The 288,358-nt window shown below is 39.1% G+C and overlaps 2 protein-coding genes across 5 annotated transcripts in view; one reads left to right on the top strand and one right to left on the bottom strand.

The window, feature by feature from the left end:
• Window positions 1-23,773: 23,773 nt before the first annotated feature.
• Window positions 23,774-187,912, bottom strand: cntln (centlein, centrosomal protein). 2 transcript variants are annotated; one of them, XM_065254833.2, is made up of 27 exons: window positions 187,714-187,912; window positions 187,300-187,387; window positions 180,622-180,710; window positions 179,039-179,123; window positions 145,384-145,518; window positions 144,606-144,755; window positions 143,691-143,824; window positions 143,447-143,609; window positions 143,140-143,304; window positions 99,810-99,914; window positions 95,069-95,158; window positions 84,812-84,933; window positions 79,463-79,558; window positions 69,977-70,065; window positions 64,572-64,669; window positions 60,117-60,607; window positions 58,998-59,073; window positions 57,864-57,954; window positions 57,169-57,377; window positions 48,035-48,196; window positions 44,610-44,707; window positions 42,754-42,880; window positions 42,365-42,523; window positions 41,629-41,814; window positions 38,809-38,979; window positions 38,367-38,441; window positions 23,774-24,252 (listed from the first exon to the last, which is right to left on the bottom strand). In XM_065254833.2, exons 1-27 carry the CDS (start codon window positions 187,740-187,742, stop codon window positions 24,142-24,144), a joined length of 3,594 nt encoding a protein of 1,197 aa, XP_065110905.2. In that variant the 5' UTR covers window positions 187,743-187,912; the 3' UTR covers window positions 23,774-24,141. The 2 variants fall into 2 exon arrangements, with proteins under 2 accessions (XP_065110905.2, XP_065110906.2); XM_065254834.2 differs by lacking the exon at window positions 79,463-79,558.
• A 23,022-nt stretch (window positions 187,913-210,934) lies between these two features.
• Window positions 210,935-288,358, top strand: part of bnc2 (basonuclin zinc finger protein 2) — a 437,581-nt gene continuing 360,157 nt past the window's right edge. For all 3 annotated transcript variants that reach the window (XM_065254835.2, XM_065254838.2, XM_065254836.2), the window contains exon 1: window positions 210,935-211,380. The gene's annotated coding sequence lies outside the window, so the exon portion shown is untranslated. The remainder of the gene's footprint in view (window positions 211,381-288,358) is intronic.

A 288,358-nucleotide genomic window follows, 5' to 3' on the forward strand; every position in this document is an offset into this window, starting at 1 on the left:
TAGGCTGCCATCACTCACAATATTATCCAGCCTCACTTTTATTTGCAGGTGGGAGATGTCGGCACCGCTTTAGGTCCAAACTGATTGTTTCCACTTTTCCAAAGAATTCTTGCATTAGGTTCCTTTAACATCTAAAACGTATGGATACGCAGGATGCGAAGCTTTCTTCTGCTTTTCAAAATGCTCGCCTGTGAACACGAGTTTTGTTTCAGACGCGTCTATATTTGAGTGTGCTTCTAAAAGGAAAAGGATCTAGAAATCATATTTTTTTTAAAATCTAAGTCATAGATGTAACAATGAATCGTCTATAAATATTCATTATTCATTATCAATTTCAAGAGTAACAAAAATCTTTTAACCCTCTGGGGTCCAACCATTTTGGGACACTGTCAGAGGTGTTGACATGCTCTTACATTTTGTCTTTTATCAATTGCTTTAAAACATAATAAAGGCAAGTTTCTCATAACATTGCGTTTAGCACAAACTGGGCTACAATATTATATGAGCTACATGTATGTACATGTTTGTATTTTTGAGAGAAAAATGTTTATGCGTGGTTTTTAAAAAAGCAACATTTTTAAGTCACTGATATAAGTTCACAAAACCCATACTAAACATGTTTTAACAAGACTTTTCTAAACAGAATCTAGTAGTCTAGAGATTTTTCTTTAAAATGATGTGAAAATAATTCTGCCTACTCATTTACATAAAACAATATATTGATTTAGAAATTGTAAGACACCTTTTGTTTAGAGGGTCCGTATGTGAGAAGGATTGATTGACAGTTAGCAAACAAAAGACTCGCATAATGAGCTGCATATTGAGGCAGGAATGTGAAAGGGAACTACAGTAAAGAATGTGAGGACAAATAAATGTATACATGTTTGTTTGAGGTTTATTAAGAAGTTAACAATATAATCAAAATAGAAATGAAGGTCAGTGGGACATTTTCAGTTTATTTGGAAACAAACCCTATTCAAAAACTTAACTTGTATAAACTAAGAAACTGATACACAACAGAGCTGTAAACGTGTGGCTCATGTTACCATTTAACTTTATGTCCAAAAAGTGTGAATACGTTTTTCCACTTCATAGTTTTGTTCTGATGAGAGAGATGCAGACCTGTAAGAGAGTTATAAACAGCTGTTAGCATAAATTGTCCACAGAAATACCACATAAGCTATGTTACATACATAAGTGATGGGTAAATATCACTGATGGCACTACATTCAGATAAACTATCATGTACATAAACTGCATTCAGAACATCTCAGATAAACATCTGCAGTGATTAGTTTTATAAAAAGCTGTTGCAGATGACTGTTTTCAGATGCCCATCGACTGATCCTCTAGTTTCTGTTTTTAGCGCTTTTCTGTAAGCGCGTATGAACTTTAAAAACACATCGCATATGGCGTCCATGTGCGCGAGCTCGCGTCTCCGCGTAAACAACGCGGCGCTCATAAAAAACGGTGTCGCGTGTAAAGCGCATTGTGCGCGATGCATGTAAACAATATATGGAATCATATTACACCACACATTTAAAAGATCTTAAAAGACACACACTTAAAAGAAGTGCAGCCTTACTGAAAGTTGCCATGAAGGATACGAAAGTGAATTACTGTGTTTAACACTGTACGGCTTGTTATAGTTATCCCCCATTACGTGAGATCACGCGTCCTCGTTTGTAAACAAGCATGTAAACAATATGTGGATCATATTACAGCACACACTTAAAAGATCCGGCAGTGCAGCCTTACTGAAAGTTGCCATGAAGGATACGACAGTGAATTACTGTGTTTATCACTGTACGGCATGTAATAGTTAACCGCCATTACATGACTTCACGCATCCTTGTTTGTAAACAAGCATGTTAACAATATATGGATCATATTACAGCACACACTTAAAAGATCTGGCAGTGCAGCCTTACTGAAAGTTGCCACGAAGGATACGAAAGTGAATTACTGTGTTTAACACTGTACGGCATGTTATAGTTATCCGCAATTACGTGAGATCACACGTCCTCGTTTGTAAACAAGCATGTAAACAATATATGGATCATTTTACAGCACACACTTAAAGATCCGACAGTGCAGCCTTACTGAAAGTTGCCATGAAGGATACAACAGTGAATTACTGTGTTTATCACTGTACGGCATGTAATAGTTATCCGCCATTACATGACTTCACGCATCCTCGTTTGTAAACAAGCATGTTAACAATATATGGATCATATTACAGCACACACTTTGGCAGTGCAGCCTTACTGAAAGTTGCCATGAAGGATACGAAAATGAATAACTGTGTCTAACACTGTACGGCATGATATAGTTATCCGCCATTACGTGAGATCACGCGTCCTCGTTTGTAAACAATGCGCAAGTTTTTCAATCCGAAGCACGCAGTCTGCTGAGGTCGCTTATGTAGGCTGAACTGCACAAGCCATAAGCATATTAGATGATAGCAAATATAAATGAGGATAAATTACTTTCTGGAATATATCCTCCTCCAGTGTGTCTTCCATTGTCCTTCTTCTTAGGTAACGTTAAAGATAAACGCTTCTCTTCCTCAATGTCCAGACATAAATGAAGATATTCCTCACATGTTTGTATAAAGTTTATCATCCAAAAATGCGGTAAAGTCTTTAAATCTGATAAAACTTTACGTTTTGTTTGTTAAGGTTTGAACTGCTCGTCCTCTCATTACCATGTCAACAGCGGGTACCACCTCTGGGCGTGATCGCATTAGAGATAATGAGCTCAGCCAGGAAAAACTGTACTCTCTTTACTTTAATGCAGATTATATAAACAGGCAGTATTTTGTTATTTCGATTATAATTAGCTTGTTTAAAAGTAGTCATTTCAGGCTTTCTTTGGATATGTGTATCATGTTTGTGTGACGAGTATTTGCTGAGTTTCAATTGATTTTTGTAAGTGTTTTGAGAGACAGCTGACGGAGACAGAAATGTCTGAATTGCGCACCCTGTTTATTTTCTATATTTGACAAAAACACAACAAAAGATCTGTTGTAATTGTGAATGTTAACAAATTAAAGAAGACCCTTCACAGTTTTAAATGATTTCAAACACGTAAGCGTATGATTATTAATGATGTAGTATTTTAAGTTGATTCTGCTATAAGGAGAAAACACGTCAAACGTGGCGCCGCGTTTTTGGACCCCAGGGGATTAAACATTATCTAACAATTTTAAAGTCTATATCTTACGTTATTTGGCAATATACATGATCTAAGTACTAAAAAGATTTTTATTTTTGCATCTGTTTCCCCTGTATACTTGATAAATCTTGCTTGTGTATTGTATATCAGGGGTTTCCAAACTGTATCAATATTGTAGGTAATCAACAGGTAATCTCAAAACCCACAATTAAAAAAAAGCAATATAGGGGGAAACACAAACACATTTGTTTCCTTTCTGTAGTTTTTGAATAAGTTAAATTGAATAATATTAAAATACATTATGGTAGGGCTGCACGATTATGGCAAAAATCATAATTGTTTAGGCTGCTCTGCCCTACAAAGCCAAAGTGCAGTAACTACACATTTGTTCAAAATTGAGTTACGTGTTGAAATGGGCTTTGTGAGATCTGTTGTGTCTTGTGACAAAGTCTCCTGGTTCAATTTTGTCCCATTTCAGAGAAACGTGTTTGCAAAAATTCCAGTAACATGTTTGACTGGCTGGTGTAAAAAACCTGCTATAGCTATAACTGTATTTCTGTATTTAATTTGGATTGGAAATTATGTATTTGAAAAACACAATGAATTACAAGGCTGCAGAGAACAGTGCACTTGTAACACAGACTCAGGGCTATTGAGATGACTGAACACCGTGGGCGTTAGCCCTGACATACATAACAGAGGCCCCCCCCCCGCGAGCGGCTCCAGACGCGGGCAGGGTTCTTCCTCGGCCGGCCTCGGGCACGAGAGGTTGACCTTTCCGGATGAGGCCTGTGGAAGTCAGATATCATGAAGGTATTAAAGTGCCCGTATTATGAAAAACTAACTTTTTCTGGGTTTTGGGCTGTTCATTTGTGTCTCTGATGCTCCCACACGCATACAAACTTGGAAAAAAATCCATCCATGCTGTTTTGAGTGAGATACAGGTTTCTGAATGTCCTCTGCCTTGAGTCTCAGATTGCGCTAGTTAAAACTCAGCTCCGTTGTGACGTAACAAACCGTTTCGTCACATTCAGTTTGAATTTTCCCGCCCACCACCCCACTCGCAGGCAGGGCCGCATTAATGCATGGGCTTACCTGGGCTTAAGCCCAGGGCCTCGGGCTGGAAAGGGCCCCGAGATGCCGGAAAAAAATAAAGACCGCATTTTATAAAAAGTTGATACTCCCTTTAAAATTATGCTTAATCGCTTTGCTTTGAATGTCCGTGCGTGAATGCAGTTCCTGCGCAAGAAAATCTCTCACTTACTGTAGGCTACCCTGCAATCATTAGTGAGCTTTTTAAAATTTCTGTCTGAAATATCCATTATTGCATTTCTGATGAACAAAGACGAAACTGAGGACGCGTTTTTATCTTAATATGAAAGACAACGTGTTCATTAGATGATTCCTCGTAACATTTTAAAGCCAAGATGTACAGAACAGCACACAAAGATATTACACAAAACATTTTTGATAACTAAATCTAATAAATAACAAATTAGATTCTGCCTCGGAAGCCACGGCTAAGTTCAACGATCTTATTTCATTTTGAGATTTAGCGTGGCAAGGAAATAAAAGACGAGAAATTACATATAATTTGTTACTGTAAATTAAGCTTTATATACAATTCCTTAAACGGTTCATTTATAACAAGAAAACACTGAAATTAATCATTTCATAGACACTATGCTTTATTATTTTGCACAGAAATATCTGATTGCTTACTTTCACTTTGATCATCTCTGTATTCACTTGAAACATCTGATGTTTGTTATAACATTTGTTTCAGGAATCTCTCTTCTATCATTTGAAAGTTAACACCGACCATATTATTAAATCACAAGAGAGACAATTGTGTCAGATTCGGTAGAGATATTTATATTCGGTGTCATCACCGAAAAAAAAAAAACGGCTTACCTGTTTTGTAGCTCAACTTTTGACAAGTTAAGCAACCTTTTTAAATACATTTGAAAACTTATACTTGTCGAAAAAATCTGTTTTTTGATGTTTAGTTTGATGAACGCCTAAATATGATCACGCAGAACACCTAGCGCGTTCGGCTAAATTGAATGTGACAGCATGCAACAGCGTAACATCGACACAACGGAAAGCAATCCAAAACTTACAGAACTTAAATTAGATCAGAATTTACCTTTATAATTAATAAAAAATAAAAACAATATGAAGTCAGAATCAATAAGGTGCAGAACATGGGTGCAAAATGCCTAATGCGCAGGGGAATAAAACACAAGCCACAAATAGTTTAATCAGATAACACTAAATAATCTATAAATTAAATAAAAACAAAGAAATATTAAAATAAATTTTAAAATAACGAAAGTATAGAATTGCCTGTTTTGTCTTTTAAATTGCAGAAACAAAGAGACTTGAATTTCTGAATATAGACGTGTAGCCCTGTCACGGGATTTAGGCTATTAACAGACTTTAAAAATATTTATTGAAAGCTACTTTTTCACATATTATTTACTTAGAATTATCATAATAGGCTGTATATTTTTTATATTGGGAGAAAGCTGTTATATGTGAAATCAGATAATGTGCACTCTTATACAGCCAAAATTAAATGATCCTCATTTTATAACACATTTGCGACGATTCGACTGTGCAGTAGTCGAATCAGGCTTCTCCTGTCAAAGCATCAAATCTTAGACTATTCGGGTCACCCTATAGGACTATGTGCATATGTTATGCAGTGATATTTGTGTATATTGTGGGCATTCTGATATGGTTTTAATATTTTGTTATTGCATTTATTCCAGCAAAATAAAAGCCTGACAACTTGCACTTAGTGCCCTGCTAAAAAACAGCATACCAGCAAGACCAGCATATGTTGTGTTTTGGTGCTGGTTTGCTAGTGAACACCAGCTAAACCAGCATCAGCACCAGCATTAGCACCAGCTAAACCAGCATCAGCACCAGCATTAGCACCAGCTAAACAAGGACCAAACCAGCATTAGCACCAGGTCTCTGTGGTATCTCGAGAGGTTGGAGGGGGCTTGACGGGGAGATTTATTGGTTGCACAGGTGGTGCAAGCATCAATGAATGTGGATATGTCAGTATACATGGCCTGTCACCAAAACTTGTTTCTAAGTATTTGGAGTGTGATATTAACACCTGGGTGGCCGAAGGTATTAGAATTGTGTACACTACCCACTGAATGATTCGATGTCTGTAGTTAGGTGAAACAAATGTGTGACCAGTAGGGCAGTCTGTAGGTGGTGGGTTGAGGATGTTTGCCTAATTTATTTCATGAAAAATTTTCCATTGTACCGGAGCTAAAATGAGGGAGTGATGATGGGTTCAGTACTGTAGGTCTGAGGCACCGAATCAAACTGTCGAGAGAGAGCGTCTGCGATATGTAATGGTGAACTGGAAACGAGGAATAATAGAGACCACCTTGCTTGCCTGGGGTTAAGACGTTTGGCTGATTTTAGGTACTCGAGGTTAAGATGGTCGGTCAGAATGGTAAATGGGTGCCTGGCGCCCTCTTGACAGTGCCGCCAATCCTCTAATGCTGCCTTCACTGCCAGTAATTATCGGTTTCCCACATCTAAATTACGCTCTGCTGAATTTAGTTTTCTAGAAAAGAAGGCACAAGGGTATATTTTCAGGTGATCACCTTCTTTCTGAGACAGTATGGCCCCAATCCCTTAACTGGATGCATCCACTTCAACTACGAAAGATCGTTCTGGATCGGCGTGATGAAGAATAGGGGCAGAGGTAAATAATGCTTTCAAATCTTCAAATGCTTGGTCAATGTCAGGACACCAGGTTAACTTGTGACAAGCCTTCCGTACTAGGGACGATAGTGGTGCAGCGATGATGCTGAAATTTCTGATGATTCGTTGATAGAAAGCCGAGCAAGCTTTGTAGTTCTTTCACTGACTGAGGTTTGGGCCAATTTGACACAGCTTGTACCTTTTTGTCGTCCATGGCCACACCTTCAGGACTGATGACGTACCCCAGGAACAAAGTGGATGTCTGGTGAAATTCACATTTTTCAGCTTTGGCGTAAAGTTGATGTTGGATGAGTCTCTGTAACACTGCCCGGACTTGTTGGGTATGCTGCTCGAGATAATCCGAATAAATCAAGATTTCGTCAATATACACAATGACGAACTGATTCAGCATGTCCCTAAAGACATCATTGATAAACGTTTTGAAATTTACAGACAGTTTGATAATCCGAAGGGCATCACCAAATATTCATAGTGACCGTCGGCAGTGGAGAACGCTGTTTTCCATGCATCACCCTCGCGAATGTGGATTAAGTTGTAAGTGTTGCATTGGTCTAGTTTACTGAATATTCTGGCATTGCGAAGTTGTTCCAAGGCAGCTAGGACTAGAGGTAGTGAATATCGAAACTTCACAGTGATCTTGTGGAGCCCTTGATAATCAAAATATTGACGTAGCCCACCATCTTTCTTCTCGACAAAGAAAAACCCAGCTGTTGCCGGTGAGGTTGAGGAACAAATAAAACCTTTTGCAAGCTATTTGTCAATATACTTCTTCATAGCCTGTTTCTGTTTCAGAGAGTGGAAAGATCTGTCCTTTGGGTGGTGTAGTGCCAGGTAACAAATTGGTTGGTGTGGTGGAAGTTGAGTGACCTGAATCTTACTGAAGGCAACAGCCAAATTGTGGTACTCACTGGGTACATTTTCTGTATGGGAATCACAGGGGTCACTTGAGTCGTACAAAGAGATAATTCTGCAGACACAGTTACACATTTGGTTTGTCATGTAGCACTCCAGCAAACTATTTGTTTGTACTTTGTCCGTCTAGAGCTGCAACAGTCAGAGGAGATGAGCAGGGGATTAATAATATAGCATTGGACTTCACAATTTCAATATCAATGAAATTCCCAGCCACCCCAGAATCCAGCAAGGCTTTAGTGGTTAACAGTTGGTTGTGAACTTTCATGGTCACAGGAACCTCGAGACAGTAAAAAGCGTTAGAAGGGAAAGAGGCACTCAGCCTGCCTATGCGAGTTTGGGTTGGTCGCACCGGACAGGTTGCTAGTATATGGCCAGGTTTACAGCAGTAAAGGCAGAGTCGTTCTCTGATCTGACGTTCTTGTTCTTCTGCGGTTAGACAAATAGTAAAGGCGGAGTCATTCTCTCATCCGATGTTCTCGTTGTTCTATGGTTAGAGGAGCTCAGCCAATCTGTATTGCCTAATGTTCCTCCGCTGTGTTGGGTAAGGGAGAGCCCAGGGCTCGGAGAGGCCTTCGCACAAGGACCAATGAGGGCAATGAGTTGATCTCCTGGATCTCGGCCTCCAGCAGGTGTTCAAACACGGCCCTCATGGTGCACAGGAAATTTTCAAAGGTACATTGGTCAAAGCCTCCTGTTGTTCATAAGGCCGTGGCCCACTCCAAGCTAGAAACAGTGAGCATTGCATAAGAAATCCCTTACATTTGTCAGGGGATCCGTCAAACTTCTCAAGGAACGCCAAGTGAGAAGTTAAGGGAACTGGTACCGGTGGTGGTTGCGGAGCGGTGGTGGGGAGTGGGTCGTGGAGGCCTTGCACTGAGTGGACCAGCTCCTCTGTTATCATGGTGAGCCGGGCTAGCTGTTGCTGGTGAGCTGTTAACATGTTAGCCTAAACCAAAAGCTCCTTGGTGAGTTGTGCAAGCAACGCTGGATGCGATGGTGGTCTTCTGTAACACAGACTCATCGAAATTGGATCCATTTGCAAAACTTTATTAGTGGGCAGATCTGTTGTATAAGACTTGATGTTGATATCCCTTAATGTATACTTGAAGCACCAATGAGACTCTGTGGGATGGTTAGTTGAGTGACCCTCTCCCACACTACTCCTCAGCCCTTCCATCTCCTGAGGTTGCTCCTTTCTCGTAACTCAGTGCATAAACCTATGACATGACCTAACCTCAATCTCTAACGCCACAATCTCACCACAACCCGACCATACATGCCAACCCATTTGACTAAGCCAGAAGCCCCACAGTCATCATTAATGCAGGTTCAGTGCCAAACAGGGTGGCAAACTATCTATCGCAATTATCCAACAACACCGATCTATTTATCCCTTAATACTTACCTGAGGCATCGTTGAGACTCTGTGGGATGGTCAATTGAGTGATGGCACCCTTTGGATTGTCTAGTGGGCGCCCTTCTTCCTGGGTTTTTCGCTGATAGGCTCACGACACCTCCTGAGGGTTCAGCAGTGAATCCCAGCGTTCCAGGTTCATTCCCTAGGTGCCATCAACTCACTTGAAGACCCAGGCGGAGTCTTTTCTTTTCACCCACAGCCATTGGCTTCCCTTTTCCGCAGCTGCGGAAAGGTCTTTGATTGCCTGCCGATGGGCCTTTCCTCTGTAGCTGCAAATTCAGCTGGGAAGCAGAGTTTCTTGTTCAAGTCTGCCAACAGCTTCCAGTCCTGTGCTCTGCCTAGCTGACCAGAGTCTAATCTAATGGTGGTGAGGGTGGCTTGACCCTCACCCCCCCCAGACAAATGGTGTTGGCTGCCACTGGGATGATGGGGGAGGAAGGGCATTCATACTTGTCTGTCGACTTTTCAACACTGCAGGAAGAAACTTCAGCACCTGGTTGTGCCGGCAGGTGTAACAGCCTTGGGTGAGGCTGATCTTGAATCCCACTAAGATGTGCTTCAGTGTTGCTAGACTTTGGCATGGAGGGCACGCTGGGTCCTCTGTATATCATTGGCTTAGGTTTGCGGGAGAAGGCAGGACATCGTAGGCAATCATGACAGTGAAGCTTGCCCTGAATCTCCCATAGCTCTTTCCAGGAGATCTTCCTCTTCTCCACTCATTCCCATGCCATCCACTGCCCTTGCTTTGCCTGTGCCACAACTTGGGCGCACCTTCCTGCTTCTTCCTCTCAACGTACTTCCTGGACCACCATCTTGTGTCTCTGAGATGGAGAGGCCTTGCTCCGTACTGGTGTACTAGCCCCAAGTCCAAGACCACTCCTCCTATTCTGCACTCAGCCCACAATATCCTTGTGTCTGAGTGCTGCCTTGACCTGCTCAGTTGCAGCCAACGGGGTCCACTTCCTCCCAGTGGCCAAGAAGGGGGCATCTTGGGCTACAAATGGATCGCTTGAATCCAGTAGCATCATCTCCAGTCTGACTTTGGCACACCTGTACTCCTTTACCAGACTGGTAATGGGCAAGTGTAGCATCCCTTTGCCATAAAGTCTAATACTGCTGAGGCACCTGGGAAGGCCAAGCCACTTCCTTACATATGAGCTGACCAATCTCTCCAGCTTTTCAACCTTTAAAAGTGGGACTTCATAGAGGGTTAGTGACCACATGAGACATGGAAGTATTCCATACTGCATGCACCAGAGCTTCAGCTTGCCTGGAAGCAAGGTTCTGTCAATCTTCTCCAGGTAGCCACTGGCTACCTTCTTCCAAAGCTGCTCTACCTGCTCTTTGTCTTTAAGGGAGGCATCATACCAACGACCTAGGCTCTTCCCTGGTTTCTCGGAGACAGTTGGTATGGGTTCCTTGCCAATGTGGAAGCGGTGGTCTGAAAGCTTCCTCTTGATGATGGAAATACTTCTGGACTTGCTTGGCTTGATCTTCATGCAAGCTTGCTCAATGTTTTCCTGGAGCTTACTTAATAGCCGTACAGTGCAAACCTTGGTCGTGGTGAGAGTTGTGAGGTTATCCATGTAGGCTTTGACTGGCGGCAGCCTCAGCCTGCGGCTTATTCGCTGTCCGCCAACTGTCCATATAGAGGCCCGAATGATGACCTCCATTGCCAGGGTGAAGGCCAGTGGGGAGATGGTGCAGCTGGCCATGATTCCCATTTCCAGGTGTTGCCAAGCTGTTGTATACTCTGCTGTTGTCACACAGAGTTTATTTCGTTGAAATAGGACTTGACAAGGGTTGTGAGAGCTGCTGTTAGGGCTGCACGATAAATCGCATGTGATTGTCACGCACATCTCGTCAGTAATGCCGGTACCTTGATTAGTATTAAATCACCATCAGCTGCTTTCAGATGGCGCAGCATTAACTGCACAGAGCCGTAGTTCACTAACAATCTGGGCCATTTCGCATTAATTATCGCGGATGTTTGCCTGCGATATGTATGCGATATGGCCCAGCTTGTAAGGGAACTACGGCTCTGTGCAGTTAATGCTGCGCCATCTGAAAGCAGCTGATGGCGATTTAATACTAATCAAGGAGCCGGCATTACTGAAGAGATGCGCGTGATATCGCATGCGATTTATCGTGCAGCCCTAGCTGCTGGGACTCTAAAGTAGTCAGAGGCTGTCCACAGGAGGTTGTGAGGGACTGAGCCAAAGGCATTTGCGAGATCCAGGAACACCTGATCATCTGATGCCAGATGACACTGGCGTGTTTTACACAACCGGAGAAGCAGAGATGCCTGCTTTCTGGATTGAAGTGTCAATCAAGTTGTTTCTTTGCAGGTATCCTGTCAGCCTGTGAGCAACCACGCTGAAGAAGATTTTTCCCTCCACATTTAAAAGGCTGATTTGTTGGAACTGCCCGATCTCTGCCGAGTCCTTTTCCTTGGGAATAAGGATGCCTCTAGCTCTCCACTAGGATGTTGGTATCTCTTTCTTTTGCCACACAACTCTCATCAGTTTCCAGAGGAATCGCAGGACAGCTGGAGCGTTTTTGTAGAGCCTGTATGGAACTCCATTGGGGCCTGAAGCCGATGCAGTCCTTGCTCTACACACGGTTTGTTCTACCTTACTCCACCTGGGTGGACTGATATCCAGCTCGTGCTCTGGTGGGTTGACTGGTGGCATGTCATGTGGGAGTGTAACTTTTTCCTGGTGTTTTCTCATCTGTGCAGGAGTTTTTCAGATGTTCTTCCAGTTCGGCCTTTGACACTGGGAGACTTCCGCTCTTTTCCTTTGTGAAGAGACTCTTCACAAATTTGAAGGGATCTTTGTAGAAGCTGTGATCTTGTTTGCACCTTCCTTTTGTGCTTCCTCAGGAGGTTTTCAGCTCTCCTCAGTGTTGCAAGGCTGCCCTGCATCTCTTTCTGCAACAGGTTTATCCCCTCTTTCTCCTCCTCTATTACCTTCCTCCATAGCTTCTTCAACTACCTCCACTCCTTGACTAGGCGATATATCTCTGTCTGCCTTCTGGACTTGGTGGGGATTGAACGAGTAGCTTGTTTGTCTAAGACTACTCCAAATCGTTCCACCCCGTAGGCATAGATAAGATTGCTCATCCTTTCCAACTCGTTCATGGCTGTGACTCTGATCCCTTCCAGTATGTTGCAGAGATCGGCGTTGGCCTCCTTCCACATCGTCTTGTTGTAGGCTTTTGGCCACTTGATGTTGATATCCCTTAATGTATACTTGAGGCACCGTGGGATGGTCAATTGAGTGATGGCACCCTTTGGGTTGTCACAGTGTAACAAAGTAAACAGGCAACAATCAGGGTGAAATAACAGAGATTCACAAACCATAGGCAGGCTGTAGGTCGGGGCAGGCGGGTAGCATTCACAAGCGGTAAACAAGCCTGGGTCTTGGCAGGAAGCATATAATCACAGTCGTTAAACAGGCAAGGGTCAATAAGGCAGGCAGCAAGCAATCACAGCAATATAGTAAACAGGCAAGGTAATAACAAGGACACAAAACATGGGTACACAAGGAAAACGCTCAGTATTGCAGCACGGGCCTGCTCTTATGTAAACCTTATGCATACAAAAAAACAGCTGGAAAATGTCTCGGTTACTATTTTAACCTTGGTTCCTTGAGAAACGTGATCTAGACATTGCATCAGAAACTGACGCTATGAGAGGTCCTCACCTCTTCCGTTTTTCTAAAGCTTTTTTATAGAAAACGCCAGTGTACTGGCCAATGCCTGCCATGACAACTTATAGAGGCATGCCTTCTGCTGCTGTATAACGTCCATCTGACAGGATATCCTCAGATTCTTTCGAATGAACAACAGTAGAACTGTCTGAGCAGTGACATGGCAGCCTACCCTATGTCTTGTTTCTCAGGGAACCGAGGTTACGATAGTAACAGAGATGTTCCCTTTGAGAACGGTCTCTCATCATTGCGTGTTAATAGTAAAAGTGTAAAAGATTAACACTCTTAAACATATTTTGTTTATAACTGTTTAACTTTCATTAATTGTTACATGTCAAGTATTCACAACATATAGCTACTCCTAATGACTACAATTGCACTACATGTTTTCATTTTATATATATATATATAGATATAGATATATATAGATATAGATATATATAGATATAGATATATATAGATATAGATATATATATATATATATATAGATATATAGGCTAAACAGCCTTTCCGTTGTACATTACAGATATAACTGTCGGGAGTTCGCCCCCTAGTGGCAGTCGTAATGAAATTGTAGTTTAATCGTACATCTGTCATGGGAGAGAACCTTTAATCTACGAATATATTTATAGTTAATAATTTACTTACCAGTAATCAATCGTTTTTAAAGTATTCAAGTGTTACTGATAAAGTGAAACAAAAAAAGTAATAATTTTTACTTTGCACACAGTTTTGATTGGAACATACTGAAATACATCACCTCCGGTCGCCGCTTCACATGCGGTGAAGCCGCATACGTTTATTTTCTTTAACGCATCCAAAGCTCGAATTGGATCAGATAATAAAGCACCCACAGATGGTTGGCAGCCCCTTTCTGACTCACTTTCTGTGTTTTCGGCTGTCATTTGTCATGTACAGTGGAAAGGTAAAAGTAACCACGCTGAATTTAAATCAGACTATAGTCGTTTCTCAATCCGAAGGCTGCAGCCTCCGGAGGTCGCATTTCCAGGCTGCATACGTCATAAAGTCTTATTTCAGAATTTTAACAATTATAAAGTTGACTGTTATTCTTAGTTATCGTAAATTGTTGTAATATGCTTATGATTTGTGAATGTAATGCTCAGTTAACTTAAACTTGATGACATATGCAGTTTGCATATGCGACCTCCGGAGGCTGCAGCTTTCCGATTGAGAAACGGCCAAAGGTGACCGGCGAGCCGGATAAAGATGATTGGCGGGCTGCACTTGGCCCGCGGGCCACCAGTTTGACTAGCCCTGGCATAAGCCATCATAAAAAGATTGGATGCCTGAGTCTCTAGGGACCCAATCAGAAACTTATCACGACCCAGGACAGAGTACATACAGACACAGCCAGCATATAAGCCTTATCGCCGCACTACACAGGGCAGCAAATAAGCACAATGCAACAAATGATCAAACAGTCATTAGCTAGTGTGAAAGAAACAACGATGAAGCAAATACAGCTCCATACCTTGACAATAGCAGTAAAACAGTAGTAACTGACAACATGCGGTACACACTGTAAATACACATTAATTACGTGACTGCCAAATTATACACACAGTACAACCTGAGAGCGGAGTAAATCACTGGGCAATCACGTCTGCATTCAACCAATATCCTCTGCTTACAAAGAGGCTACCCTCAGCACTGTTGCTGTGGCACAAAGAGCTGCTCAGACTGCCGTGTCGGGGGTCGAGCACTCAGATAAAACATATAAAGCCCAACGGCGCTGAGGGTTAGGGCAATCGTAGGCACGTAATCCCTATCAGAACATTATAAGAGAGCAAGGTTATCAAATTCTGTTAACCAGATGGTGTCCAGCAACTGCGCACCTAGAGGCATCGTACAAAATGCCACAGGAGCTACATCAAAACCCTCGAGGTAGACAGCCTGTATCATGGCCAACTACCCGCTACTGTGAAGGTAGAACACTCAACAAGGGACAGTGCATCGGTTCGTAGGTATTCATTTGAGACCGTTATGTGCACACCATAAGAGGGCCGCTGAGTAGAAAGGGCTCATGACTCCTTACGCATCTCAAATCGCAAAGAGTGTAAGTCAAAGCATAACACTCCCACCCCCTCTCCTCGTTGTGCACAGATCCAATAAGCCAATACCAAACTCAAAATGGCTAACGCCCTCATCTGCACGTCTGTAACGCATCTGGGGAGCAGATTTGCGAGCAGCTGCCCACACCTGAGCACTTAACAGTGCCGATGGGGGTCAGGGCAGTGTGTGGCATACTAGGGGTGTCCGTTGCCAGCACAACTGTGCCTCGGGTGGAAGAGCTCAGAGCAGACACACAACTAGTGAGTGTTCCTGAGAGAATCGGGATCGCATCGAGCCAGGGTCTGAACCACAACCAAGCACATGTTGTATAGTTGGCATGCAGACCGTCCTCCTATGGCCACACAAACAGGTAAAAATCACTCTAAAGAAAAAGAGCGTGCTTGCGGCTGGTCAGCACTCTCCAAACAGGCACCAATCAGGAGTAGGATGTGCAACTGCCCACTCTTGGATGGGATAGCGCTGCAGCCTGTGATCATGTGCAGGGCCAAACAAACCCCGTCATAAAGCACCACCATAAGTGCGCTAAACACGTAGGACTCCGATCTCAATAGGAACCGTTGGAGCGATCTGCTGTTGGGCACAGGATATGTGCCATAGATACACACAGCCATAAAAGACGCTGCCGGCTGTGTTTTGCTGCCGAGAACACATTCACTGAAGTATATTGTATAGCGCATATATACTACTAATGTTAAATAGTACCCGCTTGTAAGCGGAGGAATTTCCGGGAGTGGTGTGTTCTGTGTTTGACTGATGCACGTTGTAGCCGGCACGGCATATAATAAAAGAACAACCAGTCTACTAAGTGGTTTCCTCCCTTTCATCTCTGATGCACGGTATAAACGATTACAAACATAAATACTACATGGTGTCAGAAGTGGTCCAGTGCGTCGATTTTGCTTTGTTTTGTATTGCCGAAGTTAGACACGGACTTTTGCTAGCGCCTAAGCTAGCGTGAGTGAGCAGGCAATTCGCTCGGAAGCGGTGAAGAGATGGAACAGTTTAAACTACCTTCCCCGCTCGTGTTAACAGGCAATATAAGCGAAAACTGGAGAAGATGGGAACAACGCTTTCAAATTCACGTGCGAAGACCTTACACAGTTCTCTTCGCTTACCTTTTTCCTCGAGGAGTGAAGCTGTATATCCACGTAAATGTCAGCCAGAAATGTGTGTACAATCTCAATTGATTATTCCCAAAATTCCATATCTTCGTCTGATACAGGCTTCAAGCATTTTTTGCACTTAATAAAGCCACAAACAGTCCATGTAGATCAATTTAACATATTATTTCATTGCATTCTTTGGCACCTTTAAAAGTCTCATGTTGCTTATAACAAACTGGCATGATGATAACACATAAGCAGTCATTCAGACTTAATGACATGTACAGTAGATGCATACTGTATGCATTAGTGAGTGTGCAGATGTTTATGGGGTGTCACTCTGGGACAGGTGAGAGGGAAAAATCACAGTATACTTGCTACAAAATCTACCCAGTGTTATCAGCTTGCATACATTTACTGCATATCAACATTTAATAGAAGGAGACAGGCAGACATTTTTATGGTAACGTTATTTTGTCATTCAACTCGCATTTTCGCTAAACGTGAAATATAATATAAACCTAAGGAAACCACCTCTGTCCTATATTAGATTAGTGAAGTGACTCACTGTGTTTCACTCTCCTCAAATTGAATCAAGTGTGTAACAGAAGAATGCACGTTTGAAGAAATGCAGTACACTTAATGTGAGATAGTGATGTTACATTCAGTATATCAGTCTTTTTGAACAAATCTTTTAAGTCAACGACTCGTTCTCATTCACTTAATGCACTGACTCATATTTCATGTTCACTAAAACCTTTCCCTCACTGGGGATGCACAGCGCAGTGCTTCTTCTAACTACCTTTAAAGAAGGAATACTGCATGAAATGTACTTATTGAAACTTAGATTTACTTTGGTTTAATTTCATGCTAAATTTAAAAAAATAACAATTTGTGTATTGCATGTTCAGTTACAGTTCAGATGGCTAAATTATGACTAAAACAATCCAAATTTGCATTCAAAATAACAAACTGTTAAAAACCTGAGTAATAATGTTAGAACATTTATAATAGCTTACTAAACTGTACAAAGGGTTTTATAAATCTTTAAATTCTTATGAATGAATAGGAAAAAAACCTACACATCTCCCTACTGAAAATAATTATATTGGATAGCTTTTATCTGTTGTTTACATAAAATGTTCATAAAATTGTATGAAAATAATGAAGTGTGTCTTGCAAGAATGCATTGGAAACTTGAAATAATATGATACAAATTTGAATCAACATAGTTTGCAAAAAACAAGAGATTTAATTGATGTACATATATGTAACTCCTATCAAACAAAATTTATTTTCTTTTATTGACCTCTGGTGTACATGATCAGACTCCCTTGATAATGTAAATAGATTTTCAAATTAATAATCATTTCTATATTTTTTAAGTCCATGCAGAGCATTGTGCCATTTAGTGCTAAAACTTTGGAAAATGACATGATTTGATTAAAATTACATATACAATGGCTACACTTACACACAGTTCGATATTTGCTTCTTGCAATCTCGAGTTTAGAGACTGCACCCACTCCATCTTTTGGTCCTGCGTTATACTTAATGACTGCTAGTTGCAACCGACTGTTACATGATGGTGCTTTTTGACAGTAGGCTATCGTGTCCCCCAAAACCCTACTCTATAATCTAACCTGGTTTCAATATCATATTATCCTTCAAATGTAAGGTGGCAGATCTGCGTTATGTAAAAATACAAGGTTTAGATATATGCAGTTATTAATTAAAATACCCTATCTCACAGCAAGTCGTGTTATAGTCACAAAATATTTGATTAATTTTTTTGTGTTATTGACACGATTTTCCACTGTTTTTGTGCCACTAGAGCACGAATGTCTTTTTCTGTAGCTACTTTTCAGTGATAAACTGTTCAGTGGACGTGTCTTCATTGGGCAAATGAAACAGATTTAATTATTTTTGTTGGGCTTTGTGTTATGTAGACATATTTTTATGTTTTTAATCATCAAAAGTCAGTGTTAATAAAACATATTCAGTCTGGCCATTTCAAACAGGGTTCATCCAAAGTGTCATGCTTTTTATTATACACTTCATCTTAGGTTCTTTAGCCATTCCAGGAAAAGAACATTCAAAGAATATTTTGTCAGGAGTGTTTGCTATTACTGCAATAGCATTACAGCAAATTCATGGTCATTCACGGAACTGACGGTATACTTTGCTACTCTCAGGAATAACCACATGGTGGCATCATATCCCTTTTATCAAACCTTCTTAAACACACTGAATGGTTGTTACAGTCAAAATGGATTTCATCTTGATTTGGATCAGTAATGTAATGTTTGTTCTAATCATTGTGCTTTACTAATTGCTTGTAATAGCAAGGCATTAAAAACAGGTATATTTAAAAATATACATATATGAAATAATGTATGTTTTTATATAAAAACATAAAAAAAACAATAATCATGTTACACTCAGCTACACTCTTAAAATGGTTGTGTTAAAACACATTTTGTTTGTGTCTAGTAAGAACAGCACATTTAATGACACATTTCTGTGTTATTATTGGAATAACACATTTTGTGTTATTTTAACAAATCTTGTTTGGTCCTTTTTATTTATTTTATCTCAAAATCAACAAAAAAGTATGCATACTGTGTTGAAATAACACATAATGTGATAAATAGAATAACACAAAACAATGTGTAAAAATTAACACATCTTTTCTTAGAGTCTAGAGAATATTTCTTATGTATCACAGAGCATCAAGCCAGAACCAACATTAGAATAAGCCATAACTGCCGGTTATAAAATAGACATACTATATTTTCAAAATACTATGAAACACCCATAAAGACTTTTAGCTTCAGGAATTAATAAAGTAATGGATTTATTTGCGATTTTCATTGTACGTTGCTGTCTCAGAATAATAACTTTATTTAACCTTTAAAATGTAAAGTCAAATATTAGGTAACAATCAAACATGTGGAGCTGTTAAAATTGTTAAAGTATTAAATGGGATGTTACTAAACAGAGATAACACTGCAAAATTAAATCAAAGGTGGAGCTGTTAATATTGTTAAAGTATTAAAATGGAGTTACTAAACTTAGATAAAATGGCACGATTAAGTCATTTTTATTTAAAGAGAGCAGTTTTTTTTGTCAATATTTAGGAGCAGGGAAATTTTAAATCTGATCTAATGTATTACTAAACTGCAGAAATGAGAATATGCTCAATTGGCCATATCCAAGATATATCTTCTTGTGGCCAGAGATGCTGGGACAGATTCCAGCCCTCCCACAACCCTGCAGAGGACATGCAGGTATGGAAAATGGATGAATAAAGAAGATGCTCATAATTAATGAATGTGCTCATCAGGCCAGTGTAGTCTTTTACAATAGAGTCCTCCGGTGTAAAAATAAAAGCAGTGCACTTCCATGCAACATTTTCTCTTTAAGATGGTTGCCACTTAAAAATGAGATCGATAGCATTCTTTAAACTCCACAAGTAATTAAACATCAGCAGGCAGTTCAAACCATTAGTTCATTAAATTTAGAAAAGAAACCAACTGCCTATAGACAGAAAATATACAAAACCATGCAGATAATATTTTCCTACCTCATGCCCAAAGAACCAACCACCATATACTTTTGGCGAAGACTTTTTACCCAATATTTAGCTTAGTGGTCTAAAAATATGAGGTTTTCAATGTTTGTATTCACAAATTAAAGAGGTATCAATTTGTGGACATTATTTTTTTATATAATTTACACAGCTTAAACTATAATGTGCTTCATCGCTTATATTGCAAAGCTTACAAAAGACTGAAAGAAAACAATTTTCTAAAATAAATAAATTAATAAAATCCCAGAGGAAATCTGGAAGACACTGAGAAAATTAGACCTATTGATCAGCCCACACTTGTATCCTCTACAGCTTCATTTTCATTTGTGTCAATTACTTAGTCAATTAATTGGGTAATTGACTAAAGCCCATTAGTCCCAGTCGAAAAATTGTTATAGCCATGTAAATTATCAATAGTTGTTAATAGAATTTCAACACTGTCACCCAAAACGTTTCATTCATACAGGGTGAGTTGTGACACTGTCAGTATTATCAATTAAAATAGCACTAACATACATGACCACCAATCTATTTAAATAGGACTTACGAAATAGAAACTACAAAATGCTTGGTTAAAAATGAACAAAACCCAGTTGTTGGGCTAAATTGAAATAGATGTTTGTATCTGGCCAAATTTGTCACACACCAAAGTGTGAGAAAAGTATCATTTCACACCTGGAATATAATCCAATTTGTAAATTTACATTAAACAACCTACAGTAAATAAAAATCTTTGTTGTTGTTTAATAAACATTAAAAATTATAAAAACGTAATTATTATTCATGTTAAATACATCAGTGAATAAACATACATTAAAAAATGAATAAATGAAATTTTAATTTGATGGCCGAGGCCCCTTTAGCGAGGCAAACCGCCGTAGAGCTCCAGTACATCTGTCTGCTCTCCATGGCCATTGACTCGCCTGACCGCAAACTCATGCTGGGAGGGAGAGTTCATCATCACTGAGAGCTTTCCTGTCTATCGAGACACTAAATGACTAAAGCCAGAGATTGCACAAAATGGGAAAACGTCTTACATCTGCCACTATTGTGACAAATTTGCACACATACTGCCTATTATCATTGTCAGCCTGCGTTTCAATACATTACATTTATTTGCTTCTAAGAATTACACTGGATTCTTTGTTTTCCAGTTCATTAAAAAAATGTAAGATGTATTTAGACATAAGGGAGTGCATGGCAATGGTATAACAATTACTGGCATGAATGCAAAAATAAATAAACAAAATAGCAATTAATGTCCATGTTTGCGTTACTAATACTAAATACTATTTGTATTTGACCTTAATATTTAGAGTGAGAAAAATAATTACATTTGAAATTAAAACAAAATGTTAACCCCAGCCTACCAATAGAAAGCATTTACTGTTGTTTTTAAGTTCACATTTATTTTACATTTTGATTCAGTTCTAAAATTTCTGTTGGTTGTATTTGGTTCTAATATTAATTAATATTTTGTTTAAAAAATATTGTGTTAAAAACTAAAACAGGAAGTGCTTCTGGACCAGTGTTGTTTACATCTTGCAAAATGGTCTATAATATGAACAAATAACTAAGCAGATTAAATTGTGGTAGTTACACTCAGTTTTGGTGTGTTTGATTTAATTTTATTGTGTGATTTATTACAGATATCCTTTTTGCATTCAGGGTATATGTGGTATAATTGTTCCATGCTAAACTAACAGCAATAAATGGCATATTTCTTACCTTTTATTTTGTATGATTTAGCATTAATTCCATGCACATCATTTAATTTAAAATATGATTTAAAACAGATGCAATGCCATTTTAACATAATTCACTCAACACAAGCGGCACATCTTTTGCGTTGTTTACCAAGATGTATTGTCTTCTATAGCAGTTAATGAAATAAATGTAGTCCTGTTAAACATTTCCACTTCAAACAGATTAACGTGAACATGTCAAAAAAATCGGCCCCTTCATTCAAGCACAAATTCTGGTTTGACCTGTGATGGACCCGTTCCAGTAATGCTGCAGGAGACCTCTGTGCTCTCTGTTATTGATTTTGGAAATGAGGAGGGGAGGTTCATGGGTTGAGGCTCGAGCAGCCCCTCATCATCACTCCCAACAGCCCCTGTGGCACCCAGCTACCCACAGTGGGAGGTGAACCCCCTGCTCTAAGATGAACCTGCCAAGACTATCAAAAAGAAGAGATTAAGGGTAAAAAACATGAGTGAATGAATGTGTAAGAGAAAGATAAAATGATGAGAGGAACAAAGGGATGCAGAAAAAGGTAAAATCCTAGCATTTAGATGTCCTGATCAGTAAGTCCTCTAAGGGGCATTTCTTAATGAGACTCGCAAAAAGGCAGCAGTGAGACAACGAGTTTGAGAGGGATAGGTTTCATTTTCCTTTCCTTTAAAACATAAGATATTACATGACACACGAGGTTGGAATTTAAACGTGGGATTGAACGTTAGCATCTTCAGTGGGTGGCTGAGGAAGGCCATAATAATTAAACCTCAGAGACCTCCGTGCATATGAATGTCACAGAAAAATCGGCCACAGCAGGCACACAGAGTGGGTACAGAAACATGTCGACTATGCAATACGCAGATGAAGTTAAAGAAATTGAGCCTCTGCATGCTAATTTAAGTGCAGCTGCACACACCAGGTTTCCTCAGAATTATTAATATTTGTCCATAGCTTCATTATTCTTGAGGACAGTGACAAGAAACTAGTACATTTACATGGGACAAATATTTACAATAGCATGCTCTCGAGTATTCAAAGAAGAAATGATCCAAACTACATTAACGCACTGTAATTAACCACAAGGGCCCTTAGATCCGGGGTGGCAGATAAATTAGTCCCCGAGTTGCTTAGGACAGAGGCTTGAGCTAATCCTTCATTACAAAAAGATAAATGCAAACGACATCATTAGCATAAAACCGATAAGAAGTTGAATTCTTCTAGTTAATTTTTTAACAGATTGCATGGTTTACAAGATTTCTGATAGCAAGCAAACGGAAAATGAGTAAAGTAAAAAAAAAAAACAATGGCTAAAGTAAATTTCTATTAAAGATATACATAGAAATGAAAATGTAAGGTTTGGTTTCTTACATATTTTCTTACAAGGCTAGATCCATGGCAGATTAGAATTTATATAACCATATATTTTTTAAATACTATATTTTAACCTAAAAAAGCTAAAATTACGTCCTACTTTACTCCAACGATTATAAAAAATATAGATATAATAATGATTACATAGTCATTTATAAAAGTAGCTCTTTCAAAGATTCCAGCATTTAGATTTTTATTGTGAAATCCTTTAATAGATTATTTGCAGTTTTTAAGCAGTATGCCACTGACAGTTTTTAGTAATTGATGCTCACTAAAATTTCTAATTATTAATATTTGAACATCGGGGATAGCATGGAATTGCTTGTACTCCTACACCGTGCCACAGGAATGCAAAAAGCATACGCACCAATTTGTGTCCATCATAATGTTCTACATGAAGTGGATTTTCCTTACAATTATGAAATGAAAGTTAACTGCGAACATGGTTGACCAATTACTAGATTTTGCTGTATAAAAATCTATAAATTAAATATAATAAGTGTACGGTCTACCTTTAGTTAAAAAAATCTAAATGTAATTATAATAAAATTATTCATAAATATACTGCATGAATGGTAGACTTTAAAAGTAAGCTCTTCCTTTATGCTGCTTATAACATAAATTGTTAAAAAGAAAACAATCCTACTATAAAGATCCATTCTGAATACCCACAAAACGAGATAATCGCTAGAATAAATACATTTTTTTTGGTATTTGTTCGTATGATAATTTTACGATCATTATGCAATTTAAGCTCATTGATGTTGTAAACTGATAATGTAAAACTGCAGTTTTTTTCTTGCTGGGGTCAAATGTACATAGCGGTGTGTGATTATGTGGATGTATGCAAACATGCCTATAACACTCTACATGCAAAAATCAAAACAATCAAGTAAACAATAACAAATGCAAAAATTTATTAAATAAAGGATCAATAAAATAAAAAAAATCTCTTTTGCTTCTCATTAAAAGTAATTTGTGATATCTGCAAATGTGTCCATGTCAAATAACAAAACCAAAACAATGCAAGTCTTGCATCATTTTATCGGTGTGCAAAACAAATGTTTTTTTTTCTGCAACGAATCAATGCATTGAATTATTTAGACTAAGAATAAATCTGTTTGTTCTCCGAGGCACAGGTCTACAAGGATGTAGGAGCAGAGAAACGGGTGGAGTGCTGCATAGACAAGGGCCATCTACTGCCAAGCAGGGCACACACTCCATCTTACAGACTCCTGCTCCCCCCTGTCTTTTTTCCTCTGGTCAGGCGTTTTTGCTGACTGCAGCTTGTAGTGCAGCCAGTTCCTCTGTCAGCACTTTGCCTTCCTTCATCTTCACCAGCATGGCGTCCATCAGCAGGCCTGCAGAAGGGATCTGGGGAGAGAGAGGAGAAAGAAAAGAAAACCTGTCAAAAAGTACAGTGGGGCTTTTTTTGCTTTGCGTTTTTTGACACCAGTTTCTCCAGGGTGTCTTTGGCTTTGATGACGATTCTCGACTCTAGACTTCACGCTGATCAATTATGACATTATGACAAGTAACAAATTCATGGAACAGGTTACTGAAGCTTTTCCCTCTATCTTTAGAAGAGGATTTAAAAAAAAAGGCAAATATTCAATCACATTTCCTCAGATAGAAAACAGGATTGTTTTGAGGTTTACCAGTGAGCCACTCACAGCCTGACACCGTTCTTAGTGATGCGGGGAATAAGGAGAGGGATGTTCACCTCGAAGGGTGTGGGTGCCTGTGTACTCGGTTTAAAATAAAGCCCACTAACCTACACTATGACTTGACTTTCTTTTTCTCCCCAAAAAAAAAAAAACGTCTCAAGAACATTGCGGTAATTAACATGGGGAGATCAAAAGGTTGATTTAACCATAAATATTGAAATGAACTTTTAAACTAAGAGGCAATACACTTTTTTTAATTCTTCCTTGAGTTATTTTTCACACAAAGATTTTTTCCAACTCTGGGATCCAGCGTATCTCCAGACAGAAGAAACTGTGTGTGTGTGTGTCTGACTGGAAAAGAAATACAGCGTCTAAGCTCAAGTGCAAGTGTATTTAGGTAGCCAACCTAAAATAGACGTAGATATGCATCACAAATGAAGAGGGGAAAAAGTCAAAAGGGGGAAAAGTACTCGTCTCATTAGGGACAGGGAGCAGTGTTTTCCCCCCGAGGCAGGTAGACTGGAGTGTAAACCAGTCTCTGTGCTGACTTCATCAAAAGCTTGCTTGAGCTGTACTAAACTTCAACTACATGGCTTCAAGGGCTACAGCACAAGAATGTAATATTTAATTACTCTTAGAAATGTACAATTTTCTTGGATAAGGTAGAAAAGCTGATGCACATGCTAGCCTGGGAGGCCAGAGTCACATCTTGGCTGTGCTTCTCAAACAGGCCCACTGGGATGGCAGACTCAGTCATTATCATGTAACAGCTGCTTTAGCAGGTAATCTTCTCCCTTTGGACAGGCCTAGTGAGCTGTTCACTATTCAACAAAGCTCTCTTTTGGGTTGTGTTTTCATTAGCACGCCCAGGAGTTGATTCAGAATCGACTGGCCTGGCCTGAGGAGAAGTGGGAAAAAACCCTGCAACAATATGAAGGTGTTTTATAGTCCAATTAAGTGACGCTAGTTTCATAGAGTGTGAAGACGCCTGGGGCAAAGCTACAGGCCCAGTCACAATACACTCTGAGCTTCATCTCGCTAAGACACATACTGACACCATCAGATACTCTCTCTAAATGGATTGATCAGGCTCCTTTTGTTATCAGCATTAAGAGTAGCTTTTGCAAGGCCAATCTGAGTGCAAATCTGGAGTGGATGCACGTGTACTGATGCGTCTTGGAAAATTTTCACTGAATTATTAAAATAAACGTGGGGAAAGTTTGATGTGGGGAAAGGGGCAACACAAAATTTCTTCAATCACGAACAAGCAAGAGGGACAACATTTTATTAGCACGCTGTCAATACTGGATCTCAGACTGAGAAAAAGAAATGTGAATGTTTCATTTTGTGAGAAATATAAAAAAATCTGATAATCTAAATCTGATTAATCTAATACGAGATGCTTTTTTTAGGAAAAGAATGTGCAATATTAACTGCTGTTATAACTAGGCATGGGCCGGTATAAGATTCTGGCGGTATGATAACCTTTAGCAAAAATACCACGGTTTCACGGTGTTGCGGTATTGCCATTGCAACACTAAAATGTGTTATTTTTCAAATGCCAGGTACAATAAAGCCTTTAAATTATAATATGCTTTCAAAACATATATAATTTCGTAATATATATTAAATGTAAACATCAACTCAATCACATGACTTCATTATTTAATGAATTTTGTATAAGCACAGCTCATACCTTGGAGACGGTATCACAGAACATTTTAGTGGTTTTGAAACCTTGACTGTTTTAAACCTCGGTATACCTTGAAACCGGTAACCGGCCCATGCCTAGTTATAACAGTAGCCACAAATAAAATATATAATACACCTATAGTTACTGTCTATAAATAGTAAAGTTAACACTGCAAACTACTTTTAATGCCATTACAACATGCCTTGACAAAATCTCCTCCATCTAGGGCACTATGAAGTGTGGATAAAAAAGGTGTTCTAGGAGCACAGAAGAATAGAAAGCTCTCTGATCTTTGATCTTCACACATTTAATTTGAAATCAAAATTATTGAACGTGGGAATAACAAAAACAGCCAAAACACCCAAGACCTACTAAAGTCTGCATTTGATTAGAAGATAATGAATGTGTCACATGTGGGAAAACAAGAGATCAGGTAAGAAAATCAAGCATAGCACCAATCTATTCTTCTGTGCCAGTAATTACCCACCCTTCTCCATTCTCCCTTTCAGGCCACTGGAGACCAATATGAAAGGGAATTGGACACTTGGGGCTACAGATACTTGTAATTAAAACTTCTTTTTTAAATGTTGTTTCTTACATCGGCAGGTCTATACAACCTGAGTTGGTAGATCTGACCTAAATACACGTGGAATAAATACAGACTCCCACTCGCAAGTCTTTGTTCCATCTCTCTCATTAAGAACTGATGGAGGGGAGGGAACTGAATGAGGATCAAACAATAGCATCACGCTCAGAGAAGACTGGTCGGCTGATGGTGCTGTCATGTCATGTCATGTCATGTCATGTTCACTGAAGCTTGACATCACAAGCGCTGATAAATCTGACTGGAGTGACAGTCATTATATAGAAAGATGGTGAACGCTGGTGTTTAAGCGATGGTGGCTAGACAATCTGCAGAAGGGGAATGTAAATAGGTAAAGCAATGAATCCAATGTTAAAATTGTAGGAAGCTGATTCCTACCGAAACAAATTTAGATGTGTCTCGTAGGTAGATGTCAAGCTAATGAACAAATATAATTACGTCACTATGCCACTACTTCTTGTATGCTACGTCCTATGTCATGGACTCTCTCGTGAAAGTGCGTCGGTCTTTACCGGAAGCTAGTTATTTTAGTTTGTCAAGTTTTAAATATTGTTTTCTTTTTTACAAATCTAATCAATTGCCCCTCAGAAGGCCTTTAGCAATCCCCTGAAGCCGTGTGGATTACTTCTGTGAAGGACGGATGGACTTTTTTGGGCTTCAAATCAAAAGCACTATTTACTACAATTATAAAGCTTGCAACAGCCAGAACAGAACTCTGATTGTGTTTGTCTGAAAAAAAATCATACACACCGAGGATGGCTTGAGGGTGAGGCAATTTTCATTTTTGGGTGAACTATCCCTTAAAGGGCAGTCTACATAAAATGGAAAAAATATTACAGCTGGATTCTTCAACCTTTAAAATGTATCTGTAGGTTCTGCTGGTCATGAAATAATACAAGGATGGAAGGGGCCTATGACTTCTGAAATGATTATGTGCTGTCAGGCTGAAATGAATATGGTTGATAAATGACTGGAGGCAGAGTGGCTTAGTTCATTAGCTCTAACAGTCATTTCCGTCTCTTCATAAAGGCTGTGGTGTTATAATTTACCTCTAGTCAATAATTAGGAATCCACAAATAAACGCAAGCAATTAAATGTCTACTGCTACTGGGCAAAGGGGGTCCCTGGGCTGAACGAGGGTTTGCGGGTGGACACTCGAAGCTCAGAATGGGTTATTCATGGCCTGACACGTTAAGCCGTTGGGAGCACTGCGGTCTAAATGCTTATAGGTTGGCGATGTTATTCCCAGGTTGTGACCCTCAAGTGAGAAAATGTTGTTGTTTCATTAAGAGAGATGGGAATGAGTTTAGAGGTGCTTTGTGCATGTTGTGGCAAGAAAAGTGGAAATAAAAGAGAGATGCACTATCCGAAGAGAGATAAATGTTCATTAATGGCATCCGAAGCAAGCAAAGCAAAAACGCACTGTGGCAAAGACAACGGATCATAAGCAACAGCGTGTAAGCTTTCCTTTGCGTTTTAGACAGGCAGATAAATGACAAAAGGGTGAACGACACCTCTTGCATGCATGACATGCATAAGCTTGTTACGTTGACATGTGGCACTGGAGTGACGGCTGTGCTTTTGACAGCGGTAATAAGACGTCGTCACAGTGGTACCTCCATTAGCTGCTTACAGTGACAGCTTGCGCTATATACTGAGCCTGAAAGATAGCACATGCACGCTTCGCCGTGCTTGACTGTTCCTAAAAAGGCCACAATCCCGACATGCAATGCCCACTGAACTTCTACAAGGTGTTTATTGTAAATGAAGAAAGAGATGGTTCTGTAACCTCATCTAGCTAAAGGGAGCTTTGGTGCATCGTATGAAGATCAAAGCTTTAAGTATTCCATATAAAACTGACACTATTGACTGAGCAGTCTCTCTTCCTACTCATCCCCCAAAAAATGAAAACATTAAAAAAGCTCACCTGCCAATAAACTCGCCTTGATCACTAGTCAGGGCAAGAGTCACTCTCCCCGTGGAGTGCGTTAAGAAAAAAAACAGAGGATGAGCAAGCTGAAAGAAAAGAAAAACTAATGCACGGGTCACTGTGTTGGTGTCAGCATTCCTCTCATGGGACAAGAGCCAGTCTCAGCCTTGTCATACAGCAAGCAGTTGTGTCGGTCTAGCAGAGAACACGTCGATAGCAACTTGCCTGTGAAGAGTCTCCAGTGGGCCGCTGCTCTGTTTGTGTGTATGTGTGTGTATGTGTCAATAGTAGCCTGCTGGTGAAAAGTCTCTAGTGGAGCTTGGCTCAATCTCCCAGCATCGACAGACCTGCCAGATCAATACTTGGCCCACCACTAACAAGCTGCCTCGGGGTCACACAGCCCAGCAGAGAGAGAAGGAGATGGAGAGGGAGAGAGAGAGGGAGAGACAGACTAAGCCTGATGGCAGTCGCCCGAGTCCAGCGGTGAAAGGTAAAGATGTGCAGATCGGGTAGAATGGTCACTGAGGTCAAAGCCACTAGCACTGGAGTGACACGTCAGGGGCAGGAATTATACTGGATATTATTATTTTGTTTACTGATAAATACAGTTTTTCCTACAGATTCTTACAACTTCAATTACTAGACATAATGTCAGGTAAAATTATGAACACTAAACAGACAGGACAAATTTTTGTTTAAAACTTAATTTCCAGGATATCAGAGATCTTCATGTGATAAAACTGAAGTCTACACTATATGTTCAAGGTGTTGCTCTAACTGGATATATTATTTACATCACGAATAGCCTAAAATTACAGAATACAAATTTTTTTTTCAATTTCTATACTATTTGTCAGAAATATTAGTATGTTTGAAACTATTATCTAACATAAAATATACCTAGTATGTAAAGAACCTTGTTATTTGTACGTCTCTAAAATATTGATAAACTAACTTAATATTAGCTACCGGTATATACAATAGCTATGTATAAAAAATTCACATGCAACAGTTTTAGCATGACAACTTCCTCATTACAAAAACATAACACAGCACAATTCTTATTACAAAAATAACTGCACCTTTTCTACAGCATGGTGGAAAAAACAAGCAGATCTTTTACTCTTATTCCATTATCTAAATTGTTTAATATTGCAATGTTGAGCTCATTACTGCATCCCTGCTGCTTAAGGTATTGTAAGAAAAAGAATCAAATACATATTTAATTTGAGTGGAATATAAATTTATTTATGACTACAAACCAATATTTGCATGTGTGTGTGTAAGTCAGGAAACTGTGCACTTTTTTTTTTTACAAGCATTATCACTGTAAAATGAACAAATCCTTACTGTAGAATATTTATAAAGCAGGTTGCTGTAGATCTGCAAAGCATCATGGGCAAATATTTGGTGGCGGATAAATTCTACAGTAAATATATTTATTCTGTAATCATAATAGAGTAATTAAAAACAATTCTACAGTAAATATATTTATTCTGTGAATCATAATTCAGTTTTTTTTGCGGTAGTTTTTCTCAGTTGGATTAACCGACGTGACAGATATTGACATGCACATAATTTGTCCAGTTTTACCCCAGAAAGGCATAGTTGCTAAATATTTTTCATTATTTTTGTCATGTTGCTATATTAGCATTTTTCATTCGTGAAGTTAGGCCTCAGTCTTTAACTTAGAGTCGACCGCTAGAGCGAGAGGGACATCCACATTAACCACAAGTGTTTGGCATATTATTACAAAAACCTGAATGAAATGTTGATAAATTTTCTTATCTGGCAACATTTTATTGACAATGTCATTAGTTCGGTAAAGGACTAACACTGTTGAGCTCAGCTCAATCATACATTAGCCAACCGAGCTGTGTACTTAATTTACCAAAAAATTTTCATTTTACTTTACAACTTAAAATAGTCTTGAAGCTCAGAAAATATCTGTTGATAAGTATTAGACACATTTATGAGTTAAGATTAGGGCTGGGATAAACGATTATTTTTTAAACAATTAATCTAGCGATTCTTTTTTCGATGCATCGATTAATCTAACGATTCATTGTATCAGTCCGATTCGACTTCGATTCGATTCGATTCTCGATTATCTCCCCATTAATTAACTAATAGCAATTTATACATGTTGATTTACATATCTGAATGTAAACATTTCAATATATGTTGATTGCTCTTGAAATTTCAAAATAAAAAAGACTATACAAGTGCAAAATAATGCATTCTTAGTCAGAGGTAGCATTCAATAAAGCGTTTGCAGCGCATACTGTGCAGTTTAGTAACAGTATAAAAATCTCAAGTTCAAATTACTTTATTTTGCATGCAATTATGAGCAAAACCTCTTAAATGTGCCTTTTCATGGTAACACAGTGTAATTTTTATAACTTGATTTGTTTAATCCACATTATTTCCGTGCTGTTCTAATCCATGTTATGACAGATATAAACACAATTAGACTTAAAAAGCACATACATTATTAAATCTCTTTCTCTTAAGTTTATTAAGATAGATGAGGACTCATTTACTGCTGTACAGAGAGTGAATGAAAGCGCAGTCTTCTGGCAACAGTGTGTTTTTGCATATTTCATTGCTTTTTGTTAAATTGCTCAAAGTCATGACTGTTTAAAACACACTTGGCATCACATTCATGATTTTATGGTAAAATGACACTCTTTCGCGTCAATCCATGAGCATTTAAACCATAAACAAAGCACTTTCACTTTAATTGAGCTTGAGCAGCGCAGCAGAACCGACGCAGAAATGATTGCACACTGTTGCTACAGAGCCGCGAGCTCACGCTGCTCATGCGGCAGGGTGCATGCTTGTTAACAGGGCGCTGAAAAAACATGGGCCGCTTACGCACTGCTCACACTTGCTGTGAAGCCGGCGTGGACTGGAGCCACTCGCGTTGCTACTACTCTACGGCCCCGCCTTTTCGGGTCTGACGAATCGACGCATATTTTGCGTCGACTTATTTTTTGCGTCAACGTCGTCGATTATGTCGACGCGTTGTCCCAGCCCTACTGATTATATTTCATTTGTGTGTTTATTGGATATTTGTTACTTTTTACTAATTATTGTAACTAATTATTTGAGTTGATTTTATGCAAAACTGCTATTTATGTAAAAAGGCAAGTTTTATGGGTAGTTGAGGTATGTGAGTGAATAGTTTTTCACAAAAGATTTATTTATATAGTTAAAACTAGGTAAAGACCCATAGATCGGTCGATGATGCTTGCTACGCTTCTCAATGAATTACAGGGAGATGCCGCTACATCTGAAAGCCAGAGGGCGCTCTTGTGCAGAAACTCAATATGGGCCGCAGAAGAAGTACCATTTACACACACATCTCCAGGAAAAGATTTAAAGGTTTAAACATATATTTATATTTCTGTTCTTCAAAGGTAGTTTCAGGTATTTTCATGATAATAAAGAATATGTGACCCGTCACGGAAACCAGGGACACAAGTCGGCAGCACAAGTTTCGAGAAAATGAGAAACAAAGTTTTTTTTTCAAAATTTGTGATTTTCGTTTTATTGCAGAATCTGTTAGTTGAGATCACGAAGAAGCCTCTCCATGTTTGAGATAGCAGTTTTTGTATATTTAAAAGCGTACATTTTGCGTTTGAAATTGGCTTGTTTTTCCGGAGATTCTAGCGTGCAGCGGGGGGCGTCATTGTCTGTGTGTATATTTACATACTGTATAAGCTTTTGTTTTCGCCTCCGCCCCCAAAGGGAACAGCGTGACTACTAAATAAGGATAGTTCGCCCAAAAATGAAAATTATGTAATTAATGCCGACTCACCCTTATGTCGTTCTAAACTCGGAAGACCTCCGTTCATCTTTGGAACACAGTTTAAGATGTTTTATCGTTAGATTTAGTCCGAGAGCTTTCCCCTTCATTGAAAATCTATGTATGGTTTCCATGTCCAGAAAGGTAATAAAACATCATCAAAGTAGTCCATGTGACATCAGTGGGTCAGTAAGATTGCGTTGATGCATCGAAAATACAGTTTGGTCCAAAAATAGCAGAATTACGACTTTATTCAGCATTGTCTTCTCTTCCGGCTCGAGCGTGAAGTCACGTGACTGTAGTGACGCGGCTGCCCTGTTCCTCAGACATGTTTGCTAAGTTTTTTTTTCAAACTTATAGCCTGCGTCTCCCCAGACTGTAAAGCTCGGGCGCACAAAACAATAGAAAAATAAAAGAACCTGGGACGGAACAAATAACAGTCAGCCGCATCGTACGTCAGCCGCGTCACTGACTTTATGTGGCGCCGCGTCACTGACTTTATGCGGCGCCGCAGTCGGATGACGTCAAAGTACCGCGAGAGCTCTTCAAGAAATCTTACGGAGTAGTTTAATTTCGACTCGTTCTCGCGGTACTTTGACGTCATCTCTATGTCAGTTCTTGCAGCGCAGCATGAGTCCAAACACACAGAAGTTACACAGATATCGTTGTATTCTTCATATAATTGGCTACATGTTTTGTCTATCAATATTTTCCATGAAGTCATTGGCTGATGGAGGAACGAGCGAGCCATTGGTAACATCTCTAAAGGATGTCACGTTTTTGACGGCGCTGTTTGGATGATCTATTATACTACTTCCCTATTTTAAATACAAACTTTGAAGGCGGGTTCATGTGTTTAACGGAGTGTAAGCTCATATACCCTTACATGTTACGATTTAAATAGTCTTCAGATTGTATATTATATTGTATTACCAGACATTCATGCGAAATCTGAAGTAAACAATCTATATTTCACGGATTATACGCATTTGTGGACAAAAATGGTCATTGGATAATCTGAAACAGACTGGATTCGACTTGTGATCCCCACAAAGGTAAAAAGAGTCATGTTTATTTTTGCATGTTGTCATTTGGTCATAAAATACTACATATGATGCTAGAGCATATCAAAACGGCTTTACAGGGGGTATGGCTTAGCTAAATGAGATGTAAATGAGCCCTATTGTCTCCCCCAGCTGGAAAGAAGAGTCCCTTTCGTCTCGATTTTCTCGGTTTGAGTATTTCTGAGTTCCTATATTCAAATGGCCACAACTTCTCCAAATCTTATCAGATTTCCATGTGTTACACTTTCAGAATCTGTGAATAACTCAAAATGCCCAGATCCGACTTGTGTCCCTACTTTCCGTGACTTGTCACATATTTATAATAATTATGTTTGAAGAGAATTGCTTTTTCAAATGCATGTTATAAATGACTCAACCTAACAGTGATTTGATAAGGACTTACTGACCAAAAGTACATGAAATATCTTTGCATAATATCGGCTGTGCGATTCAGAATCGTTACCGTCCAGCTATTATTAGTGTATATTGCAATTATCGTCCCATCCCTTGTTAAAACGATACATTTGTTAGATTAATGCAAAATAAAAATATTATACAGACTGAAAAACACAACTTAAATGTGTAATAACTTCATCTCGGACAAGGAAATATTTAGCATAGTTGCCATAGATACCTTGCGCAGTGACTCCAAGATGGCGTCGTTACCGGAAGCTAGTTTTTAAAGTTTAAAATATGGATATTTATAGTGCAAAATTGCATCGATTACCTGTAAAAGACCTTTATTAACCCCTTGGAGCCATGTGGATTACCTCTGTGAAGGACGAATGCACTTTCTGGGGGTTTAAATCAGATCCCTGTTTTCTACCATTATAAAGCTGGAAGGGCAAAGACATTTACTAAAATAACTCGAAATGTGCTCATCTGAAGGATGATGGATGTGTCTCGGATTGATTGAGGGCGAGTAAATCATGGGGTAATTTTGATATTTGGCTGGAGTATCGCTTTTACTTAGCTGATGTTGCCATTAACACAATATTAATAATGAACAAATAATATAAATAATATCCAAAAATCCAACTTAAAGCTTTGTTTTATGTTATAACATTTATTTTCATTACCTTTAATAAATTAAATGCATCTCTGTTTACTATATGCTATTCTCTGGTATGTTAAAACTGAAATGTTAATAATTCAACATCAGAGAGTAATTTTTTCTGATTAGAAATTAAATGATCAAAACAAATAATAATGTCAACTGTGCATTTGTCTACATAAATGTAAGTTTGCCCTCTTGAAATTTTATATTGTTTACTCAATCTGCTCACTAAACGAGATGTATGATTCCCAAAATATGCTAAATTCAAATGTAAAGTGAACTCTTTACGATAGGCTAATGAAGAGAAGTATTCAGGCATCTGCCTTTTGTGTTGAGGCAGAGACGAAAGGCTGCTTTACTAGTTTAAAATAACATCAGCAGCTTAAACTGAAGTGAATTTCAGTCTGTATCAGAAATGTGCTTTTAATGAGAGCCAGCAGAGGCACATAGTTTAATATCAGCCCATTATATTCGGTTGAGTGGGCTAAGCGTTGGGATGGGGGGTTCTGGCACCCCTGCGGTGAATTAATAAATAGAACTTAACTGTTACACCAGACTTTAAAGGTATCCCGACTACTGTATGAAGACTTGTATGCTTTAATACTTTATATATTTGCCTTTAACTACTAAAATTAATTGACAGAAACACATTAAATATTTTCATTACTTCAAAAAACCCCAACATGTAATACTCATTCTAACCTATGGAGGCAGCCATTATGTTTCGTGTTCTGAAATTTATGACGTGTAATGGTTGTTGTGAAATATTACAATAGTTTACTATAGTAAATAGTATGGTTACTTACATTTACATTTAGCAGACGCTTTTGTCCAAAGCAACTTACAAATGAGGTAAACAATAGAAGCAATACAAGAATAGCAATACATAAGTGCACTGGAAATAGTCTCATCAAGTCCAACACAGTATACATAGACGAGGATTGGTTAGTATTTTTTTTTTTACTTGGTTAGTTAAATATTTCTATAGTTTCTCATGTGAAATTTTTTATTTCCCACTCACACATTCTTACCTTCCAGGGCTTAGTTCTCCAAAACTACCTGAAAGCTACGTCGTTCTTAAGTTGTACCTTAAGCTGTAGCTTATCGCTAATACGCGTTTCCCGAAAAGTTCTTAGTTACGTATACCTTCTGTAAGTCATATGTTCGGAAGGTTGGTCTGGGGCACTCTTAGCTATACCTTATCCCACTTAACTCCGCTATAGGGGCCATCACTGTGATAAAAGCTTACATTGCAGTCTATATAACTAAATATAAAAAAAAGTTGCAATACACTCCGTGTTTAATTAGGCAAATATTTTTATAATTAAAGAATAAAACATTCACATAATTAGACATCATTACATTGATGGTTGATAGATTTTTAATTATGTTTTTCAAAGGACATCAGCTGCGAACTTATAAATGTACAGGCTTAAGAAACTATTTAAAAAATATATTTTGGGTGGAGGAGTTGGTGAAACTATGGCAGCTATACAGCGAATCCTACTATTTCATTTGTGCATTTCATATCCGTTAAATCTTAGTCTACCGGCTAGTATTTTAGCTGCATAAATAAATCGGGTAAAAAACAAATTATGATTATTAAATGTTAATTCGACTTTGCATCAACGTTTTTTAATGTTTTCTAACTTTGAGGCAACTGCATGCCATATTGTTTATAAATATTCAAAATAAACTGCGCACTTAATTACTGCTTGTCTCCTAAGGTCAACAAAATTTCCACATTAAAACTAATCAAAGCTAAAATCAAAAGCAATCATACTATATATTTATATAGGCTATATTTTATGTGTTATATTTGAAGAAGACAGACAGGCTCCAGAAATGCGTCCATTAAACTTTATCTGCTTTGTAACCACACTGCTTGCGCATCCAGTGTCCAAGCACAATAAATGCGTGAACTAATGAACAACAACAGTTTGTTTTTATATATTTTAAGTGTAATGCACAGCCAAGTACGACCCACTTTATTCCCTTGTGCAACGCACTTATTGGGAACCCCTAATATAAATTATCCTTTCAAGTGAAGGCATAGCGGCTGCATTGGATCAGTTTATACATGATACGTTGGGAAATAAAGTTACGGGATTGCACGGGTTTGATATAAAATATAGAAGGTTGAATTTATTTGTTTGCAATTTGAAATATTTTTACCAGATATTCCTAATAAATTCAACTTTAACTATTTCTAAAATGTTTCTTTAATAAAGAACACTGCTATCTCATAACGCAGCGAAACCTATTACATGAAGTGAATAATAGGCTTTATGCCCAGCTGCACTACTTCCTGAACTTCAGCCAGCTCCTTGTTTCCTGTCTGCCATTTTTGGACAAACTGATTAATCTAGGTGTGCCTGACCTCAGTAGTCACAAACAAATTGATTAATCCAGGTGTGCCTGTCCTCAGAAGTCACAACAACAATAATCAGACACACCTGGATTAATCAGTTTGTCCAATAATGGCAGACAGGAAACAAGGAGCTGGCTGACGTTCAGGAAGTAGTGCAGCTGGGCATCAAGCCTACTGATTGTGGAGCAATCGATTTCAACCTATTCAGCACCTCCACCATGGACAGCACCCCCTAAGGTCGAACTTCAGAAGGTTTTCCTTAAGCAACATCCTAAGGTATAGTTCGGAGAACACACGTAGGAAATGTATACATGTAGTTAAGGTGTACCTTTTGAGTTTTCGTAGCACGCTAAGAGACAACGTTATCAGAGAACGCAGCCCAGATCACCTTTATTTAGATTTTTTTCATTTGCATATTTTCTGTATTATTCTTCATTTATATTACTCTCTGTGAATACCGCCACCTGTTGTCTGTGTGCATTTATAACTCTCATCTTCTGTTTCACATTATTTAATATTGAGGACATTACCGCGCTGCAACGTTAATAGTACAGTTTTTATTGCAACCATGTTATTATAAAACCAAGCAACCAAGTTTATTAAAACTTCGACATTTGTACTGTTTCTAATTTCATATTCATATTGCCAATCACAGTTTTAATCTATTACACCATGTGTGTTTATAACCGGGGTATCTTTTAAGCTTCGAGTCTTCCATAACTTAAATCTTTGTTAACTATATTTTAACAAGTCATTTGCAGGTTATCGTAGTCCTAAAACGTATATGCTTAAATTATCAACAATGAAGCATGAATAAACAGTTTCAATCATTTAAAATTCATACAAAAAAACTGATTAACTTAAAAATACCGTACTTCCCAGTTAAATTGGTATGTTAACATTGGCTACAAATTAAAATATATGTAGATATTTTACAACTCAGTCCTTCAAAGTCCAAATTAACAATTAGCTGCAATCCCTGAATAGCCCTTCATTTTTTGTCATAAAAACAGTGCCAAATTTTCTTTTCAGAAACATAGAGATAAGCAAATTCTTAATGATTGATATGATATCTCCTGGAAAGATATCATATCTAGGAGGTATGTTTTATATCTAGCATCAGATACAGTATGTTTTATATATCCTAGATACAAACAATGGAATTATAAGAAACTCATGAGCTCAGTTAAATAATATTATTTAAATTACTAATTAAACTAACAACATTACTTTAAACAGAAAGTTAAATGCATATATTCAGACAAAATGTGTTAATAAACTAAAGTCAAACCTGCTGCTGTAGGATTTGTTGAAAACGCTCAGTCCAATTTGTGTCTGCTCCATGACCTGCGCACGCCTCCTCACACTGCAAATCACAAACATTTAACACAGCACAGTCAAAAATGCCATTAAAAGCCATGAATAATCCAAACTTCTTTTGTGTGGGGGTGTGTGAGAGCCATGGTGTCATTACATCACCCCAAAGGCTGTGCATCTTAAAATCAGTCTTATTTTTAAACATTTTCCAATGTTTAAACACCCCTACAGTACACACAATTTTGTCAGGTCCTATTAAAAATCGCATGTACAAATGAAGCCAAAACTATTTCTTTTTTAATAAATTTAATTCTGGAGTGCAATTTAGCTGTCTTTATTATGAATTCTTGTTATTTTTCTGTAACTTTTGGTGTTTTGTTACATAAATGTTTAGTCACATAGTAGCTTATACGGACCTCCTCCGTTTCCAGTATGTCCACCAGGTCAGTCTCTGTCATGTTGAGTATAGATGCTGCTTTTACCAGTGAGCATTTAGACACTCTGTTTACTTCATTTAAACTCTTTTGCTTCCGCCTCAAGTGGGATTTAGTGTCCTGCACATCCCGTGCCACTTCATTAGCCAGTGCCTTCAAAAAAAAAACCAAAGAATTAAACACAGAAAACAAATGAATATTCTCCGTTACCATCAAAAACATCTAATGGTGTAATGAGCTCTATGTTTGGGGTGATTTGGTCGAATAGGGAATGACCTGAACGAGTAGCCTGATGCGCTTGACTTTTGATTTAAGACGCACTAAATTATGACGGCTCTCGTGTTCATTTGAAGAGGTATTAAACAAGATACTCCGAGCAGTTTAAGAACACATATTTTAATTTATTTATTTTTTCCGTGCCGCATATTATAAAATATGCTCTCTGAAGACTGTAAATAATGGGAGAGACGAGAGGCTCTTAAAGCGACGGTGGGGAAAGCTGGGTCTAATTCTTTGTTTAGGCCGTCAAGAGCTGAGCTAAATGGGAGTTGTTGCTAAATACTAAGAGACAATTAAATGTTAAAGCTGCCACTGTACATGAGAAAGTCAATAAAGTAAACTCCCCTTTGTTTCATTTTCAGCTTATTGATCGTTGCAATAATCTCCTGTATCATTCCCCATAAGCCTTGTGAAAACCTGACCTTGGAATGGACAGTCTGTGTGTGTGTGATTCCACTCACTCATGGTCCCAGTTAACCCACAGAAGTATAAGTGAGAGCAATCACATGCGGTTGATCAGAGCACAGTTCTTTGGGGCATGCTCCATTTCCCACATTCCCCCATCACAGTTATTTGTTTCATAAAGCCTTCATCATAAATACTTCAAATGGATCTTCATTACATTTCAGGGGATGCTGTTGGTTCGCATAAAGGCCAGTCTTGCGTCCTCGCATTCACGAACGGTAAACAATGCTGCGCATGCATGCTGTTCTTAATGCCGCAATATCAATACAAACTTAAGTAATTTGACAAGTAAATATTTCTCGGGTGTGAACAATATTTTATGTACATTAGTGAAAACAATGTGGTATTAATACACCTGTTTAGGCAGAGGTGTCTAAACAGATCGCAATGGAGAGTACATGTGAAGTTTCTGTCAAATAATGTGCAGAATGTAATATTGTCAAAGAAAACCTGAGTGCCACCTATGTACGTTTGGGTAGGTAGTGTAGGTTAGTTAAGACATCTCTGGATAACGAAGACTTATCTCTATTTTGGGTTCTAGTTGCAGAAATTAAACCATTAATACATTCTATTAAAGCTACCAACGTCGTTGGTCTGGACTCATACACAAACGTCTAGAAATGAGAGGAGCAACTGATCCAAAACTGGTGATGTTGATCCAGTGGTCGAAGAAATGTAAGGAAGCGAAATTTAAAAGCATTAAATGCAGGGTATCTGATTTTGAAAAAAAAAAATTGTATAATCTTTTTCTTAATTGTTATACATCTCCACACCGCTTAATAATAACTGGCTTGTACCAGATAACAGTAGAGCTAAACATAAAATTTGTATTGTTCCCATCACAAAAGCAATGTCAGTGCTCAGATTGTACATGCTGTATATAAAAATAGGCTAGTAAAAACAAAATAAACCTATGTAAATAATTTTTGTTATAAGACCGCTGTGTGAGAAAATTTCAGCACAATAAAGATAAATTGGTGGAAAGTGAACTTTAACTTCTCCTTTGCATTTGCATACACTACATAAAAATTATTTAACCTGCAACATTCTGAGTTCTCCAGAGGGACGCTCAGCTCATCAGCAAACTGTCAAAAAGCGTATGACTTTATTTAAAGCTTAATAGATATTCACTGTCACTAGTCAAAGGGTAGATTCAATTGACCTAAGCCCAGCACATGGAAAAATCCAGGAAGAGATTAAGTGAATTTATCACATACTCTGCACAGCTCCCCTGACCGCTTGTTGAGAGCCAGTCGAGCTGTAGAATAGCGTGATGGGGGCCAAGAGGAGAAGGGCTCTTACCCACAATCGCTCGAGCCACAGGGCCAATTTACCAGTACTCTTGCAGAGGAGGAGGATTAGACAAGTGAAGGGGAAAGATTCCTCTTTAAATGACTTACCTGCATCAAACCACACTGGATTATATTAGAAGATAAACTACTGAGGAAATTACTGAACATTTTTTTTTTCTTTATCTTAAATCTTTTGTGACATCCGTGGCATTTGGAATTTTTTACTCTGAACATTGAGGTAAGTGTTTAAGAAACAATCTTCTATAAAAAAAGTCTTAAAAATAAATGTATATATTAATTTAAAACATTGTCTTATTTATGAGATAAGCATTTAATGCCAGAACCACATATAACATTTAATGCAAGAACCACATATAACATTTAATGAATCTACGAAATACTTTATGTAATTACACATGGGTCCATATTTTTGCAGATTTCAAACAAAGCACCTCAGTGCATCCTTCCTGGCATTTTAATCATCAGAAAGATCCCTCTTGAATCTTTCTGACAGGATGGCATGTTCAAAGCTCATCAATCCATGACAAGGGAAATGTAGGCCAGAGAGCTGGGCTGTCTACAGGGACCATCATTAACAGGCTAGCCGGAATCAGCTACAGGTTAAATATGTGGACTATACAAAACCACGGGTAGCAATACATGGGTTCTGACAACAATGTGTGCTAAATATTACTTTATATACCTCTGCAGAATTCATCCTAAATATGTGAGACTAAAACTAAGACATAATGGACAGCCAAGATACCTCAGTGAATGTGCGGAGTTGGTGCAGCTGAGACTCGGTAAGTGTGAGTTTACTCTGCATTATTTCCAGTGTTTGAGTGCTCTGCTGGACCAAACCATGCATCTGATTAGAAGCGGCCTGCTCCAACTCAGCCATGGCCTGATCACACTCTGCTAACCGCGCTTGCAGGAAAGTCAGTTTCTGCTCCTGGGGATAAACAAAAAAACAAAAAATGACACAAGAATGGTAGATTAAACTGGCCCAAAACCACCCACTTATGCAGTAAGTCACAGTTCATTTCTGTTTTCACTGTATATGTATAATTGTATGCAAAAAAGCACAAGGGTGCACTGAAAACATATAGTGTATCAAAATACATTAGTTATGTACATTAGACCTGTGTGTCTTTCTTCACACAAATTCAGCGTTTGATAGACTGAAAAAATAAAATAAAAAGTTTTGTTTATGCATCTGAAAATTAGCACCTTGTAGTGTGGTCAATGGGTATATCATCTGAAGGTAGATAACATTGTAAAAAATATTTTATAAAATATAATAGTATACTGGGCATAAATTAGTACAATATTAAAATAAAACCAAATATCAATAGCAGAAAAAGGTTTAGGCAAGTTTAACAAAAATAAGTGAAAAAAAACTTAAGCACCCAACACTGACTTATAAACACTGAGTTACTAAAATACAGAGATGTACAAATATGAATGGTAATAAAATATGGGATGAGCTAAAGTTTTGGAACCTTTTTCTGTAGCTCCTCTTTGAGTTTCTGTAGCTCCTCTTTCAGTTTTTGGCTGGTGGTCATATGCTGTTTTCTTTCTTCCTTGGCAACTGTCAGTCGACTTTTCAGAGAATCAACCTGGGCTTTCCGGATAGTTGACTCTTCAGAAAGAGATTTTATCTAGCAGATAAAAAAATTATTAACTAGGGCTGGGGTCCCTGCATCGCAACTTCTAAAATACTAAAATACTTCAATATGTTTTATATATAGTACAATAAAAGACTAGTAGGAAGTTTTAATAGTTTTAATAAAAAGTTGCGAACATTGAGAATAATTAAATCAAGGTTAATCCAAGGCTGTCCCTGTTCCTTAGTATTCGTGAAAAGGTTTAATGTTTGAGCAGGACCTACTTTCTTCTCCAGGTCTTCGTTCACTGCTCTGTGATTCCTCACAGAGTCCTGGCAGATCTTTAGTCTGCTCCTGACATCTTCCAAAAGCTGCCTTTTCATTGTTACATCTCTCTCTAAAACACTGACCCTGTGCACATACACAAATGTACATAAAATATTAAATTATCACAGTGTTTTAAATTCCAAAATGGTCCACCAATTTCACATTGTATTTTGCACTGTATTTTGCAAACCTACAAATCTATACTGTAATAAATAAGAAAAAAATATTTTATGAAATGGGCACAATAAATTAAATAATAACAAAAAACCTATGTTTTTTAATCTAGATTAAAACAAACATCTCTTGAATAAAAAAATGACATAAAAGTGCCAGTGTTAACATTTGAGGCCTGTTTTACTGACCACCACTTTGACCAGAGCTGCTGCAATAATGAGTAAAGGTCCTTTTTAAATAAATATCCACAGATTCCGGCGAGAGAGAGAGAGAGAGAAAGAGCCTGGATCTAATGCACTGAATAAATGTGAGAGCTTCTTATTGGAGTGACATTAAATTTAACAAGACCGGGTGGCCTGGGGACATGGAGTCAGGTTACCGAACAGAGCCATTAATGAGAAAACCCATATTGACCCTGTTGCAGTGTGGACGGAGCCGTTTCTCCTGTTGACTTACAGTGATGCTTTACCCGCCCTCCCCCACTCCACTCCATCTTTTTCAAAGCTCAAGAGAGCAAATGGCAATTAGATCTATAGCATTTATTTTAGGAGCTCTCATGCCATGAAAAGAATAGCCAGATGACACTGATGATCAGCGCTAGCACCTTGTCTACGGGCGCCTGCTCGCTAAATTGTTTGAATGCTTTTTTCCATTGCACTCCTTGCTTTGTCGTTTTGCCGTCGAGGTGTTAGATTGCTAATTCAGAATGCATTATGGGTGCTAATACATTTGTAAGTGCTTTCACAGATCATGGATGTGCAGTTTGCAGTAGAAAACAAAGGAGATGAATACATGTACGATGTAGAAAGACAACAGGCGGCACATGAAAGGCAGGCCTTTATGAATAAGGCAGAGACCTCTGAGCCGGATATTGACTCAGGACATGGCAGCATGCTTTGAAATTCCCTTTTTTTGAAGGCAGTGCAGCAGCCCCTCAGTGTTGGAGATGTATTTTTTACAGCGTCTAGACATGTATTTCATTTAAACGAGCTGCGTGGCGTAAGGCGGCTGCTGTTCACAGGGACTTCTCATCAGTGATTTCACATGCTGTCACAGACCAGCGTAAGTTTTCACCCGCCTGTGGACATACCCTGACATTAACGCACTGAAGAGTGCGCAATCTGCAAAAATCCTACGTCGATCATTACAGCAAAGAAAAAAAAAACGTGAAAAATATCATACCGTGAGAAGACTAGGATGGAAGCTAGATAGAAACAATAGACCATAAGACTCAAAAAACAGACATCTTATGCCAACAGTGCATAACTACATTGAAAGGAAATACCAGCTCTTCTGACTGTCACTGACTCTAGCTCTACCTCTGTCTCTAGGCTGGTATCCATTTTAATAGGTAGCCTCATGTTTAACAAAATCCAACATTTAAAAATTGTGAACAGTGTAGAAGTTAAAGCAAACACAGAGCTGCCACATGGTGGAATCATACACTACAAATGTGACCCACTACGAATGGAGAGGGAGAGGGAGAGAGGGAGGAGGAGAGGGAGGGAGAGAGAGAGAGAGAGAGAGAGAGAGAGAGAGAGAGAGAGAGAGAGAGAGAGAATTAACGTTGTAAAGAAGCGGGAATAGCTAAGACTAAGAAGGAAAGAGAGGCAGAAAGAAAGGGATAGAGAGCATTTACCTCTCATGCAGTTCCTTCACTGTCTGATCTCTTTCATCTAACTGTGCCCTCAGGCTCTTGTTAGCAGCACTGTGTTTGCTCATCTCGCTGCTGGTGCTCTGTGGAGACAAAGAGTCACACATTTATCCTATCATCTGATATTCCCATCATGCACAACTCCTTTTTGCATACAGAGCCATCAGGACTCTTAATGTGGATGCTACAATATGCGGATGCAATCTGTATATCTTTTTTAGATACATACAATACTGTGCATTATGATTTATATCGTAATTCTTAAAATTCTAATTTTATTGTCACACTGTATATTTAACATTTGTATATGTATTATTTACTACACTGTGTAGTGTATAAGCTTGGCAAGATGTAAAATGTAAAGACATTTTACTCTAATTTTAGCATGCAAGTAGCAAAAAAAAAGATTACAGTATTTAGTGCTGCATTTGTTCTACCTCTGTGAATGTGTGTCAAGGTAAAGAGGTTCACACAGTAAAAAAAGTCGTAATGACAGGTCAAGGTGGGAAGTGTGGTTTTTATGTGAATGATGGATATTTTTAAATGAATAAATATATTTAGATAACACACATTTCAAGCAAAACATTAGCCAAAAAGGGTTTGTTAGATTCTAAATTATGAATCTAAAAATATATATTTTTTTAATTAATATAAAATATTTCTAGATATTTTCTGGCTACATATCAGAGGAAAATACCCATAGTTAATGTAATGAACGACTGGTTTGATATTATGGTTTCTATTAAATACATAGACATAGTTTATAATAGTAAAATTATTTAAAGTCAGCATTAACCTGACTTTTTTATAATTACAAATATAACAAATCAGTATTTTGGAATTACACTCCTGATTGACAACTAGGAGGACCAATAGTCTTGATGATCCACCCGGAAAAAGAAAATCCTCCACAATACCTTAAATGATGTTGCTACAATTTCTCTATGCTTGTTACACTACTGTTCATTGTACTATTGCAAATTCCTTATGTAATATCCTGCTCTTATACAATTGTTTTCTTCTTTTTAAAGAATGAAAAGGCGTGTCTAGTTAAATATGACACTTGTTATTTATTACATATTTCGACTATTTTTGACAATTGACTATCTTTGTTTATTTGTCTTTTTTGTAAAGCTGCTTTGAACCACTAAAACACTGTAAAACATTTACAAATACATATTACCTGACTATTCATTTCACATAACTGAATCCAGACAATTTAAATTTGGTAAAGTTTGTAAATTGAATTTTACACTTGATAATAATTTGTTTAACATTATTTTTGTATCTAACTGTTTACCTGCATTATGCAATGGGTAAGGAAACCCATTTTGTGAGAAAATGAAAAAGCAAAAGACTTTACTCAAACACATATGAACATGTTAAACAGATGCAAAATAATTCATTGATACTGCACATAAACAAATGTTTTTAGTGTTGGATTTCTTTTTACCCTAGTATTAAAGAATCAGTGACAATGGTATGAAAATGGTATGGTATGTTTTTACATTGAAATAGGCTTTCTAAAGTTACTTTAGACCAGGGGTGCCCAAACTTTTTCGTACCAATAGTTCAAAAATAAAACCTGACTGAGGGCCGTGCGCCGAAAGTAAATGTTGCTGTTATATATATAAAGTTGCCCTGATTCTCCTAATTTATAATTTTCTAATATTTAAAAAATTAAATAAGCAAACATTACTCTGTTTTAGTGTTGTCACGATACCAAAATTATTGGTTCGATACCGATACTATGTCAATGGTTTCGATTCCGATACTTTTTCGATACTTTTTCTGAAAAGGGAGAAACACTCTCAAATCTCATTGCTGTGCTTTATATTAAAAACGGGACAACATTCTAATCATATAACACACTAATAAATGAACATATGAACAGCAGATATATTAAACATTTAAGCAAAATATTAAATATATCAAAATTTTAACAAATAAATTAGAGCAATGGCATTCAAGGTAAAAAAAAGAATAATTTTAGCAGCATTATCTTAGTTTTTCTCTAGTGAGCATTAGCATAGTAAAAAAAGATAAACAAGTACTTAAACAAATGCATTGCTTTTTGTTTGTTAATGTTAATACATTAACATTTATATGATAAACAGATTATAGTGTAAATGTGAAAATATACCTCACTGAACGACATGAGGGTTAATAAATGACGTGTTTTTGTGAACTTAAAGCACAACAGTATCTGGGTTCATTTACTTTTTACCACAGTAAAAGTATTTTCTTGTCAGCTAAAATGCTGTCTAATTTCCTAAGTCTGATAACTGTGAGGCGATTGTATTAACTTGGATCATTACAGGCAAAACGTGACAACACGCATATCAACAACAATTTGAGAAGTCTAGAATTAATACTTTGGGATCATTATCAATCTCTCGTCGGCGTGTCGGTCCTTCAGTGCTCTGCTAGCGCCGTTAGCACGCGGCTCTGTAGCAACGCATATTTGGCTTACTTCACTAGTGTCCTTCGGGTTCGCATGTTTATTTGACTCGCATCCGAAAAAACCTCCACACAGCAAAACTGCTTGGCTTTCTAGTACTGTTAAACCAGAGCGAACGAGATGAGGAGAGGAGGCGGAGCACTGTATTCACGTGCACTGTGTGTGCGGCGCCGTTTAAAAGAAAAAGAGAGAGCGAGAATGCGCAGCTGGTGTTTGCAGAGTTACATAAAAAAACAACTCGCAGCTCGTCTCGGAGTATCGATTCCGCGGGACACGAGTATTGGAATCGTTTTAAAATTTCAGTATCGATATGTATCGAAATATCGATAATTTTGACAACACTACTCTGTTTATGCATAACTAATGCAATTTTATTTTCAAAGGTAAGTGTTGTAAAAAAAGAAATAATTTTGACAATCATTTTTAAATTTCCATTTGTCTGTGTGCCACCTCTCCATTTTTAGCCTATAGTTCCCAAGTTTGTTGAGTTTCATGATGCATGCTATACACCTTTAAGTATCAATGTACATTAAAAAATTTATGCACTTTAATTCCTTGCATTTAATTTCTATTTATATTTTTGTAATGTACAAATAAAACAAAAAATTTAGCTTTTTAGAAAATGTTGATTTAGAAATATGAACATCTGCATCAGTGGCGTTTATCCTTTTTCCTTATCTCAAGTGGCATGATGGGCCAAATTAAAGGTAATTGCGGGCCAACTTTGGCCCATGGGCCCTAGTTTGGGCACCTCTGCTTTAGACCATATTAATTAAAAGAGAGCAAATTATGAATCCCATCTTAAAAAAAATGTTAAATAGGAAACTAGTAAAGAAAACACTTCCAAAACAATGCATTTCATACATCACCATCATAAGCTATGTCTATTCATAATCTTTTTGACTGATGCTAATTATCCCTAATGTAAATGTATTAAAATGTTGCAAACCTTCAGCCGGTGTGTAAGCTGTTTGACTTGAGCCTGCAGGTGCTCTGCGTCTACAGCTGTGGGGTTAACTGTCGTTTGCTGCCGTATTTGTCTCCACTGCTCCAGCTCCATCTGCAGAGATGCCTTCTGCTGCTCCAGACCAGCCAGCTCACATGCCTGCTTCTGCTCACCAACACCCAAACATTAATAAGCACATTTACAAGTCATTTACAACAGCTGTTTAATGAAGAGGCAGACGAAAATCAATTAAGTGTGCAAAATGACAAGGAAGCAAAAAGTTTGATTAAACAGTTTCCGGTGTTTTTTTGATTAATGAGCATTTTTCAGTCTCAGGACTGCATAACGGTGTGTGATTAAGGCTTTAAATCCGATTAAAGCCGTATGATAATAAGGAGGCAGATCATTCCTCAGTGTCTATGTTTGATTGTCAGTCTTAATAGAGCCATTGTCAGCTTTCCCCAATGCACTCTGGGAGTTTATCAGCACTGCTTCCAGCCGAAAGCTGAGCACCAGGGCTAATTGTGCTCTCACTCACTAACACGCACTGTTACTGCATAGAACTAAGTGAATAACACAAAGCTCTGTTTGGGGAATACAACCACACACAGAGTTTATAATAACACTCAGTGGCAATACTTTACCGTCTGCCAAAACATAATGATTTCTTCTACTACTAACTACTAAGCGCCCCTCTTACAATATGGCAAATCAGGGGAAATGACCACAAACATGCGGCCAAATGCATGTGCACACAGGCACGCAAATGCACGCACACAAACAGAATTTCTTGTGAAACACACCAATCATGTGGTGGGTGATATCTTGTTTGTGACCTTTTAACAGAGCATTTTTTATTGTAAGGTTCACACTCGTGAAAGACAGCCCGGCAGTACAGAACGAGACATTGATGGTTTTTCTGAATAACCCTGCTGCACTGTCATTAGGGTCATGTGGTTTTCCGTTTACATTCAGACACTTTCACTGGTCCTTTACTATAAACCAGATATTTAGATTTTGGGGACCCACAGCATTGCATTCTGGATGTCTTCATAACACCTCAAGACAGTAATAGAGAAATACTGCTACAGTTTAAACCACTGGATGTTTATTTTGATTTACACAAACAACGGCGTTTTTGCTGCCTTAATGGTCACATAACACACACTGTTTCTGTAAATCTCCAAAAAGTCTTTAGTCTTCAGCTGAGCCATTGGAAGCTCTCGATAACGTATAATTCACTACATGTTCGTGTTCTTTACATCATATGCACTTACGTGCAGACTGCAAACAAAACATCGACATTTGATGCAGTTTTACTTACCGCCTCCGACTCATGACTGGTTGTTTAATCACTGGGACTGCCCCATTTCAATAAAATCCACTGTTAAACAAACACACTTCCACAATTCCCCTGTTACCCTGGAAAAAACAAACTGGATCCACAGTTCCCATAATGCTGGGTTCTTTGGGAAGCAGAACAAGCTAAATTTCCCTTACAAACAATAACACACTTCTTTGGTGTTGATTTTGTGTCAGCTCTTGGTTGGTGTGTGCATGCACTATTCTGGGGGAAGTGTCCATATAAGGACTTCCACTGTACTTCCAGCACTTGCTATGTAACAGAATCAGTAGTTCCGAAACTTATTTGAACCCCAACGAAGTTCATTCGGCACATAACTACTCTGTTATACGTTCAAATGGTCTTTTAAAACTTTGCCTATATTTAGCCTGATAATCCAACTCTTTAACTCGTTATTAAGTCAGAATGCATGATATCAGTAGACCACCCTTTAAATTGACAATGCCTCTAATAAAATCTAAACATTATTCAAATTAAGTTGTAATTTTTTTGATTTATCTTATAATAGCACTTAAGAAGTAATAGCATAACTGCTGCGGTGCCTAGATACAAATTATAATTTTGTTGATAATTCAATATTTTTGTATTTATCATAATTTAACTAAATCCTCTTCATCCGTTACCATAACACTCTAAAAACAAATGGTGCTAAATAGCACTAAAAGTGGTTCACTAATCATAGGGGAACCATTTTAAGTGCTATATAGCATCTATGTAGCACCTGTGTAGAACCATATTGTGCTATAGTGGTGCTATATCACCCCCCCAGATGGTTCTTCATAGGTGCTTTACAGGTGCTATATAGCGCTAAAAATGGTTTCCCTATGATTATGAGCTTTTAGTGCTATTTAGCATTAATTTTTTAGGAGCGTTAATTCAACTATACCACAATCACCTTAGCACTTATTATTCTGCAAATCTTGTGATTATCTTGAATCTTGTAATACTTTTCATATAATATTATGCATTTAATAACCTTAATTGTTTTTGTTTTAATGTGTTACTAAAACACTGCAGTTAAAGACCATTTACTTTTGCTATTAAAAAGTTTTAAGGCAGCAGAAAAAGAATAAAGAGTTAAAGGGGTACATTTGGTTGAGCAGATTTGTAACGTCTATAGATCACTGATTTACGAATTGCTGTGGCCAGTCAGTCACTTTGGAGTTGTAAATTAAACTGTCAAGCTTGTTAGAATCAAGTCACACTTGTCTATCTCACTGAACTCGGAGGAGATGTGGGGAGGTTAGTTTGGCTTAGTGCTAACAGTCCCTGAAAGCCTCCCTGTCAGACAAGACTGCTGCAGGAGTCTAATCCTGAAGTAATCCAACTCTTCATAAATGAAGAACACGGAGAACACCTGCAAATTACGCAGATTACAGGCCCAGCCTGTGAAAAAGGCTGTCAAGCCCCTCCGCTGTGGTGACGGGAGAGGTTCTGCCACTCTTTTCTAATAATCCCACTGCAGTGTTTAATCTGAACACCTCAAAGGTGTGACAGCTATCTTCACAGGGAGGGCTGAGCCGAGAAGGTAAGTATCTTACCTGTCAAAGTACATCAAGCACAGTTACTCTTTCATCTTTAACGACAAGAGATCATCCTGGGGACAAATAGAGTATGTATGTCACCTACAATCATTTTACATCATAACACTAGCTTTCAGCAGGAGCACTTGTTGAACTGACAGAAAAAAAACATGGAGATCATTTCTTTAAGAAAGAAGGAAGTGAGAGAGAGAGCAGCTGGGTGCTCCACAGGGATGTGTACTCTGATTGACTGATGAAAGTGCCACTTTGCTGCAGAGCATGTGTTCCACTTAGAGAGAACAAGGAACACACACACATACCGACTCCAGCAGATGCATTATATCATGTGCTGCTAAAACACCCATCAATCGCAGTTCTAATACATGCAAGAAGAGAGAAAGGCATCCAACTCATCTAATATACATCAGAGGGTCTGAACAAAGATCCATTCTCTACCAATACTGCGTATGACATCTGTGTAATTGCTACAGAAGCTCTGCGACACTTCTGCTGTGGTACAGTATAACTACACTGCTGCTTTGTTTAATTGAACTTGGCCGTTTATCACAGGAGTCTTGTTTTTCCTGCCGAGTGAGAGAGAGAAAGAGAGAGAGAGCGAGAGAGAGAGAGAGAGAGAGAGAGAGAGAAGGAGAGAGACTTATTAAGATGAGCAAGACAAAGGATCAATACTGGACCACAAAGGGCACGGGGATCAATGTGAGCTGAGTATAGTGTGACACCTGACACGAAGACTAATATAGAAGAAACAGAGACTAACAAACTCTCATTCACTTTCATTCACACAGAAAAACGCACCAGATCTTGTAAATGAATAAAAGCAATGCACTTATTCTTTGAGTGGAACTTGGCCTTTAATTCAATTATTAGAATTAAAGAGCTTCATTCAATGCAAACATAAAGACACTCTTTCAATTTCCTGATCTTTAAAAAAAGAAGAAAAGTTTCATAAGCTACTGTAGTGTCTGATAACAGGGTGGGGTGAGTAGTATTTTAAATGGGCCACCCTTACTGTTTGTACAGGAAAATACAAAGAACAGCTTCTTGTAGCCCAGAGTCTCTCATATATTGCTTTAAACATTTGTTATTTATTTAGGTGAAAAAATTATTTTAAATCTATTCATTTATTCTACCGTCACCTCTATCTTCTTCCATCATACGATTTTTTAGAACATCTGCTGGTAGAGAAGCTTTTCACACAGAACCCCCATGCTGTGGAATAACACACTACAACAGTTCAACCTCAAATCAAAGATCAGAATACAGCTAGGTGAACTCATGCATATACACGAGCAAATTTACAATTTAAAGGTGCACAGCTGGATTGGATACGGGTGACAAAATGTGCTAAACCCCCACTAGCCTCTAGTTATTTGATGTTACAATTTGATGTTTTTTTTTACTCTGGTTGCCATAGTTGGCACTGCCTTATATACAGTAAGTAACTGGCTTTATTGCTAAGTACCTACAAACCTGTCTCTTAATTTATTTACTCTGCCTTTTGTAGTATACAGTATGTAAGCAATATCATATGAGAAGCTGTGCTGTATCGTGAAATAAGTCACGGCTGAAGCATTTATATAGTATTACAAATATTATACATTACAAATATTATTCAAAATATTATTAAAAATATATAACACATATATTTTATATCATAAATATAAAAACATATGGACAGATATTAAAGCAATTAATATGTATCAATGCCATTTTCATTAATTAAAATAACTGAAAACCTTCCTTTTTCCTGGAAAAAAATGGTCCCTGTCCAAATGTGAACAGAAACAGAATACTTCACATGTGTTAATGTTCCTAAGGGTGCTGTGCAGTGACACACAGAATCATTTACCACGAAGAATTGTAAATAAAACACAACTATTGACAGATCAAAATCAAGAACAGTTTTATAATAGACACTAGAGCCCATAAGCAGTGGAGCACAACCCACTAGAAACGATAACTACCTTAGAAATTCTCACAGATATTTTTTTTTCTTTATCCTTTACGCCATTCCAGGATCTATGGCTATATTTATGGCGTGAACCTGTTAATCCATACACAAATTAATCCACACAAGTTAATCCATAGACAGGTTAGGGGAGGGGCAATTTAGTATCTCCAATTCACCTAACTAGCATGTTTTTGGCCTGTGTGAGGAAATCGGAGTACCTGGAATAAACCCATGCTAACAAAGGGAAACAGCTAATTTTAGATGAACTACTATTATATGAAATGTTAAACAACTATATTCCTATTTATAAACATAAGATTGTAGACTATGCTTTTTAATGGCTCTATAGACCAGGGGTTCTCAAACTTTTTGGTGCCAGGGGCCTGACAGAGGAGGAACATTTCCAAGGACCCCTTTGTAATATAACAGTTATTAAGCATAAGCTTTTCATAATTTATTGAACTATTTTTACACTCTTAAAAATTAAAGGTGCTTCACAATGTCATTAAACTTTTTTGGCTGTATAGTTCCATAAAGAACCTTTAACATCCGAATAATGTTAGTTTAACAAAAAGGTAGAGCTGATTAATTTGTTAGAAGTTATATTGTATTACATAACCTGTCACAAACCTGATTTATTTGAACGTTCAGAGTCACAGGGTCCAATAACGTAAGGATAATAATTTTACTCTGCGGCCTTTAACTCTTTCCCTGACAGCATTAAAAATATATATTTTTTATTAATTTTACAAATTGTAATGCCTTCATTAATTTTTTCTTCTTTAAACATACAATATATTAAATGAAAAACAAAACAAAACAACATTTTATACTTCATTTGTTCTTTTTCTATCACCTCTCAAATATGGGTAGGTTTCTTCAAAAATACCACACTGAACAAAAAGCTAAAATAATTCCATTTTGGAAAAGCCTTTTGTTAAAGACCAGATGCAGAACAATAATCCAAACATACACAGAGTATTTACTGCTTTTGTATTCGTTGATGCTGCATTGTTTATAAGCTGGGTAACAGTGCCACCTACTGCAGAATAGCAGAAATATGGATTGCCGTAAATTTGTGTCTTTGGTGGGGAAGTGTTGTCTCTTAATTGAAGAGATAAATTTGTCAGTGGGAAAGGAAAGAGTTAATTTTCTGCAGTGTTAATAATCAACTTACTTTGATGCTCATTGTTTCTCCCCTACTGTTTTTAAAATAAGCGTTAAAATTATCTGCAATTTTATGTGCACACAATCTTAAGATTCTAACATGAAACACATTTGGTGCTTTATACAAATATAAGAGGATATTAAAACAAAAGATCATCACCCTAAATGCCTAAGCGTATGGGTGTCTATTGTGTTGGCTCGCTGCTCATTTCAAAATAATTTTTTTATGATTAATTGTGTCTTGCAGTCCCAATCCAGACCACGGACATGTTCATGAGGAATTGTCTGTTTCTTCATCATTCTAGAAAACTTTAGCAAGACTGTTTTGTCCTAACATAAAGGAAAACCATGATAAATTCTTTTTACTGTGCACATACAGTCTGCATTGTTTTGGTTGGAGTGGTCTTATGGTCAGGGATAAAGTCAAGAGTGTAATTACACACAGATACAAAAAAGTAAGTACAACTTCACAACACATACAAAATAGGTGCTTTGCATACATTACATTTTTAGTTAAAGACGCTTAAAGCTCCCATAACAAACACGGTTTCTGTTTGTCTCATGTCAATCTTGAGTACCTATAGAGTAGTACTGCATCCTTTATATCTGAGTAGAGTCTTTAGTTTTATCAGATTTATAAAAGACAGATCAGCTCTACCGATTGTTTCCAAAAAAAAAACAGACCCCCTCGATGCGTAATGCGGGAGAAGTCAGTCACGAGCAAGCGACACACACAAAACTAGGGCTGTGACGTTGCATCACGTTCCTCATTAAAAATACCTGTCCAAAATTGATTCTGAATAGGCTTTATGCCCAGCTGCACTACTTCCTGAACTTCAGCCAGCTCCTTGTTTCCTGTCTGCCATTTTTAAAATATGCATCTGCGCACGCACACACACGTGCACGCACATACAAAACAATTCAATGCATTTGTTTAGTGCTGCTGCAGAAGGCTACACGTGTCAAGCAGTGGTGCTCTCAGAGGTGCCTTTTTAAACGCATCGGTCCAGTGGAACGCGATCATATTTTAAACACAATCATATATTAAACACGTGGGACGTGTTGCTACAACTCATTGAAATGCATATCATAAACAGGATTAATACCTAGTGATCTGACTTCGGACAGAGCGCAGCTTTCTGCACGTCCTAGAGAGTGAAAGAGGCGCCAATATGCAGCAGGTCATATTTTAAACAAAAAGTTATGTTTGCCTCAGCTCGCATGAAACGCATTAAACTGAACAAATACATAAGGATTACTACTTTAGTTTATGTTTAGACTTCGGACAGACGCGAGAGCGCGTGCACGTGAGACAGAGAGAAGCGCAGCTGCTCATGATGCGGCGCGCTGGATTTAGTGCTAGGAGTCCAAGACGCGCACATTAAGTGCAGGTACGTGCAAGAAGGAATTCTCTTTTTACAAGCTCTCCGCGTAAAGTGAAGCCCACAAACCCTCATGCGAGGAAAAGCTTGCAATGTGAATGTTAATGTAAAACTATGATGATAATATTAATAACCATTCCAACTATCGTCATGACTATCGCCATGAAAGCCTGCCATTGGCGATGTGTCTGAAGATCGTCGATACACGATACTATCGTCTATCGGCACAACCCTAGTAGGAAGTCCTTATCAATCTAAAATCACTATGAGTTTGAGTTGTTTATAACGTGCATTTAAAAAAGCAACACTCGTCAAACACAATCATTCAAAAAAAATTTGTTATCATGAAAATATCTAAACAAACTGAAGAACAGTGGTATTAATATGCCTCTGGACATTTCCTGGAATAGCGTTTGTAATGGTTCTTCTTCTGTGGCACAAATGGCATTTCTGCATGAAAGCGCCCTCTGGCTTTTGGATGTGGTGGCATTTCACAGTAATTCATTAAAATTCATTCATTGAGAAAACGCACTTATGCGCCTATATACAAAAATACACTGACATTTGATGCAGTTTTACTTACTGCATGCGAGTCATGACCCGATTGGGACTGCCCAATTTCAACGAAATCAAGCATTAAACAAACACACACACATAACTCTGCTGCTACCCTGAATAAACAAACCATATCAATTGTTTCTAAAATGCCGTGTTCATTGGGAAGCTGAACAAGCATATATTTCCCTCACAAACAACAACAACACTACTTCAGTGACGCTGATAACGTTTCAGCTCTTAGTTGGTCTGTGTGCGCTATTCCGGGTAAAGTCCCCATATAAGGACTTCCACTGTATTGGGGAGCTCCATTAGGGAGGAGTGTGTTTGGCTTAGAAATACTCTGTCACACTTCCAACTGCTTTTTTGAACCTTTGTCAATGTTTAGCATAAAGAATCCAACTCCTTAACTCTGTTAATAAGTCAGAATTCATGAAATGCCGTTAGACTCTCACTTTAATATATAAAGTCTGTCTGGCGATTTTACCTGAGTTAATGTAAAGATATCATAGAAGCAATACGTTCACAGAAGCAATATACGTTCATAGATGCAATCTTTTCTATATTAGCGTCAAGGGGAGAAAAGGCACTGAACTCCCAAATTAACATGCAGTGTGTACACACATGCCCGCGCATGCACGCACGCACGCACGCACACACACACACACACACACTGGTCTGACTGTCATCACCTAATCAGTTGAGAGGATCAAATTTAGACACACCAGCACTAGCCAATTAAAGAGAGTGATCACACCACAGGGCAGTAGGGGGCAGTGTGCAGGGCACTAGACATGCTGCCCTTTCACCACTCTATCAATACTGCAAGATCCTGAGTCAAACAAACATGTATGCGAATGTGCAAACACCCCCCCACACACAGCAGCAGCATTTTGGAGATGGACAGAAAGAGAGAGAGAGATAGGGTGATCTGGTCACTAGGGCGTTCATTTTGACTCTTAATCAAGTCTCAGACGGGCTTGGTATTTCCAACCATGCAACAGCACAGTCTGCAGGGGCTAATATATAGCACGGTGTGTGTGCATGTGGAAATAAAATGACATGTATTGGTCTCATGAGTCTACACATGTATGACAAGTGGTGACAGGTTATTTATCGAATTTCAGAGCTGAATAAGGTGTAAGCAAAGTTGTGCGCTGGTTTGTGTGCAGTACCTTTGAAAGCTGCTTGCTTGCGTTGAGTTGCTGGAGAAGTGAGTCTAGTTGCATTTGTGCTTGTCTGCGGTTCTGCTCTGTTGTGAGCTGCTGCGCTGCTCTTTTATCGGCCTGTAGCGCTACAACTTGCTGCTGGAGAGACAGAAGTCGTTGTCGCCAAACAGCAGAGGGCTGTTTTCTACTATTCCTCGCAATTTGCCGGGAGACACCTGAATGTGAAGGAGAGTACATGCTTAATACTACAGTCAGTCTTTTCTAGATGTTGGTGGAAACATTGAAAAGCTATTACTTTATTTTACTGAGTTTTTTGGACTGCAAGTTTTAAACTAATTTACAAAAAATAAATACAACCAAAAATCCATGCACCAAATGCCTGAGTGCAGGCTTCAAGTTGTTTTGATTTTAAAGCATTTTCCCTATACAGGTTTGGTGAATTCAAGGTCATTCTTAACATGACCTCTGAGCAAGAGCAAACAATCACTCAAAGTCAAAGGTGAACAGATTTTTAATTCAAGTATGATCTGCACCGTTGTGTTTTTCTTTGGCAAACTTTCCAAAGCATATCGTACTTTTATTGTAATTGAGTTTTAAATGAACAAATATTGTTTTATGTATTTATGAAAATGTAGTCATGTAGACTAAAAAGACAACTGTCCACCTCTGCTTAAAGAACTAACTGGTCAGTGGTAGGTTACCTTGGAATTTAAATTTTCTGGTTTGAGACTGGGCCGAACTTAAATCCTTTACAGGCCTGTCTGTGGGGTGCATCAATACGTACCTACTGACCTGGGGAGAGATGTGGAAACACAACACATGACACAATAAGTTGAGGTAATAGTTTAACATAACATAACGTGGCGGCTGGCGGTAAAGTGACAGAGGAAGCGTTTGTAGTCACATCAAAGAGGCTTCGGCTTTTCCCCTGGTTTGTATCGAACGCTATTTAAAAAGGTTTTGATCAGTCTCTCTCGTCATGGGTTTGATCATGGATTTATCTAGAAGCTCTTTAGTGTGACACGGGCGGCGCAGCACTCTGCTCCACTGTCATGCCGATGTGAACCGGCATAGATGACGAGTACACAGAGGCATTCAGGCAGGATCTGAGAGAGGGCTGACAGCTGTGGAGCTGAGAGGAAGAGAAAAGAGGAGAACATATAAAGCTTCCCTCTTCTCTGAGGGAATGTGGAAAGCCAACAGATCCCTGAGAGACTGTCGAGAAGAGATCACACTTCATGGGAACAGACACCAGTGATACACATCTCGTAATCATCGCAACTGTTTACAGTCAGGAGAAAAATATTTTTTCTTTGCAAATGGAAAGAGGCAATTTCAAGGTAAAATGTTTATTTTTTTCAACATTCAAAAGCTCTTCTATTTCAGCTTGCTGTAATTGCAGAGACAAATATAAGTAATTAATGCATAGGTTCATTCCCTGGAAACGTGTAAACACTGAGGCTTTATCAAAACATTGCTTTGTTTGTTTCAGGGTCCTGGCCAGCCTGAGATAGCAACAATGGCTTAACCAATAGCATACATTTGGAGGCGGGATGATCTGTTCATTCGATTAATAGAAGATGGGTGGGGAGTTTGGGAAAGTTTTCGCAATTCTGTTTGATGGAGCCAATGGTGCAGAAATTAAACTTTTAAAATGTGTTCAGACAAAATATAAAAACTTATTCACTGTCTGCTCTCAGAAATTACCATTGTAAAAGAGTGTGAATAACTGCAGATTTTTTTCTGTTCTGCAAAAATCGAACTGCACTTGAATTATATGTACAGGAAACAAATAAATGTTAGGACTTCCATAATAAAATTTTTGTGGAACAAACCTTAGTTTTCCGGGGTACCTGACTGGTCCGTGCAGTGTATCGACTCTCCAAGCTGTCAGAGAACTCTTCATATTCACTGTGGACATAAAAAAGCACCTACTGTGTGACATGCCATAGCTTCAATATGAAAAACAGGTGATTAGCAGAAAACAAAACAACCTGGAAAAAGTGTACAACATCATGCAAACCTTTATATTACATTATCAGTTGCAATCAGAATGCCCCACATTTGTGGTATGTTTCTCAGACTGCGAACTGCCAAACTGCCAAGACATACAGTATTCCTGCAATTCTAAACGCCGCACCGTGTCACTGAATAGCCTCTAAGAGACAGATTTGGAAATGTTCCATCATGCTGTTCTGTTGAAGCAGTGGTGCATCTGGGTGAAATAAATCTGTGAACGGTATCATTGAAAATCATCAAACCATCCATCATGCCACTAACCCTGATGCAGAAGCCAGCATAAAACTTTCATGAAATAATTACTAAAGATGTTGCTTGATTTGGGGGATGTTTAACAGCTTGTAGACATCTGGTAGTGAGCAGGACAGAGTCATTCAAAATTTATCCTGTTAAATTACAGCGAGTACAGGAAGAGGGGTAGAGAAAAGAGACGATGGGATCGTAGTGAAATAGGAGTGTCACAGGAAAACTGAATTGATTGGCCAAGGTTTGCCTGGGACGACTTCTCTGCCAGGGATGAATATGCAGAGAAAGCACAAATTAAATTAACCTGCCAAACTGTCAATTTCAGGGCTCATGACAGTGGGAAAATGGCACTGGGCAGAAAGTGAGGGGCTGTGGGTGGGTTCAGGTGCATCCTGGCGTTGGTCCAACTCTGCTGCTCAAAGGGAGCTAATTCTACATGCAAATTTCAGTCAATAAGCTCCTAGCAAGACATCCCAGGGTAATTCAAAGATCTGACATTTTTTTTCTCTTTTCTGCCCCCCTTCCGCCTTTTTCTCTTCTGAATACCAACTAGACAGGAGCTGAAATTCAATCACCCGATTGCTTGTGTTTTTGCATATGCGTGCTGTCCCTACCGTCAGAAAGATAATGAGCGTGTGAGAGATGGAGAGCAAAAAAGAGACAAGGATGGTGAAAGGTGGGGGAAGTACCTGTCTGCACTCATGTCCTCCCAATCGTCCTTGGCGGGACTGTCCATCCTGTTATGTTTGAATTGTGTGTGTGTTCTGCTGGAGGCATTAAGCCAGGCTGTTCTAGATCGGAACCTGTTGTTAGTGAGAGTGAAGGCCTTAGCCTTTTGTAGAGCTGACGACCGATGGAAATCTCTCTCTGCTCGAAGGACTCCCAGTTCCTGTCGAAGTTTCAGGAGCCTGCTTTTGGCCTGGTTTGCAGCTTTGACAGCATTTTCTGCCTCTCTCTTGAAGCTCTGAAGCTGCACGAGCCTGTCCCGCTCAGCTCTAGCTTGTAAGTCGCCTGCCTCCTTTTGGGCAACCACATGTTGTTGGAGAAGCTGAACTTTGGCGTGCAGATCATCCCTCTCTCCAGCCAGGCCTCTGTTCATTTCCTGTAGCGCTTTGTTGTCTTCTCGCAACTGCACGATCTCACTCTCCAAAGAAACCATCTGACTCTGTAACCGCTTTATCTGTTGAAGTAAGCGGACACACTTATGCATCAAACGATCACATTATCTTTTATTTTTAGGCTTAAACCCTCTTTAGCCTCTATGGAGAGGGTTTGTGTTAAGGCAGGCAAGCAAGCAGTCTATGATTCCCCCCAAATTTGTTACTCATGGCTAAACATAAAAGAGGGCCATTTAGGCAGCTTGTCAAATCCTGGTGGAGGGTGTGAAACAGAGGAGGGGATGCCCCCATATACCCCCAGGCAAATCACTGCCTTTTATTTAGCACTCTTTCAGCCTTACTGCCATGGCACACCACCTTTCAAACAACATTAGGCCCCTTTATGGGTGGCTGACAACGACTCAACCCCCCCTCCGGCCACTCCATCAAAAATAATTTCATTTATAATGCATTTGCAAGAGCACATAAACAGCGGTCTGCCCCTGTGGGTTATTAAGTTTAACATGGTGCTTGTCATTCAGTAATAAAGGCGATGACAGCCCCCATTACATGACCATATGGCAGCTGCTGGCAGAGCTTACAATGCCATCATCTGCTCCGAATTATTCTACAAACCATTTCATTCCTCTGCTCAGAATGTTCCCTCAGTTCTCGCTAGCAAACAGCAACATAAATGTTGCTTCAGGGAAAGTGAAATGCTTCTGAAGAGATGGTAGGCCTGATCTGCTCAGGCTAAATACTAATGACAAATGATTTACTGGTGTTAAATGAGTGAAGGGTTGAGCTATTTAGTATGTGTCAAATACTGCCAGTGTCAGCAAAGGCAAACAGAGCAATTTAGTTGTTTTCAATGCCTTGTTTCCACCAACGGGACAGTATAGTACAGTACAGTTCGGGACGGTTAACCCTTACTTGACAGGTGTGGTGTATGCCAGCCGGAAAGTAGCAATCAACGTCATTCTCTCATGAAGGAAATAGCAACACATTAAACAATGACATATTGCAGATCTCGTTCCTGCTGCATGTGATAAAAAGCTACAGATTCGTTTTTGGATAAGCATTGTACAACCAAGATAAACTTGTGATTATATTTTAATTCTAAAGAAATAGTAATAATGCAATACGACAAAGAGATAAGGTCCTTACCTTTTATTTGTGTTGTGGAAACATGATGGTAAATAAAAGTATTAATGCACTTTATATTAGTAGTTCATAATGCATTTATTTATTTGAACTCAAAATCAACACAAAATAACACATAATGTGTTAAAATAACACATATAATGTGTTCAATAGGATAACACAAAACAATGTGTTAAAATTAACAAATCCTTTCTTAGGGTGTAAGCAGATCGACTGGAAGAAATCCGACAAGATATTGTACACAGATGAACACAACTTTTATGAATTTTGAAGTCTAAATCTTTTTCTAGTAAACGCATCCCTGCGGCACTCTATTGTGCTTATACACTTACAAAAGGATCCTGAAAAAGTGTTTTGGAATGATTTGCTATTTTGGTACCATAAACAATGGAGACAAACAAAATTGCGTACTGTACTGTAACATACCAGCTAAGTGTAAACGAGGCATACAGTGTCGTAAAGGGTCATAAAGCACCACAACACATTTTTGGAGATGGGAAATATGTGTTGTAGTGTTGTAGTCAAGACCCCCTAAACCGAGACCAAGTCATGACCAAGACCAAGACAGGCCGAGACCGAGACAAGACCAAGACTTTAAAGGGTCGAGACCGAGTCAAGAACAAGACCAAGAAAGCCAGAGACCAAGTCAAGACCAAGACCATTGCAAATCACTGCATTAAAACACTTACGATAAAATGTGGAATATGCATATGATTAGGCACTTCTTGTCTGTGTGTGTGCGTGCGTGTGTGTATGTGTGTGTGTGTGTGTGCCATCAGAGAAGTTAATAAAATAAACAAAGACATGGCAGATATGTGGGAATTTATCTTTGTCTATAAGCAAATAAATGTGAACAAACACTAAAGAGCTTGAATCAACTTAACCATTTAATCTGAACTGTCTTGCCATGGCTTGCCATCCACTTAACACAATGCAGGTGTTTTTAGTAATAAATAAGTCATTGGGAGAAACTTAAACAATGCTTAAACAATGCCAACATCATATGCCAAACCTGAATAACCCGCATAAAATTAATAAAAAAATAAATTTGTGCAAAAAATGATTTTCAAGACAAAATTTTAAAATATCTAAAAATTCTTAAATTAAGATGCTTTCTCTTGATGAGCAAAACTACCCAAGAAGATAAGTCTAGTTTTTAGACCAAAAATATCAAGTGATTTTGTGAATAAAACAAGCAAAAAAAATCTGCCAATGGGGTAAGAAAAAAAATGTTGAACCTATTTCTTAAACACTAAATTCAAGAAAAATTAAATTTGCTTACCCCATTGGCAGATTTTTTTGCTTGTTTTATGCACAATTTGATATTTTTGCTCTAAAAACTAGACTTATTTTCTTTGGGTCGTTTTGTTCATCAAGAAAAAGCATCTTAATTTAAGAATTTTTAGATATTTTTACTGAAAACAAGTCAAAAATACTAAGATTTTTTTTCTTGAAAATCATTTTTTTGCAGTGTGCCATCAGTTGTTGTCTTGACCTGTCTTGAAATAAAATTCCGAGTCCTCTTTGTCTGAGACAATTCCAAGACGAGACCAAGACCTTTAAAAAGTGGTCTTGAGACCGGTCTCGAAAACTACAACACTAATGTGTTGCACATCACAAAACAGGAATAGCTGTCACAAATTATATTACAAAGTTGAAAGTTATTTTTGCTCATTTTTTTCAATGGCTGCTGAAAGCTTTTTAAGTTATTGTATATCGAGGAGTATTTGTGAGCATTGTAAGATTATTCATAAGAAAAGACTTGTCTAATCCAATCATTGCGCTGTGATTTGCACAAGAAATTACAGCATTTACTGTATGCATGCAAAGTATCATTTGCGTCATTACTCGTTGTTAAGTCATGACTTGTGCATTTGTTTGGGGCAACAACTTTTTTTTATTTTCCCAACAACGCGACCAGAGCTGAAGTTTGGGTCTGGTCAAGCACACGCGGAAAATATGCGTGTAAGGAGCATTTTTAACAGGGCAATTTTGTGAAATAGCGACGAGTACAATCAGTTCCGTCACGATTACTTTGAGGGGATGGTCTATGAAGGAGTCCCTCTGCTTTCATTTAAACATGAGCCGGAGAAATTACCAATTTAAATGACGCGCACTAATATTAGGTCTTAGTCCACTGCTTGTGTTGTAAGTAAACATGCTTTACAATGTTATGTACATGTATATGTCTGGGCTTTCTCTGATATTTCAGCAAATAAAGATTGAACACTCTGGGTTTGATTTTAGGTCCGAGGTAAATCATTGTGCCTGGTACATCATATTAGATCAATAGGCAGAGAGTAGGCGTTCTTTTGTGGGTGTTGAAACACATTCGACCACTCTTGGATTCGCTGTCCTTCTCACCTATGTGTGTGTGTGTGTGTGTGTGTGTGTGTGTGTGTGTGTGTTTTCACTGTCAATGTGCAAATTAGCAGTATTTATTCACTTAATGGAACTCCCCTGCAATCTCTATCTTTTCTCCACAAGTTACCCCAGTTAATAACCCCCCTTTAAGAAAAGTTTTTCAAATCGGAGATGTGAAAAGACACTGCTGAAACAGGGGTTTCATGACACTTTAAGAGTCCTAAGCTGTTTATAGTCCTGGTGGTAAAAGGTTTAAACTAGCAGCTCACACTAAAGCAGAACCAGTGATTCTTGCCCTATAAAATATGTTATTGAAGGTTATATACAAGGTTTGGAAAAATCAAATAGCCATAATTTTAATTTCCATTAGAATATTTTGTAAATGAGGTAGTTTTAGTGATAATAATAAAAAATATGGCTCTACATATGGTATTAGCTTTTTATAAGGTTTATAAAAGGATTAACATTTCCTAAACATGTAGGCTACACAGTACATAACGTGTAGTCAATAGTTGCTACCTTTTTAAAAGTCTGTTCCACTCTTTGGGCAGCCTTAATGGGGGTGCTGCTTCTTCTGACCTCCTCCTCCTCCTCCTGCACATCCTCAAACAGGAGATCTGAAAAAGAAACAAAAGCTAATACGGTCACCTGACAGCTTTCCCTACTCAAATCAATTACCATTAATGAAACATAATTTCTTTCCAGAGAACAATTCATCTGCTTGAGCTCCTCAAAGTGGCCTGTAATGGATAGAATTAAAAAAGGGACTTACAAAGCCCTTTGCTCTAAAGCAGTCTTTCAGGTTTTCAAGAGTAATAGAAATTAATTTGAGGTACATTTTTGAAGTATGATGGTTTGTGTTTTAATTTCATGACAGGAACTTTGTTGCTTTGCTTGTTTAAAGAAGGGAAAATAAACACATTTGGAGGTCAGAACTTCCTGTAGCCACAGGTTGATAAAAGTTTTATGGTGAATGCGGATGCTCATTTGTCGAATGAAAATGTTGTGAAATATTTAGAATCTGTATTTTTTTCTGCGATGACCTTTGGACAGACAAGCAGTGCCGAAATTCTAACTGAACTGTCTTTCTAGGCAGTCTCATGCACACACAAATAAAAACAACATATGTGTGCTCACCTACTTTATCTGCCAGACCACACACCTGTCTCACTCAAACCCTTAACAATCTACCCTCAGTCCCAAATCTTATAGGTGAATGCACATATACACAAATAAAACATGCTTTCTCCATCACAGCTGAGAATTTTTTTTCTTAAACATTTCTTTTGTCAGCTTAAAATCTGATACTTTCTGGCCTTCTCTCACTGGGTCACTTGACTTACTAAGGTGGTGTTTACATTAGAGCATTTGCGTTTTAAAATGTTTTTAAAATTTAAAATGGCATTTTAATATGAGAACGATCCTCGTCTATGGGATTTCAGAAACGATCTTTGTCCACACTATTACATGAGCATAAGCATATGAAACATGACCATTCATGCACACTGGGCATACGCATAAAGTGAAAAAGAACGTATAACTCTAATAATAGCTCAACTTTTGTGCATGTATGCACCTAGGGGTGTGCTATATTAGCAAAAATTCTAATATGGATCATACCTTTTGCAGATAACAATAACAGATAATATTTTGGATCCTTCAAAAATGTGTTTGTGAAAGTCTTATTTTGTTCTAGATCTCTCCTACAACATATTAAGGGAAAGGCAAAATTCCATCAAACATACAAAATGGCTTATTGCTTTAATGTAAAAAGTTCCTCTTTAGTCATTTCACGCTGTTATGTTTATAATAGTTCATTGTTCATACTTGTGATCTTATAGTTCATTTGAAAATATTCTTACAAACTGACTGTATTCATTCAAAAAACATCAAGTAACTTCCCTTTACATATCTCTGTTTTATGTGCGTGTGTTCCCTCACATGCGTTCTCCGCTGGTGAAACAGACATGACAAAAAGTGTGGCCAGCTATAATAAAAGTGTGTAGGCAGGGCCGTTAAAACGACAACAACGATTTTATCGTAAACGATAATACTGCATGTTTTGGCATTTCTCAAGGCTGCGAAAGAGATGCACAATGTTTGCACGGTGTCCTTTCAATGTTCTTATTTATTTATATTTACAAAACTTAACAACAAAACATCGATTAAGAAACAAATTAACAAAACATCATTTTAAAGCAGCGAACAAAACTTAATAAATGGTCAAAAACTATGTCTCACCCACTCCATTTCTACGTGAATAAAAACTGATATAGCGTTTATAGTGATTGTTCTATGTTTACTATTTTGGGCAAAACATCAGTTGCAAACCTCCATTTAACTGAATAACTTAAATTTAACTTGAAAATGATGCGTGTTAAAGCCAGCTGTTTCTTTACATAAGATTCGTTTGTCTACACTGCAGCGCCATCCCGGAGTTCTCAAACTAAAACATGGTCTGCAGCGTTTATGAACGACTCCATTTATGAGGGTTGAAAACGTCTGGATGGAAGGCGTAAACGTAGCAAAAGTAATGCGTTTTAAAACGTACATGTAAATGTGGCCTATACGTGAAAGTCAGAGCATTCTGCATTACTGTAGCTTTACTGCCAGTCAAGAAGCACTTAAGTTATGATTTTATATGTGTATATAAAAGAAAAACGCTTCAAAAATGGCCCAATGTTCCAGATCTGTATGTCTCGACATTTTATCAATGGTGTTCTGTCTTGATTAGGTCACATGGTTGATATTCATCTCCTGTATCAGAAGGTCTGAAGTTCACATACTTCTTAATTAATCTCATCTCATTTATAAAACCCATTCATAACATTACTAACAAACTAAAACACAATACTTGTCCTTAACCTTACAGATTGCTCAATCACAATTAATTGTGTTTAAAATACCATGTATTCTATAAATCTCAAATTGTTTCTGTTTTATAAACTATTTCGTGTTTCCTTATTTTTCCGGTTTCTTTTTCGTTTGGCTCTCTTGTTTGTTCTAAAGTTTGTTATATTTTGTAAAGCTGCTTTGTACCAAAACAACAGCACGACGGGACATTAAATTAAAGGAGGATACTTTTTTGAAAAATGTTTGAGGAAATATACTATGTTCTATGACGTTCAGCTAATCGGACACTATGCTAAAAGTTGAGTAGACTTGGCTGAGTTTAACACAATTGACCATATACAGTATAAGAGATTTTGAAGCTGACGTCATGCACTTTGCATGCTGGGACGAAGTGGCCATGTTTAAATGCCTGCACTAGCCGCTAGATTTTGTAGATGCCTGTCCTATGTTTTTATTTGGGTAAAGTGTTCATTTTTTGATAATTAATTAATTATATGCCTAAGGTAAAGAAAATAAAGTTCGCTGCTGGGACAAACCGAATGCTAGTGCCAAACAACAGTACAGTCGTATGCAAAAGTTTGGGAACCCCCTTAAAATTTCATGATTTTCATTTATAAATATTTGGGTGTTTGGATCAGCAGTTTCATTTTGATCTAGCAAATAACTGAAGGACACAGCAATATTTCAGTAGTGAAATGACATTTACTGGATTAACAGAAAATGTGCAATATGCATCAAAACGAAATTAGACAGGTGCATACATTTGGCCACCCTTGTCATATTGTTGATTTGAATAACTGTAACTATAGCACTGATTAATTGGAACACACAATTGGTTTGGTGAGCTTACTAAGCCTTGAACTTTATATACATGGTGCATCCAATCATGAGAAAAGGTAGTTAAGGTGGCCAATTGCAAGTTGTTGTTCTCTGTGACTCTCCTCTGAAGTTTGGCAACATGGAGGCCTCACAACAACTCTAAAATAACCTGAAAACAAAGATTGTTCAACATTATGGTTTAGGGGAAGGCTACAAAAAGTTATCGCAGACATATAAGCTGTCAGTGTTCACTGTGAGGAACATAGTGAGGAAATGGAAGACCACAGGCACAGTTCTTGTTAAGGCCAGAAGTGACAGGCCACATAAAATATTGGAGAAGCAAAGCTGAAGGATGGTAAGAACGGTCAAAAACAGCCCAGAGACCACAAAATGGTGTCACTGTGCATCGTTCAACAATTCAGCACACTTTGATGCAAAAGAAGCCTTTTCTGCACAAACACCACAAACGAAGTCGCTTGAGGTATGCAAACGCACATTTGGACAAGCTATAAGGTGCTGTGGACTGATGAAACAAAGATTAAGTTATTTGGTCATAAAAAGGGCGTTATGCATGTTGGCAAAAGAACACAGCTTCAAGGAAAACACTTGCTACCCACACGCCGGGGCTGGATATTTCAACAAGACAACGACCCAAAAACACTGCTTAAAATCTACTCTGGCATTTATGCAGAGGAACAATTACATTGTAATATTTCCAGGAATGGCCATCCCAGTCCCCAGACCTAAATATATTTGTATTATACCTAAACATTATACCTAAACATCTCTGGGGTGATTTGAAGCAGGCTGTCCATGCTCGACAACCATCAAATCTAACTAAACTGGAGATGTTTTGTAAGGAGCAATGGTCCAAAATACATTCATCCAGAATCCAGACACTCATTACAGGTTATACGAAGTGTCTAGAGGCAATTATATCATTTTGATGCATATTGCACATTTTCTGTTAATCCAATAAACCTCATTTCACTACTGAAATATTACTGTGTCCTTCAGTTATTTGATAGATCAAAATGGAATTGCTGATCCAAACACCCAAATATTTAAAAATGACGAAACATGGAAATTGTCAGAGGTGCCCAAACTTTTGCAAACCACTGTATATTGTTGAATCAAAGAATATTAGCAACATATCCACAAGTTGCTTCTGTGTCACCTGACAGTTGCATCTCTGTCATCTAACAGCTGCTTCGGTGCATCTGACAAGAATGAATGACAGACTCCGAAACACGACTTAAAAAGGCGGCATAAAGTTGCTTTACACAAAATTGATATTAAATTTAGAGCATAAAGTTACCTTTGTAAGCACAACTTTTACAGTTTATCTTGCACCCAGTAAATGCAAAATAGTTTGCAGCATCATCCAGAGTATGCCCCTAGCCCAAAGTTGAGATCATTCACACTGTCTTGGTATGCCAGTAGAGGCAGTATGTTAGAGTCTGTAATCCACTCTTGTGCTGCCAACTCACATGACTCAGTGTAGCTAACAGTCTTTCATTGGTCCAAATAACATTGTTTGGCCTTAGCATACAGTTTGTCCCAGTAGAGCTCACTTTTACTTTTCTTTATCTTCCACATATAATTCATTTCCACCAATTCCTTTTCCACAAACAAAACACTGAACAGGCGGCTACCAAAACAACAACAGTAGCAGAGCGCATCCTCATGCACCGTAAAAATACTTTGCTGCCTTAAATTATTTTGTTGAATCAACTCGGATTTACAAGTCATTTCAACTTACTATTATTTATCTTGACTAGAGATGAGTTCTTATAACTACAGGTGAGTTGTTATAAATTGTAAAATTTAGTTGACTTTCTCAACTGTATTTTATGTTTTGACAACTCATCTCTGTTGACATGACTTGTAAATCTCAGTTGATTTAACAAAATCTTTTAAGGCAGCAAAGTATTTTTTACTGTGTGGCCTCGCCACCACAGCATGCAACGTGGCATCATGTCGCTTCACATTCTCTATACTTAAATCTATTCCACATTGTTTAATCTGCCCTTTCACAAAAATCACAACAGAAAATGCTAAAGAAAATTTACAGAATGTAGGCCTAAGAAATTATTAATGTTCATGGGCTGGAAGAAATCAACTATATTCTCAATGGAAACAACACAAACACACATCAGGTATATATTCTATTCAGTTCCAGGCACAAAGCATTATTGTATTTGCATTGATGCCTGTAATATATGTGTAGGGAAGGACAACGTGTTTGATACCTTGTTTATCTTCTTGTAGGTTCTGCTCTGTAACCCTGTTCAGGGCTGCCCGCACACACAGAATGTTCAGCTCCTCTTCCAGGTTAGCTCTGAAAAGAAAGTCATCAGAAAGACCTAAACAAAGGCTTGAAAAGCAACCATTTACATGTTAATAAATTAATTTGGTTGTATCAAATCAATCTGTTGCTGTAACTAAGGTAACTAAATTGGTAGGGATTGCATTAGCAATACAAAAGCTATGGGTTTGATCTACATGGAACGTGATGAAAAATGTATACTTTGAATGCACTATAAGTTGCTTTGGATAGAAGGATCTGCTAAATGCATAAATGTAAATGTAAGCATGCACATCTAGAAATTCAGAATTTCATGAAGGAATGACTTTAAGGTATAGATTTTAGGTGCAAAAAATGTCTATTAACCGATAACCTGGAAACATTACCTTTAATAGCCATTTTGAAAAACCTGGTCTGGTTTAAGCACGTCGTTTAAACTACATTGCATTTACATGGATTATGGATTTTTCAGAAGCTTTTATCCAAAGCAACTTGCAGTGCATTACAAAATACTGTATACATTTTGATTAGTGTGGGTTCAAACCCATTAACTTTTGTGCAATGCTCTACCACCAACTATACAGAGGCACAATATTAGCAAATGGATAAGTAATATTATCCACACTGAAATATCTCTAATCCCAAATAAATTCTCCTAAAATATATCCTACAAGTGGCAGAATTTAAAAAACTTCAATTAATTAACAACTGAAGGGCATGTTTATTTGCTGGCAATTAAACCTGATAATGGGGCAACCCAGTGTTATCGTAGCTGACTATGACTTTGACGTTGTTTCTGTGAATGTGTTTAGTCATTCTATTCATTTCTATTCCAGGCTCTGAATGCTGTAAGTTTCTGTCAAAGTGTGTTAAGCCACTGCTTTGAAACTTCCTTTTTACCATTAAACTGCCTCAACTCTGACACCATCCAAATCTCTCCCCCACTGAGAAGGAGATATAAAAAGAAACTTGCTAATTAAATAGCTCTTAATTCACCAAGAAATCAAAGTGCTAAGTGACAAGCAACATAAAACCCCTGGCTGGGGTGTGAGAATTTCTTTCCACCTAGACAGAAAAGGGATTGGGATGGGATGTGGGGGGATCTAAAGAGACAAGTACTGAATCTAAACCCAATTAAGAACCACCAATTAGCTGTATTTGTTTTAGAGACTAATTAAAAGGTGGAAAAAGAGGCACTTTCAAGTTATTATTAGGACCCAAAAGAAGCCTGCTGAGGATTGGGGTAGGCCCCATTGAGACATCTGCACCTGAAACACACACCTAGTTCCCCTCCCATTTGTTGTAGTGCGGCAGTAGAACTTCCAATCCTTGGCTGAATTGAAGTGGCTTAGCTCATCAGACTTACTGCTCCTCGGTATAAGTACTAGCAATGAACTCTAGGTTATACTCAAACTGTAAAACAAGTTACAGCTCTTTCCGTTTTTTCAATAAACAACATCAAATTAAAAATCATCTCACTTTTCGAATCACTTTCCACAAAAACTTTTTAAATAAACTTTGTTGCACTGCAGAACATTAAAAAAACACAAGGTGGTTTATTAGCATTCCAGCTGTGGAGATCAGCTGTAGGTCTCTTATGACCCTGCCAGCCACTCTATCAAAACAGTTACTACAGCTCCTCCTTTCATGTCAACAGAATAGATTTTTTTTAAGGTGGTGTGAACCTTTGCTTCATCAATCCCCTCTGCTTTCCAGTCCCAGCGTGTTTGTGCGAATACATTATTTGAATAACAGATGTTTATTAAAGCCTTTTAAATGTAATTCTATCAGAAAATGAATCGCCAGTATGTGTGCGCAGAAACATCCTGTTATTATACAAATCCATCTATTCTTCTTTGTGTAATCTCCTTTAAACTGCAATAGTCACACAAAACAGGCTGTTGGGAATTCCCTAGCAATGTGATGTCACATTGATTACGCCCCAACCATAACCGCTCACAGACTTTTTTTATGAGCGCGTAGTTCAATCTTCTGCCGAAAAAACATGTTTTGATGTAGTACAAAGCACATGTGTAAGCGCTCTACCCCCTACTTTGCATACGGGGAGGGGAACAGAAGAGATTTAATGGACAGCGCGTTTTTTTATTGCAGCCAATGGAATGGAAATGGCCATGTTCAACATTGTATAATGAAAGATCTGTGGTGTATTTTAAGATGAAACTTTACAGACACATTCTAGGGATACCAAAGACCATTTTAATATTGCTGCAAACACCTTGGTTAGGGGGCACTTTAATACACGACAATTAACGGCCCCTCTCTAGAGCATCCATGCTAGTTGGACATATTTTGGTATAAATAAAGAACCAAACCAGGGTATCAAAAATGGACAAAGGAAAATAAGTGTAAGAACAAATGAAACTATAGTGAATAGACGTTCGGATGTTCTTTGAATGAAGAACAAAATAAAACATGACTTGGGGACTATTCAAACCAAATGACAAAATACTCAAATACTCAAATTTAAAGGAACAGTATGTAAGAAATGTATATCAATTAATCATAAAATGGGCCTAATATGTCACTAGACATTAAGAAATAATTTTCATTTCAACTATTTATATCACTCACAACAGTGGTCTGGCCAGGATATTGTCATTTAAAAAGTGGAGTTGCAGCCCTCAACTGATGTTAATGTTGTCATTTTGTGTATTGGCCACCAGCTGTGTAATTGCAGTACCAGTTTCAGCCACAAGTTTTGTGATTGCAATGCCAGTTTTGGCCACAATCCTACATACTGTTCCTTTAAACCGAATATCTGCAAACAAAATATGTCAGATTACCGCTTGTCCAGATGGTTGTTCTGTTGTGCCATCGTCCACAGTTACATTGATGCATAATACAAGGATGGTTCGAGGAAGGATCATGGATGGATGAATGCGTGGATACTTATCTATTATAGGCAGATATATAAACAATATCCAATATTTAGTATATAGACATATTTTTATTCAATTATTTGTGTTTGGGTAAGTTGTAATGTTTGCACTCCTGTCACTTTTGATATAATTGTACGTTAATGGTAGGTCCCACGAACAAACTTAAGTTGTGTATGTTGATTGTGTAAGAAAAGATGAATCTAACAAATATTTTTTGAATGAGAGAGAAAAAGCCAAAAAACATTCGTTTGTGGCACAATCTCCCCTATTGCAGTACATCGCCAGATCACAACTTGTTACGTTGACACAATGTATATTTTATTCTGCTACAGTTAAAATGAACAGATGCTAACATTGTCTTGTATGATGTACAACACAACCATACCATTTAACATGACCCTTTAAGATAGTATATTTTCTATAGGATCGGTTAGGTCTGGAGTCAACTAGAAGTCAACCCCTTGTTAGACACTTGACATAAGATTATAAATAGATTTATTGGCATGGTAAAAAGGATCTTTACATTGCCACATTGTTTTTAGATTATTTTTTGGATGTGATTCTGCTTTACTTGTTGTCCTTTTCTCATGACAGGACATGACGTACCAAGCAGCCAGGTTTGAGCTTGGTTTTTCCCAGTATGTATGGTAGTTTTTTCTTTCAATGAATCTGGTAAGTCTTTGTGGTGGTTTGTAAATTGGGTGAAAAGTGTTTCTTAGCTTTACTTAGCAATGTCTTCTATATGTTACATTAATAATCTGTTCACTAGTACAGATTAATCTTAGCCGCTGTATTTTACTATTTTTGTTGTCCTCTCTTATTTCTGTGCTTTCTCAGGTTTAAATTAATCTAAAGTTGCTTTGGGATAATTGAGCATTTTTTAAAAAGCGATAAATAAATAAAATTGAATTTTATTCTATTTTGTTTTATTTAAACCAAGCAGGTGTTTTATTTAAAAATCGGTTTAAAATATGTAAACTGTTGAAGTTTATGTAAACTGTTGATGTTTACAAATGTTATTAATAAACAACAAGTAATTTTATTTTTTGCATTTCTTCCACCTAACTGTACCGAAACTGAACCAAATAGTGACCTAAAAAAAGGGTTATGTACTAAACTGTGAACTAGTAGAAATGTTTAAAAAATATATATTTCTTCCATAAAAAGAATGGCTTTGAAATAAATTACTTGAATTAAATAATAAAGATAAGGCAGTCAGTAAGGTTCAAAAAATAGATATGAACTACTTCTATACTGCTTACAATAAAGTGTGAGTGATACAATGTCACATTTTGCAGATTTTGGGCAAAGTGTGTCTATTTAAATATTACACCAAAACTCCTCAGTGTTTCCGCTATATACATTCAACCGCGGCGGCCCGCCACTCCTAAAACATCCCCGCCACGCCTGCGGTTGTGGATAGAAGGGATACAGCAAACGAAATCTCGTTGGATGAGCACTGTTTTATCCTAATCCTTTAACCAAACCCAACTCTAAACACAAAATTTCACACGATTGTAGGATGTATTTGTATCCAATTTAGCCAGAACCGCTGTTTTCATCCTAATAATCCTACCTCCAAATCTAATCCTTAACTTTTCGGCATTTGCTGTATCCCTTCTAGACAAAACCCACAGCGTCAGCTCGCAAAAAAGCTACCGAAATGTCCGCTCTGCGAGACTGGCTGTCTAGAAATAAATTCCTTTCTGGATTTGCGTTGTTCACTCATTTATAAATAAATCTCCTAAAATATCATAATTTCCTCCATGGGTTTAGCTTCATGCACAAATAGATTTAAATCAACAGAGGATTATTAAGCTACGTTTCTGTTTTGAGAAATAATAATAAAATAAATAAGCCTATACGAAATATGTTGCACTTAAATAATTATTAAATTGACAAAACAAATAAAAAAGTATTTGAGTTTCTGTTCTTTTTTTGTGACGCGCTCTAAAACCAAACCAACAGAAAGCACGTCATGTTTTTAATGATTATAAATTAGCACAAGGTTTTCTCCTTATTGTGAGTTTACACAAATAAAAATACATCATTTGAAGTTTCGAATGTTGTTTTACTTTTATCTTTATGACTATAAATTTAGGGTAATTTAAGCTGCAAGGTCATCACGCATATGATGTTCACCGGCGCATATCTACACCAACACAGCGCAGGGCTGCGAGAAAAGACATTATTAAACTTTTGATTTAACATATTACGAGTTTTTTGGACATTCATTTGGAATCACTGTACTCATATTATCAACTTATCGGGCCATTAGTTATTCAGCATAGACTGCTGAGCGCTCAGCTGTCAGTCAATCGTCTGTGCTTTAGATCGACACTCACAAAGTTTCACATTAAATGATAAGATATTTGTCCAAAAACAAAAGGCTAAATACTGAATACTACTTATATGCGACTGCAAAACATTAATAGTCGAATCTGTTTGTAAGGAAACTTACATTATTCCCGTGGAAAAGAAGAACGTTGGTAATAGAAACTTGAGGCAGACGGTGAGACTGTTTTATCTGTTTTCAGACGAAACAGCAGGGTCGGGGTACCCGCTGGTGAACCGCATAATATTTGATCTAACGGGTGTAATAGGCTATTTGCGTGTCATTTGTGTTGTAGATGCAGGTGTGGACTCAAGAGTAAAATGCGGGTCTAACATCCAAGACCAAAATTCGACTCGTTTTTAAATGTCCCTTGCTTATTTGTGTTTAAGATCTGTCTGAAGACCGGTAAAGGTTTATATTTAACTGCGCGATTTGCGGTGTGACCGGCTCGGGGTCACAGTCTTTATGTCAAATGGTACGGGTGTGAAATAAAATTGCTGCTGATGTCGGATAACTGGTCGGTTGTTCTGTCAATCACAGCGGTGCGGATTATCAAACAGGACTGCATGACTTTGTAACAGCTCTGTACGCTAAACACGAGGACCAACTTGCAATGCACACTACATTAAAACTACAATGAAATATCCAAACTACGTACGTAGCTGTGTAACGTTTTTTTTAAGAAAATACAGTTTAGATCAAACATAGAAAAGCAATATGCTATAAATATAAGGAAAAGTAAATGACAGCGTGAAAATTATAAAAAAATACATGTTAGTTTACTGTAGCCTATATTCTACATTACATTTTTTTTTACATTTATAATCATCATGGGCGCCCCCTGCCGCCACAGCTGAAAAAAATCCTAGAGGAAACACTGCTCCTATAGTTACAGTTGTCTCATTCCATGTTCAAAAGTTTACTATACTATACATTCATTCATACACATACACACACACACACACGCATGCGCGCACACACACAGGTTTAAGCTGAAAGCACCATTAAGTCGAATAACTTCCTGTTACAACCAAAGTATGAAGAAGAGCATCATCAAGGTTGATAAAAGGTATAGGCTACTTTGAAATACACTGTAAATCACTTTGGATAAGAGCATCTGCCGAATGCATAAAATGTATGTTTCCAGTACCTGTTAAATCTATGATGCAAATAAATAATTCAGTTGGGAGAACAAAAGGTGGTCACACCTGGTACTAGCAAGTTTTACCTAATAAAGTGGCACATACAAAACTGTTACTAAAACTAAAATAGGCGGGGCCAGTGAAAATATTGCCAGGGCAAATGTACAAATCTAGATTATTGAACTGACTAGGGCAGCAGAAGAAAACATTTCTGTTGAGCCCTAGAGATCTTAAATTTGCATTCCTAAAATTAGATAACTTTTAAATATACAAAATTAAAATCTGATTAATCTAGCTAAGATGCAGACATTACATTTTCCTATTCTAAAAGACTCAGCTAAAAGAAGCAGCAAAAACATTCAAGCCTTGAATGGCGAGCTGCATATTTTAGGGCATCATTAATCAAACAAATAATTAATGGAGGGGCCAAAGTTGTGCTAGTCTTCAAAACAGACATCAAGCATTTTGACTTTAAACGTTCTTCCATATCTGTCTCTCTGTCTAGGACCCAGGGCAAAAAAACACTCATTACTCCTAATACCTTATAGCAATCAAGATGAAAAGCAAAAAAAAAAAAAAAAAAACACAGCAGCACAAGAAGGGTAAACTTTATTAAACTTCATTAAAGTCAAAGTCTGGGATCATGCCTGTAATGGTCACTCTCAGTGGAGGGCGAGCAGAGTAAATCATCTCAAAGGCTTTTTTCCAGCTTAATGGCTGGGTAATTTATACTTTGATGTCGTTTGAGTGTAGCTATCACTGTCTAAGGGCTGTTTATTTTGTTTATGAGGTCTAAATAATTCCTAGCTCTTTTTACCCATATACCCTAAGCAACAATTAACAAGTGTGGACATCCCGAGCAAAGGCAGATGCATAATGAGGAAGTAAGAGCAAATGGAAAAAGTGCTGGGGGCAGGGGTAGAGATTACGAATGGGGAAGGGGGGTGGGTGTTCACAGTGCAAATGATACAACAGCATATTCAGTCTTGTCTCACTACAAAACAAGATATTTTAATCTTAATGCATCTAGCAGTCAGCTTTATTTGCCCCAGCAATTGACTGAATTGCTCAATTGAAATTGAAATTTCTCTCTGGAGTGCCATTCAAACCTGTTCTTGACAACGGGTCCGTGTCGGCTATACAGACGTTCCTCTCTGTTATTAAACACAAGCATTCATGGATGCCTCTGTTTTCATGCTGTTTTAAATTTGCTAATAACAGTCGGCACATATGTCCCTGGGGTGAAGAAAAATAATCTCTGTCAAAATGTGTATAGATATACTTAGTGATAATCACAGGTTGTGCGTATTTGAATAATCTTTAAAGGCAGCCCTGCCTTAATCATGCTTACAGAATATCTGGAACACTTTCTGCCAAAACAGAGTATATCTAACCTGGGGGGAAATGTAACAATTCTAGGACGGATAGACAACCGTCTCTATTAAGACTCCGTTTAAATGGGTAGAAATTGAAGGAAAGCTTCTGACTGTGAAAGGCACTTGAATGAACAGAGTACGGCCCACTGCTGCTTTGTAAACATCCAGCAGCAGCCTATTCTGACAATTAAGATAGCCTTAAACTACAGGCCGCAATAAGGTAATTAACCATTAGCAGAGCATTGCAACACTTAGGAGTGCAACCTTCACAAGCACAATCATTCTAATATGGTGAGTAAAATGGCAGCTTGCCATTTTCTTCCCGCTGCCACAGCCCATCTTTAATTGTTGGCTATCAACAGTAATTTAGCTTGGCGTCCCACATACAGCTTGATAAAAACGCCCGGCCTAATTACACCTTGCATGTTTTGACCCATTCCTCTCTCTGTGAACAATAAATAAAGCAAGGTTAAGTGCAAACGAACAGAAGTCAGAAAGGAGAAGAAATTAGTAGAACGTATACAGGGTCTGTGCTTCCGCAATCGCACAGACAGTCGGTAATGTTCGTCTCGGGCAAGTGGAGATCAAAGAAACCCTTCTTTCTTCCCCTCCTAAAAGCATGAGTTGGTCCGACCCAAGTTTACTCAGTGCTCGCTGCAATGAGCATGACAGAGATCATGACTAACCCCGAAGGACAGGTGCTGCGTGGCTGGAAAGAGAGCAGCTCCCTCGTACTCCTCGCAGGTCACTTCCAAGCAGTACGTTAGCGCAAGTGCCGCAGCAGAAGGCCCTTAACAGGGAGTGTTGGCTGCTAGCCTGTAATTAGCTTGGACAGCTCAGACTCGAAGAGAGGGAGCAAGGCAGCCAGGCTAGATCATAATGAGCTCAGCTGGGATTAGGAGGACAGGCAATGGGCTAGGTGGGGGCAAGGAAAGAGTGAGCCCTCCTGTAAGAGCGAGCCGGGGGTAGAGATCAAGCAGGGGAGGGCCAGGCCGCACTGGCTGGCAGGGTTAGACCTCTCGGCAAAGGATGGGCCAAATGAGGCCTGGCAAGGAAAGGGCCAAGGTGGCCTAATGAAGCGCGACAACTCCAGCAGACGAGATCAGCAGTAATTAACACACACACACGCACATGGACTGTCATTGAATGTACCCCCAAAAATCTCAAGAGAACAAACCTCAAGGCAGGAATGTCAGTGTATTTAGCTGCTATAAATATCTGTAGAAGTTCCAAGCATCTGTATACGGGTGTTATTTTCAGGGGAAAAGTAAGTCTATTTTTAATTAATTTTCAAGCCAACATGGCCTAACACTTCTCATATCAATGGATCACATACTACAACATAGTTACAGTCAGCCAGAAGTTCAGCCCATGGTGACAATCGTTGTTACTTTATTATGGAAAGTACCAAACCTCATCCTCACTCAAATGTCCAACATGAACTTTGAGGCTTTTAAACATCATGATAATCTTCAACAGCTGTTTTTCCCTAGTTACATACACATTTCCTTTTTGTGTTTCTGCACTCAATGTGGAAAATGCAAATTTGCAGTAGAAGGAAAGCTAATGATCTTGTGTGGAATCCTGCTGGGTGCGAAAAAAAGATTTGGATGAAAAGGACATTGTGATACACTGGCTGACAGCTCAACTGGGCCTGACAAAACGACAGACACTTACTTGTCAGCAAGTAGCTTCTTGTTTTCTTCCTTATAGAACTCCAGTTTCTCCCACAATTCATCGCTGGTCTGTTGTAGTTGCGTTTTTCCTCTCAGCCTGCATGTGTTCACAATGTGCACAATGCGAAGATACAAACAACAGTTAAAATGTGTTTCGTAATAAGCTCCCTACTTTAGTAGTCAGTTGACTTCAAGTGAGTTATCCATTTTTAAGCTGTCCCTTTCTTACAATCATTTAATCATACATTCATTCTTCCTCAAATATTCCCACAATGCTACATACATTAAATACCAGTGAGTATCTCCAAATATTATTATTACAGCATAAGTAGATTTCATGATGCACCTGCATTTCTAAAGAAAATTAAAACGCATGATAATCAAAACTATAATGTATATAATTATATCAAAAGAATATCTGTCTTAAGCTTTAATTCGGCAATGTATTCATAAATATAACTGCCGTTAATAAAGAACCCATTGGTGTCCAAATAATGCTTAGTAGATGTTAAACCCTTGCTAATGCATAAATCTGTGTAAATCTTTGCAATCTTTGAAATGTTTTATTGCTGTGCCTTCTTGATAGTGACATTAATACTGTTTTGTAGTTTGTTTTTTTAAGGTTTTTTTTTTTTAATTATTGCATTAAAAAAAGAATCAACCAAAGAACTTTCAGTTCACAGGCACACAGTACCGTACACGCACAATGCACTAAAAAAAGCCCAACTCAACAACACAAATACTATTTAAACCCTACTCCACAGATGCTTTCCCTTCACAACGTCCTTGAACCTATGGTATAGCACCATGCCTTTGGGTACTGTGGGAGCAGCCCTGCATCATGTGAAAACATTCACCCTCAGAAGCCACTTCTCACCTAACAGCTTAACAAGGAGTAGCCCGGAGATCTTCTGTCTTAATCCATTGTGAAATTTAGTGTTTAAGTTGTGAATGGTCTCCTGAAGGACATAATCGCAAAGCAGAGCTCAGAGAAAAGACAACCTCATTCCCCTCAAGCCTGCTTCACCTTCTCTGCACATCTCGCTTCATTATACGGCAAAGCAGTAAACTGCAATAACTTTTCAGAAAGACAGTGGCTAATTGCTTTGATTCGGCAAATCTGTTTATGAGTGCAACTTTGATCAGTGTGCGGATGTTTTAATAAGTTTTAATTTTATTTAGTTATCCCAACGCTCCCAGTCCGATTTAGAAACATGAAAATTCCTTCTGGAGAAAAGAGTGTGTGTTTTTATGTTTTCCTAATAGTGGTAGAGAAAATCAGGAGTGACGTGTCGAGTTGCACAGGGCTGCGGCATTCTAATGAGATGTTAGTCTGCAGCAGAAAGCCAAAACTCCTGCTGGGGTATACTTTCGCTTGTGCTAATATATATGTAATAATATTAAATGCTCCAATATATTCAGATGGACACATGCCGGACCATCGGTAATAGCTCTTCAGCCTGAAGGTGCTGTTTAAGCTGGTGGCCCTAACTGATTTTCAAAGCATTAGCCTAATTTGCATAATTTATTGCGTAACGAAGGCAAACGCCCGGCACTACCAGCTCTTCCTGTGGCTTTTAAGAAGAATGAATAGTTTGAAAATTCTTGGTGTATGTTACTTTGTGGGCTAGTCCAAACTTTTTAATCCAACTTTTTGGCACACACTATTTCCTCTATTTCCAGGAAAGGCATATAAAGTATATTATAAACACGGCAGGAGGACACAAACTGTTGTCTATGGTGATATGCTCACAATGTGCTATTGTTCTTATTCCGGCAGGCTTTGTGTTGATTGGCTGTCATAATGATGCATTGCAATACATGACAGGGAATCAGTGAGAAAGGTCAGAGGAACTTGTTTAACCGATCACCTCTCTTCCGTGTCTAAGCAGTGAGTGAGAGGTGGCAAAATTTCAGCATCAACAGTCAATAGTTGTGACATCCCCTATCATTATCGATGTGTTTTGGGTTACTAAGTAGGCAGCTGGCCTTAGCAATGGGTGGGTAAATATCAAGCTCTGCAAGGAATATAAATGTCCCAGTAATAACAGACTTGAGAGCTTAATAAAACAAGAACTCTTTGGCAAAGTAAGTGTTGTTTTTCCCTTATCAAAACTAAGAGCAAGTACATTATCAGAGAGTCTTTCTCTTACAATCCAACACACACACACACAGTAGAGGCGAGTAAATTCACCCTCCTTTCACACGGGATCACATTGCTCTGCTGTTTTCTTTAATTAACCCAAAGAGAGCAAAGCTGACAAGGTCAACACTTGCATCCCCTGTGGATACTCAACATACACTTCTATTAGATACGTTTAAAAGGCTTGCGAAAAAGAAAGGGGAAAATGTTAAGGGGGTTGGGGAAATTGTTATGACATTTTGCTGCTTCTTGGGGTTTAGGTTAAAACCAAAGACTCAAAGGAGGAAATCAAAACCTTTTCCTTTAGTCTTTTTTCTCTTTCTTGCTATTCCACCGATATACACAGTAACCTTGGCCTTTTCAGGATAAGGCACTCATCTCCTAAGAAATCTGTGCTGCATTTCATGGAGATTAAAGCAAAAACGAGATGAGAAAACATAAAAATGTGGTGAAAAACAGATCATTTTTAACCTGAGCTGATAGTCGCACACCAGTTCCTAAAGGATTTCTATTGGATAGTATCGGAACGGTACTGCTCATATTTGGGGGGGTTCCATTGTGTACAGTACGTAGTACAAGATACTATTTTTTTCTCTAAGCTAGTCATTTCTCTAAGCTAGTCATACTGATACTAAATGGGATGTGTAAACACTGCAGATCACTGATTGGTCGGAGAGAAAAGACCCTACCAGCGTCATTCTTAAATCCAAAATTAGCTTACCTTCATGCATCGTCAAACAAATTAACCGATGTTGTCATCTGTGTTTTGTTGTACAAGTTCCCAAACTCCGCTTTATCAATGAAAAACGTCTATATGCCGAGAATCAAGAACATCACTCTATTGATATGCTCTACTGCTGCCGTGTTGAGTGTTTGTTTATATCGCGTTTACGATGATGTCACGGCAGTAGAGACAGTGCAACTGTAATGATAAGTCTTTAATCCCACCCACTCTGAACTCCAATGAAAAAGCAAACTGTGCCAAAGTAAAGCGAGCTGTGCCAAGTAGCGTGGTACTGAGTCACATCGTACCACACAATAAAACGCAACTAATGCTATAGACCAGTAGCTCTCAAAATGTGGAGCTCTAACCTAGTGGTACGCGGAGGAATTAGTGAATTTAATGTACATGAGTTCACCAGCCTATTAATTCCGCGTTCCAGGCAACCTGTAACCCTTGTTTTTCCAACCTTCTACCTGTGAAATGCACTGGAACGGCAGTCAAATCCGTTACTTCCCACCCGTGAACTCGTACTAGATCGATGTACTCCCAGTTCTGAGTCGTGGTTTTGAAGTCATGAGTTATTGGTTCAAAAACATTAAATGGTAAACAAACTTGGTTTGCTGTCCTCGAAAGGAGCTCAGACCTACGTTTAAAACTTCACTTAATGTTAAAACTAGGGCTGTCAGCGTTAACGCATGCGATTACTTATTTAATCATCAATGCGTTAAAATCAGTCAGTCAGACCACCAGCACTGCGCCTGGGCTTGATCCGCAGGCACAAGGTTTGTTTTTAGTGCTGTGAGGACCTTGTAACGATGGTCCACGAGAGTCTTTCAAAAGAATACGGAGTAACATTAGGATACTTTGCTCTCACAAAACTTTGTCATCAACAGTATACGCTGCGCATCAAGACAAACACACAAGCACGCGCGTGGATCTGGTTTGCCTGCGTGTGTGAAGCGCGGGGCTCTGAGTTTGACAGATGCTTTGCCAAAACAACTATGCATGTTACAGTATCCACTTTAAATTCAGGGAGCAAAGGTTGCTGTGGAGTTTAGTAATCAATAATAAATATGTATTAAAAGCTCCCACTAATTATTCTATAATTTTGATGTGTCATATTATCACCATTCATGTATGCAGCCAACGAGTTTACTAATAAGGCACAATATTGTTTACAAGAACATAAAATTCCTCATAAATCTAGTTACTAGTTTACTTTCGAAATGCACCACATTGATGTATTTACATTTAAATGCACAAAGTGACTGAATTTGTTTAGTCGGGTGGTTTACTTTGTATCCTATAGTAAATTATGTTTAACAAAAAATGTTTAACATACATATTAGTTTATTCTTACTTTGGCAAATTAACAAGTGGGTGTGATTATCTGAAAATCTGAAAGTACAGGTTTTTAACCTTAAAGTACAATACAGTTTGTATTTAACTTTTGGCACATTTTAATTTAATCATTAATTTAAGTTCTTATTTACTTGTAAGCACAGTGCAGTGTTAGGGGTTGTATACACCAAAACGTTTAAACGCGGCTGAAAATGCCTGGACAACGCCGAAGGCCAGCTGTTTTTCAGCTGAGTGTCAGCTTTCTTCAGCTAAGCGCTTTGGTAGGTCCGATACGTCAGCGGTGAGAGGGTTGGTTGCTGTGCTACTTGTCCCGCCCCTCCTCCACTGTGATTGGACAGCCGCGTGAGAACTGACATTGACGAGCGGAGCTTTTCATTCAAAGTTGAACATTTTTTAACTCTCGGTGCTCAGCCCCGAGCGCGGAAAAACCGCCGAGCGCCGGTTTTCAGCACGGAAAAAACCCGCTAGCTGCTGGCTTATTTGAAAAACGCTGAGCTTCCATTGGAAACAATTGAAAACATGCGCCGGCCGCGGGCGTAAAAGTTTTGGTGTACACAACCCCTTAATGTTCAAACTCTGTAATGGTTGGCTGACAATAATAAATATTTGAATAAGGAATAAAAATAAGAAATCTTCTTATTAGGAATAAAACTTTGTTTTTGAACTGTGTATAGGTCTGAATTAGGCCTACTACACTGCTGGATTTTAACGTTGGTCATAATGGTGGTACTTGGAGGGCCAAATATTTTCCGAGTTGGGACTTGTTGTAAAAAGTTTGAGAACCACTGCTATAGACAAACCACTTGTATGGTTCTATAAAGAACTTTTAACATCTGAAAAACAATGCACAAAAGGTTCTTTGCTGTCGGCCAAGTTCTTTAGACTATAAAAAAGGTACTAAAAAAAATATTTTAAAGACCTGTGATTTAAAGGTTCCTTGGGAAACCAAAAATGATTATTCTATATGTCATCTCTGTGAAAAACCTTTAGCACCATTATTTGTTTAAATGTGTAGCCTGAAAATAACTAATGTTCAAGTGGATGACAACATGTTACATCTATATTTATAGTATTCAATATGCAAACGTGAAATGAAATTTTAAAAGTATAAATGCTCTTACAAGTAGATGGTATTCTCAGCTTCTTTCAGCTGCTTCCTCACTGTCCTGTAGTTGGTCTGAATCACACGCAAACAGTCATGATGTTTGGCATAAGCCCTTTGAAGATCCTCATTCTCTTTGATCTGTAGGTCATATAAGCAGGTGCACACACACACACACACACACACACACACACACACACACACACACACACACACACACACACACACACACACACACACACACACACACACACACACACACACACACACACACACACAAAATTAACAATAAACTCCTTATACACAAAAAAGCCTAATCTTTGTAATCACAGCCATCAGAGGTAAGTATTTAAGTATAAAAATAGGTATTCAGACATAGTTTTCCTTTGGTAGTTCTAACACTAGTTTACAAAATGTCCTTATTACTTTCAATTTATTGTGTCAAAACAATGCAGTGGACAGAAGGCAGGTGGCATTCCAGGCTGCCCACTTCACAGCAGTCTCCCTTACAACTGCTGGAGTGCAAAGTGTTGTGAAGGTTACATTGTACTCCCTTTCCCCTTTGTGTATTAACACAAAAATATGGTAACACTTTCTATGAAGTCTGTATTAATAATGCATTATAAGGGCATTCTTACTGCATTATAATGCAGGCATAATGCCTTTAAATAAACATTAAAACATGTTGTATTGTCTAATAAATTGTCTGTGGTTTTAAATGTGCTATATAAACAAATAAACTAAACTAAATTCAATTCAATTCAATTCAATTTTATTTATATAGCGCTTTTCACAATTGTTAATTGTTGCAAAGCAGCTTTACATGAGTAGATGTAGAGGAGAACATTGAAAATCAATACATAGTATAAGAAGTAGAATATAGCGGCTAAGGATAAAAACCGTGTAAGCGAGCATATTAATAATGTAACGTATACAGTAAAGTGCTAAGTTAAGCCAAAGTTGGCTGACTCTCCCTGGGACTAAAAAACCCCCTAGGAGAAAACCCAATGGGAAAAAATCCTAGAAGGACAAAAAACCCTAGGGAGAAATTAATATTTATATTTATATAATATACATGGTAGGGATAGGAATCGGGTAAGCGGATTAAACTGGTTCAGCCGGTGGCCGTTGGTCGCGCATCGGTTGGCCATCACGTTGAAGGACAGCCAGTAGATCAGTGGTGCGATGACCTTCACAGCAACAGGAACTGGGTCTGTTTGTGTCATTGTCCTCGGAGTCGAGGACGAGACAGGGAGACAAAAACAGAATTCTATTAGCGTAGGGGCCGTTCGCATGTAATGCAAGTGTCATACATTATAGTGGTTTAATTCAGCTCGGTTCCAGACAGGCTAACTATTTCGGCAAGAGTAAATTACCCATATGAGGTATGTGAGTGCTTTGTTCTAGACAAAATAACTACTGCGGGAAAAGTACATTTACTGGACATTCTATGTGAATGCTTTGTTAAAGAAGAATGTCTTAAGTTTAGATTTAAATTGCTAAACTAAACTAAACCAATGAATGACCATAACAACAGTAACAATAATTGCCGTTTTTGCGGTTATAAAGAGTATGATTTGTAATACATGATGAACTTCACATCTGTGAAGTCTACACTGTGACATGAGCAATTTAAAACCCAAGTGCAGCCCTATTTAAAAAAGACATAAACATAAAGGGCTGGGCCGAAACCACTTTTCAGGTCTGATACCGATGTCGATACCACAACCTTGAGTATCTATCGATACCGATCCAATACCATCTCTATCGCTCTTTTAATCAATTAGTTATCTCGTCATTTAAGAGAAAACATTTGCATGAAAAAAAAACAAGTTCCTGATGAATTTTTATGTTAATCTGTAATACCGCGGTTATCCACTAGATGGCAGGCAACTTGCCCATGTTATAAAAACTGAAGCAAAAAATTGTTTACCAATTTTACATTTTTTATGGTTTTTGCTAAAAAAATATATTTTTTTCGGAATAATACCCATATTTAAAATTTTATAAGCAGAGATTTTTTTTAGATAGGATGAAATGTTTTTCCTGTTTTTTTTTTGTTTGTTTGTTTGTTTGAAAGCAGAGGGTCTGTTCTTTCATTTGAAATATTTGCATGTTTATATATTTTTTGAAGAAAAATTTCCTTAAAAATTTTGTGAAACTTATGTGAAAATCACAAAAAAAAAAATGCTGGCAGGCAACTTAAAAAAAAAATAAAAAGGCAGGCGGGGAATGAGTTAAGATTTGTAGAAAGTAAGTTCAAATAAAATTAATTTGCAGTGTGACTGTGAATGTATTGTTCCTAGGGCTGTCACTTTTGGGAAAAATCAAATTCTAACGGATATCGAATATCATGCAATGTATCTGAATGTGTTTGAACATCTAGGTGCCCCGGCGCGCATAAAAAAACCCCACCGTAATGGAAATTCAATCACAAATGTGACCCGTCACAGAAAATGAGAAACAAAGGTTTTTTTTCCAAAATTTGTGATTTTCGTTTTATTGCAGAATCTGTTAGTTGAGATCACGAAGAAGCCTCTCCATGTTTAAGATAGCAGTTTTTGTACATTTAAAAGCGTACATTTTGCGGTTGAAATTGGCTTGTTTTTCTGGAGATTCTAGTGTGCAGCGTCATTGTCTGTGTGTATATTTACATACTGTATAAGCTTGTGTTTTCGCATCCGCCCCCAATAATATCATTAATGACTCACACATATGTCGTTCTAAACTCAGAAGACCTCCGTTCATCTTCGGAACACAGTTTAAGATGTTTAAACGTTAGATTTAGTCCGAGAGCTTTGTGTCTCCTCCATTGAAAATCTATGTACGGTTTCCATGTCCAGAAAGGTAATAAAAATATCATCAAAGTAGTCCATGTGACATCAGTGGGTCAGCTTGAATGTGTTGAAACATAGTAAATACATTTTGTTTCGAAAATAGCAAGAATTACGACTTTATTCAGCATTGTCTTCTCTTCCGGCTCTGAACCGCGTGAAGCCACGTGACTGTAGTGACGCGGCTGACCTGTCCTTCAGACATGTTTGCTAAGTTTTTTTTTCAAATGTAAAAATTGTACGTCATTTGTCAGTTCTTGCAGCACTGTTTGGATTATCTATTATATTACCGCCCTATTTTAAATACAAACTTTGAAGGCGGGTTCATGTGTTTAACGGAGTGTAATCAGGGTTTCCCGCAGAAAATTTGTTAGTTAGGGTGGTAGGGTTGTGCAGGTGGGCGGGCCGGGGGCGTGGCAATCAAAGGGGCGGGGCGACGCGTCAAGATGAAAATATTTTATTTAAAACACTCAAATAAAACTCAATTTTGAAGAAACTATGACAGAAAATGAACACATTCTAGATTATTAATGAATTAAATGTTTTATCAACAGGCTAGTTATCCTCCAGACAGTGACGGACCATGTCTTTCTCTCATTTCGGCCATGTGGCGTGGAATTTTTTTTGGACGACCTAGTTAAGGTGGTAGGGCATCCCAGCTTAGGTGGGCTGCCCGAACTGAAAAGTGCTGTGGGAAACCCTGGTAATCTGATAAACCCTTACATATTACGATGTAAATAGTCCTCAGATTGTATATTATATTCTATTACCATACGGTCATGCGAAATCTGATGTAAACAATAGACTATATATCTATTTTTCACGGATAATAGCATTTGTGGACAAAAAGATCATTGGATGATTCACACATCTGAAACAGACTGGATTCGACTTGTTATCCCCACAAAGGTAAAAAGCTCTGTTTATTTTTCATACAGACTTCTTTCACAAAATACTACATATGATGCTAGAACATCTGTATCTCAAAACGGCTTTACAGGGGTATGGCTTAGCTAAATGAGATGTAAATGAGCCCTATTGTCTCTCCAGGCCGGGAAAAGTGTTAACTCTTCTTTCTCAAAATTCTCTTTCTTGAAGAAATTATTTCTTATCAGATTATTTGTTTATTTATGTTACACATCTTTGGAAAGCTTAGAAACTGCACTTTCAGAATCTGTGAATAACTCAAAATGCCCCAGACTGTGTCCGACTTGTGTCACTACTTTCCGTGACTGGTCACAAATGTATTAACACTGACAGTCATAAACAGGACTGTCTGGATTACTTTTTTTTACTTAATCTTAGAAACAGCAGGTTATCAACCTATGAATAACAACTTATATATGAAAAAAAAGATTTAGAACAGGTACAAACAGTAACGTGACAACTCAAATAGCAGCCGGAGTAAGTCAAGCCCAAACTGAATCCGCACCCGCAGATTTCGGCGGAAAACTCAGCGGAATTCCGCGGATTTAATGCCCGTCATTGACAAGCACACATATCCCACGCTTAAGCGTGTTTGTGAGAAGTAATCTCATTGACAACAAGCACACATACATAGCCTATCCCGCGCGTTTGTGAGCCGTCATTGACAAGTACATTAACCCTGCGTGTGCTGTTTGCTTGACCGTTTTTCATGATAGAGAGCACAAAACATTTGATATTTGAGATGAAATTAAACTTAAGCAGATCTCACTTGACTCTGTCATCTATGTGATGCGCGACAGTCAGCACATGATCATTTCAAATCCGTTTACAAGACAAATGCTGTTGTTGTTTAATATAAGGTTTAAATTGCGTTGTAAAAATAATACAGTTATCTTCATACATGCTAATTTCATAATGCGAACGCATTAACACAAGCTTTTTATTCTGCTATAATATTTAACACTAGGCTAAAAAACAATAAAATGTCATTTTATATACAAACTATAATTCTTTATTGACATGCACATTAGGTTCATGTTGGTCCAATTTGATTCCCTCTCTTGCGCACAGTTGCCGTCATCGGTCTCAGCTCTCAGCCTCCTTCCTATTACGAGGTGTCACTGTAAAAAATGCGCTACACATGACATTTTAAAAACCGGAGGGTTAATTTATAGTTCGAATACGGATATTTCACGTCATGTTCGAATGCATATTCGAATATCGAATAAAAAGTGACAGCCCTAATTGTTCCCTTGTAATTTTTCAATGTACAACGTTTTATAACCACAACATAATATCTTTTAACAGTTAACAATGAGACCTAGCCTTTGTTATTCTGCGTTTACACCAGCCGCGGTAGAGGCGGCAAGCACGGGTAATTTACAGGTTAAGTCAATGCAAAGACGCGATTACACGCAGATTATTATCCTACGTCGCAGAATTAAGCGTTTCCTGAAAAATCTGAACTTCGTCAGATTTCTGTGCCACGTTAACTATTAATTACGTTAATTATTATTTATGATATATGTGGAGATAAATAAAACTTTGCAAATCTGCTGATTTAATCCTTTCATGTCCTGACCACCAGGCTAGAGAGTTTTAAACATCCTTAATCCTTATCCGATCATAACGAATCACACGATCATTTTATACACAGAAGCAGCGGTCGGCAGCTGCAGCGGACTCGAATCCGACCGCACATACTGCAATAAACAGGCGTTCGGCTGCTTTTTACATCAAAGGACGACCGCTCACTGATCCCCCTATTTTTATAAATCCTGGACATGGTTGGACCTGCCGAACGGGTTGAGCACTTTTATATTTGTTGAGCAGAGAGGCTGCACAGTTTGACCAGCGGGGTGCGGGAACCGGCCGCACACACCAACAGACCGTGTTGCTAATATAACTCCCAATGTATAACTATTATCAGAACGGCCCACCGGGAAAGTCCCGACTCTCCCGATTGACACTCCGCTACTGGCTGTAGGGAAGTGTGTGTGTTTTGATCGGTGTTCGAGGCGCTTACCCCGCGACCAGATGTGCCCTGCCTCACTCAGCTTCCACGATTTAAGTCATGGTGCCTAAATCCATTTGTGCTGAAGATTGCATACACCCATTTCAGCAGGATTATCGTCCCCCTCAAACCAGCACGCACGAGTATGTTAATTATTTGTTTACTTTCTACACAAAGTTATGCTAACGTTATGCTATCTGGCTGTCTGCCTATCTCTCTATACTAGCCTATCTGTCTGTCTGTCTAGTCTATCTATATCTATGTATTTATCTATAATTTTCATTGACATAATTTGAATATTGTACTATACTCGTCTCTCTAGTCCAGTGGTCTCAAACTCCCGGCCCGCGGGCCATTTGCAGCCCGCCCTCCCAATCTCTGCGGCCCGCGGCACCTTTAAACAATATAACATAATCTGGCCCGCAGAAAGATTTTTATTCACTTTGTTTCATATTAATTTCATTTTTAATTGAAACTTTTAAGGGTTCGTTCACATGTCGCGTCTAACAACGCGTGTTAAAACGAGTAAAGGCGTTTCTTACTTTCTAAAGTGCTCGGAGCGGAAGTTGCGCTCTGTGGCGTGACGTCACGCGTTGCTACGCAGCCATGAGCCGCGCGCGCTCTGTGATTGCGAGGATAACGGAATGCGTGATCGGACTTTAATTCCTCATCTGAACCTCGCGTCAATCATATCATTGTCACCATGTGATCAGTTAATCTGGTCGGGACTTTGTAGTGTTTGTCCAGAGAAGATTTGTTACTTCCGGGTGAATATCAGCTGTTACTCAGAGAAGAGCTGCGGTGGGGCTCACATCTTCTAATGGAGACACCGCATAATATGAGGCAGAGCCGTAGATGTAATGCAACACATAAACTACAGATAAGAAAAATTGCCATCAAAGTGCCCAGGTTAAAAGAGGAAAGATGAGGAGAAACATAAAGAGGATAAAAGTATGTATACTGATATATATTATGAAGTATAATATATAATTATGTAGCTTGCTATGCAATTACACCTAGCAGTATTATAACTTTTTTCTGTTTAACTAGCTTATGTAACATTGACTACTCATTTAGAAGTTTTAGGATCACTTTCACTTGTTCATATTTTTCCACATATAATAGCAAATTCATTAAAACTGTGGAATAACAAAGATGGAACATAATAAAGTCAATACTATGACTGTAAACAATCCAAAATAAATCAAAACACAAATACTTACTGATGGTAATTTTTTATAATAGTTTATAAATGTATACAGAAATGTTATTTGTTAGTTTAGTGCAAGGTTTTAATAAGCCTTATTTATTAAAGAGAAGGTTAAGAAATTATTTACTTAAATAACATAATGTATATTTAAAAGCTAAAAACCACTGCTTTTATTATACATTACATAATAGAATTTTAACAGTCAATTTACAGAAATATTGTACTTTTTTAACATTAAAATAGTTCTGCGGCCCTGCGATTAAATGTCAATCTCAGAAATGGCCCCAAGCCAATTTGAGTTTGAGACCCCTGCTCTAGTCACTCTCAATGCTCTTAAGGCAAATTCTCTCCCCAACGTGACGTAATGCAGTGCGTTGAGGGGGAAAGGAGAATCCTTGCACATCACTGCACTTTTTCGTATTGTATTCCGTTTTGTGATACCCAACAACATAAAATACAATGGATAATAGTTTAAATGTTTATTATCAACAAGCAAATTGCCCAAATTGGTGGAAAATTTACCTTACAACACGCCCTTTAAATTATGCAAACTGCATGTTTTAGAATACAAAGAGTTCCACTTGAAAAAAAAGGTGGGTCATCAGATCACAATTTGGATAGATAAAAAAGGACATACTTTAATTTGAGTGTCCAGCTTGCAAGGCAGAAGGCACTAGGTATTTTATGCTCATAATACAATAAATAAATATCTAGACAAATTGTTGAACTCTAAAAAAGAATGTAGAATACTTCTTGAAAGTCTACTGTTTACTGACGCAAGTAAAGGAGATTAAAATTATGTTTAAAAAGTGTCTGTTCTGTACATTCATAAGGAGGTGAGCCTGTTAGGTCACAATAGTGTATCCTTTAACTTTTGCCACAGGGCACAATAACAAAAACCTCCTGGTTTCAGGCTTACAGCAATTAGAAGACATAACCAAAACCCCCCACAACATCATTCTGCTCCTGTGCAAACCTTCCTATCAAACTACCCTCAGTGGCGTGTTCTAGATTGTTAAGGACCTTCTGCATCGAGCCTGACTATCCTGACTCCTCAGGGCTTTAGATTTTCCTGCTGGTGAAACTAAATTTCGTTAGAAGTCGCACCAGTGTGACTACAAAATTGCCCACTATATTTGATTATGTACTGCCATTTTCTGATGCATATGGGAAACTCCAAAGCCAAACACTTAGCTTACACTTTGTCTCATAAGTGAGACAAAACAGCACTACCTGACTAAACAGCACAGTGAAAGCAAATTATCTGTGCGACCAAAAAGACTGCACAGATAAGAGTGTATCTCTAAACAGGACTTAACTGGGCGATATAAACCAACCTGAAAAGCGCTATGTGAACCAGTAAAACAAGCGTGGTGCAGCTTATTTGAATTAGACACCGAATATTCCCTTACAAACCTCTGTGGGAAGCCCACATACCAAGTCATGTGGGCTTCCTACAGAGGTTTGTAACAGAGTATAAGCTAGCTCAAATCATATAAACAGTCCCAACATTCTACACAGAACTGAGGAAAAAGGAAAAAATATTTTACAAACATAAATTAGAGGGCTTTTCAATCCACCCTTAGAAAGATTTAGAACCATTTCTTGTGCTATCACTACAGTACATGTATCTATTATTCACCATATGTTATTCACTCTAGTATATCAGTAGCAATTGTGTTCAATGTCTCAATGTTTTGTGTGTCAGTAAAATGTATTACCTACGTGTCATTCGTAATCAACAAGAATAATTTTTTTTTTCAATTTATCTAATTTTATTTTACTGAAAGACTCTCTTGAATGATACTTTTTGAATTATACTTTTTGGAGATCTCCTGTCATTACGCTTCCTGGTATAAAAGTACCGATAAGCGTTTCTACGCCAACCTGGCACTTGTAGCATTACTGCGACCTGACATTTTGCCCCTTCATCCAATTGGAAAAAGCTGACTTCTCTAACCACTTAAACCCCCCAGCAGGAGGAACGCCTCAGTGAGATGTGTCGCTCCCCAAATGTCCATAAATATTGGTCTTTGCTTCATAGCTATTTGAAGACAAAAATGAGGGGGGTCTCCAAAAAAGATTACATGGGACTTTTCAGGGGTGAACATATAGATTTTCCTGACAAGACAGCCCTCTATTATTCTGACCTTAGCCAAGCCGAACTCTACCAGAGACAGCAAGCGCACCTTTCAGCTTGAGTGGCCAGGGCCAGGAGACTTGACGAAAGGCTTTCTGAAAGGGAGGAAAGCTTGTTTACTGCTGCTATGACACGGCAGCCCTGCTGGGCGGGAAATGCAGGGCCCTGAACCCTGTTATTATTAACAAGGACAAAGAGAACAAGCCAGCCCCAGTCTGCCTGCCAATGTGACAAGTATGGATTTACTGCTCAAAATTCACAAGAGGACATTCGGCCTTCAAAACCAAACTGAAAAAGAAAGACAGAGAATATGAGACAGTGGAGCAAAACAAAACAGAGTGCTAATGAAGGGCTGCTTAGATTGAGTGCTTGACGTTTCATGTCTGAGTGACACTGTGGAATAAGGGGGCCGTTTATAGCATCTGCACACACATCCACCTGGGCATCAAAATCAATACAAGCCAACACAACCTCCTTACTTCTGCAGAGGATGGACCTCGCGCCGTTAAAACCAGCAACTGCCACGGAGTCTCACAAACTTAAGTGTTGACAGACAAAAGTATAGACTAGATTAGTTTACTTGAGATTTAAAGCGAAGGAGAAAGGAGCTGTGAGCAGAAAAGAGAGAGAGGCATGAAAAGTCAAAAGAGAGACATGGATGATTGGTTAGCAAAGACCACGAGTTCTTCAGCAGTCTTCCCTCCCGCTGCCTCATTGCCTCTGCAGACATTGCATGTGTGTGCGCAAATGGATGATGAAGTACCAAGGTCAGGTAGAGGGCAGTGGTCATAGGACAGCAGCAGTCTCCACCTGGCATGAGCTTCTTCATGTCTAAACTTTGCCAGGCTACAACCGAGACACACACCCACACCCACACACGTATGCAAATACACACGCAATTATTCACCCATAAGCTGAAAGGCTGCCAGTGTATGAGACCTTGCATGTGCTGCTTCTACAGGACATTAACTCTACTCTGCTGTAATTGTATTTGGTAATAATAGAGCCATCAGGCACAAGGGTGGAAAGTTCTCTCATTCTCTCAGGGGAGGCTAGAAATGTCGCTAAAATGTTCACACGAGGATATAAATCTCCTAAGAGGTCATCAAAGAGATTCAGAAAGGCAGAATAAAGGAAGTATTAGTGTTCACCTTAAGCGCAAGTAAATCCTGCAGTCGCTGAATCTTATGCTCTTCTCTGCCTGTTCCATCAGTGCCACTTGGAGATGAGGATCTGGAGTGCTGACAAACACAAAAGGACATCAAGATAATCAATAGAAGTGAGCTGGCTTCTTTTATTGACATTACTGGCAAGTCTGCAAGTCTTTAAAAGCAAAACAATGAGTGATAGGCTCTCGCATACAAACCCGCAAACCACGGCACACACGCTTTCGGTAATCTAACAGGGGCCACGGGGATGAATTGCGAGTAAGAGTGCTCACGGCATGCAGCTGAAGGGTTCTCTGTGCAGGGACCTAATGAGCATGTTCATTTACATTGTTTCTTTGACAATAATGATGTCCCATTAGGGGAGACTAAAGGGTTATAGAGTGAGAAACGCGCCAGGCCTCATTACCAAAGGTGGGGTGGGAGGCGCCTTTAATTGCTCTATCAGGGCTTGGAGTTACACTTGATAAGACAACAGAAGCAGGCTTTGGGGAGAGAGAGAGAAAGTGTGCTCTCTCTGAAGTACATAAGAGCCAGTGGAGAAAAGTGTGAGACAAGAATGGGAAATCTGCTCTATTCTGTAAATAAAGGTCATAAGGTGAATCAAGTGTGGAAAAAGTAAAACTATAACATGGCTGAGCAGATAAAAAAATAATTATTCTGAGACTTAAAAATATTATTTAACGCATTGCTTTATAGTTAAATGCTGAATGAATTCAAATTAAATGCCCCTTGCTTTTTGCTTTTAGTCCAATTCTACATACTGAAGTGTACAAAGTCATTAGCAACATACTGTAGCTGACCTTTCCTCTGTCCCAAAACTTGACTAAACATTCCCAGGAACAATGGTGTCCTACACATCAAAGACCTAAACTCTGCAAGGATTAGCAAGAGTGAATTGGAAGCTTACAAACAAAAAGAAAATCAATAATGTCTAAATACAGAGAACAAAAGAAAGTTTCAGCTGTCATAAAAATAGTGGCAAAATAAGTCCACTAAATGGGAATGAAGTGAACAAAATTGATTGAGCGATTTCAGAATATGACTTCTATACCATACGTTAGAGACATAAACCATACACCTATGTGGCTGGATCATACTGTGAAACTGTAAAGTTCTTTTTTTACTGTTTGTCACATTTGACATGTTCACAGTATTAGCAGATAATAAAGAAACAAAACTGCTTGTCATGTTTATTTACTATTATGTATTTATTATATTTAATTAAAATATTTGTTATATTTAAAATAAAGGTTACTGTCTATCACATTAATTTAAATTCATTCATTTATTTTTTTAAAGTATACATTGGTGGTGTTTCATTATCGAACAAATGTAGGGAATGAAGTTGTTTACTCTAGTTACGGACCACCACAAAATGGCAGACGCCCTCCGGAGAAAACCCTCCTTTTATGCAGGTGACTGTCAGACCAGACATAACTAAATTTATATATTGGAAATCTCTGCCGCAACCTGAAAATATGTCTATATACTGTAAGTAGGCATTGGTTTGTGTCCTCACAAGTAATGCAAGCACTACTTGATCTTTAAAAAACATTCTATGGCATGATAAATAAAATAACAAAAAAATCACACTGATAAGGCATTACTGTATGTCTAGTTTCCGGTCAAGCACGCATTTTGTAGTGAGGGTTTGGGATAGAGACACAAAATCACATGATGTCATCTTTTGAAAAAAATTCATCTGGAAGCCCGAATTCAATATGCTCAATAATTGTTGTAAATGTATCAGGTACGTCAAGACCAAGGGAAGGCCATAGGCAGCTAGGTTAAATGCAGGGATCAAAAGCATGCTAGAGATTTAAAACTATAGAGGGCAAAATTATGCTGGCTTATTTGATTTTCATAATACTTTTACTCCGATACATTTTTTATGTGCCGTATTGTTACTCATTACACTCAAATGTTACGAATCATTCCAAACCCACATTATCACTGCCAGAGCGGTGATACACATTAGAAACACACACACATCGTGGTCTAAACCAATCGGAAATAGTGAAGGGCGGACCCCTCCCTCCCACTCACTCGCAAATATGAGCCGCGGTTGTGAAAAAATGTGAAGCGAAGAGAGAGCCAAAGTGCGCGACAGAGAGACAAAATGCATGAAAGAGGCCGGGTCTGTGTGCGCGCGCGCGAGAGAGAGAGAGAGACAAAATGCGCGAAAGAGACAGACGCTGCGTCCCAAACCGCCTACTTCCATACTATATAGTAGGCAAAGAGTATGAGAAGTAGTGCTTTTCGCCTACTATATTGTATGGAAGTATGTGCTGTGGGATGCAGCGAAAGTCTGGGCGCGCGCGGGAGAGAGAATGCGGGAGAAAGGGCGAGTGTGTGTGAAAGAAGGAAATCTAAATACATTGAAACACATAGTACCTTTTCCCATTACCATTACATCGACTAATATTTCATTAATACTGAATTCTCTATTGTCATATCCATTAAATTAATCTGAATTAATCTGAATATTCCTGTCCTTGTACTGCTGCTACAGCCAAAGGAATTGAGAGTGTCCTTTAGCTTAAACATATGAAATAATATAAACAAAATTATATTCAAACGTTTGACTGTTTTCTTTAATAACTTCATTACACAATACTTGTACTTTTACTTTCAGTATTCGAGTAGTATATTTTAAAATAAACTACTTGCAGTACTTAAGTACAAAACATGTTTAATACTTTAGTACTTCCACTTAAGTGTGGTGCTTAAAGAACACTTCAACTTCTACTCAAGTCACTTTTTTGATAGAGCACTTGTACTTTTACTCAAGTCTGGGTCCCTTGTACTTAATACATCTCTGGTCATGATAAAAACACATTATAAAACATATTTTGTGTTTTAAAAAAGAAAGAAATTGATATGGGTTTAAAATGGTGGTCAACAATGACAAAATTTTCATTTTTAGGTTAACTACTTTGAGTGGAGTCTCTGATTTAAAGTGCATATTGCAGGTTAAATTTTTTGTGAGATAAATATATAACCTTGTATAAAAAAGTACCATACGAAAATTAAATGTGAAAGCAAAAAACATTTACAACACTCTAAGCGCATAAATTTAGTAAAAAAGGTAACATTTTCTAAGACCGTTCTCAAAATCCCTGTTTTTTCAACAACTCGTCATATTACGTAGTCAGAGGCAGTCATTTGACAGGCTCTACGTTGGCTCAGTGCTGCGATTGGATTCAGCAAAAGCAGTCGCAAATTGATGTGATTCTCTGTAGTTTCAATTTATCATCGTCATGGTTAATTATTGTGTTAGTGGAGGTTTTACAAACTCCAGCCTGTCAGGACAGCGGGTCCATAGGTTTTCTTTGAAGAATAAAGACCGCGCTATCTTCCGTGTCTGGGTGTGTTTAGCGCAGCACGAGGAAAGAGACGCGACTTCACTTTAGCATGTAATTCAGAAAACCGCGGTGGTGTATAGTGTTCACGTTAGATCGGCGGATTATCATCCCGGCAATTTGATGGCGTTAAATATTGGATGCCGAAGCAAGAACCACGTGAGGCCTGTGTTTTTGCCGCCGCGAGAAAACATGAATCAATCACGGTTCGTCAGAGATGCAGCTCGAAGATAACGTGAACTATGCACAGTAAGTCTTGTTTTTTTTAACATTTGCTAACTACCAAATCATTGAACATAATGATTTCATTCAAGTTTCATATAAATATGGAAATCAACTAACTGATAACCTTAGTTTACAAATAGTATAACCATCAAATCGAGTTACATCTGATTTACTTTGTTTGATGCCTTAGACACCTACCGGATAACTTGCCTATGCTGTATTTAGTGGTATTGTCTGGAGATGGGAAAACTATTAATATTGTTAATTTGAATATTGACTAGTGCCAGCAAAAATTGTGACTTAGTCATGACCTATAGGCAACTTGTAATTAAAACAAATTCATTAAGATTGTTTTAAAACAAATTTATTAAGATTGTTTTAATATTCAAATATTTAATTTACTGTTCATTTATAAATGCATATTAAATAAATTAGTAGTAAATAATCTCTGCCCTAAACATACTCATTTCTGCTGGCATGACCTATTGCACATATGGTTTCAGACAGCTCACCTCTCCTGCAGTGATGAGCAACATCTGTATCACGTAATGTAAGTGTGGATGGATATCAATGAGTGTGACATAACTTATAAGCATTAGACAGACGTAAAGTATCAATACTATCTTTGCTATTGCATGATATATGATAATAATCTGTACAATCTTGTGATCTGAGCACAGTATTACATCTCGCCAGATAGTGTCTATAAACACTGATCTCACCCAGACATCTGTCCTTTTCTCCTCACATAACACTTCAATTTGTCTCCTCTGACCGTTCTGTTTAATCCTGACCAGTCCCTGCACTCTTGGCTGCATAGCAGACTCATAATTGTATGGCTATAGTTCTCCATACGAGTATGAATAAACATTTACTCGTTCCTCAGCGTCCGAAGAACTGTCATTGCGATCCATCGTTTACCTCTGAGGAAGTTACTTCCGGTTTAGAGGCGGGACTAAAATTTCCTTTCAAAAATGACTCCAAAAGCTTTACTGGTGTATTTATAATTATATTTTAAAGAAAATCTAGTTCCTACAGTATTTTTCTATACTTTGAGTGACTGTGTGGTTTAACTTACAATTTGCTCTTTAAATTACATCACAAGCTTATTTGTGAAACAGTATCTGTGGATGTACCTGCATAGTCTGTTGGCCTGTAGTGGTTCGCATGTCCAGTGAAAGTTGCTCTCCTTGTGCATTTATGAGGGGTAAAGATGAATTGTCCTGCTTATGGCCAGTCTCCTGAAAACACAATTCAAAAGATATTTAGGAGTTAGGGTTCGGAACATCTAATGAGCAGGCAATTTTTTCAATTAAATACAAAAAAAAAAATCAATAAAGAAATGTACACCGTACTTAATACTAGATATATTTATGAAAAATCAACGCTCAAATAACTAATTTATTAATATTTTAGATGATTGGGACATAAACATTTTCGATTAAATAATTTCAGCACAAATGCATTCATTAATCATGCAAGCAGTTGGCAGAACCACTGCCTATACAATCATCCGGAAGTCCGCAGGGCAGCTCATGCGCCTCATGTCATGTCACATTCGCCTTACAAGCATGCACCCTTGTCTTGCTCGTAAAAATGAAGCAGGAGCAGCATAATCAGGGTAGGAGCGTTTCTCTGATAGTGTGTTAAAGTACATGACAACAGTTCATCTGTCTGTCACCCTATTTTATCTGAACCGACAATCACCCCAAGTCTCACCGTGACCAGTGAAGCAGTATGTTATGGGACATACTCAAATTTCCAATTATAGTTTGACTCAGACTTAAAGGATGTTAATTCAAAAATAAAGTCCAAAATATTTCACAATCCTTAAATTTTTTATTTCTTTTCTGTTTGGAGTCGTATTTGCTATTTCTATACACATTCTTATTAAAAATAATAATGTTAACTAATTTTATTTACACTACACATAGCCTTAATGTCGTGGGATGTTAGACGGAATATGAATTGGAATTAGACATAAATACCAATACTTACACTTTTAAATTATATATTTTACATTACATTTAAAATGTACATTAAAAAGTAAATATGTACAAATTGGCACTCATTTATCAAGTAAACGTACAATGAAAAACTGTGCATACAGTTGTTTCGACACAAGACTTCAATCAATACGGATGTGAGAAGTAACTACGATCAAATATCTTGGCAGGTTTCACCTTATGTACAGAAATTTTGAGTTAGCGTTAAGATGCATGTTTTATTCGTTTGATATCCAATTTGAAAAGGAGTAATGAAAAAAAGTTAGAAATAATGTTTTTTTTTTTTAGTTTAACAAATGGAAAATGAGATTTCTGCTAAAAAACGTTGGTTTTTAAAGTTACAGTAAAACTTATAGCAATTACAATAGACAGTTTCATCGGACATACATGCGTTGTCGTGGTTACGCGTCTGGTCGGAGCTTTACTTCCGGTTTCTGTTTGTTTAATGGTCTGACTAGTGGCTAACATGAACCCTGAAACAAATACCTTGTCAAAAATAAAAATGTTTTGGTTTCCTCAAACGGGAGGGGGGTTTGGGGGGAGCGATCATGAAGCACCATAATGTGAAATGTAAACATTGTATACATTATAATACACATTTTAAACAGCAACGACAATTCAGCTATGAAATATGAACTAAGGTAATCTACTTGTTGTTTATTTTGCTTGTTAACGGAAATAAACTACTCTAAAAGGACTTTGTTGTTATTGATTCTTAGCGGAGTTTACCAGATGTTACGTGTGTTCCACAAAAGCCGTTTGTGTATGTTGTTACTGCTGAAACCATCTATAGTTAGTGCTTTAATTTAATTGACACGCAATCTCTCTGTCTGTGTATGTGTGCGTGCATGCATGTGCAAGAGAGAGCGAGAGAAAGAGAGAGAAAAAGAGAGAGATATTGAGAGTTTGTTTGACAGTCTGTCTGATAAGAAAGATAAACATATTTTCTATGAATTGTTATAAATTTACTAATTCTATTATGTGCAAACCTGCAATAAAATTCATATTGCTTGATATTTCTTTACATTTCATTTCATTAAAAATTTCATTAAAAAAAATGAGTATGCACAGCTCTAATTTATAAGTCTAAAAACACTACTATCTAAAATGTTGACTATAGAATAGGCCTACTTTTAAAATGATAAAGCCAACAACATCTACCTGCTTAAAACACAGTTCAATTTTTTAATAACATTTTAAATGCATGTTACGTTTATACTGCATTTTTCTCTACATTGAATTTAAGACTGACACCATTACTCTATTCTTTAAGAGGAATTTTAAAAAATCTTTTTGAGTACATGTCAAGTACTCCTGAAAATAGTGGAGATGCGGTTTTGTAAAACAAACTAGAAAATGACAACAGTATCAGAAGCAACAGTATCTCTCTCTGTCTCGTTCACTCGTGCACACGCACACGCACCGTGCACATGGATCAGCCACTGCATGAAGGCAAGAATGCGCATACTGGTAAATTTCGGAAGTTAGACGACTGAGCTGCAGCTGGCAGGCATAAGATTTCTAAAAACACACTTGAGAAGAAAGGCGCAGCAACTCAAAAAGACTTGCAATGTTTTACAATTACTCTTAAGACCGTAATGCCAATTTCACACTCTGTTTTCAGAAGCTCGTGGAGGTGTGGGGCAGCATACACAGTTAACTTACATGCGATCTACCGGCATTGCCTGGACACCCCTGGAATAGACTATTAAAAACTTAGTAATAATGTTAATAATTTAATTATTGGAAATTACAAGACATTTTTCGCATTTAATTTCTTTGCAGTGATCTGGCTCGAAATTTGCTAACTTGTCCTGACTTCCTTTAATTTAGATTTTCAAGCTATTTCATTTTAACATGAAAAGTTCAAAGTTCACTATCCATGGAGACATGGCCAGGTTACAATCCTTGACGCAGTAAACTCCAGGGGCGAGGCTTCGTTTATATGGGTGTCATCACATTTCTCAACAACTGTTCATTCAACCAATGGAATTGTGGCATACAAAAGCTTCATGAATCACAAGTGACTCTGGTATACTCCAACAGGCCAAAAACATGCAAGTTAGGTGAGATTGAAGATACTAAATTTTACTTTCGAAAAAATAATAATTTTAACTTAAATGTACTCAAGTTTTAGTTCACATTAGGGATGAATTGAGTCCGACTCACTAATCCCAATGTTGGAGTAGATGGAATTAACTCTTCGTCTCCATTTGCTGTCAATCAAAACAGGGTCAGTATTAAGAGTACAAGGTGGAAACAATGTAACTTGGTTACTTTGGTAATTATGTTTCAACTGTCAACAGATCAAATATATGCAATGAGCAGAGAGTGACACTATTATAACATAAAACCAGCATAAATACAAACCCTGAAACCAAAATTAAAATGTTAAAGGGGATGAACCCAGGTCTAAATACTTTTTAGAGTTAAAAGACAGAAAATTATTTATTTTTAAACGTTAGTTATGTTGCTGTTAGAGCATAAATAATCAATCACATAAACGTCGCACACCTGTGTGCGATAGGTGCGTAGGAAAAAAGGACTTGAAAGTCCAAATATAGACAAATAGAAAAGAGAGGTCCCGCACACTATCCACTTGCAATAGAGCATAAATAATACCTGCAAAATTATACAGATCAAAATTCATTGACAAGCAATATATTTTGCTGTCTGGAGATATGAGATATGTGTTTCTAGGAATAATTTTGACTGGTAAAGCTTCTTTAAGGTAAGTTTCTTTTTGTAAGAAAGGACTTTAATAAAAAGAAAGTGAATTGAGACAAAATGAGGAAATAAAACACTAAATAGAAATTATGAGCAATTATTAATAATAATAATAAAATAAACATTTAGCCATATCCCGGATTAAAAGTTGTTAATGACTCATCCGGATGCTTATTTAATGAGTCTGTTTAAAACACGGAGCAATAGGACAATAAACTGAAAGGATGTTGTGAGATATAAATAAACAAACATTAGCTTAGCATTTTTGCTGTTTTCTCTAAATAAATTTACATGACATGGGTCTAAAAAACATTTCATAAAATACAGAGTTTTAGAGGTATCATCTTCAGATTTAAAACAGAACATGGTCAGACCTGTGGCTTTAACTGCAGAGCATTTCTAGATTGCTCCAAGGCCAATTTCATTTAGATTTTCATAACAATATTTCATACATGTTTGGTGGAGTTTATAAAAAAGTATAATTTAAGCTCTCTATAACAACTTTTTTCATTATGACAGTAACTAATGTTCACCTCTTAATAAACTTCCAAGTGTCTGCTTTCAAATGAGACCAAACTTATGCTTTTAGTGCAAAGACTTCATAAACTGTATCTATTTTAGTTTGGCTATGACAGTTTTTGTGGGGGGGTTCGGAAAATGGAATGAGGGCTAACAGGTTAAACAAAATTTGCTTTTCAAAGAACGGCTGGTTTGGATTACAACCCTTTACTTCCCAGGTATATGATGACAATACTATGAGTTGCATTAGTAGTGTGTTAGAGTGTTCTTGTCGCCTTAAGGCACTGTTAATTTTATCCTAGAGTCAAATCCCATTTGTTTAGCCTTTGCTGTGGACAGCTTTCTCAATCTGGCGTGACCTTTCCGGACAAAGTGCACTAAGATGCTGTCGAATCACAACACACTGGACCAGCTACACAATCAGAACTCTTTATGTGTTTTTGACAGGGGGACTTCATAGAACAAGGAAGACATTAGCCCGTTTTTTTTTTGGACAGTGAAAACAGCGGTATAGAGAAAAGTAAATTAGAAACATTAACACATGTTATATTGTGCACCGTAAACACATTTAAAGCTTCAAAAACACAGGAAAAACGACATCTTAAAATTTTTAATTGCATTTTGCGACTATATTTTTAGCAGGTGCAACTAATATTTTTAAACGGTCCACTGTGCCACTTTAAGTACAAAACTGATTAGCACATAATTTTTATTTTTAAAACTCAAAAAATTTTCTTTTACGCAAGCGATTACGTCTATCAGCTCATCCAGTCACTCTTCCCTAATGCCTCCCCTTCCAGTCCCCATTCCCGCCCTATACCTAGACGGTCAGGTACCCCCAACAGCGGTAAAGTGCGGGCGTGTCTGTGTGAGGCGAGCGCCGTGCAGAATGGTTGTGAAAATTTGCGTGCTCAGGGCGGTAATGGATACATTTTTCAAACTTTATACTAAACTTTAAACCTCCACAATGAGAGTACAAAGCATATACATGTAGACCCTTTTAATTTTTGTACGCAATGATGACGTGGCAACATATGCGCGCATATTTTGGCAACGGAAGTATGGCATGGTATCAGCAGTGAAGCAACACAGACAAAGTTATTTTAAAAAGTTGACTTTATTAACTTTTTTAACACAGCTACCAGATCCGTGTACTATAGTGGAGTTGAAGACGTTAGCAGATGGCCAAATATAAAGTGGCCAGATGCATATATACATTATTAGTATATTATATTAGTGCAACCAAACACAACAACCAGACATTTTGATGCTGGAAAACCATTTTGAGTTGCTAACACGTTAGAACCACTGGGGAACAACACCACTTTTGTTGCCAAAATGCGCACGCAGGCTATTTGATCACGTGGGCTGTAAAAGAGTCTACAAGTTACATATGACATGAGAGCAAATTTAAAATAACATAATTAATTCATACTATTAATACCTTTCTAAAATTGATTCTGAATCATAAAGCCAATGTTATGCACAGCTCTTTCAAGTATTATGGCTCTTTGATCAGTAGGAAGTCCTTATTAATGAAAAAAATCACTGAGTTAAGTCGTGTAACAAGAATTTGAAAAAGTAACACTCGTCAAACATAATCATTAAAAATATTCTTCATTATCGTGAAAATACTTTAATTTGAATTTTGAAAATACACTGAGATTTGAAGAACAGTGATATACAGTGAGAAAATAAGTATTTGAACACCATGCTATTTTGCAAGTTCTCCCACTTAGAAATCATGGAGGGGTCTGAAATTGTCATCATAGGTGCATGTCCACTGTAAGAGACATAAAAAAATAAAAAATCCAGAAATCACAATGTATGATTTTTTTACTATTTATTTGTATGATACAGCTGCAAATAAGTTTTGAACACCTGTCTATCAGCTAGAATTCTGACCCTCTAACCCCGGATTTCCACCGACTGCGGAGCGGCTGCAGATCAGCTCCGCTGCGTTACGTCTCCGCACTCTGCCGTCCGCCAATACCCTCCATTTTTGTTGCAGAGCGGCTGCGTGCTGAAGTGACGAGGACCCATGAGGTCTCACAAATTCACGTGATGATCGCGCGATACCTAGTTCTGTCTCTGCCCATTATGCCGTTGAATTATGACGTTTTTACAAACCAGCCCAGATCACAACACGAGATCTCGCGTAGACAGAGCAGTACATCAAATCCATCCAAAATTTAAAAAATAAGAAGGCTGCTAAAACATTTATATATGATCTATCTTTAATGTATTTATTTGAAACTCCCCCTGGCTCTGTTCCTGTCTATTATTTGTTGTTTCTGTATTAATTACTTTATTTGTGTGTGTTTGTTATGTTTGTATTGCAAAGATTGAATAAAAATTCTCATGAATTCAGGTATGATCACGCGATAAAGTCATGGCTCCGCCCTGCAGAGCTGTCCGGCATCCGTCAAAAATAGAAGCTCTGCGTATTTGTGCCGGAGGGCTGCGGATGGCCGGAGCTGTGACGGATTCGGAGCGCAGTCAGTGGAAATACACACATTGACTTGAATGGAAACCGATTGACTCCGCCGCCGTTCCGCAGCGGATCCGCAGCCGTTCTGCAGTCGGTGGAAATCCGGGGTAAGACCTGTTAGTCTGCCTTTAAAATGTCCACCTCCACTCCATTTATTATCCCAAATTAGATGCACCTGTTAGCTGCATAAAGACACCTGTCCACACCATAAAATCAGTAAGAATCCAACTACTAACATGGCCAAGACCAAAGAGCTGTCCAAAGACACTACAGACAAAATTGTACACCTCCACAAGGCTGAAAAGGGCTAAGGGGAAATTTCCAAGAAGCTTGGTAAAAAAAAGGTCCACTGTTGGAGCAATCATTAGAAAATGGAAGAAGCTAAACATGACTGTCAATCTCCCTCGGACTGGGGCTCCATGCAAGATCTCGTGGGGTCTCAATGATCCTAAGAAAGGTGAGAAATCAGCCCAGAACTACACGGGAGGAGCTGGTCAATGACCTGAAAAGAGCTGGGACCATCGATTCCAAGGTTACTGTTGGTAATACACTAAGACGTTATGGTTTGAAATTATGCATGGCAGGGAAGGTTCCCCTGCTTAAACCAGCATTTCCAGGCCCGTCTTAAGTTTGCCAATGACCATTTGGATGATCCTGAGGAGTAATGGGAGAAAGTCATGTGGTCAAATGAGACCAAAATATAACTTTTTGGTCATAATTCCACTAAACGTGTTTGGAGGAAGAAGAATGATGAGTACCATCTAAAGAACACCATCCCTACTGTGAAGCATGGGGGTGGTAGCATCATGCATTGGGGGTGTTTTACTGCACATGGGACAGGGCGACTGCACTGTATTAAGGAGAGAATGACTGGGGCCATGTATTGCGAGATTTTGGTGAACAACCTCCTTCCCTCAGTTAAAGCATTGAAGATGGGTCGAGGCTGGGTCTTCCAACATGGCTATAACCCAAAGCACACAGCCAGGATAACCAAAGAGTGGCTCTGTAAAGCTGTGTTTACACTCGCCGTGTCTGCACAGGCGCGTTGATTCGAACAGCAAAAATGACGTCAACGCGGAGTGGGCGGTCGTGCACCCGAGACCCCATTTCGCGTGGAGGTGTGCACGGCATTTTTTGTAAAATGACAGAACTCTAGGTGATTCTGTCCGAGCAGGCAAACCTGTGACGTATCTCTTTGATTAATCCAAGCAAAACAATTTATATATTTATCTGACACCCTGGAAAGTAAAGTATGGAAACTTTGCAGTTCAAAACACAAATTCTTTTACATGACTCAGAATGTTTGGCTTATATTTGTATTGAATGAACCACTGGACGAGGAATAAAATACAAACATTAAGATGTCTGTACTGTTTGTTTAGTAAAAACGTTAATGAAATGATAATGTTTAATAAAGACATATTTAAGAGATTGTGTTTTATTCATGTTCTCATATTTATATATCAAGCTCTGGCACCAGGGTTTTTACAGAGGACGACGACTTCTATTCTCTTCTTTGTGTTTGTTTTTGACTTGATTGCCCGCGTCGCCCCCTGGTGGTTCAAAAAACAGTGCAACACCGAGCGCGTCAACTATAAACGCCTCGTCCGTTTGGTGAGACGCGATCTGTGGAGGCTTGCGTAGCGGACCAAAGCGCGAGTATAAACAAAGCTTAAGAAGCATATCAAGGTTCTGGCATAGCCTAGCCAGTCTCCAGACCTAAACCCAATAGAGAATCTTTGGAGGGAACTCAAACTCTGTGTTTCTCAGCGACAGGCCAGAAACCTTACTGACTTAGAGAAGATCTGTGTGGAGGAGTGGGTGCAAACCTGGTGAAAAACTACAGGAAACGTTTGACCTCTGTAATTGCAAACAAAGGCTACTGTACCAAATATTAACATTGATTTTCTCAGGTGTTCAAATAATTATTTTCAGCTGTATCATACAAATAAATAGTTAAAAAAATCATACATTGTGATTTTTATGTCTCTCACAGCAGAAATGCACCTACAATGACAATTTCAACCCCTCCATGATTTCTAGGTGGGAGAACTTGCAAAATAGCAGGGTGTTCAAATACTTATTTTCCTCACTGTAAATAAGCTTATAGGCATTTCCTGGCATTTTCTGCGACCCATATTGAATTCCCGCACGAGAGCGCCCTCTGGCTTTTGGATGTAGCGACATTTCAATGTAATTTATTAAGAAACATAGCAAGCATAATCACATGATTAATCGTCCCAGCCCAAGTTTCGATCATTCATAGTGCATATCCATTACCATTGTTTATTGTTCAATGTTCATGTTTCATGTTATGACCATTGTGTCTGTTTTCATTGGATTACTGTTTGTTGGATTATGTTTTTGTCTTTTTGTTTGGTTGGACTGTCTTTCAGGTTTTTGGATATATCTGCCTGCCCTTGACTATTGCCTGCTTATTTGGATTTGTCTGCTCATGTTTTTAAAAAACGTATGCATTTGGAATCCACTCCACATAACGTTCTTTACAGAATACTTCTCCAAAACCGGAATCCAGAAGAAGTTTGTCTATTAATCGAAGACAATGCATCCAGGATTGTCCAGGAAGGCTGCATTTCTTGGCTGCCACATCATCATGCATCGTCGAAGGTCATCTCAATCCGAAGGATGTTTCAAAGGGAGCCTCTGTTTCATTTGGCCACTTTTGAAGGATGCATGAACTGTATAATTCCTGCCCTTAAATCACCCACAATCCTTTGCACACATTCAAAAAAAAACATTGAGAGAATCAAATTGGCACTTTCGTCACCCAATTTCATTCTAAAACATAAGCCAAACATTAGTATGAAGTGACAAAAAATATGTTTTATGGTGGGAACCATTATAACATTGCCATGGACACTTATTAGACCATCTCATTCTAGCGCTTAAAGTTGTGGAGAACTCTAACTAGGGCTGCAGCTATCGATTCTTTTTGTAATCGTTTAATCTAGCACTTGATCGATTGATTAATTGATTAATCAAATAATATTTTTATACAACCAAAACAAATGATGCATAACGAAAACGAGAGTTACGTATGTAACTACGGTTCTATGAATCCCGGATGACCGCCAGAGGCGGTGCTTAAGCACTGAATGATCCATCTCGCGCATGCGCAGGTCAAGTGTTTATATCAACAAAGTCACCCGTGACCCCTGATGCCTACGGAGAGTCTATAACTTCCGGTGACATCAGCGGATCTGTTCCTACTGAATCTTCTCGCGAGTACACAGGGATTCTGAGTGACAGAACGCTCTGGCGGTCATCCGGAATTCATAGAACCGTAGTTACATACGTAACTCTCGTTCTATTTCATCCCTACTGACCGCCAGAGGCGGTGCTTAAGCACTGGTTGACACATACCAAAAAAGTCACGAGGAATTTAGCACATACCTTATTGAGAGGAGAGCGCAGAGTCCGGCAACAGGACCACCTCCAGTGGATGGGGGGTGGCGACATTCACCCGGTAGAACCTGGAGAAGGTACTTGGGGATGCCCATGATGCCGCCTCACAGATGCGCTCCAGGGGCACGCAGCGCAGGGCCGCCCATGAAGTTGAGACCGCCCTGGTAGAGTGGCACCTCACCCCGGATGGCAGGGGGTGACCACCTCGTTTATATGCACGGGTGATTACATCCACCACCCAATGAGACAACCGCTGTTTGGAGAGAGCACAGCCCCTCCTAGGACCACCATAGCAGAGGAAGAGCTGGTCTGACTGCCTTGCAGTCGCAACCACGTAGGTTTTGAGAGCCCGTACGGGACACAGCAGCTGTAATCTATCCTCCCCTTCTGGGGGAGTAAATTGCGCCAGGTGGATAGGTTGGTTAAGGTTTGATGATGACAAAACCTTTGGAAGAAAAGCTGAATTCGGCCACAGGGTAACCCCCGAGCCATCGGAGTTCCACCTCAAACATGGGTTACTCACAGAGAGCGCATGAAGTTCCCCAACACGCTTCGCTGACGTGATAGCAAGGAGAAAGGCAGTCTTAATAGAGACCCACTTCAGCTCTGCCTGAGCCAGGGGTTCAAAGGGAGGTGAACATAGAGAATCGAGCACCAGGTGAAGATCCCAGGATGGGGCGCGCTGTGCTCGTGGGGGGCGTAACCGCCATGCACCCTTCAGAAAAAGGGACACCAATCTGTGACACCCCACAGTGTCGTTGTCCACCCGAGCATGTCGAGAGGAAATGGCTGCCACATATACCCTCAAGGTAGCCGGGGACCGTCCGCCATTCAAGAGTGACTGGAGGAACTCTAGAATCTTTGGAACTGAACAGTGCACAGGGTCCACATTCCTGTCTGAGCACCATGCAGTAAACAGCTGCCACCTGTTCTCATACTGTGCCCGGGTAGAAGGCGCCCTTGCATTCAATATGGTATTGCAGACGCCATCTGAACACTCAGTCAGCAGCGGGTCGGGCCCTGCAGTGACCAGACCCACAGCTGCAGGCGGTGAGGATCGGGATGCCAGATTCGGCCCTGTAACTGAGACAGGAGATCCCTCCTGTCTGGGAGGCGCCACGGTGAACCGTTGCAGAGACTGTACAACAGTGGAAACCATGTTCTTCCCGGCCAGAAGGGGGCTACCAACAGTAGCCTGTGACCCTGCTGGAGGACTCTCTGCAGTGTTGGAAGAATCAGATGGATTGGTGGAAATGCATAGAGGAGAACCTCTGGCCAATTGTGTGCGAGAGCATCCTGGCCCAGAGGGCTGCTCTTCTCCGTCCAGGAGAACCAGAGGGGGCAATGGGTCGATTTCTCTGAGGTAAAGAGATCCACCCCTGCCCTGCCGAAGATGTCCAAGAGGCTGAGGACCACATCTGGATGAATCCGCCACTCCCCCGGCGGAGGCTTGCAACGGGAGAGTAAGTCTGCCGCCTGATTTTGCTCCCCAGGCAAATACATCGCCCTCAGGCTGGCCAGGTGTGGCCCTGCCCACAGCAGGAGGTCCTGGGATGCCTGCAGCAGCGGTGCAGACCTGGTGCCTCCTTGGTGGTTTATGTGAGACACAGTTGAGACATTGTCTGATCGCACAAGCACATGCCGGCCTCCCAGGAAGGGAAGAAAAACCTGCAATGCCCTGTGCACAGCCCGCAGACAATCTGTGCCGGTGCCACTGGACATCTAGATGAAAGCCGTGCAACCCCCTCTGGAGGGGACGCAGCGACAGCAGTCCTAGAGGAATCACGGTAGCGGCAGCCGTCAGCTTCCCTAGGAGACGCAAAAACTCCACATAGCGTAACTGCCTGCCCTCCCGAAACAGGAGGAGGAGGTGGAGGATGTCGTCCACCCGCTGTGGTGATGGGCGAGCCTTCATGGTGATTGCATCGAGAGTCATCCAGAGAAAAAGCGTGCCCTGCGATGGAACCAGGCAACTCTTTGTAAAATTCACCCGGAGGCCCAGGCGGGCCACATGGGAGAGAAGACACGACGTGTCCAGTGCCACTTGAGACTGGGATGGCACACAGATGAGACAGTTGTCCAGATATGGGAGAATCTTCATGCCCCGCGACTGCAAGTGCGAAAGGGCTGCTGTCACTCACCTGGTGAACACCCGAGGGGAGAGGGAGAGACCGAATGGGAGCACTCGGAACTGGAAATGGCGCCCTTGAAAGGCAAACCGCAGAAACTGCCGATGGTGTGGAGCTATAGGGATGTGGAAGTAGGGATCCTTCAGGTCTACTGACGTAAACCACTCTCCTTTGGCAATTGTACATAGAACCTCTGCAGTGGTCAGCATGTGGAACCTCAGAACCTTCAGGAACCTGTTGAGACCCCTCAGGTCGAGGATAGGACGGAGTCCGCCATCTTTCTTTGCTACCAGAAAGTAAGTTGAGTAGAATAGGGGATCTACTGGCTCGATGGCACCCTTGTCCAGGAGGGTGGACAACTCCTGGGTGAGGGCTTGGGATTTTGCCGGGTCGTTTATGATGGTTATCTTGACCCGGCCATGGGCTGGGGGCCGGCGTCGGAACTGAAGTTTGTACCCGTGGGTTAAGGTTGAGAGCACCCATGGGTCCCTGGTGGAGGCAGCCCAATAGCTGAGCTGCTGCTGGGAAAAACTCCCTCAAATACTCCTCCGATGGGGGCGCAGTAAAGCTGACGGAGGCTGGGACACGCCTGAAAAAAGCACTGGCCGGAGCCGGCTGAGTTTGGGGGACGTCCAACTGGAGACGGGCAAGAGCCATACGAATGATGGCTCCCATAGAGCAGTCCTCAACACCACCAGTAGAGCTATGGGTTGAAGAACGGGAGCCGGCCGCAGAAGGTTGGGAGGCTCCCATTTGTGGAAGTACCTCTGGCTCATATTCATTAAACTGGCCAGCTAACGCTACCATGGAAAGCACATCGTCCTCCGACTCCAAGGAGGCTGCCGAAGGGACAAAATCATCTGGCGGCTCTGCTCCAGTCCCGGACTGGAAAGCCAGGAAGAGGGACTTCATAGTATTGAGCTCCGCTGTTAGTTGGTCCACTTTAGAGTAGGGGTGTAACGGTACGTGTATTCGAACCGGACCGTTTCGGTTCAGGGCTTTCGGCACGGTGCGCACGTGCACCGAAAGGCCGAATGCATTTTGTGTGCGCCTGTGCGGAACATAATACGTGCGTTTCCGCACGAACATATTAAGTGGCGGAAGTCTCCGCGTTCAGCGCAAGTCTTCTGTCAAACATATAACATAATTCGGCCCGCAGAAAGATTTTTATTTACTTAGTTGTATATCCGTTTGATTATTGATGTAAACGTTTACGTGTCGTATCTAAAAGCGCATGTTAAACGCGTGTCAATGCGCTGCTTTGTTCTTTCAAAGGAATGCGTGATCAGATTTTTCATCTGCATATCACGTCAATCATATCATTGTCACAATGCGATTAGCTGGTCGGGACAGAGAAGAGCTGTAACCCGGGCTTACTCAGCTGTTACTCAGCTACGGAGGGGTTCGTTAGTAAAGTCACAGGCAGCTTACATTGACGACACAAGCAAAGATTAGGAGAAACGTGCAAAAGATCAAAGATGGCTATGTATGCAGCTCACTAATCTCAAAATGAGTGTATCATCATGTTGCTTGCTATGCAGTTACACATAGAGCAGTAATATTATTTTTATACAGAGATGGTACATAGCCAATTCAATTCTGTGAGTTAAACAATCCAAAATAAATTAAAACAGAAAATTTTTAGTGGCAAAAATGTAGGCTAATAGTTCATAAATGTATTCAGGAATTGAATTTGTTAGTTCAAGGTTTTAGTAGAAAAAGTTTAAGAGAAGGTTACCTTCTGTTATAAAATAATGTAAAAAATAACTTTGCAGTAGTATTTTATTTATAATTTTTTCATTTTATATATATTTTATCTGTTATATTTTAATAAAGTGTTTAAAAAAGTGTAAACAAATTGTAAAAAAAAGTTTAAAGTAATAAACAACCTGCAGTTTAATGTTTGCATTTCTCCCTTACTGTACCGAAAATGAACCGAACCGTGGCTTCAAAACCGGGGTTCGCACCGAACCGTGATTTTTGCGTACCGTTACACCCCTACTTTAGAGGCAAGCCGAGGTCCCTTAGCCTTTTTTGCAGGAGTGGGGCCTGCGGCCTCAGCAGCCTGACGTTTAGACTGCCCAGTCTGATATGGTACCAGTCGCTGGGCTGGGGTCAAATGTCCAATCGACGAAGTAGAGCCCAACAGTTGCTCCACCTCAGCCAGTCTAGCTGCCCTCACTGCCCGAGGCATGATACCACAGTTCATGCAGGGGTCGTCAGAAAGACCCTCCTTTAAATGTTCAAAGCCAAGACATGAGGGACATAAATCATGGCCATCCTCAAGCTGCAGAGGAGCCATACAGGCCGAGCAGGAGTGGTTGCCAACCATGCTGGCAACTGAGAAAAAAGAAAATAGGTAGCCTCAGCAGAAACGCCGAACGATTAACAAAAAAATGGCACAACCGAGTTGGCACGAATACACAAGCGCAATTTAGCGCCGAACGTTTAACAAAAAACCGACTCAACCGAGTTGGTACTAAATACACAAAGCGCAGTTAAAGCGCAAAAAGACGTTTAACAAAATAAACCGGCACAACCGAGTTGGCACAAAGTAACTACACGAGCGCAGTTGAACAATCAACCAAAAACGCGTCCGTGTTACAACAATAAATCGCAGATGAATCAATAATATAAAGGTAACTGTTAACATTAGATTACAAATGTCGGGAGAGGGAGCGAAAACACAGCCGTCACCAACAAATGCACCAAACGAGCAGTTATATATAAAGTTTGTAACTCACCTGTCGGTGGATTCCGTTGCGGCCTTTGGAGGGCGAGCAACTCGCTGCTCCGACAAAAAAATGTCACAAGGCCACCAGCAACGAATGAAACACAATATCCTAGTCTTTTGCTAGTGCGGAAAAAACAACCTGCGAAGCGAGAAGATGAAAAGAAACAGATCCGCTGATGTCACCGGAAGTTATAGACTCTCCGTAGGCATCAGGGGTCACGGGTGACTTTGTTGATATAAACACTCGACCTGCGCATGCGCGAGATGGATCATTCAGTGCTTAAGCACCGCCTCTGGCGGTCAGTAGGGATGAAATAGAATTACACTCACCGGCCACTTTATTAGGTACACCTGTCCAACTGCGCGTTAATGCAAATTTCTAAACAGCCAATCACATGGCAGCAACTCAATGCATTTAGGCATGTAGACATGGTCAAGACAATCTGCTGAAGTTCAAACCGAGCGTCAGAATGGGGAAGAAAGGTGTTTTAAGTGATTTTGAACATGGCATGGTTGTTGGTGCCAAACGGGCTGGTCTGTGTATTTCAGAAACTGCTGATCTACTGGGATTTTCACGCACAACCATCTGTAGGGTTTACAGAGAATGATCAGAAAAAGAGAAAATATCCAGTGAGCGGCAGTTCTGTGGGGGGAAATGCCTTGTTGATGCCAGAGGAGAATGGCCAGACTGGTTTGAGCTGATAGAAAGGCAACAGTAACTCACAGGCTCACCAAAATTGGACAGTAGAAGTTGGAAAAACGTTGCCTGGTCTGATGAGTCTTGATTTCTGCTGCAACATTCAGATGGTAGAGTCAGAATTTGGCGTCAAACAACATGAAAGCATGGATCCATCCTGCCTTGTATCAATGGTTCAGGCTGGTGGTGGTGGTGTAATGGTGTGGGGGATATTTTCTTGGCACAATTTGGGCCCATTAATCCCAATTGAGCATCGTGTATTGTTTCTGACAATGTTCATCCCTTTATGATCACAGTGTACCCATCCTCTGATGGATACTTCCAGCAGGATAACACGCCATGTCATAAAGCGCAAATCATCTCAGACTGGTCCTTGAGCATGACAATGAGTTCACTGTACTCAAATAGCCTCCAGAGTCACCAGATCTCAACCCAATGGAACATTTTTGGGATGTGGTGGAATGGGAGCTTCGTGCCCTGGATGTGCAGCTGACAAATCTGCAGCAACTGCGTGATGTTATCATGTCAATATGGACCAAAATATCTGAGGAATGTTTCCAGTACCTTGTTGAATCAATGCCATGAAGGATTAAGGCAGTTCTGAAGGCAAAATGGGGTCCAACCCGGTACTAGTAAGGTGCACCTAATAAAGTGGCCGGTGAGTGTATGTGGCTGTAAAATGCTCAAGCATTTGGCTTTTATTTATAAAAAAATGTTTTGCCAACAATAAAGCAATTTAATTTATTAATATGCACAACAGGTTTCATATGTAATCTAGCCCTGACATCAAAGTTAATATCAGTTTTATGTAGATTTCTACACCTGCAGCATTTACCATTAGGCTATTAACAAATAATATATAATTTCTGGGATGAGTCTATTTGCTACTGTATGGTACCTGTGTGTGTGTGTGTGCGCATCATAGGAATTTAAAGGGACACAAGGCAGCATTTTTATGTTAATTAATCATCTTCGTAAGTCGGTATATGGTTAAATGACTCATTACATGACGAATGAAGACTCTCTCGCCCGCCCCTACCGTCTGTAGGAAGAATACCCCACTTGCAAGTTCGCTGTATCCGACCCGGTGTCCTTCAGTCTCGTATAGTCTTAGATATAGAATGCATTTACTCCCAGACACTAGGGGGAGCTAGTAGACAAATAATACTCAGACTTGCCTTGTGTGCCTTTAACAAGGCTTTGAGGCAGAATTTTTGCCTCAAAGAATTTTTGTAATCGAGTAAATCGAGTAACTCGATGAATCGTTTCAGCCCTAGTTTCTTTTCTTTATAATTGTTTAGCTTTCATAAATTGTAACAAGTATTCACAACATATAGCCAATCTTTTCCAAAAGACTAAAATCCTTTTCTTTATCAAAACATTTTCTTGTTTAATATTTTAAAGATATATAGGTTAAAGGTGCTCTAAGCGAATTCATGTGTTTTAGGCCATAAAACATTTTTTTGTTTCATACAGTAAACATCTCCTCACTATCTGCTAGCTGCCTGTCCTCTGAACACACTGTAAAAAACGCGGTCTCTGCAGACAGCCCATGCTTCGCAAACTGCAACAAAAACAGAGTGGTCAAACCTACCATCACGAACCATAAAGTGTTCCAGCCAATAAACGACAAGGAGGATTTGGGAGTGGGGGTTGGGTACATTCATGACTCTTTTAGACAGCACGGAAGGAAGGGGAGGAGTTAGCTACGCTCCGTTTAGTTTGACAACTCTTCGAACGTCAACAGGAAGGGACGTCACACAGATTCGCTTAGAGCGCATTTAAAACGGCTTTTTCATAGGACATTACAGTCGGAGTTCGCCCCCTAGTGGAAGTCATAATAAAATTGTAGTTTAATCATAAATTCATGTCAACATAGGAAAGATGCTCATTCCAGCGCAAGAGCCTTCAATCTATATTTATACTTATTATACTATATAGATTCAAGTGTTACTGATAAAGTTAAACAAAAAGGATTAACAATTTTCACCTTGCACACTGAACTTGACTGGAACACACTGAAATAAATCACCTCCGGTCAGTGTGTCACAGGCAAATGGTGTAGCACGATGTAGTCAAACAAGTTTATTTTATCTAATACATCCAAAGATCAAATTTTATCAGAAAATTACGCACCCGCAGACGGTTGGCGCCCCACACAGCCCCTTTTCGACTCTCGTTCCAGTTTATTGGCTGCCATTTGTCATGTACAGTGGAAAGGCGGTTTTAAAGTAACCACATTGATTTTAAGCAGGGGTGCAAACTCATCAGGGGTGAAAAAGGTGACGAAGACACAAGCGTTCATATATGAACCCCGCAGGCTGCCAGTTGACTAGCCCTGTTGTATGTAACAAATCCATTTTACCGTAATTCCTCAAAAAAAGACCGGTGCCTTTATTTACCTAAACTGCCGAAGGTAACAGACTTTTATTTGAAGCAGGCTTTTATAAGAGACAGGCCATTATTTCAAATTCCATCTGTTTGATAAATAATTGTTTTAAATTAGCTGGTAAATTAAAAGTGATAGCGATCTAGTGGATAGAGATCATTCATTTTTAACCGTAATTTTTTTTTCAAGGTTGTTGAAAAGTCCGTCATAACGTTATAATGTTAAGTCTGTGTTTTTTTATTCAGAGTCGTATGAAGCCCTCTCACATGCCTATGATACTGCTTGATCTGTCGCGTGTGCACCGTAGATATTCACTTAGCCCTGCTGCGTGATGATCACGCCCCCGGCCACTATCAGAGGCTTGGCGTTTATTTGAATAATGGCTTTTATTTGAGGAATTATGGTATATAAACATCACAGACAGTTAAATAATCGTCTTGAAAAAAAATTATGCATTTATGTATCTCGAAAGGCAGTCGCAGTGTGTTTGTCTTTTGCATAGTTCTTTTGGCACAGCATTTGTCACAATCAGAGCCCAGCATTTTAAACGAATACACGTGTGTGCGTGCAGACCATTTCCACAAACCACCAAGGGGCTCTCGCATATATGTGTGTCCTTATTTTGATGTGCAGCTTGCTCAGACTGGTTGAGCGTTGTATGCCAAAGCCAACGAGAGCAGAGTACTCCCCAGGATGGATTAACACAGAGGCCTATAGGGCATGTGCCCAGGACACTGGACCAGCAGTGGGCCCTGGCAAACTTAGGCCAATTTACATTTTTATTTTATTTAAAGGTCACATTCTTTCTGATCCCATTTTTTTACCCTAGTTATTGTGTAATGTTGCTATAATAGCATAAATAATACCTATAAAATGATAAAGCTCAAAGTTCTCTGCCAGACGATATATTTTCTTTAACAGAATTCCCCTTTTAAAGCCTACAGCGAAAGGCCAATTTGGACTACAGCCCTCTACTTCCTGATTTAATGACATCACTAGAACAGTTTTTTGACTAAACTCCGCCCACAGGAATATGTCAGTCCCAGCTAAGCAAAGGGCAAGCTACACAATCAGAACTCATTACATATTTCTGAAGGAGGGACTTCATAGAACAGGGGTTCCCAAACTTTTTTTCCTGCGCACCCCCTTCTATGTCCCAACTGGGTTGGCGCACCCCCAATCCCCAAAAACGCAAAAATATCTTTGTTTTCTCGCCATAAAAACTAATGTTTAATCATACGCAAATAACCAGGGGCCGGTTGCACCAGCCAGACGTTAAGAAGTTTGGTGTAAGTCCTACGTCGGGCTTAGCTACGTCTGACATTGTGAAAAATATTTACACCTGTTGCACCATCTGAAACTACGACCAGACGCAGCTCCGCTCAGCGTTGATGATGCGCATCCTCGTGTATGCGTTTAATCACTGTGATATTTAGATGCCATTCGAATTTACTATGGTAAAAAACTTACACTTACTCCCATCAGCTAATAGATGACACATGAGAGCTTTCCTCATGTTTACCAGTGCGCTCTCCCTCAAGATGCGTGCATTACGTGCAGACCCATCAAACACATTAACGAAAGCCTTTACTGTTCGCACAAAAGGTGTATAATAGTTTGCAGATTCATTATAACAGCTCAAGTTTCAAACAAAATAAAATGAAAGCTTTTAATAAGTTATCTACAGTGTCTTTGTAAGTATTTATGTATAATTCATTGGCTGTCTCTCTACCATGCATGAAAACACATTGCTCGCGTATCCTGTGCATTAGACGCGCCCATTTCTCGTCACATTTCATTATTTCTATTTTTGCCATAGAAAAAGGTCTCTCTCTTGGTCCCTCTCCTCCTTCGTGACTAACAACTTTATCATAAGACGTCCCACATTTGACAGTTTCCCTGATTTCAGCCAGTTAAGCATATTTATAATATATATGGAATGAATATAGCGGCTGCAGTGCATAACAGAAGAGCAGTGCGTAGAAAAAGACAGCAGCTGTCTTCTACTTTTCTTTCAAAAACTAATAAACTATGTTTTTTTTATTTGAAATAAAAGCGATTACAAAGAAAATGTTTACTGTTCATTTTTTTATTTATTTATTTTATGGAAAAATCCAACTTAAAGAAACAGACCGCCATTACATTTTTCCTCTCGTGCACCCCCTGGTGGCAGCTTGTGTACCCCTGGGGGTGCGCGTACCACACTATGGGAATCCCTGTCATAGAACAAGACAGACATCAGACCGTTTTTAGGACAGTGAAAACAGCGCTATACAGCCTAAGTAAATTGTGTGAAAAAAAAACAAGTTTTTTTTTTACACGTGAAACATGAACATATGTAATATTGCGCACTGTAAACACAATCAAAGCTTCAAAAACACAGGAAAAAAAACAGAACCTTTAATAAATGCTGCTAAATACTGTGAAATAAAGTGCTTTTAATAAATAAATAAACAAACACATTTTTAACAAATATAGTAGCGAGTACATCATGCAGTCACATGTGAAAGAGGTTACTCAGATGTCTCAGTTCATTGTCTTGAATGGCCATACAATCTGAACTTGTTAACTGAATTTCGATGATGTTGTGGAAGAGTTAAGGCAAAACCAACGTTTTTTTATAAGCTATTCCTGTCAGTACTTGGCCCTTAAAAAATTGGTCTGTTATTGCTGTCAGATGAGATTCTGTGAGACTAAACCATAATATGTCATGTTTAAAAATGTTTTCATAACTTTGAAAAACTTAAAAAATTGTTGTGAAAATGACACGGGTCTCAGTTCAGAGAAACAACCAGTCCTGTCAGACACAGTTCTGCTGTGTGCATACAGTACTCTGTTCTGCGAGTTCAGCTAAAGGTGGGAGGCGCATGCTCTTTTTATTTCCCATGTAAAGAGCAGCCGGCATGTTGAATTTAATATTGACGTATCTAAGGGACAGACTAAAAACATTTCTAACAAGTTAACTTAGAAAAGCAACGTTTATATAATTGTAATGGTAATGAAATTACTTCCCTGGGACAGTTATGTTTCCAGAAAGTTATAAAATTACCAAAGTAGTATGAATAACAGGAACCTTCTTGGTTTTCAACACTGTTGTCAAAAATATGTTGTGCTGGGGGGATTTAAGACAAATGTCTCAGGGCACTCTGTATTCTTTCAAAACTATCGCGGCCTCGTTCAAAACCCTGTCACACACGAATAGGTCCAGATCAAGCCTGGGTGCGGTGTTGGTGGTCTGACTGACTGCGAGTAGGTCTATCAGACGACCTGTTTAAGCAATGACTCAAAACAAGCTGCTAGAGACCTTTGCTATTATTAAGTAAAACATGCTAATTATTAATGAATTAATCACATGTGTTAACACTGACAGCCCTATCATTCACTTTTCCAAGTGTCCAAGTCTTAATGTCAAGCCATGCATAATGCATAATATATATTGTTAGTGCACATATTATATTTGCACTGACGTTGTTTTGGAGTGTGAAGGAGATAATAGGAATGAAATCATTCTGATTGATAAATCCTATCATAGCAATTACATGACCACTTAATAATTTGATCGGATTGATGTGCGTGTTTATATGGAACAAGCTTTAATCAGATTTGATCATTTGACATGCACACAATTAAAATTTTTGTGCCGTTTCAACATACGCATACAAGCCATGCTCCTAAAATCACTGTTCATCTATTTCAGGTAATAATTAATAAACAACGAGCACACAGAACACATTCACGTGTGCCCAAAAAGCATGTTTGACTTTACATGGTCTGCAGAGACTATTCGCGAGAGCGAGTCCAAACACAAGCATTTGGGAATCAGAGAATAAATCATGGACTGACCGGACAACGCTGTTTCGTATCACTTTACAGGGGATTGGAAGGAGATTAGGAAAATTTAAGAATGACAAGTCAATCCATAAACAACAAAAGCTTGCATTCTTTGTGGGATACGTCATTACGCCAATTCTAAGTCAATGCATATGATCCACACAGAAGAAGATTGCACAATGTGCAGAGCATCCCAGTTTCAGTTATTAACCCAATCAAATGTTTACATGTCCTTTTAAGCGGATTACAAAAGGTATAAACCACCCCTCTTGAACCATTTTTAATCAGTTTGGCTCTTTTTATTCCGATTGAGGTGTTGTTAACATGGAGCTTTTTATTTGGATTGAACATTTAAACCGATTACATTTGTCAATGTAAATGCAGCTACTGTCATACATGTGACCCCGTCTGTCAAATCCAGGCTAAAGTCTCATAATCTAATTATGCGATTGGGAGCATCAAAGTTTTCTTTCATTCATTGATTTCACTTTAATTTCAATCTTTGACATGACCTTTCTCAGTCAAAATTTAAAATATCAAGGATTTCACAAGCCTGGCAAGGTCATCACAGGCCTGGATTTTCACAGGCTGGGTAACAAATAATGCATCCTTGAAAGAAAGCGGATATATCTCATTGTTTAGGTACACAATATGGTGCTTTCTTTTGGACTGGTTGGAAGCAGATGTAACATAAATGTTTCTTTCCTTCGCCAAGTGAAAACTCCAGAAAAGAATCTAAAGCTCATCCATGTTTCTCACATGTTTGTAACAATAAGCTTAAAGCCTGTGATGACTGGTAATTACTGCCAACAGACGAGTAGGCCTTGGCACTTGTGTTTCTTTCTAAAAGCTTGATAATGAAAAAACAACAGCTCTGTCATCACCTTTGGATTCCTGTTTGCATTATCAAAACTACAGCCGGGTTTGGCATCTGGGCGTGACCTTGTTAACTGCCAGGGTAATTAAGTTTAACCAATTGGGAGAGGGGATGATAAATTATTAGCAGGTAGATTTTGTTCACATTTTATTAAATTGGCCTGCCAAAAGGGTCGGCCAAATTATCTGGGGCCTCATTTGTTGGAGGCCGGCCACATTGGCGCATCTGTTACAATTATTTATAATTTCAAACAGTTGAAAACCAACACAGTTCGACATCAGCCGCATAAAGCAATTTACAAATGATCTGATGAGGGAGTGTTTGAGCCTTTCCCCCTCATTTCTAGGCAGCAGGGAAAATGCAGGGGGAAGGAGAAAAAAGGTGAGTGTGAAAGAGAGAGAGAGAGAGAGAGAGAACAGCGTGCTGTAATTACAGAACGCGATTAGGTTCTTCTGGGAGGTTTGCTGGCACTGGTGGCCTCAATGTAGAAGCAGAGGGAACATATGGAGGGGCTCTCCCCGAGGCCCATGACCCGTCTGCTGGCAGAGCTATGACTTGCATCTGAATTAGACTGCTCTACACATGTACAATTTCTGCCACGACAACAAATCTGATCACTGTTAATTATGAAGCAACTATAATCAGGCCTTCAACTGTATGAAGCATGTAGATGAGAGTGATTGTAAATTTCCATGAATAGCGTTCCCATCCCCCTTATCCTCCGAAACGCAGAGGTACCTCAACCTGGTTTGTGTGTTCGCTCACAGACGCACGGGAGCAGTGATGCAGGTCAGGGTCATATCCAAGCAGGACTGTGCATCTTACTGCAGATCAGAGCCCCCTGCAGATGGACAGGGACTTTACAGGAGTGAATAAGTGACTGGTTGGGCCTTTAACACATGGCTGGGGTTTATTAATGAGTCTCAGTACACAAGCTGCTGATCTAATGAAAGCACTTGAGTACAAGACTTAATATCATTACAGAATTAAATATTCAAAACACACTTGACATCGTCTAACAAAACGTTTTATGACGACCAAATTATGGATTGTTTTTTTTTTAAACCAAATCCTCAAATACCGGATCCTTACTGTGGTCCACCAGTTAAATGCTATGGCATCTCTGTGAATAATCTTTTGATAAAGCACTTTTTAAGGAGTATATCATTATTAGATGGTCCCCATATGTAAAAATGCCCTATTTAATAACAGGGCACAAGTTTATTATTAATATTAGAAAATTATTTCGCCCACCCCTTGGCTATGGATCTCAGACCATCGGGTTCACTTTAAGACCCCTGGTTTAAACAATTACCAGTTTACTAGTAACATCTCGCACCTATTTTTCATAACTGTTATGAACCTACAGTAATAAGCCTACAGATGCCAGTACTCACAACAATCATTTGGTTAAAGATGATTTAAAGGTAAAATTGTAACCCATTACCACCAGGTTTGATTCTTTGATCAAACATGCAGGCTTATCCATCACAAGGGATTGAAAATAAAGATTTCTTTTGCCGGCCCATTTGGACAATAAACTCGGATTTTCATTGCCTTTCCTACATTTTCACTGGCCTCACCACAAATTTGCCTTTTTTCTTTTTTGGATATGTTACAGAAAAGTTCAGTCTTTTACTACTTGATTTCTGTCATACTAATTACTATGTTACTTATTTTGCTATAAGAAATAACATTATGTTTACATTTATTTAATTTGGCAGACACTTTTATCCAAAGCCAATTGAAGTGCATTACAAGCCAATACCTGACTATAAGAAATCTGACATAAAGGCCAGTTGACTAGGCTTAAAAATATTTTTTTCCTCTTTGCTTTATACCTCATTTACCTTGTTTTTCTATTGCTTGGACCAGTGTTTTCCAACCTTTTTTCTGCCATGGCACAGTTTTGATAAGTAAAAAAATCAAACGGCACACCACTTTCACAATAAGCATTAACAGAACCCGCACAATCCTGCATTGCAATGTTTAAATAACTCGTGAAAAGTGGAATATTATACTGTATTAAATGAAGTACTCGCATTTAATGTGAAACTTAATCTTGTTTGATGAACACAAAGATGATATCCTGGCCGGAAATGATGAGAGTGACACATGCAGCTGTGATCAATTCAGCTAGCTCCAAGCGCTTTTTCAAACACTGTGCTGTGTTATTTTTTCACGGCATACCACACAAGCCTTAACGGCACACTAGTGTGATGTGGCAGAGTGGTTGGAAAACACTGGCTTAGACTACTGCCTGTTGCGATTTAAGAAAACCTTGCTTGCTTGTGTAGTTAATATACTCGTTGACAGACTGCGAAGTGTTATCGTTTGACTTTGTTTGTGTTTGTTAGCATCTGTTAGTGAGTTTGGTAGCCTCTGTTAGCAAGTGCTTTGTTTGTTAACTTGTGTGCTCTAGCCAAAACATTTGTTTTTATTGCAGTTTATTAGTTTTACACTTAGAGTTACTGGATCACAGTTTCGTGTGCACCAGTGGCATCATTCAGGCTTTTGTTTGGGTAATTGTTAAGCCGTGTCCAGCAACCGTAGGTTATTTAAACTGTTAAAGGGATTTTCCATCATTTTCTCATATTAAACTATGTTATTACTAGGGGTGGCACGGTTCATGAAAAAATCGTAACCGTTCGGTTCGCTTGTCTCGGTTCAGAGCGTGTGTGCGTCGCACGGTTGACCGTTCATGGCAGACGGTTCAGAGTTGGAGGATGCGCCAGCATCGTATAGGTTTGATGTGTGGAAACATTGATTTCCTCGTAGTTTCATTTGCTAGCGTGTGAAAGTTGCGCGATCTTATTTCATAAATTGCCCCTTAAAGTAATCAGGACAGAAGTGGTCAAAAGTGGACAAAAGAGATGGATTTAAATATTACATGTGTAAATGTTATGTTTCTCTCTCGTCCACATATACTCTCTGCAGTATTTAAGCAGCTTCTCAGTGATAAATCTTAGATCTACACTGAAGTTTGAAGTTTGATAAATGCAAGTTTTCTTTGTGTGCTAAAAAGGCACATATGTTCATGTAGATGGCAATACACATTATCTTTTTTGCCAAATAAATGAAAAGCATATTGAAATCATCAATGTCGTCCCTCTTGCTGTTTTAAAATCTCACCCGGCTTTCCTCAGAGATGGTCCCAATACTGTGCTTAAAGTCAAATTCAGTTTATATGTTACATATTATAGCAGAATAAAAAGCTTGTGTTAATACGTTCGCATTATGAAATTAGCATGTATGAAAATAATTTCATCATTTTTACAACACAATGTAAACTTTATATTAAACAACAAAAGCATTTGTTTTGTATACGGATTTGAAATGATCATATGCCGACTGTCGCGCGTCACACAGACAACAGAGTCAAGTGAGATCTGCTTAATTTAGCGGTAAGTTTAATTTCATCTCAAATATCAAATGGTTTGTGCTCTCTATCATTAAAACGGTCAAGCAAACAGCACGCACAGAGATGTACTTGTGAATGACGGCTGACAAACGTGCGGGATAGACTATGTTTGTGTGCTTGTTGTCAATGAGATTCTTTCTCACAAACACGCTCAAGTACGGGATATGTGTGCTTGTCAATGACGGCCATTAAATACGCGGAATTCCGTTTGGGCATGGCTAACATTATATTTTTTTCATATAAGTTATTATTCATAAGTTGATAACATGCTGTTTCAAACATTAAATAAAAAAAGTACTCCAGACAGTCCTGTTTATGACTGTCACTGTTAATAAATTGAATCTCCATTACGGTGTGGGGTTATTATTATTTTTTTTATGCGCACGGGGGGCACCTAGATATTCGAATATATTCGGATACATTGCATGATATTAGATATCCGTTCGAATTTGATTTTTCTCAAAAGTGACAGCCCTAGTGACCATAAAACCGTGATACGAACCGAACCGATGGTTTTGTGAACCATGCCACCCCTAGTTATTATCTTAACTAAGAAGAGTTGATACGTACCTCTATCATCTGAGTGCGTGCACTTAATCGCTGTGGCACGCCGCGACACTTTGGTAGCACTTAGCATAGCCCAGTTCATTCAATAGTACCAAACAGAGATGAAGCTAGAAATGACCAAAAACAACATTGTTTTCCCTATTTAAAACGAGTAGTTATACGACCAAGTATGGTGGCACAAAATAAAATGCGGCATTTTTCAAAGCGGGTTAAAAAGGGTAACTATAATGTATGGCGGAATAGCACTTTTGGGAGTACTTCGACTCGGCGCAGTAAAACTCCCCCTCTCCCTTTCATTATGAGAGGTAGAAGGGGAGCGGATTTTTCAAGCGTGACTAAGATGATAGAGGTATCTATCAACTCTTTTTAGTTAAGGGAATAACATAGTCAAACGATGGAGTATCCCTTTAACGCTTTCCCTGCCATTGACGAGTTATCCCGTCAATCTGCAATACCGCTATTATCTACCAGGTATAATAGCGCAACTTATAAAACCTAGAAGTATTGCCCTAGGGCAAACAGCTGTATGTCCGTGTATGTTTTAAAGATCGCTCTGCATCTGATCTCTATCAAAAGTCCTTCACAAAAACGGAATTATCTCAGCTTTTTGCTATAAATTTGGTGTTTTTGATGAAACCTACACATATTTGAGAGGTGATAAAAACAGACCACATGAAGGTAGGATGAAACAGATTTTTTTGTTTGAAAGCAGAGGGTCTGTTCTTTTGTCATATATTGTATGTTTATATATTTAAAAAGGAGCATTTTCTGGAAAGCATTAAACTTTTGTGAAAATCATGAAAAATGCTGGCGGGGAAAGAGTTAAGTGTCACCGTCCCCAAATACGCGAAAGTTTACTTCAATATTGTTGATGTAAATTTTAATCTATCACTACAAACTATATCTTTTTATAAAGGACTAATCCTCTAGAATAGACATTTCAACAGTGTTTTATAAAATAAATTATGTAGAGAGAGTAATTGATTCATTTATGAAGAGAGTGTGCCTCAAAACATTTATATCCTGCTAAATGTCACTGTCCCGCCAGCAGGACCCAAACATTTTGTTCAGTGTTTGCATGTGATTCATATCTAATCATGTCAAACTGTATATCATTTGAAAGCTACAAGAGTGTAGATTTAACTCAGTAGGGTGGGGTGACCACTAAGTTAACCAGCATGTTTACCAAGCTAACGTTTACCAAATGTTTACCACTTTTGAATACCATGCTGTTTAATTCAACTCTCCTAATCAACTTCACATTGTTGTTCACATTGTTCTAAACCACCAAGTTAACTAACGCACCCAACACAAGGCAGCAGTTAAAAACTTTTAACTTCGCTGACTGACACCAAAGTTTTTACGTTTCTCTCCACCCATCCCACCACATGCCCCCTTGACCCAATCCCCTCCCATTTATTACAGGCCATTTCACACACACTCACACCCACATTTACACATATCATCAACACCTCCTTGCTCTCCTGCACATTTCTATCCACTTTCTAGCAGGCCCTGACCACACCACTGCTTCAAAAAGCCATGCTGAACCCCTCTCTCACTGACCCGCTCTCTTACAGACCCGCTCACTTCTTCTGTTCATTGCGAAAACACTTGAGATAGCTGTTTTAAACCAGGTATCCACCTTTACATCTCAAAACAACCTACTTGATGAAAAGCAGTTAGGCTTCAAATGCAACCACTCCACTGAAACAGCGCTGTTAACGGTCACAGAAGCATTATGGCTAGCTAAATCAGAGTCTAAATCCTTGTTTCTGAATTTACTAGACCTATCGCCAGCCTTTGACACAGTTAATCATCAGATCCTACTTGCCACCCTATCATTCCTAGGGATCGCAAATACTCCCATCCAATGGTTCAAGTCTTATCTCTCCGAGAGATACTTTAGGGTGTCGTGAAAGGGTGCGCGGTCCACAGGTCACCAGATGGTCTCTGGGGTCCCTCAGGGATCAGTGTTTGGTCCACATCCTTAGGACCTATCAAACAGGCATATGGCTTCTCCTACTACTGCTATGCTGATGACACCCAGATGATCTTCTCATTTCACCCTGATGATCCCACCATAGCAGCACATATTACAGCCTGCTTAGAAAACATCTTGGCTTGGATGAAGTAACACCACCCCAAGCTAAACCTTGTTAAGACGGAGCTGCTTGTTTTTCCGGCACAGCCCACACTACAGCACAGCATATCCATTCAACTTGGCAACACAACCATTTCCCCTTCCAAAACTCCAAGAAACCTTTGATTTTTGTTGTTGATAACGAACTGTCGTTCTCTTATATCATTGCAAAGACAGTGCCACATTGACAAAGACAGCAAAGACAGCATAACGATCACGCAGTTTTGTGTTATACAATATCAGGAAGATACAGCCATTTCTTACAGCGTATGCTGCCCAACATCTGATTCAGGCCATGGCTGGACTACTGCAATGCTGTTCTTGTTGGCCTGTCTGTATGATCTATTAAATTACCCCAATTGGTTCAGAACCCAACAGCTCGGCTTAGTTTCCAAGAGCTCAAAAGGGCTCATGTAACGCTGGTCTTCATCTCTCTCAAGTGGCTACCAATTGAAGCTCGTATCAGGTACAAGTCACTACTACTCATTTACAGAACTTTTACTGGGACTGCACCGACATACTTTCATACTTACTACATTACTTCACCCAATCCAGAACTTTAGTTGTGAGCCACGCCTTGTGTTACCTTCACAAAGGGGCACTATATCACATTCCTTCTGATTTTCCTTCTTATTCATTGATTACACGTGTGTTGACTTTCGGTGATGAGGAAACATATACAAGCTATACACGCTGATAAATAGATGTCAAAAGCGTTGTTGTGCGAATGCACAGTCGAACACTCATACAGTATATTCACTGCAGTGGTGGATCTGCTGTCTTTCTCAGCTTTCCTGAATTTGTGAATGTCTGGTAAATATACTTTTAAAGGCAGATGCTGGAAGAAAGTGCAGTATACTGTACCTCTTTTGTCTGCTGTGTTCTAGGCTTTGACAAAGACAGCTTGCGCATCCAACATTATTTCATAATGTTTGAATTCTGTGATTTTGTCCGCATTTTACGCATTGCGTAAATCATAGGGCATTACTAATAAATAAATAACTTGCCTCATCTTACTCCACTTCTCCAAGTCTAACTGAAACTTTGAATGTAAACCGAGAATGTGTGCGGCATCCGGAAGTACCTGCGCAGCATTATGCATAGTGTGTAAACATTATCAATCACTTATCGAACTGTCATTATTGTTTTATCGGGAAAAGGATCATTATCAAATTATTGCCCAGCATTAATCTATTCTCTCTTTTAAGAAAAAAAACTCTTTCTTTTTCTGTCACAGGTATTGTTTCGAAATAGTGAAAACTTTGTATCTTGGTATAAGCACCTTTTGTATTATTGAATCCCTATGACAAATCGCTTTTGTTTCCTAATCTTTGTAAGTCACTTTGGATAAAAGCGTCTGCTAAATGTAAATGTAATGCTTTTATAAAACGGTTACCACACAATACAAATATTAACACGAAAATATGTATCAGTGCTTTCATAAGATGGAAAAAATAGGTCCTGACTGAATATGAACAGCAACATAATAGGTTTACGTTTAAGATATGGTTTAAAATATCTTAAACCATGCTTATGCTGCTAATAGCGGCCGCTAAGAGTGCTGCACAGTACAGATGCACAGATTATAATTTTCTTGACCTTTTCCGATTTTTCTGTTAAATGTCAATAACGATTTTTGGCGATTCTGATTTTCTTTATAAGAACTATAATTGACAGCATATAGGCTACAAATAAAAATCCACTTTTCTTTAATAAAAAACTTTATAAGTTTCATAAAAGAAACATTTAACATTGCCCTTTCACACAGACTGCATTAAATTACTGTATCTTCTTTCATTTTAACAGATCTCAAAATAAAGTGTTCTCAGACTCTCAGAGATTATGTTAGATGTCCTAATATAAGTTGTAAATTAGCTGCTTCGGGATCGGCTTGTAACTGGCTGTGTGTGTGATAAGTAGGGATGGGCAGGGTGGGTTTCATTTGTGTGGTAATGGCGGCATTTGGATATCTGACTGGTTAGCGTTTCAAGAGCCTGTGGTCCACAGTAAAAACTGTTAATGTTTAGACCGAACGGCGTATGACATCAGTACTATGATTCAAAAGCAACTAGAGAAGTCCGCTTCCATAGTGCACCAGCGGTGGCACCCCGGCCAAGTCTGCGCAACACTCCATATCTCAAATATCAGTCTTGATCATAGACTGTAAAAAATATGGACGTAGTGTCAGTGATGTCACCCATAGGTTTGTGAAGAGCTTTTTTAAAGCCAATAGTTGGCAGGGCCTGTTGTTTGTCTTGGAAAAACATTTACTTCACTACATTATAAAACATAGAATAATGCTGTTTATTCCTCTAAATTGCATATTCAATTAAATTTAATATTACAAGAAAAGTAAAAGTAAGAAAGTACTAGATGCACTAGAAGTCAGATTTTAATGTAATTAAATATTACATGTAAACAAAAACGTATACTTATGAAATGGGGTGCAGTAAAAAGGATGGTATTATTCTTTGGAATGTATGTTTAAAATACAGATACTTGAAAAATGTACTCATGTAGAAAGTAAAAATACTTGATACACAATACTTACAATACTGTCCACCTCTGCTGCTAGGTCATGCTTTTGATTTAAGGCTTTGATTTTAGCTGGTTACAAGTAATCCGTGGTCGGTTAAAAGATTAAAGGAGCATTTCACCCGTAGAAACATTAATCTTTATTGAAAGTGTGTTATATTTGTAGGTGAAATTTAACATATATTTAGAATTTGGTGCCTATTTGACCGAGAAAAGGGGTGTTTGTAGTCTCACTCCCTCAACAAAGATATTGCACTTCCTTCTTTCAATGATGCAAAATGATGATTTTTACATCATTGAAAGAAGGAAGTGCAACACTGAAATCTGTATTTCTCTCGTCTCAGTGGCAACTGAGAAAATTATGCATGACCATTCAAAAACATGTCTGGGGTTCTAACTATACAAAGCTTAATGCAAATGGGTGAAGTGTCCCTTTACGCATGCATTTAAATCCTAGTTATCATACATATGCTTTCCTTGGCAGCGATCAAACTTTAATCATTATGCAAATTGGTAGTGCTGGACAATTGTCAAAAATTGTATGTTCTACATTCTAAAAAAAATTGGAAGCACTGCTGTAGAAGTAAAATAGGTCTGATGAGATTTCATCCTGCTAATGTTATATAAACAATTTGAGTGAAACAAACTGGAGAGGTAGCCCACAGTGATGGAAGCACTGCCTCCTAAAGATTTAAAGCCTAACACATCAGCAGCTTCTCAGTATGCTGGAAGCTCAGGGTTTGAGCGTCGGATAGTGATCAAAAGAAACACATCTACTCATCTAAACATGACCCCACATAACAAGCCGGGTGTGCAGGGAATGGACACTTAAATTATACATCTGAAAGCTAAGCTTTCACTAACACTAATAACACGCAGAGGCAGATGTTGAGAGGAGCGTCTGGGCTCTAGAATGGTGAGAAACATGGAGACGGACATTGAAATTTCATCACCTTGGAGGTTTCTTGAGATCTCAGAGTTTAATTAAATTCATAACATTCCACCTTTTAAATAAATACTTCTATGTGTGATAAACCTTATTAAGTGACCGCTAATGTGTTTGCCTATTAACTGAAAAAAAATTATTGTTGGATTTACGTAATTCAATTATAGACACTGGTTCCACATGATTGAAATATGTTTTCTTAAAATAAACTTAACATGTTACCTCTGCGGAAACATGTTAATGTAATTATAAGATAACTTATGTTAAACATTTCAGTGTTCCTTCCAGAGCTCTAGACGGTTTCATTGGAAACACGTGCATTGTCGCGGTTACGTGTCTAAACGGAACGTAACTACCAGTCTCTGTTTGTTGAAAATAACAAATGTTTTTTGTTTCCTAAAGATGAGGGGAGACGGTGATCATGGATCGCTATGTGAAGGGAGGTTTGGCAGTGAATCTGTAGTTAACATTGAGCTAAAGTTAAAATTGCAAAATTTATTTTATACAGTGTAGTTTTTAGGTACTTTATGTATGGTACATACTGAGGTAATTTACTTTTTATTAATTTTGCTTGTTATCAGAAATAAACTACTGTAAAAGGACTCTACTGTTATTTAAGTGAGTTTAATTAACTGTGTTTCACAAAAGCCGTTGGTTTATGTGGTTACTGCTGAAAAGGACTATACAATCAATGAAAGAAATATTGACATTTTACCAGAGCCCAACCGATTTATTGATTTGCCGAATTTATCGGCCGATATGAGCATGTCGCAGATATATCTGTATTGGCGTATATACCGCAGATATGAAACCGATATGAACGTTTTTCACAGAACAAAGAGATGCTTTTGAATGATGTAAATACTTGTTTGTCCAGCAGAGCGTGCTGCTACTGGTGACCCAGGTCACTGTGTAGTGACACCAGCCAACCCCCTCCACTTCAGTCAGTGGCCTCTTGTAGGCAGCAGCAGTTAAGCGGTGTCTTCACAACATTTTTACACCTGGTATTAAGACACATTTGGTCGATTGGATTATAAGTGGAACAGAGAGACATATTCCCATTTACACTTGGTGTTTTTAAATCCGTCTCTTTTGTCCACTTGCGAGTTGCTAAAAAAGCAAGCGGGAGAAATGAGGCAAGGTGGAGAACTGACGCAATTAAACTGACGTGCAGTCGCACATTAATATTACAGTATGTGAGAGTACAGCTGCTGGTGTTGTTACTAAACATGCTCAATTCAGAGAAATTGATTAAAGAAGCTCACTCAACTTCACACTAGAGCTGCACGATTCTGAATAAAATGAGAATCACGATAATAATGCTTAAAATAAAGATCACGAAAAGAACTTTGTTTCTTTAAATTCAGTTAATGTTAATTGTAGAGTGATTATGTATTCATTTTATTTAAAGAAAAATATTTAAATATACATTTTAAGTAGCCTAAAAAAACTAATATGTTTTGGTGCAAATGAGCTATGACGCGATCCGGCGGCAACCAATCACAAGGCGAAAATGTTCCGCACCAAACAATCAGAAGGCGGAAACCTCTGCTTGAGGATTCCAGAGAATCGCTGGCGGCGTGAACATCGGGTAAATAAATCTACATGCACGCTTAATCTTCACGCCCACAAGAACACTTGGGCCAAATACAAGAAAACATATTGTACGTAGTCAAGTCTCCGTTTCCTTTCCTATTAACTATGCGTCTTCATATGACTCTATGTTTTTACTTACATGTTGTTATATATAAATATATTACTTATTTTGTGTTTCAAGTAATGGAAAATCCTACAACATTAAAACTACAATGAAAGATGGGAACAAAGCAATGTAATAAAAGTATTTTTAGGAAATAGATTTTAGAACAAACATAAAAGCAGTATGCTATAAGGGAAAAAGAATCACAGCATGAAAATTATAAAATACATGTTAATTTATATTCTATGCATTTAACCACCATGGGCGCTTGTATAACTGCGGTATTAAATGCAATGCCAGGGCTCAACGCAAAGATTTTTTATACTGGCCCAGTCGGGCCAATGGTTCAGGTTTTCACTTGCCCTACCAAAATTTTCACTGGCCTCAATAAAAAAGCAGTGTCACATATTTTAAAATAATAAATCAAAAGTCAAATCTATTGTATACATATATAACAGACATGTTCCAACGAAATAAGGCTCCCAACTTTTCTGCTTTACCTGTAAACTGACAGCAAACTGTGCAAAATATTGTAAATGTATGCTTCCAAGATGTTAAACAATATATATTAATGAAAATTTATTTTGGTAACTGAGGGTGATGCACTGGCCCGATCGGGCAAGTGACAATACTTTTTACTGGCCTGAACAAGTCTCACGCTTGCCCCGGGCCACCGGGCAGTCCTTTATAACCCCATTCACACAGACCTCTGGTCCCAGAAAATACCCGTAAAATTGCCAGACAAGCGTCTGTGTGAACACAAACTCGTCCCGTTAATCTTCTGGGATCGTTGCCGGAAAGAGGACCTAGTCAGATACACGGATAACCCTCTGTGTGAACAAAAAGCCGAAAGAATGCCATAATGGGCATGTCGTAGTGAGGATGGGCACGTCATCACAACACAAGTTATGGTTCAGCTCCTTACAACGAGAGATAACATGCATATAAACATTCACCACGAGAAATATTGCAAACTGGATTGAAGCAGTTATCAGGAAATGATAAATGAGACGTATAAACAATGACGCACGTGCCATAGTGAGGGCATCATGAAGTTGGTTCAACTCTTTAAAATAAGGGATTTACAACATTCACGACGAGAAATGTCAGCAAACTGGACTGAAGCAGATATAAGGTAAGTTAGCTCGTTACTTACTGCGTTGAAACGGAGATCATTCAGCAGCATAAAAGAATATCGCGTCACGTGCTCATTTGAGCTATAATAAACGAAAATTCCCGCTCCTCATCCCAACAAGATATATCGTTCAGCCTCTCAAATTGCGGGTTTTAAATGCATATAAACCATCACAATGAGAAATGTCTGAAAACTGTATTAAACCAGAGATCAGGGAGCACGTCAAATATCCACTCAGAAGCTGAGATCATTCACCAGCATAGAACTGTGCAACAAAGTGTTTCGCTATTTTTCCTATTTAAAACTTGACTCTTCTGTAGTTACATTGTGTACTAAGACTGACGGAAAATTAGAAGTTGCAATTTTCTAAGCAGAGACCAAACACAGACTGCCACAGGAACTAAAGAGAGAGAACATGTAGCAAAGCACTTGAAATATTTGCATTCTGTAGAAGCACTGGGGTTTCTTCTTAAAGAATAATTAACAATATACTTTTACAGCTATGATTGATTTTGCATTCATTCTGGAGAAGGTAAGTAATATAGGCGTTACCTAAATCCATCATTAAAAGAACACCAATTATCAGATTCACGATAATAATAAAAGTAAATAATGACACAAGTTATCTTTCCAAATTAAATCTCTTTTCTTGGACTATAATAAACACACAGATTGTACACACAATAACTTTGTTTTTAACAACGTGCTCTTTAAATTACAATACAATTGTTACATAGATCTCTAGGATTATTTGATTCTAAAACTAGTTTTGTGAACCACTATTAAATGGCAAGTACAGTATGGAGATGAGCAGGAACAGTTGTCTTGCATGAAAATCCAGATTTTATGTTAAAAAACAACAGCATCAAAAACAACAAGAAGAATAGCAGAGCAAACATTGAGGTCAGTGGCACTATAGGCTTTGTATTGACAAAATTGGGCCCGTGGTAAAAACTAATTGAGGAACACAACTTTGCTATGCCCAACATCAAGTGGCATTATCTTATCTGTGACTTATCTGATGATTGTAATTTGATTATTTTATGTGTTATTTGTGTTATTTGTGATATATGTTTTGTCTTAATATACTACATTAGAAGTAATGTCTTTTTTTATTTGGGCTACTTGCTTTCATTTCTGGCTACCAACAACTGCCTGCGCGAAGGACTACAAGGGATTTTAACATTTTGCGAGCCCTGCATAAGGCAGGTTACATTTCTTCAGTAACCACAGCAACGACAGCAACTCCTGCATCTGGTGGACTTTGAGCTGTTATTTGTCCCCGACTAACCACAATGGGCTTTTTTTGCTTCCTCTTGGATTTCTCTTACTCCATCACTCCTCCCTTATTCAAATGAAAGTCTGGTCCTGCTCGACTCCCTCTGCTGATCAGTACTTTGATCATTCCTAACATTTAAAATTCAAATAAAGCTCTAACAACCTGTGCATTAGAATTTAACAGGTGTTCAGAAAGAAGTTGATACAGAATTTCAAATTACGATAGAATACACATCCCAGCCAGTGCAATTATAGCTGGGAACAGAAAGCTCTCTTGACTGTGTTACATCTTGGGATAACTGATAAGTTCGCTTTGATGTCTGTAGGTAAAACAGTTAAGAAACAAAACAGAAAGGCAGCCACTACATGTGTCAAGTAAACACAATTTCATATTCAAAGCAATACATTGCATAAAGTGTACTAGGATTATTGCATCTGCTTGAGATGTAATGTTCCTTTTAAGCGTGCCACACATTCATACAAACAGACACAATGTTAGACTAAATCTACACCATGGAAATTGGGCAAAAGCCTAGTTGTATTTACTAACTGAACCATTGATACTACTCCGTCAAACTTTCCAGCAACAGCCCAGAGACTTCTACATTCTAACCAGCAATTACTGCTAGAACTCTCACATTTAACAATTTTCCACTGACTACAAGTTAACGTGTGGACTGATAGCTTCAGCTCTTTCACTGTGTCCATAAGAGATGTGACAAAATCTGTCAAAAATCACAGCCAATCTAAAGAATGTATGGGTGGAGCTCGCTTGCACGCTGCTGTCACGCACTCGTATAAAACATTTAATTTTAAAATGCATAATATACAATCTTGTGCATACTGAAATGATGCAATCTCCATTATCCGATCATGCAGATTCAAGCATCAGTATATGAGGACACGGCACGTTTACATTTGTCAACATCAAGTGGCTTCTGTGTGATCGGATCCTGTGCGGGGGACGCGCTGGATAAATAGCTGTCAATCACAAAGGAATACAGCTGTTTTAGCCACATGATTTAAGGCTCTCGCGGTAACCGGAATCCCATATTATACAGTACTACAGAGAAGCCAACAGCAGAGAATAACTAGAAACTGCAACAAATGTGATGTTCACATTTTAAGCTTTACATTTTTGCATTAAAGGCTTTATCTTTGTTTATCTGCAGTGTCCGTTTCTGCTGGTGTAACGTAACCTGAACTTTACTTTCACTCGCATTCTAATTTTTCATCAACAACAAAATCCGTGTGAAACATTTGGACGACCATGCCGACTCCACTGTTTTAGTCTGCCTTAACTCTTTCCCCACTATTGACAAGTTAACTCGTCAATTAAGAGACAACGCTTCCCTGCCAATGACGAGTATTTCTGGCTTTATCCACTGGCGCCGTTTCGCAACTTTTAAAACCGGAAAGTATCGCTCTAGCGCAAACAGCTGTATGTCCATGTAAGTTTTGAGGATCTCTTCTTTTTGCTCAAAATTTGGTGTTTTTAAAGAAGCCTACCCATATTTTAAAAGGTGACAAAAATAAAACAAATGAAGGTAGGATGAAATGGTTTTTGTTTGAAAGCAGAGGACCTGTTCTTTCATTTGATATATTGTATATTTATATATTTTAAGAAGAACATTTTCTGTAAGACATTAAACTTTTCTAAAAAATCATGAAAAATGCTTTCTCTGGCTGGCAACTTTAAAAAAAAAAAAACGCTGGAAGGGGAAAGAGTTAATAAGTGGCTTTTGGTTTGCTCTGCCTGAACTTAAACGTTTTTGTTCCTTTGCTTACTTTGTTTATTATTTCTATATCAACCATGAACTGTTGTTAGTTCTTGCTGATTATGTTGTTTATTTATTTATTATGTTGTTAACACTGCTGGGCAAGTTACTGAAAATTAATAATTAGAGTTACTAGTTACTTCTTTTAAAAGTAATTTAATTACTCTACCAGTTACTGTATATCAAAAGTAATTAGTTACTAAGGAAAGTAACTTTTAAGTTACTTTTATGTCTGCTTTTAAAATGTAAATATAAACAGTAATGAAAAGTCAAACAATAAAATGATATGGATGGGCTATTTTACATGTAAGACTCTAATATATCAAATACTGTAGGAGCCTATTTTGCTTTAGATTCAGCCTTTGAATATTTTTGTTAGAAATTATCTTAATATGTAAGCTTATTTTTTATGTATATCATTTAGACCATTTGACGAATATTCTGTATGTTTACATTCAAAATATATAATATAAATATATATATATATAAATATATATATATATATATATATATATTATATAAAATTGTGTACTGTCTCTTTAAGAATGTGGAGACAATTGTGTCAACGTGTCATATTTTCTAAAATAAATTATAATTTTTCTGATTCCATATTTATTTTAATAAGTCGGAAACGTCTCCGCTGTGTCCTGCTGACAGGCCCGGTGTGCGCGTACAGCAGGTGACGCAAATTATGGGTACTCCGAAGGTTAGACCGTCTCATTTCAGTTCTCTTTGCGAAATTCTGAGGCTGCCACCTTGAAAGACTGAGTGCTCACCTTTTAAGGTTGCATGCTTAGAAGGTCGCAGCCCTTCAATTGGGAAACAGCTTGTGAAGCTTGCGGCGGGTAGTGCGCTCTTTGGTCATATATTGTTTCTATATTTTTTATGTTTCTATATTTTTTCGTTCGTGGATTGTTTTGTTGGATGGACACAGAGCGAGTGGATTGTTTTGTCGGATACTGAGCGAGTAAAACTGAAACTGAAACTAAATGCGCACTCACACATACTATGGAGTTTTAACACGGGTGTACAGCGCAGTGTGAATATTTTACTGGAAACAACAATCGCGGATTGTTCTCTTCCATGAAGCTGAACATCTGAGAATATTTTAACATTTCTCAGATTTATTGCTTTTGTGGGCTACAAATTCAAATTGATGGCAAAGATAATTTACAAATGAGACCAGATGGGTTATGACTTGCGCACAATTTTAAACAAATGTATGTTGGCCTGTTAAGATTTTTCATGTTCATTCTATATACACTGTCGGCCATGATGAAGTTTAATAATTCACTGTGCCGCCCACCACGATCCTGCGATGTTAGATCAGAAATGTCTTGTCCGCAAGTGTTATTTTTTTTACAAAATAGAGTAACGTGAGTAACAAACTCATTTAAATTTACATTTCAGTAATTGTAATTGCGTTACTTAAAAAATACTTTGTTACATGCTTGTTACTGCTAAAAGTAGTGGAATTACAGTAACGCATTGTTTTATGTGGTTAATGTTATTATGGTTTGTACGTGTTTTCAAGTAGCCTAAATTAAAATGTTAAATGAGATAGAAACTGACCAGAAAGAAGCGCAACGTTCACGTAATGGTATTTATTTGACCATGGAAACTCAAACATTATAATTATCAATTAAATTCTGCCATTAAATATTAAATCACTGACACTCCATGAATAGTTGAGACATATTAAAAATATGCCTGAATAAGTTAAATACAGTTAAAAGTGTTAAAATTCCTTTGTATATCAATTTATTTTAATATACTTTCAAGCTTGAAGCTTAGCATTGCTCCACAAATATGAATGTGTGCATCTCTCACCTGCGCTCCATTACCTAACGTCCTTTATTTTTGACAGCTGTCAGTGAGAGGAGTCATGTTAGTGAAAAAAAAGTTTACTTTCATTTAGATCCTGACTCCGATAATTAAGTTTTATTTGGAAAAGCTAATTAATTCATCCAGTGAAGCACTTTTTTTTGCCGTGTGAGTATAGGTTCTCTTTCTTTTCATTCTATTTATGATGGTCAGTCATTACTATCCTAAGGTAACAAGTGTAATATCCGGCAGCAAGTTTAAACATGATAGATTTCATACCCAGTGAATAAAATTTTCTTCGCCTATACAAAATGTATTCTTATGTCTTTACTAGACACATACACACAAAATAATCTCGACCTGTTTTCCTACAAAAACTTAAGCTGGTGTGTGGTGGGCGTTCTGGCGCAATATGGCTGCCGTCGCATCATCCATGTGGATGCTGCACATTGGTGGTGGTTGAGGAGAATCCCCCTTTCATATGTAAAGCGCTTTGAGTGCTGCAGAAAAGCACTATATAAATGTAACAAATTATTAAAAAATATATATTTGTCTTGAAGTGAACATAATCAGTTAAGAAAGAAATGTAATTTGTGACATTAGACCAGTGGTCTCAAACTATTCCTCCCCCTCTCAGCAGGCCGCCTCTGATGTAAAAAAATATAACATAATCCGGCTCGCAGATAGATTTACTTAGTTTTATTAAAGTTTGATTATTGATGTAAACATTTAATGGTCTGTTCACATGTCGCGTCTAAAAATGCAAGTTGAACACGAGCCAAGGGGCTTCTTTGTTCTTTCAAAAGTGCATCTTCCATCACTATGCAACCATGAGCAACGAGAATAACGGAATGCATGATCAGTTTTCTAATCTGCACCTCAAGTCAATCATATCATTGTCTCCAATCGATCATTTAATCTAGTCGGGTCTTTAGAGTGTTCGTCAAGAGAAGAGCTATAATTCGGGGTTACTCAGCTGTTAGAAGAGCTGCTGAGAGATTTGTTTAAGTCACAGCTTCCATTGGCGACACAAGCGGGATATGTAGGCAACACATATTAAACTCCTGAGGAAAGAGCCATCAACAGGTGCCCAGGTTATGAAAAGAGGAAAGATGAGGAAAAATGTGCAAAAATAAAAGTAGTCTGTGTATGCAGCTCACTCTCATCTTAATATGAGTATAATGAAGTATATCTACTGTAATATATCATTATTCACTTGCTATGGAGTTACACAAAGAGCAGTAATATACATTTATACAGGGATTTAGCATAATTAAGTCAATACTCAAAAAAATCTAAAATAAACCGAAACGCATATAAATAGATCATAGATGTATTCAGGAATTGAATTTGATAGTTTAGTGCAAGGTTTTAAAAGAAAAAGTTAAGATAAGGTTAAGAAAAGATTTACTTAATGTTATAAAATAATGTATAAAAAGCATTGAAAGTATTGTTTATATTTTTTAAGAATTTTTATATGTTAAATAATAGAATTTAAGTGCAGAAACATTGTGTTTTTATGTTAAAATAGGTCTGCAGCACCCCGACAACATGTCCATTTTAGAAATGGCCTCAAGCCAGTTTGATTTTGAGACCCCTGCATTAGGCTATAGGCCTATGTGGTTCCATGCAGAACTCGTTCTTAAAGCGACCGTAGCCCCTATTTTTCTGATCGGAACATGATCCAATCTGTGACTGAAAAAACATATATGATCCAAACTATGAGTAGATCCAGTGTGGAGATGAGCAGGAATAGTTGGCTTGCATGGAAATTGCATTGAATTATCAATTTTCTACATTAAAAAGAATGTCTTTTTTATTCGTGCTACTTGCATTCATTTGAGGCTACCCAAAATTAAAGAGTGCCTGCTTGAAGGGCTACCAGGGATTTTAGAATTTTGTATGGATGCTTGTGATGCTCACAAGTGCAGTGTGAATGCTGTAACCCGTTAACATCAGCGCTGAAAGATAAGTGCCGCAAACGTGCAGTTCACGTATGCATAGTATGAAATCCAACTTAGCAGTTATGTGTCTGAAACTGCCGAATGTAGCATCTATTTACATATATACCCATGGTCCGATGTGGTGCAAAATAGTGGAGGTGGGCACTAATTCGCATATTCATATCTAAGGCCTGAGCTGTGCGATTAAGTAGAGGCAGGGACTAATTTGCATATTTATAGATCTGCATATACTAAATAAGGCAAGGGTGTAGAGTTACATTTAAGCTGTTTTAAAGCATGAAGAAATTACTGTGACAGGTCAAACTTTTATATGCTATTATGATGCTCAGAGATGAGTTTAAAGCAATAAAATTATTGACTACAGGGGGACTTTACTAGATTTAATAAGGGCTACGCTTAATTTAATGTAAATGTACCCGAGTATAATTTGATAATATATTTAATACCTAACATTTCTACAATAACACCATGGTTACTACAGTTTGCTTTTAACAGTAAATGCAAAGTAAAATTTTGTCATGATATGTGGATTAAAAACCCTTCTAATTTTAGCATGGCACAATGTTTTCTGTTTTTATCAGTGAGGTTTAGAATGATGAGGCTGTTTAATGTGGTTATAGGTTAGCGCAGTTTCATCCCAATTTGAGTACTTAGCTTTTGGTGTTTCTCATTTAAAACTGAAAACAGCAGCGCATAATCAAATTTTGCCCAATTTTGAAGTCGCACCAGTGCAACCCCTAACAAAATTTAGTCACACCGGCAAGAAAAATGGTCATAAGATGCGACCAGTTAGCTGCCATCTGGAGCCCTGTCTAGGGTGTCTTGGGCTTCACTGCTTGCATCCAAGGCTAATGTAATTAGACACAAGAACAGGAGTGTAAAAGTTGAACAAAGGAAACGATGATACTTTGCATATTTGTATGGGTATAGATCCGGAGAATGGATTCAACCCATAACAACAGGAGACAATTTATATACTTCTGCATTCAATCACGAATAGAAGATTATTTACAAGATTATTTGTGATGGAAGGATATTATGGGATCCAAAAGTGCAAGATCTACTAAGCCAGAGCAAAAAATGCATATGCGTTCTCAGGGAATCTCTGGCAATGTTATGTCATTTTTTTTTTGTCAGAGAGCATAAAGCCTGGCAGAAATGAACAAAATCTCTTCTCATTTTTGTCTTTCTGCAAGGCATTCCATTTATTGTGGATGTGGTTTGGGGGAAAAGGAAAGAGTAAAAAGTATGTTGTGTGGGTTTGCCAAGTCCTCATTCATTTTACTTTCTATATACAAAGGGCACTGAGCGTGATGTAAATCTGTTTTGGTGCTCCCCACATGAACTCACCTCACGATGCCCCACAGCCGCTGTGAAACTCTGCAGCTGTGCCTGGAGTTCCTGGACCTGCTGATCTCTTTGGCTGAGCTGCGTGCAGAGGTCTGCTTCCCGCTGGCAGCTCTGCTCTTCTCTCTGCCGGAGGGTCTGATATGACATGCTCAGCTCGCTGTAGAGCTGTCACAGCAAAGACAGACAGAGAAGGACAAGCTCAGCTAATGTAGTGAAGTCCTTGCTAGAACACAGGTTCAGCCCTCCTGGGGTTCAACCAGGACTTGTGAGGACATACGCCAAGATCATCTGCAAAAGTGACCTGTACCTTCTGGTATGAAATGGCATCTGCTGTATGGGCCTCTTCCTGGCTTCGTAAAACTATTTGCGTGTCCAGGTTAAGCCCCTCCAGCTGCTGAATGAGTTGGGCCTGTTGTTCTGCATGCTCAACACTCTGCTTGTACAAACACTGCAAGTCCTGCATTTTCTGCCTGGACACACACATCACAATCAACTCTTTTGAACAGTGATTATGTTTAAAACAGAGTCAGGGCTGTGCATCTGCAGCTTACTTTAGTTGATCGAGGTGTTGATCTTTGTCAGTGACTTTCTGTTCTGCAGAGGTAACCTGAAGGGAGAGTGCAGTTGAGCGACTTTGAGCCTCTAGCACTTCCTGTCTACATCTAAACACTTCCTCTTCCAAATTCTGAAAAACACAAAGAAAATCAGAGAATGCTCAATCGCAACTTACTGACATTTCAAAGAGAGCGGATGTATGACCTAATAAAAAACAAAAGAAAGACAACAGAGAGTAACAAAAGGACAAAGCATGCACCCAGATAGGAATCCTATCAGCAGCATATCACAGAAGCTGATGGAGATAATGAGAAGCAAACAGATGCTGAGCATCAAACGCTCAGGCCAGAGAGAGCATGGGGCAGTACTCATTAAAAACTAGCCAGCGCAGACAGGGGCGCTGAGAGAGAGAAAACACAGGAGCAAAGGACACAGTCTGAGCACCACTACAGTCCAATTTAATTAGACTAGATAGAGTTTACAGTCCACCAAGGCCAGCCTCTGCCCTTCCCCATGGAGAGTGACATGAACAGATTTGTATGCATCACACAGGTGCTTCAGTGACACTCAACCCGTAAGGACAGAAGGCCTATTAAACATACACAAATGCTGAACAAGACCCTATGGAACACAAACAACAGCAGTACTGGCTCCTGCTATAGTGGTTCATTATAACCCGAGTCACTAAGAGCTGGGACATTGGTCAGGACCGATTCAGAGCCACACGTACATATTAAGTAGCTCTGGTGAGGTTGAATGAGATACACTACTACTGTTGAGCCATGGTAAACTCATTATTTCGCCCACCCCCATTTCTATCAATATTTAACATTTGTGTATTGTGAGACAAGTTCATTTAAATAAATCCTCTTAGAAAGCATGCAGAAGGAAAAAAAATCAGTGAGAAGGACCTTGACTCTGCTACAGCTGGCAGCCTCTTGGTCCCGCAACCTCTCCAGCTCTGCCTGAGAGGCCGAGCGCTGGGCGTCTAATTGCTGCCTGGCTTCCTGTAGGGCACGCCTGTCCTCTTTCTCGCTCTCCTCAGCCTGCCTCCTCGCTTCCTGCCAGGGGAATGAAAGATGGTCACAGTATCAGGATGAAAGAAAGTCAGATCAGGCAGGACTGGAGAGTGAAGGTTGAAGCTTTGGAGCTCACCTATGCCGGCAGGGCAAGACAAACCCCACACAGGTAGCCCTGTAAAGGAGCCTTCTTTAGCACTAATGACAGCTCTAATGAGAATAGCTCCACTACAGGCCCATTAGTACTGCCCGTCTGCCTTTGATGCCGATCTCCTGCTCCTTTTTTCCCCATTGCTATACTTCGCTCCCTTTACTAACAGAGAGACCCTGCAAAGACACTTCCTCCCCAGATCTTCACTTTATCAATTAATCATGCCAGTCCCATCAGAATGTAATTAAGAAGAAGCCACATCACATACACATACTTTTCACTACTCGGTAGTCATTAAGAATTTATTGAGAAAGTTTTTGAGAATTTATTGAGAAAGCCGCTTTTTTAGCAGCTTCTGTCGTTGCTGACGCCACCCTGCACCCAACCCCCTCCCCCGGCAGCCCCTGCATTTTGAGCCCTTAGGCAATTGCCTCCAGGGGCTTGTCAGTTTTTCCCTTTCTCTCTTCCTGGTGTCACAGACACAGAGACAGCGATTTAAAAGTGAAAATTTGTCCAAACCTTAAGTTGTCGACTCTTATTCCCCAGTCGGTGCTGCAGAGCTGCCAGTTCATTCTTCATTAGACCACACTCCTCCTCACAGCCACGCAATCGCTGGACTTGGTTGTTTATCTCCTGCTCTTGTGCTGTCGCTTTCTGTTTAAAAGAGCAACATGAGTGATCAGTCAAGACACCCTTTAGTCACAAGCAATCTGGGTATAAGTGTATTTATGGGCCTAGGCGTTATGTTTCATTAATGCCATCAGCTGTGGCATGATGAAGTGACAGTAATGTATGTAATGTGGTGGATTTATTTAGCTGTATTTTTATTAGGCACATCTGAATCTAGCTATATTGCTAAACGTTTGATAGTAAAATTCTGGTAAAATGTCCAATATATTAGCTCCAGAGAGAAATCAAGGCACAGCACATCAGAGTGAATACAGTGCAAATCTATAACATTGCTACAACTTCAGTTTGTTGTGTTCTGTAGCAAAGTTATCTCACTGAAATCTTTAAAAATCCTGGGCTGTGGAAGGCAATTAATCTGTAAGTTTGGGGAAATCACTTAAATCTTTCCAAATAGAGGACTTAAGTTCAGTATGTGCATCATGCAAATGTAGGTTTTAATAGAGATTTATGAAACAAGTGAAGCTCAATTCAAAATGCTGATAATGAGGTAGGCAAGCGCTGTTTTAACCCCAGTAGTTCTCAATTGGTAGGAAAGGGGTTTTAAAAAAGTTAAGAGGTCTAGGACAGAGAGATTAGCATTAGAAATCCCCAGTGCAGTTCAAATACGAAAGCTAATTATGTTACAAAAATGGAAGAAGAGGGGTAATGGGGGGAAGCTGGTTAAAGTTAGTGTGGAAATGCAGTGATGAGATGAGGATTCAACAGACCATCACACGGCCAAGTATGGAAACGCAATTAATCACCATTTGTTTGGCGCAAAATTTGGATACTTGAGTGGTACCAAGAATTCTGACTATTAATGAGATTCACAAAGAGGGCATAATGGCAAAATTCCACTACCACGACACTAAATCTAAAATTTAAACCTGATGGAGGAAGTTTGTAAACCCTTAATGATAATGTATAATTAAGTATCAAGTTCTTAATTTATGATGATTGTCTTGAATTTCAAACAGTTAGAAAATCACTATATTGAAGAAGCACTAACAAAGAGGTAATTCACCTAAATATGACAATTCAGGGATCGTAAACTTTTGAGTGTGAGTAAATGACAGGATTTTGGGGGTGTACCGCAAGCCAGAAACTAAAACCATGCTGGCCTTTGATTAGAACTGCTATCATGATGTCAGAGCATGAGTGTTCTGGACACAAAAAAATTTGTAAATGAAATAAATTAAATAAATAAAACAAAACAGAAAAGTTTATGTTGGCTTGACAAAGCCTGGCCTGAACATTTCAAACAGTTTAACAGATGTTCAAATTTTTATGAAGCCTGGTTTAGTAATCTAGTTAGCATAAATTTACATGAAGCTATCAGGATTTAACATGAAGCTGGCATGATTTAGTATGAAGTCGCATGATTTGACATGAAGTGGCATGATATAACATGAGTGAACATAAAGTTAGCATGATGTTAAAATGATTTAGCATGAAGCAAGCATGATGCATGCATGACTTAAACATAGACAGTAAAAGAAATGGACACAGTGACCCCACTAGTTGAAGTACACAGTCATAATCTCACATCACATGTTAAACCAAACAATTCAATATTTTTTAATATTCATAACATGATTTGTTTAAAATTTGATTCAATTTTTCATTAATTTAATTATTTTTTGTCAATAATTTGGATAATGTATCTAAGTTTACGGCATACGTCACTTCCTCCACACTATTTTTTTTACGTGAATTTTGCTGGAGGCTACTTCAGGAGTGTAGAGAGCAACTTCTGTTGTGTGACTCTGTGGCACCGTGTTAATGTCACGGACATATGACACGGGTTCAATTCTCCTTTAAGGCAATTTTTTATATAAACTCACAATCTTGATTCATACATAAATGCGATCTTCTTTATAAATGACGGCGATTATCTTGCATATAGTTCCCTGTATTCAGATGCTGCATTCACGTGTTACGTACCTTTCTTTTACTGTCTATGGTATTTACATTACAATCCAGGATGCTATAGCAGTCAAACTTGCTCAAACTCACACAGTGTAAAACCAAACCCTATTCATTCACCAATCCCTATTCATTCACCAATCAGATCCGAGCGTTTCTCTCTTCTCTCTTCCTCATTTGCTGCGTGACGTATTACAAAGCGGCAGACCTAAACACATCGGTTTACTTGGATTTGGAGCGACAATTTTCACACAAAAGAGAGGAAAAACGAGCGGCATTGCAAAAAATCCTGGTGGCGAGGGAGAGAGGGACGATGCAACAATATTTGTTTCGAAAAAGACAAGGAAATACTTCTGGTCGTTTCTCAATTGGAATGAGAAATGGCTTCTGCCACGAGTTCCTCATCAGAAAGTTGTAACATGACTGCGTTTCTCCCTGATGCCTCAAAATGTTGATCGTTTAGCGTTTAGTTTTTAAAGGTTTAGTTTTTAGTTTAGTTTTAAGTTTTAAGGTTGGCCAATTATAATAATATGCTTTCAACACATATAATATTTTCGTAATGTATATTAAATGTAAACATCAAATCAATCACATGACTTCATGATTAAATGAATTTTGTATAAGCACAGCTCATACCCTGGAGACGGTATCACAGAACATTTTAGTGGTTTTGAAACCTTGACTGTTTTAAACCTCGGTATACCTTGAAACCGGTAACCGGCCCATGCCTACTCAGGCGATGCGATAATCAAACGCTGGCATCAACTATCAAATAAATTCATAAAATATGATAAATTCTAAAACAGATTTCCCAGCCTCATTACTTAATGGCTTCTCGGAGTGGCACTAAACGCATGAATAATGGGAATAAGGGAAACGTGAACAAACGTTAAGTCCGAAAGAGTTTAGGATAGGATGGGGGATGCACATAAAATAATAGATGCCTCAGCCATATAAACGGAATGTGCGACCGTGTTTTTACAGCTCATTTGCACAACGTGTTTATTTTTTGTCAACATGAGCTCAGTATTCTATTGATAGACTATGCAGCCTGTGAACTTAATGTTACACACAGATTCAGCCACGAGAAGGTGCGGGGTCATTAGACATTGTAAAAGTAAGAGATAGAGAGAGCGAGAGAACTTATAAATTAACACCAACATTACAGATATAAATATATAGGTATAAGAAAGGTATAAGAATAAAGGTATCAGGTGCACAGGTCAAGAAAACTGGATAGTAGTTTTTTTTTATAAGGTAAAATGTAAGGCAACAATTGTTTAATTATTCCTCAAAACATTTTAATGCCACGATATACAGAACATCACACAAAATTTTTTTTGATAACTAAACCTAAAAAAATAACAAAGGTGATCCTGCCTTGGAAACCCCGGCTACAATTCAGTGTTTTTATTTAATTTGGAGATTTAGCACCTCAAAGCATTCATGACAAAAAAAACACGACAAATGAGAAATCTCTTTGCTTTCATTTGAAAGTGAACACCGACCGACCATAATATTAAATAACAAGAAAGACAGTCGTGTCAGGCATAAATATAGGTTTGGTGCAGATAGTTTCCGTTTCATCACCGAAATTTAAAGAAACTGCTTACCTGTTTTGTAGTTAACCACTTTGTTTTAAATACATTTTAAAACTTATACCCGTCGAATATCATATATCCGTTTTTTAATGTTTAGTTTGATGAACTCCTAAATTTGAGACGCAGAGCACCTAGCCCGTTCGGCTAAATTGCATGCGCAAGCATGGCCAGCACCCAATTGCGCAACATCGATACAACGAAAAGTAATCCAAAATGTACAGACTTAAATTAGAATTTACGTTTATAATAGTATAAATACATTTTTTTTTATAAAATAAGGTCAAAAGTAACAAGGTGCAGAACAAATATGTGCAAAATGCCTCAAGTGCAAGAAAACAAAACACAAGCCAAATAGTTAAATCAGATAACCCAGAGTGATTTATAAATGAAATAAAGAAATAATAAAATATAACCAGAAACAAAGAGGCAAAGGTTATTAACATAGAAACCTCTTATGAACGTGTAGCCCGGTCACAGGGGTTGTTGGATTTATTAACGCATTTTAAAAATATTTATTGAAAGCTGCTACTTCACATATTATTTGCAGCATTGTCATAATATGCTGTATATTAAATGGGACAGAGAATGAAAACCCATTTTTACCCTGTCTTTGTTGAATAATGGTAGTCTACCCGCATTCACAAACATACAAAAAGTGCTAGACATGCTTAACATCTCAGTCATAGAAATTCCTCTTTTAGAAATGTCAGCCAGAAAACAGCCCAATCTGAAAAACTGATGCTTATGACATCACAGGCATCTAACTGCCCCTTCCACTTTAAAATAATTGGCTACATTTTTTGAGTGTCAGCAAACAGTAATGAGATTTCAAGTTAAGCCAGTAGGGGTAGCCAATTGGTGCAAAACCACTTGTTTAAAATCCCCCACCCTAATAGAGCTATCTGAGAGAGGTTTTTAGGAAGCTTCTGTAAGGCATTACAGACCCAAACAAAAACATTTTTGTCTACATGTCACATCACAGAACAAGGATAAATACTCTGTTCAATCATTCTATGTAACCTTTAATATATTGGGAGAAAGCTGTTATATGTGAAATCAGATAATGTGTGCACCCATATACGGCCAAAATTGAATGATCCTCATTTCATAACACATCTGCAACAATTTGACTGTGAGATTAGTCGAATAAGGCTTCTCATATCAATCAAATCTTCAATTATTCGGGGTCACCCCTACTGGATAGAAGACAATTGCATTTATTAATATAAGGTGTGCCCCTAAATTTCAGTTCGCACTCCTATAATGTGAAGTCAGGAAAATTCAGTACTCCTGGTAAAAAAAATGCAGGTTTTGAGTTTGGCATATATTGTGATGTGTCATCATAGGATTAGCAAGCATTGATTATCTGAGAATCGACGCATTGTCATACTATCGTTATAGCGAGCCATGTATCGACTTGTATCATAAGGTACCCTGTGATTCCCACCCCTAATGTTAAGTCTATAGGATTTTTCAGGTGGTTTTTCACCCTCCTTAAAGATAGCATAATTTAGCATGAAGCTAGCATGAATTAGTATGAAGCTAGCAAGATGTTAACATGGTTCGGCATAAATGTAGCATGATTTAACATGAAGGTAACATGATATAACAGAAAGCTAGCATGATGCTAACTAGGGATGGGTATCGTTAAGGTTTTAACGGTAATACTACTCTTACCGATACTACTTAACGGTCCGGTACTTTAACGGTATTCTTGTCGGTACTTTGGCCAATGTTAACATTTGATCATGAACCTGTGTTCACATGATGAAGTTAATTATGTGTCTGCATTCCATTATTACAAATTATTACACAGCTCTCTAGAATGCTTGATTCTGATTGGTCAGTCGAGACATTTGCAGGTTCGTTCTTTTCAAATAATAACCGCTCCAAAATAATAACGCATAGCCGGACTACTTGCACGAGTAAAATCGCTCCGCGCCAATAAAGATCAATAAAGATTACTGTCTGTTTGGCGCCATCTTGTGACAAACACTCGACAACCACGACAAGACACAGAAGCTTACTGAGACTGAACTTGACAAAATATAGCATGACAGCTACGAAGCCAACACACACAAAAATACAGAATGGGCATTAAAACTTCTCAAAGACTGGTTAAAGAGAAAAAAATGGAGACAGACAAGTATGAAGCAGAGGATCTTAATAAGGTATTACGATCATTTTATGCATCTGTGCAAAGTTTCGCGGAAGGATAAAAATGTTAATTTAAAACAAATATGCCAATAAAATGTTTCAAATTCATATTCATGTCCATTTTTTTTTCTTATGTGGCAAGTAGCCGTGTAATAAGCGGGATAATGTAGAGGCAGCCGGTAGTTATTGGGAAATAAGCCCCTTCAGTGTGATACAAGACCCTCCGCTTCGCGTCGGGTCCTGATCACACTGTCGGGGCTTATTTCCCAATAACTACCGGCTGCCTCTACATTATCTAGGGATGCACCGAAATGAAAATTCTTGGCCGAAACCGAAAACCGAAAATGAGGAAACCAAGGCCGAAAAAACCGAAACCGAAACACCGAAATAAATTATTATGCCAATTATTAGTACAAATGCATTTATGGCTATCACTGTGTACTACCTTTACTAGGGGTGTGTGACAGATCACAGAACTCACGGTTCAGATCACATTACAGTTTTTGAGGCACGGATCGGATTATTTTTCAGATCAGCAAAAAGGGGGTGGGGAAAATCTAATAACAAATAAAGAAATTACAAACATTTATAAAAAAGAACAAAGCTGCACATTAATAAGGGCTAACATTAGCATTAGGTACAGAAATCGAATTAAATGAGTCATAACACTGTCTTTAATGTATAAATTAAATATATTATTATTTTTAGAGCTATTTGTCTCTTTGTTAGACTAGTTAAATAAGCAGAGACTGGTTTATGACTGTAATCTATTAAGACATAAACAAATGTTTTTATTAGAAAAAGAATACTTTGGAGATAATTTTGTTTATATGTGCCCTGTCAATAACAGAAAGATTTTACGTTCGCTTGTTTGCGTCTCACTAGTGTGTGCACTATTGAGGGCACTGTTAAACACGCGCGCACACAGAGAACGAAGGCGAATCCCAAACAGCGCAGCATAAAAACGTTACGTTGTTTTTCATTGCTTTATTCTGCACATGTATGTTAATGGACTATACAGTATGAGACACATTTGCGCGACTCTCTCTAAAGTTTACACATCAAGAGTTCTGATCTTTGAAGAGAGTACTCACTGTGATGATCACGTCTGGACCGGACACAACCGCATGTGCCTCTGTGCGTACTTTAGCGCCTTTTTGCGGTTAAATACATCCACGCCGCATACATGTTGCTTCAGACAAGCACGTGCAGGGCGCGGTTTCTGTTTGCGTCATCACAACATTTCGGCCGTATTGTTTCGGTGATAAAAGTCTTTCGGATAAAAATGCTCTTTTGGGCTATTTTCGGCCGAAAATTTTCGGTGGCCGAATATTCGGTGCATCCCTAACATTATCCCTTACTTAATTTCTGGATATCATTTCTAAATAATATACATATATTTGTTAAGGCACCAGCGTGAAAGCTGCAGAAAAAATACTCTAAATAGGATATTTATATGTAGGCTATTTTGTAAACTAACTTGAAGTGCTGTGCATTTAGCCAAATAAAGGTTTACATACTGATTTTTCTTTATTTGGGATTTTAAAAACAAGTAGAAAATATGTTGAATGCATAAAGTCATTTCTCCCAAAAGAAATCAACAGAATTTCAACCTAAGGTAAGCAAACCAATTAGGGAGATTGTACATTTATTTTAATGACGTGGACAACGTTGATTCAACACGATTTTAGCATAAATGCCTGACAGGCGCAGTGGGCGCGTGCAGCAGGTGACGCAAATTATGGGTCCTCCGAGGATTAGACCGTCTCATTTCAGTTCTCTTCGCGGACTTCTGAGGCTGGCACCTTGAAAGACAGAGTGCTCGCCTTGTAAGGTTGCATGCTTAGAAAGTCACAGCCCTTGAATTGGGACACAGTTTCTGTCTGTAATGCACTTTTGAAAGATGCTTTATCAGATTGCTTGTGGTTCCGCCCTTACATGCAAACATCTTGTTGCACTTACCTATATGACAATGCGTTGTCTGCATCAACTCTAGTAAAGTATAACCGCACTTTTGAACGTTTTGCTCTATCCGCCATCGTCACTCTTTGTATTAAGCGGGAGTTTCATGCTGTTATGCGTGCGCAGCGCTCGTTGTTGTTGTGTGCGTGCGTGTGACAGACAGCCTCTGCGGCGTGCATGAGAGATCTCGCAGATCTCACAAACAAACATCATAATATTATCGCAAATTAGAAATGTTTGGTGAGATAAAATGTGCACGAAAACATTATTAAGCAAGAATACATAGTACATTTATTTTTATTTTTTTCTCCAGGACCGAAAGCAGAACCGATAGCGTCAGATCTTACTGATACTACGGGCTTTTATAATTTAGCCCCGGGGCCAGTTTAATACCGGGTTTCGGTACCCATCCCTAATGCTAACATGATTTAACATGAAGATAACATAATGCTTAAAGTTAACATCTTACCATTATGTTCGCATGATTTAACATGGCCCTAGTAAGAAGTAAGCATGATGTTAACATAATGGTAGCAGGATTTAACATTATGTTACCATGATTTAGCTACGCTGTAAAAAATACTTTGCTGCCTTAACATTTTTTGTTAAATCAACTCTTTACACGTCATGTCAACAGAAATGAGTTGTCACAACTTATAAAATATAGTTGAGAAAAGGCAACTTAATTTTATAAGTTAAAACCACTCACCTGTAGTTATCAAAACTAATCTCTAGTCAAGATAAATAATAGTAAGTTGAAATGACTTGTAAATCCAAGTTTTTTAAAGGAACAGTATGTAAGAAATCTATATCAATTAATCATAAAATGGCTCTGATATGTCACTAGACATTAAGAAATCATTTTCATTTCAAAAACTTATATCACTGACAACAGTGGTCCGGCCAGGATATTGTCATTTAAGAAGTGGAGTTGCAGCCCTCAACTGATGTTTATGTTGTCATTTTGTGTATTGGCAACCAGTTGTGAGATTGCAGTACCAGTTTTAGCCACAAGTTTTGTTCCTTTAAGGCAGCAAAGCATTTTTTACAGTGAAGCATGATTGAACATGAAGCTAGATTGAACAGGTTATACCTATAGATGTTTGTGTGGGCGTGTGCACACGCTCATTGATGCATAGGCTTATTTATAATCCATAAAAATAGTGTAAAATATAAAATATTTAACACGTATTAGATTATAGGTAAGGATTTCTTTTGCGGCCGGTGGGTGCTCCTCACAACGCCAAGCAATGTTTAGCTTACTTAGCAACGACAGATGCTCTGGAGTGCCCAAACGCTTTGAAAATAGGAGGAAAGCTGCACAGTCACGCTTTTGGCGTGGTTTAAGAGGTGAAATGTGAAGCAAATGTGAAACAATTGAGCATATGTGCTTGGCCATTTCAGAGTACCCACGAGATTGGTGCCTATGTGCATGTTTATTGTAGCAAGTGAGGAACCTTATTGGGGTTATAATGTTTCCAGCCGCGCTGAAAATGCTTTCTGATGGTGTACTGGCTGCGGATTGATACTTTTTCGCAACCTTGAGTGACCAAGAAAGAATATCTTGCCTTACTGTTCCGCCCCCTAAACCAGCGGGTCATCACTGATATCAGTTTCCTCCCCAGCACATTAACTCTGAGTTTGCTGACTATTTGTGTTCACACAATCACGAAACATAGTTTGTTTATCCAGGGCAGCAGCAGAGTTTTGCACGTATGTTTGTTTAACGCTGTATTTCATTGAAAAGTCCCAAATGGGTCATGAGTAGGGTTGGTACCGAAGCACGAAGCCTAAATGGGCGGTACATACCGGACCGAATCAGAACACAGATTTCGGTGCCTCATTTCGGTGCCTCTTAAATGCATGAATGGTTGACTGAAGTATTTTGCTCTCTGTAGCACAAAAAGCATAATCACACAAGCACAGTACAATCGCTAGTTAAATTATACTGCACTCATATGGTGTAAATAATTTCCTGACTTACAAAATTCACTTGAATGTGAAAGTCGGAAAGCTTTGATATAATACATAAGATTCAAGTTTGATTCCTTCGCTTAACTTTGGTGAGTTTGTTCATATTTTACATTGTTGTAGTTTTATATTGATAAAAAAAGTGTGTTTTGAAAAATCTAAGGATCTTTAGATTTATTTATGTTATAGGGCGGGTAAAATGTTTTCCGTCTATTCGTTTTTGTTAAACATTTTGTTTAATATAAGCGAGTCATTTTACTCATTTATTGTTGTTCTGTTTTAATAAAAAAATAATAATTAACAAATAAGCATTCGTAGTAATGAAAAATTATGTCAATTAAATCTTTCATTTATTTGTGTTTTAACGTAGACACCATCCTTCGAATTCGTTTTATTAATAAATAAGTAATATAAGCAAGTTTGTCATTGGAGCTACTATTTTATTGGAGTTGAGTTTTTCATTAAGAGTAATAATAAACAAACATTTTAAAAAATTATTGTATTAATAAATGGAAATATTAAATAATCTAATGTTAAAGATTAAATGTAGCAAACTTTTAAACTTCTTTGCCAAATATATTTTAATTTAAAATATGTGCTGTGTTTAGTAAGTTTAAAATGTGAAAAAATCCTCATCTGCACATCCCTAATAATACAAATCGAACAAATTTTGTAAGAACATATGTCCAGGTTATTTTTATATTCTGACTTAAAAGAACAATTTGGAAAATGAGATCCTCATAGGAGCGTGTGAATGCCGCAATTGATCTGACAGCAGCTTATTTTGCTAAAATGGTAACATTTCTTCAGAGGATTTGCTAAAACGTATTACCTCACTAATGTTTTTATTAGTACTTCGGCTGATATTGGCCTGAGATGGGCCGCGGCAGTCACGGGTGTCAAGTTCATCGGAGACAAGCAGAAAGCTTCAAAATGTGAATGGTTTCACAAGCCGATAAGAAAATATTTGGGATGAATTCCAAATGCCGTTTTGCTCCATTGAAGGGCACTTTACGAAGAGGATGTCGCATGAACAGTCGATAAAAAATAAAGAGAAAAAGACGCTGTATTTTATTGCTCTATTTGCCAAGTGTGTTAAATTAGCCACACTATGAGACACAATTGCGCAACTTTCTCTAGAGTTCAAGAGATCTGATCTTCAAAGGGAATAGGACATAGGGAGGATCACTTTCGATTAGAACTCGACCTTTATATTTTTGTGAGCGGCAGCCGCGTAGGCTTTAACCAATCATTAAACAGATAATTAACAACTAATCATAGAACATTTTTCTGAGCTCAAAGTGGAGTGTTGAGAAGATATTATTTAATTCCCAAATCAAAAATCTCATAAAGAAGAAATCAAGAATGCAGGTCTTAAAAGATGATGGTGCTTTAGGCAAATCATTAATGAACAAATTATGACAAACAGAGAAGAATTTTCATTGTGTTTTATGCTGTACTTTCATCTACCATCTTTTTGTGACTCTTTTTTCAAAGTACCGCTTTTAGGCACCGTTTAGGCACCGGAACAGTTTTAAAAGTATCGATTTGGCACCGGTATCAAAAAAAAAAAAAACCAAACAATACCCATCCCTAGTCATGAGTGGCAGGTGGTAAGACTTCTGTGTTATATTCGAAATCGGCACAAAAGTGCATATAATGGAAAAGAAGATATTTTGATAAATGATGGTAAGCACGCAGCTGATTGTAACTACTGGCTTTCATAGTAGAGGAAACAAATATGATGGAATTCAATGGGTTCCGTCAACTGTGTGCTTACCATCATTTATCAAAATATCTTCTTTTCCATTATATGCACTTTTCATTTTTTCCATTCCATTATATGCATCTTTTTCATTATTTAGCACACTACCTCCATAACATTTAGTTTTTCTATTATGGAAGTCAATGGTTACAAACAGCTGTCTGAGTACCATCATTTATCAAAATATCTTCTTTTGTGTTCTTTAAAATAAAAAACAACATGTGGGTTAGTAAATGATGACAGAATTTTCTACTATCCCTTTAAGAAGCATCAGCTCTTATGAACAATGCATTAAGAAGGACCTCTCTGAAGATATCCCATCAAGAGATGTTGCACTTCATAAGGCTGAAAAGGGATACAAAACAATCTCAAGGACACCATGGAGGAAGCCGCTGCTCCCCCGAAAAAAAAAACATTGCTGTGAGCCTAAAGTTTGCAAAAGAGCACCTTGGCAAACCCCAGTGCTACTGGGAAAATATTTTATGGACTGATTCAAACAAAAGTTGAATTGTTCGGGAAAAATACTATGGTGCAAAAAGGGCACAGCTTATCAGCATCAAAACATCATCCCAAAAGTGGAGTAAGGTGGAGGGAACATCATGATTTGGGCATGCTTTGCTGCCTCAGGGCCTGAACCACTTGCTATCATCAAAGTTTACCAAAATATCCTACAGGATAATGTCAGGGTGGCTGTCCATAAGTTGAAGCTTAGTAGAAGTTGATTGATGCAGCAGAACAATTACCTTAAGCATCGAAGTAAATCCACCGCAGACTGGATTAAGAAAAAAAAATGCACCATTTGGAGTGGCCTAGTCAAAGCCCAGACCTTAACCTTATAGAGGTGCTGTGGAATGACCTCAAGAAAGTGGTTCACACCAGACATCCTACAAAAGTTGAACCCGTTTTGTAAAGGGGATTGGGCAAAAATTCCTTCCAAACAATGTGCATGTCTGATTCAGAACTGCTAAAAGCGCTTGCTTGAAGTAATTGCTGTCAAATGAGGTTCAACAAGCTATTAACTCCAAGGGTTCACTTACATTTTCCTCCAGCACTTTGAATGCTTAATGCATGTTTTCAAAAAGGACACAAGAAACTAGAATTATTTGTGTTGATAGCTTATGGACATTGTGTTTGCCTATAGTTGTTACGTAGGTGAGGAGGATCCAGCATGATCCAGATCCAGCATGACCCGAGGAATCTGTAGACACCAGATTATAATTTTCTGACAAACATTTAAATAGTTATATCCTGTGATCATAGCAAACTCACAAGAGGTGAAAAAGGTTCTGAATAAAAGAGAAAGAGAAAAACTGAGAATTTAACATGTAAATTAAGCATTCTAATACACTTGAATGCAAAAATAAAAAATTGCAGATGTAAAATTGAAAGAAGGGGGAAACAGATTTGTGTTTGATTTCATTTAACTCTCTTGTCATGTGTAGCACCACGACAACACTGTGATACAGGGATCGGCTGGGAACTATAGCTGCCTCGTCGTCTGTAAAGGTCATCGAGGTGGTCTCATTTTAGTATGTGAGAGAATAAAACTTTATTAAAATGCTATTGTTAGTATTTATAATTGTATTTTGACAGCAACACAAACTACATTTATACAAATATGCAATTAATTATTACAGCCTATATTTCTGCATCTGTACTTGTGTAGCTAATGCAGTGTTTCCCAAGTGTGCCGTGACCACTTGTTTGGTGTGCCGTGGAAAAATAAAACTGCCACAATGTTTGAAAAAGCCCTCGAAGCTAGCTACCAGGTTCCTGAGTTGGGCACAGCTGTAGGGGTGGAACGGTACATGTATTCGTTTCGAACCGAATCGGTACGGGGTTCACGGTTCGGTGCATGAATTTAAACGGAGAATACACGGTATAAAAATAAAAAAAACTTGCGTGCAAAATAATTAATTATTAATTAATGTAATGCGGAACAACTGTTAGATACGCGGGTTCTTTAGGGACAGCTAATCTGTAGCCCCGCTTTAGCTCTGAAGCTCTGATTGGCGCCGATGCAGCCGAGCTCCGCCTATGTATGCGCTCTATCAGAGCCCGTCTGCATGCTCTGGCACTCTTTTGTCAGGTTGACGGTCTAGTGAGTGAGTGAGATAGTAGCGACAGCGAGTATGGCAAATGGTGGTGAGGATCCGCCGGCCTCTTTAAGATCGCAAGTTTGGCAAAACTTCAGTTTTCCAGTCAGTTACAGTAGTACAGGCGAGAGAGTGCTGGAAAAGACGAGGACTGTGTGTCGGCGTTTTCAGCAGTTGTTAGGTATGTGAGTGGAAGTACATCTACAGTAATCAGGGCTCTCAAGTCTCACGCATTCACCATGAGACACACGCATTTCAGGTTGTTTTCACATATGTTGGTGCGCACCGTGGTGCGGCCTCGGAGCGCACCAAAATACATTGTATCATTTTTCAGTTAGTGCGGTCCGTGTTCACATATATATATTTTTTACTTTACTCGAAATGCCGCACCGTACACCATGTGACAACGGTCAGTGCTGTCATTGGTCTCTGACAGCTCTTACCGTCTCATGACCACCCCCACGTTTCCACAACAACCAGCTTGACAGAGAGAGCGCAGCTATCAAGACGTGGAGATAAACGATGCACGTCTTTGCGAAGTTTCTTTGCTTTAACGCGAAATTGCGTAGCTGTTCTATTAAAGCCTTTCTCACGGAGCCGTTTGCTAAAAAGCCCGTAATGTCACTATTTGTGTGTGGAGGACAGCTATGCATTTATAAAATCATCAGCTCAAACGTAAAGGAGACAGCGAATCTCTATGCAACGGACCAGGATTGGCTTGTTTGTTGTTAACCCACAATATAACACCCGGCTCACGTCACAACGAAAGCCCAGTGGCTCAAACATGTAGAGAACTTCCTGTATTTGGTTCGGCCCGAGGTCCAGCAGTGTTCACACCACAGGTGGGTCGCCCCAGAGTTCGGCAACAGCCGCTCCGAGACCACCTGTTTAGAGCGGTCTCGGAGCGGTCGTTTAGTGCGCATCCGAGTGCGGCTGTTGTGTTCACACTGACCCAAACGCACCGTACTCGGAGCGACACGTCATTTGGGCCGACCTAAACAGTGTATATGTGAAAACACCCTCAGTCAGATCACACGCCACACCTTGTATTTCTCAAGCTGAGAAGTAGGAGATAAATTGTCCTGCTAATATACAATTAATGGACGAAGCGCATGCATACACAGGGCCGTTCTGTCGAGTTCAGCTGCTTTCAGTTTTTTAAGTGTTCTCAACTTTACGCAGCGCCATCAGCGTCAGAGTACCGCGAGAAATCTTGCGGAAGAGGCTAATTTCAAATCGCTCTCGCGGTACTCTGACGTCATCCACTTGTCGTTTCTTGCAGCGCCTCATGAAGTCGTACACACCTATTAATGCATCCCACAAGCCTTCATTTTTTTTTTGTTCTTTAGTATATTAATATGAAATAATTGTGCTAAAATGTAATTTAAAAATGTATTTAGATAACTTGTAATACATTTGAAACCCATCTTTGTATGAAAGATGAGTACAAGTTTATACATTTTTGTTATACAAGATAGTATGTTAAATGCATTTCAGTTCATATTCATGACATCTCACAATAACACAGATAAGGACACCTATGTTTTTAAGATTATCTTAAGTACTAAAAAAATTTGGCTTCTTTTTGTGTTGCTTTTCCCTCCATTGTACCGAAAATTTAACCGAACCGTGACGTCTGTACCGTTCCACCCCTACACAGCTGTGTGTGTCACTGTCATCAATTCCAGCCAGGATATCTTTGTGTTCATAAAAACATGATCAAGTTTCACATTTAATGTATTACAGTATAATATTCCAGTTTAACAAGTCATTTAAGCATTGGAATACAGGTTTGTGCAGATCTGTTAATGCTTATTGTGAAATTGGTGTGCCGTATGAATTTTTTTACTTATCATAACTGTGCCGTGGCAGAATAAAGGTTGGGAAACACTGAGCTAATGGACTTTAGCTTAATCTAATGTGACAAAGCTAATCTTACCTGCTGTCAGCATAAATCCAAGCATTTTTGGAGAACTACTAAATGTCTTTCTTGTAAGTAAATTAAAAGTCAAGACAGCTTTAAGAAAACAGCAGATGTCTATTAGTGATGCAACAATACACTTAGTTCACGGTTCAATACATATTTCGGTTCTTGTCCACGGTTTTCGGTTCTGTTTTGGTTCTGATGCCTTGGCCTATTAAAGTGTTTTTAATTATTCTATGCTTAGATAACAGGAACAGTGAGATGTTAAGAAGAAAAAAATACTGGTTTTAATTGCAGTTCTCTTTATTTTATGTAAATGCAAAAATCATCTTACATATATTACATTCTAGTGTATTGATACAATAATATAAGATATAATTAAATAAAGACATATAAAAATGATATCCTATTCAAACTGGGGAACATGTGAATTCATTACATTACATAAATTGGCCATTTTATATACCTGTAGTAAATTTAACTTTACATTGTAAATGAAGGCTATACCATACTGCACTACTGTTAAATCCAACATCATGCTGTCTGTGTAGAAACCAAAAATGCGTTCCTCAAGCAAGATTACTGGTGGGATTTATTTTAGCATCAGGTGCATTCTCTTCTTGAGTTGAACCTTTTCATCTTGCGCGAAAGACGTGTTTGAGGCAAATAACGCGCGTTTGCATCAATAAAAAGCCCAATTTGCGTCATTGGCATTGCCCCACGCGAATTTGCATCTTTACATTGATGTTGTATGTAATCTACACGCGCAAATAATTAATCCACACCTCAGATTTAACAGACATTCGTGCTGCTTCTTTTTGTTTTCGTACTTCTGTTGGGTGTGGGCGTGCCCAAATGAAATCTGACACCAGCATTGCAAGCAAAGTTCAAGCAGAGTTAAAGCAGCTAGCGCAAATTGACTGGATATCAACTTGCTGTGGCTTTATAAGCGTGCAGATCACGCGGATGCGCACATTAACAAAAGTGCAGGGAATATAAAACTGACAGATTTGGATGGATAAACCGAAAAACAGCAATTCACATGCGCGTATTGGACTGTGGGGGTCGAACCGAACGGTTCAATAATGTATTGAGAATTGTGGCATCCCTAATGTCTATTAACAAAAGCAAAGGTTGGTATATATGTTCTCAATAATACTATTTAAATCAGGTAGATGAGTGTCAGCAGCCAAAACTATACATTTTCGTAGGCTTGTGAACTGACCTGAAAGTGATACACAGGTTTTACACTGCATAAAAAGAGCTGTATATGAACAAATACGGGATGGGAAATCCCTGCTAAACTTTAGGTTAATTTTCCGGGAAAGTTAGATTTTTTTATTCATTCACACTGACATGATTGATGGTCCCGGAAAGACACGTGATCTGTTGAAAGTCCCGCCCTCTCTTCTACGCAGCGTCTGAAGTTTGCATATTATTTATTATTTATCTCTCCAGAAACCACTCGGGTGCATTTTTGTTTATGATAAGACTATAAAGGAGTGCGTGAACGCACAGTTCTATGCTGGTGAATGATCTCAGCTTCTGAGTGGATATTTGACGTGCTCCCTGATCTCTGCTTTACAGTTTTTTTCGATTGCTAAACGACAGTGGGTACAACTGGAGTCACATGTGCAAAACTCTAACTACAGTCTGCACAGCAGCAGTTCATGTGGACCAAACTCTAGTTCGTTTTTCATTGCTTGAACACAGTTTTCAAAACTTTACACACTTATCCCATGACTTTAATCGCAACCTGCACAACACTGTGGATTTACAGCACTTTGTTCAAATGCTAACACACTGCTATCAAAACTGTGAACCACACATTCAAAACAGAAAAGATTTCAGCCTTGTGCCTTTCAAACACTGCTGATTGCAATTTCATATAAATATAAATTTCAATTTCATATATGTATTTCATTTATATATAATATTACCTTTCATGTACTTTAAGTTTCTACCTTTTTTTCTCATTACTGTAATTCCGTAAATTACTATAGACAACTGAAGCAAACTGCTAATTTTCATTTACCTTAAAAAATTATGGTGTTCTAAAAAATAATGTGATAAATCAATAAATAAATCATTCTTTAAAGAAAACATTATTTGGTGTGACATCACTGAAATTGTTAAAACTGTAAAGATATAAAGTTAGTATTTTGTGTATTGGTGTTTGATGTTAGTGTTTTTCCTCTCAGTGTGTTCTGACTGACAGTGTGTGTTATCTCAGTGAGGGTTGTGTTTAGTGTTTGGCTGCACGGAGCTGTTTTGAGCCATATGTTAAGAGTTGTGCTCAGGTGACTTTTGGTAGTGCAGACTGTAGTTAGTGTTTTGCACATGTAGCTCCAGTTGTGCCCACTGTCGTTTAGCAATCGAAAAAAACTGTAATACAGTTTTCAGACATTTCTCATCGTGATTGTTCGTGTGCATTTAAAACCCGCAATTTGAAAGGCTGAACGATATATCTTGTTGGGATGACGCGCAGGAATTTTCGTTTATTATAGCTCAAATGAGCACGTGACGCGATGTTCTTTTATGCTGCTGAATGATCTCCGTTTCAACGAAGTAAGTAACGAGCTATTTACTTACCTGATATCTGCTTCAGTCCAGTTTGCTGACATTTCTAAATTTGTAAATCCCTTATTTTAAAGAGTTGAACCAACTTCATGATGCCATGACACGCGCGTCCTCACTACGGCACGTGCGTCATTGTTTATACGTCTCATTGATCATTTTCTGATAACTGCTTCAATCTAGTTTGCAACATTTCTCGTGGTGAATGTTTATATGCATGTTATCTCTCGTTGTAAGGAGCTGAACCATAACTTGTGTTGTGATGACGCGCCCGTCCTCACTACGACACACCCATTATGGCATTCTTTCGGCTTTTTGTTCACACAGAGGGTTATCCGTGTATCTGACTAGGTCCTCTTTCCGGCAACGATCCCAGAAGATTAACGGGACGAGTTTGTGTTCACACAGACGCTTGTCTGGCAATTTTACGGGTATTTTCTGGGACCAGAGGTCTGTGTGAATGGGGTTGTAGGGGTGTCTTCTTTGTTTTCAGAACTGAGTGGGGTGGGGGGTTAACCATGTCTCTTTAAGACAGCACATACAGTATTGTGGTACCTAAAAACTGTGTTTTTTTTATACATTTATTATTAATATAATTATTAATAGTCTATTTAAGACACTTAGCATCATTCACAATAACTAAAATTCAATGGACACAATTACCATTTTAATGTGTGAAAATTATTTCTCTGACTCAAGAGAAATGCAACAAATGTTATTTCAGAATATAGATTTCCAACACTTTGAAAAAATGTCTCCAACTGCCCAAGGTCAGAATATTGTGCACGTATCTCTCAATGCTGCATACATCGTTTAAAAGAAGCCGTTCAAATGACATCATGTAACACATTTTTGCTAGCTAGGATGTTGATAAATTAGTCAGTAGGGCTGGGTATCGATTCAGATTTTCCAGATCGATTCGATTTCGAATCACAAGCTACAAAATCGATTCGATTTCGATTCTCGATTCAATTTTCGATTCTGGTTCTCGGACCGGTTTTTATACTAACTCAATGAATATAGATTTAATACAAATACTATTTAATAAAAAGAACAGTGAACAGCAGGTTACAAGTGGGTAATTAATAAAATCAACAAAGCACCTGAAACCGCCATTTTAAGCACTGAATGAATGAATGACAGGCTTGCCTCTTGCTCCTTGGTAACATGCGCTAGACAAAAAAGAGGGTGACATCTAGTGAAGAAGACTAGTAATTCGATTAATGTTAATCTTTCGTTCAATGTTTGCAGAAATAAATATGAAAGAAAAAAATCGATTCTGCTCTTTGAGAATCGATTCTGAATCGACCACGTTTAAAAAAAAAAAACGATTAATCGAAAAATCTATTAGTCAGTGAAATGTAAAGCTGCTTGATTTTGCTGATGTCTCATGATTTGAAGTTCACTGTTTCTATTGTTATTATATTTCTACCCTAACATTTCATTAAATCTTTTAAAATAGAAACAAAAATATCAATAGACAGGTCCATAATCTAAAAGACAGTCTTTCACATGTGAATGCAAAACATGTTGGGTGATACAGACTGACAAACTCGGGTAAACATATCTGCAGATACCTGTCAGCTACTGTACTTCTAATCCAGAGGTGCCCAAAGTTGGCCCACAATAGACCTTTAATTTGGCCCATCATGCCACGTGAGATAAGGAAAAAGAATAAAAGTCATTGACGCAGATGTTCATATTTTTTATTAAACATTTTCTAAAATGTATAATTTGTTTGTTGTATTTTTACATTACAAAAATGTAAATTAAAATTAAATGCAAGGGATTAAAGTTAATTTTTTTATGTTTCATGCATACTTGAAGGTGTATAAAATGCATCACGAAACTTAATCAACTCGGGTACTTTAGGCTAAAAATGAAGAGGTTGCGGCAGTGGCACACAGAGAAAATGATATTTAAAATTGATTGGCAAAATGATTTCCTTTTTCTACAAAAAGCTTTGGAAAATAAAACTGCATTAGTTATGCATAAACAGAGTAATGTTTGCTTATTTATTTTTTAAATATTAGAAAATTATAAATTAGGGGTTATCAGGGCAACTCTCATTTTAATATAACACAACAACATTTACTTTTGGCCCACGGCCCTCAGTCAGGTTTGGCCCTTGTAAGGAAAATGTTCGGGCACCAATCAATGTTCTAGTCTATCTGAGGAGGTAACTTTTAGCATATGAAAATGCATGCTTGTACAAAGTCAGTCCACATATTATAATGTTTGTCTTCAATCAATCAATTTAAATAAAAGAGATGGGAACTTTATAAAATAATAAGGGTCCATATATCACAGTGAAAAAAGACATGCATGTATTTTTACTTTAACGTTAACTAATGCTGAGTTATTAATTAATTTGAGTTCATGTTGTAGTTAAGTAAGTTCAGTAAGTTACATGTCTTAACTCAGCATTAGTTTATATTTACTTATATTTAAGTAAGAATTCATTTAGGTATACGTTCAATGTTTCCAATGATGAGCAGTTAATCCACTAAACTCAGAGATAATTCCTGAGGCATGTTTAAAGAGTTTTGTATTTCATCAAGAAAGTGCTGATTCACAAATATTTTATATTTAAGAAAATCTGAGCATCATTCAAAAAAACTGTTAACATGTTTGTCAACTAAACATGTTTTGTCAACGTAATAAACTTTATAAAAAATTTTTTTTTTATTAATGATCAAGTATAAAGAACAATGCATAGTGTGAAAACGCGGATTATAAAAAAGTATATAAAGTGCGAGCAGAGGATCAAATTTGGGTTGGAATAATGTAGTGCATCTAATGCATCTTGGAAATCGTAGTCAGTTTACATCTACAGCAGTAACAACGCCAAAGAAAAGGACTACATTTCCCAGAATGCCTCTGCACCCACTCATCTGCCCCCACCGTTCAGGTGCGACTGCTTGGGCTTGACGGGAAAATTCAAAATCGCGAACCGTTACTGCCTGGACTCCATCTCTCTTTGTTTGTTTGCTCATCAACAGTAAGATAAGTTTGATTTAATTAATTTGTCTGCATTGCGCTGATCGGTTGCCTTGTTGTTCATATTATGTTATTTACTATGATTCGTTTTTGTCTTTATACTAGAATTGTTTGAATTTAAAGCACAAACAGTAAAACATTAAGGGTCTAACATGAGGTTAAAAATACGCGAAGTAACATTCAAACCGGGCTGTTAAAAGAATCAATTCGATGTTTACATTTTTAAAAACAAAACTTTAAAGAAACCAAGATGAGACGTTCTTTGCTTAAAACAAACAAAACAACAGTAACTTGTGTGTTGAAAATGTTAGCAGCTAGCAAGTGTCTCTCTGCTATTTTAAATGATACAGACAATCTTTTGTTGTTTAAAAGCTGATTGCTTTAGTTCTGGTAGATGCTGCTTATTTTTCAAGACTGTTTTAATAGCTTTATATTGATTTGTAACAAAGCCAGCTTCACTTTGAGAGAACCTAGATGCTAATTGTAAAGAAGCTTGGAGTCATAATAGATTTTAACGTTATATGTTTGCTGTTCTTCATCTTTTTAAATATGAAGTCTATCCATGTTTGTGTTTACAGAGGTCATGTACACTCTGTTCAACTTTGTGGACGCTGAAGAGGTTTCTGGGTAATGATGTACGTTTAATCATTCAATGATTACATAAAATTAAAATCAAACATTTTAAATAGTAAACAGATGTATTGTGATGTATGTGATTTTGATTTTTAATTCTGTGTTTGACAGAGAAATATAATAAAGTAACAGTGAAAGCTAAACATCAGAGTGATCCAGACACTGAAGAAATTGATGTCACTGCAATCTGGCCAAAATGATGTAGGTTTAATAATGAAATTATTAAATCAAAGAGGTTAAATAGTAAATAGATTTGTTATGATGTATGTGTTTCTATTTTTTTATTCTGTGTTTGATAGACAACTATATTGAAGTAGCCTACTGTAATGAAGCTGTAGAACAACACAGAGACTCTGAGGACATCAACATAGAAAATGAAGTAAGATGTACATTATGAAGTTCTTTGATCATATATTGTTGTATCTTTGTACAGTTAAATGTAAACTTTCTAAAATGTACAACTTTATATGTCATTTGATTTGTCGTGTATATGTATATGTGTATTAGTATTATGTCAAATACTTATATGTACTTTTATATTTCCAAAGGGCTCCAAAGAGAGTCTGTCCAGATGAGGGTGCATCAACGTTACATTTGCTGACAAGTATATGCTTTACAAATGTAAAACCTAACAGTTAACTTAACTCAAACCATTTAAGGAAATCGGTTGCCTTAAACCATTAAGTTTTAAAAAACATACATTTGAGTACTGTGAACTTAAGTCTTGTGCAATTATGCACTTATATTTAGGTAGTGTGAACTTAAATATAAGTGCATAACTGCATGTGACTCAATTTGTTTAAGTTCACAGTACTCAAATGTATGTGTTTTAAAACTTAAATGGTTTAATGCAACCGGTTTTCTTAAATGGTTTGAGTTTAGTTAACTTTTAGATTTTACAACGAGAAATGTTTGAGTAACTCCAAGACAGAGCACTGCAATTGAATCTACACTGCAAAAAATCACTTTCTAACTTAGGATTTTTATCTTGTTTTCAGTAGAAAAACTAAAAATTCTTAAATCAAGATGTATTTTCTTTATGAGCAAAATTACCTAAGAAAATATGTCTAGTTTTTAGACAAAAATATACAATTTAAGTAAATTTGTGCCTAAACAAGCAAAAATATCTAACAATGGGGTAAGAAAATTGTGCTTGAATTAAGTTTTTAAGAAAAAATTTAATTGATTTGAAAAAAAAAGAAAACTTAAGATTTTTTCTCACACCATTGGCAGATATTTTTGCTTGTTTTAAATTGTGTGTGTGTATATTTATTTATTTATTTTGTCTAAAACTAGGTAATTTTGTTCCTCAAGAAAAAGCATTTAAATTTAAATAATATTTCTACTGAAAACAAGACAAAAATACTAAGTAAGAGTCACTTTTTGCAGTGTAGGACTGATTTCTTAAAGCAAGATCAATATAGTTGTTGTTCATTTTATTTAGATATTGACTACATTACAGTGGCAGCTGGTGACTTATTTTTTTGTAAGCACTCAATGCGAAGTTTGTCACAACATCTATATAGCCCGTCATTTGTGTGGTTCCCAATTTCAAAATATGTGTTCTGCGTGTCGAGTGCGTGTATGTGCATCACGTGTTTTGACTAAAAACGTGATGCATATGGTTTACATGAAGCAACAAACACATATTTTAAAAACACAAGCAACACACATGACACTCCAAACACTTATTTTGAATTTGCAACCCTCGATTGAGCAGTCACGAGCCGCCACTGCTACATTACATTGTACTGCTTTAAATGTAGTTTTCATTGTTACTTTTGTTTTGTTTTAGTTTACTCTAATATTGCTTTCTCTGTCTGTATATTTATGAGTTTAAATAGTATTGTTTATGTATGCAACTTTTAACATTTGTGTATAATATTATTTTGTGATTGTGACAATTGGGAATTGTTCAGTTTTTTTATTAACTCTTTCCCCGCCATTGACGAGATATCTCGTCAATTAAGAGAAAACGCTTCCCCGCCAATGACGAGATTTTCCGTCTTTCCGCAATACCGCTTTTATCCACCAGGTGGCGCACTTCCGCAACTTATACAACCCGGAAGTATTGCCCTATGGCAAGCTGCTGCATGTCCGTGTCTGTTTTAAAGATCGCTCTGAATGAGATCTCTATGAAAAGTCCGTCACAAAAATGGAATTATCTCTGCTTTTTGCTCAAAATATGGTGTTTTTGCAAAAACCTACCCATATTCAAAAGCTGATTGCAAAAGAACCACTTAAGGTAGGATGAAACGTTTTTTTTTTTTTGTTTGAAAGCAGAGGGTCTGTTCTTTCATTTGGTATATTGTATGTTTATATATTTAAAGAAGAACATTTTCTGGAAGGCATTAAACTTTGGTGAAAATCATGAAAAACGCTGGCGCTGGCTGGCAACTTTTTTAAAAACGCTGGCGGTGAAAGAGTTAAATAAACATTTAAACTCAATTCAATTGTTTATTTTTTTAAGGGTTTTGGGGGGTGTATAACAGAGATGGGACCAAGTCACACATGTGCAAGTCTCAAGTAAGTCTCAAGTCTGAACCTTCAAGTCTCAAGTAAGTCCCAAGTATTTTTTTTTCTTGGGCAAGTCAAGTCCTGTAGTAGGTCAAGTCAAGTCCAAGTCAAGTCACCTTATTATTGTAATTTTACCTGCAGAATCTGATCTTAATAAAGATATATATAGAATATAAAGATATAAAGAAATACTCATGTTCAGTAAAATACATCATGGAATCAAACAAAATTGTAATCTCCTCCGTTCGCGCCTACATTTAAAATAACGAACTTGAGCGTGCAAAAGACGCGATATGTGAACCATACCTAACAATGTAGAATCCAGTAATTTTTCTGTGTGTGTGTGTGTGTGTGTGTGTGTGTGTGTGTGTGTGTGTGTGTGTGTGTGTGTGTGTTCAGGTGGCAAACTTAGAAAAAGTAGCCATGTCTCGTACCGCTCAGATCAAGGGAAGTATTTTTAAAAAACAAATAAAAATAATTTTGCCCACATTTGTCCCCAACACGGTATGATGAGGGTTAATGGCTACTTTAGCTATTATTACATCAGCTAACTACCAACTAACCAGATATAACAAATTGACAAGCACTTACTGGGCAGAATGGCTCTTCAAATAATGGACGAAATTGGAGGTTGTCGTCTGGCTACCCGTGATTTTAATGTTGCATGTCTTGCAACACACTGTTCTTCTTTTGCCATCTTGTTGAAGCCGAAAGCGATGACCCTCGCTACCCCTCCGGCTGACATGTTGATATCTGTTCTAAGTGGGCGTGGTGTGCATAAGGTACGAGAGGGCATGACTGATGATAGTGTTGTTATTCAGTCACGACAACGCCATTCTCAGCCTGTGCTCCAGCTGGGTCAACTTTATTTTTTAAAATAGTTTATATATTTTATATTCAAACTGAAAACATGATGTGATTAACACTCAAGTCATTCAAGTCATCATGTCTCAAGTCAAGTCAAGTCCCGAGTCTTTAACTTCCAAGTCCGAGTCAAGTCTCAAGTATTTTATTTTTTGTCAAGTCACAAGTCACAAAAATAGCGACTCAAGTCTACTTGAGTCCAAGTTACCAAGTCACAAGTCCCCATGTCTGGTGTATAGTAATATATATATATCATATATATAGTGGGGGGGGATTGTAGTCGATCTGCATAGCAGGCAAATAACCAATCAAGTCACTAAGCTATGAGGGCTTGGGTTGGGCTTAATGTAAAGTGTAACCAATCAAATTATCTCAACTGGAAAGTTTCAAAGTTGTGTCCCAATAGTTGTCAGAGTTTTGGGAGGGGGTTTTAGCAACCAATCAGTGTTGAGATTAAACACCAATGGGGACACTAGAATTCCGCAAAGATTTGAAATCCCAGTACCTCTGTAGGTGTGAAAATGTCCCCTGACAAAATCTTCAATGGGATTATTTGCCATGGCAACAAATGGCTGCATATACCACAGGAATATCCCCTCAGCAAGAATGGTGGAATTAGTAGTTTACCCTCAGTGGAACTAGTAGATACTTCCGAAAATCAGTGGTGTTTACAGGAGTTTCCTAGTACGGATACACCTCTTTTCATGCAGTGTTATTTTTGACTTTTTTCCATTTTGAGACAGAATGCTGTGTCTTTACGGGCATAGCTGTTCATCAATTGTGACATGCTTTACTGTGAAAACGGATGGCGTATGATATCAAAGTATCGCGAGATCAGACTGCTCTGCATGCTTTTTATTTGCTCTTGAGGAACTTAGATGCGGGGATGGCGCGTCACGTCATCTGCTTAATAACCGCAAAATGCTGTATTAAACATCATATAGTTTATATGCATGTTGTTGAGATTCATATTTTTACAGAATGAAACATTTTAAGACATCCTTGATGGCGTGTGCAGCCTTAAAATGCGTCCTTTGGAGGAGGCAGCCTTTGAAATGAGTGCTTTCTCCTGGTTAGAGTTAGCATAATCAGAACGCTATTTCGTGACTGACATTCAAATGTTTTAAAATTAATACTCCTAGTTTAATATGTTCCTGCTGGCCTTATTTATAGACACTGCTGTCTGAATGAGGCCCTTGCCTGCCAGTTGCTGTTGCCCATCCCTTGCGTGCTAACACGCTTAACTCTTTCACCGCCAGCGTTTTAAAAAAAGTTGCCAGCCAGCGCCAGCGTTTTTCATGATTTTCACCAAAGTTTAATGCCTTCCAGAAAATGTTCTTCTTTAAATATATAAACATACAATATACCAAATGAAAGAACAGACCCTCTGCTTTCAAACAAAAAAAAAACGTTTCATCCTACCTTTAGTGGTTCTTTTGCAATCAGCTTTTGAATATGGGTAGGTTTTTGCAAAAATACCATATTTTGAGCAAAAAGCAAAAATAATTTTTTCATAGAGATCCCATTCAGAGCGATCTTTAAAACAGACACGGACATGCAGCCGCTTGCCATAGGGCAATACTTCCGGTTTTAAAAAGTTCGGAAGTGCGCCACCTGGTGGATAATAGCGGTATTTCGGAAAGACGGAAAATCTCGTCATTGGCGGGGAAGCGTTTTCTCTTAATTGACGAGATATCTCGTCAATGGCGGGGAAAGAGTTAATAACAGGTTGATAAAAGTTTGATACGGTAACGCTAATGTTAGAAAAAAATGTATCACAACAAACTTATCTGACTTAATAACAGACTACATTTGATTTGGCAAACTTTAGCAACTAGTACCTAAGTTACAAGTTAATTTAAAAACATAACATCATTAGAAACAAACTTACCTCAGAATTTGCTGTACCGCAAAACCTTGTCCATGAAAAATACGAGGATGACCTTATGTGGTTTTTGAATGCTGATTGGTCAAAAGACGCAAGGACGTCAGCTGGAAATATGGTCTCACTTTAGTCTTTAGTCTTACAATTTCTGATTGAGTGACTGATCCCCCCACACACACAAAAAAAACTCTTCGGATCTACACGATTCACATTTATGACACATTTTGATTCAAAACGGCGAATTTCGCCAAAAACGACTAGTTTGCAGGTATATGTGATGTTAGATCCAAGTTTGTGACATTATAACAATTGAACTGAGAAAAAAATCTAAATTCTGCTCAGTCACTTCTTTGCAGCCTAACAATCGCAAGTTCGATTCTGGAATTGGTGGGGACCTAAATAAATTAGTTGCATTGCAAAAACTGTTATCGCTGTTTACTTGACTTAACTCTTTCCCCGCCATTGACGAGATATCTCGTCAATTAAGAGAAAACGCTTCCCCGCCAATGACGAGATTTTCCGTCTTTCCGCAATACCGCTATTATCCACCAGGTGGCGCCCTTCCGCAACTTTTTAAAACTGGAAGTATTGCCCTATGGCAAGCTGCTGCATGTCCGTGTCTGTTTTAAAGATCGCTCTGAATGGGATCTCTATGAAAAGTCCGTCACAAAAATGGAATTATTTTTGCTTTTTGCTCAAAATATGGTGTTTTTGCAAAAACCTACCCATATTCAAAAGCTGATTGCAAAAGAACCACTAAAGGAAGGATGAAACGGTTTTTTTTTTGTTTGAAAGCAGAGGGTCTGTTCTTTCATTTGGTATATTGTATGTTTATTTATTTAAAGAAGAACATTTTCTGGAAGGCATTAAAGTGCCCGTATTATGAAAAACTCACTTTTTCTGGGTTTTGGGGTGTTCATTTGTGTCTCTGATGCTCCCACACGCATACAAACTTGGAAAAAAATCCATCCATGCTGTTTTGAGTGAGATACAGGTTTCTGAATGTCCTCTGCCTTGAGTCTCAAATTGCGCGAGTTAAAACTCAGCTCCGTTGTGACGTAACAAAAAGTTTCGTCACATTCAGTTTGAATTTTCCCGCCCACCACCCCACTCGCAGGTCTCCACCCACCAGTTAGCTAGAGAGCATAGAGCAGTCACTTGAATGAGACCCTCTGTGCTGTTATCATGTCTCCCGGAAATAACAGCGCTATTTGGATATTATGGATTATACTCCCACCTACTTTTAAAAACAAAGTTTTAACGCGTGGTTATTGGAACCCGGAGTAATCTTATATACAGTGTGTTACGACGCAAACAGTCCTCAGATTGTAGGCGATAAGACCTTCATGCGAAATCTGATGTAAACAACAGACTATGTATCTATATTTCACGGATTATAAGCATTTGTGGACAAAAATGGTAATTGGATGTATTTTATTGGACTTTCATGGATCATTCACACATCTGAAACAGACTGGATTCGATTCGCGATCGCGTCGTTTCATCACAAAGGTAAGAAGTCACGTTATATTTTGCATGTTGTCATCTTCTGTCACAAAATACTACATTTATGATGCTAGAGCTAAAAGCTTTTTGCCAAACTAACCGAGACGAGCCTCTAATAACTTTACGGTCCGCATAGATATATACACGGTCCGGACCTCCCGCTAGCTTCTAGCAATTAGCACGCGGTCCACAAGCAGTATACATCCCCCGGCGGGTCTTAATTTCTGTAATTTGCGAAAATAATGCGTTTCAAAATGTTTATAACGGGAATATGTTAGTATTGTCCAGGGAAAACGAGTGTATTGTTCAGACTGCTACATCACAATTTACGCTGGAATCTTTGTGTCATGATGAGTTTGACACACCGAGACCGGGCCTTACAGCCCCGGCTTTTCTGAAGATGCTAACCCCCGAGCCTCTTATAACTTTACGGTCCGGACCTCCCGCTAGCTTCTAGCAATTAGCACGTGGCCCACAAGCAGTATACATCCCCCGCCGGGTCTTAATTTCTGTAATTTGCGAAAATAATGCGCTTGAAAATGTTTTATAATGGGAATATGTTAGCATTGTCCAGGGAAAACGAGTTTATTGTTGTGACTGCTAACGTAACATCACAATTTACTCATTGTGTGTCATGAGTTTCTTCACCTGTAGTGTACTTATTAGTGATACTTTTCTGCATGATTTGTCTGTTGGCAACATAAACCGTTAATAATAATATATAAAATAATAACACCGTATGGTCTGTACTGCTCACGATACCACTGAGCACGCGCACGGGGACATGACGTTAGTAGTGGGGCGTGATCAAAGGAGCAGCAGCTCATAAATATGTAAGACTAGCTCAAAACGGCACAATCTGAACTGCCCTGAAACAGAGGCTACTAGAGATGGGTAACAATCTTTTCCTACAAGCTATTTCGAGCAAACAACTTTTGAAACATGCTTTATGGAACTCATACACCTATATAACTTGTGGAAAAGCAGTCATAAGATGGGCACTTTAAACTTTGGTGAAAATCATGAAAAACGCTGGCGCTGGCTGGCAACTTTTTTAAAAAACGCTGGCGGTGAAAGAGTTAAACAACAGACAACACAGTATGCACTTTACTCAGTGACATCTGACTCCCCACCCCCGGTGCCATCCCAAATTTTATGTAGTAATAGGAGTTACAGAGGCAGGACTCATTGCAGAGAACGAAGGCTGTGAAGCGTTAAGGGGTGTAGCGCTACGCAAAATTCACGGTTCGTTGCGTACCTTGGTTTTTGAAGCCACGATTCGGTTCATTTTCAGTTCAATAAATTAAATTAAACTGAACTGCATGTTGTTTATTACTATAAACTTTTTTTAACAATTTGTTTATACTTCTTTAAACGCTTTTTATTAAAATATAATAAATAAAATATATAAAATAAAAAAATAATAAATAAAATACTGCTGCAAAGTTCTCCAATAAATAACATACTTTTTTACATTATTTTATAATGTAGGTAAATCTTTTCTTAACCTTCTCTTAAACTTTTTTCTACTAAAACCTTGCACTAAACTAACAAATTCAATTCTTGAATACATTTATGAACTACTACCCCTCTTTCAGACAGCCAGTGACGTTATCGCTGTGTGTCACCTGTCTCTTTCAATGAGGCGTTTCTAAATCTGCTTGTCATAAACAAATGAGTACCATCCACGCCAGTAACTGACGAGAGAAGGGTGACGTGAACTCCACTGCTTTGTTCTCATTGGTAGTCGTTCCCGAAATTCACTCGACATTTGCATAAAGTTAAACTTTTCTTAACTTTTTTTGCGTCCCTGGACACGCCCATACGGTCGCCAAGGGTCACTTTCACTCGTGTCGCCGGAAATCGCCCGGTTTCCATTGAAATGAATGAGATCGCGTCGCTCTGCTACTGCTGGTCGCTGGCTGTCTGAATGGGGCGTTAGCCTGCATTTTTGCCACCAAAAAATGTTTCTGTTTTGATTTATTTTGGATTTTTTTAAGTCACAGTATTGAATTGGTTATATACCATCTCTGTATAAAAATAATGTTACTGCTCTATGTGTAACTGCATAGCAATCAACATGATGATATACTTATTATACACTCATATTGAGATGAGTGAGTTGCATACATAGCCACCTTTTATCTTTTGCACGTTTCTCCTAATCTTTGCTTGTGTCGCCAATGTAAGCTGTGACTTAAACTAACGAACCCTCCGCAGCTGAGTAACAGCCGAGTAAGCCCTGGTTACAGCTCTTCTCTGTCCCGACCAGATTAACTGATTGCATTGTGACAATGATATAATTGACGTGAGGTGCAGATGAAAAATCTGATTACGCATTCTGTTATTCTCGCTGTCACAGAAAGCACGGCTCATGATTGCGACGAAAGACGCGCAACCTCTCACGCACTTTTGAAAGAACAAAACAGCACGTTGACACACGTTTAACATGCGCTTTTAGACGCAACACTTAAGCAGGCCCAGTAAACGTTTACATCAATAATCAAACAAATATACAACTAAGTAAATAAAAATCTTTCTGGGGGCCGAATTATGTTATATGTTTGACAGAAGACTTGCACTGAACGCTGAGACTTCCGCCACTTAATATGTTCGTGTGGAAACACGAAAACTGACCTATGTTCCGCACACAAAAGATTGCATTCGGCCATTCGGTGCACATGTGCACTGTGCCAAAAGCCCTGTACCGAAACGGTCCGGTATGAATACACGTACTGTTATCCTATAACCAAGTTATTTTTACAGAACGGGATTGCAAAAGATTTCAAATCTCATTTAAATTATTCCTGAATAAAACATAATAAGTAAAACATAAAAAAACACAAGAAACAGACGGACATCAGTGGTTATAAATACAGATTAATTGATTGGTCTAAATATTGCTAGGGACAATTCTTCCCTGAATATTGGTAGGGACTTGTCGCTAAATCTAAATCTACGCCCATGATCATAACAATTGAACAAAATTTTAAGGAGGAGAAGAGTAAAAACACAATACTGTACATTTCAAAATGGCCACTACTGTAATGAGCGGAGTCTTAAAGTGCACCTATTTTATTGCTAAAAAAACAATGTTATTTTGTGTATTTGGTGTAATACAATGCATTTGTGTGGTTTGTGGTTAAAAAACACATTATTTTCCAAATACCGTTCATTTGATTAGCTCTAGATTTCACTCTCTTCCAGAAAGACACAGATTTGAAAAGCTCTGTGTCCCTGATTGGCCAGCTAATATGTATGTTGTGATTGGCCTGAATACCTCTGACGTCATCCGGAAATGTGACAATCCTTACAATTTTTGAAAGATTCGGTCACAAAGCAATGCTAACAGGAGTTAACTTACAGGCTGTGAGTCCAATGTGGGAGGAATTATGATAATGTTGGTATTGTCTACATCACCAATCCCAGAAAGTAAACTTGCCTACAATCCGTGTGTTTGTTGTAGTCCAAGAAAATCTATTTACGTTGAGACGATAACTTGTGTGTCATCGTGTACTTCGGGGTTTGTACCTATTGCATATCGTTAACATGTAAGCCCTTTTCGGACGGGATTAGTTTTACAGGGGGACCTCTGAGAAAATCGTGCTTCTCAGAGGTCCTCTGTGTTTTTAATCCCGTCCGAATCGGCCATGCCCATTCCAGAGCAATTTACCTACTGTTTTTCGCCGAACTCAGAGGTCCTCTGAGAAATGTAATCCCGTCCGGATGCAAATGTCTGTGTTTGCCCCCAATATCTTTCGAAAACGCGGTTCATTTCGTGTTTTGGCCAACGTGATCTGCCGTAAGGTCTTACTAATGCGCGTTTTTTGTATTTCCTGAGTCCCATTCATTCAGATATGGATGTTTTTTCGCATTCGGCAAAATAAAATAATTAAATCAAGACGAGCTGAATATCAAACACTGTTAAGACTGGCCACTGTAATATCATTAACGTTATAAGAAACTCCATTCAAAGTTGTTCAACTCCGGAATGGTAATGTTAATTAATAAAGATAATAAATTGTTATTATCATTATTTCTTCATTTCTTTGGGTTTATTATAAGCAGACAGTTATATAAAACACGTAGGCTAACGTTACTTTAGTTGGATTTGTTTATTTTATTTTGATTTGTTAAAATTAAATTAATAAATTACATGTTCTGTCATAATTTTACATTTAAAGCAAAATATTAAACATTACAAACATGCGTATCCAGAGCACGTGCTCTTTTGCAACGCCCAAATGCATGAAAATGCATCATTTTAATCCCGTCCGAATTGGTACATAAAATCACAGACGTCCTGGGGGACACGTTGAAACTCAAACGTTGTTTGGAAAACTAATCCCGTCCGAATAGTGCTTAACACACTAAAGGTAATGTTAAAACGTGAATCGGACCATAGGGGCTCTTTAATGTAAGGTATAGAATGCGAGGATCGTGATGGGAGCAATCACATGTACTAAGTAGAATTTTCATAGATCAAATAAATTTACAATGATAATTGTTTGAATAGTGGATTTTTTTAACTGCTGCTGGCGCTGTGGAGTTGGTGCTAGAGACCCCAATGTTCGTCACATGACTACTGATGACCCCCCCCACAAGTGTGTCAAATTCCTTTTCCTACATGGTTCATAGGGCTGCCATAGACTCCTATGGCTACCCAAAATAATAATAATAATACTAACAAATACAATAGGGGCTTTAGCACCTTTGGTGCTTGGCCCCTATTTAGCTTAGATACAACAACAGTATGATGGCTTTTTTAAGCCAACATAAGAACAGTTACTGCAGTAGATTGGGTTAAAGAATGCGTTTTTAAGTCTTGGCTAACCTTATTTACACAAATGAGGAGTATGTATGGACATATTTTTGATGGAGTCTCTGCTGGTGTGGAGTCATATCAGCTAATGAAGCCAGCTGACAGATGTTTCATTAAGGGGCATGATTAAAGGTGAATTAACAACACGGCTTCATCATTAGCTGTCATCCAAGTAGATCTATCAAGCACTCAGAGATGCTCATTAAAAAGGAGAAACTGTGGTTTAGCGGACCACATGCATTTCTATTCACCTGCTAGGCCCTAGTTGATTTTGGACTGGTGTAAAACTCTTACAGTACCTGCTCCAGCTCTTGGATTCTGTAGTCCTTTGCTTGAAGAATCTCTAGAACTTTCCAGTCCTTGTTCTCAGCTTTTTGCTTCTCTCTAGTACCAACACAGATTCAATGGAAGATCAACATTAGAAGCTGTCACAGTAAAAGAATACAGAAGATGGCAAACTAATCTACTGGCCTTGGTTAACTATTCACATTTAAAGTATTAAATCTATTTCATATGATGCAATTGCAATATTCTGTTAGGAGATAAAACAGCCCAGAAGCTGTGGGAGAAGAAACAGGCAAAATTGCCTTTCAACCACTAAGCGTGTTCCCTCAGCTTAAACCACAAAAAGTCAACAGGGAACGATGGGATATAACTCTAGTCTCCAGGTATCAGTAATTATCAATATATCAAAACAGAAACAGAATCACACGGGAACACAAACACTCCCTCCCTTTCAGCATCAACCCTCTTTAGTGGGTGTTTGGGGGGGAGACAAAAGAATCACAATTGGGGCAAGTTTGTTTGAACAGCCGCCACTCACCTGGGATCTTCCTTTCCCTGGTTCACTGTTTCAATCTTTTCCACCCTCTCTCATTCCATCTATCCCTGAGGACATCTGACATGATACGGGGTCTCCTCAGAGTACACCACTGCCTTGAAGCTTGGTGATGTTAACCATATCCCAAGCCAAGCGTTCACTTACTACCAGACCAGAATTCCCTTAAGCCTGTGTGCTTCACAGAGTCAGCGCAATTATCATGTCAATCTCCCGTGTGGCACTATACATATGCACATGCCCTCAGGTGCATGTTCCCAGTTCTTTGAGGAGTAGCACGTTTTGTTGGCTGGGCCTGTGGAATGTGCTCATGAGGGATACAGGAGCATGTAGCATGGCTCTTTTATTTTCGCTTGTTCTGGAGTCAAGGAAGACATTTTCTAAACATATGGCTTTTGGTCGAAAAAAGAAAAAAATACACACAGGTTTCTGTAAGCTCTTTATATTGCTGAACTTTTATCTGGGTGAAATCAATTAAGTAATTTACTATATATCCAGTTAAATATATTACTATATCCCATTTTCAGTTGTTGCAATTTTTCCTCAGGTTTAAAATCCTTCTTATCTATGTTCATAATGATAACTTTTGAAAGACAGAAGTCTATGGCAAACATTCAGAGCTGTAAATTTGACCTCTTTTTTTCAACAGGTTCCCATGCCACTTTTGTAGCTCCCTACACCCTCTTTGAGGGTCATAAGTCATCTTAAATCTTATGTTTATCCCTCAAAGAAGATTTTTTTTCAGTGTTTAGATGGGAAGAGAGGTAGGGAGTCTGCAGGAAGGATAAGAGGGTTTAGATCATCATCTGTGCTCGATTCTCTCATAACCGAATTCAACAGCCCAGTCACCTAACACACATCCCTGCAGAACCGCTATGATGCCCTGCAAATCAGGGATTTCATGCAGCAGAAACAGCTTTTATTTCAAGCCTCATACCCAAACTAAAAACATAAAGATAAAAAAAAACACACACAGGAAAAACAGCATACAGCATTTGCTTTTGTTTGTAATATAAAAATAAGTGACGTTAAAAAGTGACCAACCTTTCCACTACAAGACTAATTGCCTGGGTAAGGTCTGGATTGGCCACTTGTAGCTGCTTCCAAAGTGACCACACAAACTCCTTGTCTGCCTATTAAAACAGATGCACAAATAAAAAGATTAAAAAACTGCTTCCAAACAAGTAGTTGAAATTCTATGCTTATTTCCATTTTATCTATTTCATTGATTCCAAAATATAAGGAGCACATATGCTGCAATGATTAATATCCTTAGTTCTGTAATTAAGTACAGAAAGTGGCAATGTTACAACTTAACATTTTGCTGTTTAAAGTATTTTATGAGCCAAATATAAACAGCTATCAATATATGAACCAAACAAATGTCTTTCATTTTGTGTCCGACAAATTTAATATTTACATGAATGTGAATCAATTTGTACAAACAGAGACATATTTGTGAATTCAGTGGTTATATTTTTTATCATTATTTTACAATTTGTGCGTGAAACAAAAGAGGATGTGCATATACTGTATATTTTATAATATACATGCACATCCCCTTTTTTAATATATATATTAACACATATATGTACATATATGCACACACATATATACATATACACATATATAAAAATCGATTATGACATTCGTTATCATCGAATGTCATATACACCTCGTCCGTTTGTTGAGGCGCGCGGTGCGGACCAAAGCGCGAGTATAAACAAAGCTTCAGGTGCTGTTTCTTCATACAGAGCAAGCTGCCTGGTCAAAGTCAGTCATGATTTATGAATACAGTGCAAGCTAGCCCTCAAAGTCAGGTGCTGTTCAGCGCGAGTTCACTTTTCTTCATACAATGCAAGCTGTGCACTTATAATTAAAGCTAGGTACTGTTTCTTAATACAGCGCAAGCTTACTTTTACTTCATACAACGTGATCTGCACATTTATAAGGGCACCGATATATCAGCCAATGATGCTTGATATGCTTCTCAATTAATTACGGTGAAATGCCGCTACGCCCAAAAGCCAGAGGGCGCTCTCGTGAAGAAACTCAATATGCGCTGCAGACTCTTTCGATAAGGGCTGTGTTGAAAAAAAAAATCGATTCACCAATTCTGAATTGATTTTCATATTTATTTCTAAAGATCGATCCGTAAATCAGAAGATTGATTTAATAATTAATAACTTAAACTTGCCGCATCATTGAACTCATGCATGCATGGAAGGACATTAAAACAACGAACATGGGGCGGTCAGTAACGTAAAGCAGCAAGCGGTTGTTTTGAAAACTGTAATTCAGGTAACAGCTGGAAAAAATGCTTTTTTCAAAAACACTTATCTAAATCTCGAAGATCGGATCGGGTCGAATCTAATCGAATAATGATAATCGATTCAAGATTTTGAGAATCTGAATCGAATCGATTCTTGAAATTTGAATCAAAAGCCAGCACTACTTTCGATGCTGCGTGCATAGGATTGTGGGTGATTTCAGCACGTGAAGAGCGGGAAGGATACGCATCCTTTCCTGTATGTGGGATATTTCTCAAACGAAGGACTTGGCTGAAATTTTGAGGATCCTCGACATTGGAACATTCCTTCGACGGACGTCCATGATGTAGCATCCTCGAAATTCTGACTTCCGAGGATCCTTCCTTGACATTGAAGCTGTGTCCTAATTTAAGAGCTGTAACCTTATAAGCATGAGACCTTAAAAGGTGAGCACTTCCAGTCTTTCATGGTGGAAGCCTCAGAAGTTCGCAAAGAGAACTGAAATGAGACGGTCTAACCTTCGGAGGACCCATAATTGGTGTCACCTGCTGCACACGCCCACCATGCCTGTCAGCAGGACATAGCGGCGACGTTTCTGACTTATTAAAATAAATATGAAATCAAAAAAATATAAATTTATTTTAGAAAATATGACACATTGATATAGATTAAAGTATTCAACAGTATATCAAATTAATCAACCTTTGAAATATACGCAATATAAAAAGAATAATATTAACACAAAACATAACTTACAATACTAAAAAAAATTCTGATAAATACACTTTTATTTAATAAAGGTTTTAATTGTTTATTTTAAAATATCCACCCATTATATGCAGCCATTGCAGACGCGCAATGACTCTTGGGATATCCTCGGCTGTTAAGGATCCATTCGTTCTATCCTTAACAGCACAGAGAAATGAGGACGCATTTTGAGGCTTCATTCTAAGCATCATTTGAATTAGGATGGCCTTACTATCCTCAAGTCGCGCTGCTGTGACGCAATCATTCTTAAAATACATCCTTAGAAGGTCGCAGCCTTTGAATTAATTTGGGACACAGCCTGAAAACGCCTACAGCTATGACACGCAGCTCCCCGGAAATGGCTTAAGGATATATTTATATAGCTTTTTTCAAACCTTTTCAGGTATTTTCACGATAATAAAGAATATGAATAATGATTATGTTTGACCCGGGTTGCTTTATCAAATGCATGTTATAAATGACTCAAACTAACAGTGATTTTAGATCGATAAGGACTTACTGATCAAAAGCCGTAGTTCATGAAATAGCTGTGCATATTATTGGCTGTCCGATTCAGAAGGGTTATTGACCACGTATTATTAGTGTACATCACCATTTATCGGTGCACCCCTAACGTTTAAGGCCGTTTCACATGTACGCGGTAACCGCGAGTGTATTTTTCAATAGGAGACATAAGGAAAGTGGCAAAACGGTTACAGAGGTGAAGCGGAGTTGGTCCACATGCCTTGCTCTTGCACCCAAAATACTGTCCCATCTCCGGACATGGCACTTCATGGCAGGCGCCGTTGAAGAAAAAAACATTTTTGCACTAAATGCTGCACAAAGTGCTTCCAATGCAAGAGAAAAGCTAAAGCCGCGTGACGATTTTGTACCATGTGAAATGGCCCTTATTCAGGTAATCTTTTGACCAGCCGACCAGCTTGGTTAAAAACATGGAAGCAAAAACACAACGCTGCTTAATAAAGGTTTAATTTCCTTTAATATAAGTGAGTTTGTATTTTTTTTATTGTTGTTGGGTTTTCATAAAAATAGTAATGAACCACAAACATCTGTTTTAAAGTAAGGGGGAAATACAGGTTTTTATTACTGTAACAATGCATTATCACCACTTTCATATTATAATGGTTTATTTATTTTGTTAATAACAAATAATCTTAATATTCATCAAGGTCTAAAGCTGAAGATTAAAATTAGTTTATTAATCTGTTCCAAAATTCTCAGCACATCCCAGAAGGCTCAACTAATTTTTAATTGATATTTTGACATTTAAAGATGTTTCACTATTTAAAAGCTGCACAATATTACATTTGATCCCACTTTTTGATATTAATGTTGACATTTAATATTTATACTGATTATAATACGTGTTATATAACCCTAAAAAATTTAACTTTTTGGTGTTGTAAAATATATTAGATTAACCCTCATCATTTCTACATAGTAATATTAACATTTATTGAGAACTAGATTTTCCTAATTAAAATGATAATAAATACACATTTAATTAATTTACAAAATGAACTATGGGTGAATAGTAAGCCGTATTATATATTTTCTTCTATTATGTAACTGTTTTATAGTCACTGCATATAGTCCTAAAATAATTAAGTAAATTTGAATCAAAAACTTTAGCGTGTTCATTAAACATTAAAGTGAAATGAAATTAAAATGATCAGCACCTTTGTGCCTAAAAATTTTATTATTTAAGATTTCTTACAGATTAAGAACTGATAAGAACTTTAAATACTTAAATATTGCATAATAAAATGCCATAAAGGTTTAAGCTCTTATATTATTGATGTTGTTTTGATAATTTTGTGAACTCACCATGTCAAAAACACAGTTTTGTGTGTGTTTATGTGGAGAATCAAGTTTATTCAATGACTGACTTATAGACAGTTTTGTGTTATAATGCTTTTTATAACACTATGATTAACTAAGTGCATACAACCATGTTAAAGCAAATAACAAAAAGTTAATACAATCTACCATACAATATTTTTTGGACAGCAATGCTTCAATATTCAAAAAAGTAATACATATACAAATAAATCTTATAAAAATAATTAATTGACATTTACTTAATTATTATCAGATGTTTCATGCATTATTAAAGAAGATTTTTTTTATTAATCATACTCATGATTGAAGGGTCAAATAAAAGAATTTAAAAATAAGAGTAATTCTGTTTACTACTGCCCTTGGCTTTCAACGATTTTAGGCTACATTACATTTAAAGGGACCATTTAACATGTCCGCCCAAAAAAAAATCAATTCATACTCCACACGCCAAACAGACGGGGGCAGTATACCTCCAGAAAAGTGAGTTGGTCTATTTTAATTTAGCAGCTGCAAATTCAGCAGCATATATCAAGTTTGATTTACATTAGCAACTAAGTTATCATTAGTCACAAAAAAAACATTCTGTCTCATTAAAATTGCAATGTTTTCCGCTACGTTTCGTGCGTCCATTTGGTGTTCATTATAATCGAAGACATTTCAAGCTTCTTAGCTAATGTTACATTTTAGCATCAGCTTGGTAGATAACGGGTGAAAACCGGATCGGATCCGTGGGTAGAGCTAACTATTAAACGTTAACAGCTAAGGATGCGCAATAATTTGCATGCGATAGTCATTGCGCTTCTCGTCAGTGAAGCCGGTTTATTGATTAAAAGTGAATCGCCATCAGCTGCTTTCAGATGGAGCCACATTTACTGCACAAAGCCGTAGTTCATGTACAAGCTGAGCATAGGTTATGGCAATGCCTATTATAAGTGAACTTCTAGCGAAATACTAACAGCATCTTACTTACCAATCGAAAAGAAAAGTTGTCATTTCGGAGTCGAACCTCATTTCTTTCATGTTCATTAGTTGTCTCCAGCGATGAAAGCAGTGCCAGTATTTACTCTGGTTCGGTTACTTTATTTATCATATTTTATTTGTGATTCCGAGCGCGTTGTTCCCTGCAGCAAATGTTTGTGGTAGTGGTAAATGTCTCTTGCTTTAGCCATTCTTCCGCTCTCTTCCCTGAACTGAAATACGTCCGAAACCCCTATTGCAAGGCAGGAAGGCATCAAGGCATGTCCGAATCCATGGCTGTCCGAATTGCATTTCTCTGAGCTGCATTTATAAATCTTAAATCAACAAGTCAGCTGCCTTAGTTTTCGGACGCAGCGGTACTAGTAGAGGGCTGTACTCCCACTTATTCGTGTATTGCAGTTTGGCTGGCGGTTATGTGCGTGGCCCACATACCGCCTCCCATGGTCGAAACTGGTATTACAACACCAGTCGGGCTGTAGCTAGTAATTTAGCATGCTAATTCAGATTGATATTTCTGCAGCACTATACCTTGTCATTTTTTTAATGACATCTTTGCCTTATTTCTTCTCATTCTTTTGTTGCGTGTAACTAATTTTTAAAAATCTTTTACCTCAATTATTACAAATGGCACCTTTAATGAGAAACATCTTAAAATCTACATTTTTTGACATTAATAAAAAAACTGAATTATAACAGATCAACTTAATATAAAATTATCTGTTAAATTATGTCCACATCATTATAAGATTAAAGTTATAAATCCCTGTAGAATCTGCTGGTGTCCAATTAGTACATGAATTTTAAAACCTATTCAAAAGTGTCTAATTAATTATTTACTAAATGGTGCAGGCAGACCTTGAAAGACCATAGGCTAAACGTACAAAGTAGCGAGTACCAAAGAGTTAGTAAATGAACAAAAATAAAGATCTCTACACTTCATTGCATTTAGTAACAAATAAAAAAGAGTCGTCCATCAAATAGGTCACTACACTGTTGCCTGAGCTTAATAAGTCATCCTGTGTATTACAGTGACTTTCTCATTGAAAGGAGGGAATTTGACATGAATTATTGGGCAATCTTTTTGATGAATTATTAATCTTATACAGTAGACCATGAAAGCCCACTGGATGAGTGTGTAAATTGAATGTTGCTATTTAAAAAAAATATTAATAAAGTAATAGTGACTCCCTGGCAATCTCATGTTCACTAGACAAATTCTGCAGTTTAAAGTTCTTGATGGTTGAGGGCATTATGCCTGATTTTACATAATGTGATTAATGTGATACATATGTGCTTGCTAACAGAGGTATAACTGCCAAAAATTCATTGTTGATCTGCAAGCAAGTGAAAACCTTAGAAACAGCTAGACAGAGACTGTCATTATACACAGATGATATAGCTATTGTAGATCAAACTAACTATGTACTTACCTTGAATGAGAAGAAAATTATAATTTAGGACTCACAATATTGTCAAGATCTATATATGACACTATTGAAAATGCAGGCATTTATTGTTAGGCACCACCTGGTGGGGCATTAACAATATGCAGGATACCTTAGAGTTATAGGAGTTACTGTTTGTACTGTATTGTACTGTACCTAATACACTGTTTGATTCAGAAGAATCTGGGTGTCTAAACTGGCACAGTGCATAAAAATGCAGACAGGAAATTATTTTAAAGCTTCCGATATGCATGAAAGAATGAGGGTAGTTCAAAAAAAAAAAATTCTGAAAAAAAAGAACGTTTAAAACTGTTGCTACTAAAAGTGTGAGATCTTTTAAGTGTAGCCTAGCAGACAAAATTATAGATCAAAAAAGTACAGACAAATAACAGAGCAGGCTAGGGAATACGGTAATATACCTGGCATTGAGCAAGCTCCTCTGATAAACTCTTCACCTCTTCTTCAAGGAGTAAAACACGTTCAATGTCTTCTGATTCCATTGAGCCCCTGAAAAAAGAGACAAACAAACATATTGCACTAACGTCACTGCATGCACAGTTTTCCATGATTATACACTAAATAAATCGTGTAGGAATAGTTAAATAAATGCGCGATTAAAAAGTCAGAGATTATGCATTTATCATACAGGGTATCGAGACTGTATCAAACCTCACATAATGCAACAACTTGACTTATGACACTACAAAAACACATATATCGTTTACATTTGCAACATTACAGAACAATCACATTTAATATTTATAAAAAAAATACATCTGCTTACTACAAATGTTTAACAACATAACACAAAAACACATCGTGTTGTGTCTGACCTGCAACGCGTCCTTAGATACCGCTGCATTTAAAGTTGATTTGAGTATTTGCGATCAAATGTAAAAAAAAAAAAAACAGTCTGTCATCTGTCATCATGTTATCGCCAGAGATATTAAAAAAAAGTAAATTATGTAAAACAGAGATCGTTAAAGTAATGCAATATCAATAAAGACAATGAACTCTTTTAAATGATCGCGCCAGTTCCGTGTTTGACACATTTGCAACATTTCACGACAAGGCGAACCCCTTTACGACTCGCTTGTCTCTAGCTGGCCGTTCTTAATCCGAAGGCTGCAGCCTGCAAAGGTCGCATATGCATGCTGCATGAGTCGTTAAGACTTTATTTACGTTAACTGAGCATTACATTGGCAAGTCATAAGCATATTACAACATTTTACGATTAACTAAGAATATTAGTCAATTTTATAATTTTTAATATTCTGAAATAAGACTGTCATGATGACGTATACAGCCTAGAAATGCGACCTCTGGAGGTTGCAGCCGTCGGATTGACAAACGGCCGCTGTGTTTCGTTTCAGGAGGCTGCGTCCTTTGAAGGTCGCATTTAAGAGCTGCATACGTCAGAAGCATGTGTCATTTCAACCAATTCTCATGAAGTGATTATAAAAATCGTGGAATTGGGGTTTGGTTAGGATGTCATTTTATGTAACGAAAACTTGCTCTAACCCTAAACCCAAGCGACAATGGTAAAAAAAAGCATTTATTGAAGCCTTTTTTAAGCCTTTTTTATTATTATTATTTTTATTTTATTAATTCACATTTCTTTACAAATACGATTTACAAAATCTCTCGCTGGGAGACTTGATGTAGAACAGAGTTGAACACAGTTATAATACAGAATAAAGTAAATAAAATAAACAGAAATAAAATAATGTAAAATAAGCATTAAGGTATTTAGGCATTTCAGTCCATAAGGCATATCAAAGTTATTCACATAAGTATACTGTTCTCAGTCTACAATTTTCCTTAAATTAAAATTACATGGAAGCTTATTAAATTATAATGACAAAAATTTTGAGACATCTTCACATAGAGAGTACATCTTATCACTGGAATTTATCAGAAGTTTCAAAGAAGCAAAGTATTCCCTCAATTAAATTTTAAACACCATTAGGGATGGATTTTTTGTTTTACCATTTACATTTGTGAATATGGTATTTACCCATAATTGTTATAATATTATAAATTCTAAAAAATTCTTTGGGAAGATTTTCATTACCAAAAAGAATTTGCTTTAACTGTAATTGTGTAATTCTCTCCATTTTTGTTCCCAACCAGTTCATGACATCTTGCCAGAAATGTTTTATCACTAAACAGGAGAAAAACAAATGTTCAATAGTTTCGTCTTCCTGTTTTTTTTTTTAAGCCAATACATAAAACGACACGAAAAGATGCGCCCTATTACGTGAACAGGAAGTACTGTATCATGTGCACGCAAAATTGGAATTTTGCCTATGTCTTTTTATGAGAATGGGCTGACAATTAATATGATAAACTATTTTATGGTTAAATAAACTAAATTAAATATGACATTGAACAATGTTGACATAGTATAGGCTACATGTTGACAGTACAACTACTGAAGTAATTTAAGCTTTTATCAAAAAGGCACAACAACAAAAAATGTTTATTAATTCAATAATAAAAGCATAAGGCAAGATTTGGATGTTTATGTGAATTTATTAATGACACAATTGTGATTACATATATTAGTAACAAAACACAGGATTAGTGAATGTATTGTTACTGCAGTAAATCAGTTTTGTATTAACCAGCATTACTATCATTGTCCAAAATAGGTATAAGGGTATAAAGGATGCCTATAATAATTTGTTTTGATTCAGTAACTATTAGTAAAAATAGTGGCTGGTTAAAAAACATTGTTGCCATGGTAACTTTGTAGTAATTTAATTCTGTATATTTGTATTGCCCTTTTCCAAATACATATTCCAAAGCAGCTTTACAAAAGCTCTATAAATCCCCAGAGAGCAAGCCAAAGGCCACAGTAGCAGGAAAATCTCTCTAAGATGTTTAGTAGATGAGGACGACCTTGGGGGAATAACTCAGCTAGGAAAGCCCTCCTCCTCAGGCTGCACATATGCCTATTTATACAAACTATACATGTGTGCAAATATATACATGGATATATACACAAATGTGAATTTGAAAACACTTAATGCCAGCCACATATGACAAGTGTGATGATATATCGTTAGAATTCTTTTAAATTTAAAAATAGTATTTTCTATTGTCATTCTATTTAGAATAGGTATGAGCAGGACAATGATTATTTTTACATTGTGTCAGTTTTTTTTTACACACATTTATTTTAAAATGTTACTAGGTTTTCAAATATGATTTTTTTGAAAGGCATTATTTGTCACGTCCCCGGAACAAGTGGGAGGATGCAAACGCAAAGTTTGAAATAAATAAAATTTATTAGATAAACAGGAAACAAAACAAGGCACGATAAATAAGTAAATAGGCGGGAACAGGGACCAAGACATACACTGTGGTAAGGACACAAACTGAGGCAACGATCCAGCAACTGAACATACAGGTGACCGGGATATATACACATAGGCTGCGTTTACACTTGGCATTAACATGCGACCTGTATCCGGATGTTGTCCACATACACATTGAAAAGACAAGTGTAAACGCGTTTGTGTTCGGAATGTTATCGGATCTGTGTGTCCTGATGCAGAGGTAGTCGAGGACGCTTTGTGATCGGATCTCAGTGTAATGTAAACGCAATCCAGCCATCGTATCTGCATTCGCAGGCAAACGTCACACAAAACTATATGAAGTGATTCAATATTTAATGGCGGAATTTAATGAACCGTTATAATGTTTGAGTTTCCATGGCGACATAACAACGTGAATGTTGCGCTTCTTTCTGGTCAGTCAGTAGTTTCTATCTCATTTAACACATTTTAAGGTACTTGAAAACATGTACAAACCATAAAAACATTAACCAAATACATTTATTCAATGTTGGTTTTATACAATGTAAGTTTCTTTAGAGGGAGACATGAACAGGAAATTTGGGAAATTGTTAGCTGTTTTGTTAAATCATATTCGTAAATTATAAATCAAAAACGTATAAATTCAGGCAGACTAAAAAGTCGGGATGGTCAACCTAATGTTTCACACGGATTTTGTTGTTGATGAAAAGCATGGCCATGCGGGTGAAAGTCAAGTTCAGGTAACGTTACATCGGCTGAAACGTGCATCCTGGCGCGGACTTTGCAGATAAACAAAGATAAAGCCTTTAAAGCTAAAAAAAATAAAGCTTAAAATGTGGACATCGCGTTTTTTGTTTTGTTTGCTAGTTATTCTCTGCTGTTTGCTTCTCAGTAACACTGTACAATACGGGAATGCGGTTACCGCGACAACCCTATCATGTGGCTAAAGACAGCTGTAGCCATCTGTGATTGACAGCTATCCACCCAGCGCGTCTCCCTGAACGGGATCCGATCACACATCCAGATACAGAAGCCACATTTATGTGACAAATGTAAACGCGCCGTGTCCTGATATACGGATGATCGGATCTGCGTGAACGGATCACCGAGATCGCATGTTAATGCAAAATGTAAACGCAGCCATAGACTAATTGATATCAGGTGTAATCAGTGAAAAGTCCAGATGACAACAATCAGAACAGAGACAACAGAAACAGGGTTGAAACCGTGACATAACCCCCCCAAGGAGTGGCTACCAGACACTCCACCTAAGCCTAAACAAAAGTCTCGGTGGGTGGATCTGGGCGAGGGACGGAGGGCTGGGAAAACAGGGCGGAGCTGGCAAAGCGGGGGGCAGGGCAAATCTGGCTTAGCCGGACCGGCCATCTTGGCCCAGGCAAAATGTTCGGAGAGCTCAAGGTCGGCCAACTCGGGAACCGACTCCGACCACCCCGGAGGAGCAGACTCGTGTTCGGCGGCGACCATCCCGGGGAATAATCAAGCATGGCGGCGGCCGTCTTGAGAACTGCATCGAGCATGGCACCAGTCATCCCGGGAACCGACCCAGAAGATTCGACCAGCACGTGAATCGACTCTGAAGATTCAACCATTACGGGAACCAACACGGAAGATCGTCCGTCACGGGAACCGACTCCGAAGATTCCACCCTCACGTGAACCGACTCGGACCATCTCGGAATGAATCGAGCATGGCAGCGGCCCTCCTGAGAACTGAATCGAGCATGGTCCGGCTCCTTCCCGGAACCCGATGCTCACTACCCCCCCCCCAAACAAAACCTTAGGGGGAGTTCCGCTTCAGACAAACTTGCTGCATCCTCAAATGGCTGGATCGTTCTGTCACGTCCCCGGAACAAGTGGGAGGATTCAAACGCAAAGTTTGAAATAAATAACATTTATTAAATAAACAGGAAACAAAACAAGGCACGATAAATAAGTAAATAGGCAGGAACAGGGACCAAGACATACACTGTGGTAAGGACACAAACTGAGGCAACGATCCAGCAACTGAACATACAGGTGACCGGGATATATACACAAAGACTAATTGATATTAGGTGTGATGATTGGTAATCAGTGAAAAGTCCAGATGACAACAATCAGAACAGAGACAACAGAAACACGGTTGAAACCGTGACATTATTAAAGTTATAAATATGCTTCAAAGTGGGTATAGAGCAGCAGAGACAGTGCTGTGCAAGACATAGAAGCTGTCTCTTCTATATCTGTTCTTACTAGAGATTTGAGCTGTAGGGTATTCAGACAATAATTATATGTGTATTATTTAATTATAATTCAAATCTGTATTATTTTATTTAATCATAGTATTATTTTATTATTATAGTTTATCCAACTGTCTATAAAAGTTATATGACATATGTTATCATAATCTAAATTTGGTGTTCATTATTTTTTAAAGACAAACTTTGATTACTTATAGGCTTGACACTTTTTAATAGTGTTATATTACTTGATATAAAAAGATGCTTATTTTTTGAGTAAAGTTTTTTTTTTACATTAATAAAATTTTGAGGGCTTTGGAGTTGCCGGAGTGTCCAAGTAGGACTTACAGCGCATTCACACGGGGCGTAAGCGTTGACGCTTCCCATTCAGTTTTAATGGGTGACGTCAAGCGTTGGCGAACGGAATTGTGGATCTGTCGGCGCCGCGTCAGTGCAGTTGCTCGCGGCAGAAGTTGAACATTTCTCAACTTTTCAAGCGGCAACGCGTGCGTCAGCCAATCATATCGCCTTATGCAAATAACCTAGGCAGAGCCAGCCAATTACGTTTATGGAACGTATCAAAAATAATGATCCTTTACATGATTCTCAAAATTATGACAACCAAATAAAATATTCTTGTATGACAAAGCAAAATTTTGTGATACACCAATATTTCCCATTCACCAGATCTGGTGGTACTCATACAAACACCAGCAGTGTACATTTAACACTGATGATTTTGCTGAAATGATATCCTAACCCAAACCCCAATTCTAACCCCAACTCCAAGCGACAACGGTTTAAAAAACAGAAAAAAAATTAGAAACAAATACCTAAAACAACACAAATTTAGTGAATGGGAAGTAATGGTGTATCACATGCACGCAAATTTGGAATTAGGAATTTTTACCCTGTGTGCTATTTATACACATTTCATGAGAATGGATTAAAATTGTACTCTTTTATCATCCAGAAACACTATCTTTAAACATTTTAATTGCAATCAGTCCTACAGACACAGATATACATGTAGTGTCATATAGATCTACATTTTTATCTGGATGGTCATTGCTTAAAAGCATTAAGGGTGAAATGGTTGTATAATGGTGTATAAACAAGCGTGCCTGTTCTGAATGCCTAGAGTCACACTCAAAAAAGTAGATGATTAAAATCACAGAAACAAAATAGGACAGATAAAAAGTAGGTTTTAGGAGTGCAACATACAGCAGGTCATCTGCTTTACAGATTGTATGCTCTCTTGCTCCAGAAAAAGTCAATTGACTTAGCGTGATTAGGCTGTTCTTTGACCCACAAGCAGTGCCTCTCATTAGGATGCTCATTTGAGCTGCGATTTCAGAGGCAGTAGACTGGCTGGTAATTTGCAACATCTGCCCCTTTTAGGAGCGCAGACACATGGCATTTTTGAATCAACTTTTTCTTCTGTCTTGCTCAACAAAGCCTTTTGTATACTGCTGATCGTTACCAGTTATTCATTCCGAATGTGATTTAACATGCACTCTCTGGCACTGATATCAGTTTCCGTTCAACAGCGGCCAAACGTCACAAAAGTAACATGCTCCATTTACAACCCCTAAGGCCTGTTAAAAGTTCAAATTAACAGACAACCACACAGAGGTTGATAAAATGGGAATATATATTTTTTCCCCTCCAGTAAACAATTTAATTCTGAATGTACTATAAAACTAAAAAAGAGGGTAAAGGAAGCAGAAAACCAAACTATCTTAATCAGACAATTGACAACAAATTTACATAGCATCTTACCTGTAATATTCTAGGTCTAGGGAGTTTGATTTTGACTAAATATGTTACAAACACTGCTAGATTCTTGTTGCAGTGAAAAAAAAATATCTAAATAAACCTGTATTGTATACTAGAACATAATAGCATACCTCGACAAATTATGTGATCAAACCAACTGACTTTGCGATTCGTCAGTATTAGTGATGCACCTATGTATCGGCCACCGATATTTATCGGCCGATTTTTGATGAATTTGAAACCATCTGCATATCGGCAAAAGCACGAGAAAGGCCGATACCGATTGTTTATTAATTAACTGCATAAAGGCAATGTCTGTTGTTCAATTAAAATGATTTAATGTTCTGGTGTGCACTAAACTTAAGAACCGACAGAAAACCTTTGTTGAGCTGGCTCAAATGTCTTGGACAATAAAAGAAACAGACTGCACTTTAGTGGGGGAAAAGAAGTCCAACTTCTTTTGAAGTAGCAATATTTATACTGTTTAAAGCAATAGCTCTGGTATTATTTCTGTTTATTAGAGAAATCCATTATATGTAAAACAAATATTTAATAAAAATGTTTATAAAAGAAATGCTGAATAGCAAAAACTACCTTAGAAGGTTGTCATGTTGTCTTATTATATTTGTTTTAGCTTAATTTGTGTCTCTCTTATTATGTTGGTCAGTTGAAGGTTAATTAGATCCAATCCATGTTCGGTAAAAATAATTTGATGCAGAAAAAAACTAGCTAATAGACCAACTGAATAGTATTGTATAAAAGTGTTTAATATCGGTATCGGCATTGGTATCAGCCAGAATTTGTCTGTTTAAATCTGTATCGGTATCGGCCCAAAAAATCCTATCGGTGCATCCCTAGTCAGTATTTTTGATGTTGTGACATTATGCTGGAAATTCACAAAACACGAAACAAAGCACCACAAAGCACTGGAAAAGCACAGCTTTTCTGCCTCCAATCTGATGTAGAAGAATTGTCATCTGCTCAGCGTCTAGAGCAGGTTTCCCTGACAGTCACTTAGAGAGACCAATCTGCTTTGTGTGTCTAAAAAAAGAACCAATAAATTGGCATGCAGCATTTGCAAAATAGGCAATAAATAAGCAGCAGTGGCACTGCATCAGTAGCTTTTTCGCTCCGAAACTGAGCAGTCGTCTGCTTTATTAGAATTGTGTTGTCTGGAGAACCTTGGTTGCAAGCATTGGTGTAAAGGCATTACAGCAGAGGTCTCACTGTGATTTTAGTCGAGAGTGTGATGCTCATCTATCTTCTGTGTGCTACAATGTTCACAAGAGAGCGTTCCCTAAAAGAGCTGCATGGGCTGATTTCTCCCATGTCCCACCCGCACAGTACATCTGTGGTGCCTTCAGTCCCACTCACACAGTCCCTGAGAGCCTGGTTACAGCTACCCAACTGGTCAGGTTGGATCATTCTCACCATCAGACTCGACTATGCGATTCAATTGGGAAAAGCATCTAAGGCTGCTTCAGTCTATTTACATTCCGGGAATGCTCAACCGTGCGGTCGATGAGCTGTCACGAGCAGCACATCCAGGAGAGTGGTGACTCCACCCCCAGGCAGTCCAGCTGATTTGGAGGTGGTTCAGGACAGCACAGGTAGACCTGTTTGTGTCCTCAGAAACCTCTCATTACCACCTGTTTTACTCACTGTACGAGGAAACACTTGGCACAGATGCATTAGCACACAGCTGGTCTTCGCAAATATGCGTTTCCCCCAGTGAGCCTCCTCGCACAGACATTGTGCAAAGTCAGTTAGAACGGGAATCCTGTCATGTCCTACTAGTGGTACCTTACTGGCACATCAGGACATGGTTCACAGGACTCGTACTCCCTGTGACAGCTTCTCCCTGGAGAATTCCCCACGAGGAAGGACCTTCAAACAGATATAAGCACTGAGAGTCCCGCTTGTGTGTCTGCTTGCACCGCTAAAATATGGTGCTAGATTAGTGCCAAAAAATCCAATGTTGTAGAATTGGACACTTCCTCCAATGCCCTCCGTAGTCAGGCATATCTAAACATGACCCAGAAGCGCAGGCGTTTTCTCTGGGCCAAGGCTAATTTAAAATGGACTTTGGCAAATTGGAAAACTGGTCTGTGGTCAGACGAATCAAAAATTGAAGGTCTTTTTGGAAAACTGGGACGCCATTTCATCTGGACTAAAGAGGACAATGACAACCCAAGTTGTTATTAGCGCTCAGTTCAGAAGCCTGCATCTCTGATGGTTTGGGGTTGCATGAGTGCGTGTGGCATGGAAAGCTTACACATCTGGAAATGCACCATCAATGCTGAAAGGTTTATCCAAGTTTTAGAGCAACATATGCACTCATTCAGACGTCATCTCTTTTAGGGAAGACCTTGCATTTTCCAACATGACAATGCCAGACCACATACTGCATCAATGACAACGTCAAGACTGCATAGAAGAAGGATCTGAGTACTGAAATGGCCAGCCTGCAGTCCAGATCTGTCACCCACAGAAAATATTTGGCACATCATAAAGAGGAAGATGCGACAAAGAAGACCTAAGACAGTTGAGCAACTAGAAGCCTGTTTTAGACAAGAATGTGACAACATTTCCATTCCTAAACATTGGTCCTCCTCCAGCTGTTCCTTATATGTACATTTAAATTTTATGGCCTCTTATTGCTACCTGACCCAACTTTTTTTGGAATGTGTAGCTCTGATGAAATCCAAAATGAGCCAAAATTTGGCATGACATTTCAAAATGTCTCACTTTCTACATTTGATATGTTATCTATATTCTATTGTGAATAAAATATAAGTTTATGAGATTTGTAAATTATTCCATTCCTTTTTTACTCACAATTTCTACAGTGTCCCAACTTTTTCTGATTTGGGGTTGTAATTGAATTGCTATTTTACACATTAATGAAAAACTGAGTGAAAAAAATACGCTTTTACACTGACAACTCATTTAGACATTACATGGATGCGCTATTTGATCACATCTGTAATTGGCTGTAACACTTCAAAAACAGGGAATAAAAAGAAACCTTTGATGCAACCTACAATCTTAATGTAATTTAATAACTGGAATGCGTGACCGGGTAACCAGGTTTTTACTGTTCACAGTTTTACTGTGTAATATCAAAATTAAATCCACACCTGCCCGGACCCTTTAATATTTGGCCCGTTACCCGACCCGTGCATAAATCACACATGCTAAAATCATTCCATTTAAAGTGCTTTATTTTTTATCTCGTACCTGTCTCAACATCACAACAGCGTCATGAATAGGCCAATTGAAACAGGCCTAAGTGTGCTTTGTTTTGCGCCATTTAAGTAGCCTACCATCGGCACAAATGGAACCTGATAACTATACACAAATAGACCTATTAATAAAAAAGACCAAGAAAAAAACAACCTACCTACACAACCCTGCTGTGCTCCTAAGTCTCGTCTCGAAATGCTTTCGAAGAGAAGACGTTCAGCTTCCGGCTATCAACAGCAAAACTTTATGCAACTCCTGCAACACTCGCTCCACAACTAGGCTACGAGAAGAATCAACAAAGGTCGCACACTGTCGCGGTGGTGACCTGATGGGTCAAATGTCATGCGCGTGTAATGGTAGTTAGAGTGTGCGCACCAAAGCTTTTACGCCCGCGGCCGGCCCATGTTTTCAATTGATTCCAATGGAAACTTTGTGTTTTTCTGTGGTTTATCCGCGCTTGGCGCTGAACGTCGAGAGTTGAAAGAGATTCAAGTTTGGGTGAAATGCTTCGCTCGTCAATGTCAGTTCTCACACGGCCGTCCAATCACAGTGGAGAAGGGGCGGGACAAGTATCACAACAACCAACCGGCTCACAGCTCAAGTAAAAAGAAAAAACAGCCGCGTTTGAAAGTTTTGGTGTGCACATCCCTTAGGGCCTTTTTACACCTGGATAGCTATCTGATTTGTTAAAAGTTCCATTTACATTTTTCCACATAAATGCGTCTTGGCAAAATGGATTTGAATCTGATCTTTTACTCCCGCCCAAAATGCAAATACACTATTTATTACTCCGCCTTAAAAAACTTAAGACGACGTTTTTGCAACTGAAGGCAGCACTTACTGTATGTTGTACTGTACGTTGGGCAGGGGATGCGCATCTCTTTGCTCGGCATGAGCTGAAGCTCGCAGTACAGCGCAGCAGGAGAGTGAAGCGGGTGATTTAACGTACAGGTCCATGACGGGAAAATCAATCACAAAACTCTCTTTCAAAGTTTTATATCTTTGTTTAATATCATTTGAGTTTGTCATTAGACTCTTTTATTGGTTCTAGGAAGCTTTTTTACCCGCTGACGTCGCTCCATAAAGCAATGAGCGTGTCGTCTTTGTTTGTTTACCTCTTTGACGGCTAACTTTCGGATAACGTGTTTACCTTTGGGAGGAGTTATGCACTGAAAGATGTGGTTTCATCAACCAGATGTATTTACACATGTCCAGTTTCGTCTGAAATGCATCCCAGACCACCTCCTGAAGGGGTTTGAGTGATCGGATTTAAATCCGTCTCGAAAACGTTTCGGAGGGCATTTACATCTGGTCTTTTAACGATCGGATAGCTATCCGATCAGAGAAAACGCATGAAGTGACCAGGTGTAAAAAGCCCCTTAGACATACAAATTTTGCACATATTTTCATTTGCGCTACTACACGCCCGCACAGAGTTAATTATCCACCCGCGGCCCCGCCCGTGAATTTTAGGAATGTCACAATCCACCCGTTTGAGACACTCGACCTGTTGCAGGACTCTGTCCCCACCTGCTTAATTCATATGTATATGCAGCCTTGCCTTAAAGGGAAACCAGGCAAGTCTGAGTATTAATTATCTACGAGCTCCCCCTAGTGTCTGGAAGTAAATGCTTTCAAACACACTGTCGTAAAAACGAACTGTTGTCCCTCCCCCCTCGTAACCAGTAACAGTTTATCAGCTTATTTCCAATTCAGTTATGTACATCTAAGTTAGGTAAGTAATATTTCCTTTCCAACTGATTTTTTTTTATTGTGTTGTCATGCATAATAGTATTTTTACAGTGAACAACCGATATGAACAAGGCAAACTACTGCTTTCGTGTTTTGTTTTTTTATTGGGAGAGTGGGCATGAGTATAATATAATTATAAATAAATAAAAAATATATAAAGACAAGCAAAGGGAAAACATAGTTCGTCCAGATAAACGTATAGACCTTACTAATATAACTTTAGACAAATATTATACTTCTACATCTATCTATCCATCTACCCATCTATCTATCTATCTATATTTATATATATATACATTTTAAGGTAAGAATGTGAAGAAATATGACTTCCGGAAGACGCACCCGAAATCCGCGTCCGGGAAGAATGGCACGTATGGTCACCCTAATATATATATTAGGTCTGAAGCTCTCTTTCTTTTCTTGGAATCTTCTGTCAAGGATTTTCGTTGCTTCTTCCCCGGCTCTGCCATTTGCAACAATCGCTAGCCGTGTTTTGCTCACCTGCCTCTGTGTTGTTTGCCGTAAAGTGATCTTGCTTCTCGTGATATCTGAGACTTTGCGAGACTGAAGGACACCGGGTCAGATACAGCGAACTTGCAAGTGGGGTATTCTTCCTACAGACGGTAGGGGCGGGCGAGAGAGTCTTCATTCGTCCGGTAATGAGTCATTTAACCATATACCGACTTACGAAGGTGATTTATTAACATAAAAATGCTGCTTTGTGTCCCTTTAAGTCGAACACAAGACATCTCACTTAGAACCTCGAGAAGGCATTAGAGGTGAGAGATAGAGAGTGAAAAGAATAAGATCTTCGACATCAGGTGCCCAGGTCAGAATAGAAGACTTAACAGAAGACTTGAAATGTGTATTAAAGAATGTATAGTCCTGCACTCATATGCTAACTGAAAAACACTGAATACAGGGCTGGACAGGTAATCTGGCATACCGGGCAAATGCTTTTATCAGGCTTTTCTATCAGCATGCAGCATCAGTGTGCGTCTGTCAAATTAAGAGACGACTGAGAACTGAGTTGACATGCGGTAATGCCGAGTTCAGACTGCACGATTTTCAAAGTAGTCGGGTCACAGATCTTTTCATACTTCATGACTATCTGGGGTAACGTTCAGTCACTGCTGTTTTCACACTGTACAACTGATCGGCAACAGGGGTTCTCTTTCAAACATTCGCTCGGTATCTCACAATGTGGAAAAGCCTCTGGCGTGACAGATCATGGAAGCACCAATCACACCACGTCTGTCGGTTGACAGACCAATCACGGCAGTGATGCTGGAGTCCCGCCTCCCCACCTTAAATATCACTGCCCTTGGTACCTTACTTCATTCTCAATCTCTTCCCAGTGAAGATCTTTTTGGGAGCTATCCGTCAGCAGGCACCGTAGGAAATAGCTGTTTAACTGTTCTAGGACGAGCTGTCAAGGTACGTCGTTGAGCGCAACTGTTTCTTACGGGCGAATTTTCACTGTCACGGAGAATTCTTGCTGCGGTATTGGAAATCGATTCTACTAAGTAGCACGTTGTGGTGAACTTAGAATGGCTAGTACTTCAAAGGCTAGTTCTTCGGACGACGGAGCAAAAGCGGTGACCCCGCGTCCATGCGCGTGTGGATCGATGATCTTGGCCAGAGATTCTCACCCCTTGTGCATTGTCTGCTTGGGGGTGAAACACGCGCAAGCGGCACACGCTAACCCGGAATGCTGCCCGCACTGCTCTCGCTTCCCGTCAAGGGTGCTAGAGAGAAGGGTGCGAGTAGTGGCCGCTAATAAAGGAGACCCCTGTCTTTCCCAGTTAGCCACGGGGGAGACTAAGAAGCCCCCGGAGTCAGACAACTGGGGCGACATGATGGATGAACTCTCCTCTGACCTACCTCCCCTTTTTGGGTCTCTGCCAGACGATGGAAAGGAGGAGGACGATTACGACGACGAAACGATCACTTGCTTGTTAGAGGAGGGTGAAGAGGATGAGGATGATGCCATCCTCCCACCAAATCCTTCCCAACCGGACAGCACGTTAAGCAAGGGGTCCCCCCCAGCCCAAGCGGAATTCGACCTGCTCGAAGTATGTCGAAGAGCTGCGGAGAAACTCAGCATTGACTGGCCATCTCAACAGACGGAGCAGGGAGCAGAAAGGGACCTTAACGACGGGAAAAGGCTGCCGTCGCGAGCCCCGGTGGCAAAGCAACTCATTCCAGCGGTCCCGGCATGCATCTCGGAAATGAAGCGATTCTGGGATAAACCATTCTCACACAGGGTCCCTGTTAGAGGGTTCTCAAGGTTGGATGTCAGGAATATGGAGGAGTTAGGGATATTCTATGGAGGAGAATATCAAACCCCCCTCCCGTGGAGCCGTCAGTGGCGAATCATTTGAATCCCGGCCGCAGAGCGGCTCTGTCCTCGGCTTCCATCTCTCTACCTGGTCGTACTGAGCGCTTAACAGCCTCAGTTTTTCAGAAGATCTACCGTTCCTCAGCCCTGGCGGTGCGGGCTCTTAATGCCACTTCTCTCATCACTGCTTATCAGGCAGAACTCATGGAGGAGTTAGGAAAGCAGATGGACGCCGGCACGGTTAACCCGAGTCTCTGGGAGGAGATTTGTGTTATTTCAGATCTTAATCTGAGAACGTCTCGAGGCGCAGTCCAGAGCTGTGGCCGTAGCATGGGCCTGGCGGTGGCAGGGGAGCAAGCTCTCTGGCTAGGACTGTCGGGACTGTCAGATAGAGAAAAGCTGGACTTCCTGGACGCCCCGGTTGAGCCCAAAGCCCTTTTCGGAGCTTCGGTCGCGGCTATGAGGCAGCGGTGTGACTTAAAGAAACAGGAGGGGGAAGCTTTTCAAGCATGCCTTCCCCGGAGGCATACTGCTAGGGTCCCTCCGCCTGCTAGACCCAGTTTTGATGCCCCTCACTGGGGTGGCCAGGTAGCGTTTAGAGGTCACAGTCATAGACCTGTACAGCCTCAACAGGCAGAACCGCAGTCAAAGCACGCTCCACCGAGAGGAAAAGCGTCTTATGCAGCGGCTGTGGCTAGACACCGGCCGGCTAATAACCCTCAGGGCGACAAGAAACGACGGGCAACCTAACATTTCCCTCGAAGGAAGACGGGATGAACGGCAGGACTCACAGAGTCTCTGTCACGTTCCTCCCTTCAGAAAGGTTATTTTCTCCCCCTCCCACCAAGAGAAGGTGTGGGAATCGGGAATGGTTCAATGGAAAAAGTTCGTGTTCAACCAGTTCAAGCGTGAGTTCGGCACCAGTTCCCCCAGTGTCCCGCTTAAGAAATTCCCTTCCTCCACACACGGGGTTGAAACGGAGGACAGAGGACAGTTTGCACAAACACAAGCGTGGCGTGAGTTTAATAAAATCAGTCCCTGTGCATCCTGGCAATGCGCCGAGGGCACAGCAATGTTCAAAAATAAAAATAAAAAGTCATGTAAAAATAAAGACACAAATGAAAATAAGTTTGTCTGTTTCGGAGCTGCAATCCCCAGCTCTCCCACTAGAGGGCGCCACCGCGCCACTGGTGAACGAGAGTTTCAGCGGCTCCCTTGCTGTTCAATAGGCGAATTGGCGTGGCAATACACCCCCGGGTTTTGTCCACGATAAACAGGGGTTATCGTCTGCAGTTTGCTGTAAAACCACCACGTTTCAGCAAAATTCTAATATCAACAGCAGAAGGGGCTTTGGCTCAGGTTTTAGAAGAGGAAATAAACTCTTTATTGAGCAAAAGAGCCATACTTTCTCATCCCGAAACGAGGGGGAGGTCTCCGGCCGATCTTAGATTTGTGGAGCCTCAACAAACACCTCAGGACGTACAAGTTCAAAATGCTCACGCTCAAAACACTGTGTCAATTTATTCGTCCAAACGACTGGTGTACATCAGTAGATCTGAAAGACGCTTACTTTCACATAAGCATTTACCCAGCGCACAGAAAATTTCTCAGGTTTGCCTATCAAGGCACAGTCTACGAGTTTTTGGCGGTTCCGTTCGGGCTCTCTTTAGCACCGAGGGTGTTCAGCAAACGCGTCGAGGCAGCGCTCACGCCGCTAAGAGTAGAGGGTCTAAGAGTGACAGCTTATTTAGACGATTTGCTCCTTTGTGCCCCGTCACGAGTACAGGCGGAGAGGGATACAGAAAGGCTCGTGTCTCATTTAGTGAATTTAGGCTTCAACATAAACGAGGCAAAGAGCTGCTTAGTACCCACACAGGAGATAATTTACTTAGGGCTCAGACTGAACTCTGCCTGTATCTGGCTTTTCTATCGGAGGAACAAATCAAATCAATTCGCAGTTGCCTTGCCATTTTTCAGAAGGGGAACAAGGTTTCATTCAAACTGTGTTAACGTCTCCTGGGGCTTATGGCCTCCACAATATCAGTCGTTCCGCTGGGATTACTGCGAATGAGGGAGTTTCAGCACTGGATAGCGGCGCAGCGCTTGTGCCCAAAACGTCACCTTAACCGCAGGGTGATGGTGTCGTCACAGTGCATGGGTGCTCTCCGTTATTGGAGACAACGCTCTTTTCTCGAGTCGGGAACCCCGTTAGGGACGGTCTCTCAGAGAAAAGTGGTGACAACGGACGCGTCTTTGTGGGGCTGGGGTGCAGTGTACGAGGGCAGAACAATAAATGGGAGATGGCCCAACACGCTCCAGAGCGCGCACATCAACTTTCTGGAACTGTTAACTGTTTATCTGGCACTAAAGCATTTTGTGCGGTTCCTAAGAAACCACCACATTCTGATCAGATCGGACAACACAACGGCATACATAAATCCCCAGGGGGGCACTCGGTCTGCTCAGCTTCACAATCTAGCGCAAAAGCTGATCCTTTGGGGGACAAAGCATTTTCGTTCACTACGGGCGACACATGTCGCAGGGATATTGAATGCGGGGGCGGACCTTCTGTCCAGAGGGAATCCCCTGTACGGGGAATGGACTCTCCACCCAGAAGTGATGAGCCAGCTGTGGCAGAGGTTCGGCCGAGCTGCCGTAGATCTCTTCGCCTCGCACGAAAACACTCATTGCCCTCTATACTTCTCTCTGGCAAGAGACGGTGCACCTATGGGTGTGGATGCGCTAGCACACCCGTGGCCAAGAGCTCTGTTATACGCGTTCCCCCCACTGAGCCTGATTTTGCCAACTCTAAGAAGAATAAGAGAGCACGGTCATTCGGTAATATTGATCGCCCCACGCTGGCCAGGAAGGATTTGGGTGGCGGAGATAATGCAGTTGCTATGCGACCAGCCGTGGCCTCTTTACCGCTGCGCAGGGACCTTCTGTCACAAGCGCGAGGAGAGATTTTCCATCCAGCCCCAGACAAAATAGCTCTTTGGGCTTGGCACGTGAAAGGTTAAACTTAAGTGTCACCGGGTTGTCGCCGGCAGTTATTGAGACGATTCAGAGCGCACAAGCGGCTTCAACGTGCTCTGTGTATGATCGGAAATGGGACGTTTTTGAGCGCTGGTGTGCGCTCAGGAATACGGTTCCTTTTATTTGCTCGTTGGCAGAGGTGTTGTGTTTCCTGCAAGATCTTTTGGACAAGGGCAGATCTTTTTCTACAATAAAGGTATACCTAGCCGCAGTTTCGGCGTGTCATGTGGGTTTCGACCGGAATACGGTTGGTCAGCACCCGCTAATAAGCAGGTTTATGAGAGGTGCAAGGTGTCTGAAAAGGGTTGTGAAGCCCCTAATTCCGCTGTGGGACCTATCCGTGGTTCTGAATGCATTATCTCAGCCCCCTTTTGAGCCTATAGAGGATATTGATTTAAAGTTCCTTTCGTTGAAGGTGGCTTTATTGTTGGCTCTCTCGACGGCAAAGCGTGTTAGTGAACTTCATGCTTTGTTCATAGCTCATGTATGGTGTTTGCTACAGATCTCTCCAGAGTAACTTTTAAGACGAATCCAGCATTTATACCTAAAGTGAGCTAGTCAGCTCTCACGTGTAAACAAGTGGATTTAATGGCTTTTCACCCGCCGCCTTTTTCCTCACCATAAGAAGAGTTCGTGCATTAGGTTGCTTTGGGAACAGAACTTAGGCGATAAGGAAGAATAATCAGTTATTTATTTGTTTCATGGGCTGACACTCACAAAGGAAAACTTAATATTAAATTATAATATTAAGTTATAATAGCAGAGGTCTTAGTCCCCCAGTGGGGTTGAGAGCTCATTCTACCAGAGGTATGGCCACTTCATGGGCACTTTTTAAAGGTGTCTCAGTTCAGGATATAAGTGCGGCAGCAAGTTGGGCTTCGCCTCATACGTTTGTTCGATTTTATAGACTGGACATCACAGAGCCATCGCTGGCGCATTCTGTCTTGAGTGTGTAAAATTTGGTCATAATATTAGGGAGATAGCTGCTCAATGACTTTAAGTTAAGTTGCATAATCACGGGTTGGTTGACAAGCCTGCTTCGGACAGCATATCTGCAATACAGGAGTTTTCTATATCCCATAGTGAGATACCGAGCAAAGGTTTGAAAGAGAACGTTAGGTTACTTACGTAACCCCGGTTCTCTGATAACATGAGTGAGGTATCTCACCACACCCCTCACCTCACTCATGTTATCAGAGAACCGGGGTTACGTAAGTAACCTAATGTTTTCACACGGCATGACTTTACCATAGGAAGAATCGCCGACAACTTTGTCCCGGTCCGCAAACTACGTCTCACAGCCAAACGCATGCGAGAAGTGACAAGGAAACAATGCGAGGACGCGCGTGTGAGACCGGAGTTCTCACAAGACACTGCGGATTATTATTATTAAAAATTATAATCCAGATATTTAGCATGCCAAATATCTCACGGGTGTCGGCAACTCGTCGGGGATTCTCTCAGATTTCGTTTTTAATTATTCACACTGTGTGATTGTCACTCGCGTGCACAAGCATCGATTTTCCTCTGATTTCGGTCATTTGTTGGCGATTTCTCAAAACCTGTCAGCGAGTCAAAATCAGGGATAAAATCATGCAGTCTGAACTCTGCATAAGCAGAACTGCTTTTAAAACACTGCCGTTAGATATCCTCTTGATAAAACGCAGTCAAAAACAAAAGTGATAGACCAATGGCTGTTTGCAACATGACAGTGGTTACACTACAATAAAATACAGTATTATTAGGTAGCTACATCAAACTTTTGATCACAGTTTTTATCAAACATATTTTACTAATTCCAAACCAAATTTATCATAATAACTTCCATTAATTTTGTAAATGAAGCATTTATAAGTCATACATTTTTGTTAATGATGGCTGGTTGGAGAAAAAAGAACCTTAATTCAGATGTGCAGAATTACATTTTCTTTTACATGTAAAATGGGCCAAAAAAATACTTAACACTCACACTGGAAATTCATAATGTGATGTCCATAAGAAAGATGCCATGCATGGAAATTGCAAAATTGAGGTGTGACTATTAGTCATGAAATCCTAATTTGGGAAGCAAGGTCATAAAATAGGATGAAAGGAAAAAATATATACATAAATGAATGTTAGTATTAAAATTACTGTGGTTTGGAATTGGTAAAAGGTGTTCAGAAAAAAGTGATCAAAATATTCTGCATACACTGAAATGGGACTCGTGTTTCTGCCACGAGACTGCGACTTCACTGTAACATTTATCAGGTCTTGATGTTATCATAAGGTTGTAAGAATGGTTAGTTTAAACATTATGCACACTCATGGCTAAGACAATTAGCAGATTTTTAAAACCTGCAAAGCCTTTTACAGTGCTTACATTTTTGTAATGTCGTGTCACCTCTTATACTTTCTACTTAATCATTATATGGAGTTGGTAGTCAAGATTGCACAAAGATTTGTGATCCTCTGTAGTTTTTTCCTTTTCTGAAAGTTTGATCAATTGTGCATGATGACATGTGCAACAAATGCATATAGGGTGTAAGACTCATAGATTTGCAACATTTCATGCCAGTTCATGTGCTATTTTGGGTCAACCTCTGGCGCAGCTTTAAAGCTAAAACTTATCAAATCCTAGCAAATACCATGATGTCACTGAAACACACCAGTCCAGTGGCTTTGCTGTCATCAAAGATGTTAACCCTCACAAACAGAGCTCCCCACATAAAAAATCCCAATTTAACCCCTGGGCATAACACCTCTAAGCAAAGTACCTCTGCGGCCTTTTAAAAGCCACCCCAGAGACCTTGATGTGCAGTAAAAACCTCTACGGTTATTTCATATTCTAAATCGCCACCTAAGGGGGCGTGCACACCAAGGCGTTTACGCCGGCACATGTTTTCAATTGTTTCCAATGGAAGTACAGCACTTTTTAAAAATGCCAGCAACTGGCTGGTTATCTGCTCTAAGCGCCGACACTCTGCAGTTTTATAGTGCTCAGCAACTGAACGTCGAGAGTGGAAAAATGTTCAACTTTTGGTGAAAGCTCAGCTCGTCATTGTCACTTCTCACGCGACCATATATATATATATATATATATATATATATATATATATATATATATATATATATATATATTTCCAATGGAAGTACAGCACTTTTTAAAAATGCCAGCAACTGGCTGGTTATCTGCTCTAAGCGCCGACACTCTGCAGTTTTATAGTGCTCAGCAACTGAACGTCGAGAGTGGAAAAATGTTCAACTTTTGGTGAAAGCTCAGCTCGTCATTGTCACTTCTCACGCGACCATATATATATATATATATATATATATATATATATATATATATATATATATATATATATATGGATTATAGACTGATTATAAAAGGATATACAGGGATTGTAAAGTGTTATAAAGTGTCAAAGTGTTTTTCCTACACTGTAAGAAATCATTTAAACACTACATTTATCAAATTTGTTTTTTCCATTTCTTATTAAGTTAACATTTAAAGCCAGTTTATTCAAATTTATTTAGAAATGATGCACCTTTTAAACATTTTAAAGCAGGTAATTCATTGTTGTTGAATTACACAGAGTTTTTGGTATAACAGTAAAATTATAAAGACAACACAACATTGCAAACAAAAAACTACAGATGAACATCTGAAGTATCTTTTATTTATAATGAATCAGTTATCTATAATAGGGTATGGATACTCATATTATGTATTGATATACAGATATTGATAGTCAGCTCCCCACATGATGTGTCTGAACAGCGTCAACGCATCAACAGCGCAATGCTTTTTTAAATTCAGCATAATAAACAGATCTGTCCTGAAATGACGTTGTACCACAGAATAAAGCTAAGATTATTTTACAATACATTACAATAATTTCAAAATGCATGCATCATGAACTGTACTGTCTTTGCATCCCACTGCATGAAGTCGAACTCACCTTATAACTTCGTCTATGACTGTCAGAAGTGATTGGTGGACTAGCGCACATGGATTTACCAGTTATGGAGACCCCTGAGACCCTAGCCATTTGCCTACTCTGCCTATACAGTAGGTAGCGCCGGCTCTGGTTCAACCATAAATTAACCAGGGACATTTTATAACAAAGCTGTGAGAGTAAACATTTATTCTCTTCCTTGACTTCTACAATGTTGCATCCATGTCAGTGCAAGTGACTCAAGACTTCCCCTTTTGGTAAACCCATCATCACGTGTCTGGCCATTTGCATGCCATACACCCAGAGGTCCCACAGAATTCTCAATATCCCAGGACAGGCTTCACTGTTCGGCATTTGTCCCCCGTGCTTGAGTCTCTCGCTCCATCTGATGACCTTCTAACTGTCCTTAGCAGGCAGTGGGTTTGGATAATGAGGGGATTGATACGAGGGCTCTCTTCCTAGGCGATGGGGGTGAAAGGGGGGAGCCAGCGAGATGGAGGGAGCAATGCTTACCCCATATGTCTATGTTGAACTGTGGGAAAAAGGAGTGAAGTGATTCCCCAACAGGCTGTATCAGATTTCCCCTGAGAGGATCTACTGCTCAAATAAAGTAAGGCCCTGGCAATCACAGAGAATTGTTTCACTCCTTTGTTGTTGTTTATGGTTAAGAATATCTTTGCAAGAAGTGTCCATGACTTTTTTCGTTTAAAAGTATGACACATGTAGTCTATAAATACATACATACTACATAACCATGAATCAATAATCCTGCTAAGGTGTGGAAATTTTACACAAGAGAAGAGGTTAAAACATCTTCAGTATTTGTGAATGGTAGGGTGGATGGAAAAGGCAGAGCAAAGCAGGTGTGTTTTCTTTCCTGGAGTCAAGCAACATCATCAGCTTGACATTTTCCTCTGTGCCCATGGACAGGAAATATGTGTGACATTTATTGAACAGACACACAGTCTATGACAGCTTATTGCAATCCCAAAGGACCACAACATGAAGAAGGTTCAATAGCTCATCATCAACTGCCCTTTGAGTAATTAGACAATTGTAAGGGGCCCTTTCACTATCTGACATAAACCAATACGTATACTCAGCTCCCACAGGTGGTTTTGCAGCTGATTTCGGGAGCTCTCAAATAGGAAGCTGCTTTAATGTCATGTTTTTCTCAAGCAAATAAAGGAGCCAAGCTGCTGAGTTCATAGCTCTTGGAAGTCAACTCTTAGAGCATGGCTTGCCACTTGATGAAGTTCAACTGACTAAATTGTTCTCAAGCTCTGTAATCAAAATATTAAAACAAGTAGTAATATGAGGCTATTTAATATGGAGAGCAGTGGCACATCTGCAAGATAGAGCTGACAACAAACATGCAATCAATAATTTGTCACACCTCATATTAAACAACTGAACAACGTGACCATACTAATGTATCCATTCCTCATAATTTCTTAAATGTCTATTTTCTCTGTTCTGTCGTTTAATTTCAGGGATGTACTTTAATATATAATTTAATTAGCAATTTAAGATTTCTAACTATTGGGCATATGGTATTTACTCTCCATGGCCTTGCACATTAGATGAATATGCAAATTCTGGGTATGTGTAGCTTGTTACCCCAGAACGAATTCTACACTAGTTTATTCCCTGATCTATTATTTACCTCTTGACCAAACATGTGAAAGGGGCTTGTAGGCATTCAAATCAAAATGACTGACTTCGGATTTAGGGTTTCTTGTGGTCCACATGAGAAGCCTGTCATTTCCTTTCCTTTAGTCTTCCTCTTGAGAATCAAATGCTGTGTGTACTGTAGGGGGTGAAAAAAGTAACTCCATAATTAATTTATGACAGGTCTGTTTAAGCAGTCTAGGGATTCAAGTTTCAGAAATATAGAAAATGTTTTGAATCTTGAGACAAATCTTGAAACTATTTTGGATCCTAATATAACCTTTTAAAAATCATTTACAAATAAAATAATTTACAGCATTAAAAAGTCACTTAAGTATGTTTACTAAACTGAAAAGCAAAACTGTGAAGTGCACACTATTCCAGTTTCCCTTTTAAATGCAAGATTTAAACTTTTTTATTTTGTTGAAATGTTAAAAAATAGAATAGTTTTAACTTTTTCAACTGTACTTGACAGTAGATAGTAGCTGCACTACCATAGCATATACTTTATACCCTATAGCCTACTTAAGTAGTCAATGATATCAACCACACCAGAATATAATATTCAGCTATATTAAAAAGTTTACACAATGATAATATGCTGTCACTTACAATAGAAGCCAATACACTACACTACACTACACTTCTACACTACACTATATTACCATGTTCCGTTGTAATGCAGCAGTCAAGAGAGAGCTGACTATGCAGAAGAAATAGCCGGGATTGAGTAAGACAGTCAGTTTTCTCTTCCCGGACAGCCTGAGATTTACCCCGGTGCTTCAAACTACCCACCCACTTCAGTCCCGTTTGAGTCCCGCTGGGGTAGCTTAAACGAGCGGATCTGAAGCCGCAGAACCAGCGCTTGGCTTCTGGATCCAGCGAAACTGCTTATATTTTAGCCAACGGGCTTCCTTCGCCTACAGTGACTTTAGTACACGCGAATGACGAGAGCTAGAACTGATTCGTTTTCATCACTGTATTTTTATCGTCTTAACATAACGGAGTGTTGTTTTATGGATTTAGATTTGATGAGGCAAACATAAAGTTTAGAGTGACTTCAGAGAGATTTGCGTAAAGAAGAAGAAGAGAGAAAAGAGGAGAAAGTACCCCCACATGAGGGCGAAATCTGCCTGAACTTGATTCTGCCATTCACACAATATGAAGAAATGGTGAGTAGCTATAACCGATCAACGCATCAACACTTTACAATAACTAATATAACAACATTAGCAAGTATTACTACATTGGTACTATAAAACGTTTAACATATAAATAGTTCACGTAAGTTTTATTCGCTGAAAAATGTCATATTTTTTATAATAATCAAATAAACACACATAATGCACACAAAACTTAACTTTACATAAACAACGTAACTGTAAAGCGTTATGTTAGTTAATGACTTTTATGAGTTATACATCTTTAGTTAGGTTAGTAGTTTAATAAAAAAACTGCTGTGCTGACCATCTTGACAAACAAGATCATTGCTTTACCTGAAAATTCTCTGACCCTTTCGTTGTACTTTCATCTAAACACCATATATGCCTTTGTCATTGTCTCAGTCAATTAAGCATCGAATGTCATAAGAAAATAAATACATAAATAATTCACATTTATGTCAAATGTAAAACTGATAACACAACCTAAAATTGATGTTTTTATTTTAACAAACTTTTTAAAAACATATACAGTATGTTTTTAGTCAAAAGTTCAAATGTTGTTTCAGTGTTTTTTCTCCAAAACCCCCTCAAAGTTGAAGTGTTGAAATATTTTGGTGAATTTTACATTCCAAGCTAACAATGCAGTGTCATCATAATTTTGTTATAGCTGTTGGGTAAATAAGTAAATTCAATGCAACCACACTGGCATCAGGTTAAGTTTAACTACACAATGAAAGTACATCTTTACCACGTAACTGTTGTGTTGTAATGACATAGGTGTTTTGTATTTAAATCAGTGTTTGGTGAAGATAGCTGTCACATTATAGTTATCAAACAATAAGTTGAAATTGCATAATTTTATACAATTCATTATTTAAAATAATTTTGCCAAAACAATAGTCTTACATATTTAGGTATTTTGTATGTTATCGATTAAATTTGACACACACGCACACTACAATATATGAATTTAGGTCCACTAAGCTAATCGATTTGTTTTATTTAAGTATTGCATTAATCTATACAAAAATATAAACATCTGCATGTTCTTGATATCATTAGTTATTTGTGTGATTAAATCACCATCCAAGTAATTTAGACTAAAACGCTAGATTATACTCAGATGAACCAGTTCTTTTTAAACAAAAACCTTATGATTTGTACATTGCCTGGATTTAAATTATTGTTCTTTCACTGTAATAAATAATTAAACATTTTTAAAAGATACAGTTAGTTGGAAAAGATGAAAATGTAACAACCTGTTGATGAAAAATGCTATATTTTTCATGCTTTTTTCATCCTAGTGTGTGTTGCGTAGTCATTCACTCTGCTGAAAAGAGAGAAAGTGATTTACAAGGGCAGGTGAACATTGAGGCATTTCAGCGGCAGAGATATCACAGACAAGAGGAGATATCGCTGAATATATACTAGTTAAAAAGGTCATTTTGCCTCTCTGCCTAAGGTTTGTAAGATTTTCTGCCTAACGTCACATCTTGTCCTAATCTCAGCGACTGTCTGTGATGGGGCACAGTTGTTCAAGTGCTGCAGTCAAGAATGCCAATTTGCATTCCAAGAGTGTCATTTGATGACTTTTATCTGTACGGTTCCCTGGACTTGTCTGGACACTTAACATTTCATCTGATCCATGTCAAGAGTCAAACGCAGTTATGTCCTCCCTCTTCATCTCTATCTTTTTTTCTCTCTCTGTCTTTCTCTTTGTCTTTCTCAGTCTCATTTCTTTGCCTCTTTAAAAAAAGACCAGAGGTTCAGTCAAGGGAAAGTGAAAGGGCAGTGTAGGAGAAATGAACGTGTGTGTGTGTGTGTGTGTGTGTGTGTGTGTGTGTGTGTGTGTGTGTGTGTGTGTGAAAGAGAGAGGGAGGTTAAATGAAGAGGTGCTTTCATGTTAAAGATGCAGTCTAAGGCTGTACTTGTCAACGGTGCTGGTGTGTTTCTCTAGGGGCCCTGGCAGCGTAAGAGGGTAGATGATGGTTAGACGGTTCAATAAGCGCACAGACAGGTAGCCCTAGTGACATCCCCTGGAGACATTGTCTTAATGAAGAGCAGGTCCACTTAGCCCTATGTTCTCTGACCCTCTACCTACCCTCCACACACAGACACACACACACACAGACACACAGACACACACACAGACACACACACACACACACACACACACACACACACACACACACACACACACACACACACACACACACACACACACGCACGAACACACACATGGACGTACGCACACACACACACACACACACACGCACGCACGCACGCGCACACGCACACGCACACGCACACACACACACACACACACACTGCTCATTTCATCTTATAGCTTTTTTGAGTTGGTGGCAATTGTAAAACTGTCAAACCTTATGAGCAGAAATTCGCTACTTATAAAACACAATACAAATGCTTGCAATTATTATTATTATTATTATTATTATTATTATTATTGTATTTAGTCTGTAAAAAAACAGCTGGTGTGACCTGTAACTCGTTTACAAGTAGGTTTTAAACTTCCTGAAGTGAGTTTTTTTAAAGCACATTACATTGGTTTCCATGGCTATGCATCAAGCTTGTCACCTGAATGTGGCGCTTTCCTGCATACTTGCAAGAATGCATTTAGCCAGAATGCAAAATGTATTTGCTTGATGGACAAAGCCACAATAAAATATCATAAACATTACAGTTTTTTATTCGCTTTGGTACTATTTTCACAAGTAAGGTGTACATTTTCAAAACTCTTAGTACAAAAATCCAAACTGATCACACTTGTAACGCAGCTAGTCATTCTTTCAAAACCTGATGTAATGCTTTCAGTAAGTTGCACATGTTTTCAGTCCACATAATCATTGTTTCAAATACAAGATTATTGTAATATGTAATGAGAACATTTGGTTTAATCACCGAAACACAAAGGTATGATCTTCTTTCGGTTTAGTACTTTTAACAATCAGTTCATCCAACAGCAAACAATGCAAGATACATGTTTCAAATCAGCCTTAAAAGTGCTGAAATTAATATGCTACAGTACTATAAAATACATATTACACAGTTTCACATTAGGCAATATACTTACATTACTTACATAATCTATAATTTCCAAAATATCCATCCTATGTGTAATCAAGTGAAGGATCAATGAAGACATCCTCTACAATCATTTGAGCAAAATACAGTAGTTTTTATTTTTCAGATATAATTGTAACATAGCTATACTTTCTATAATGTAACTGAATGAAAACATAAAATTTAGTGCACACATTACATTACAGTAATTTGGATCAAGCCTGTCTTGAGCATTTGGCCGTAGATTTTCGTTCACCTCTTTGACCTCTCTGTAGGTGCCCATGCCCACCTCTCTGACGGATTCCTTGTCCAAAAGATCTTCTTATTCCTTGCTGTTTGTCCTGCTTCATGTTGAAATAAATTGCCAGTGTTTCACCCCCACTTTTACAGTAAACTGGATCTACTGTAATGACCAACTTTGGTTACCACTATGTAAAATCAATTAGCAATAAAGAGTATTTTATCATGTGTGGTTACACATAATTTATATGTTCGTACAAACACAGGTTTTATTTCTGTAGTTCTCAAAATCCATATACTGTATATTGCTGAAATGAAAATGGTTTACCAAATGGTTCAGTGATTAACCATTACAGTTCTTTTCGATTGCTAAACGACAGTGAGCACAACTGGAGCTACATGTGCAAAACTCTAACTACAGTCTGCACTACCAAAAGTCACCTGAGCACAACTCTTACAGTTTTTTACAATCACTTTGCTACTATTTTCAGAACCTTGATGTCATTTTTTTACAACTCTAGATACAAAACTCAAAACTGTAATCACTTGTAACACAGGCTGTCTAGTGTTCAAAACATTGCATTGTGCATTCACATCTTTAAAGACATCTTGCACTTGCACAATCATTGTTTCAAAACACAAATTTACTGTGAAATACCATGGAAACATAACTATAGATCACCCACACACAAGCAACTGATACTTTCACTAAGTCATTGTTTGTACAATCATTAAGTATTGTAGAACAAAATTGGTGATACAGATTTCATTATGGTACATGTAGAGCAAATACATATCTGTAAAAGTTCTGCAGTAGTAGAGAGAATACGACAGACACATTGGAATCATTGAACAAAGTTTGTAATGTATTGATGAAAACACTACAGTACAATCACAACATAGGTCACATCATTTCACAATCTGCACTCAATCATCAGTAACAAGTTGGCAGAATTGGACAAGCAATTACAAGGGCCTGCATCTATACAGTATTGTGATAATTGGTTCATGCTCCATGCTTATTGGTTACAATGAACCTCATTATCTTGAAACTTTCATGATTTTCAGTAAACATGGAAGATTCTTTGTCTGTTTCCATACAACTATTACGAATAATGCAACAGTTACTTATCATTTTGGGCAGTTGTATTGATTGATAGTTAGATCATTGTAAGAAAATGAATAGACACTTATTTGAAATGTGATGTGTGAATAGCCTTTTGAAACAGTAGTACTTTAATGTTAAGTTGTGTCATATTGAACATGTGATTTTGGTTGAATGAACAAATGATCCAAGTTTTATGTGTATTGTATCCAAGCAATTGAGAAAAGAGTTAAGAGTTTTGAAAAATGTGCATTTTGATCTTTGGTTGTGAGTTTTGTGTCTAGAGTTGTGAAAAATGACATCAAGGTTCTGAAAATAGTAGCAAAGTGATTGTAAAAAACTGTAACACATGGCTCAAAACAGATCAGTGCAGGCAAACACTAAACACAACCTTCACTGAGATAACACACACTGTCACTCACAACACACTGAGAGGAAAAACAATAGCATCAAACACCAATACAGAAAATATAAACTTTTCAACTTTACAGTTTTCAATTTCAGTGACTTTATAAAAAGTAATGTTTTCTTCAAAGAATGATTTATTTATTTATTGATTTATCAAATTATTTATTTACATTTTTAGAACAGAACAATTCTTTATGGTAAATGAAAATTAGCAGTTTGCTTCAATTCTCTGTAGCAATTACCAGAATTACAATAATGAGAAAAAAAGAAACTAAAAGTACATACTGTAATTCAAACAAATATTTGAGGGGCTAATCGTGCCTCTCTAGCATCAGGCCACTACCTGGCACCCTTCTCCCTCCACAAATCGTCTTCCTTGTTCCATTTCCAAAATTAGTCTTTCTGAGCTCTACCTATATATCATATATATCATATTTATATGAAAGGTACTATTTTATATATATACAAAATATATATGAAATTGGAATTTATATGTATATGAAATTGCAATCAGCAGTGTTTGAAAGGCACAAGGCTGAAATCAATTCTGTTTTGAATGTGTGGTTCACAGTTTTGACAACAGTGTGTTAGCATTTGAACAAAGTGCTGTAAATCCACAGTGTTGTGCAGGTTGTGGTTAAAGTCATGGAATAAGTGTGTAGAGTTTTGAAAACTGTGTTTAAGCAATGAAAAATGAACTAGAGTTTGGTCCACATGAACTGCTGCTGTGCAGACTGTAGTTAGAGTTTTGCACATGTGACTCCAGTTGTGCCCACTGTCGTTTAGCAATTGAAAAAAACTGTAAGATCAGTTGGATTTAGTGCTGGTCAAATGTATTTCGCAAATGAGATGAGCAGCATATCAAAAGTGTTGAGAGCATTGCATTGTGAAAGACAATTACTTCATATGAAAGGTATTTCTTTGATGATACAATGATTAAGTGTGGTGAAAAAGTGAATGTATAATTTTGTGTGTTGTACTAAGTCAATTGAACATGTGATTACATGTTTGAAAAAACTGACTATTTGATGATCTGCTTTGAGTTTTGTACAAACCAGGCACGTGAACACATAGACATCAAAGGGGGCTTGAGCACCTGCCCTTTTTATTCCTGGAGAGAAAGTGCCCTTTTTTTCTGGGGTGCTTTTTAAAAAAAAAAAATAATATGATCTTTATTCATATAACAACTGATGTCTGTCTGTTTCTTGTGTTTTTTACTTGTTGCTTATTTAATTTAACATGAATTTATTCAAAAATCATTTAAATGAGATTGAAACTCTTATATAAAGAAAAATAGCGCTATTTGTGGCACACAAACGGTTAACAAATGAGTCCCGCCTCCAAAATTTAAATCGCTAATATGATTGGCTTTACCTTTCCTTAGTCCCGCCTCTCTAACTTACTTCGCTTTATGATTGGTCTGTCTACACTCGTGCTGCATCATTCGCGCTTCAAGCGCCAAAGCTCAGCCTGCCCTGAACGAGACACGATCATGTGCATGATTATGCAGGCAGCTACCGGTAAGTGTGTGAGGAAGAAAGCATTCTTATATTAACAGTTTATGCACAAAATATGGTACACGTTGTTACACATAACGATTCAGGGACATTGTTTTCCATGGCAATCCCATATTAACCTGAAGAGTTGCAAACTTGTAACAGTGTAGTGTATGTAGTTTAAATACACTGCTCATAAAATAAGAAAGCACAAACAATAATATAATTGCTAATTACAGTAGTAAGCTTTTTTTTGCGTTTTTTGTAATGGCTTTTAAATAAGTATAATGTGTTATACTGGAGTGCTGTAGTAGATTGGGAAGAAATCTGATGGTTCAGTATTTTACTTGCCCAGTCTGAATTTTCACTGACATCACAAAAAAGTAAAATATAAAATACAAATAAAATAGGCCTAATCTATATTTGTTGTTTCTGACATGTGTAATCCTAATAAATATGAAACCTAAGATTAAAGGTGCGGGTGCCATAGGATGTGTTGTCATAATATGTTAAATTGTTCTTTGACAATTACATAGAAGGTATGTTGCTTTATTAAGTGCAAAAATTATTCAGAAACGTTTTTACATGTCCATTTACAACCCTAGAATTTTTCATTTGAATGAAATGGTCTATTTTTGCCCTATTTGAAAGGGTCATGAATAATAATGTTGAGCTCTGCTCTGATTGCTCTGCTCTGAGGCTCATGCCAGAAGCTCACATTAGTAAACAGACCTTATATTTTGAGCCCTTATTAGACAAAAATACATTTTGAGTAACAACTAATAATATGATATAGCATTTATTGGCATGTAGCGCAAACTCAGCAGTCACAACTTTGTTTTTAGCATTTTAACAAATTTGTAATTAATGTTTAATTTAATGTTTTCAAAACATGCACATTGTGTAATGGCTTCCTTTCCTGCTCTATAAACCTAGACTACTAAGGAGACCATGGTGTCTGTGTGAACAACTGATTATTTTGTAGACATCTTTTGAAAAGTAAACAATTGCGTGAGTTTGAGGAAGATAAAATTAATTAACTTTTTAAATATTTTTTTAAAAAGGAAGTCAGAATTGCATTAATATATATACTTTTTTATACATAATTATGAGAAGTGCCCTTTATTTCACTTGAGCCCCTGCCCCTCAAAATGTCTGTGCACGTCCCTGGTACAAACAGTTGTGAGGTTTTACCACATGATTGTGAAAATTGTACCAAAGCGAATAAAAAAAACCTGTAACTTAATGGTCTATGCTCTTTTTGGTCTGTACTGTAAAATTTTTTACAACAGGTAGGCCAGAAAAACAGCTGAGCACACACCAAGGAACAGTGCTTTTTTAAAATTGCATTTTAAGTACATTTGTACTGATGGAAAAAGACACACCCGTCTCTGGTTTTTGTACAGAACATTAGGATTCAGGCACTTTTCCTTATGGAACTATCAGAGCTGTAGGTGACAATATAGATTGTAAAAACAATACACAATTTAAAGAGATTAATAAAAAATCAAACCTAACATCGGTTGACTTCTGCATACTGATGAATCAGTCCTTTGAGAGTACTTTTATTTCTGAAAACAAGCTAAATAAATGACAAGTAAATCACCATTTCATTCATATATCATATCTAACATGTATCAACTACTAAACTGAGCTAGTATAACTATGTAAAATTATTGTATACAGTGTTAGCTACAGATCCTTGAATTCTTGCCTGGCTGCCAAAACTCTCTTCAGAGCAGTGATCTATGCTCACCGTCTCCCCTCATCTTTAGGAAACCTAAACATTTAATTTTCAACAAGGTATTTGTTCAAGGGGTCAGTTTAGCCACTGGCCGGACCAATAAACACATACAGACAAGAAGTTTACTTCGGGCCAGCAACACACGTACGTCCGATTAAACCATCTTACACAACTTAATTTAAAGCTGTTGCATTGTAATTAGAGCAGTACAATGAAGTTAATGGCCTTCAATGTTAATCTTTAGTTTATTTCTAATCAAATCACAGAATAGTTAGATCATAGTCATATACAAATTCATTAGTAAACATCATACCCTGGGTTCACAGACAAGGCTTTAGGCAAGTCCTAGACTAAAACACATGTTTGAGCTGTCTCAACTGAAAAATATGCCAGCGCCATTGATTTGTCTCAAGATTGTAATGTCTTTGTCTAAGGCATGTTTATAAAAGATCCTTAAACATCTTAATTTACCTAATGCCTAGTCCTGGCTTTAGCTAAGCCTTGTCTATGAAACCAGGCCCATATGTCTTAGGGAAAAACCTTCAAAAACACCAACTAGTAACATTCAAGAAATACTGGGAAGACATGGAAAAGTTAGATAAATTTTGCCTCTGCTGTTGCAAGTATTTTTTCAGGTTGTGTGGTTTTATGGTGGTATGTAGCATAATCGTGCAAAAGCATACCAACGGTCGAAGAGTCAAACATACACTTTTATATTATTCTTTTTTTAAAATAATAAAAAAAATGAAATAAAAGTATATAGTCGCTGAACATTTTCAGAGATCAGGTCATCCTTTTTTGTATTGCTGCTTCATTGCCAAAGATACTTTTGCTGCTAAATAGCTGTAAATGCTGCTGTTAAACAGAAATGCTCAGTTGCCGGAGCTGGATTAATGATGTAAGGAAATGATCGTTTAAGGGAAACCTCTGCTCTTCTGAAGAACTAAGACAATAATTCACTTCTTTTCACAGAGTGAATTGAGCTGGGCAGGGAATGTTGTGGATTTACAGGCAAGCTCAAAACAGAAGCCTGAAGTACTCAGTGGGGAGGTGTATGGTGATTGTGTGTGATTTATATTTTATAGTTTATATGGAGGTAGTATAGAGTAAGATGTAACGCCATATTTTGCCATACAGAATGTGCTGTATAGAAAGGCAACAATGGGATTTTCAGCGATGCATTTGTGTCTTAATAAAACAGGACAGGGATAGACCTGCTTATGCACTTAACCTCTGATTTGTTTTGTTTTGTCCATGGAACGGACCAATGAGACCCCATCATTTCAAAAGTGTGACTGCTTACTAAGTACAGAGCAGAATGATAAAAGAAATTGCTTATTTAGACAAATACCCGGATTAGTTCTTGATATCGAGTATGCATAGAGTGCAGACTTGCGCGTTGAAATCCGGGGAGGTCACGTGACCAGCAGGAAGATCGCACACATCTCAATTCTCACAAGTGCGTTCTGTGTTCTTGCGACCTTCTGAGTTCATTCTTCCAAGGTCGCCTGGCAAGACCAGTCTCCACGAGAACGCAATTCCGTTCTTTGCTTTTTTAGAATTGAGAAACAGCCAATATGCTGAATGTCCCCACAGGAAATGCATTTTTCAAAGTGTCTTTATTATTACAGTGCTTTCGTTAGTGTAAAAGTGTATATTAATAGTTATGTGATGTAAATACTGTTAAATAGCGCCATCTGATATATTATCTGCATGGCTACTGTTAGTCGTTGGTAACGTTATATTTAAAGTACATTTAATCAGCAAATTAAAACTTTGAAAAAAAACCTTGCTCATTGCACATTTACCCCTTTTAGATGTACTGTATATACGATTTATTTTTTGAAAGACGTCAGAAGTAAGAAGGTAAGAAAGTATATAGTTACTTAGGCAGCTTATGTTTTGTACATATGCATTTCACTGAAATTCGCAATGATTTCACCTCAGAAATACATTGACAGACAGTTATAAAATGTGAATCCTTAATCTCTAAACCATCCTTCAGTGCACAAAAATTTAATTTGCATGCGTATTCTGAGCATGATGTAGCAGCACATTAGATTGTGGCATGCTTATGACCTCAAACCAATTTTTAATACTTTAGCCGATTGCGCTTTTTGACATTTCTGTGTTGCTACCTAGTGTCCAGGTCAGGCGCACACTTTTAAAAATCAATGTCATATAGATATTTTTATACTGTAGCCTGCCATGCTTTTTTGAGGGAACACACACTGCACATACAGAGAAAACAGAGACAGGTAAAGGGAACAAAAGTTATTTGGTGTAGGCAAATCATCAGGATATGCATCACCTGAAGTTTGCATTTGCTGAATTTTATTTTATGCTTCAAGTACACTTTACACTCATGTGCATGCCCAGTGTGCATGAATTGTTGTTTCATGTGTTTATGGCTGTGGATAGTGGGGATGAAGATATTTTTGTGAAAAGCCAGTATAGACGGTTTCAGCAGTAACAACATAATCATGCGGCTTTCGTGGTCATCACGTAACTTTCGGTAAACTCTGTGAAGAATAAATAACAACAAAGTTCTTTTAAAGTAGTTTATTTATATAACAAGCAAAATAAACAACACGTAGAATACATATGAACCCAAAACATTTGTTAATTTCGATGAGGTATTTGTTTAAGAGTTCAGTTTCAGCAACTAGTGAAGTTCGGACCAGACACTTATCGCGTCACTGCACGTGCGCTCAATGAAACAGTCTATAGACGAGGGTCGTTTTCATTTCAAAATGCCTTAAAAAAATGCCTTAAAATGCCTTTAAAAACTTTTTAAAAAGCAAATGCTATAATGTAAACAGGGCCTCAGCAGTATGTGTGCCTTTAGGTGTGTGTGCAGAGAGGGGGACAGTGCGGCTTTTGAGCAGACAGAAATGCTGCCTCTCACAGAGCTCTTTCATGTGACGCTCGCATTCCACTAATACAGTCACAGCAGCATGCACAAGACGAGACATGTGTCCCATCCTCCCTCACCTTTTTCACACTCTTGTCTCTCTCTTTCTCTTACCATGACCTTAACATTTATCAAAGAACCCTGTGCAAAATTCCTCTCAGCATCTGTAAACTGGGCAGGCCAGACAGCATGCCGTGATACAGACACAAGCAGGTTTGTTTCACTGAATCAGTGAGATGTTGTCATACCAGGCTAACGAAATGCTCTATCCCTTACCTCTGTACCTTACTCTCATACAAACTTGTTGACATTATTAGATCAAAAGAAATACATGATCTGCCCGATTTATTCAAGCCTGTGTAACTAGTGAAGTTTTTTACTTTTTTAGTATTCTTCATCTTTTTTTAACGGCCCATCACAAGTATAGGCGAACCACATACAAATACATAAATACACAGTAAAAAAATAATAAATGCCAAGTTACACACATAAGCAAACATCACACTAGTTAAAAGCACATTGAATTACAGAGAGTTTAATAATTTTTGTGTATATTATGTTTTTAATTATTAGGTATGTACATTGAATTTGTAATATTGTTAAATTATATGGTTTTTATCATGTCACTTTTTTCAGTCCCTTCATTAACCTCTCTTTCTGAATTTGAGGGAAGGGTAACAAAACAGCCCCACTGTCACCATTATTAGATTCCTGTTACTTTACCAGGCAACCTCATATTAAAAGTGGGGGAGGGAGAGGTGGAGGGAATGAGCCATGATTGAGTTTGCTGAGTGTGTCAAGGACACGCGCCACATGTTGATAATGCCCAAAACGCAGTGTGAGAGCGACACAGGGAGGGAGAACAGTGGTCTGGCCAGATGAGATTTCCACAGAAGTTTACTGCTAACACAAACAGTTAGTGCAGGAATTCAGCATTTAATAGGTTGGCTGGATAAGAGGGTGGAGCTTACTTTCATTGGAAGAGTCTTGTTCTATATGCAAAAAATGCTGAGTGTACCTTATAGTGGCCAAAAGGTTTCAGGTGGTTTGCTTATTGAATTTTGTACCCACACTGCAGACAAATAATTCGATTTTTTGTTGAAAACATATGAGATATGTTTGATAACTATTATTCATAATAAAATGAACTATCTAACTAAATTTTAACACATCAAGTCTTAAAAAAAAAAATTGCCAGTCTTTTCAGCTGTAACATAAAAATGTTTATTATAATTCTGTGTAATTTTACTACATTTTACTCTCTGTTCTTTCAATGGTACTCTGTATTTTCTATATTCTATTTTCTTTGTTGTTTGACCTAAATTTTTATGTTGACTGCTTTTGTAAAACTACAACTTTCTAGCTTTTTAAAATAGTTAAAAATTATCAAAATACTCAGACAAAGGTAACATGAGATTCAGGCCCTACTTGTACCATATTCATGGAAAACACCAAACATTTTTGAATTAAAATATATTTTTAGAACCTTTTAACAATAACAGTTTTATCTTGCATCACACTTGTGTCTTTGATAAAAAATGCTTTTGCTTTGTGAGATCCTCATTTTATGTTTCTTACTAGCAAAAGGATTTTGAGAACATTACTGTGGTCTGTTCTCATTTATAGCAGCTTTATTCCTCTGATACTTTGGCAGAGTAACAGCAGAGAATAGTAACTGATAATATAACCCTTTAATGGGAGCTGTCATTACATTACTTATAAAGGAATATAGGGAGAACAATTTGGGATCTTTCAACAAGACACTGTAAATTGTAATTCTTGTAATTTGAAGAGAAAAAGATCTAAAAAAAAGAAGAAGAAAAATAAGAGAATTTAACAGAGATGTGTGGGCCATTGTAAAGTTTATTATCCATCAGTCAACTACACTGTAAAAAATCCAACTTAAAAATATTCTCCTAACAAACAAAGTACATATCTTGAACAAATATCTTTTTTGTCAAAAAGTCCTTTAATTATTTTGTGTATATTACATAATATTAGCCCTCACCATGTTGCAACAAACTATTTTAAAAGGGTTCCCAACAAGTTCCCAGCATCTATTGCGTCAAGTTATATTCTGTTGTTAATTTTTTTTTTTTTAAATATAGTTGAGTAAGGGGGCCTAACTGAATTGAACCGATGCTCATCATAATGTTAAAGGAACAGTATATAAGAAATTTATATCAATTAATCAAAAAATGGCCCTGATATGTCACCAGACATTAAGAAATCATTTTCATTTCAAATACTTATATCACTGACAACAGTGGTCCAGCCAGGATATTGTCATTTAAAAAGTGGAGTTGCAGCCCTCAACTGATGTTTATGTTGTCATGTTGTGTATTGGCCACCAGTTGTGTGATTGAAGTACCAGTTTTAGCCACAAGTTTTGTGACTGCAGTAACAGTTTTGGCCACAATCCTACATACTGTTCCTTTAAGTCTGTGTTTTTTTTAGTCATTTGGGGTTGCGATGACACACTGTCACGTGTATCATATTGCGTAGATGCTATGTCACTTGGGCCGCTTAGACATTCACTTAATTAGACATTCTGCTGCACGTAATCAGAAGGTTTTTACGAAGTCAGATGAAAGTGACTGGACACATAATTGACGGCTCTCCTTTTGCGATCACACTGCACGTTCCGCGCCTGAGACAAAGTGAACCTGTGCCCGAGGCCATCTCTGGAAGTGGGCCAGGGCACGCTATGGAGTGATCAAACTAGTCAAATGAAGCACACTTTGTGAGTCAAACCTGCTTGTGCGCGGTTGGGATAATGTGAGTGTGCCCTGAACTCAGAAATTTGTTGATTAACAATAAGCTATTTTAAGTTGCTATATAAGCTATACTGATTTTTCTTTTTTCAGTGAAGTGAAATAACTAAGACATTACTTAGTATATTAAGTCATTTAAACTACTTGGCTCAAATGTTGAGTAAAAAAGCCAAAGGAAATTAGTATGAAGATGTTTTTGTTGTGCTGGGTTAACATCTTTTTTGGTTTTACAGTGTAATGTGAGGTTGTCTTTATTCAACAGAATAATATGTGTTTTAAGCACATATTAAACCTGTAATTGTTATTCTTTCTGCATGAGTATTTGACCAAGCACTGTCCACTGTCTTTTGACCAATTATGATTGCTTTTATTACTCTAAACCATTTAATAGTTTGTGAGTATTTCTTATAACAGCAACATCATTATTACATGCACACCTAAAATACTAGAAACGCAGAAGAGAAATGGCGTAAAAGTAACATTGTTTGTTCCTGAAAGAACCTTTTAGTTAAAGGTTATTTTTAGGTGAAACAATGTCTTTCTTGTCTTTTTTTCTTCTAAAGAACATTTTTCATTCTTTAAACATTTTGTGCAACAGAATGGTTATGTGGATTTTAAAGATTCATTTTGGAACTACATAATCTGATGAAGAACCTTTTAAGAATTGTTTTTAAAAGTGTACTATACTACAAATACTTGCATTAGCTCATTATTCATGAATAAAATTATCATGTGTCCATTAGTGTCCTCTTACATGCACTGTTAACTGTTAACCATCCCATTCCAAATAATTAAAATACAGATGCATAGTCAAATTCTGACAAATGTGTTTACATTCAGAGCAGAATTTTATTTAAACCTTTAAGTTTAAAGTTGTTTAAGTTAAGTTTAAGGTGTTCACAAATCCTTTTAAGATTGCATGTAAACGTGTTTGATGTTTCATTGTGGGGTCTTGGTTTCGAAATAATTCATTGCATTTTCAAACTACAGTAAATACTATCTTACCTGAAAAGCCTCAGGGATAAATGCAATAAAGAGGCGTTTCTTATTAGGTGTTTTCTCCTGGCTATCTCTTTCTTGTATGCTTCAGTATCTCGACACCACCAGAAACAAATGCATGGCTCTTGCACTAGTGAAGACCATCAAAATGTTTCTCGGTATGAGGCCCTTTTTTATTTCTTTATAGATTTAACTTTGTGCTATAGTGAAGCGTTGGCTGCTAATCGATAGTCTGTTATTGGGTTTGCGGTTTTGGTCAAATATCTCTCTTGGTTGTGCCTCAGGTGAGGGGCAGCAGACTAATAAAGCATGTTGTGTCTCAGGGGCAGAAGCAGGGATGAGTATAGATTAGTCAGTGTACCCTTCCTGTGAACATACAGTACACATCAAATCTGGAGCTCTTTCTTTATCTCTGTATGGAAGGCTTTATTCATGTCCTAATGGAGCAAAGAGTCAGCACATGTCAAATAGAGATGAAGGAGGCCTGCAGAAATACTCTCCTGGCTGCGTGTTTGTCCTTGGTTAAGTCGGATTGCCTGTGGCCGATCCTGTGTGGCTGATGTCTGGGGAAGGTTATGAAAGGAGCTATTCTATTTGGTAGCTCAGAGTTTAGAGATTAGGACACTGAACTGTGCTTTGCTAACATTTAAGGAGTATTTAAAGACCACTTATTGTAAAGGTCTAACTATAGATCTGTAATAATAAGTCTTTATTTAAACAAACAAACTTAGAAAAAGTTTTACATATAGTTTTTAGTGTAATACATTTGTTTTTATCTTTCAAAGGACACACACTTGAAATGAAATAAAATGAAGTGAAATATAGTTTATTGTCCCTAGTAGGGAAATGTGGAGTAGACTCAAACCAACATTCCAACATCACCTGGTACCTCTAAAGATATTAAAAATATTAAAAGTTATTAACAGTACTTTACATACAAAGGCATGCACATCCATATACACCATCACAAAATTACAAGGGAGTCTCAATGCTCCAGATTCAAAAGTCTGATAGATACCGGCACAAACAAGTTCTTAAAGCGGGTCAATTTACAGTAGGAAAACCTGTACCTTTAACCAGAGGGTAGCAGTTCGTAACAGGGACGTAATATATGTGACGGGGTCACTTAAAATCCTTTAAGCCTCCTTCAATGTACATTGTTCGACGGAAAAGAACAAAGATGGACCAAGTTGAGGAGTGATTTAACTCAAACTGCAAAAAAGTCGCTGTCTATTCACCGCCATCACTGCTTCTTTTTCTTTTGTGGGTTCACTGAGCAAGCTGCTTCTTCCTTGGCTGGTGTATTGCTATTGTGGGTTACACGCGTGGATACTGCCTACAAGCAGTCTGCATGTGTAATTGCCATCGAGGCTATGCTGTAAGACCTACGCAGAACTATAATGAGCCCTTGAGTACAGTGTAAAAAGAACTGGTGAGCTGACGCAGCCCTGTGGAACACCAGTACTACAGTATTTTTATTATGAGACAGACTATCGTTTACTATTACTCTCTGAGTTCTATCTGTTAAAAGGGAATAGTACTACTGTATGATTGCAGGATTCATGCTTTACTGCTTTCATTTTTTTATTAAAATGTGGTTGTATAGTACTTAAATTATTTTTATTAACAGTTCAGAGAAAGAAATATGGAAGGGAAAGTGAGACAGAAGAGTGCCACTCGCAATCCAAGCTGTTATTATATACTAGTGCACTCTCTCATAAATATTTGTAGTTAGATGCTTCAAGACCTAATAATTTTACCATGTAACACAAAGTAACTTGAGTGGCAGAATCACTTTCCTCAGCATTAGCATGAGCCTTTTTTTACTACTAAAGTGAGCCAGCAGTCTCTGTTTCTACTTATAAACTTCTAATGGAAGGGTTGGTTAATACAGTAGCTTTGCTGGTGACACCCTATATGATTTCCCTATTCAGTGTTGTCAGCTGAGCAAGACCTGGGTTTATGTTTTCACATGCAATGCCACTGTCTTCCACTCCAGCACTTAAGGCTTTAATGAGCCCATGAAAATTTTAAGTGCTTTTCTTGACATACAGAAAAGGTAGTGAAGTACCAGTTTGGCTTAAATGTCATTAATTTATTATTATTTAAAATAGAATTAATTTGCAAACAGATTTTTGTTACAATATATGTTAAGAGCATATAGGTGTGTTAGTGTTGTGCTATTGTATCTTCCATACAGAAGGCCTTTGTGAAGTTTTAGTTAAAGTTGTTCAGAGTTCCCTTTTCTCCCATTCCCATCTCACCTTCAAAGCTTCCCTCATCTTCCTTCACCCATAACCCATAAGGTCAATTTTTGAGTTTCAAAGTTTGAGTAGCTCTTCCAGCTCTAAGTAAATACAGTATGTCTAGAGTGCCACCCAATAATATAGCAGTTGGTCCACATCACGCTTGTTTAGCACTGTAGTGTCTACCAAAGAAAGACAGCATAAAGTCCACAGTGGCAAAAACTGCAGTCTGAGAAGGAAATCTTTGTTGTCATAGAACTTCTAAATTCATAAGAGGTGTTGCAGCTTGGCTTTTGAATTGCTTAGCTTGTCCAGTTTGTTCTCCCTGTGGAAGCTTGACTGGGCAAGAATTCTTATAGGCACTAGAAGCTTTCCATGTTCTCTTTCATTTCACTATAGATGCAACACTGTAGCTCAAGGGCCATCAGCTCTGGAGAGAACATTAAATCAGTGCCGGTCTTCTTGCTCCTCAGCACACAGGTCATTGTGCCCTCAAGCAGAGATGCAACCGGCCACATGCTACAAAAATACAAATTCCACAGCACACATAATGGGATGCCACAAATGAACAGTATTTCATCTTAACCTGAGGCCTCAGCAACTAAAATGTCAAAATAATCTAATATTCACAGAGATAGAACACTCTTAGCATTTTCAGCCCGGGCTAGCAGACGTCTTACGGGTTGCAAAACGCAAGCTACTAGTTATAATTATTTAATTCAGTCCTTTAGTTATCTGTAACCTCATATGCAGGGTGACACAGTGCAATATTAGGCCTTTAACGTGTTTTGATACATTGAACACCATTGCTCCTTCCAGAAACAGTTAAATTGCTTTTTAAACAGTTATAAACAGGACATTCAGCAACAATACAGAATCATTGGTCTTGAAAATTCAAGCATATATCCATCTGTGTGTCCCAGCTAATGACATCCTTTGTGAATGCTTACATTACAAGAGGAATGCAGACCAGGCCTGTGCCCAAGGGTGGGGGGGTGCATTTGGGCAATTCCCCACCAGATGACACAGCGTGTCGCCCTAGTGATATGGTTGAACTTATTATTTAAGACAAAATATTCTAAGTGAATATAATCACTTTCTTAAACATATAGTGCATCGAGCACTCTCTTCAACAATATGTAAAACATACGAAATTAACTACTAATCTCTACAATGGAAACTTAAAGAAAATGGATCTTTAAAATATACATTTTGAAAATCACAGGGCAGAGGTGAGGGACATCTATTTATAGACACCTCTTCGCGCTGATTGGTTGGATTACATGACCATGCTCCTCCTAAACTTAGTTAAAAAAAACTTAATATGGAGTTTGGTTGTGATATGATACATAGTAGATATAAATGATATAAAATGGTTATACAGCAAGCATGCAGTATTGTAGGTTTATATATCATTCATATTCCTTCTGTGCAGCTGCGCATTGTATGTATTCAAATTTTGGAGGTAAAATTTTTGGCGGTTCTATGCTGTCATCAGCTCATTCAACTAAAAAAAAGTTTGGTAGCACTTTATTTACCAGTACGTGTACTTACCTTGTACATATACAGTATGGTAAATAAGTTGTACTTACCGACAAATGTGTGGGACTTACTCTTAGGTATCTACATGGTTATTAATTGGTATCATTACTGTACTTACCAGTGGTACATACTTGGTAGTTATTATGTAACTCTAGATAAGTACTGGGTAATAACAGATACATACTTATAGTGTAGGTATACTGTAACTAACAAGAAACATTACTGTACTTACAATAAATGTACAATAGTAGTATTTAGTATTTACAGGCCAGTGTAAGTTAATGACCGGCACATATGGTGTATGTATACTGTAACTAACGAGAAACACTACTGTACTTACAAATTCTATATACACGATAAGTGTGTGGTACCTGCAGGCAAGTGTAAGTTATACTTATACCATACGTATATGATAACTAAGAACAAACATTACTGATGTGCCATTTTGGTACTCAGTATCTTTGTCCTTTAAACCAAGCATTAAATAACCGTATGAATTAACTACTGGGTACATTCACTAGTACGTCCATGGTAACTGCATGGAAACAGGACTGTAAAATAAAGTGTTGCTTTTTACACAGTTAGTACATAGGACCTACCACTTAAGATATAGCATCATATACATGTCACTGTGAGGCAAACCCAACCATTGACTATCATACGCATTAACTACTGGGTACATTCACTAGTACGTCCATGGTAACTGCATGGAAACAGGACTCTAAAATAAAGTGTTGCATTTTACTGTTTTATTGTTATAACATACATCATACGCATTAACTACTGCACTGGGTACATTCACTAGTACACACTTATTGTGTATATACAATTTGTAAGTACCGTAGTGTTTGATATTAGTTATCATATATGTACACTATAAATACCTGTCATTTACCCTAACTTGCCTGCAAATACTAAATAATACTATTGTACATTCATTTGTAAGTAAAGTAATGTTTCTCGTTAGTTACAGTATACCTACACTATAAGTATGTATATGTTATTACCCAGTACTTAACTAGAGTTAAATAATAACTACCAAGTACTTACGACTGGTAAGTACAGTAATGATACCAATTAATTACCATGTAGATACTTAAAAGTAAGTACCACACATTTGTCAGTAAGTACAACTTATTTACCATATATGGTGCAGACCCAACCTATAAAACTTGATACAGTACACAAGCAAGGTTTCCTTACATCCCAGGAAGAAGTGATTTCAAACCAAGTGGACACCTGAGAGATGACATTCCATTTGAAACATTCAGTATCCATCGGTATATCACATTTCAGAAATGTACAGAGCTAAAATGAACGTATGACCTCTGTCAGTAATTTAGCTACACAAAGACCATTATGTAAATGTGTTTATGATTCCCAGGGGTAGAGCTGACTTGGTTTAGTTTTTTCACGTCACCTCCAGATTTCCTTTCCAGCCTCTAGCAGCTTTGCACTTACTTTGTATTCTGTCTCATGGGCAGGCAAGGGAATTGTACAGTTATGATTCCTGAACACACTCACATTATAATCATTGTAAGTCTTACTTAAACCCCTAATCCTTAAGTAAATAAGATAAGCTTTAATCAGGCTAATTAGTGGTATAATTAGCTCCAATTACATTTTATTGGACAGATAACAACAAATATTTAGTGGGTCAAAACAGCATGGCAAAAAAAAGTGTTTTAGATGATAATGCATCTTCACAATCTTGCTCACATTGCTTTTTACAGTACTCTCTCAGAGCAGTTAGGGTTGATTTTTTTTATAATTGTCTTATGCTCATGCCATCCCAGATGTGACTTGCTTTCTTTAGTTGGACACAAATAATAATGTTATTTCCTCATATGAGAGCCAATGTGTTGAAGCCCCACAAAGCAAATTATTCTTGTTACTAATTGTTATGTGTGTTTTGTCCTGAGACACAAGAACCAATGTAAAGGGTACCACCCTAGTGACAGCTATAGGGACCAGTTTTAAAAAAAATTCTGACCGTGTTTGATGTTTGGAACTTTAATGATGGATAGATGTGCTTTTTGAAACTTCGCCAGTATGAGCTGCATATTCATGGGTACAAAAGACGTCACTTCCGCCATGCCCACCACCATATTTGTGTCCGTCTTGGCAGCGAATACAGTATATGTAATGTGCTAAATGATCACATTTATTCGTTTAATTGAGGGCTTACCAGAAAAAAAAATGCTTATTGTAAAATCTGAAGTTAGATGTTGCTTACCAGCAAGTCCCTCCACTTGTTCGCGACACGGAATAGCGCAAAAAAATGTCGATTTTTTTGGGATCCTGCATTATTTTTCATATTCTGTATTAAATATTTCCAGAAATTAAAAATGTACCATAAAAAATAAAATATCTGTCATTATATATAGAGTAGACAACTTGGTGAACTTTTTGGGTTTAAGTTACTAATGCGAACAATCCCTCTCATAGCACACTGTATCCCGTTACCATAACAGCCCTGCACCCCACAATTAACAGTGAATCACATCTTCCGAGTATGCATAAAACCATTATATCTACTATATTTCTTAAGTTTAATGGTAAGTTATAATGCATTATTTTCATGAGGATACACACTTGAAAAGTACTGGTAGTGGTGTTAGTGAGACCAGCAGGGGTGCTTACCCTGTGGTCTGTGTGGGTCCTAACACCCCAGTATAGTGATGGGGACACTATACTGTCAAAAAAGCACCGTCCTTCGGATGAGACGTTAAACCGAGGTCCTGACTCTTTGTGGTCATTAAAAATCCTAGGATGTCCTTCGAAAAAAAGAGTAGGGGTGTGCCCCGGCATCCTGGCCAAACTTGCCCGTTGGCCTACTAATCATCCCTCACTGAAAAAATAAATGGTTGGCTCAATGAATAATTTTTTAGTAACTAGTTCCACAGAAATTTTACGTTCACTCAATTTCTGACTCCAAAGTGTTACCTGGATTGATGTTTTTTAGTTGGCCCAAACTTGACTCAAATATAAAAAAGTATGTTTGCTCAACTAGCTTTATAGTTCATTCAACTAAAATGTTTTAATCAGTTGAATCTTTAAAAACTTACAGTAAAGACTCTGTCAATTAAAATGTAAGTATTTACTCGATGTTTTATGTGTTACTTCAATTAATATTTATTATTTGGAAATTTTTAATAAACTTTTTAAAATTATTTATCAAATAATTGATGCTGGTGTTGTAAACAAATAATTAACTTCAGTCACATAAAAACAAAAGCTTTATTCACTTATCATACAGAATGAACATACAGAATTAAGCCTTCTCTTAATAGAAGGCATAAAACAGTCCAAAAGCACTCCAAAGTCAGTCAGAACATCTCCTGGGCCATTTAACTTCTTTCGCCATGTATCCCTCTGGTCTGCCTCTCCACATCATCACCGCTCTGGTTTGATAAACAGAGGAATATAAATACACACACACATACATAAATACATTTTTAATATAATAAAACTTGACGGTGAAAGCCTTTATACCCTAAAATTGCCAAATTTCCCTCAGATATCACACGTAATTGAATTAAACACTATTGGGCGGTTTTCTCGGACAGGACTTATCACTGACTAAAATACTGACATCTCTTAACATATGAGTGCTATTGTTTTGTCTCAAAATGCAAGCCAGTATTGTATTTTATAAGGTTAGTTTGTAAAAATGTCCCAATTATAATTAAGACGGAGTAATAAACCCTGTCCCGTAATCTTAACTAAAATAGCTCCACTTTAACTCGGACACATTACATAACACACCTTTATATAACTTATATCTTTACAAAAACGTCGAGTATTTGCGTCTTTGCCAATTAATATAGTCTAAAATTAACATTTATTTACAAACACTTACCTGACGTGAACTTGAGGAAACGGCTGATGACTTGTGTCCTTGTGTAAAACAGTGAGTGATTCCTGCTGTTAGGTGCGGATTGATCTCAGATGAAATGAGCTGTGATCCAGATCCTTCCGAGTTAAGACATTTTAAATTAAAAACTCACGCACATACTGTACATACACACACGCGCGAGCGGGTCACGCACACGCGCGCGCACACGGGTACACACACGGGTATATTTAGAAGTTTTATTTAAGATTGTTATGATATTGGGACTATTTCTCCATCCGCTCCTTCAGCTCTGATCAAATTCGCATGCAGTCCGGTTATAAAGTAAAAGATATGAAACATCACTCAAAAGCGATATCAATTAAGTGCAATCCTAAAATATGATTTAAAACATAACCCTTTCATTGTTAACTCTTTCCCCGCCATTGACGAGATATCTCGTCAATTAAGAGAAAACGCTTCCCCGCCAATGACGAGATTTTCCGTCTTTCCGCAATACCGCTATTACCCTTCCGCAACTTTTTAAAACCGGAAGTATTGCCCCATGGCAAGCTGCTGCATGTCCGTGTCTGTTTTAAAGATCGCTCTGAATCGGATCTCTATGAAAAGTCCGTCATAAAAATTGAATTATCTCTAATTTGCTCAAAATATGGTGTTTTTGCAAAAACCTACCCATATTCGAAATTTTTTGCTGATTGCAAAAGAACCACTAAAGGTATGATGAAACGTTTTTTTTGTTTGAAAGCAGAGGGTCTGTTCTTTCATTTGGTATTGTATGTTTATATATTTAAAGAAGAACATTTTCTGGAAGGCATTAAACTTTGGTGAAAATCATGAAAAACGCTGGCGCTGGCTGGCAACTTTTTTTAAAACGCTGGCGGTGAAAGAGTTAAGTATGAGAAATTAAAATGAATTAAATCACATTTAAACGCCACAGAGATATCAGAGCCAGCAGTCGGTTTCTGATGCGCTTGCCGAGGTGAGGCTGCGCTGGGCGGGGTGTGAGCGCTTAAGCGCCGGTGATTTTCTGGAGCTCATATGGAGCTCATATGGAGCTAATCTCCGTCCGAAAGTGTCCGAGCACACTTTTAAATAGGCGCTATCTTTATTAACCGACCGCATATTTAAACTTTAAGCACATACATTTACGCCTGAAAAACTCTTACAATTACATTTTGTGACCAAATAACAGTAATATTATGAGCATTTTGCTGTCAGGAAACATAGCTGTCATAACTCCACATATTTACCTGATTTGTCTTAATTAGTTCAGTCAACACTAGCCATTCTGAATGTTGACTGGATTTGAAAATAACCATTCTGTTAGGAATCACACAACACAGGAATCCCAGCGCAGAGGTTTTTAATCAGAATGTATAATAGAAAACACTTAATGTCATCAGATGAAAAATGAATCTAAGAGAAAACACTAGTGAATATGTATAATAGAAAAACTCTCAGTGTCCGTGTGTGTGATGAATGGGTGGAGAGAGAAACACAAGCGAGGCGGACCACAGCGATCTCCTCTGGATAGTCTTAATGTGGGAAACACAGCCGGGCTGTAGGACCTCCACAGAACTGAAAACACAGAGATGTAATCCTGGCGGGCAAACAGAGAGATTCCTGGCGGGCAGAGAGAGAGAGAGAAGCGGTCAGAGTCTTCAGCAGTACGCGCGCTGGACAGCGCACTGCGGCAGTCAGAGTGTTGAGCAGAATTACGCGCTGGTGCGCACTGCGGCTGTCAGCGTCTTCAGCAGAATTACGCGCTCGTAAGCGCACTGCAACTGGACAGCGAAAGGTGTTGAATTTCGCTAGGAGATTCCTCTGACTGAGAGTTTCCAAAGACTTGACGGATGCCACACCAATCGGGAGAGACTGACAGCGGGGCGAAGAATCTAACGGGGCAAAGGCAGCAGAGAGCACGGTGAAATATGCAAAGTATAAAACTAGACACGACTAGAACTAGACAGGGCTAGCGGGCAGGAACACACAAAGACGAACTTGCAAAGAACAGAGGAAACGAGGGGAATTTAAATCAAACCGAATGGGCAAATAATAAGGATCAGGTGTGGGACGCCGTGAGAAAAGTCAGAGATAATGAGGTCACCAGTTGGAAGGCGCGCACGTGTGGAGCTGTCAAAACACAAACACAACACAACACATGGTGAAACAAAGACAAAGTGGCCAATAAGACCGAAATCATGACAGGACTCCCCCCCCACGGCCGCCACCGGGCGGACCATGAGGAGGCTCACCCCGTCGCCGGCGGAGATCCTCTATCAGCCCAGGGTCCAGGATGTCCCGGGCCGGTACCCAACACCTCTCCTCCGGACCATATCCTTCCCAGTCAACGAGGTATTGAAATCCCCTACCCCGGCGACGCACATCCAGTAAAGACTTAACTGAATACACAGGGGCACCATCTATAAGCTGAGGGGTGGGAGGGGTGGGGGCAGAGGGAACAGGATTTAGGTGGGAAAAATACACAGGCTTCAGTTTAGACACATGAAAAACTGGATGAACCCGACCGAGTGCTGGGGGCAATCTGAGCCTGACCGTCACGGGATTAATAACCTTAACAATGCTGTATGGCCCAAGGAATCGTGGAGCCAGCTTGCGAGAAGGCTTACGGAGAGGTAAATCCTTGGATGAAAGCCATGCTTTCTGCCCACAGATAAAACGGGGCGCGGTTCTACGGTGACGGTCGGCCGCGGCTTTGGTTCGTCTGGAAACCTGGCGTAATGTAAATCTAGCCTTTCTCCAGGTGCGTTTGCAACGATGGACAAAAGCTAGCGCAGACGGAACCACCGCATCAGGTTCCTGTGATGGGAATAAAGGGGGCTGAAACCCCATGGACGCCTAAAAAGGGGACATGTTAAGGGAAGAAACAGGGAGAGAATTATGGGCGTATTCAACCCAGGGTAACTGTTGGCACCAGGAGCTCGGATATTGCGATGTCAGACAGCGGAGAGCTCTACCTAAATCTTGGTTAGCCCGTTCACATTGCCCGTTGGTCTGAGGATGATACCCTGAAGACAAGCTAGCTGTGGAGCCTATTTGTCTACAAAATTCCTGCCAGAAACGAGAAATAAACTGAGGACCCCTATCTGAAACAACGTCTGTGGGCAGACCATGTAAGCGAAAGACGTGCTCGATCATAACCTGGGCAGTTTCCTTAGCAGTGGGCAATTTGGGCAAAGGGACAAAGTGAGCCGCCTTGGAGAAGCGGTCGACAATGGTCAAAACTACAGTGTTTCCCTTAGAACTAGGCAAATTGGTTACAAAATCGATGGCGATATGTGACCAAGGACGAGAGGGAATGGGTAATGGTTTAAGCAGACCAATAGGGGCTTGATGAGAGGCCTTATTACGGGCACAAACCTGACAGGCTAACACAAACTGTCTGACATCGGGACCCATAGAGGGCCACCAAAAACGCTGACGTACGGTAGCCAACGTTCTCCGAACCCCCGGATGGCAAACAAACTTGGACTCGTGACCCCACCGGATGACCTCGGAGTGAAGCGCATTCGGAACCCACAATCGACCCGCTGGGCACCCTTCTGGCACTTCCCCCTCCCGGCCGGCCCGTCTCACCCGTTGTTCTATTCCCCAGCGCAGGGCACCCACCACCCGCCCCTCCGGGAGGATGGTTTCGTCCCCAGCGGAACCGGGGCTTTCGAACAAACGAGAGAGAGCATCGGGCTTAGTATTCTTGGAACCGGGCCGGTACGAGAGGGTGAAGTTAAATCTGTCAAAGAAGAGCGCCCAACGAGCCTGACGAGAAGATAACCTCCTGGCTGAACGGATGTATTCGAGATTCTTATGATCCGTCCAGACCAGGAAGGGCTCCGAGGTCCCCTCTAACCAGTGACGGCACTCACCCAAAGCCAGTCTGACCGCCAGCAGCTCCCGATTGCCTATGTCATAATTTCGCTCTGCTGGGTTTAACCGATGGGAGAAGAAGGCACAGGGATGCACCTCGCCATCCTTTGCAGACCGCTGAGACAAAACGGCGCCTATCCCGACATCCGAAGCATCCACCTCCACAATAATTTGAGCAGCCGGATCTGGAATAGAGAGAACAGGAGCAGAGATAAACCGGGACTTTAAATTATCAAAGGCCTCCTGAGCACTGGAATTCCAGACAAACCTCTCCTTGGTGGAAGTGAGAGCAGTAAGAGGTTGAGCAATCTGACCATAATTTCTGATAAATCGCCGGTAAAAATTGGCGAAACCCAGAAATCTTAATAAATCCTTACGGGAGTCAGGGACTGGCCATTCGGCCACCGCTTTGATCTTGGCTGGGTCGGGACGGATCTCACCGGGGGCAACAACAAAACCCAGGAACGAAACTGACTTACGATGGAATTCGCACTTCTCCGCCTTGACATACAGCTTATTTTCTAACAGCCGGCGTAAGACTCGGCGGACATGCTGAGTGTGTTCCTGCATAGAGGGAGAAAAGATGAGAATATCATCTATGTACACAAAGACAAACTTGTTAATCATGTCTCTCAGCACATCATTGACCAGAGTTTGGAAGACAGAGGGGGCGTTACAAAGGCCGAACGGCAGAACGCAGTACTCAAAGTGTCCGGTAGGGGTGTTAAAGGCTGTCTTCCATTCATCTCCCTCTCTTATTCGCACCAGATGATGGGCGTTGCGTAAATCTAGCTTAGTAAAGAACTGTGCCCCCTGCAGGAGCTCAAACGCAGTAGACATTAAAGGAAGGGGGTACCTATTCTTAACAGTAATGTCATTTAAACCCCTATAATCAATACAAGGGCGCAGGGAGGGACGGATGAGACCAGTACGCAGGGCATCAATAGCACAATCATATGGCCGGTGAGGAGGAAGGGAGGTGGCCCGGGCTTTACTAAACACCTGAGCGATATCCGCATACTCCGCCGGGACTCCGGTCAAATCGACCGCCGGAACCTGAGGGAGAGAAAGAACAGAACCAGAAACAGCAGAACCAAGACAAGACACATGACAAGACTGGGACCAAGACAAAATTACACTATGCTGCCAATCAACGTGAGGATTGTGTTGCGCTAACCAACCATGCCCTAAAATAATGGGAGATAGAGAAGCATGAAGAATATGCAACACAATCTCTTCACGATGATTACCAGACACAGAGAGACTCACAGGGGGAGTGCAATGAGTGATCCGCGCCATCTGCTGCCCCTTAAGGGACCAGACATCCAAAGGGGATTGGAGAGGGACAGCCGGAAGACCCCAGGAGCGAACCAGAGCCTCATCAATGAAGTTGCCCTCCGCACCAGAGTCGAGAAGGGCGGTGGATGGATGATCACGCCCAGCGAAGGACAACATGACGGGGAGCTGGGTGCTGGAAACAGGGGAGAGTTTAGAAGATGTAGCGCCCACCAGGACTCCCGGATTCACTGGTGGGCAGCGGCTTTTAACGGGCAGGTCCTTGCAAAATGTTCGGGTCTCCCGCAGTAGAGGCAGAGGGCATTCTGCAGCCGCCTCTCTCTCTCTCTCTGTGACAGGCGCATGCGCCCCAGTTGCATGGGTTCCGACTCGACAGGTGGATACGTCAGGGCAGAGGGAGAAGAGGAAGTCTCACCCATGAGCACTCGCTGGCGCAGAGAGCGACGCTGACCACGAAGGATCCTCCGGGCTTCGATCCAGAGAGCCAGATCAATAATGGCTTCGAGCGTGGAGGGAAGATCGTGCACGGCGATCTCCTCCTGCAGATCATCTGACAACCCCTCAACAAACTGCGCTCGAAGAGCCGCTTCGTTCCAGTGGCAGGCAGCCGCTAGGGTCTTAAACTCTATGCCGTACTCGGTGACTGAGTGTCTTCCCTGAACCAGGCGTGCCAACCGAGCCGCAGCGGCGTCCCCGCGAACGGAGCGGTCGAATAGCTTTTCCATCTCCTCGCGAAACTCAAAGAAGGATCGGCAGCAAGGATCGCCGGCATCCCAAACGGCTGTAGCCCACTCACGAGCCCTCCCAACCAGCCGGGTGATCACGTACGCAATCCGGGTGCGCTCAGAAGCGTAGCGACGTGGCTGGAGGGCAAAGACCAGGGAGCATTGTGACAGAAACGCTCGGCAGGAGGCGGGATCTCCATCATACGGTGGTGGGGCTGTGGCATGAGGCTCCATCTCTAACTGCTGACTGGTATGAGAGGTGTTCTGCCGAAACTGGTCAAGACGGGAGGAGAGGTCAGCCATGCGAGAAGATAGATCCTCGACCTCTTGAGACATGGTGGTGAGACGGGCCGAGTGTTGGCCCAACCAAGAACCTTGCTGGGCGAGAGCAGATCGGAGGGCGTCAACCTCCGCGGGATCCATATTGGCAAGTTCGTCCTGTTAGGAATCACACAACACAGGAATCCCAGCGCAGAGGTTTTTAATCAGAATGTATAATAGAAAACACTTAATGTCATCAGATGAAAAATGAATCTAAGAGAAAACACTAGTGAATATGTATAATAGAAAAACTCTCAGTGTCCGTGTGTGTGATGAATGGGTGGAGAGAGAAACACAAGCGAGGCGGACCACAGCGATCTCCTCTGGATAGTCTTAATGTGGGAAACACAGCCGGGCTGTAGGACCTCCACAGAACTGAAAACACAGAGATGTAATCCTGGCGGGCAAACAGAGAGATTCCTGGCGGGCAGAGAGAGAGAGAGAAGCGGTCAGAGTCTTCAGCAGTACGCGCGCTGGACAGCGCACTGCGGCAGTCAGAGTGTTGAGCAGAATTACGCGCTGGTGCGCACTGCGGCTGTCAGCGTCTTCAGCAGAATTACACGCTTGTAAGCGCACTGCGGCTGGACAGCGAAAGGTGTTGAATTTCGCTAGGAGATTCCTCTGACTGAGAGTTTCCAAAGACTTGACGGATGCCACACCAATCGGGAGAGACTGACAGCGGGGCGAAGAATCTAACGGGGCAAAGGCAGCAGAGAGCACGGTGAAATATGCAAAGTATAAAACTAGACACGACTAGAACTAGACAGGGCTAGCGGGCAGGAACACACAAAGACGAACTTGCAAAGAACAGAGGAAACGAGGGGAATTTAAATCAAACCGAATAGGCAAATAATAAGGATCAGGTGTGGGACGCCGGTGAGAAGAGTCGGAGATAATGAGGTCACCAGGTGGAAGGCGCGCACGTGTGGAGCTGTCAAAACACAAACACAACACAACACATGGTGAAACAAAGACAAAGCGGCCAATAAGACCGAAATCATGACACATTAATTTAATGTTTTAAACACAGATTTATCTAGACTTAAAATAATATGTCTTCTCAACTAGCTCAAACAAAAAAATTGGTTTAACATATATATTTTTGCCCGTCCAACATTTCATTAATTGGATTTTTTACAGTGCTCATACTAATTGGCTATATCACTCTATCTCCTCTCCACTAATAAGCTGGTGTGTGGTGGCGCAATATGGCTGCCATCGCATCATTCAGGTGGATGCTGCACATCGGTGGTGGTTGAGGAGATTCCCCCGTTATATGTAAAGCGAAGGCAATCCTTTAATCCGCCAATCTAACTTCTTTGGAATAGAATCAAATTGTAGTTTGGGTTCCTCTGACGACTGTTGTTACATCAACAGCACAACATATCATTTAATAGTACCCACAATAATATATAGGTAGTTGTTGCTGCTGTGACAATGGACTAAAGCAGGGCTCAAAATGGTGGTGACAAAACACAGGTCACGTGGTCCGAATGAATAAGAAGATTTTAATATAGAATTATTTGTTTGTATTCAGTGCAAGAAAAGAAGTTACAGTATATACATCTGGAATGGTTTGAGGGTGAGTAAATTATGAGAGAGTTTTCATTTCGTTGTAAACTATACCTTCAAAAAGCAATTAGATATCAGATGAAAATAAATTGAATTCAGTTTATAAAGGAATCACATTAAAAATGCAGAAAACAAATACTTTGAAATGAAATATATATAGCAAAGTAACAAAAGCTTAATATAATATTTACACTCTCACCACACTCTCTGAATCTCTCTTTCTCTTTCTTTATAAATACTCTAAACCTGTAACAGTTCAGATTGCTCCTTTTGTCTAAAAACCATACCTTTTTGTCAGTTTGCAGCGATGCTGTCAAGCTTGTAGACCAGGTTTGTGCTTGAGTTTACCCTGAATCACCTTGACAATCAGAAGGTTCACTCATGTGCCATGGCTTGACAGCATGTCAGCAGTTTGGTCACTTAGTTCATTAAACCTTGCGGGATGTGCATTGGTGCATTGAGGGTGAACCCAATCCCGGTCTTGACAGCAAGATAGTGGGCCTCCAACTTCTTAGTGTTTCTGGAGGATTCGGGAAGTAGACACTGATTTTGCCTTTGCTCACTGCTTATAGACACCATTTAAAAAGGAGGCCTTATAAGTGATTGATTGAAACACTCTAGAAAGAAAGAAACTTTGTTAACAGACAGTACAAGCTAGTGGTACAGTTGTGACTGTAGTGGTGTGCATACGGTGCAAACCCATATATACATATACAGTATGTGGCAAAGTGTCTTTACTGGAATAATCTGCTGAGCATTATATACAAATTAAATTATATCTTAAAGTTAATAGCCAATCCGCTATAATTTCTGTACTATTTTAAAGTGTTAAACTTGATACTTAATCAGTTAATAATAATTATTGATAGTAATAAAAATCAATACTTTAACCCTGGAGAACCCACGGGGTCAAATTTGTTCAATAGAAGAAATGGGTTTTTGGATTCTCCTGGGTTCTCCAAGGTTAAAATACTTGAAAAAGATAATAATAACCAAACTATTACACCTGTCAGATAAATTATTTGTTGTATTAATATACCATAATTTGCTTTATTATCTGTGTTAAGCAGTAAAAATTATTTAGTTAATAAAATAAATTCACAACAACAATAACTTTCTAAAATGTTTTTTTTTAAGCATCAGCATCTAGTCTGTTTTTTTATGATATATGTGTAATTTGAACAATACATACTTTTATTAGCCATGTTTCCAGCACCAAGATTTTATGCACATTTTAAAGTATCGCATCAAAAACGCATGATGGAAACCCCAAATTTCGAAACAAATTATCTTAAAACGTTTTTACACTTTTTATGCCAAGTAAATTCTGATGTAGCGAACATTCTAGCTGTTTCTGCTGACGTTGCCTGCATCAAAAATGTTGATTTTTTTTCTGTGCACAGCATTTAGTTTGGCAATTACAAGCTGCACTGCTAAAAAAATAATAACTTGCCCATCATAACTTCTTGCAGTCCTGTCTCGATTTTCCAAGCATGCCTCATTTTGTTCCCTGTTGGTTACTAGGTTACCAATACCACCGTCATTCGCTTAAACAACTTAATGAAAACGCAACTAATTCGCATTTGTTTGTTTTTCTTTTTTGCACATTTTTAAAAGATTTAGTTTAGGTTTGGATGGAAACTCAGCTACTGTTAACATGTTGGTTAAACCACAGTCTGTTATTGAACCGAATTTACAATGCAGTCAAAAAAATGTTGTATATAGCAGAATGCTTTCTACTGTACATTGTGTATATGTGTGTGTGTGTACCTGGTAATTATTACGTTGTGGGGACATTTTGAGGTCCCCATAAGGAAACAAGCTTATAAATCAAACAGAATGATGTTAATTGAAAATCTAAGGGAGCAGAAAGTTTTTTGTGATGGTTGGGTTTAGGGTTTGGGTTATGGGAAGGGAAAATAATATACAGTTTGTACAGTATAAAATGCATTACGTCTATGGAACGTCCCCTCAAAACATGAAAACCAGAATGTGTGTGCGTGTGTGTGTGTGTGTGTGTGTGTGTGTGTGTGTGTGTGTGGTTATATAAACCAATACTCTTTACATTAATATATTGCAAAGGCAGGCACTGAATGTGTACTGGACTTTGCACCCATGCTTCCGAAATTGTGGCAAGTTGTGGGAGCTCTCTTTCAAGTAAACATGAGCTTGCACATAACATTTCCCCGGCAGGATGTTGAAATGATCAATTGCAGCAGTTTTAAAAGTGCTGGGTTAAATGTCAACTCACCCACATTGTTCCGAAAGCCTTGGTTACATGTTGTTACTTATTTTTAGGTGGCCATATGCAAAAATCTTAAAAAAGGATATGCTAAATGCTCTCCCATATCTTCACTAATTCAAGACAGCACACATACCTCTGCGTGACGTTGTCCCAATTTACGACGTTCCATCGGCAAGATATTGCGCAGAGAGCATTTGCTTACTGGGAAGATGTCGCCTAGATGTCGGCATCTGATCACAAATGCCCCCTGGCCGTTGTTTGGATGATGCAAAGCTATAATTCTCACCGCTCTGCGTGGGCTTCCTCTGACCTTTATTTATTTATTTAAACCTTTATTTATTTACACTTCTGTGCTTCTGTACAATAACAACTAAAAAACAAGTACACCACTCTCAATAACTGTTGCAAATTGTAATTTTACAAATTTAGACATACATAATTTGGATATAACAGTAACAGGTTATTTAGATATTTGACACACACACACACACACACGCACGCACGCACGCACGCACACACGTTCTGGTTTCCATGTTTTTTGGGGACATTCCATAGACGTAATGCATTTTATTCTGTACAAACTGTATATACTATTTCCCTTACCTGCCCCATTCCCTAACCCCAACCATCACAGGAAACTGTCTGATACCTTAGATTTTCAAGAAACATCATTCTGTTTGATTTATTAGCTTGTTTCCTCATGGGGACATCAAAATGTCCCCACAAGGTCACAAAAATACTGGTATTCCTATCTTTGTGGGGACAATTGGTCCCCCCAACATGATAATTACCCGGCCGCACACACACACACACACACACACACACACACACACACACACACACACACACACACACACAAATATTACATATTGTGTAACTATGTGCTCTTCAAAATCTTTAAACCTGAAGGTAAATGTTTAATGTTTGAAATTACATTTGTGGACAAAAATATAGTGGCAATATATAAATATCTTTCAAAAGAAAAAAATAAATTTCAAATACTTGAAGAAACAACAAAATGATGAAGAAACAGGCAATTTTCTTCTTAAATTTTTTTTAATTCTAAATCTTGACCACGGAGACAAGAGGACGCTGGCGTGTTTGTCGCCGTTTCTCATATCCGCACTAACTTAAGTAACTGATGTATTGAGGATCCTATCCTTTATAACCAACATAAACCGTTGGCATTCAGTGACATTAGTGTCTTGCTCGGCTCTGCTGTGTTTGTCATGGCTGTCTAACGCTGCTTGCCGCTGCAACAAACAACTTATCAGACGACGACACCATTACTGAAGTAATTCTACTGTGACCTACCGTGGATCCTCCATTGGGTCCGTTTCTGGTGGTTTTTGAAACTGCTATCCAAAAAATACATCTCTCCTTCGCTGTGCTGTGGTCTTCCTTGCCTTCTCTCGTCACCGCTATGGAATTAGCAAACCGAGCAAGGATGCTAGCAACTGCACGCTGCCCCAAAGCCTCGACTTCCATCACATACACTGCAGTGGAACTTATGAGTCTCGTCTCAAATACATCCCAGAGTTGTCTTGAGTTGATAAAATCACTTCACCTTCTGTGTTGCTCCCCCTATATCCATAGGGTTGCCCGGCATAAGTTTGTTTACTCTCATGAAACTTCGCCTGTTCCAGCTGTTTGGTGTCACGCTTCACGTTGGCGACATCATAGATGCAAACCACGCCCATCACATGTAAACCTGCGATCTTTGGTCTGTGTGGATAACACTGTGACCTTTACAACTGCAATAACCAGGAAAACATCATTTATGCTGCTTAACATTCGTTCATTAAATAACAAAGCCCTTCTTATCCATGACTATATCTCAGAAAAATCACTGTATTTTATATGTCTTACTGAGACTTGGCAAAACCAGCAAGAGTTCATAAATCTCAACCAAGCCACTCCCCCAGGTTATGGATATATCCAGAAGCCTCGTAGTCTTGGCCGTGGTGGTGGGCTTGCTGTTATACATCATTCTGACATCCTGGTTAAGGAGATCCCAGTGAATACTACCTCCTTTGAATGTATTCACTTCACACTGACTGGGTCCGCACAGCTACAGGTTGTTCTAATCTACTGCCCCCCAAAAACCTTTGCCTGTTTTCTAGCTGAGTTAATGAACTGCTTTCCACTGTTTGCCCAAAATCCCCGTCTACTTTCCTGCTGGGTGATTTTAACATTCATGTGGATTCCAGAAATTGTTCCCTCGCTACTGAATTTCTATCATTGCTGGATTGCTTCAGTTTTACACAACATGTAAATGGCCCCACGCATGACAAAGGGCACACCCTGGATCTGGTGTGCTGTGCTGGTATAACCCCCTCCCACCTGCAGTGCACTAACCTCGCTGTCTCTGACCACCATGCCATTCTATTCTTGGACCCTGTGCCTCTCCCAAAGCAATGCACAAAACGACCCATCACTTTGAGGAACATCAAAGGGGTGTGTACTTCCACGCTATCTGACTCCTTAGTGATCCATCTTGCCACCCATCACCCCAGTCATACAGTGGATGACATGGTGGAACACTACAACCGTGCCCTCTCGCTAAGCCTGGACTCTGTAGCTCCTCTCATAACACGTTATGTGTCTTTCTCTCGTACTGCCCCTTGGTTCACCCCTGAGTCTCCAGGATGAAGACCACCGGACGTAGGCTTGAAAGACGATCCAGAAGATCTGGCCTCACTGTCCATCGTGAAGCATTAAAGGAACACGTCAAAAACTACAAAGATGCCCTTTCTCAGGCAAAATCAAGTTATTACTTCACATTAATCAGTAACCAACAAAAACACCCCAAACTGCTCTTTTCCAGCATCAACCGTCTTCTTCACCCTCCTGATGCCCCTAAACCCTCAGATACAGCTGACCTCTGCTCCAAGTTCCTGGATTTCTTCCAACAGAAAGTGGACACCATCCACTGGCACCTTCAGTCCCCTCAGCTCTCCCCTTACCCCATTGATTCTTACCACTCAGCTTCCTGCTTGCCTCATTCCAGCTTGTCTGTCTTCTCTCCACTGGATGCTGACCAAGTAAAAAATCTGGTCACCTCAGCCAAGACTTCAACCAATTGTCTTGACCCAATACCCACCACTCTCGTTAAGGTCTGCATTCCCATTCTCTGCCATCCAACATCCTACTCATTCACAGAAAGCAATATATTGATTTACAATTTCTAAGACACTTTTGCTTGGGAAAGGCTGTATGCGTGGAGGCGGGAAAGCTCCTGAATAATCAGTGATTGACAGCTGAGAGACAAAAGAGTTGAATAATGAGCCACATAATGAGCCTTGTGGGGATATTCAACAGGAATGTAACTTTCTCTGTAGTAAAACCATAAGGTTTACTTTTCAATATAAAGTAAATACACACACACACACACACACACACATTATATATATATATATATATATATATATATATATATAGAAATATTTTGTATTAATTTTACAAGTTTAAGTTACCTTTTAAAAACCATAGCTGCCTAATCACGGTAAAGGTACTGTTTGGCCATCGTAAAGTGAACACAGGGTTTGTGTTTGGTTGGCCAGCGAGAGGTTTACTTTTGTGCAGTAAAAAGCTCAAAAGAACAACTGCCTATCCTTGTCTGGACTCTTATTTGTGTTTTTGTAATCATTATAGTAGAAACACAACAAGGGACACGCTTGATAAACTTATCAATGTTTGTTTACAGCCGCCGCCATTACCTCACGTGTTGATCATGAATGCAGTAAATGTGTGCACATGCGAGTGATCCTGTGTTTAATAAACTTGCTGTGCGGAGATATGCGCTTAGACACAACTAAATAAGGATTGTACTGTTTGCAATCTGTTTGCAATCGCGTATTTTATAAGAATACCAAAAAGCGTTTATTTTTCGGATGCGTTTCTGAAAGGACTTGACTAAGGGATAATGAACAAAATGCGCATCATGTTTATTTTCTTAATTTTGTGAAAAAGCACAAGATTCTGTTTTTATTGGGAGTGGACAGAAAACAACTAGACACTTTAACATTTTAAATGATGTATAAATCATATCTGTATGTCAAAAATCAGCAGAGTAATTTAAGTCTCTTTGCGAGCGACCCCAGAGTGTTAATAAGGTTTCCCATGCCATCCTCCTTCACCGTCTCTCTGATCTCATCGGCCTCAGTGGCACAGCACTGTCCTGGTTCCGGTCCTACCTCACTGGCCGGAGCCAATTCATTACTCTAAATGGCTCCAACTCTGATCCAGCACCCACCAACCATGGTGTGCCTCAGGGCTCAGTGCTTGGTCCTCTGCTGTTCACCATTTACTTTTAACCCTAGGTCATATTATCCGTAAACATGGACTCAACTTCCACTGTTACGCTGATGACACCCAGCTGTATATCAGCACAAACCCCTCTTCCCAGCTTCCCCCCACACAACTTGTCAATTGCCTGCAGGAACTCAAATTATGGATGACTACTAACCTACTCAAACTCAACAGTAATAAGAACGAGTTCATGGTGATGGCCCCTCCACCACTGCTCAGGAAAATTGGAGACCTGGCCCTGGTTGTGGATGGCTGCTCTATTTCCCCATCTCCTGAGGTGCGCAATCTGGGTGTTATGCTGGACTCCACCCTCTTCTTTTGGGCTCGCATCAGCAATGTCACTAATCGGCCTTCTTCCATCTCAAAAACATCTCACAACTCCGTCCTTCACTTACTCACTCAGGAACTGAGACATTCATCCATGCCTTCATCACCTTCCGCCTGGACTACTGTAATGGTGTCCTCTCTGGACTGTCCTCCAAGGCCCTTAGCAGACTTCAGTATGTCCAGAACTCAGCTGCCAGGGTTCTAACACGCACAAAGCCATGGCAGCATATCACTCCCATCCTCAAACAGCTCCATTGGTTGCCAGTCAAGTCACGAATCACCTACAAGATCCAACCTACAAATCTCTCCATGGACTCTCTCCACAGTACCTCACAGATCTACTTCACCCCTATACTCAGTCACGAGACCTGCGGTCCTCTGACAAGGACCTGCTGGCTACTTCACGCACCAGGCTGCGGACTTTTGGAGACAGGGCATTCTCTGCCAATGCTCCCAGACTCTGGAACAGTCTACCACCTCATGTCTTCTCTGCCCCATCCCTGCTAATGTTCAAAAAACACCTCAAAACATTTCTTTGCACTAACTCCTTTGTCGCCTAACTCCCCCCTCCTAATTTGTTAAGCGACCTTGGGTACTATGAAAGGCGCTATATAAGTCCAAGTTATTATTATTATTATTATTAATTCAAGCCTATAATAGATGGACGTTTCTTCAACTTGTTTAAAAATGATCCCAGGGTGAGATCCCAAAAAAATACTAAAAGAAGAGTATGACATTTCAAATTCTTGGCAAAAGTGGCTGCATTTAAGGGGCTGTCCACACAGAGACGCGTATCACTGTATACGTATAAATTTGTTATCGTATTGGCGTTTCATCCACACGGATCCGGCGTTTTGGGAGACTGAATCCGTTATTTTTTGAAACCGGGTCCTAAAGTGGATAAATCTGAAACCGACACCCTTGCGGTTTCGTCTGTACAGCCAAACCGTATATTTTGTGAAGCGAAAACATCATCACATCACGTGTCGGAAGCGTCACACGTAACAGCAACAACAATAACGGCGGACTACGTGATTGTGTTCGTGCTACAGAAGCTACTAAAGCCTACTAGCTTGTTTACAGCAAAATCTATTGCTTCTATGCAATTGTGGTGACCAACAAGCGATAACGGACAACACCATACGTTGGTTATGTGCATGCTCAAAGTCTTCTTCTCCGTTTATAGTGTATATCTGTGGCAGAATTACAGCTCCCCATACTACACTGCTTTCAGTCGGTTTCAGTGGTTTCGTGTTTACGGATTATTTTTTTAGAGCAAGGAAAACAAATGATCGGATAGGGAATGCACCGGCTTCGTGTGGACATAATGTAAGATGCAAAAATATTATTGTTTGGATTTGTTTGGTATGTTTTTAGTCACAAAATAATTCCCATATGCTGTATATATGTGACTCGGCCTGTGTATTTCTATGTGATTTACTGTTTTCTACATAAAATCATACTACATAATGCCAATAACTTTCTAGAAATCAAGGTCACATATTTATGTATCTTAAACATATATTGTAAATAATGATGTGCATGTACATTTAAAAAAAGAAAAACAATAACAAAACATTCTCTTCAGATGTTTTGCCTTTGTTTCCTGCCATCGTCTCTCCCAGCAGCACCTTTTAAAAATTTGGACACCACTTCTTACAGGTTCCTCTATGTACCTTTAGGACCTCCTAAATGGAAACATCCAAAATTTAAATTGAGTATACAATCACTTTTTTATTTAAATGTAAGTGCCTATGGGAAACATTAACATGCATATGGCAAGACATGTCAGTTGCCAACAGTCATTAACTTCATCTGCCTTCATAAAAACCTTGATGCCTGCAGCTTCATAAGCAGTGTTGGGAACGTTACTTTAAAAAAGTAATTAGTTATAGTTACTAATTACTTCTCACAAATAGTAACTGAGTTAGTAACTCCGTTACATTATTATAAAAGTAATTAATTACCAGGAAAAGTAATTACTGCGTTACTTAAAAAAAATTAATATTTCAAATAACTTGAATGCCCCTTACAAATTAAATATGTTAAATTACTAAAATGGATACTAAAGAGAAATCACTAATTTTGTGGCAGCATGTGACGATGTGAGGTGCTTTATTAAATCAGAATTACTTGCCAAAGACGTGGAGAGACTTTTTCTTTATGGGCATAAGTTGCACATTACACAAACATTCTTGCCTTTCACCTCAACAATGGAAAAGTAGTGCTGTATACTTCGTGTTTGCGACCGCTACCTTTGAGCTTGTTGTACTTGCCATCGCCCTGTCGCCGGTGTTTTCGGAGTGATTGATGCGCGATGACCGGGCTGCATGTCAGTGCTTTGAGATGGGGCACAGACAGCAGCAGCACCGCTGCTCGTTGAGAAGACAAAACGACGCGTATTTTCATGTCAGTCTACAAAAGTCTCCAACCACGCCAGAAAAGATAGCTAGATTTGTCCTATAAAGTCGCTAAAGTGATAGAAAGTCGCTAAAGTGATAGAAAGTTGCTAAATCTAGCGACAAAGTGACCAAGTTGCTCAGACTTTTTAACACTGCTGCTCGCTCCTCTGACTTGGACTGCGCGTGTGGGCGGGCCTTTTTGTGAACTCTGCCTCTGGTTGGCTACCGATGGAAATTAAGCCAATCATCATTCGTTATGTTTCTCACAACACACACAAGAGAAAAACAGTGTTTGGCTGAGAGAGTGAGCATACGCGGCTGAACATCACTACAGTAAGATCAATTTTAGTAACGCGCCGCATTTTAATGTCAGTAACGATAACGGCGTTATAACGGGGGAAACAGTAATTTATTTGATTACTCGTTACTGAAAAAAATAACGCAGTTACTAACGCCAATTACTTATAACGCCGTTATTCCCATCACTGTTCATAAGTGATAGATCAACTAAGCAATAGCATTTCAAAGTACTTAAAAATAGAAGCCTTAAATTTAACATTATGCTGGGCTCTAGTGTTGAGAGAGAGCGCTTTACTTCAGGTTTTCTTCAAAACAATCACATCCTAATGATGAAAGTATGCTCGGATCAATAAAAGTACAGTGTGAGTGAATGCGAGTGGGGGAGGGGACAGTCGCTCTCGGGCACAGTTCGGTCTGGTTAGGTATAATATGAGTGCGCCCTTCTTCAATGTACCGTGTCCAACAGAAACCTAGTAGCAAAATTTGTCTCACCTGTGGGCCACAACACTTAGTTCTGTCCTTGGATATGCCTTGGTCCTCAGCCCAGATATCGTCCACACACTGTAAACTGAGCAGAACTGATAAATGTTTATTTGTACGTAGAAATAAAGAGTGGAAATGATAAGTAGACCCATATTTCTTCCAGAGGTTATTAAATAAAATTGTTGTGGCCAGCTTTGTGTAAGATAAGTTGAAACTGCACTTTTTAATAAAATAAAGTTTAAGTCGAGTTGACTGAACCATCCAAGTCATCTTATTGCCTTGACGTCTTTTGTTTACTTTTTCATCAGTGATTCTGCTTGTTAACAGCAGGCATCATTATAAATGTTAAATCATTACTTTATTTATCACTTTATTATATCTTATAATGTTAAAGTGCTTTGGCAAATATTGCTAAAAACAACATTATTTTGTGTATTTGGTATAATACAATGTGTCCGCGTGGTTTATGGTTAAGTAAGCACCATACCGTACATTTTTATAGCTCCAAATTTCACTCTCTTCCTGAAACGCACAGATTTGAAAAGCTCTGTGTCCGATCGGCCAGCTAATCTATATGTTGTGATTGGCCTGAATATCTCTGACGTCAGCCGGAAATGTGACAGTCCTTTCCATGTTTGAAAGATTCGGTAACAATGCAATGCTAACAGGAGTTAATTTACAGGCTGTGAGTCCAAGCGGGAGGAATTATGATAATGTCGGTCTTCTCTACATCACCAATCCCAGGAAGTAAACTGTTGCCTACAATCTGTGTGTTTGTTTTAATCCAAGAAAAGAGATTTACTTTGGAGACAATAACTCGCGTCATTGTTTACTTTGGGGTATGTACATTTTGCATATCATAGCATTATTTTCCATTATGTTAGCATAGTTAGCATGACTAAGCATGAAGCTTGCATAAGGCAACCATTTAGCACGAAGCTAGCATAATTAAAAGGCCCAATCCCCATGATATTCTGATGCAGAGATATAGGCCTTCCTAAATGGTTGCTAGGGCATGTCAGTGGCCAATAATGAGACTTCATAGGCTGTTTTCCAGTATGAATTATATAAACTAATCCGCATGTCATTATGACATTCAAATTTGAAAAATATAACTGTTTGGGTTTTGGTTGCTAGGGTACTCAACAGTGGTTGCTAGGGAGTGGTTAAATAGCTCTGTGAGGACCCTGAGAGACTGATTCGATGCTCTTAGTAAAATGAGCCCACCCCCATGTCTCTATGACACTGTGTTGCAAAGATATCCATCTAGGCCTTTTACAATGGTAGTCTATGGGATCAGTTGCTAGGTTCCTTTAAATAGTTGCTAGGGTGTGACTTGATAGCTCCATGATGATCCTGAAAGACTAATTGGCTCCCTGAGTAAAATGAGCCCACTCTCATGTTTCTATGACACTGTGTGGTGAGAAATTCTATCTGGTTCTTTTATATTGTCAATCTATAAGCATTCCCTTCCCATTATAAGTCTATGGGGAAATTTGGGTGCCTCTTACACCCAAGGGGTACAGCTTACACCCCATTGTTAGGTATATTTTTACAGAGCATGCCTGCTTCTTTAAATGTGTTCATAATCCATATTATTATCCATGGGCCGTATTCACAAAGCATTTTATCTTACCACTAAGAGTACTCCTAAATCGCACTAAAAGATTTTAGCTAGGAGTTTTCTCTTAAAAGTTATTCACAACGCCTTTCAGACCTACTTTTAGTAAGGAAAAATGATAACTCCTAAACTAAGAGTGAGTCTTCGTTGCTACGGATGACGTCAATTCTCATGCACGAGCTGCCTCGCAATGACCACGGTGATTGGTTGTTAGATGACAGGGGCTGTCATGCGGAACATAACACAGACGCACCAAATCATGGAATTACAATATCGAAATATGTCTGTGTCCTATACAAAATAATAATAGTAATGCCATCGAAATGCATATATAAAAGAAAAGTCGTGAATTTAATTAAATTAAATCAAGGTAGCCTAATACAAATGAAAACCGCCAATTGCCTAATAATAAAAAACGACATTGCATTAACACTTGCTTGATTAATGTACATCCTATTAGCCTAAATAGACTACTTAAAACAAGGAAATGTTGCCCATATTAAAGAAGCCTGCCTAATAGTGTAATAAATAAATGATGGTGGATTATGAACTCGCCAAAACGAAAAAGAAAGCCCAAATGGATGCAGGATCAGTTACTGCTGCTGGCCCAGTTGGTGCTGGAAAAAGACACGTAATAAAAGGGAAATTCGGCACTGAGATATCAAGCAAAACTAAGCGTGAGACATGCGAGAAAGTGATGCACGGGTCAATGTACAAAACAACTGGCACCTGACCAACGTTTTCAACTAACCCGCCCGCTCCCTGGCCCGCATTTTTTTAAATAGTAATTGTTTAATAGTTAATTGCCATCTTTATTTCAAACGACCCGACGGAACGCGACCCGAATATCATAAAAAATATTTTTGGATGACTCGTAACCGCGGGTGACCGCATGCATCCGCTCATTTCGGATCAACCCGCGCATCACTGGGGAGAGGATTTGTTGCAGATCAATGCAGCATTCCCGCTTATGTCGCGGACCCCGGACGAATGCGAGAGGCGGTGGTATATGCATTACAATCGCAGTAGAGGGTTGAGATTGCAGCCTTTTAAACAGACTAGCATGGCAACAGGTATGCCTATAATATTAAATATTTAATTTCATTATTGTTTCATGTAATTCTAAAAAACTTCCTGCTTGTCATGAATGTAATGAATTATGAAACAAATGTCATAAACAATATGCTTACATTAAAGTGTGCTTTTAAGTGTTATGTGCAATGCTTTTGAGTTGGTGAAACTGTCCATGTTAAGGAGGATCAGCACCTAAGGCATTTTAAGATCCTTTGTGAATAGGTCTTAGTGAGTTAGGAGTCCTCTCGACTTCTTTTAAGCTGTCCCAGACTTAGGTGCTACTTTTAGGGCTAAAATGCTTCGTGAATTACTTTTAGTGAAAAAAATTAGGAGTCCTAAAGTTAGGAGTGACACGCCCATTATTTTTAGGAGTTGCTCCTAAATTCGCCAGTTAGGAGCTACTTTTAGCCTTAAAATTCTTTGTGAATACGGCCCCAGATCATCAGTATTAAACATGTAACCCCCCCCCCAAAAAAAACACACACAGAGACCTGCCACATAACAAATCCTAATTTAACCCCTGCTTGTCAGTTTAAGGAAGCGGTCCTGGACACAAATATTCTCGTCGTAGGAGCTGCACGCCGAACTGTCTCAACTACAAAGTGTAGTCCCTCTTTAGGATCTCCTGACTGCCACATTCTGATGTCACACCCCGCGTGCAGCATGACAGCCCCAATGCTTATGTCAGTCTTCATTATCGAGGGCACCTGTGAAGAAACATTAAGAACATAGTCACCAGGGAAGCAGTGAGTGTGTGTCTTACCCAGTGCTGAAATAGGGTGGACCTACTCTTAAATTACATAATTTTACAATATAGTAGTTGTTAAACTGATTACAAAACACATGATTTGGCAACGGTTTCTGAGTCATAGATCGGATAATTTTTGGATCAGCAAAAGTGGGTCAGGGAAAATAAAATAAGAAACTAACAACACTGTCTTTTTCATTCTATAAATTAAATGTATATATATTTTTAAAGCTACAGAAGTGATTTTCCTTTTGTCTTCTGTTGTTTGATTAGCATAATGACACAGACATAAGCAAAGGGTACCGTCACTTAAAGACCGAATGAGCACGGGTCCATATACTGACACACATCAGATTTTTTCTGAACAGTTAGCATTTACTTAAAACATTATAACTGTTTGTTTTCATGAGATTACTTGCCAAGACTGATATTTTTGCCAATCTAATGTTAATCTTTGTTACCTATAGAGTAGTATTTCATCCTTCATATGTCCAAAGAGTCTTTTGTGTAGTCAGAGTATTAAAAGTCAGAATGGCTATACCATTTTTTGCCGGAAAAACTCGAAAACTTGAAGGCGTACGGTGGGTGGAGCTGAAGAGTTACGAGTACGCACAGCCTTTAGATACTAATCTAAAAGCTGAGACATCGATGGAAATCAAACTTAAATAAAAACTTTTTTTTTTTAATTACTATGGTCAAATAACAGTCAGATACGGCCTTACACATATGATCCAGAAATAGATACAGAATCAGTAATTGATCAATAGGAACAACAATAGCAACGATTTCAGCAGGACATCTCTATCTGGTTATCAATCCTTGTTTGTTTATCTGCTTAGATCTTGATGTGTTTTCTGCATTTCCCCGTTTAAAAGGTGTAAATGTCGTAGGTGCAGTACAATGCCAACTGAGGTGGAAATTGTTTACTTTTGTTCGTGTTGGCTTTTAAAGTACATCAGTTGTAAACAAGTGGCAAATCCGGCATCAAATTGAGCCTTGTTTGTAAAGCAATCCTCTACGAAATGCAGCCAGGGAAATAAACCCATTCGCTATTACGTTGCTGTCCAGGAAAAACAAACTGTATCCACTGTTGTCTTAAGACATAAAAAGCTTCTTCTCCCTACATCCAAAAACACACCTCTTTTGTCGAACCTTGATAAAACAAAGTTGTCACATGCTGTGCAGTGATATCGGTGACTTCTACTCTACGGAGCAATGCTAACGTGCACTCTCACTTGATGTGAAGGGCAAGCGTGCTTTTCTGGGGGTGAAGGCCCAGAAAAGGAATATAGGGGTCAATCAGTCGTAACAGATACCCTGTTCGGAAAAAAAACTTTCACGAAATTTGTAGAAAAAAGGAGGTGAGTTTGCCCCGGAAATACTCTGTTAAAAGTTCAACTGCTTTTTTGACACTTTGCTTATGTTTAGTATGAGAGTTACAACTCTTAAACTGTGTTAATAAGTCAGAATGCATAAAATAGCATTAACTTTAAGTGTCTCCTTGCACTCAAATTTTTGAGTGAACATTTGCAAGGTTTATAAACACATTTAAAATCTTTCTATATAAATAGTTATTTATTTCTGAAACATGATGCGTATTTGAGTTATTGTAATGTATGTGTGATTTTATTCTGTTTTCCCACAAAACATATTTTGTTTGACTTTTGATTGGGTGGACCAGTCATCAATCTCAATGGGCACCCTGGCCCTTATGTAGCCTCGTCACTGGTCTTATCTACAGCTTATGTAGCGTGTACGTGCCGGACCATGGATTCCCATGTCTTCCACTGTTGGTATGCTGGCATTGGAGTGAAATTCATCTAGAATAATTGCATCCTAGATGTGCGTGCCCTGCACAGAGAAACAGACAGTGTAGAGGTGGCACGCGGCAGCCAATGGGGGCTTCACTGTGTAAGTACAAGACATAACAATTGGATGTTGCAGATTACCATAGTACTTGATTAAAATGTTTAAAGACATTTCCAAAGCTTAAATTGAAGAACAGAAAGATTAATTCATCACAAAAGTGACTGAAAAAGCAGTGAAAAGGGAAGGACACCACAAATTATGCCCAGTTACCCACTAAAACCCTATTCGCACAGCACTTAAAAAAAAAACACACAAACACGTCACATAAATGTTCTGGGAACGCTCTAGTAAAGCGGACCTAGTAACATTGACGTAACATTTACGGACAGCACTGTGTGTGAACAAAGACAGAAACAATGTCGTAAGGGGTGTGCCATAGTGTAGTGAGGACGTGCATGTCATCACAAGAAGAAGTTATGGTTCAGCTCTTTAAAATAGGGGGAAATCATATTATTCACATTTCATGTGTTTAAAATACAAAATTACCTCAGACAAGATATTTGCAAAAGCTTTTCTAACAAGAGGAACTGGCCAACTGACCACATAATATTATATTTATAATTTTTTGTTTTATTCTAACTAAAAACTAGCCGAGAAGTGACCTCTAAAGTTTCTGTTCTTACCTGACGAGACAACAATTTAAATCCAGAATAGTTGCTCATTAGGTATGCATTTCAACGAGCTATCATTGGTTGCACACATTGTTTTACCGAAACACTTTTTAACAATTCAACAAAAAATTTGTTAAAATAAAATTGTATTCATTAATCCACAATCTCGAGCAGTACCGTCTTGTAGCCCATGAAAGCAAAGTTGTTGGGTTGTCCATGCTGTCAGGATCATGGTAGTCCCATGTTTTGTGTGGAAGGACATGGAAGTTTTTTGTGTTTGTGTGCCATGTGCTCAACCCTGCTGAAAAAAACAGCATACCAAGCAAGACCAGCATATGTTGTGTTTTGGTGCTGGTATGCTGGTGACCACCAGCTAAACCAGCATAGACCAGCATAATTCCCATGCTGGTCCATGCTGGTTTGATGCTGTTTTTTCAGCAGGCAAGTATGTGAACTAGGGGTTTCCTCGACTAAGGATTTACATATTCGAATCAGAATTGTCGAATCTTTCCATAGTCGACCGATAGTCGAATCATCTATGTTTATGTGCATGGGTTGGGAGGGGGCCAGACCAGGTACAAATTGGTAACTTTTATTTTCTTTCACAAGCAGCACACATAAACAACTTTCTGATAAAGTGACCAAAACTGTCTTTCAAGTAATAAACGAAGACAAAACTGACGATGCATTTATATATATATATTTGTTAAGGTAAAATGTAAGGCAACATTTGTTTAATTATTCCTCATAACATTTTAAAGCCACGATCTACAGAACATCACACAAAAATACATTTTGATAACTAAACCTAAAAAAATAACAAAGGTGATCCTGCCTTGGAAACTCCGGCTACAATTAAGTGTTTTTATTTAATTTGGAGATAGCGCGTCAAAGCAGTCATGACCAAAAAAACCCGACAAATGAGAAATGACAAATAATTTGTGATTGTGACTAATCTTTATATACAATTCATTAAATGTTAATTTATAACAAGAAAAACACTGAAATTAATGATTTTATAGACACTATGCGTTATCATTTAGCACAGAAATACCTGCTTGCTTGCTTTGATATAAACCGACCATAATATTAAATCACAAGAAAGACATTCGTGTCAGGCAGAAATAGGTTCGGTGCAGATACTGGTTTCCGTTTTTCATCACCGAAATAAAAAAAAACGGCTTACCTGTTTTGTAGTTTAACTTTTGACAAGATAACACCTCTGTTTTAAATACATTTTAAAAAAACATATACTCGTCGAAAAACATCCGTTTTTTAATGTTTAGTTTGATGAACTCCTAAATATGAGACGCAGAGCACCTAGCCCATTCGGCTAAATTACATGCGCAAGCATGGCCAGAATGCAATAGCGCAACATCGATACAACGAAAAGCTATCCAAAATTTACATAGGCTACTTAAATTAGATCAGAATTTACGTTTATAATAAATAATTTTTTTATATAAAATAAGGTCAGAAGTAACAAAGTGCAGAACAAATATGCAAAATGCCTAAAGTGCACGGAAACAAAACACAAGCCAAATAGTTAAATCAGATAACCCAAAGTGATTTATAAATAAAATAAAATAAAATATAGAAATTATTAAAAGAACGAAAGGCATAATATTATTTGCCAGCTTTGTCTTTTAAATGTAGAAACAAAGAGGCAATGGTTTATTAACATAGAAACCTCTTATGGACGTGTAGCCCGGAGACAGGGGTTGTTGGGTTTATAAACGCATTTTAAAAATATTTATTGAAAGCTGCTACTTCACATATTATTTGCAGCATTATCATAATATGCAGTATATTAATATATTGTGAGAAAGCTGTTATATGTGAAATCAGATAATGTTTGCACCCATATACGGCCAAAATTGAATGATCCTCATTTCATAACACATCTGCGACGATTCGACTGTGAGATTGGTAGTCGAATCAGGCTTCTTCTATCGATGCATCGAATCTTCGACTATTCGGGGTCACCCCTAATGTGAACCTTTAGAAATTTCATAGTTTTCTGAATAAATTTGTCATAAAATGTAATCTGATCTTCATCTAAGTCAAGGGTATTGACAAACAAATGTGTTTAAAAATTAATGACACAAAAAATTCTGATCTTTCATGTCTTTTTGAGAACAACAAAAAAACCTCATTGTGCTTGTGGAAAAAAGCTAATTGAAGTCAGGTTTTAGCACACCTGCCATCTCATTAACAGAATACGTTTGGAGGTGTGGCCTACAGCTACTTTGACTGATAAAAACCCCTCAAACTTTTTGAGTTTACTCAGCACAAGAAGAACATGCTTATGTGAGACATGGCTCTCCAAAAAGATTTTTCAGAGGAACTACAAATCATGTATTGTTGAATTATATAAAGCTGGAGAGGGTTACCGTTAGGCAAACAATATACAAATTGAAACGCTTTGGGACTGTTGCAAGACTTATCAATGAAGTAAAAAATTGACCCCAAATGACAGCCAAAGATTTGAAGGCATCATTGGAACTTGCTAACATCTCTGTTCATGAGTCTACAATATGTAAAACTGGGGCCTGGCCAGCTTGCAATCATTGAATGTCATTGTTGTCTTTGTTTGGTCCCTCAAGGGTAACTTTGTTACTTAATAAAGTCTTGTTGTCACGGGCAAGCAAGCAAAGACAAGGTAAATGGGATCCAAATGCTGTTTTCGAGTTTATTAAATCCAAAAAGATACTAAACAGGCAGAAAAACAGGCAAGAACACTGACAGGAGCATGAAACAGGATAAAACAACGTCTCACAAACATGCTATGAACAGACAGGGAATTCAAACATGACAACCAATGACAGAGCATGACAATGAGTAACTATGACAACGAACAACTATGACAACAAGGAGGGAGTGGTGAATGAGTGTTCATGGCAACAAACAAGGGGGTGGAGCAACAAAGGAACAAGAGGGAAAGCAAGCACACTGGCATACACAGACAGGACTCATGACATAACCTCCCCTAAGGTATGGCTTCCAGACACTTCTCAGGAACTGAAAAAAAAACAAAGTCCAGGTGGGTGGTGGGCCAGGCCCATGAGGAGCTGACAAAGGCTGGGGCCAGGGAGGAGACTGGGACCAGGGCGGAGGCGGCAGAGGGTGGGACCAGGGTGGGGCGGTGACCAGGACGAAGCCAGCGGAGGCAGGGACCAGGACGGAGCCGGCAGAGCTGGAAGAAAGGGCAAAGCCGCATGTGAAACCAGAGACCAGGATGGAGCTGGCACCCATGGTGGTCCTCTGGACATAAAATCAGGGAAAGGAAACAGGTTTGCCAGGTTAGCAGGATCAGAGTTACAGACAGAAATTTTAAACATGGTAGAGAGACTGGGGAACCCAGGAACAACCATTTTGGACAGGACAGAGAGACTAGGGAACTCAGGAACGGCCATCTTGGTCATGGGCGAGAGTCTTTGGAAGTTGTGCACAGCCATTTCGGCAAGAGCAGAGAGTCTATGGAGCTTGGGAGCAGCCATGTTGGCTGACCTACAGGACACAGGCAGCTCAGGGACAACCATATTGGCTTTGAAAGGAAACTCAGGGAACATGGATACAGGCTTATGGTCAGGACAGGAAATTCAGGGAACTCAGGCATAGCCAACTTGGTTGAGATAGGAAGCTCATAGTAGTCGGGTTCAGTCTTTTCAGCTGTCTCGGCTGTGAGATCTGGCATGGCGGCGGCCATCTTAGGTGACTCAGGTTCATGTGCTTGAGGGACTTTTTGTGTAACAGAAAAGCAGAGAGCAGAGCAAACACACCACAGAGCCATGGCACACAAAGGGAGCACAGAAGACAAAGGACATACCTCAGGCACCATAGACACCACAGAACTGGAGACAATCGGATTAGAAGCACAAGGAGCCCGCACTGACTCGAAAACCAGCCATCTGGTCATGAAGTTCAAGAGAAACAATGTAGAGGTGGCTATCATGTGAAATGGTTTAGGTGTGGTGGCTATCTTGGAAACTGACTCGGCTGCGGCGGACATCTTGGGAGACAGGCATGGCAGCAATCCTGGATTTCCGGCCTGCGGAGCCTGGTGCATACTGCTCCCTGCAAAAAACTGTTTAGGTAAAGCGTCCTCCTCCACCTCGCCCACAGTAAAGGAAGACTTGGCCAACAACAAAGCATGATTTGAGAATTGTTTAAATGACCCTAAAGGATCATTAGGGGTGAGAGGGTCTTTGAGTGGTTGATTTAATCCATGAAATAAAGTCAACGAGCATGCAGTCCAGAAGAGCAGTGGAATTTGGAGGTGTGGTCCCCGATGGTAAGGGTTCCTTGGCACAACCTTACAAGGGCAACTGCTGGATCCATTATTGGTGAGTCATTCTGTCACGGGCAGGCAAGGCAAAGCAAAACAAGACAGGGTTAGCAGATCCAAATGCAGTTTCTGAGTTTATCAAATCCAAAAAGATACTAAACATGCAAAAACCGGGCAGGAACATGAAACAGGATAAAAACAACAATTTACAAACAGGCAATGAACCGACAGGGAACTTAAACAAGATGACAACCAATGACAGAGCAGAGAAAATGAGTAACTATTGACAACAATTAGGAGGGAGTGGTGAATCAATGAGTGTCCATGGCAACAAACAAGGGGGCGGAGTAACAAAGGAACAAGAGGGGAAGCAGGCACACTGGAAACAGCATATATAGACAGGACTTGGAGTGCTGTCTGCGCTAAGGCCATAGACCGAGGCTAGGGTCAAGACCAATTTGTGAAACTGCAATACAAAAAATAATAATATTGAAAAAAATACTATTTCTTACAAAGATACAGTCACTTCACATAGTTCAACAACAACATGGACGATGCACTCAAAGTAAGATACTTATATGTCACCTTTATACAACTTGAAACATAATTATGTTAAGAATTATAAACAATTCATCACTAAAATGATGTGCCCTGAATTACATTAGTATGACATATGTAAATAGTTCCCGAATGTACACGTAACTAATCAAAATACACAATCATCAATGGCTGTACAGATTAATCTTTTAAACTTTTCAACAAAACAAATTAGAATATTATTAGGGCCAGAATATCCCCCCATCTGACATCAGCAGATGTCACCAAGTAAAATTAGGATTGTTAGGCTACCACCTTAACTTGTGTTCTTAGAAACTAGAACAACAAACTCTGCAACTGGTACCAGGAAGAACCTTTGTTCACCTTTCTTTATAATTTTTACTTCAACCTTTCTAACTTTATCGTCATCACTTGGGTAGGTGTTAGTTATGATTCCAACTGTGTCAGGATCCTGTCAGTCATATATATGTTCAAGTCTTGTTTCTAGTGACAGGGTCCTGATATCCCGAATATTTTTCTTGTGTCTGTGTGGACAGTCACTTGACCTGTGTTGTGTTATGTGTGCCTCGTGCTCTCCTGTCTTCAGTCTTGACCCCCCCCCCCCCTTTTGTTTACTTGTTAATTATTCATGATTAGTTTATTCCCCACACCTGTTTGTCATCATTCCCTTGTTTAGTTTTTCCCTATTTAATGCCATTGTGTCTGAAGTCTCGTGCTGGTTCATTGTGTATTGTATGATACCGTTGCATGTGTTTTGTCATGAGTATCATTTAAGTTATTGATAGTGGTCTCTGTGGCAGTGTTCCTGGTCAGTGAGCTTTACAGGAGTGTTCCTGGTCAGTGAGCTTCACATGAGTGTTCCTGGTCGGCAGCTTCGTGGGAGTGTTCCTGGTCAGCGAGCTTCGTGGGATTGTTCCAGGTCGGCAAGCTTTGCAGGAATGTTTTTGGTTGGTGAGCCCTTGGGAAATGTGACTGGATGGCGAGATCCGTGGGAGTGTTCCTGGTCAGTGAGCCCTGCAACTAGTTTCTGGTCGGCGAGCCTTGCGAGATCGGACCAGTCAGCGAGCGACATGTATGTCACTGTTCGGTGAGTCCCGCGAGTGTTCCTGAACAGCAGACCTTGCGTCTTGTTCCGGGTCGGCGTGCTGAGCGGTGCTGGGTCCTGGACCCATCTCTTGTGTGGAGACTGTCATCATGCTTTCTGTTCCTGGGGTTCTGGATCTTCAGCGCTGTCTGCCTTCTGGCCATTAACTTTGTTATTGTTTTGTTGTGTTTATGTTTTATGAACTGTAGCATGGGGATGCCAGGTGGCATACCAGTATGGACATCAGAGAAACATTAATTGTGCAAGGAACATGTCCTGTGTCTTGTGACTATGACAATAAACACTTTGAACCTTGAACCTCAAGATCACAACTATCACACTTCTGGGGTCTCCTTTTTCACCTGTCTGAGGTGCCAGTCTCATGGCCAATCCTTAACCCTACTCTGGCATAGCACAGGATTGCAACTGCTATCTTGCAACATTGTTCACTTGCCCTTTAGAACCAGGCACACTATACACAGAGCGTGGTAAAATCTCTTTTACATTTTCTCTTACATTTCATGAGGTCTTTGGAAGACTTGTTAGCGGTACTTCAGTGAGTGAGCAACTGTATAACCCAGTGGGTGGGATAAACCATTACTGAACACTGCTTACCATCTAGGACTCAATGCAGCATTGCAGCTGCAGTTTGTCACCTACAGTACAATAACATCACTGGTCTAAGGCATCTAATACAAGTCTCTAAAAGAATCGCAGATTCTACACCTGTGCCTATGCATGTCTCTCCCCTGCACAGCATCAAAGTCGGCTGACCCACAATCACTGTTTATACTGTGATGCTAATGAACACATCAAGACAATGTGACCTGTTTGTTCTTCTTATAAAATGTTGAGTTATTTCATACATAGTTCTCCCCAAACATCACTATGAACCTTACAGCTGCTGCTTTTTCCATTTCAGTAACCACTTTTCTCCTTTATAGGTTAAATGCATTATTCTTTATAATACATGTTTACCCTCTCTACTTCCAGTTAATACAATATTGTGTGTTTGTCTTTCTTTAAACAAGCAACATGTGATTTAACATGCATGTATTTTTTCAAACTTAATGGTTACAATAATACTTGATTTACATAGTAAAATAACAAACTGCAGGTTATTATTTATTCTAAAGGTTATATAGTTTAATACAAGTCTTCTATGGGTTTCTAAAGGTTATATAGTAAAATATTGTAATGAAAAAGGTATGGCAATTTTTCATTTCACTCCACAAAATCTACCTTTTATGCCTGGTGCATAATTGGAAATGTATCATCTGCTATTGTATCAACTAACTAAGCTTTCATGTATAGGGTTTCAACCACTGATTTTATTCTAGGGTACCAATGTATTGCTCAGCATAACTTAACCCTGTCCTAGTCCTTGGGAGACTTTCTGAAGTGGGGCACCACCTCTTCCCGGATTGTATTCCTAACTAGAGATCGAACAATATGATTTTTCCTCTGGCCGACGCTGATTCCAATATTTTGAAATCAGGGCAGCCAATGGCCGATATATGTTATGCCGATTTTATTTGATGATATGTTTGGCAGATTTTCTGTTTGTACATAATAATTAAAACGTCCTCATTATGAGCAGATATTTTCTTCTAACATATCAACTTTGAGGATAAGTGTAGTTGATGTGTTAGAAGCAGGAAAAATGGGCAAGCGTAAGGATCTGAGCGGCTTTGACAAGGGCCAAACTTTATGTCTAGACAACCGGGTCAGAGCATCTCCAAACCGGCAGCTCTTGTGGGGGTTCCAGGTCTGCAGTGGTCAGTACCTTATTAGAAACACCATACTAATACTGTGTTGGACCCCCTTTCACCTTCAGAACTGCCTTAATTCTATGTGGCATTCAGGGCCTGAAATTAACACCCAACCACGCGCCAAATGCGGGTGGATTTTGCAATTGGCGGGTAACACTGTCAATCTACCAGCCACATTGGCGGGTAGCCAATGCGAATCAGTGATGCGGGGGTCAATGTATAAACAACCCACTCCCGACCGACATTTTCAACTTACCCGCCCGCAATTGTACAAAATAGTTTTTAAACCCGACCGACTGACCGCGGCCCGAATATCATTAAAATATTTGTTTGGGTAACCGGCAACCGCTCATTTCTTATCATGCTGCACATATCACTGATGCAAATTGAGTGATTCATTGAGAGGATGCGACTGCTGTTTCGCAACGTTCATGCGATAGGAAAGAAGATGAGGAACTTCTCTGACTACGTTTGGATGTGCGAGTAAGTTATGTATTAAACTGTTGCCCCATATAGGTGAGATGGGATATGAACGCAATGCTGACATAGGCTACAGTATAATCGCAGTTTCACAGATGTGTTGTGCTGCTGTGACGGATCAGAACTCTTGATGTGTAAACTTTAAAGAGAGTTGCGCTACTGTGTCTTATACTGTAGTATATTAACATACATTTTGCGAATAGAGTAATGAAAAACAAACGTATGTGGGGCGTTTATGTGCGCAGTTTGTGCCCCCTCCGTCTCTGTGTGCGCGCGGGTTTAAGGGCACTCAATAGGGAACATCGGAGAGACGCCTTCCTCAAAGCAAGCGTACATAAAATCTTTCTGCTCTTGACAGGGCACATATAATAAACAAAATGATCAGTATTCTAATCAACAGTATTCTAATTCTAATAAAACATTTCGTTATGTCTTAACTTAACTTTATGTATAGAGACTAGAGAGTCAAAAAACTGTGTCTGTGCTGGTCTTAAAGAGACAGTAACATACTTATGTCTGTGTCATTAATGTTAATCAAACAACCTAAGACAAAGAGAAATTTACTTTTGTAGCTCTAAAAAATAATTATATTTAATATATTAAAAAGAGTGTTATCATTCACTATTCAGGCAAAAAAAACTGGCTGGTAAAAAGTCACAGTGGCTGGTGGTCAAAAAAGTTAACTTCAGGCCCTGGTGGCATTGATTCAACAAGGTGCTGAAAGCATTCTTTAGAAATGTTGGCCCATATTAATAGGATAGCATCTTGCAGTTGATGGAGATTTGTGGGATGCACATCCAGGGCACGAAGCTCCCATTCCACCACATTCCAAAGATGCTCTATTGGGTTGAGATCTGGTGACTCTGGGGGCCATTTTAGTTCAGTGAACTCATTGTCATGTTCAAGAAACCAATTTGAAATTATTCAAGCTTTGACATGGTTCATTATCCTGCTGGAAGTAGCCATCAGAGGATGGGTACATGGTGGTCATAAAGGGATGGACATGGTCAGAAACAATGCTCAGGTAGGCTGTGGCATTTAAACAATGCCCAATTGGCACTAAGGGGCCTAAAGTGTGCCAAGAAAACATCCCCCACACCATTACACCACCAGCCTGCACAGTGGTAACAAGGCATGATGGATCCATGTTCAAATTCTGACTCTACAATCTGAATGTCTCAACAGAAATCGAGACTCATCAGACCAGGCAACATTTTTCCAGCCTTCAACTGTCCAATTTTGGTGAGCTTGAGCAAATTGTAGCCTCTATTTCCTATTTGTAGTAGAGATGAGTGGTACTGTAACACCCGCCACTCATTCATCCAACGCCCAGAGGGCGCCATCGCCCGAATATTGACTGTGCTCTTACTCTCTCTCTACTTCCTGTGTTTCAATGTCTTAAGCCCCCGTTTGAGTCTAAGATGGCGCGAAGTATTGCCAGCTCACCACTGTCTCTACCAAGCGTTTTGTCATTGCCTTCATTGCTTACTACGTGTATGATTACTGCCTGTTTTTGACCTTGTTCTCTTGGATTGTGATTTGGACTTGTTTGTTATACGGACTGCCTATTTGTTATCGATCTACTGCCTGCCTTTATCGACCACGATTCTCTGCCTTACCCATTGTTTTTACTGTGTTTGTCTAATAAACTCTGCATATGGATTCTACCACTCCTCCGAGTCATTCACCGTTACAGAATACTTCGCCTGACCAGAATCCAGCGGAGATGTCACAACTACAGGCCGCGTTCGCTTATCAGAACGAGATGATTGCCGACTTTCAAACCCAGCTCTCGACACTACGGGCCGCGAACAACCATCTCACACGGTACATCCATTCTCTACCCACCAATCGACCTGAGACGGTAAGATTATCATTACCGGATAAGTTTGATGGAAAAGCGGAGAAATGCAAAGGGTTCATACGACAGTGCACGTTATATTTTGATAACCAACCAGAGGCCTTTGCACATGATAATACCAAGTGCTCTTTCATGATGTCATTGTTTACCGGAAAGGCTTTAGAGTGGGCCGCGGCTGTATGGGACCAGGATGAAACGCTACGTACATCATTTACTTACTTCTGTAAACAACTCCGTGAAGTTTTTGAGTATCCAACTGGTGGACGCGACGTATCGATGCAGCTAGTGGATATCAGCCAAGGTAACCGCACTGCTTCTGAATATGCTGTTGACTTTCGCACGATCGCAGCACAGAGTGGATGGAATGAGACGGCGTTAAAGCCGATGTTTAAGCGGGGTCTTCACCCAAGGATTCAGTCAGAGATTGCGTGTAAGGATATTGACATGGATTTGCATCAACTAATTTCTATGGCCATTCGCATTGATAACCTGCTTCGTAACAGCCCCACAAGCCATTTGACCATGTTAACATCTGCATCTGCTTTGAGTCCATCTGAAGCCGCTGAACCTATGCAAATTGGATTCACGAAACCATCCATGGAGGAACGGGAACGGCGACGCGTTAACAGGCTCTGTTATTACTGCGGTCAGGCCGGACATCAGTGCCGTTTTTGCCCAAATAAACCTTCTTCAAGCAAAGTGAGTATTAATTTCACTAATCTGCTTCATAGATGCTTTACCCTACTATTAACCCTCTCTTACTCAAGCTCTACCCAATGTGTTTCAGCGTTAATAGATTCTGGATCTGCATTAAATCTGCTTCACCATGAATTGGTTCATCAACTTCATATCCCTCTAGTGCCTTGTATACCACCTATTAATATCACTGCTATCAATAGCCAACCCATTGGAGACGGTATTACCCATCAGACAATTCCCATTACAGTCAAGATTGGTCTGTTCCACACTGAAACCATCTCATTTTATGTCACTAACACACCTCAAAATCCAGTTGTTCTAGGAAATCCATGGCTTGCTATCCACGACCCACAAATTTCATGGACCTCCAGAGAGCTGACTAGGTGGTCATCTTACTGTCAGAATAATTGTTTACAAGGTCAAATTCACTATTCATGTCTCACCACAAGTATTGAAAGCCCTGTAACCAATGAATCAGTCTATATTCCCACAGAATACCAGGGATTCAGTGAAGTCTTCAGCAAATCTAAGGCCACTAAACTGCCTCCACATCGCCCCTGGGACTGTGCCATAGACCTTCTACCCAACACTTCACCACCTAAAAGTAAGGTTTATCCATTAACCATACCAGAAACACAGGCAATGGAACAATACATTGAAGAGGCTCTCGCATCAGGTTTCATCCAACCGTCCAAATCACCAGCGGCCTCGGGATTCTTTTTTGTAGAAAAAAAGGATGGAGGCCTTCGTCCCTGCATAGATTATCGTGGTCTGAACTCTGTAACAGTCAAGAACAGTTATCCACTGCCACTAGTCCCCTCTGCATTGGAACAACTACGTGAAGCCACAATCTTCACCAAACTTGACCTCCGTAGTGCATATAATTTAATCAGGATCAGGGAAGGGGACGAGTGGAAGACGGCATTTGTGACCACTAGAGGGCACTATGAATACTCTGTGATGCCGTATGGTCTTTGTAATGCACCGTCTGTATTCCAGTCATTCATAAATGAAATCTTCAGAGACATTCTTAATCACTATGTCATAGCATACATTGATGACATTTTGATTTTTTCAAAGACACGTGAGCAACACGTTCAACATGTGAAGGATGTTCTATCTTGTTTATTGGCAAACCAATTATATGTGAAGGCGGAGAAGTGTGAATTTCATGTATCCAACACTAATTTTCTAGGTTACAAGATTAGCCACCATGGAGTAGAAATGGATGTAAAGAAAGTTGAGGCAGTTACTGAATGGCCACGTCCTAACACAATCAAAGAACTACAGCGATTTCTAGGATTCGCCAATTTCTACAGAAGGTTCATCAGGAACTACAGCTCTATTGCAGCCCCGCTCACATCATTACTAAAGGGTAACCCAAAGACAATACTGTGGACACCCCAAGCCCAGTCAGCATTTGACAGATTAAAGACCAGCTTCACCACTGCTCCAATACTAAAACATCCAGACCCTGAAAAGCCATTTATTGTGGAGGTGGACGCTTCGGATGTGGGCATCGGAGCAGTATTATCTCAGAGGCATGGCATTCCAGGTAAAACTTATCCATGTGCTTTCTTTTCCAGAAAATTAACAACAGCAGAAAAGAACTATGATGTGGGGAACAAGGAACTACTTTCCATTAAAGATGCCTTGGCTGAATGGAGACACTGGTTGGAGGGAGCCCGCTGTCCATTTCAGGTGATCACGGACCATAAAAATCTGAAGTACATTAAGAGTGCAAAACGTTTAAATCAAAGGCAAGCCAGATGGTCATTATTTTTCACGAGATTTCAATTCACAGTAACATATCGTCCTGGAAGCAAGAATGGTAAAGCAGACGCCCTATCAAGAAGATATGAATCTGAGGAAAAGGTCACCTGTCAGGGGCCTATATTACCACCGTCAGTGATTGTGGCACCGATCCGTTGGGACATCATGGAGGAGATTCAGAGACAACAACAGAATGAACCAACACCGCCTGGATGCCCACCAGCACGGCAATATGTTCCTAAGGCCCTTCGTCAACGAGTCATGCAGTGGGTACACACATCTTTGAGCTCTGGACATCCGGGTATTCAAAGAACGGAAGAACTGGTGCGTAATTCATTTTGGTGGCCAAATTTATCTAATGACATCTCTATGTATGTTCAGGCTTGCAGTGTATGTGCCCGATCCAAAACACCACGAAAACTTCCAGCTGGTCTTCTGGAACCACTACCCATCCCGCAGCGGCCATGGTCTCATGTGGCAGTGGATTTTGTCACAGATCTTCCTAGTTCTGAGGGCTACACTACTATTCTGGTAATCTGTGACCGATTCTCTAAAGCCTGTCGTTTTGTACCGTTAAAGGGCCTACCTACAGCCATGGAAACCGCACAAGCATTATTTCAGCATGTTTTTCGAAATTATGGTATACCAGAGGATATAGTCTCTGACAGGGGCCCACAATTTACATCTCGTGTGTGGCAAGCATTTTGCAAGCACTTGGACATTAATGTGAGCTTAACATCAGGTTATCACCCCCAAGCCAATGGCCAAGTGGAGAGAGTTAACCAGGAATTAGGACGCTATCTGAGGTCATACTGTAGCCAAGAACAGGAACGTTGGGCTGAATTTCTTCCTTGGGCAGAATACGCTAGGAACTCATTAACTCATTCATCTACAGGTCTCACCCCCTTTCAGTGAGTACTAGGATTCCAACCACCCATGTTCCCTTGGTTTGGTGAACCATCTGAAGTTCCTGCGGTGGACGATTGGGTCAGAAGAAGCGAGAGGGTGTGGGAGAGCGCCCATGTGAGGTTACAAAGAGCAATCAGAACTCAGAAGATTAAAGCAGACCGAAGGAGGCGTCCCCACCCCAACTATCAACCGGGTCAGAAAGTATGGCTATCCACAAGAGATCTACGGTTGCGGCTACCCAGCAAAAAACTCAGTCCACGGTATGTAGGCCCCTTTCGTATTTTGCAACAAATAAATCCAGTTACATACAGATTGGAGTTGCCTGCTCATTATCGCATTTCTCCTTCGTTCCATGTGTCATTGTTGAAACCTGCTCACCCGGCTCCTGGGACTGCCACTGAGGAGAGGGAACCGCCCCCGCCACTGGATGTTGATGGAGCTCCGGCTTACCTGGTAAGGGATATCATGGATTCCAGAAGGTGGGGGGGGCGGCTACAATACTTAGTGGACTGGGAGGGCTACGGTCCTGAAGAAAGATCTTGGGTACCCGCTAGGAACATTTTGGACCCATCTTTGACCCGGGACTTCCACCGTGCTCATCCCAATCGTCCAGCACCACGACCAAGGGGACGACCACGAGGAACACCTGGAGGTGTTCCTAGGGGAGGGGATTCTGTAACACCCGCCACTCATTCATCCAACGCCCAGAGGGCGCCATCACCCAAATATTGACTGTGCTCTTACTCTCTCTCTACTTCCTGTGTTTCAATGTCTTAAGCCCCCGTTTGAGTCTAAGATGGCGCGAAGTATTGCCAGCTCACCACTGTCTCTACCAAGCGTTTTGTCATTGCCTTCATTGCTTACTACGTGTATGATTACTGCCTGTTTTTGACCTTGTTCTCTTGGATTGTGATTTGGACTTGTTTGTTATACGGACTGCCTATTTGTTATCGATCTACTGCCTGCCTTTATCGACCACGATTCTCTGCCTTACCCATTGTTTTTACTGTGTTTGTCTAATAAACTCTGCATATGGATTCTACCACTCCTCCGAGTCATTCACCGTTACAGGTACCAGGTAGGGCTTCTGCTGTTGTATACCATCCGCCTCAACGTTGGCTTCACAAATGCTTTGCTGCATACCTAGGGTGTAACGAGTGGTCATTTCAGCCAAAGTTGCTCTTCTATCAGCTTGAATCAATCAGCTCATTCTCCACTGACCTCTAGCATCAACAAAGCATTTTCGCCCACAGGACTGCCGCATTCTGGATGTTTTTCCCTTTTCACACTATTCTTTGTAAACCCTAGAAATTATTGTGCCTTATAATCCCAGTAACTGAGCAGAATGTGAAATACTCAGACCGGCCCGTCTGGCACCAACAACCATGGCACGGTCAAAATTGCTTAAATCACCTTTCTTTCCCATTCTGACATTCAATTTGGAGTTCAGGAGATTGTCTTGACCAGGACCACATCCCTAAATGCATTGAAGCAACTGCCATGTGATTGGTTGATTAAATAATTGCATTAATGAAAAATTGAACAGGTGTTCCTGACTCCCAATTTCCACCGACTGCGGAAAGGCTGCGGATCTGCTGTGGAACGGCGGCGGAGTCAATCGGTTTCCATTCAAGTCAATGTGTGTATTTCCACTGACTGCGCTCCGAATCCGTCACAGCTCCTGCCATCCCCAGCCCTCCGGCACAAACGCAGAGCTTCTATTTATGACGGATGCCGGACAGCTCCGCAGGGCGGAGCCATGACTTTATCGCGTGATCATACCTGAATTCGCGAGATCTCGTGTTTTTGGGCGGAAGACAGAACTAGGTATCATGTGAATTTGCGAGAACTCATGGGTCCTCGTCACTTCAGCACGCAGCTGCTCTGCAACAAATTCGGAACTGGTGGGTATTGGCGGACGACAGAGTGCGGAGCCGTAACGCAGCGGAGCCGATCTGCAGCCGCTTCACAGTCGGTGGAAATCCGGCGTAATAATCCTTAAGGTGAGTGTGTATATATACCATGGTTTTATTGTCTTAAAGTACTTCGAGAGCTCTTTAAGAAGTCTTACGGAGTAGTTTAATTTCGACTCGCTATCGCGGTTCTTTGACGTCATCTCTATGTCAGTTCTTGCAGCTCAGCATGAGTCCAAACACATATAAGTTACAGAGAGAATTTGTTATATAATTGGCTACATGTTTTGTCTATCAATATTTTCCATGTAGTCATTGGCTGATGGAGGAACGAGCGAGCGATTGGTTACATCCCTAAAGGACTTCACGTTTTCGACGGCGCTGTTTGTATTATCTATTATACTACCTCTCTATTTTAAATACAAACTTTGAAGGCGGTTTCATGTGTTTAACAGAGTGTAATCTCATATACTCTTACATGTTACGATGTAAATAGTCCTCAGATTGTATATTATATTGTATTACCAGACATATTGTATTACAACGATCTCTGTGTAACTTCTGTGTGTTTGGACTCATACTGGGCTGCAAGAACTGACAAAGAGATGACGACAAAGTACAACGAGAGCGAGTCGAAATTAAACTACTCCGTAAGATTTCTTGAAGAGCTCTCGCGGCACTTTGACGTCATCCGACTGCGGCACAGCATAAAGTTATTTGTTCCGCCCCAGCTTCTTTTATTTTTCTTTTGTTTCGTGTGCCCGAGCTTTACAGTCTGGGGAGACGCACGCTATAAGTTTGAAAAAAAAAAACTTAGCAAACATGTCTGAGGAACAGGGCAGCCGCGTCACTACAGTCACGTGACTTCACGCTCGAGCCGGAAGAGAAGACAATGCTGAATAAAGTCGTAATTCTTGCTATTTTTGGAAAACTGTATTTTCCATGATTTTATCACATTCTTACTGACTCACTGATGTCACATGGACTATTTTTGATGATGTTTTTATTACCTTTCTGGACATGGAAACTGTACAAAGATTTTCAATGACGGGGACAGAAAGCTCTCGGACTAAATCTAATGTTAAAACATCTTAAACTGTGATCCGAAGATGAACGGAGTTCTTCGGAGTTTAGAACGACATAAGGGTAAGTCATAAATGACATTATTTTCATTTTTGGGCGAACTATCCTTATTTAGTAGTCACGCTGTTCCCTTTGGGTGCGGAGGCGAAAACACAAGCTTATACAGTATGTAAATATACACACAGACAATGACGCCCCCCGCTGCACGCTAGAATCTCTGGAAAAACAAGCCTATTTTAACCGCAAAATGTACGCTTTTAAATATACAAAAACTGCTATCTCAAACATGGAGAGGCTTCTTTGTGATCTAAACTAACAGATTCTGCAATAAAACGAAAATCACAAATTTTGAAAAAAATACTTTGTTTCTCATTTTCTCGAAACTTTTGCTGCCGACTTGTGTCACTGGTTTCCGTGAGGAGTCACATATGACCTAGGGGTAAGATGTAAATGGTGAACAGCAGAGGACCAAGCACTGAGCCCTGAGGCACACCATGGTTGGCGGGTGCTGGGAAACTGTATCAAAAGCAGCAGACAGATCAAGGAGGATAAGAATGGTGATACGGCCATCGTCGGCAGCAAGCAGGAGGTCATTAGTGATTGTAATGATGGCGGTCTCAGTGCTATGGTGGGTTCTAAAACCAGATTGTAGAGGTTCAAAGAGCTCATGCTGAGACATGTGATGTTGAAGCTGGGAAGCCACTGCTCTTTCCAGGATTTTACTGAGGAAAGCCGGAGATTGGTCGATAGTTGTCGTGGTCATCCGGGTCTGAGCCTGGCTTTTTGAGTGAGGAAGACTGCTGCCATTTTGAAGCTAGATGGTACCACACCAGAGGCAAGAGAGCATTAATGATGTTTTCCATTGGATGGCAGAGAATGGAAAGGCTGACCTTGACCAGAGTGGTGAGTATTGGATCAAGACATCTGGTTGAAGTCTTAGCTGAGGTGCCCAGATTTTTTTGCTTGGTCAGCATCCAGTGGAGAGAAGACGGACAGGCAGCACTAAGGTAAGCAGGCAGCTGAGTGGTGAGAATCAATTGGGTAAGAGCAGAGCTGAAGAGACTGAAGCTGCCGCTGGATGTTGTCCACTTTCTGCTGGAAGAAATCCAGGAACTTGGAGCAGAGGTCAGCTGCATCTGAGGGTTTAGCAGCATCAGGTGGGTGAAGAAGATGGTTGATGGTGGAAAAGAGCAGTTTGGGGTGTTTTTGTTGGTTACTGATTAATGTGGAGTAATAACTTGTTTTTGCCTGAGAAAGGGCGTCTTTGTAGTTTGTGACGTGTTCCTTTAATGCTTCACAATGGACAGTGAGGCAAGATCTTCTGTATCGTCTCTCGAACCTACGTCCTGTGGTCTTCATCCTGCGGAGCTCAGGGGTGAACCAAGGGGCAGGATGATAGAAAGACACAACGCGTTGTGAGAGGAGCTACAGAGTCCAGGCTGAGCGAGAGGGCACGGTTGTAGTGTTCCACCATGTCATCAACTATATTACAGGGGTGGTGGGTGGCGAGATGAGACGCTAAGGAGTTAGATATCGTGGAAGTACACACCCGTTTGATGTTCCTGAAAGTGATGGGTCGTTTTGTGCACTGCTTTGGAAGAGGCACAGGGACCAAGAATAGAATGGCATGGTGGTCGGAGACAGCCAGGTCAGTGCACTGCAGGTGGGAGGGGGTTATACCAGCACAGCACACCAGATCCAGAGTGTGCCCTTTGTCATGTGTGGGGCCATGTTGTGTAAAAGTGAAGCAGTCCAGCAATGATAGAAAATCAGTAGTGAGAGAACAATTTCTGGAATCCACATGAATGTTAAAATCACCCAGCAGTAGACAGGGATTACGGGCAAACAGGGGCAAGCATTTCAGTAAAAGAGGCTTTGAGGGGGGGCCGTAGATTAGAACAACCTGTGGCTATGCAGACCCAGTCAGTGTGAAGTGAATACATTCAAAGGAGGTAGTATTTACTGGGATTTCTTTAACCAGGATGTCAGCACGATGTATAACAGCAAGCCCACCACCACGGCCATGACTGCAAGGCTTCTGGATATATCCATAACCTGGGGGAGTGGCTTGGTTGAGATTTATGAACTCTTGCTGGTTCTGCCAAGTCTCATTAAGACATATAAAATACAGTGATTTTTCTGAGATAAGGTCATGGATAAGAAGGGCTTTGTTATTTAATGAACAAATGTTAAGCAGCATAAATTATGTTGTCCTGGTTAATGCATTTGTAGAGGTCACAGTGTTGTCCACACAGACCAAAGATAGCAGGTTTACATGTGATGGGCGTGGTTTGCACAGATGACGTCGCCAATGTCAAGCGTGACACCAAACAGTTGTAATCCTATGGACATAAGGAGAGCGACACAGAGGGTGAAGTGATTTTATCAACTCAAGGCAACTCGGGGATGTATTTGAGTTGAGACTCATGAGTTCCACTGCGGTGTATGTGATGGAAGTTGAGGCTTTGGGGCAGCGTGCAGTTGTTAGCATCCTTGCTTGGCTTGCTTATTCCATAGTGGTGACGAGAGAAGGCAAGGAAGACCACAGCACAGCGAAGGAGATACGTTTTTTTTTTGGATAGCAGTTTCAGGAACCACCAGAAACGGACCCGATGGAGGATCAATGGTATGTCACTGTAAATTACTTCAGTAGCGGTATCGCTGTCTGATGGGTTGTTTGTCAGAACAGGCGTTAGACAGTCATGACAAACACAGCAGAGCCGAGCAAGACAGAAATAATAATCCCAGCACTAATGTCACTGAATGCCAACGTTTTTATGTTGGTTGTAAAGCATTGGATCCACAAAACATCAGTTAGTTAGTTCTGAGATGAGAAGCGGAGATGAGAAGGGGAGATGAGAAGCGGCTTTTTTGGAAAACAGCATGTTACATCAGTCCTCCAACCTTTTCTAAGATCTGTCATCAGCACCAGTTTTTTTTTATTGCAATCAAAAAGATGATACATCAACAAATAATCATTTTCAAGTAAAAAACATAAAAAATCATCAGGGAAGGTAGTACATGGAGTCTTGAAGAATTTCTCATTAAGATCATGAAGGGAGAGAAAAAAAAGAAAAATAGAGAGAGCATTTTACAAGCAAATTAAAGTAAATCAGCACCAAGGGAACGTTAAAGCAGTCAAGTCATTGCCCAAACTGGTTTTCTACTGTGATTTGCCATAAAATGTGATTTGTTCCTCATCTAGATCACAACAATAGACAAACACAATGTGCATAAGTTGAAAACACAAATAATTCTAGTTTCTTGTATCTTTTTTGAAAACAACCATTAAACATTTACAGTGCTGGAGGAAAATGTAACTAATTCAGTTGCTGCCACTGGCAGGGGTGGTATGTAAGGTAAAAATCAGGGCTTTACAGGGAGACTAGTTGAAAATGCCAATCTGCTGTTTAGATAGCGCCATCTGCTGTTTTGGAATGCATGGTCACATTTGTGAGAAAATCATGGTCACATTTGTTGGAAAATCATGGTCACATTTGTGAGAAAATCCAACATGGTCACATTTGTGAGAAAATCAAGCTAAGAAAATCTCTGCTGCAAAACACAGTACATATTTGTTACACTTCTGCATTTTCTCTCAAATTGCCTTTTGTATTTGCAAAGTGTTTTCTGTTTGTTTTCGAGTCGATTTTTACTTTTGCAAAGCAGATGTTTGCAACATGCTGGATTTGTGTGTTTAAATATGGCACAAAATTCACTCCATAGACTAGCGTTGACACCCGCTGGTCGTGAACTCACACTTCCGATATCGTCTAATAAAATTTTTAAATAGGCACTATCTTTACCAATCAACTGCAGATTTGAAAATTGTGTGTGTGTGTGTGTGTGTGTGTGTGTGTGTGTGTGTGTGTGTGATTTTCAAATCTAATTTTCAAATCTGCAGTTGTTTACATACATATAGACACTCACTTAAAGGATTATTAGGAACACCTGTTCAATTTCTCATTAATGCAATTATCTAATCAACCAATCACATGGCAGTTGCTTCAATGCATTTAGGGGTGTGGTCCTGTTCAAGACAATCTCCTGAACTCCAAACTGAAGGTCAGAACGGGAAAGAAAGGTGATTTAAGCAATTTTGAGCGTGACATGGTTGTTGGTGCCAGACGGGCCAGTCTGAGTATTTCACATTCTGCTCAGTTACTGGGATTATAAGGCACAATCATTTCTAGGGTTTACAAAGAATGGTGTGAAAAGGTAAAAACATCCAGTATGCGACAGTCCTGTGGGCAAACATGCCTTGTTGATGCTAGAGTTCAGAGGAGACTGGGCTGACTGATTTAAGCTGATAGAAGAGCAACTTTGACTAAAATAACCACTCGTTTGTAAGGTCAACACAGACAGAATGGGATCCATTTTGCGGATGTTTATTAAAACAAACCAATCTAGCAAACAAATCCAAGATGTAAGCCAAATGGGTAAACTAAGACAGGCAGGCAGGTCAATACCAATAGGCAGTCCAATCCAGGCAAACAATAACAAGGGGTAATCCAAAGGCAGTAAACAGATAAACAGGCAGAAGGTCATAAACAGGTAATAAGAATAACACTCAGAATAACGCTTGGTATGCAGGGGTAAGCTGGCAAAACTTCGTGCTAGACCTAGGCTAGTTTGAGGCTTAAGTAAGGCAAGAAAGGAAATTATTAGAGAAGCACAGGGCGACGCCATGTCAGTACTCCGGAGAGGGCTCCCTATGGTGGCGCGGCGGTATCCCTCCATCCTGGCGCTCTACAGGGTCTTCCTCGAGGACGTGGTGCAGGTTGGTCGGGTCTGGCTCTGTGGAACTCCTCGTTGACGTTGGGGTCCAGAATGTCGTCCGAGGCTACCCAGGACCTTTCCTCAGGGCCATAGCCCTCCCAATCAACCAGGTATTGGAGCCGACCCCCGCGTAGCCTCGAGTCTAACAACCCTTTCACCGCATATGCATGAGAGAGGAGGAGGTGGCTCTTGAGGTTCCGCGTTGGGGTTGTACTCCTCATGATAGAGTTTTCAGCAAGGAAACATGGAAAGAAGGATAAATTCTATAATTAACAGGGAGTTCTAATTGGTACGTAACATCATTAATTTGTCTGACTATACGGAAAGGCCCTACGTACCTCGGACTCAGCTTCTTGGATGGGAGCTGGAGCTTGAGGTCCCTCATGGAGAGCCAGACCCTTTGGCCAGGTTGATACGGGGGGTGTGGACGTCTGTGACGGTTGGCGTGGAGTTCTTGGTTGCAAATGGCTCTTTGGAGTCTCACATGGGCGCTTTCCCAGACTTCTCCACTCCTTCTCATCCAGTCATCAACTGCAGAGAGAGCAGAAGGTTCACCAGACCAGGGGAACATGGGGGGTTGATAGCCAAGTACGCACTGAAAGGGGGTGAAGTTGGTGGATGAGAGCCTTAGTGAGTTTTGTGCGTACTCGGCCCAGGGCAGGAACTCAGACCAGCGATGTTGTTCTCGGGTACAGTAAGATCTGAGGTATCTTCCTATTTCTTGATTAAGACGTTCCACTTGACCGTTAGACTGGGGATGATAATCAGACGTAAAACTGACATTGATATCTAGTTGGTAACAGAAAGCCTTCCAAACCTAAGAGGTGAACTGATTTCCACGGTCTGATACGATGTCTTCGTGGATACCAAAATTCCTGAATACGTGGTGAAACATGGCATCAGCAGTTTCCATGGCTGTAGGTAGACCTCTGAGGGAAACTAGATGACAGAATTTAGAGAATCGATCGATGATAACCAGAATAGCTGTGTAATTGTTAGAATTGGGAAGATCAGTAACAAAGTCTATGCTTAGATGTGACCAGGGGCGTTGTGGAATGGGCAGAGGTTTTAGCAGACCAGAGGGTAATTCCTTGGGTGTTTTAGACTGTGCACAGACACGGCAGGACTTGACAAAGTTCATGACATCGTGATTCAGAGTGGACCACCAAAAGGACGTTTTCATGAGTGCAGTAGTTAGTGCTGCAACGACGCGTCGACGTCATCGATTACGTCAACTATGAAAATACGTCGACATGCGTAAAATGCGTCGACGCGTCGCTGTTTACATTCATTTTGCGTAATGGCGGCTTCTGCTCCTGGCAGTGTTATCCATACATTGATTTGTTTGTGTGCGCCACAAAATCAACAATGGCCGCAACATTTAACGTTACATTTTTATTTTCATTTAAAACGGCTTCATTTATTGTTGTGCACGCTCGGTGGTGCCTCTCTTGTGCACGCGCGCTCTTTCTCTTTCTCTGCGTGAAGCCCCTAGACAGCGCCTCTCATACATGACACTGAATGAAAGAATTAAAAGTTGGCTGTGTTTTGTACTTGCATTTTCACGTAAACGTCAGATGTTACTGGCAGAGAAGACGACTGATTCGAGTTTATCATGAAAGATTAGCAGTGTTTTCCCACACAGACAGGTTATGTGCTTGTGCGCGAGCTCTCTCTCCTATGCCCGCGCATGCCTTCTGTAGTAACTCTGTGTAATGGCAATTTTTTAATTTGCGCCGAATTGTGAGTTGTCATGCCACCGGGTTGAAGGTTGCTGCTGCCAGCACTTATTCAGCCCCACTCGCGTAATTTGCCGGCTTTAAAAATGTTAGCGCAAGACGCACGGGTTGCTTTTCAAAGCGCTCGCCTGTGAACACGAGTTTAGATTCAGATGCGTCTGTATTTGAGGGCGTTTGCCGCGCGTCTAGATGTGAGACCTGATATAAACGGCCACTTAAATGAAAATGAGACAAATAATGAATGATCTATGAATAGTTATATTATTCATCATCTTTTGATAACAAAAACTTATTTGATGCAAAACTCATCAGTTCATTTAAAACGTTTCATATGAATATAATGTTTACTTAAGTAAAACAAGTCCATTCAATATTTGTTCTTTTATGACACAAGGTATTTGGCAATGTACATGATCCAAGTACTAAAAATTAAGATAAGGATTTTTTATTTTTCCTCCTGTTCCTCTGCATACTTGATAAATCTTGCTTGTGTATTGTATATCAGGAGTTTCTAAACTTTTTCAACCCAACAGGTAATCTTAAGACCCACCATTTTTTAAAAATAGAATATAGGGGAAAACACAAACACATTTGTTCCCTTTTAGTAGCTTTTGAATATGTTTAATTGAATAATATAAAAATACCTTATCATAGGGCTGCAAGATTAGAGCAAAAATCATAATTGTTTACTGTATTTGCATTGATTTGGAAATTATCTATTTAAAAAAATACAATGAATTGCAAGGATGCAGAAAACAGTTCACTATTGCACACTTATGTATAGGCTACTGAGAATTTAACTGTATTATTTTAATATAGTCAGTCATGAACTAAAGTGGGCCGGTCTAAGTCATGAAACTCCAGGGCTGAAAATGAGTCCCACTCCGGCCCTGGGTGGTTTCCATTAGCTTAAGCCAGGACTAGACCTTAGTTTAATTAGGAAATATAATTAGTTTAAACAAACATGCCTTACTAAAAACATTACTTGTGTGCATTTTGAGGCCAAACTATGGGCACTGGTGTATTTTAAGATATGTCAGTGCAAGATGTTTTCAGTTTGGACAGCTGTTATATTTATTTTAGTCTAGGACTAGTCTAATCCCTGTCTGGGAAACTGCCCCTATATATCTGACAACAGAACAGATAATATGTGAAAATAGCATTCAGTTGTGTTAAAATACAATAAAACAAACAATGACTGTCAGATCAGACAGAGAGTAGAAAACAGATTATGCAACAGATTAAATAGCTAATCAAAAAAAGAACACTGTATTAATAATAAAAATAGTCGTTAGACTAGTCGACTAATCGGAAAAATAATCGCTAGATTAGTCGACAGAAGAAATAGTCGTTAGTTGCAGCTCTAGCAGTAGTGCGAGTAATACCTGGATGACCGGAAATGAGGAAAGTGTGGACCCATTGCATGATGCGGGGACTGAGAGACAGCGGAACGTAGGTCTTTTCAGGGGGACATTCGGGTGGTATGGGGTCTCGCTGATGTTATTGGTGGATCTCTTGCATAATATCCCAGGAAAAGGGGGCAATAATGTGAGCTGGTGGTATAATGGGTGCAGGGGTGCGGTCAGAAGGGCCTGTAAGTAATTAAGAAGTTAAACCTGGTGAAGAATAATGACCACCTTGCCTGACGTGCGTTGAGTTGTTTTGCTCCTTTTACATACTCCAGGTTTTTATGGTCCGTCAGGATAACAAAGTGATGCTTGGCTCCTTCAAGCCAGTGTCTCCATTCTTCTAAGGCTGCCTTAATCGAAAATAGTTCCTTGTTTCTGACATCGTAGTTACATTCAGCAGACGTGAGTTTCCTGGAGAAGTAAGCACACGGGTATACCTTATTAGAAGGTTCTTGACGCTGGGAGAGAACAGCCCCGATACCTGTGTCAGATGCGTCGACCTCCACAATAAATTGCTATTCTGGATCAGGGTGTTTCAGGATAGTGGCTGAGGAAAAACAGACTTTTAATTTCTGGAATGCGTGTTCTGCTTGGGGGTTCCATGCCAGTTTCTTAGGTTTGCCTTTCAGGAGTGATGTAAGGGGTGCTGCTACCATATTGTAGTTACGTATGAACCTTCAATAGAAGTTTGCGAATCCTAGAAATCTCTGGAGGTCCTTGACTGAGCGTGGTGTGGGCCATTCTGTGACTGCCTTGACCTTCGAGTCGTCCATTTCGATTCCCTGTGAACTGATATGATACCCTAGAAAGTTGGTCTTGGTAACATGGAACTCACACTTTTCTGCTTTGATGTACAACTGGTTCTTGAGAAGACGAGACAGGACTTCTTTCACATGGCAGACATGGTACTCCATACTGTTGGAGTAAATGAGGATATCGTCAATGTAGGCAATTACGTACTGGTTCAAAAGATCTCTGAAGACTTCATTAATGAAGGATTGGAACACTGCTTTGAGTTAAACAGCCCATACAACATCACAAGGTATTCATAGTGCCCTCTAGTGGTGTGGACTGCAGTTTTCCATTCATTGCCTTCACGGATTCGGATGTGGTTGTAGGCGCTGCGTAAGTCAAGCATGGTGTAAATCTTTGCCTCTCTGAGCTGTTCAAGGGTGAATGGGACAAGTGGTAAAGTAAATGGCAATTTGACAGTGATATTGTTCAAACCTCTATAATCAATGCATGGTCTCAAGCCTCCATCTTTCTTTTCCACGAAAAAGAAACCGGCTGGAGCAGGTGAGGTAGATGATCGGATAAATCCATTTTATAAAGCTTCAGAAATGTAGTCATCCATAGCACGGGTTTCAGGCTGGGACAAAGGATACACTTTTCTCTTGGGGGGCATGGCATTCGGGAGTAGTTTGATAGCGCAATCCCATGGTCTGTGGGGAGGCAACTCAGTAGCCTTGGATTTACTGAAAACTTCAGAATATTCATTGTATATATCAGGAATCTTAATGTTCTTACCCGACGGGATTTCAACAAGCAAACCACTGTAAAATTCTCCAGACCTCCAGTTAATCTTGGGATTATGTGCCACAAGCCAGGGATGCCCAAGGATAATATCATAATGAGGAGAAGAAACACATACAGAGTTACAGTTTCTTGATGAAGGGATCCTATTTGGAGTGTAAGGGGAATGGTTCGATGAGTGATACCATTACAAATGGGGACATCCTTTATGGCTGAAATTTGTAGAGGTGGTTGATATGGGACAATAGGGTTTAAGTATTTAGCAGCAACAGCTTTATTGATAAGATTTAATGCAGAGCCAGAGTCAATCAATGCAGTAAATGACAGGGTTTCATCATGGTGGGTAATCGTGATGGCTTGTGAACACATTTCATGGCATGAAGGGAGGTTTTTAAACTGGCTTACCAGGTTATTGCAGCGTGGCGCTTTAGCGGGTACGTTTCTCATCAGGCAGTGTTGTGCCTGAACGAGTTCATTGAACGAAAGTTCATGAACTAGTTCATATTTTGGGCGAACGTGAACTGAACGTACTGTATTACTGCCTGATGAACGCAAGGTGAACTCGTTCATTCTGGGGCTTGTGAACGGCACGTTCTCTCATTTTACCGTCATTCAGTAGGGTGCCAGATTTCTATAGAGTCTTCCAGGCGAAAACCCGTCTAAAACACACTGTAAACAGGCCTTAATGTGTAGCGGAAAAAACACCCAATCTGGCAACACTGCCACCAGGCTGCATACGTCATCAAAACAAAACACTGACTGGACGCTGCTATCCAAATCCCTGCCGCGCCACTCGCATAGTTTAACATTAAATAACATCATATTTGTCCTAAATCGTTAATGATTAACAAAGGCTGCTTACGCATATTCTGGATCTTGAAATAGACTTTGACTAAGCTCACGCTATTTAACGTGCACGTGCGGTGTGCAATACCTGCAAGTTGTCATACACGCAACGCCTCGCAGCGTTTCTCGCCCGGAAAACCCCCTTGAAGCACCCGGCTAGCCTTTCAAGGTATGTGCAAGCAAATACAAAAATTAAAAGACAGTCAATGCTCGTAAACCCTGTTTGGATAAGGGTTTAAAGTTGGATATGAAGATGAAATCTGATGCATTTAGCTTCAGTGTTAAAACTGATAAAATAATTCCTGTCTGTGGTTCTATTTGGGGTATAATGGCAATGTTTTAAAAAAAAATAATATGGGGAAAAAGAACTATAAATTCGTTCATTTTTGGAACTGTGAACTAGTTCAAAATTTGGAAATATGAACTATGAACTGAACTAGTTCATTTTAAAATTTGTGAACTGTGAACTGAACTAGTTCATGTAGAAAGTGAACTTTCCCAACACTGTCATCAGGTTATCAATATGGACTGCCAGAGTTACATAATCAGAAAAAGGAAGATCCTAACCTTTACACGCGAGTTCTGCTTGGAGTTCAGTATCGAGACCGCATCCTTCAGTGACTTATCGTTCCACCCACTCTGTGCAGCAAGTGTGCAAAACTCAATGGCGTATTCTGCTACTGGTCGATGATTTTGTGACATCCAGATGATTCGTGATGAAGCACTTCTTCCTCAGCTAGATATTCAAACACTTCCTTAAGTTGTTGAATGAAGTGTGCATAAGAAGTGCGGATACGATGATCCGTGTCCCAAACAGCGGCTGCCCACTTGACCGCTTTACCAGATAGCAACAAAAAAACTTTAGAGCACTTTTTATCATCAAACAAATCTTCACGCTCATGATCCTTAAAATAGATGTCCAGTTGTCGAACAAAATCTCTCACATGTTCAGCGGTACCATCAAATTTATTCGGTTCGGATACGATCACCCGTTTGGCAGACATGGAAGGCAAGGCTTGGATGTAATTGGTGAGATGTTCATTCTCGGACTGGAGAAGTGAGAGTTGTTACTGAAATTCCTGCAGGAGGCTACTTTGATGTTTGTAAGCAGCCCGTAGATTGGCGACATCTGCTGGATCGATGGTAGGCAGATGTTTATTAAAACAAACCAATCTAGCAAACAAATCCAAGACGTTAGGCAAATGGGTAAACTGAGACAGGCAGGCAGGTCAAAACCAATAGGCAGTCCAATCCAGGCCAACAATAACAAGGGGTAATCCAAAGGCAGTAGACAGATAAACAGGCAGAAGGTCATAAACAGGCAATCAGAATAACACTCAGAATAACGCTTGGTATGCAGGGGTAAGCTGGCAATACTTTGCGCTAGACCTAGGCTAGTTTGAGGCTTAAGTAAGGCAAGACAGGAAATGATCAGAAAAGCACATGGCGGCTCCATGTCAGTACTCTGGAGAGGGCTCCCTCTGGTGGCGCGGCGGTATGGACGTTATATTATTAACAACATGCACAACCTTGGATGGGCTACAACAGCAGAAGACCCCACCGGGTACCACTCATCTCCACTACAAATAGGAAAAATAGGCTACAATTTGCTAGGGCTGGGACGGTTGTAATTACCACCACACCACTGCGGTGTAGGAGTGTGACCCGTGGTCTGGAAGTGCGCCCTGCAGTGGTGTGCACGTCACAAATTATGAAAAAGCTGCATACGTCACGTCATCAACACTGTCTTGTAGCATTAACAATTATAAAGTGACTATTATTCTTGTAAATTATACATTGTTGATATATGCTTATGACTTGCAAATGTCTGAAAATAATAAACTTGGCTTGATGACATATACAGCCTGCATATGCAACCTCTGGAGGGTGCAGCCTTCGGATTGGGAAACGACTGTTCTCTTGGTCACGAAAAAGTATCAATCTGCACTACCAGTACACCATCAGAATGCGTTTTCAGCGTGGCTGGAAACATTATAACTCCAAAAAGTGAAAGTGTACAAACAGATATGCGCCGATCCCCCGGGTGCTCTGGGGCTCGGCTCAAGCAGCCACCGAAATTGGCAAGCACATACGCTCAGTTGCTTCACATTTACTTCACATGTTGTTTGTAAAACCATGCGGAAAACGTGACCGCACAGTTTCCTCCTCTTCAAAGCGCGTGTGCGCTTCAGAGCGTCTTTCGTTGCTAAGTAACCTAAGCATTGCTTGACCCTGTGAGGAGCACCACCGGCGGAGAAAGAATTTGGCGCCTATAAACACGCACATTTGTTAAGAACTGTATATCTGATCTTAGTTTACATTTTTATATTTCAAAATATATGTATGCATTATGTATAAGACCTATATGCATCAATGTGCACATGTGCATACGCGCACCCCCCACACAAAATCTATAACCACCACGGTGAATTTGTGCATTACCACTGCGGTGGTAAAAAACTGCCACCGTCACAGTCCTACAATTTGCTCGAGCTCAACAAAATTGGACAGTTGAAGACTAGAAAAACGTTGCCTGGTCTTATGAGTCTCAATTTCTGTTGAGACATTCAGATTGTAGAGTCAGAATTTGAACATGGATCCATCATGCCTTGTTACTGGTGGTGGTGGTGTAATGGTGTGGTGGATGTTTTCTTTAGGCCCCTTAGTGCCAATTGGGCATTGTTTAAATGCCACGGCCTACCGGAGCATTGTTTCTGACCATGTCCATCCCTTTATGACCACCATGTACCCATCCTCTGATGGCTACTTCCAGCAGGATAATGAACCATGTCACAAAGCTCGCATCTTTTCAAATTGGTTTCTTGAACATGACAATGAGTTCACTGTACTAAAATGGCCCCCACAGTCCCCAGATCCCAACCCAAAAGAACATCTTTGGGATGTGGTGGAACAGGAGCTTCGTGCCCTGGATGTGTATCCCACAAATTTCATCAACTGCAAGATGCTATCCTATCAATATGGGCCAACATTTCTAAAGAATGCTTTCAGCACCTTGTTGAATCAATGCCGCATAGAATTAAAGCAGTTCTGAAGACGAAAGGGGGTCAAACGCAGTATTAGTATGGTGTTCCTAATAATCCTTTAGGTGAGTGTATACTATATATGTGATATGTACAACCCATTGCATGTACAACCTGGACAATTTAAATTTCTCCAAAGAAATAAAATACATCTGTTTATAAATGTATAAAATTTAAATGGATCTAAAATAAATTATTCATTATATCATCAAATGAATGCCAATGGAGTTCAGGACACCAACACAAATTTCACTTGTATATCCAAGTAACTTTATTCTTATTATATGTACAACATGGAAATGTAAAATTTCTTCAAAGAAACAAAAACACATATTTATGAATATATAATATTTAGTTTACCTGAAATTGACAAATTAAAGTCCATTCATTGAGTCTGTACACAACCCTGTTGGCATTGGTCACCCAGATGACCTGAAAATTTCTGGTGGCCACAAATGACTTGCCAAAACATCTTGACATTTATAGCACTTTTTACGATTTTGCATTTTTGCAAAGCAGCTTTACAGAAATTGCATTACATTAAGCACAAACAGTGGAGACAAAAACCAATATAGAAAAAGGGTAAATAGTTAAAAACTGAAAAATCATAACATTACTGGTATTATTAAAAATGCACACACAGGCCCGCACACACGCACGCGCATACATAGGAATAAGTAAGGACAGGCCATTGAATTATTAGAAAATAGTGCACACCCAAGGTGGTAATGCAGCATGACGTAAAGATGAGTTTAAGACATTTTAAGACATTTGACAAGTCAGGTGTGTTTTTATCGAAAAACAATGCATATCCGTGGAAAATTACCCAACCAATCAGAATAAAGCATTCATCAGCCCTTTGGTATAAGTAAGGAATAATTGACAACAGTCTTTTGAATTATAAGAAAATAATGCACACCCAAGGTGGTTATGCGGCACAACACAAAGCGGACAAGTTAGGTGTGCGGTTTACAAAAAATAATCAACACTCATGGAAAATTTCTCAGCCAATCATAATCAAG

This window comes from Paramisgurnus dabryanus, chromosome 4 (genome assembly GCF_030506205.2).
Source record: "Paramisgurnus dabryanus chromosome 4, PD_genome_1.1, whole genome shotgun sequence".
Taxonomy (NCBI): Eukaryota; Metazoa; Chordata; class Actinopteri; order Cypriniformes; family Cobitidae; genus Paramisgurnus; species Paramisgurnus dabryanus.

Bases quoted from the DNA above. Each gene is read 5' to 3' on its own strand.
- cntln (XM_065254833.2), bottom strand. From the start codon at position 187,742: ATGCAGCGGTATCTAAGGACGCGTTGCAG. The intron at 99,915-143,139 runs GTGAGTTCATGT...TTGTGTTTTCAG, and splicing joins CGGCTGTGGGGCATCGTGAG to GAGACTGGCCATAAGCAGGA. The intron at 60,608-64,571 runs GTAGCAACTATT...TTACTTCAACAG, and splicing joins TGGAACAGACTTTTAAAAAG to ATAAAGCGGTTACAGAGTCA.